We start from the raw sequence: 210,929 nt of genomic DNA on the forward strand, positions 1-210,929 counted from the left end.
TGTGAGCATCACAAGAAAGAAGTAGATATAGGATGAAACCAGAATTGAAAAACCCCTTTCATCAAGCAGTAGGTTTCTCGTTGAGCTTTCACAGACGTTTGCATTTCAGAGCCCAATGCAAAGATGAATTTGACTAAAAGTCAGAGTCCATGGAAGTAACAGCATGATTTTGATTAATTTAAAGAATATACAGTGGAACCTGTAATGTCGAAGCCAGTCGGTTCCACGACAATGATTAAATGGAAATATGCAGTTTTCAAACTGCTAGCAATATTTGAATACAGCTGAATTTCAGTCGATTTTATCAATTAATTGTATTTCATTTGTCATGGTAATTTTAAATTTAAAAAGGGAAAAAAAATAGGGGATTTAATTGTTCAAAACACGTCCCCGCTGATGTGCACTCTTGATATTAACAACATGGCTGCTTACAGAGTGGCGCTAGTTTACAAATGCGGAGTCAGTGTTGCCAAATTAGTGGCTTTGTCATCATATTCAGCAACTTCTCCGACTCCAATGCTGACCAAAAAGAACATAAAGGCTCGTCTTACTTTTGCAAAACAAAACAAACAAAAAGAAACATCTGAATGATTCCCAAGACTTTTGGGAGAATCTTATCTGGACTGACAAGATAAAAGTTGAGCTTTTTGGAAGGTGTGCGTCTTGTTACATCTGGCGTAAATGTAGCACAGCATTTCAGAAAAAGAACATCTTGGCAACAGTCAACCATAGTGATGGTAGTGTGATGATCTTGGGCTGCCTTGTTCCTTCAGGACCTGGACAACTTGCCGTGATTGATGAATTCTGCTCTTTAACAGAAAATCCTGAATTTTCAGCCATCAGTTTGTGACCTCAAACTGAAGTGCACTTGGGTTCTGCAGCAGGATAACAATCCAAAACACACCAGCAAGTCAACTTCTGAATGACTTAAAAAAAGAAGAAGAAGAAGAAAAAAAAAGGTTTTGGAGTGGCCTCGTCAAAGTCCAGACTTGAATCCGATTAAAATGACCTTCAAAAGGCCGGTCATGCTCGAAAACCCTCAATTTTTGCAGAATTTTTTTTCTGCAAGTGTGGGCCCAAAAAAATCTCCACAGAGATGTGAAAGACTCATTGCCAGTTATAGAAAACTTGATTTCAGTTGTTGCTGCTGAGGATAGCCCAACCAGTTATTAGGTTTAGGGGGGCCATTACTTTTTCACACAGAGCTAGGTAAGTTTGAAATTTTTCTTTCTTTAATATATGAAATCACCATTTAAAACAGCAGTTTAAGTTCACTTGGGTTATATTTGTCTGATATCTAAATTTGTTTGATGATCTTAAACATTAAAGTGGGGAAACTATGCAAAAATATAAGACTTTGAGAAGGGGGCCAATACTTTTTCACGGCACTGTATTTAAGGAAAAAAAGCAGAGGGCAACAGTGTGAAAAGTGTGGGTGTTGAAAAAAATGAGGGAGTTGCGAGACCCACATCCACCATGGGTCCGACGCCCCTGACAACTACTCCAAATACTCGTACTAATAATAATAAATTGGTTTCATAAATAGCTTTTCTAGATATGGAAAGACACAGAATCTATTTACAACTAAAATAGTAACAAAATTTCTCTTCATAACGCCCTAGGGAATTAAGATAAGTTTCAGAAATGGTTCCCTCCACTTTCTGCTCCACGTCAAGGTCCAATTTGTGAACATATCACATGATCCTCAAGAAACTGCTTTGAAAATTGTCAACTTAGACACAGGAAAAAAAAAGCAATTTGTAGGCTTTTTTTTCTGTGTGGGATTCGGCTACTGCTCAGTGCAGGGGATGGATCTATTCTAGTGGGAAACAGGGCTGTGGGCCACCCAAAAATCCCCCAAAATCCCCAAAAATCCCAATTAAAATATTTGCCCTATAACCTTTAACAGACAGCTGTGATGTAAGAGTTCTTCAAAACAACTATCATATACAAACAATATACAGTATAATTTATTGATGGATTCGTTTTAGCACTTAATAAATTAAAGTTGAAGAAAATCAAATTTGGCCCATGCATTCTTTTATTCTTTTATTTTTTTTATTATTATTTTGTGTGTGTGTGTGTATGCAGCCCTCAGAGGAAAAAAAAGTTTGGACACCCCTGATTAAAGTGTGCAGCCTTATTTCATGTTGTAAATGAGATGCCTGTGCAGTATTTAAGGTGGATCGTACGTTACGTGGCGACAATGTTCTGGTATACTCTGACATGATACCTCCACAACGTTGTATGCTTCAGTTCAGTCAGCCGTGCTGCTTGGTGTTTGTCTGCATTTCTCCATTTTATAATTTTTTAACTGTACTTTCACAATAAAGACCGCCGTCTTATTGACGTCTGTGCCATCTGCTGTTGAGTAAATAAACACCACTATTTCCACCACCACTACTATTTGCGGAAATATGTTCTACGTGTGTTTCCCCTATACTTTTTGCTGTCATTTTAATGCCAATCCGTGTGTTTGGTCTGTGCAGCATTCACGCTTGAGACCAAGTGAAGCAAGGTGCAACAGAGCAGACAGAGACCACCAGTTAAAACGGTCTCACATACCAGGGTTTAGATAACCGTGTTCACACCTAAAACCAAAAACACTTTCACAGCTATGGCACCAGAGTTCGTTTTAACCAAACCCAATGTGGCAAGTGTAAACACAGCCTAGGAGTGAATCAATGGCCTTACATTTTGGCCATTTTGATATTGCAGTTTACTGTAATGAAGCACTCTCATCATTAAGTAAAATAATAATGAGGGGCTCTTGTTGTGTTTGCAGGGAAAGATGTACATTCTGGTGATGGTTGATCCTGATGCTCCAAGTCTCTCTAATCCGACATCCGCTTACTGGAGGCACTGGCTCGTCACCAATGTGCAGGTATTGCTCACTTTTAACTAGAGTTGTCCCAATCCGATTACTATAATGATGATAATTTTCAGCTGATCGGTATTAGGTGAAAAATATCGGATTGTTTCATTTTCTTTATTTTTAAAGGTCATAAAGCGACAAAATAATGTTGAGGTACAAAGATATTGCCAAATAGAACAGCCATAGCTTGTTACAAAATGTTAAGTTCCTGGTTGGTGCAGTAGTCTGAAAAAGCTGAAAAATGCTTGCCGTTTATTCAAGCTGCACCTTCTTCAGAAAACATGAAAATTCATTTCGGACACCTACTGATCAATATATTTTGGCATTAAAAGTCTGAAAAATATGACTTATATTATTTATGATATTTATTTACTTAGAAACAATGAAGACCTTTTGATCGATAACGACTGCCAGTAATTAAAATTGTTGCTGCTAAACTCACTAATACAATGTCCTGTGTCACAACTTGGTTGCAGGAGTGCTGTCTACAGCTAAACGTTTCTAAAACTGTAGGCATGTATTTCACTAAAACAAATAGAGTATCACCTGACCCCGACATACTTGTTAATGGAGAAAAAATGCAAATTGTCAGCCAATACAAATATCTTGGGTTAATAATAGATTCACAGCTTTCCTTTAAAGCCCATATTGACAAATTGTGTAAAAATATCAAATTAAACCTCGCAAATTTTCGTGCAATTCGGAATGAAATGTCAACTGAAGCTGCAAAAATTTACCTGCATTCGATGATTCTTAGTCACTTTAACTATTGCATAACCAGTTGGTCCCAGGCTGGTCAGAATGCAAAAAAACCATTGGAAGTTTTGTACAAACAAGTAATTAAAGTGATGGATAAAAAACCAAGGCACTATCATCACTGTGCAATTTAAAAAAAATACAGTCTTTTAAACTGGGACAGTCCTCACATATTTGCAGATTTAAATTTGATTTATAAAGTACTGCATGATTTGGCCCCAGCTCCTCTGGCTGAGTTCATCAGCCAAAGAAACAGCTCTGAGCGTGTCACTCGAGGCTCTGTCAGAGGTGACTGTCTCATTCCTCTGCGCAGGAGCACTTTCAGTAAGTCAACCTGGTCAGTGAGGAGCGCTGGTGAGTGGAACTCAGTACCTGAGGAGGTTAAACTGCTTACAACATACAAGGCCTTCACAAAAAAACTAAAAATGTGGCTAGTTAACACCTATAGCTGCCAACACTAAAAGACAAGTATGTTATGTTGTCTTTTTGTTATGATCAAAAAAATTATGGTTTTATTCTCTCTTAATAGTATAGTTTGATTATGTATCCTGTATTATATTGTCTTGTAGATGTATTTTACTGCTTTTTTACATCATGGCCAGGGGACTACAGATGAAAACTAGCCTTCTGGCTAATTCTGGCTTTTTTAACCATGTGTACTTCATGTGTTTTAAGAAATTGCATTGTCCCCTTTCAAAAATAAACTGATAAACAAAATACTCGAATAAGTAGAATTGAATAGATTTTTCAGAAGGAAATTCAGTGGGCCATGGCTGTACCCTTATTAATCAAATTATATGAAAATGACTCAGATACTCAAAAGCAAGTGATTCAGGCTTGGACTCGGGTGCAAAAAAATTATGATCGAGACATTCCTACTTTTAACCTCATGTGTTTATATCACATACGTGCTGGGGCCGTAAATTATGAATGGTCTTGAGGCCCAACTTGGTGAAAAGGGGATGCGAGGTTGAAAATGTAGATTTTTGGTATTGCATATCTGTCGCAATAAACGCCTGTGACAAAAGTGTGGGAGTAAGTCTTTCTAAATGGCTGTGAAGTTTGCAAGGGCCTGTCAGCAGCAATTTCCCTCTGCTACACACAGCCTGAGACGTGTCAATGCAGGCGTGTGAGACTGCGATTGAGGAAAGCAGAATGTGAGGCGCACACTCGTTCTCCCATAGAGCTCATCCGCTACCTCAACTCCCCCCCTCTAGTGGAGACATCTTGGCACAGTGTCCTCCCTTCATCTGTTCCCCCAGGCAGAGCTGCTCCCCCGATGATCCACACGTCTCCATATTTTACACCCCCAAAATGGGCACCGCTCCGATCCCCCTTTTCCTCTTCCTATTTCGCTCCTTTTTATACATTCGTTTTTGTGTCTTCAAATTCCAAATGCATGTTGAGTTGCTGATTGCCTCAAATATTTGTAGACTTTTTTTTGTTTGTTTTTGTTTTAATCCCAGGAGAAACGGGAGATCAACTCCATAGATTAAGACTAGTGGTCTGAAAAGCAGACGCACAAAGACGCTTCTGCTGCTCCCAATTCGCTTCAGACGCCGTCGCGCTACGCTAAATATATGCATCATTGATTCAACGATCCAAATGTAATGCATCTGGAATATGTATTTGTTTTGATTCAGCTTCAATAGTGTGCTTATATGATTTACAGAGCCACGCTTGTGCTTTATTTTAAATCTCTGAATAGTAACCTTGGCTCATTTATGAAAAAATATGTCTTCTAAAAGGAAAATAAGCATCACCTTCACTATTAGCTTAACCATCTGCAACTAAACTAAGTGCCCAGAGAGACTAGCATAGTGCAGTCTTTCTAGCAATTCACTTCCATGTCACTTGTGTGGGTGTTGACCTGTGCTGCCCATGAGGGGCTTGGGCAGTTTGACGGCATGCTTTTCTCATTGTGACCGCTGTTTGGTCAGGAGGGTTAATGAGCCTTTTGAGTGATGCCAACCCATAGTGGGAGGTGTTTAATTGACCAGTGTGACTCTGTGACATCACACAACCTCAACTTTGTCCCCCCCTCCCAAAGTGTGCACTGGATTTCATTTCATGTCACACTGACAGATCTCTTAAATCAGGCGAAGACCGACATACAGTATTATGTCAAGATTATGTAGTATGACAATGAATGCACTGTAATCGGTTAAAATATAGCTTTTTAAAAAAGAAATATACATATATCTGCCCAACCCCCCTTAACTTTGCAGTTAGCTTTTTTTTCCTAATCTAAATATAAAATTAAACTTTGGACAGTTTCTGTCGCTCGTCCACTGATAGGAGCTGCTTCTGCCACACTCCTTTGTTACCTATAGTCTCTCTTCATTTATGAATGCAAAGTCATGTTGGCTTGCAGTAGTTTGTAGATGCTACTATAATTAATCAGTATTCTTTATCCATACCTTTAGTTATGAAGGGTAAAGATTTTCTTGATTCAGTCTGGTATGAATTGAGATCAGGCTGGACTAAACAACAGGTCTCATTAGAGGCAAAGGTTGCAGAACAAGGACACTGGGTTTACCTGTGTCTTACTTACTGCTCACCTTGAGTTCAGCTGCAGTACAGTTAAAAGCTGTCTTTTCACTTATTAGAGAATGTTGAGTATTTCTTTGCCGGGTGCCAGAATTGAAAAACCCCTTTCATCAAGCAGTAAGTTTCTCGTTGAGCTTTCACAGACGTTTGCATTTCAGAGCCCAATGCAAAGATGAATTTGACTAAAAGTCAGAGTCCATGGAAGTAACAGCATGATTAATTCTCCGATTAATTTAAAGAATATACAGTGGAACCTATAATTTCGAAGCCAGTCTGTTCCACGACAATGATTAAATGGAAATATGCAGTTTTCAAACTGCTAGCAATATTTGAATACAGCTGAATTTCAGTCGATTTTATCAATTAATTGTATTTCATTTGTCATGGTAATTTTTAATTTAAAAAGGGAAAAGAAATAGGGGATTTCATTGTTCAAAACACGTCCCCACTGATGTGCACTCCTGATATTAACAACATGGCTCCTTACAGAGTGGCGCTAGTTTACAAATGCGGAGTCAGTGTTGCCAAATTAGTGGCATTGTCATCATATTCAGCAACTTCTCCGACTCCACGAGTGACTAATTTTCAACAAACACACAACATGAGCGAGATAATTTTTAAGCTTTGTTTTATATGATGAGAAAGGAGCCAAGGTGGAAGGCAATTACAGAGTTAATCGCGCTGCACATTGCAAAAGACACGCTGCCCATTGAAAACAGTAATTTATCAACGGTTGATAAGTTTTGACCTGAGGTATGAGTTTCCAAACCACAAACATTTTGGACACGTCAATTTTGAGAACCACTCATAAGTTTGGCCTGTATGAGCTTATTGGGGGATATTTTAAACTGAAATTTGTCAGCCAATCGGAGAAGAGCTTCCGAGGAGCAGTTGAAACGAAAGGATCAAGGAGAAATGTTGAGAAATAATGATTTTATACTGTTCTACACTAATTTGGTGTTTTTGGAATCACATTTTCTATAGTTGATATCCCACAAAAACATTTTGTCCCCAAAAAGGCATTTTTTTTTCTTACACAAACATTTGATTTTTCCGGAACCCATCATCTGATTTTTCTAAATTCTTGGTGTGTTGTACTCAGGTTGAAGTGGCCATTCCAACCGGACTTTAGCATTTTAGACTGTCATTTTTGGAAAATCTTGTCATGTTGCTACTCTTATTTCTGTGGAAGTTGGTGCAATTGCTTGGAAAAAACCTGATGGAAAGAAACTGCTTCAAATCTTGCTTAGTATCATGAGAAATAAAGCAAATCACACAAAGACTTGTTTTTAACAATGTAATTGTCGTTTTCTTTTTCTATCAGCAAAGGTGGAAAGATCGAAAACTATTTTTTTCCAAATCTAGGGAAAAAAAATCCCAGTCCTGAAATCCATCCGGGCGGCACGACTGGTTAGCACATCCGCCTCACAGTTCTGAGGACCCGGGTTAAAATCCGGCCTCCCCTGTGTGGAGTTTGCATGTTCTCCCCGGCTTGCGTGGGTTTTCTCCGGGTACTCCGGTTTCTTCCCACATCCCAAAAACATGCATGGTAGGTTGATTGAGACTCTAAATTATGAATGTCAGTGTGACTGGTTGTAGGTTTATATGTGCCCTGCGATTGGCTGGCAACCCGGAGAAAACCAACCCAGCCATGGGGAGAACATGCAAACTCCATGCAGGCCAGGCCAGAGTTGAACCCAGGTCCTTAAAAGTGTGAGGCGGACGTGCTAACCAGTCGATCACCGTGCCGCCCTGTGAAGAAGTATTTTATTTTAAAACCATATCGCTCAGCCGCAACTGTAAGTACGAACATTCGTACAAGTGTAAAAATCTGTGGACAACTATAGATACCAAAATGTAGACCAAATTAAACACTTTCATATATCTTTAGAGCTGTTAAGATTAAGATCATAAGCAATTTTCAGTTTTTAGTGTAGACAGCGCAGTGCTCTCACTTTCTAACATTCTTAATGGCCAGTCAAGTGTATAGTATAACTTACAAACAATTAAAAAATAGGATAAAAAGTGGCTGGATTCAGGAGTCTTACTGCTTGCTTCTCCTAACTTTAGTATAGTATACTTCATGCTTAACACCCCTTGTTAAGGCTGTGCTTTTCTTTGTAATAAGCCTTGCAAAATAGCCAAAGTAAAAGCAAAACACATAGACAGTTAAATGTTGATGCTCGCTGAACTTAACTTTGTGAGGTGTGGAGATGTCTCAAGTGATATGCCGACATGTCATGTTTTGTGCGATTTAAGAGGTGTATTTTTGGAAATCTTTCATCCGCCAACCTTTAACCTTATACTGTAAATTTCACTATATCTGCTTGCAGAGTTTGTATATGACTTTCAATACACACATAGACACACCGTGCCACTGAAATGGCTTGGTCACACTTTCTCACTGACTAGGATAAGTGAGTCTAAACCTTTGAGTGTATACTAAGTAAAATGCCATTTGGAATGGGGGATACACAGTTTTACATCAATTTACGGTCAATTACCAAAATAAGCATCAGCATATTGTCTTGGTCTCTTAAGTCAAAATCCAGATTGTGAGCCTCTCCCTCCTATTGCTGGCCTCCCAGACTCTAAATCAATGCAGATGTTCCAGCATGTCTCACAGCGATAATTACTCTAACAAGTAAATCATTAGTTTTAGAATAGATGTAGCTTATGCGCACAACACTAGCTGTTACTTGTTCTTGTTAAAAAAAACTCATGATCATTTCAGTGGCTTGTGAGTCAAAACTGATGCAACATGAACTGTGGTTCACTTAATGCTCTTTCATGCTCTAAGGTGTTCATTATCGCTGTCAAATCCTCTTTAAGAAGGATGTAGAGCCTGAGGTTTTCATGGATTTGAAGTTAACATTACGATAATTACTAGATTTATGTGGGCTTTTTTTTCCCATGTTAATTTTTTTAGGATAAAATAATTCCTTGAAAAATCATTAGTGCGTCCACACACACACACACACACACACACACACACATTTAAATTTACTTCTATGAGGCTGTAACACTTTCTCTTTCTGGCTAATTGAAGACAGTTGGACAGTTTTAAGCCGAAGCATGCTGTGCTCATTAATATGGTGCATGAGGGATATGCATGCTTTAACATGCAGCTCTCTTGTATCGGCTCCCGAGGGAGCGACAGAGCCTGTGTTCTGTTGCTGGTCAGGCAAACAGTGAAGTATTGTGATTGTCTCAGACCAGCTGGCTTGGTGTTTGTGAATTCTGAGGCCTGCGGAGATCATCTGCTCCACACCTCTAGATGTCCTTAAAATGCAAACTATTAGGCGTGTAACTTATTAATGCTATTTTATTCACTGTTTTGCAATGTGAACCAAAACCAAATAGATTTAACTGCTTGTACAACTTGTACCCTGGAACCTCTTAAATTTAATTCAATCCATTCAGTGATGCTGGATGATTTCCAAGTTGTTCTAATTTCTAAACCATTTTTTCCATATTTCATAATGCAAAAATAATTTATTAAGTGTCGTCATCATGAAAACTGTACAGGCAATTTTAACATTCATGTACTACAAGTATAAAGACAAGTTATCCACTGTGCAGTGTTACTTAGACTTAATTACAAGTGACCTAGCTTACCAGTATTTTGGGATACGAATTGTCGCTTGGCTAATTTATTCATTCATTCATTCATTTATTTATTTTTGTCTTGAGTTGTGAGGGCTAGATGGTGGCAGTGAACTGTACAACCAGTAGCAGTTTGGCAAATACTAGGGCTGCTCACAAATCGGTGGTGAGTCCAATTGTCATTCGAGTCTGCCGCAAAAAAACCAAACAAAAAAACGAATGCCGAATCGGAAATTTCAGATCTGAATCACAACGAATCAAAGAATAACATACTATTTTACTCTGACAAGAGCTGGAACTGTTGCCATGCCGCATATACTTAAAAAAAAATGAAAATGATTTCACGATATTTAGTCTTTGCTTATGGCCGACGCCATTTTGATTAACTGTGCGTTGTTTCTGCACGTGCGCATTTGGCCTTGGTGGCCACAATGGGGACAGTGGTGAAGTCTACAGCCTTCCACCGAGTCTATGATCTCTGTGGAATTAGGCGTCTGATAGTTAAGCCCAAGCGCCTACCAAAGCCGGAAACGAGCCATTGCAGGAGGGGGACGCAGCAAAATAAATGGGATAAAGTTGATCCAACACATCATGGCAGACGATAGCGAGCCAGCAGTAATCGTCATAGTGTATATATATATATATATATATATATATATATATATATCCATCCATCCATTTTCTGAGCCGCTTCTCCTCACTAGGGTTGCGGGCGTGCTGGAGCCTATCCCAGCTGTCACCGGGCAGCAGGCGGGGTACACCCTGAACTGGTTGCCAGCCAATTGCAGGGAACATAGGAACAAACAACCATTCGCACTCACAGTCATGCCTACGGGCAATTTAGAGTCTCCAATTCATGCATGTTTTTGGGATGTGGGAGGAAACCGGAGTGCCCGGAGAAAACCCACGCAGGCACGGGGAGAACATGCAAACTCCACACAGGCGGGCCGGGGATTGAACCCGGGTCCTCAGAACTGTGAGGCTGACGCTCTAACCAGTCGGCCACCGTGCCGCCTATATATATATATATATATATATACTAGACTATAATAATAATATAATAATACGATAATACACACACACACACACGAGAGCTTTGCATATTTTTTTCCTCAATAAATAACATAATTTAAAAGCTGCATTAAATTTTTACTATGGTTATGTTTGTCTGGTATTTACATCCATTTGATGAACTAACACCCCCAAAAAATAAGAATTTGAGAAGGGGGCAAATACTGTTTTACAGCACAGTATTTATTATCCCCTGTGAAAAATGACTAATATTATTCCAGCATGGCGGCCGACTGGTTAGAGCGTCAGCCTCACAGTTCTGAGGACCTGGGTTCAATCCCTGGCCCCACCTGTGTGGAGTTTGCATGTTCTCCCCGTGCCTGCGTGGGTTTTCTCTGGGCACTCTGGTTTTCTCCCACATCCGAAAAAACATGCATTAATTGAAGACTCTAAATTGCCCGTAGGTATGACTGTGAGTGCGAATGGTTTGTTTGTATGTGCTCTGCGATTGGCTGGCAACCAGTTCGGGGTGTACCCTGCCTCCTGCCCGATGATAGCTGGGTTAGGCTCCAGCACGCCCGCGACCCTAGTGAGGAGGTGCGGCTCAGAAAATGGATGGATGGATGGATTATTCCAGCACACCAGATTTATTATGAATGTTTATGAGGTGCAAACTGTTTCTATTAAATTAAGTTATTACTGTATGTTTTAATGAAGTACAATATTGTAGAGTGCTGTATTTATTATTTAAAAAAAAAAAAAAAACACATTACCAAAAAAAATTTGTGTTTTTTTGGGCGCTGAAACTGACTATTGGCAGAGATCATTTTACACACTATGTGGGTCCCAGGACGCACATGTCAGGAAACACTGAGTCCTAGCCCTGGAACAATGAGTCCCTGCAATTTATCATCATGGAGTTACAGATACAGTAATCCTCTGCTATATGATGCGTAAAAATTGTACTTAGACAAGTATTTGACACATAGGTATAGAGTCATAAACCCACTAAAGCGATCCAAAAATTTCTTAAAGCCTGCCAAATTTTAATGAATACAAATAATAATAAGAATAATAATGTACCGGTACTCTAAATTATACTTTGGCTGTAGCTTATGCCAAATCAACTAAATAAGCGATTTTTCACTTTTTGTACAAAATGAGACCTCACGGTCCACGATTAGGTTGAAAAATCTATTTTTAAATACAAGGATATTTTTATTTGGGAGGGGGAGGCAAGAATTTCGTTTACTTGTTGTTAGGTTTTTTTATATTTGAGATTTTTGCATGTTGTGCTTTGAAAGAGATGCAAACAGTATTTCTGACTGTTAAATGTATTTACAAGAAAATTAATCAGAATCATCTTTATTTGACAAGTATGTCCAAAAAAAAACACACAAGGAATTTGTCTCCGGTAGTTGAAGCTGCTCTAGTAGGACAACAGACAGTCAATTGACAGAACACTTTTGAGACATAAAGACATTGAGAAAAACAGTCACTGAGCAATAAAGGGTTGCTAGTTATCTGGTAATGCCGGTACAATTTATTTATTTTTTTCACAATTGTGCAAAAAGATGTCCTCTACCACTTAGAGCCATTTGAATGACTAATCTCGCTATGACCATTGTGCAAAGGGCGCCGAGACTTCAAGGAGTGTATGCAGTTTAAAGTGACTAGTAGCGCGATAATTTGGGACAATGTTGATTGTGCAAATGTTGCAGATACTCCTCAGTCAGTGTGCAAATGGGGCAGATGCTACTCTGGCATGAGTGGCCAGTATTGGTCAACAACAGATATGCAAATAGTTCAGCGTGGCGAGACTACTACAGTGAGTGCACGAGTAATATATAATTGGCCTGACAGAAATGTGACAAAAAATTCAGACAAAAGAAATTGGCAGCATGTTGCAATGGAATTGTAAGTTAGCTGTTTAAGGAGTTGATTGCAAGAGGGAAGAAGCTGTTGGAATGTCTGCTAGTTCTAGTTTGCATTGATCGGTAGGTTTCTACCTGAGGGAAGGAGTCGGAAGAGCCGGTGACCGGGAGATGTTGGGAACAACCAAAGTAATCCATATATACAAAGAAAATAGAACAAATAAGATCAGAAATTATGTGTAATAATGTGAAATGACACAGGGAAAAAGTATTGAACACGCCAGATGGTATTTATTTAATACTTTGTACAAAAGTCTTTCTTTGCAATGATAGGTTAAAGCCGCCTCCTGTATGGATAAACTAGTCATATCCATTGCTCTGGTGTGATTTTGGCCCATTCAATCTTGAAGGTTCCATGGGTTACTTTTATGGACCTTGAGTTTCAGTTCTTTCCATAGATTTTCGTTTGGATTCAAGTCAGGTGATTGGCTGGGCCATTTTAACAGCTTTGCAACCAATTGAGAGTTTCCTTGACAGTATGTTTTGGATCAGTATTCTGCTGAAATGTCCACCCTCGTTTAATTTTCATCAACCTAGTAGATTGCAGCAGATTTTTGTCAAGAATGTCTTGGTAGATTTGGCCATTCATCCTTCCTTCAATAATGTGAAGTTTACCAGTAACATTTTCTGAAAAGCAGCCCCACACCATCATGGTCCCACCTCCGAACTTTACTGTTGGTATGGTGTTTTTAGGGTGATGAGCAGTGCCATTTCTCCTCCAAACATGGTGTGTTTTGTGGCATCCAAAAAGTTACATTTTGCTCTCATCAGACCGGACGGACTATATTCTTCCAATATTTAACTGGCTTGTCCAAATGTTGTTCAGCAAAACTATTGATAGATTTTAGGTATTGGCTTGGCTTTCCATGCCTTTTTGCACCTCCCTTTCTTCATGTGTTCAATACTTTTTCCCTGTGTCATTTCACATTATTACACACAACTTAATTTCTGAGCTTATTTGTTCTACTTTCTTTGTATGTATGGATGACTTGGGTTGTTCCCAACATCTAGTGAAAATTTCTTGTCAATAGCACCTTTGGAAATATATTTAGTGAGAAAAATGGTGACTTAGAAATACTTATTTCAGCCACTGTATATTTGATGTCTCAATTCACAATCATCTTTCCTCATTGAAATGAATAAGAATACCATTAATCCATTCGAGATCCCGACGCCCCCCCCCCCCAAAATTGGAATGTTTCAATGTGAAAAATTATCTGTTTGTTTGCTGGCAGCACTGTGAACTAGGAGTTAACACATCTGCTTCACAATTGAGAGGTCCTCGGTTTTGATTCTCGGCTCAGGACCTCTGTGGAGTTAGCATGTTCTCCACGTGCTTTCTCCAGTTACTCCAGCTTCCATCCACATTCCAAAGTTATCCATCGGTGTGAATGTGAGTGTGAATCCTTGTTAGTCTGTATGTGCCCTGCGATTGCTCACTTTGTCAGCTGGGATAGGCGCCAACTCACCCGTAACCCTTATAAGGATAACCGCTATAGAAAATGGATGGATGGATGTTTGTTTGTTTGCAAAAAGAAATGGCTAAAATTAAAACAAAGGGTTACCATTCTCTGCACTTGGCTGGCGACAACTTCAGGGTGTACCCTGCCTCTCGCCCAAAGATAGCTGGGATAGGTGTGTACTGAGGATAAGAAGTTTGGAAAATGGATGGATGGATGGTTACCATTCTTCACAAAGAAAACTAAGCAGTGACGCTTCTCTCAGTTTCAATCTTCTTTTGTGGACACATGAAACACAAAGTGTGAGATGTTTCAATTGTTAATCTATTGTTCTACAATAGTTTTTATTTTATACTGAGTTACAAATGAACATAAATAACGGCATTGTTCTTTACCTTGTAATTATTCCTGAGTTTATTTGTGACAGACAGCAGTCCCCATATGGTAGCCAAAAGCAACTTCCTGATGGCCATGGAAACCATTGTGAGAACAAAGAGCCATTGGTATTATTCATAATTAAACTCTTATTGTGTATTCTGCTGGATATTTCCATTTTTCATTGCCGTCCCCGCCTCCCCTCTCGCTACTTTGCACCTGGCGCTGGGAACATCTGTGGCGTCAGAGTGGTGCCTGGCTGTGCAGATTGGTGCAGGTAGCTAAGCACATTGTAGCCCGGCTAATGATGAGAGTGTCTGCCCTCTCTCTGCGAGCAGACGCAAGCTGCCGCTTCATGCTACTCGTACGCCCAGGGAAACAGATTTCCAAACATATGCAGTGTGTTTTTAATCCAGTTGAGCACTTCATTTCCCAGCAAACAAATAACCTTACGGGACATTCATATATTATGACAAGAGGGTGGGCGCAAAGGAATTGAACAGTTTTCTTTTTTTAATGTTTTTTTTTTGTCCTCCAAAGTTGCCAAACATGCTGTTTGCGTGTGTGTGCTTCCATAAACTTTGTAACACAGCAGTGCAACCTACATAGCAGGAGCAACTTCAATCTAAGCTTCACTTGTTGTCACACTTTTGTTTTAAGGTGCATATGCTTTATGTTGTATTGTAGTCACGTGTGTTTTAAATAACATTAAAAAAATACAGATATAAGGTCTGCACACCTCTGTTGTTGTTGTACTCTTAAAAAAAATGAGACCAAGATAAATCATTTTAAAAAAAATTCATCCTATAACCTGTACAACTCAATTGAAAAAAATGAAATCTTTTTGAGAGGCTTAATATAAATAGACAAGAGATTGTGGTTTCACATCCTCTTATAACTTGGGAAGTAACTGTCTTCAGAATTCAAACTCCTGTCAATGGGAGTCAGCACACAAATACCACCATTACAAGTTCCTCTGATTAACCCAAAATAAAATTCAGATGTTCTCGTAGTCTTTTTTCTGACATTGACAATGTAGCTAATTTACATATGTGTTGGAAATTCCTCTTTTTTAGAATTAAGGAGGCAATCTTGTCTTTATGATTTATTTAAATACAAATAACTATTTACATGATAGAAACAAAAAGAGACAGAGGGAGAAAGCAGAGAGAAAGCAGAGAGAGGGGGAGATGGCCGGCTGTCCTGATGCTTCTTGCAATCCCCCAAACTGTCTCTCTCTCTGAAGCTGAAACTCGAAAAGCCAGATTATAAGGAAGGTCCTTCAGTCAGATTCAGTCAATTTCCTTAATCAGGACATTCCCACCAGCTACCCAGCCAGCTGTCGTAGCCCACATGGATAAGACAAACAATGGCTTGCTGCTTTCAGAGAAGTTACACCTGAGTTATGGAAAAATAAAAGAATGTTATTAAGGAAATGCATTAAACCTTATAAATGTTAACATAAGTAATTTTGCCAACTCACATTGCACAGCTGTGAGGTAAAGTGGGTCCTGTTACGTCCAAAATGGGCGGTTCCCTTACTATTAATGTCTTATTGTTCACTCAGACTAGTCCTGATGCCAGTACCGGATCGAAGTATTTTTAGGTTGAAAATAGCATGGTGCCAGTTTTTCTTTAGTACAGGTACTACAAAAAAAAAAAAAAAAAAAAAATATGCGACAGCGCTCATATGGTGTCTGAAAGGCCAGTACACAAAGAGCCAATGACTTCCTGTCTCCCAACAAGTTAAAAAATGCCTTTAAGTGTGGCGTGAGGGACGAGGGTTCTGTGTGTGCATGTGACTGTGTGAGAGCCGGAACTGCCGACTCGCTCCTGCCTACTGCAGACACGTTAGCATGGGTTAGCATTAGCCACTGGGACGTAACCTCAGAGTCCGCAGTTCACGAGGCTCTGTGAGCTCCATTTCGTGTTCCATGGTGGTCATTACACGCAAAAAAGCAAAACACATTGATGGAGTTATTTGCTGAAGTCTCATGTGACATGATGGTCCCCCCCACACAAACATTTTGGTCAGTTTCCAAAGCGTATGACCTCTGGGACGTTCAAATGTAAAGGTTCCAATGCCCCTCCCCTGAGAAATATTAACAACAATAATCCTTAACATGGAAGCCCAGCTGGAGATGCTTAACATCTGTTCATCACGCTCATCCTATTGTCAGCTGCAGCCAAAATAAATCTCAGAGGTGCTTCAACAGTTCATTATTCTCTCACTCAGCCCTCCATTGCCTGATGAGGACAGCTGAACTGCATGTGGAGGTGGGGCATTCTTCTATTACCAGTGTAAAAATAACAATAAATCACCACTTAACTGAAATATTGAAATGTTAATTCTGCTAGAATAGAAAATGCATCCTTCTCTAACCTTAAATACGTTTCCTTACAGATTAGATAAGACATTTTACACTAACCAGATCTTTTGCGTTGTATGCATAATGGGGTAGATTGTCTTACAACAGGAATTAAAATTACATATTCTCTGCCCCACCTAGAACTTGTTGCGGCCCCTTTTCAACACACACCAAGCGCCTCTTACACTTGCGGCTTAATAGCAAACACTTTCCTCTCCAGTGTGGGCTGACGCTCTCACTGGTCTGTGCCACCGAAAAGGAGAATTACATAAGAATCCTCCGCTCAATTGTTGGCGCCATCCTCTGTGCGCACACACAGGCAGGCATGTGCACGCACACACAAATACCATAGCTGATGAAGCCTCTTGCTATCTCTATAACTTCGCTGTTTGAGTTGCTCTTTTTAAATTATTGAGGAGGTTTCTCTATATGAAAGGTGAGCACTTTTCTGTCAAAAGCAAATACTCTGTGTAGTTTTGTATATTATTCATGATTTAAAAAATGCAATTGAGATATAAACAATTTTTGACATACACTGACCAGCCACAACATTATGCACAATATAATGTCTGAGATCTAATACAAGAGCTGTATCAAATACAAGGTGTGTCTGTAAAGTTCCAGGACTGGTGTCACAAAAGATATATAGTAATCCCTTCTTTATTGTGTATAATAAGACAGTTTCACCACACTTTCTTGGGCTACATGGTGGCTTATTTAACAGTCTTAATCAATGAACAAACCACAAAATAGTTTGAGTGTGACTGCTTAATAAGGCACCACAGGGTCAAATAAAGTATGGTTATATCCTGGCATGTTTTTATTTTGAAGGCCTGAGCTTTGACAGGATGCTACGCTGATGTTGCCACAACTTGTCCGAGTGTTGTGGAGCAGACAGGGAGACTTATTGCTTTGAGTTGTTAAATATTTGAATTGTGGAATACACCTTGCCTTCTGTTGAACCCTTTTTGCACAATATGACAGGAAGTTCCAAGTGCCATTTTATAAAGAAGGTTATAAGTACGATAGAATTCAAGACCTCACCTCAGAAAATGTCGGCCCTTTCGCCCATCCTCACTGCAGATGCCATTAAGTCTTCATTAAAAGTAAAAGTAATATTAAATGTTAGATGGTGTAGATAAAGCGCAGATAGTAGAATGTAGATAAGTGCAGTCTATTTACCATTTAATTAGTCCCTTATTTATTTCACACTATTTTGGATGTAAAGATATGTTTAAAATGTATTTTTTGTGAATATTTTTGGGTGTCTGGAAAAAAAAATTTCCTATGGGAAACGTTGCTTTGGATTTTGTACGTACAATTCGGTTTTTGTCAGACTTTCTGGAACAGATTAATCACAAAAACTGAGGTTCCAATGTACTTGTTTTCCCCTTCAAAGTAATCAGTAAGTAAGTAAGTAACGTTCTCTCCAACCCTCCTCTCCCACCCCTTCATGCACTCCTGGAAAAATTCTTCCGAGATCCTCCACAGCTTCATCTTCACGGCCACTTTGATGTAGTTGCTCCAGCACGCCGATACTCTTCTCGGCCAGGAACTGCCGAATGCTCACGGCATTATGGGCAGGCGCATTGTCGCGCTGGTTGATCGTCTAGCCCACATCGAAAGCGAAAGTTAGGGTTTGAAATATATCTGTTGTTACGTCAGTCCTGGAATTTTTCTGACAACTGGTGCTCTGCCTTTACAACTATAATAAAGATCTGTTTTGACTGACAATCTCAGAGATATTCATTTAACAACACGTTTATTATTGTGTTTGCGTAGAACTGTACTTCATCATACTGAGAGCTGTTCCTAATATGTTTGACTCTCATGCAACCAGCTGAAACAACCAGAATATTACACACAGCTCCCAATAATAATACACACATTCTGAAATTGTGGCTGGTATTTGTCTAAGGAAGGACTATTGTGTGTCAATGTGTTGCTACCTAAAATGTCTATGCTTACCATCTTGGTTATATCCATTTAACTCCAAGAAAGCAAGGACAACCTTGAAAGCCCTCTTGGAACGCTTCTGTCACACTAGATATACTGTATATATTTTTAGAGAGTGAGAAAGGGAGAGAGGAAAGAGCAGATTGGACCTGCTCCATGCAAATGCAGTTAAATGCCGGTCGTTCGGCACACATAAAGATACGTCTCTTAATATGAGCCCCCTTTCTTTACACCCACGACCATTGTGCATCAAATCCTGTTTTTTTTTTCCTGAAAAGATTTCCAGTCGCAGCAGCCACAGACAATGTTCCCCCTCACAAGCTGTTGTCTTTGTCGTTCGTAGCCCAACCCCCCCACCCCACCAAACTCCCCACCCCACCCACCCTCCTCGAGTCAAAAGCACTATCTCTGGCACTGGGCCCCAAATAAGATTTGGTGATTTAAGGTGGGGTACATGTTTGTCAGTCTCTGCTTATCTTTTCCCTTGTAACCCGTCACTTTTTTATTTGATTGACATGGATGGAGGGGGGGAAAAAAGCATGCATGGGGGGGGGGCGTATACAAGCACAAATGTCTGAATTAGTGGGGGGTCGCCGAGGCCGTGGCTTCCACTTAGTGGTGTCTCTCAGAGTACGGTGAAGGGGAGTGAGGCATGCTGATAAAAACAACTCACTAATAATTATGCTCTCCTAAAATAGCCCTTATTTAAGTATATAGCATGCTTGCCAGTTAATAATTGTACACAAAAAACAAAGACTTGACAAAGGACTTCCCACAGCCAATGTATTTTTTTGTATTTTGGCATTATAATTAACTATGACAGCTATGAATGCAAAAGTTGGCAGATATTATAGCGGCCTGTCTAACTCCCAACTCGTATTTCAAAAGTCATCTTTGACAGCATATGTATGTATAACAACAAATATAATACAGTAAAGTCAATTAGAAAGAATTAGGGATGGGAATGAATAAAAAATTTTGCCATTCTGATTCCATTATCGATACTGCTTATCGATTTGATTCCTCATTGATTGTCTTGTCGATTTTCATTGGTGAAGGAATGAAGTAATACAAGTGATAGATATTGATGTCATTATTATATGATATGATGATACTAATGTTTCTGCATAGTGCTGTGCAATATCGACAAAATTCTGTATCCCGATAATACAGTATTTATCCTGATATAGTGTTTTTCCTTAAAATTACATGTAATGAATCGCAGTTTTCTCTGACATTTTGACCATTTATTGTTAAACACATTTTATATATGAAAACAACTAAATGCGTTAAAAAAAATAAAACACAACCAGTGGAAAAAGACCATTCAAATATGGCACAAAGCAGGGTTCTAAATATAAATGTTTTAAGGGTCCAGTGCAGGAAAATGTCTTATATTGTATAATAATGTATAGAATGCAGTCAAATAAGACAATTACAAAATATACAATTCTATAGGATTAATGATGAATTGGAAGTACTCCAAATTTCTATTATTTGAACGGTATGAGGTAGTTCCAGATTCTTCTCGTTTTTTCTTTCCTAATGGGAAAAAGGAAACATCTATTTGACATAGGTGTTTATTCGACTTCTGAATGGCACACCCAGTGACTCAATGGGGTAGGGTGTCTAGTGACAGCCACTATTTGAGGAAATATGTATATACAGATTTTTTTTTCATGATTATAAATGGTTCTCTACTACAGTCTTATCAGTCTGATTTTAATGTACAATTCATTGTGACTACTTTTGTGATAAATATAATACCATCTATTCATTGATGGAAACTGCTTGTGGTTTAATGTTGGGGATTATACAGTTCTGCAGTACATGTACAGTATATATGAATAATTAGTGTACGGTTGCCGTTTTATTTGTGTGTGGATTTGCTCAATTTATTGAGATGCTGTTGGACTAACAACCATGCATCTTCTAAGACCTCTGATCTATGCTATTGACCATTATCATCGCCAAGAGGTTTGTTGCAATGTGGTATTTTTATGCTACACTTGCTAGAAGAAACCTGTTTACATTCCAGGGTGATGTATAGTTCACTTAGCTCAGTGGCACAGTCGTATTCCGACGCACTGTATAGATTTCTTTCAGCTGACAAAATTAAAAAGACAGCACTGTGTGCGTGTGTGGTGTGCCTTCCAGCATCGTGATTTGCCTGCGAGTTCACGATATGGGTTGAGAGGGGAGTTCCTTTGGGGGGGGGGGGGATTAAATAGCTCTCTCTTTCTCTTCCTTCCCTCCTCCCATGCCCTCCTCCATAGTTATAGTACACAAACAGCTTGCAGGTCTGTACAGCATTCTCACTACATGTTTTCCATAGTGCTGCTCACAGGTAACAATAAGCCAAGGCCAAAGGTTAAGAGGGATTGCAGAGCTTCTCTGCCAAACATTATGCACACAGGCCAGGCAGGCAGAGCAGCACCCATAGTATACCTGAGAGAAGGAGAGGGCAGGTTGGGTTGGAAAAAATGGCTATCAAACAGAATTGGGTCAAGACTGGTATGCAAGTTTAGGACAGTCTTCCATTTTTGCACTTTCTATAACACTATTGCAGCAAGACCTCTTGACAGAACTGGTACTCGACACAATACAAGTAGGTTCCGTTGTAACAACAACATCACCTGAAATGCATTTTTCTTCCGTTGAAGCTGTTTAAAGTGACTTGTGCAAGCAACAAATACACATTTTGAACTATCATACAATTGTAAAGGTAGCCAGTGTAAAATAAAATGGGAATAAACTAAGAATACAGTGGTGTCTTGAGATATGAGTGACTCGACTTGCGAGTGTTTTGAAATACGTGCCATAGTTTGGGCACTGAATTTTTTTGTTTTGACTTGCGAGCAAAAATTTGAGATCTGAGCTCTGTAAGGGGACAGTGAACTCAGCGTCAGCTTACCTCACAATAAGCAGTGGTTTGGCATTTTGAAAATTTGATGAACAAATCTTCAAAATAGACGCTTCAAGCTATTGAATGACACTCCCAGTTAAAGTTTACTGTCAAACTAAACATAAAACAAATTACACGTGACAAAAAACGAAACCACATTACTTAACTCAGCTAGTTTGATGCAACACATAATGGGGAATGTCATAGACAGGCGAATGAAAAATCACATTGTCTGATTTTTAAAGAGTTTATTTGTAAATTATGGTGGAAAATAAGTATTTGATCAATCACAAAAGTTCATCTCAATACTTTGCTATATACCCTTTGTTGGCAATGGCAGTTTTTTACGTTTTCTGTAAGTCTTCACAAGGTTTTCACACACTGTTGCTGGTATTTGGCCCCTTTCCTCCATGCAGATCTCCTCTAGACCAGTGATGTTTTGGGGCTATCGTTGGGCAACACAGACTTTCAACTCTCTCCAAAGATTTTCTATGGGGTTGAGATCTGGAGACTGGCTAGGCCACTCCAGGACCTTGAAATGCTTCTTACAAAGCCACTCCTTCGTTGCCCAAGTGGTGTGTTTGGGATCATTGTCATGCTGAAAGACCCAGCCACGTTTCATCTTCAATGCCCTTGCTGATGGAAGGAGGTTTTCACTCAAAATCTTTCTTTCCTTTACACGGATCAGTTGTCCCTTTGCAGAATAACAGCCCCAAAGCATGTTTCCACGCCCATGCTTCACAGTAGGTATGGTGTTCTTTGGATGCAACTCAGCATTTTTTCTCCTCCAAACACAACAAGTTGAGCTTTTACCAAAAAGTTCTTTTTTGGTTTCATCTAACCATATGACATTCCCCCAATCCTCTTCTGGATCATCCAAATGTTCTCTAGCAAACTTCAGACGGCCCTGGCCATGTACTGGCTTAAGCAGGGGTACAAATCTGACTCTGCAGGATTTGAGTCCCTGGCGGCGTAGTGTGTTACTGATGGTAGCCTTTGTTACTTTGGTCTGCAGGTCATTCACTAGATTCCCCCGTGTGGTTCTGGGATTTTTGATCATCGTTCTTTTTATCATTTTGACCCCACGGGATGAGCTCTTGCATGGAATCCCAGATCGAGGCAGATTATCACTGGTCTTGTATGTCTTCCATTTTCTAATAATTGCTCCCACAGTTGATTTCTTCACACCAAGCTGCTTACCTATTGCAGATTCAGTCTTCCCAGCCTGGTGCAGGTCTACAATTTTGTTTCTGGTGTCCTTTGACAGCTCTTTGGTCTTGGCCATAGTGGGGATTTGGAGTGTGACTGTTTGAGGTTGTGGAGAGGTGTCTTTTATACTGATAACAAGTTCAAACAGGTGCCATTAATACAGGTAATGAGTGGAGGACAGAGGAGCCGCTTTAAGAAGAAGTTACAGGTCTGTGAGAGCCAGAAATCTTGCTTGTTTGTAGGAGACCAAATACTTATTTTCCACCATAATCTGCTAATAAATTATTTAAAAAACAGACAATGTGATTTTCTGGATTTTTTTTCTCTCATTTTGTCGCTCATAGGTGAGGGATACCTATGATAAAAATTAAAGGCCTCTCTCATCTTTTTAAGTGGGAGAACTTGCACAATTGGTGGCTGACTACATACTTTTTTGCCCCACTGTAAATTTTTATCCCCTGCAAACAACTAATATTAGTACAGATTACTGAGTCAGTTACAGTAGCTGAGTGAAAGTCTTCTTTGTTTGTCTGCATTACTGTATTATACTTCTCGGTGGCCAAGTCGCACACCTCAGGAGGAGCCACAATTAATTGTTTAATTCTTTACATTCTATTTAATTATTTGTTTTATATAAAGTGCGATATTTATAGTGTAGAGTGCTGTTTCCCTTTTTTGGGGGGGGAAAACACAAAACATTTTTTATTTTTGGGGGCAGGCTGGAACAGATTAAAGGCATTTCAACGGGGAACGATGATTGGAGAAGATTTGATAATTTTAAGTGATGCGCGTGGTCACGGAACAAATTAAACTTCTTTCTCAAAGCACCACTGTACTCACCCTTTGAACAAAATCCATTTTCTACAGTGCTTGTCCTAATTAGGATCGCGGGTGACCGAAGCCCTGCTGACTTTGGGCAAAAGGTGGGAGTTACTCCTTGGAATGGTTGCCAGTCAATTGTAGCAATTTCTAAAACTGTAGCAGTGTATTTAACCAAGCATTAATAGAGGATGTATTAAGCTATGTCTATCAACATTTGTGTGCCTACAGTATAGTGTCTAATTCACTGCTGTTTCTTTGGCCTTTCAAAAGTTGAACTTGTAATTCCATTAAATTCATAGAGAAAGTTTGCCTTTGTTATAGTACATTCTGCCTCTGTCAGGTTCTTTGAATGTGAAGATTAGCTATATATTAATTCATACTTGTTCCTGTGCCCACCACCTCTCTACTGGTCTCATGTACCTTTTCCAGCTAATCTCATTTAGGTTCGCAAGAACACTTTCAAAGTATTCCTCGCCTAACTATTAAAAGAATGTGTATATACAGTTGCTTAAACTAATACCACACAAACAATTGTGCGTTCATGTTTATATTAGACAAGCCCTGTAAACATTCACAGTGCAGAGTAGAAAACCTATGTGAACCCTAAGGCTAATGACTTTTTCAAGAGCTAATCAAAGTCAGGAGTCAGCCAACCTAAAGTTAAAGTGTTCGTTAAAACTGCCCTGCCCTTATTTTTTTTGGGGGGGGGGGGGGGGGAATGATACAATTTTGCTGTTCTCAAGAAGCATTGTCCGATGTGTACCATCTCGAGCTCTCAGAAGACCTACAATTAAGAATTCTTTACTTGCAACCAGTTCAGGGTGTATCCCGCCTCTCGCCCAAAGTCCGGTGGGATAGGCTCCAGCACCCCTGCGACCCTAGTGAGGATAAGCGGTAGGGAAAATGAATGGATGGAACTTACTGTATTAAGCTGGATGTGGTTACAAAAGTATCTCTCAAAGCTTTGAAGTTCATCAGTCCACAGTAAGACAGCTTGTCTCTAAATGGAGGAAGTTCAGCACTGTAGCTCCTCTCACTAGGAGGGGCCATCCTGTAAAGATCCCTGCAAAAGTACAATTCACCACAGCGAGTGTCGGCTAAAGACTTACAGAAATCTCTGGCACATGCTAACATTTCTGTTGACAAATATATATGTAAAAAAATTAGATGTCACTGGAAGACACAACAGAGGAAGCCACTGCTGTCCAAAGAAAACATTGCTACAGGTTGGAAGTTTGCAAAAGAGTGCCTGTTCCAATGTTAGTGGCAAACTACTGTGTGGACAGATGAAACCAAAGTTGAATTGTTTGGAAGGTGACACAACACTATGTTTTGCAAAAACAAAAAAAAGGCACACCACAATAAAAACTTCATTCCAACTGTGAAGTATGGTGGAGGGGGAATCATAGTTTGGGACTGCATTTCTACATTAGGGCCTGGACAGATTGCTCTGGTCTTGCAGGAAAATTTAAGATCATCTGTCTGCCAGTTGAAGCTCAACAGAGGATGAGTGATGCAACGGGACAACGTCTCAAAGGACATAAGTAAATCAACAACTGATTGGAAACAGAAGAAAATACACCTTGTCCTTGACCTCAACCCGATTGAGATGCTGTGGCATGGCCTCAACAGATCGGTTGACACCAGACTTCCCAAGAATATTGCTGAACTGAACCAGTTTTGTAAAGATAAATGGTACAAAATTCCTTCTATCCTGCAGGTCTGATCTGCAACTTCAGGAAATGTTTGGTTGAGGTTATTGCTGCCAAAAGAGGCTCAACCACCATTTATACCACAATTATTTTCCACCCTGCACTCTGTGATGTGTTCAGTAAAAACAAGGAAACAATTGTTTGTCTGGTATTAGTTTAAGGAAACTTAAAATAAAGTACAGTTTTTAAAGTTCCATCATTCCGAAAGATGGATGAAAAAATTAGTATTTCAATTAGGTTACTGTACATTTTGCAATATATGTTCCCCCAACTAGGAATAAATAATGAAGACGCATTTTGGCCTGAAATGGCCATGCAAACAATTATGTACTTAGTTTCTTCCAGCAAATGCATTCCACGTGATTGTTTTTGCCTCACAGCAAAGCACCCGAAAAGACTAAAACCTTTCATTTCAGAAAAGGCCGCTATTGGTCACCGTCAATAAAAGCATAAAAGCATTTATTTCCCACGTTTGTCAAATTAACAGCATACTCCATCTCCCATAGGACTTGCAAGGTTCATTAACCTTTCTGTGAAGTGGGACATGTTTCCTGCAGTTACCATAACCTCTGTCTCACTCCTGCCTCAATTATAATACAAGAATTAAGCATGCAGCCATTCAAAACAGTAATGCTGCCTCTTAAATCCCTTTGTGCCGGCTCTCGCTTGTTAATGACTAAAGACACTGAATGAACTGTGCTGATCAACAGTGGAGAGAAGCAAATGAAATGGCTGCTCTTAACTGGAGGGACTAACTGACTTTACTCTGAATGCTCTAGCCACATAATGCCTGCATGTTTAAAAAATGACTGTTGATGAAATACTAAAAACATTGCGGAAACACCATTTAGATTCATAAAATACATAAAGGGCTGCATTACAATGGCCGTGGATGTCTAGAATAATGGAAGAATAATATTTGTAAAATAATTTATTTCAAGTGAAACTGGAGTCTCCTGGAAGCCGTCCCCTTATCGTGGTGGAGGGGTTTGTGTGTCCCAATGATCCTAGGAGCTAAGTTGTCTGGGGCGTCACACCCCTGGTAGGGTCACCCATGGCAAACAGGTCCTAGGTGAGGGACCAGACAAAGCACGGCAAAAAGACTCCTATGATGAAAAATATTAATGGATTGAGGTTTCCCTTGCCCGGACGCAGGTCACCCGGGGCCCCCCTCTGGAGCCAGGCCTGGAGGTGGGGCTGGAAGGAGCTCGGTGGCCGGGCCTGCACCCATGGGGCGCGGCCGGGCACAGCCCGTAAGGGTAACGTGGGTCCCCCTTCCCATGGGCTCACTACCTGTGGGAGGGGCCATAGGGGTCGGGTGCAGTGTGAGCTGGGCGATGGCCGAAGGCAGGTACCTTGGCGATCCGAACCCCGGCTACAGAAGCTGGCTCTAGGGACGTGGAATGTCACCTCTCTGGCAGGTAAGGAGCCCAAGCTGGTGTGTGAGGTCGAGAGGTTCCGACTAGATATAGTCTGGCTCGCCTCCACACACGGCTTGGGTTCTGGTACCAGTCCTCTTGAGAGGGGTTGGACTCTCTTCCACTCTGGAGTTGCACACGGTGAGAGGCGCCGAGCAGGTGTGGGTATACTTATTGCCGCCCACGGCTCGGCGCCTGTACGTTGGGGTTCACCCCGGTGGACGAGAGGGTAGCCTCCGCCTTCGGGTGCGGGGACGGGTTCTGACTGTTGTTTGTGCCTATGCACCAAACCGAACCCGAGCGGCGTTCTGCTATTGGACTTCTGTGCTCATCTTGGATTGTCCATAACAAACACCATGTTCAAGCATAAGGGTGTCCACATGTGCACTTGGCACCAGGACACGCTCGGTCGCAGTTCGTTGATCGACTTTGTGCTCGTGTCATCGGACTTGCGGCCGCATGTCTTGAACACTCGGGTGAAGAGAGGGGCGGAGCTGTCAACTCACCACCTGGAGTTGGCTCCGATGGTGGGGGAAGATGCCGCTCTGACGTGGCAGGCCCAAAAGTATTGTGAGGGTCTGCTGGGAACGTTTCAACTCCCACCTCCGACAGAACTTTGCTCATGTTCTGGGGTGCTGGAGAGGAGGGTCCGTCGGGAAGTCGAATCTCAGATCCAGGAGGAGCAGTGTGTTTTCGTCCTAGCCGTGGAACAGTGGACCAGCTCTTTACCCTCAGCAGGGTATATAAATAGGGTATATAAATAAAGGTTTGATTGATGTATTTATTGATGTGATTAATTGATTAAAATGCTCAACCCACTATATATCCAACCTGAGGACATTTCATCGAAGTTTAATTACCAACCTAAGTGTTACAGTTGGTTTAAATGTGAGTCGTTGGGTCATTCCGTGGGGTGCAGGAATGACCAATTGACCAACGCTTAATCCAATTGTTACATTAGTGTTTTTTGTATGTAATTTGCTGTACATATTTTACACTACTGTATTGTCACATGTATAACATTAGTCAATGAATAAGAGGCAGTTTATCATTCGAAAGAGTTGTCTTGAACTACGTTGTATATTATTCAGTACACTATGGTTTTAATAACAAACAAACAAATCATTTTGAGAAAAAAGAAAAAAAAAAAAAGCGGGTTACCTGTACCGTCCCACCCCTAGTCTCCACATAATGCAAGGTCATTTTTAATCCTGCACGGGCAACATGCGGTAAGACCCCACACTTTAATTTCATGAATGCATCTAATAGATGATTTGCGTGCATCAGTAGTTACTTCTGTTTTTGTTAGCAACAAGAGCTCAAATGGGCCATAGAAGATACTGTCCCCAGATAATCTAAGATCATCTTTAGTATTACGCTGGGAACTGGGAATTTTAGATTAGAACATGCGGTAACACACACACAGACACACTTTAATTTGATTAAGTCATCTGAGCGACACTTTGCATGCATTGCTAGGTGTTTACTGTTTTGGTTAGCAACAAAGTTCAAATGGGTTGAGCATTTTCCTATTTTCTGAGCAATAGAGTCTATCTATGATCTGAGGTAATTACAGTCAACCCCCTTTTTTTCCTGGAGGAAAGACAAAGGCTTCTATTTGTTGAGAGGGGTTTGTTCAAATAAAACATCATATTGGAGTCGAAGCCACTATTTGAGGAAATATGTTTGTCTATAAAACTCTGAAGGCTAAGAATTTAAAAATGTTCACCAAATTAAATGAACTGTATGTAGATATTTTTGGGGGGTTTATAAATTTAAGAGTGAATATTTATAATAAAATAGACCGTGCAGCATGTCTACCGATTGTCTATCTGAAGTAGGTGTTTGACTTCTCAGGTCCTAATTTGTCACACAATTTCCGACTAAATGACTGAGTTAACAGTGAGCCCTTTGGAGGACTCAATAGCTCATTTTAATGAATCTTTGCAAGCAACAAATGAAATCCATAAAACGTCAAAATCTCTGCATCTTGGCCCACCACCCATCCAAAGTCATAAGAATATACTGACCTTGAACAAACATGAGCGGTCAATTACACGCCTGTTGATCACTTTTAATTTCTTAATAATTACATTATCATCATCCTCCTCCGCCTTCTCTGACTTCGTTTTGTCCTCTTCCTCCTCCCACGTACCTTAGCCCACAAGCTTACTATAGTCATTTAATTTGTGTCACCATTCACACATACACATTAAACTTTAAATATCTATAACATTTATAGGATGAATTTTCACTTCCACCAGTCTACACAAGCATTAATTAAAATGCACCGCATACTCATTTGTCAGTACGCCATTGACAAAGGACAGTTTTCACTTAAAAACATTTGGGCCTTTTGTTGTTATTTCAAAGGTGAGACTAAAAATGCAAGTAGTTGAAAACGGGTCTCAAAGTGGAAGTTTTAAACAATATAAAGGACAATGAACCCCTCACAGGGGACATGTTCCAGACCCACCATTATATAACCATTCATCCATCCACCTTTCATTAAAAAATATATATATATTTATACAGTTTTACCCACCACAAACGCTTAACACACAAACTTCTTAAAATACTTTTGGAAGTATTACTTATCACCTGTTCAATCGCTTGCTGGCAAGAAATGGGACACTATCACACATCACTTTGAGGAAACGAAAACACTTGCTCACATAGTTGTCCAAATAAGAGGCGAAGCATGCTTGCTTCAAGCTATTTGTCACTCCCACTTGACGTTTACTGGTAAACTGACACATAAAACAAGACACATAAACACATAAAACAAGACACATAAGACAACAAAACATTGTTTATTTAAACTCCAAAATAGTCAACCAAACCATACAACAATAGTCTGCTAGCTTAATGTTAGCATATAATGGGGCCATAGAAGGGCTAACGGAAGTTAGCTTCAATGTTACGGTAGTTAGAAACCTTCAAACAACTCCAGTAGAAACACATGCAAACATAGTATATAACATTACTCACAGGCATATATTCTCTCTTCTCTGTGAGTATGACTATTATGCCTGGATTAGACTACAAGACAAATTTGGTCCTTCCCGATTGCACTATTTCAGACTACTGCCATTAAATCTTGCCGTATCTTGGTCAAAAAAGGGGCAACACTATACGACATGTATTCCGATAGCGCCGCATCCTGTCTTTTACGATCACGGGGCTTTATCTTGTCAAATCAAACACTGTCGGAGAGGCGGAAGCAGAAAACCTGTCACCGGGCAATGCGACCGGATACACTCGTTACCATGACGACGGCAACAACAATGTGTATTTTGTCGGGTGAAAAAAAGAACAAAATGAGGAAAAAAGTGGTCGTCATCACCGGTGCCTGGTAGAGGATGTTCATTCAAGGATTGCTTGAGGTATGTTCATGTACTTTTAATACGATATGGCTCGCAAGCAGGCAGCAAAACGTTATTTAGCCTAGCAAGCTAGTGCTACCACTAACGGGTGTACATAAACAAGCCGGCGTTGTGTCGAATCATGCTCTAAAGCTTCGTTAAACATTGATTTGTGCGTGTGAGTAAATGTTAACAACGGCGTGGAAGTATGTTGACAACGGCAAGCACGGGAAGTGATGCACTGGTCACAATAGGCAATCCCATTGGTCGACATCGAGGTGTGCTGTCGGACAGTTGCGGGTAATATGCCACACTATATGGAAGATATCCAAAAAATCAAACATGCTAGACTTTTCTTTTCGGCGTCGTAGAGCTATCGTAGGGCCAAATCGTTGGTCGTGGATTATGTCACACTACAAGAAATATTTTGGTGTCATGAGCCACTGTAACAGCAGGCTCTTGGCTGTTGACCGCTGGCGAGTGGTGACCAGCCCGCAGCTGAATGATACATCGCTTGTTATCAGTCCAGTTTTTTTTTTTTTTTTAATATATATCGAACCAATCGGTGTGGTGTCATTTTTTTTCCTCTACCGGGCCAATAATTATTGGTGCAATAATTATCATGCATCCCGACTGATAACATTTCTCCAGCCAAGTGTACATTTTCTACTCATATAACTCAACTTCTCAACCCAACTCAAAATACACCTTTGTGTTTTGAGCATTTAGTGCACATTTGCGTGGCACTCATTTCTGATCAGGGATCGTTTTGATAAATGAACAGAATAAACAAGAAAAATGATTTCACTTGCGGTTGTTGTCTAAATGTACACTCAGTCTTGTTAAATGGTATCACTTTTACCCATTGACCAGAAAAGCCTCATCATGCTGTTATTGCTGGTAGTCGTAGGCCGGTACAGGCTAGGATTTTTCCAGTGCCACCCCCATCAGTGGGAAGGCCTAGGGTGGGGTTGGTTTGGGGGTTGCATGTCAGTGTCTTGTTTACACGTTGGCCTGATGGAGCTTTGGGTGGGCCGTGTGGGCAGCTTTGTTCAGGCTCCAGGATTCCCTTCAAATGAGTCATCCTGGCCCCCTCAACTCCAAGCCACCGTTACCTTGGGAACTCAAGCTCGGGCTTCCCTCAGCAGTGCTAAAATAGAGCCTCATCAGCATCCATACTCTCATTAGCATTTATGTTGGATGAGATTGGTTTTATCAGCGTACACTCATTTTTGGCCTAACAGGGCAGCACAGGCCAATCTGCTCTCTGAGGATTAGATGACCAGACCAGCACGGCCATTTTTCAAGGCACATTTGTAATGTATGCAAATGAGACAGAATAGATGAGCGTGATAATGGGTTTGGGTGGCTAGTTTCTTAAACCAGTGATTTGAGTAATAATAGGCTTCGCTGCTAATGAGCTCGAGCCAAAGACTATATAGACCGGGGTACATCACAGTGTGTCAGGTGAGGCTGGTGAAGGCTGGAGTTCACTTAATAACTGGACTGTTTATGTTTCCAAGTCAGTTCATTACCAACGCCAAATGAGTTTCTTCACTAAAGCCATTAGTCCAATTGGCAATTGTTAAATGGGTTAATTTGTTGATGCAATGATGCAGATCCGGAATGACTCACCCACTGGTTTCCACCCTTGACTGAGGCCAATTCACCCTGCTTAGCTGATCACCATTAGGCTGCTACTCTACCACATGAAAGGCAATTAGGTGCTTTTTCTAAAACTCACCAGAAATTGTGACAGCCAAGCTACAGGGGGATTTTTACAGGAGTCCAACATTTGATAGTCCTTATTCTAAAATCACCAGGTTTTCACATTTACGGGTAATAAGAGTCTTACTAAAAATGTACTTGAGGGAACTGAAAATGTTTGTCTTTAACTGGTATAGATGTTTATATTGATCAACTGAAATCCAATAGTTCTCTGCCACCAATGTATGCAGTTACGGGGGGAAAAATCTGTTCAGTTTAATGCCTGGTAACAAGTTATATTACCTGAAGAATACAATGACCATGCCAAAAAGGTAGCTGATTCCATAATACTTAATGTCCTATTTGACATGCTTAAGCTTAATTGTATTTCCAGTGATTGTTTTTTATCCCTCCCCAAAAAACATGTAAAATTGCTAGATATCAGCTCTTAAATTAAACTCTTGTGAGCTTTTTTTGTTGTCATCATTATATTTATCCAAATAAATGTAGTACCTTTAGTTGTACCAGGCATTAAAACTGAAAAAGAAACTGAACTGTCGTCTATCCCCCCCATGACTATACAGCAAGTATGTTTTTCAATTGCTGTTAAATAAAGAGCCAATTGAAACCGTTTATCAGACAGGATTTGCCAGATTGATGACACAGTCAGCTTGTTCAAAAGTTCAGAAAGTATACTCAGAAATAAACATTTTAAAAATTAATTGAAAGAACAGTAGTTTTTTTATTCTTCTGGAAGCCAGCACAAATCATATGAGACAACACGTGTTTTTGATACTGTGTCTTTTATAAAAAGCGTGAACGTTAAGCGGCACTTACAAATGAAACCAAAAATAATCACTGAACTTCAAGACATGAACACGCAGGATAAGCAAACTGGGAGCCCAGTACGGTAGAGCTACATGACTTACAGCCTAACAAAGAGCAAATGAATGTTCGCTCCGGATAGCGTGGATTTTCGGGCGACAATAGCGAACATTTAGCGACGTTTTGGATGTAAAGAAATGTCACAATGGTCACCTGAGTCAAAATACACTAAAACAGCTGGGGAATTCATTTGAAAATGGCTGTTCGGGCTGTTTGGTCCCTGTACGACCGGAGTCAGAGTTTGGTCCGCATATCCGGCAGTAAGTCGGACTCGTTCCCAACTTTTATGGACAGAATTTCTAGGCGCAGCCGAGGCGTAGAGGGGGTCCGGTTTGGTGGCCTCAGTATTGCATCTCTGCTTTTTGCAGATGATGTGGTTCTGTTGGCTTCATCAAGCCGTGACCTCCAACTCTCATTGGAGCAGTTCGCAGCCGAGTGTGAAGCGGCTGGGATGAGAATCAGCACCTCCAAATCTGAGACCATGGTCCTCAGTCGGGAAAGGGTGGCATGCCATCTCCAGGTCGGGGATGAGATCCTGCCCCAAGTGGAGGAATTCAAGTATCTTGGGGTCTTGTTCACGAGTGAGGGAAGAATGGAACGGGAGATCGACAGGCGGATCGGTGCAGCGTCTGCAGTGATGCGGACTTCGTATCGGTCCGTTGTGGTAAAGAAAGAGCTAAGCCGAAAGGCGAAGCTCTCAATTTACCGGTCGATTTTCGTTCCTACCCTCACCTATGGTCATGAGCTGTGGGTCGTGACCGAAAGAACAAGATCCCGGATACAAGCGGCCGAAATGAGTTTCCTCCGCAGGGTGTCCGGGCTCTCCCTTAGAGATAGGGTGAGAAGCTCGGTCATCCGGGAGGATCTCAGAGTAGAGCCGCTACTCCTCCGCATTGAGAGGAGCCAGATGAGGTGGCTGGGGCATCTGATTCGGATGCCTCCCGGACGCCTCCCTGGTGAGGTGTTCCGGGCATGTCCCACCGGGAGGAGACCCCGGGGACGACCCAGGACGCGCTGGAGAGACTACATCCTTCGGCTGGCCTGGGAACGCCTCGGGATCCCCCTGGAAGAGCTGGATGAAGTGGCTGGGGAGAGGGTAGTCTGGGCGTCCCTGCTGAAGCTACTGCCCCCGCGACCCGACCCGGATAAGCGGTAGAGAATGGATGGATGGATGGATGGTAGTAAATGAGTGAAGTAATTAACAGCATGTAATATTTAGGAATTTTGATCAGAATAGATGGTCATGCATCATCTTGAGTCAAAATGACATTTACAGATGTATATACTCTCCTGCTAAAAAGGCAAATATTGGATGAAATGGTTTTGGCAATTACCTTTTGATTGATGGAGACAGAAAAGTGGAGAGGGGTTAACTAGATTCTATTTTTTTAAGGATGTCATAATAGGTAGAGGCTCCATCTTTACAACTATTCCAACTATATTTTTATGATATTGTGCCAAGTCACAACAGCAGTTCATTTTCCCATGTACGCTCATTATACAGTATATTTAGTCCTGCCACCCACGGACAAAGACTTGCGACACTGATAAACAAATCTTTGTTTGGTTAAGGTAACTGTAGGGATTTTATTGTTAAATTAGCGTAAAACCGATCCTGTGTCGGCCAGAATAATACTTACATCACATGCGATGCTCCACATTCAACACAGTCAAGTGGCAGATTTTCAGTCTAGAGTCCAACCTGAAATGTTCTGTATTCAGTTTTAACAGAAGTTTATGCGCAACAAGACTTTCACTATAGCAACTTGGTGCAAAGTGTATGTAAACGGTGAGTTTTCTTGTCAGTTTGAATTCACAATCAGCCTGCAAATGAATGAGCACTGAGGCGAAGACGAAGGAGGTACAGTCACAAGCACTTGGCTTCAGCGGAATTGGCGGGGTTGGCGGGAGGCGGGCTACAAGTCCAGCCTCAGAAATAGAGCTGTGAACACCATCTGTCATGCTCTCTCTCCCCGTCTGTTAGCCTGACTGCAAGCGAAAGAAAGAACGATGCGCTCTGAGCGGTGCATTAGACGGACGTGGGTGCTGATTATCGTAGGTGTGGGCTTGCGGGGTGTGCATGGGAGGGGGAGGCAAGTTGTGGATGCACGACGAGGTGCATGAGTAACTCATGCTGACAAAGGGAAGTACTCACCCACACGAGAAGAAGAAGGGTTGTTGGGCAAGCGGGTATTCCTGGTGAAACCGCACCCCTGCACCCACCCACCACCTTCCCATGTACAACTCCTGTCTATTAACTCCTGCTCCAGGAGTCCTGGGGGAAGTTATGTTGATACTTTACTCAAACCGTTGCTCATCTGCCCTGAGATTAGTTATCACACATGTATTATTACAGTATATAGTAGAATTTATAGACGTCCAAGATGGAAAAGAACATTTATGGAGGATTTTTCAGAACTCCTGTCAGTTATTTGTACTGACTACAACTATTTCGTCATAACGGGAGTCTTTAACAATCATGTTGACAATAACATGGGGAAAAAAATCTAAAGAACTATCTGGTATATAGACACATTTGACCTCTCTCAACATATTAAGAGTCCAATCCACACTTAAGGACACATCTTAGACCCGGTCATCTCTAAGGATGTTCAAATTCTATCAATTAACATTAAGGATATGGCTATTTCTGACCATTTTTGTGTGTTTTTTGAATTACAGATTCTTCCAACAGTTCAGACAACCTCTTTGTCTTAAGAAAAGGTACATAAATGAGACTACGTCACTAAGTTTATGGAGACCACAGCTGTGCCACAAACTGAATGCTGAGACAGTTGATGAACTTTTGGATAATTTCACCTGGAAAATCTCCAATGTCATGAATGCTGTTGCTCCTATTAAAACTAAGACAATCTTGAGGCGACCTAGAACACTGTGGAGGAGCACAATGATTGTAAAGACCTCGAAATCAAAGTGTAGGAAAGCAGAACGTAAGTGGAGAAAAACTAAACTCCAAATTGACTATGACCACGACAGACAGTCTTTTTTTATTTGAACCAAGAGTTAGTCAGGGTTAGACAGCAAGACTTTTCTGAAATCATCAGTAAGAACTTCAACTCACTCTGTATGCTGTGGTTGACAAGCTCACAACCCCCTACTTTTCTTTCATGCGTTTTAGAGCATTTCCACTTTTAAATGATATTTCTTGCACTGTGCGCTGTTTTAATTGTACTTTTATTTTTTCTCGTTTTAAATGTTTGAGCTTTTATTCATGTAAAGCACATTGAGTTACCTTGTGTATGAAATGCGCTACATAAATAAATATGCTTTGCTTATCTTATGTATTATATCAAAACATTTGACGTGTTCTGCCTTGAGCTGCTGTTTGCACCTTTTAGTCCCACCGGAATGTAATAAAAATGAACATCCTCCAATTTAAGACAATGTGGGGCATTGTTAGTGAATATATGCATATTTGTTAGGAGCAAGTCATGATGATGATTCATGAAGAATACTTCATTTCAGGAGCTTTCAAACAATATGACTTTAGATCTACCCACACTTTTTCATACTTGAATTATTATTATTATTATTTTTGTAGATAATGCGTGAGATTGAGTGAAGTCTAAATTCTGAGTTTCCTCCATGCATAAGCTTTGCTGGCCTTCACTTGTATGTTTGTGGCTCTTGCTGCCTTCACTTTTGTTTTGTTAAATCATTTAAAAAAATAATAATACTACATTGGCTTGATCCGGCCACTGACTTGACTATTGAAGAATGTCTTTGCCTTCAAAAGGTTTCATCTCCACAGAGGAAACTCAGAATGTGGTAATGACATCCATAAGCTTCAGCCACTCCATGGATGCAAAGGATTTTCATTCAAGCATTAAAAATGTTTACTTTTACAATTATGTAGGACTGCAACTAACACATCTTTTATTGATTAATCTGTCGATTATTTATTTCAATTAATCAGATTTTTTTATATATATATATATAAACTTAAAAATTTCCATCCCTGTATTTAAAAACAGTATATTATTTCAATTTGACAGGGCAGAAAATGCACAATTTGATTAAGATTGTCACTGGTTTGGTCTGTAGAATGTCAAAAATGTTGATCATTTTTACCCAAAATAAAAGATGTGTGCAAATGTCTTATTTTGATGAAACACAAAGATAATAGTCTGCTTTCATGGAAGATCACAGAATCTATTTACTGTGGAGAGACTCAAATTCCAAGGATTTGGACAATTTTGATGTTAAACAAAGTCTCTAAATAATTGATTATTAGATATTCCTAAATGGTAAATACCATGTTTTGGTGAAACTTCTTGAATTAAAGATGAAAGTCTACACTTCAATCAAATGGATTATCTCAAATCCACTGTTGTGGTGTATGAAGACAAAATCGTAAAATGGCTATCATTAAGCTCCCTTGCCTTTGAAAATTGCATCAGAATGTACCTGATTCTGAGTTTCAATCTTCAGCTTCAGAAGTGAAATGCTTATGTATTTTTTAATAGGTTATCATTCACTTTAATGGTTCTATGTCCTGTATTTGTCAGTTTCTACCTCCTACACACGCTTTGACTCAAGTATTCCCCGATGAAAAGATGCAAGGCAGCGTCACATTGTGTTTTTCTTATTTTAAACCAATGTATATCGTTTTCTGAAGCCATGAATCATGTTGAGGTGTTTGTTTAGACTACACAAAAACTACTTAAATTATTTCCATAAAGGTGCAGATTCTGTCTTGGAGAAATTGGAAGTGGTGCTGCGTACCCAGGTAAAATATCACATTTTAAAACACACGTAATATACTACAATTTGCAACACTGGCAAGAGCTTTGTTTCATTGCCTAGGGAGTAGTGTTCCTTCATATGAAAATAAATTGAGAAACTCTAATTTACCATATGATGGAGATCAGTGATACTCAAAAGTGTAGTACTAGTGATGAGCGGGTTTCCTCTAGTGGTCCGCGAAGAATCACTGAATTAAATGTTAAAATTATGCATAATGTACGGAAGTGTATTGCTGCCACACCATTAAAAAAAACTAAAAAAGGTTCAGTAGTTATAACGTGAGTAGTTTCACGTTATAATGTGATCTCACGGAGGACTCGTCAACTCTTGTTGCGACCCTGTGGTCACTCACATCCTTCTAATGTGGAGTTAGGGACAAATACGGGCACAGAGGGGGGCTCTATCGTATCTATAGTTACTGTTAAATATATTGTAGAAGTTATCATTTATTTGCTTAGCTTGCATTAGTATTATGGACGATTTTGAGAAAGGGAAATGTCTCTCCTTCAAGAAGATGACTCAGCAGGAATCATCAAAGAGAAGGACGTGGCCGGGACGTGGCAGGTGTTGGTCCCATGTTTTCACCTTGAAACCCTACCCTTAGTGTGTTGTGTCTTGTAGCTTAGTACGTTATGTCTTGTAAACCTCCCTATTTCAAATAAATACAGGAGCGACGGGAGAGATTGTTTAGAGCGTGTTGAGAGGCTGTAAACTGAACAATCTCCCATACGCCCTCCTCATGAGAAATAAAAACCAGCGTCTTCATTCCTTTTGTGCATTTTTATTGGTGTTGGGTGAGATAAATCCAACATTAAATAATGCTAGTAACTTTGATATATAAGACACAAAAAATACCTTTGGCCTGAAATGCAAGAAATTCCAAATGCCAACTGCCAAATGCAGTAGTCAAATTTATTACATTTTTAACATGTTAACTTTTTACAATATAACGTGAAACTTATCACGTTATAACGTAAAATTTATCAAACATGAAACTTATCACGTTATAACATGAAACTGATCATGTAATGTGAAACTTAGCACGTTATTATGTGATACTGAACCTTTTTTTATTTTTTCTGGTATGCCAGCAATATGCTTCCATAATAATGCAACAGCGGCTTAACCTTTTTTTAAATGCAGTACAGTGCATTTGTTACATACGGTTCCGTTGTATTTAACTTTTAAGTATAATACAGTTGCATTTCATCTTTTGGAACTGTTTGTTTTTTAAACATGCATTTAGGCACAGTTTTTATTTAAATACTTACATCCACACCTATGGAGAATTTACAGTGTTCAATTAAGCTACCTTGCATGTTTTTGGAATGTGGAAGCCGTGTACCGGGAGAAAATCCACGCAAACGCGGGGAGAGTATGTAAACACCACACAGGAGGGCTTGAGTCATGATTAAAACCCGGGACCTCTCCACTGTGAGCACATGAATATATCAGCACTAAATTGACCAACAAAATGAAAGGTGGTGCCACTAGGTGACTAATTATACTTTGACAATGACTGATAGCGCCACTTACCTCAACACACATGGCCAATAGAGCAGACGGAGCATCTGTAAAGCTCAACTTTACTGTGGACTTAAGAGAAGTGACAGGCGAAGGGAAATGATAAAACCACAGAATGCCCCACCTCCACAATAAATCCCTTTCCATCATTAGACAGCGTTTGTATATGTAAATACTCTCTATATCATGATGAGTTTTTGACTTTTTAAATTCTGCTTTTTTCCTAAGTAGATAACATACACACATCACACAGGCAATCGTCTATTACAACCAGAACCTTTTTTTCTTTTTAATGTCAAATAATTCAAAATCAGAAGCAGACTCAGAATCATCTTTATTTGCCAAGTATGTCCAAAAAACACACAAGGAATTTGTCTCCGGTAGTTGGAGCCGCTCTAGTACGACAACAGACAGTCAATTGACAGAGAACACTTTTGAGACATAGAGACATTGACAAAAAACAGTCACTGAGCAATAAAGGCTTGTTAGTTATCTGGTAATACCGGTAAATTTATTTATTTATTTTATTTTTTTAACAATTTTGCAAAAAGATGCAGAGTCCTCTAGAACTTAGAGCAGTTCGAATGACTAATATTGCAGTAGTCCGGTGCAATGACCATTGTGCAAAGGGCTTCGAGGAGTGTATGCGGTTTAAAGTGACGAGTAGTGCGATAATCTGGGACAATGTTAATTGTGCAAATGTTGCAGATACTCCTCAATCAGTGTGCAAATGGGGCAGATGCTACTCTGGCATGAGTGGCCAGTATTGGTCAACAACAGATATGCAAATAGTGCAGCGTGGCGAGACTACTACAGTGAGTGCACGAGTAGTATATAATTGGCCCCACAGAAATGTGACAACAAACTCAAGTCAAAAAATTGCCAGCATGTTGTAATCGAATTGTAGGTTAGGTGTTTAAGAAGTTGATTGCCAGAGGGAAGAAGCTTTTGGAATGTCTGCTAGTTCTAGTTTGCATTGATCGGTAGCGCCTAGCTGAGGGAAGGAGCCGGTGACCGGGATGTGGAGGGTCCGAGAGGATTTTGCACGCTCTTGTCTTAGTTCTGGCAGCGTGCAAGTCCTCAAGGGTGGGTAGGGGGGTACCGAGAATCCAATTCAGGAAGGGGCTTTCAATCAGTGAGCAGTCAGAACTTTTTTTGTGTGTGATCTGCATCCAGCCCCCACAGCAGGGTCCCGTGAGGTGTCCCACCCACCATGTGAGAATGTCCTGTAGATGAGTGTGATCATCACTCCCTGGTAAGCGTCAGTGATCTGTCATGGCCGTCCTAAGCATGATACACCCCTCAAGTACCACTATATTGCATCGGTCTGCCATTGTTTTAACAGGTATATAAGACTAGAATTATCATGGCACAACGAGAGCGCGATTAAGACACGAGAAAAGCTGCACACCCAAATGTTGACCACCTGTTGCCGTGGCAACGGGCTTGCATCCTACAGGCATCAGGACTCTCGCTAGTTCTAAATAAAGCTTTTTGTTCTCGCTGATCACTGGATGAAATGATGAAAATTCTCCCCGCAGAAAAATTCTCCGGTATTACCAGATAACTAGCAAGCCTTTATTGCTCAGAACTCTTCAGAAATGCACTGGTAGTAGCGGTGTGTAAACAATGGCAGTGTGCACTTGCTATTTAGCACGTAACCTCCCAAACAGCAGAAAAGGATTATCGACACAATAAATACGCCACATCATACAATAATTATTTTTTCTAAAAGCCCTCACTTGAGTAATCCTTAGTAAATCTTCTCCAATGTGCTATAATGTACAAAAAACAGGACAAATCCAACATTATTTATGTAATTCATGAATACATAATACTGGCTGAAGAGATGCATATTATCTTTGCAATAGTGTCATTTTTGAAAGCCATTTTTAATAGTAAAACGCCTGTCATTCCAATTTTCTCCATTGGCATGTTATAAGAAATGTAGTGTTCTATCCTATGACTTTTGATTTAGTTCCTTTTATTATCAAAGGTTTCGATTTTATAGGTGTACATGACTTAGTTGACAAAGGGGGAATAGGGCAGCACTTGAAAAAATATCTACTAGTATAAGAAAAACAGTTGTAATCTTATGAAAATAGTCTGTATATTGTTTGTGGAAATTTAAGATGGGTAAGCCCCGCCTCTTGTCGTAAGTCGACTGGGATAGGCTCCAACTCAACTCCAACCTTAATGAGGGCAAGTGCTATAGAAAAAGGTTTAAAAATTCTTAGACACATCTTGCATCCAAACTGAGCAATCGGGGGAGAAGAGCCTTGGTGAGAGACATAAAGAAGAACCCAAAGATCACTGTAGCTGAGGTCCAGAGATGCAGTCGGAAGATGAGAGAAAGTTCTCGAAAGTCAACAATCACTGCAGCCCTCCACCAGTCAGGGCTTTATGGCAGAGTGGCCCAACGGAAGCCTCTACTCAGTGGAAGACACATGAAAGGCCCGCATGGTGTTTGCTCAAAAAACACCTGAAGGACTGCAAGATGGTGAGAAATAAGATTTTCTGGTCTGATGAGACCAAGATAGAAATTGTTGGCCTCAATTCTAAGTGGCATTTGTGGAGAAAACCAGGCCCTGCTCATCACCTGTCCAATACAATCCCAACAGTAAAGCTTGGTGGTGGCAGCATCATGCTGTGGGTGTGTTTTTCAGCTGCAGGGACAGGGACACTGGTTGCAATCGAAGAAAAGTTTAATGCGGCCAAGTACAGGGATATCCTGGACGAAAACCTTCTCCGGAGTGCTCAGGACCTCAGACTGGGCCGAAGGTTCACCTTCCAACAAGACAATGACCCTAAGCACACAGCTAAAATAATGAAGTAGTGGCTTCAGAACAACTCCGTGACTGTTCTTGAATGGCCCAGCCAGAGCCCTGACTTAAACCCAATTGAGCATCTCTGGAGAGACCTGAAAATGGCTGTCCACCAACGTTCACCACCCAACCTGACAGAACTGGAGAGGATCTGCAAGGAGGACTGGCAGAGGATCTCCAAATCCAAGTGTGAAAAACTTGTTGCATCATTCCCAAAAAGACTCATGGCTGTATTAGCTCAAAAGGGTGCTTCTACTAAATACTGAGCAAAGGGTCTGAATACTTATGGCTGTGTTTTCAGTTTTTCTTTTTAAGAAATCTGCAAAACTTTCAACAATTCATTTCTCTGTCAATATGGGGTGCTGTGTGTACATTGAGGGGAAAAAATGAACTTGAATGATTTTAGCAAATGGCTGCAATATAACAGAGTGGAAAAATGTAAGGGGGTCTGAATACTTTCCATACCCACTGTGTGTGTGTGTGTGTGTGTAAAATAGCTTTAGAATAGATTTTAAAGTTCTGCTACTGGTCTATAAATCACTAAATGGTTTAGGTCCTGAATACATGAAATAAATGCTAATGGAATATAAACCCAGCAGGGCTCTGAGATCTACAAACTCAGGTCAAATAGTGGAGCACAGACTCCAAGCAAATATGGTGAAGCAGCATTTGCCTATTATGCTGCTCAAAAATGGAATCTTGCCAAAAGAAGTGACGTCAGCTCCAGGTGTTACTGTTTTTAAGTCCAGGTTAAAAAAAAAAAAAAAAACTTTTTTTTCCCCCTCTTGCTTTTTAGAGCATTTCAACTTTTAAATTATCTTTCTTGCTATTTGTTTTAGATGTTTATTTTTCTTTTTTTTTTCTTTGTTTTTAAATGCTTGTAAAACACATAGTTACCTTGTGTATGAAAATGCACTATATAAATACATTTCCTTTCCTTTAGTAGCATAATTCTCCAAGTCATTGATGAACATTTTCAGAAAACAGAAAAAAACTAATTCCACAAATAAGAAGTCTACTTGTAGTTGCCTCGATTCAACCTTTGCAGATTATTGCGACACGGATGACTGAGTTTTTAGCAAGCACATTAGTATTTTTTTATTAATATCGCGACAGTAGGTTAAGAATGACTTGGACATTTATGCTACTTATTACAATATGAATTACTATCCAATAGGTAATTGAATATTGAATTAACATAAGTGGGTAATGATGCAGCATACTTATCGTGTCTGTTTTTTTTTACATTTACAAAATGACTTCAAAGTGCTGATATTGGTTGTAATCTAATCATTATTTTTTTGAAACGTATACTAAAGGATAATTTGATGATTGTCTACACCTCAGGTTTCAAACTAAAGGGCCAATCCGTGGCCCACGTAAACATGCCACAATTTTCCTTCCATTCAAACTGAAGTAGTCATCATAAAAATGATAATAACCTAATGTGTGGGCAATTGTGTAATATGACTGGGTGATTTTTAGGGTTCCCACACGAAACACTTTAGGTGGGGGACAAGAAGTGTAACTGCTTTGAACCCTAGCCACATGCCACTGTGGCACTTGTCTGCATCCTTCATATCCTAAAAAGAAGACAAACTGTTGATGTTGCACTTTCCTAAAATGAAAAGATTCAGGCTGTTGATATTTCATTTTAAATGTCATTAAATCTGTCCCTTTGTATACAGAATAAACAAGCCTTTTGTTTTGCTTTTCTCTTACTGTACCGAATGTGAACCAAAGGTACATCGCTCCACAACCAATTCTTGGGATACCGTTACACCCATGGCAATTGTAAATGAATGTGGTTTTACTATTAGAACCGGCCCCCTGAGGGCAACCAAACTACCATGTTGCTTGTGATTTGACACCCCTGCCATTGCCCATTGCAGTTACGCAGGCAACAAACCAACCCTTTATTCTTTCCCTCACTTGCATCCATCCATTTTCTACGATGCGCATTTGGATCATGGCTGAGCCCGAGCCTATTCCAGCTGGTTATGTGCAAGAGGCAGCCAATTGCAGAGAACGTAATATCACGAGTTTATTCTTGTAGTGTTACTTTTTTTTTTTTCTAACAAAAAAACAAAAACAAAACAAAAAACACAACAACAACAAAAGAATAAAAAAAACATGACTTTTGGTGTGTATTTTTTAATACTCCTGTTGTCATTTGAGTCTTGAGCTGAAAAGGTTTGGGAACCCCATTCTCTGACCTTAAAACGCACTTTGGTTTTCCTGCGTGCCCTTTGTGGCCTTTCACTGCGTTGCATCACAGTACCTTAGTCACCCTGCGGGGGGAGCCTGCGTGTGCAGAAACAGGCGACACGGGCAGGTGCTGCTGAGACGAGATACTCCGTGCTGCTGACGGGGACTTCCATGTTTACTTCAAGTGGTTTTCGGGCCATTTCACAGACAACATGTTTAGTCCTTTTCCTCCCACTCGAGGATGCGAGCGTCTCGTAGCGAGCAGCCAAGTATATTAAATAAACGTTCCTGTGAGCAATTTGCATGGCGTACAGCATCTGTGCGCTGGCCCGGGATGAGGGAGTTGAACTTGACTTGTGCATAATGATTTTGCAGCTGCACATGACATCTGATGTAGATTCAACCTGCTGTTCCAAACACATTTATTTTCCCTTAAATTAATTCATTAGGTTCGGGGATTAATTTACACTATATGCAGCAATGTGCAAATGTCTTGGGTACCCATTTGATTTGTTTTAGCAATGCCATAATGACCATTACAGTGGATATGAAAAGTCTTCACACCCTTTTGCAAAAGCCAGGTTTTTGTGATATTAAAAAAAGGATGACAAGAAAAATAATTTCAAGACTTTGTCCACCATCAATGTGACCTAAAACCGGTACAACTCAATTGTTCTTTTTATTTTATTGTATTTTTTAAATTAGCTTTATGACAGGAGAAATAAAAATGCCGTACATACCTATTCAATTTATGGTCAAAAGGTTCATCGGACTATAACTGAATCTTCCAAACACACATTGGGGAAATGTGTTATTGTCAGATAAAACCAAGGTTGAAGATTTTAACCATAATTCCAAAAAGTATTTTTGGTGCAAACACATAACTGCTTATCATCAAAAGAATGCTGTAACTACAGTGATGTGTGGTGGTGTTAGCATTATTCTTTGGAGCTGTATTTCTTTAGTTGGAAATGGGGTCTTTAGCCAAGATGGAGGGAATTATGGACAATTCAAAATAGCAGTCAGTGTTAGTACAAAACCTTCCGGCTTCTCCTGGAAACCAAAATTAATATCAGGAAAAGCCTCCTTGAAAGGCTGAACTTTATTTAAGGTTAATGAAAGGCTTTTTAAATGGTGGCAGGTGTATGCTGACTCCCATTTAACACAAGTTTGAAAGTGATTGGTTAATTCTGAACAGGCACATTCTAGTCTAGGGTCTGTACAATTGCTTATTTTTACTTCCCCACCCGAAAAGATTAACTCATTCACTGCCAGCTTTCCCAATTAAAATGGATGTTTGACTTCTGAACCCGTCAATGGCAGTGATAAAACAAAATAATAATAATCTATTGAGTTGTACAAGTTACAGGTCACATTAATGTTGGAAAAGGTTTCCAAATGATTAATCATGATTTAATTTTTTTTTTAATACTTTGTAACCACTGTATAAGTAGAAGGCCACTAAGTAGAGCACAGACCTATTATTACAAGTCAAAGCAATTCATAGAGATTTATATTTGGTTTTGTTTGTCCATTTGTTTGTTAGTTGGCATGCTACATGCTGCTTAATGGTGGTGCCAGGAGGTGCCAATAGGGTATATGCACTATGAACGTCCGCATCAGGCAAAACAGGTCGAAGCACTTCCTTCCAGCACAGGTAAATGGTGGAACCCTATAGCAAGTGACCAGGACAAAGCACCCGTAGGAACTTTGAATGTCGTCATTGTCAAGATGTCTCCACAGAGCCACCAAAGATGACAATATCCAATGTTTAGGCTTTGTGTTTATGTATATTATATCTGTAAAAATAAAGGATATACATATATTTAACTTTTGTACAAAGACACCAGCCATAAAGAAAACAAAACTGTAGCAAGATGGACTTCAAACTATTATGTCATCAACCTGTAGTTATGCTCATGTGTGGCATACACAGGAAGTCTGCTAACATGTTTTCTGGGTTTGGTCACGTGATGTTTTGCACGTAGAGGTTTTGATTGTAAGAGTTGGACACTTCCATTGGTACCATGTTGACTCACGCCTAAAAGAAAACTAATGCACCCTTATCCAGAACACCAAAATGCATTGGAATATAATTGGTTGTTGAAATGTTGTTTGTTCCTTCATGAATCATTCCTATACCAAGTTTTCTGGACATGTTTGGTTTTGTATTGATTTGTGTAAACCTGCTGTCTCCTATTAGTTAAAGATTTACAAGTCATATCAATGTTTGTGAAAAAGGGCCATTATAAAAACTAAGATAAAACTTTTACAAATGATTGTCATTCCTATTTCTTCATGATGTTCTTGGCCTTCTTTTTTTCAGCTGTCATAATGTGAATGATTGTTTTTGTAATTGCCCTAGATATGTCATACGCATTGTGTTATAAGTGTGCGGGTCTGTTATATAAATTAGTTATATAAAAGTAGTTTTTCACTTCAGTTGTTACTGATACAAATTTCACCAATGCGTTTTTCAATTGCAAATACTTGACAGCAGCAGCACTGCTTATTTGTTTTCTGTTTGTCTTTTCTCCATAATATTCTAACAACAATTTGTTTGATTTAAAAGGGAAGTACGCTGAGGAATGGAGAGTTACAGGGGATGACCATCACTGGTAAGTCTTTTTTGTAATTAAAACACATAAGTGATTAAGTAGACAGTGGAGCCTCCAAAGTTCAACCAAAGTGTTCTGTGAAAATATATATTTAAAAAAGATACCAGCAATGGCAAAAAAGGAAACAATAGAACAGAAAATGTAACTTACTGTGACATAGAGAATGTTCTTTGCTAGGCTACTCAGTACAATATGAGCAATGCAATTAAATGCATTTCAATTGCATACACAAATTAATTTTATATCTAATGTAACTAGCATGTAGTTGAACGTGCACTGGCTAATTGCAAGGAAATAGACCGGTAAGCTTGTCAACAAGTTTTGTTGTCATGTCTTCAAATGGTGAATAGTTTTACTTTATTTTAGTCATTTTATCCAGTGACATTTCACAATGTTAAAATATGACTTGCCCATTAAGGTTTTATGATGGTGACCATTACAGTGTGGAGTATGTGGGGGGGAATCTTTTGGAAATAGAACACCTTGAAGTTGGATTGTGTCAGTTCCATTCTACTGTTGCTTATCCCAGAGAATTGTTTCTTTAAACTGATCACTCATCAAAGATGTCTTGACCCAAAGCAGTAGGGAGCATTCCAGTGCCATATTTAAATGGAAAACAATTAAGAACAAAACATATATATATTCATTGTCTAGATTTGCAGTCATGCAGTTTGAGCTTATACTTGCATCATTGCTGTAATCACATTTAGCACTGTGTGTGACTGCATTCATCAGCCTTCGCCACGCTAATGCCTTTGTTTTTGTTTTCTCCCCCCATTGCAGACTATCGTCCTCCAACTCCACCACAGGCCTCTGGTCTCCACCGCTACCAGTTCCTGTTGTATGAGCAGCCATCCGACATGGAGGTGCCGCTCGCCCAGTAGGAGTCGTCAGCACGAGGTAATGACTCAGAGTTCACCACCCCGCTGACCCCTGAAGCCTCATCTATCATACGAGGGCTAATCAACGCAACTGCCAACACTTTGTTGTTGAATCAGCAATAAAGGCAACCACAGAAAGCTTGAAACATAACATTAGTTTTTTTTGTACTGTTATACTGGAAAAGATAGTCGTTGTCTTTATGCGCCACTGTGGGAGGTATTTGTACTTGTCGAAAAAAGGTGCTGTTGATTCACTCTCTTTTTGCTGACTAACCACCTAGGTTACTTGTTACATACCATTTAATGTTCCATTAACATTTCTGTAATATTTTACGTCATCTATATATAAATATACAATGAAATGCCCCAAGAGTGGTACAATATGAAGGTCAAATGAAATTTTCAAGGAAAACTTCATGACGTCAGAAAAACTCATGAAGCCTCAGCTCATTCTGAATGATAAACTCCATAAGTGTGTTTTCATTTTAATTTTTCTTTCGGAAGAGTGCAATTTTGTGAGAATGTGGCATATTAGCCTATTCCTCTGCGCTTTATTTACCATACAGAAAACCATACAGTTAGTAAATATTCAGCAGCGGCACGCTACGTATTCGATTTGATTACAGTATATGTACAACAGCTACATAATACATCATGATCATAAACGTCATCAGCTACATGTACTACTTTCTTTTGTGGCACTCTTTCACATCGAGAAGTTGATGTACAAGGCTTTTATTCTTCGCTAAAATTCCTCTGATGGCCGCTGCATGATTTGCATCTCAGCCATGGTGCAAACAGTATCGAATGATTAAATCCATCTTTCTGAAAATATGCCAGCACCTTACGTTGTTTAATTATTCCGTTAAATTTTTATTCCATGATTGCAATAGTAATCGGAGTACCATGTTTTGACTAGTGCTGGCACATACAATGTATTCTTGCTTTAGAATTTTGGGGGTTTAGTTCCCGTTTAATTTGAATTACACCATTTAAGACTACAGCACTACCAATGAATACCACTAGGTGAAAGTATCACTTAGCAACCACTTTCTTGTTCGTGTTTGTCAGATGTCTTAAAAGGGTGAGTAGTTTTACTTTATTTTGGTTTCTTAAAATATTGCTGAACTTCTCTTTAGACTTGTTACTTGAATTATAGCCTGTTCATTTTTTTATGAGCCTGGAACAAATTAATTCAGTAGATGATTTCCTATGAAGAAAAAATAGTTTTGAACTTACTTGGAAGTCAATGATGAGCATCATTTTGTGTGTGTGTGTGTGTTTCAAAAGTTCCCCTTGTTTGTTTGAGAGTGAGCTGTTATTTAATTAATTTTGTTGAGGTTCTTGTACTTTTTGGACCCCTAAAGGCTCCCGAAAAGAAGGGTATGTGCAGCGGGATGAGAACAACCCTCCGAGGAGGCGTGTCTGGCTGTCTGTTCTGGTCGGGTTCCGGCCGATGATTTGAAGTGCAATCGAGGGCGGTTTGAGTCATCAATGAGTGCAGCTGCCACTCTCTGCTGTTTTGGAGCTTTGACACCTACGTCACTAATCAATGCAGGCACCCTGTTTGATGTGATGGATTTGAAGTTGCTTGCACAAAAGCTTGAAATGGATTGTTCAAGTATTCATAATGTCAAATGTGGTTAAACTAGAGAAATCTTAGCATGAATAATAGCCTGCTATTTAGAATATTTTATGACTTTTGTGCAAACAGAATCCATTTTCTGCCATCAGTTCCCTCCCTTACAATAATGAAGCTACTGGACCCACCCATATCTACTCCTCTGGATTGCTTTAATTCACTTGAATTACTTCCGCTCTTCAGCAAACTCTCCTTGCTGTTAAAAACAAATCTAATTAAAATAATTTCACTCATGCATAATGAAACATTTTATTTGGTGGGTCAGTTCTTGAAGGGATAATTGTCCTAGTATTGTTTCTTTCAAATGATTTTTTAAGGACAAAAGTCTCGTCATCGTTTTTTATCCAACATGCAATGATATAACCTGTCAAACGTTAAATTTAACACGTCACCATTTTTCTCATTAAATATATTTCCAAAGGTGCTATTGACATGAAATGTTCACCAGATGTGGGAACAACCCAAGTAATCCATACATAAGATCCGAAATTAAGTTGTGGGTAATAATGTGAAATGACACAGGGAAAAAGTATTGAACACATGCAGAAAGGGAGGTGCAAAAAGGCATGGAAAGCCAAGACAACACCTAAAATCTATCAAGCCAGCCCCTTGTCAGTGCAAATGACTGTCAGCTAGTTCAGTTCCTAATTGATGGCTTACAAAAAGTCTCATTGCCGTGGTGTGAGTCTAGACACATTTCATGATGGGTAAGAGCAAAGAGGTGTCTCAAGATCATTGCAAAGTAATTGTGTCAAAACATAACGATGGGATTGGTTACAGGTGCATATCTAAGCTTCTGAATGTTCCAGTGAGCACGGTTGGGGCCATAATACGTAAGCGGAAAACCAATCATACCACCATAAATTTGCCTCGATCAGGTGCGCCTTACAAGATTTCCGACAGAGGACTGCAAAGAATAATCAGAAGAGTTGTCCAAGAGCCAAGGAACACTTGTGGAGAGCTTCAAAAAGACCTGGAATTAGCAGGTACTGTTGTCACAAGGAAAACAATGAGTAATGCACTCCGTCGCCATGGCCTGTATGCACGCTCATTACGCAAGACACCATTGCTGGGGGGGGGGGGGGAAAGCATGTCAAAGCTCGTTTAAAGTTCGATGAACATTTGGAAAAGCCAGTTAAATACTGGGAGAACATAGTGTGGTCTGATGAGAGCAAAATTGAACTTTTTGGATGCCGTAATGCACACTAAATGGCACCCTTAAAAAAACACCATACCAGCAATGAAGTTCAGAGGTGGGAACATGATGGTGTGGGGCTGCTGCTCAGCAAATGCTAATGGTCAACTTCATATTATTGAATGGGCAAATGTGCCAAGACGTTCTTGACAAAAATCTGCTGAACCTTCAAGATTTGAAGACTGCTTGTGTGGAGGAATGGGACAAAATCACGCCAGAGCAACGCATGCAACTTTCTCCACACAGGAGGCGTCTTGAAGCTGTCATTGCAAACAAAGGCGTTTGTACAAAATATTAAATAAATACCAGTTGGCGTGTTCAATACTTTTTTCCCCTGTGTCCTATTATTATTACACATACAGTGTAACTTAATTTCTGAGTTTATTTGTTCTCCTTTTTTTGCATGTATGGATTACTTGGGTTGTTCCCAAAATTTAATGTCAATAGCACCTTTGGAAATATATCCATCCATCCATTTTCTGAGCCGCTTCTCCTCACTAGGGTCGTGGGCATGCTGGAGCCTATCCCAGCTATCATCGGGCAGGAGGCGGGGTACACCCTGAACTGGTTGCCAGCCAATCGCAGGGCACATACAAACAAACAACCATTCGCACTCACATTCACACCTATGGGCAATTTAGAGTCTCCAATGCATGCATGTTTTTGGGATGTGGGAGGAAACCGGAGTGCCCGGAGAAAACCCACGCAGGCACGGGGAGAACATGCAAACTCCACACAGGCGGGGCCGGGGATTGAACCCCGCACCTCAGAACTGTGAGGCTGACGCTCTAACCAGTCGGCCATCGTGCCGCCTCCTTTGGAAATATATTTAGTGAAAAATATGGTGACAGTGTTAAATACTTATTTCAGCCGTTGTAGTTAGAAGAAGCGGCATGGTGACCGACTGGTTAGCACATCTGCCTCACAGTTCTGAGGACCGGGGTTCAAATCCGGCCTCGCCTGCGTGGAGTTTGCATGTTCTCTCTGTGCCTCTGTGGGTTTTCTCCAGGTACTCCGGTTTCCTCCCACATCCCCAAAACATGCGTGGTTGGTTAATTGAAGACTCGAAATTGCCCATAGGTGTGAGCGTGAATGGTTGTTTTTCTATATGTGCCCTGCGATTGGCTGGCGACCAGTTCAGGGTGTACCCCTCCTCTGACCCAGAATCAGGTGGGATAGGCTCCAGCACGCCCGCGACCCTAGTGAGGACAAGCGGTACGGAAAATGGATGGAAGGATTTCAATGGAGGATGCCATGGACTTTGGGTAAAGAGGTGGGGTACAACCTGGACTGGTCGCCAGCCAATTGCAGGGCACATTTCAAATAACGATTCAAACTCAAATTTACACCAATGGATAATTTAGTCTTCAATTAGCTTAACGTGCATATTTTTGGAATGTGGGAGGAAGCCAGAGTACCTACAGAAAATTGCACTCTACCCTCAGAATTGTGAGACAGACGTGCTAACCACACCCCGCTGTCCAATTGTTATGTTATAGTTTTTTTTTTGGGCATATTTAATGATAAAGTATTGAGAAGAATGATGCTGCCTGAAGGAATTGTGCCATAGCGTGGAGGATGTAGCTCAACTTTTTATGTTCTTATTTACACTGAAAACTATTTCAGACTTAATAGTCAACAAAGTAGTGCATGCTATTTTGCATCAACTGCTTCAAGATGCAATTAATCCAAAATCAGTTCTGGAGTTCTAGTCCTACAGCAGCGACGTATCCTGACTTTTTACATAAATCAGACCACGCCATAGACTAACCTACGCTAACGCAGTAGTAAATTCATTAATACGGTAAATATTTGTATTATTTATAGGCCATAAATCTAAAACGATTAAATGAAAAGAAGTATGGCATTAACTGACTTAACTATTGTTGTACTGCCGCTGTTTATAAACTTCAAAACATGTCAGTATCATCAGAAACCGAGGACCACTTTAGTCAATAGATTATTATGGCCGTCCTTAGTTGTCTATGGCCATGCATTTGTAGTTAAAGGATTTTTGTTTAGCTTCAGTGATGCACCTGCTACAATTGGACTGGCCTCCACTTGGCTTTGACGAGGTTATCCCCGCAGACACACACGAGCGGAGGGAATCCCATGTCTCCCCACCTCCTCCGTTAAGTATGTTCACTTATTAGTGTCTGTCCTCCCTCCCATGTGCTGTGACACGGAGAGCATTTGTCAGGCCCGTGACATTAATTGATGTGATTTACAATGGGAGAGCATTTAGTCGTGGGTGGGAGACTCCTAATGATCATTTTCCACTTCCAGCAGCGCAGTCATTGACTCAATTTGATTGCGAATTTGTTGTTCCTTTTTCTTTTCATCTGGGGCCGCGTCTTTAGCAATACAGGGGGGGCGCCGCCGCCGCGTGAGGAATGGTGGGAGTCTGCGCTGTCTCCTGCGTTCAAGTTATGAATGTGGGTCAGTGACCTGACGGAGACAGTTGGCTTGCAAGGAACTGTAATGGGAGGCAGGATGCGCTCTTGGCTGTGGGCACCAGCAAGACATCATAGGGAATCCCCCGTGCCAGGGTGGGGGACGGCCATTGGGCACTCGTGATGCTTGTTAGCCACTTGGCAAGCACTCAATATGTCGTGCCACCGAGTTTGTGAAGGGATGTAATGCCAGGAGGGGCTGCTGAGGGGGCCTTCTCGTGTTTTAGGGGCCCGGCATCAGCATCACTGGCCAATAGTGAAGGTTGAAAACGACAATCATCCCAGTTCCTTGATAACAAAGTATGAACCTGATGATCACACGGGGTGAATGAGTAGATCACAGTGCTGTTGCTGCATGGTGTTGCTCATCTTGCCTTCTCAAGCCCACACTGCCAGCTCAGCACACTCCACAGTAATTGAAGCCATTTGCAATGTTGCAGTGTGGTAATGGGCAGATCCATGTCTACCACCCACCCACAGCCTCTACCATTAATCAGAGCGCTGTGCAGTCACACAGCTAGGATTTTGGCTTCTACAGCAGCCGGGAGGCGACGCTCTTAAAGAACACTTTGACATTTTGGCTTCTTCCATATATATTTTTGTCAGGTAGACGTTTTACTCATTCATCGTCCCTGCATAATAGTCACCACTCAAATCTATCAATTTAATTAATTAAATTTAACTAAACTAAAACAAAACAAAAAAACAGTTTAAAATAGAATCTCATTGATCAACTATGGGGAAAATGAACAATCCATTATTTGTTTATGATAATTTTTAAAGAGATGGGAGGATCTCTCTCTCCGAATGTTCTGAACTCCTGTTTTAATGGCAATGGCGTACTGAGAAAAATAATGATGCCATAACTGACATCATGTTGATCTTGTTTTTAGAGAGCATACGAGTTGAGGATGAACAGTGCCTCTTCTATAGACATTTAAGTAGTGCACTTATTTTGCCGTAACTTAAGACTCGATTCATCAACAATCAGTTTTGCACGATCAATTCATTATTTTGTCCATCTCCATTTAGAAAACTGGCAACTACAGTAAACCCAATTTCTTTGTGCATTACAATTAGTTGGGAAATGGAAGAAATCATTTCAGGAGACTATTTTTTTAAGATAATTTCTTAATAAGTGAAGTGACAGAATAATAATTGAATGATTCAGTCCTGAAAACAAACATTCATAGTTAAAGCCCCAGTTGCTTCCCTTTACTTGTGGTTTGACAGATGACATCTGACTCTGCTCCGGTGATTTCTTCTCTGCCCTTTGTGTGATTTGCATTTGGTGGCCAAATTTAGTGTAACAAATCTTGCTTTGAGCACTCTCACTGGAGACTTCTTTAGCTACACTTGCACAATTTCAGATTTCTTATAAAAACTTAAGTTTTCATTGACATTTTTTGAGAGGTACAGTATTAATTAACAAATATGTGACATGAACTGTATTGCATCATACTGAGAGCTTTTCAGTGTTCTCCTGATCAGGAACTATAGCTAAATAAGTTAACAAAAATACCTGAATACCACCCATCCATTCTAAACACCGCGCTTATCCTGTTCAGGGTCAAGGAGGCTTACCCAGCTAACTTTGGGCGAAAGGCGGACTCCACTATGAACTGGTAGCCAGTCAGTCGTAGGGCACATGTAGACACGGACAACCATTTGCACTCACATTTACACTGTTACTGAGTGGGAACTGAACCGACACTGCCTGCACCAAAGTCAGGCGAATGTACCACTACCCCATCAGTGACAACTGAATACCATATTTCCCCAAATAGCGGTCATCCATAATAAATGCGTCCTTTCAGAAACATTTATTTTATTAACTGTTATTATCTCAGCATTGATACTATTGTTCACACAGTGACCTTAAAAAGTTGACTGCCGGACCCCATCTGAACTCTTTCACTACCCCAAACAGCAGGACCTACTGAGGCATATAAACAATCTCAGTTCCTGTAGTATTAAAGATTGTGTTATGTGGTTGTGGTGTCTTTATTGCAATTAACATTACAGTCATCTGTAATGTGAGGGGCTCCACAATGTTGTGCACATCCGTGTTCCAGGAAGCTAGATGACTTATTTTCTTCGCCCAGTCTCGCCTATTTTAAATTCCAGTTTCACTCGACTTATATAGTTACTATTATAACCATCCATCCATTCATTTCCTGTACCGCTTATCCTCACTAGGGTCGCGGGCATGCTGGAGCCTATCCCAGCTATCTTTGGGCAAGAGGCGGGGTATACCCTGAACTGGTTGCTAGCCAATCGCAGGGCACATAGAAACAAACAACCATTTGCACTCATATTCACAGCTACGGGCAATTTAGAGTCTTCAATTAACCTACCATGCATGACCAAGCACCTTTTTTTATTGTTGAAAGCAATGGTGCAGATCTACAGTATATAAAATTGTTTATTATTCTAAAAATACAAATACACGAAATTGTGTTTACATAGCATTTCTCAGAGGGAGTGCTTGACATGGTTAAACTACAGAATCACAACCATCATATAGTTATACAAGAAAAGTCTTGAATAATAAAGATCTCCCCATACCCCACAGCCCCACACCTCCCAACCAACCCCCCAATAGACATCCCGGCCCCTATAGGGGAACTGGAAAGGTGTATCTCTGCTCCAGTGAAGATTATTTGGGGGCCACTATAGGGTGCTAAATGGGGACACCACCCATGTTCTGCCATTTCCCAGGGGTCACCCACACCATAGTCAGACAGAGAAGCGTGATGAAGACAAAGGCGGAAGCAGGAAGACGCTAACATCACCTTCATGTCCTGCACTATCTGTCCTTTCCATGAGTGACTAGATGGGAGCGGTGGAAACATGTTCCCTGCACTCCAAATACATGGCGGCCTATTTTAAGGTCACTTGTACCAGCAAGTGTGATAGCATGAGATACTGAGAGTTGGGATGGATAGGCAAGCTTTAGGCACGATGATACATTTCTGTCATTCTAGAGCGATCTTCACCGTGACACCCTGCAAGAGAGCACAGTCAAGTCAGTGTTTATGCATGTCAATAGAGTCAAATCTACCACTTGACTCATGAACTATATCCTGACAGACTGTGGAGTATGCTTGCTGATATTGTCTTCAGAGGGTGAGGGACCTTGTACCACACATGCAGGGGGATTTAGGCATCTGCGGGGGTGGTGCATTATCTCCCACGGACGCACGCGTTTAGAGGCCGTGCCCCTTCTTTCAGGGAGGTCACTGGACTCCATTGCCCTTACATGACGATCAGAGCCCTTTCTGTCAGCTCATCTTATTTACGCAGACTGACAGAGCAGTCATTTTTATCCCTTCTTATCCAGCTGAGCTCACAACCTGTATTAATGGATTTGTAATTTGCCGACATGATCGCGGTTCAAGTAGAGAGGGGTATAATAATATATTGATCATAATAGAGACACTAGAGATTTCTGCTTGACAGCGACTTTATGCAAAATTTTGCTACATCCACACTATTTAACGCCGCACTTAATTTTTTTGCTCAATATGACACTGGAATGGTGGAGAAGGTCAGAACATTAAGACACAAGCCCTTTTTACACTGAATGTAAAAGCAGTCATTTTTGTACCTTTTTCTGTCTGCCGCTGTTCTGTATAAACGACACCAACACGGAATTGGGAAACAAAGTCAACCTGGCATTTTGCGTCTACAGCTCCTTTATAAAGTCTGCAACCTGTGTGTAAGAGGATTCTGCAATGTCAGGAGAGGGGTGCGTAGTTAAATACTGGACACTCACTTCTACTGCCCTTATGTGTTGAAAGCAATTGTGGCTGTTGGACAAGTATTTTATTCAGTATACATGTACATACGCTGATGTCGACCACATCAAGCATCTCATCTTTTTGCAGGATGCTGTGTTTCTGTGCGAGAGTGCACACAGTTGGCTAAATTGGAGCTCTATTATTTTACTGGTCTCTTATGTCGACATTTGCACGATCTCATTGTGAGAGGCTACAGATAGACCCTAAAGTCAATCAAGGAAATGTAGTCGAATTCCCATTCCCAACTTCAAACATTCAACAACACACCAAGGATAACAAATAGCATCCGAATACAGCTGATGATGATTTTCTATATGGAGGATAATAGATACTTAAAAATCACAGCTATGAGTAGGACATGCCTCAAATATGTATGGATGGGTGAGTTTGAATCTTTCCCAGATGTTCTTTGTGATGCCGCCGGATGTGAACCGTGTCTCCTTGATGGTGAAAACAGCCGCAAATGGCGGAGGCAACAAAGACTTTGTCCACAGTAACGTTTGTATCCAAGGCAAAGTCCGACTGAACTGTGAAACTATTCTCTCTACAGATTTGGACCACTTCAATCGTTGGCTCACTTTGTATAAGATTCTTTTCCAATGCTGTCCAGCTGTTTTTTTAATTATTCCAAATGGAACTAATGGAATGTCAGCGATTTCCTGGATTGGGTCAGGACTTTTTTCTTATGTACAGCAGAACATTTGAAGATGCACTCATATATTGTAGGTATTAAATTCTCTCTAATGTGTTGTATGTATTTGTAGGATTGGCTGCCATGGAATGGCAACTGTGAATGTCTTTTTTTGTTTTAAGCAAAAAGGAAGCTGCTGGGAAATTTAGGTTGTCCAAAATCTTAAACCATGATATTGTCATACCAGCCGGATGGCCGTCTGGTGTTTGTTTAAAAGGAGAGGGGGGGGTGGGGGGAGAAAGTGCAGGCGATTGAATCATATAATCTTGCCAACGCGTCCTTGCGTTCCCACCTCCATCATTACAGCAACATGTTTTATTTTCAGCAGTGCTGTTCTCTGTGACTCACAGCTCACTTAGGCCTTGGATGCCTTAAACATAGATGGAGCGCTCATGACAAATACAACAGAGATTGCATTCAAATTGTACTGAGTGTATGTAGTACTGTACAATGGTACCTTTATGTTCAACCACAATCCATTCTTAAGTGTCATACAAATATAAGCAAATGTTAAAAATGTTTATATTAAAAACACTCTTTAAACATTTTCTTAATTTAAGTGAAGAAAGAGGTGGGTATGCATCTAATTTTTAACATTAACTGTCAGGTAAGTATAAAATGAAATCAAACCCTACTATAATGTAAACTATAGCATACACACATATAACATGCTAACCTTTTGATCACAATTGGCAAGAGTATGGCTGCTAGTTAGCACCTAGTGTGAGAAGTTCTTTTCTCTTTTGTTGAATTTTTTGAATATGTTCAAGACAGAATTTTAAAAACGCTACTGTAGTAGTCCAGATCGTCACCCAGTGCTCCTTGTCAAACATCACAAACGGGACTGAAAGCTACAGCATCACAGAGGAGCAGAACCAAAGTCCTTTGTTCACAAAAAGTTGGTCAATACCACCAGCGGTATGGTGGACACAAACTGTAAGTAGAAACCTACAGTACTGTGAAAAAGTACTTGCCCCCTTCTCAAATTATTTTGTTGTTGTTGTTTTTTGCTTGCAGTTTCCCCACTTTGTTTGAGATCATCAAACAAATGTAAATATCAGACAAAGATCACAGAATTGCATGTAAAATGCAATTTTTAAATGGTATATTTATTTATTAAGGGGGGGGGGGAACTATTCAAAGCTACCTGGCCTTGTGTGAAAAAGTAATTCCCCCTTGTTAAATTATGAATTTACTGTGGCTAATCCATTTTTTGGGGGAAAATCTACAGTTGTTCATTTGCACTGACCACACCCAAGCCTCCAGAACTGTTAAAGCAAGAAATCACATAAATAGAACCTGTCTGACAAAATGAAGTCGGCTAAAATATGTCAAAAAGATGTAAAAAAGAAAATAATAATAATAATAAATAAATATAAAAATCCAAAGAAATTCAAGAACAAATGAGAAATAAAGTAACTGACATCTACTGTAGCAGTCTGGAAAGGTTTACAAAGCCATTTCTAAAGCTTTAGGACTCCAGCAAGACACGGTGAGAGTCATTATTCACCAATAGAGAAAACATGGAACATTGGAACTGGTGACCCTTCGCAGGAGAGGCCCAGCCTACAAAAAAGAAACCAAGAGCACAGCGACAATTCATCCAGGAGGTCACAAAGGAACCCAGGACAACATCTAAAGGACTGCAGGCCTACCTTGCCTCAGTTAAGGTCAGTTCATGACACAACAATAAGGAAGAGACTGGGCAAAAATGGCATCCATAGCAGAGTTCCAAGGTGAAAACCTCTGCGGACCAAAAATAACAAAGGCTTCCCAAGACTTTTGGGAGAATGTTCTATGGACTGCCAAGACGAAAGTTGAACTTTTTGGAAGGTGTATGTCTCGTTACATCTGGTGTAAATGTAACACAGCATTTCAGAAAAAAAGAACATCATGCCAACAGGCAAAAATGCTGGTGGTAGTGTGATGGTCTGGGGCTGCTTTGTCTATTCAGGACCTGGACAACTGTGATTGATGGAACCATGAATTCTCCTCTTTACCAGAAAATCCCAAAGTTCTGCCATCAGTTGGTGACCTCAAGCTGAAGCGCACTTGGATTGGATGGGCGGCTATGGATCAGTAGGCAGAGCAGGTCGTCCAGTGACCGAAGGGGAACTGGTTCGAATCCCGTCTACAACTGTCTGCATGTCGAAGTTTCCTTGGGAAAGACACTGAAGCCTAATTTGCTCCCAGTGGGCCTTGCATGGCAGCAGTTGCCCATTGGTGTGTGAATGTGAGGCTTGAATTAAAATAATTCTGCAAGGTTATAGAAAACACTTGATTTCAGTTATTGCTGCTGAGTTATTCGCTTAACCAGTTATTCGCTTTAGCGGGCAATTACTTTTTCACCCTAGGCCAGGTAGCTTTTAATATTTTTTTCCCCCCTTAATAAACAAAATCACCATTGAAGTTGTGTTTTATGTTTATATGGGTTATTTTGGTCTGATATTTCCATTTGTTTGGTGATCTCAAAGATCAAAGTGGGAAAACTACACAAAAAACTACGAATTTGAGAAGGGGGCACATACTTTTTCACGGAACTGTATGATAGCACTAAACATCACTTAGTCAAAGCAATACTTCTGCTCAGTCACTTAAACACACTATAATGCTGGACAAAATTACTCTGACACCACGGGAGACTTTATTGCTTGCGTCTGCTTCTACTTCACGCTTACTTCCTGTGGACATTCTTCTTTTCTTCCCACATTTTGCTTGTATTCATTCAGAAAAAGTGTAACCATGGAGAAATGTCAATGCTTTTTTGGTTCTGTGTCTGTCTGTCAGGTCAATGGAATCTGGTGGCCTTCATCTAAAGGTTTCATCTTGGAGAGCCTGTGGCCGCAGTGCAGTTTCTCACACAAAACTACAAAGACTGAAGAAGCCCTCTGAGGTGTCGTGAGCCTGCATGGTGATTGCACAACCGACAGAGTTAATTCAGACAGAGTTTGAATTTATTGCAATTTTATGATATCTTTTAAGCTTAAAAAAGCAGATCTACTCTCGTTTTCTTTATCATTGCATTAGGCAAAGTTTCCTCTTTGTGTTTCCCCTCTTGCTGGGTTTTGATCATCACATGATCCTGTTCTGTGAGATTTGGGGGATAGATTTCTGGGGATTTCTTATTAGTTTCCGAATACTGTCGGCAAGAAAGGGAAAAGGGCCTCTGATATCACAACCCGGTGTGGAAAGAGTTGCTTCTAAATCAAGGGCGGAAACACGTCAGGGCCAAAAAAAGGAAGTAGGTGGTGAAACTGAGACCGCAGCACAACCGGATGCTGCAGTGGAACTAAAAGTGACAGGATGGCAAAGTGGGGAGGGGCTTCGTGGACTATTTTATTTTGGCAAAGGGGACTTACCATTTACCATATTTTTTCATTTACATATTTCCTCTGACCACGTTCTATTGGAAAGATTAGAGCAACTTTCAGTGTAACCTTGAATGGTTTTACTGTAAAGTAAAAGCTCCTCTATCTAAATGTGTCCTTGACTTTGACACGATGAACCCATTTTGAACTTTAGAGAGTTGCATAAGAAACCCACCTGGCAGGTTAACTTTTCAACCCTTCCACTTGCAGATACTCTTACGACTCCACGCTTCTTTGTAGAGGGCGGGTCTGTGTAACCCCCCCCCCCCCCAAGGAGGAGTATTGGTTTCTAACTAGCACCTCTCCTCTGGGATGGGCTTGTATCAATACCCCAAATGTCTGGATTTCCATCAAGGACTTTGATGTTGTGATGATCAATCTTTAGTTGGTCCTTTGATTGACCCTAGTTGGGTGTCTCTTCAGTGGTCCAGGCAGGAGTAGGTAATGTTCCTTTGGTGGATAAGCCAGCCTTGGTAAACCCCTGTGTGCCCTCCCTATGAACCCTCAGAGATCATTGATCAATGTGTACCGCATCCGCTTTGTTTGCTTCCTGGACTTAGCAGTCGAAGCGCTGCAAACAAAACAACAACTGATTAGTATCCATCACATGGAACATCCCTCTCCACCTTGATTTTACCGATCAAACAGTTTCACAATTGGCAAGTTGGCTATAATTCCACACTCATTGTGTAACATGCCAAGTGGCAGAGAATTATCCCCCGGGCCCCTCAAAAAAACACCTACTTGGAATGCATCAGCAATCTAGTGCATTGCCAAGATTGTGACTTTAAAAATAAAAACGCCGCTTTGCTTCCATTCATATCGTGACGTGATGCTGCCGAAAACAACTGGATTTGTCACTCGGCTTCCTCAAATGTGTTTTATTTTTACTCCAAATGTCAGGAGTGATGACAGACTGACAGCTGTCATTCGACAACACATACAACCCTTGAGAATATAGCAAATGTATTTAATATCTTTGTAATGTATTCAAACTTACATTAATTAAAAGCAATCTGTTTAATCAATTCCATTGCCTAACCGGGACAAAAGTGATCTAATATGCGCAATGACTTTTCTTTCTCATTGTTGAAGAAGAGTGAGAGGGTTGATTCCACTGGAGAATTGGAGACAAATGTGACATAAACACACTTTATTTTGATGCCATGTCTCACTGAGCATTGACCTGTATTGAGTGTACTGTGGGATTTCAATGCTGTCTTCGATGTAAATTCACTCACACATCCAACCCTTGTTTGCTTTCATCAACATAAAACACTGAATAATGCAATGCAGGCTTTGACTTGTTCTCTTAAGGTGTCTCCTCTGGCTGCGTTTGTGACAAGGTCTCACCTCTTATTGCATGAAATGGAATATAAAATACAGTGGAACCTCGATAAAACGGACTCCAATATAACGGATATCGGATAAAACGGACCATCGCGACTGAACGTGTCCAAAAATAATTTCCATTTGTCACTTAAACTGCCGTTGACAAAGTATTAATTCCAGAATTGGCTGCTGTTGTTCACTGGCGCTGTGGCGCAATACAACCAATTCCATAAGACGTGCCCCCCGTGCCTACGTGGTGGCCATGTTGAATGTGGCGTATTGATGTGGCAGCCATGTCATGACGGTTATATCTTTTGTCTATTGTACATAGAGCACCGGAAAAGAGAGAGCAGCATGGCGGCAGTTTTAACTCCGAGAAATACAAAACACAGAGTCTGGAACACGCTATTTTTGGTACGGTAAAAAATTTTTGTCAAGTAGTTCGCCTTTGACAACAGATGTTGGAACTAGGAAGCACACTAATTCCTCACGGCTCATGCAAGTGACTCGCCTACGATGAGTACTCAATGTCAACAAAGTCACAATGACCAAGCACACCAAGTTTGGATAAAATGTAAAAAAAATGTCAAGCTTGTTTTATATTTACAATAACTTTGTACTGTACTGGGCGTTTTAGGCCACGAAAAAAACTACAAAATACTGTACAGTAATATGGGTGCATATGGCCTCAAAAAAAAGTGCTTCAATGTAACAGACAATCGGCTATATCGGACGACCCCCCCGCCCCTATTAGTCCATTCTATCGAGGTTCCACTGTACAACCAATTGTTTTGTTAAATAGAAATAGTTAATAAAAAACACATTTTGATTACCATTATGTCCTCAAAGAGTGACTCCATGCCCCAATTAGTTGCCTGGTGTGACATCAACAGAAAAATAAACACCTGCCTCAAACTAGATAGAATTCCCCATCAGAGGAAAAAAATGGTTGGAACTATAATTATCTGAAATCATATACGCTATTGTTCATATATGGACACTAAAGAGTTAACTTTTGAACTCTGTTCCTCACCAAAATAGCAGCACCTACCAAGGCACGTAAACTGTTATCTCAGCTGAATTAAGAGTGGAGCCTTACGGCATTCCCTGTGCAGTACTGAACAAGAGTCTGGAAAGGGTCTGGTCTTACTTGATGTGATGACTATTAGCGTTCAAGTAGACAAGTGGTCGTTCCAAGATGTTGTGTAAGTGTATTCATTAGTTCTGCCTAGTCTACTTCTGTTCTTGACATTTCTCCACAATAACCTTTTTATTAGGTTTTAAATTACACATTCACTTGACATGAATTCCAAAAATGACTGTATAAAGGGTCACTGATGGTATAGTGGTCAATTCAACTGACTTAAATTCCCACTCAATGACGGGTGTGAATGTGAGTTTGAATGGTTGTCTGTCTCTACATGTGCCATGTGATTGACTGGTGACCAGTCTTGAGTGTAGACTGCCTTTTGCCCGAAGTCAGCTAGAGTGAGCTCCAACTCCCCCGCAACCCTTAACAGGATAAGTGACCTTTCTAATAGACACTGCCCCTCCGTCTGCAGTTGAATAAATAAAGACTAAAGAATGTGGAAATACATTATTTGTCAAATTATGTGTAAATCCGACATTGACAAAATTGTTGTTTTAACCATGGACAGGGTTGACAATGTCGTTTTTAATCTTTTGAAGAAGAAAATATTCTTTTCTGGGTTGAAAAGCCACTAAAGGCTCCTTTTTATTTGAATGATGGTTCAAAGGTAAAAATGATAACGTAACATCATTGAGCTTCCACTAGCAGCGACGAACCGTTTTATTCTTCCTTTTGAGGCTTGGAAGAAAAAAAAAGTGATTTGACTACTCTATATAGCCCTGGGTTTTCCATGAGCGACTGACTGCTTCCATGGAAGCCCCATGTGCAAATGAGCCGTTTATGCTGTTGTCAAACACGGCAGAGGACCCACGTCCCATGTGACACTGTGCTGGAAATAGGCTTACGACAGGTACAGATCAGGTGTACCGCCTGAGCCGGCCAACTTTCCAAAACGAAGGATCACTCGGACCCCAAGTCTCCTGACGGAAGATGATATGGGCCGCACTCGATGTTAATCATGAACAGAGGGTTTCCTCAAATAGTGGTCCCTACTATAAGTGACATCCACTTGAACAAACAAACGCCTCTCCCTAAATAGATGCCTCCTCTCAGGGGGGGAAAGGGTAGCAACTCCAATTGCCGCAAATCGTAGATGCTGAGCACGTTTGAACTCTGCTGCTAACCAACACAGCAGCACCTACCAGGGCCTGTAAACAGACCCTCAGATTGATGGATATTGTAAATCGGTTTCCCACACACTGTTAAAGATGACCTTATGTCATATGGAGAAGGCATAATGAGCATTTCAGTAGACTGGCAGGTGGTCACTCCACAATGTTGTGTGTCCATGCTTGTTCCGGGGAGCAACACACCTTATGAGTTCTGCCCAATTTGCCTTGTTTTTCCATTATATAATTTTTTGTTATATTCCAGTTTAACTGGACATATACAGTATACAATATAGTTTAATATTATTCTGTACAAATAAAGGCCTCTCAATCCTCCTCTCCACTATATGAACAAATCTGGGATGTATTCTACATTTACTATCAGGTACATATTTATGAGTATGAATGGTTATGATTTTGTGACAGTAAAGATTGGTAGAAACTGAATTGCAGAATCACCATTTATTTTGCTGATTCAAGTGGCCAGCCTGGGACGGGGCAGATGCTGTGTAACTGGTAATCACCACATATGCGCAAACACACACACACGCTGCACTGCCTTAGTTTGTGAAAGCCCCCAAAACACAGAGCATGATTCAGACCAACCTACACACTCTCATTACACACTCGTGCTTCATTGAGAAGCTATTATTAATTTCTTGGGTCAGAATATTCACATTTCTTTGGCATTCCTGTTGATGTTATGTTTTATCTATATTTTTGTTTGCAAAACTTTTCATCTCAAGACTTAAAATATATAATGGACAGTATTGTCATGAGGTTGACACATACTGTTTATACACTATATATAGTATGAGGGAAAGAGAAGTGATATTTTTAACTTGTTGTGTTTCCCACAACTTTGCTTGTCAAAATCGGCGCCGTGACGTTTTGTCTACTCTACAGTCATCTTGTCTGCGGCTTTAGATCACTTTTCCACTATTACGACTTCACCCGGAACTTGTCCTTATTGGGCCGAGAGCGGCAGGGAGGGGGCGTGACCGGACGGCTCCTTATTTGGTGTTTCCACGTTGTGGCGGTCACGTGGGCCAGCCAAAACCCGGCAGCCAGAGTAGCGCGCCTTGCTGCAATTTTGACAAACTGATGTGCGTCAGCCTGCGCTGTCCATGCACGTTGGCTGCTTATTGTGTGCGATACGCTCCACTTGCATACCTACAAGTGTAAAAGAAGTCCAGTCAGTGGAGGAACAAGACATCCATGTGACTTAATTTTAAAATTATACTGATTATAATCCCTCAAGTGGGAATTTAACGTGGCATATATATGGGGATTTAGTGACATTGAAGAATGTGAAACAGGGAGCTTTAACAATGCTGTCAGAATCAGAGAAGCAAGATATTCCCTATGCATGGCCTTGTTTAATAAGTTAATAAAAGGAAGAAAAGGGATCGGTGTGAAGAGAACTTTTATTGTGACACGTTGTTATATATAGCTGACAGTAAAAATTCATTTTTACTTTTGTACTTAGAATTATATTTCAGTAGTAGGAGTACATGCTGCTGCTTTTCATGCAGACGACAGTTTTGATTCCTGGTGGCCCAATACCGAGCCACTAACTGTCACAAAACTGGATTAAAATAAAAAAAATGTAAATGGGTGTGTTGAGTCAGGAAGGGCATTCTCCGTAAAACTGCCAAACCTATATTTTATTCTTTTTACTTAAGTACAAGAGTTGAATAAGTATACCTTGCTCCCAGTCTTTATTTATTTATTTTATTTTTTAGAAATACTGAAGTGCAGTGTGTGAGTACGTTTGCCACCTCTGACCCTGGACTGGTCACCAGCCAATTGCAGGGCACATGTATGGACCCCGGAGACCCCCCCCCCCCCCCAAAAAAACAAAAAAATGCAGCACGTGGAGAAGTCCACGCAGGATTCTAACCCTCGACCACAGAACTATGATGCGTATGTGCTAACCACTGGGTCACCGTGCCACCCACCCCCGTTATCTCCAGGAGCCACTTTCTTCTTCCACTTGTATTTTCCACGGGGCAGGCTGACGCGGGGGAGCCTGGCTCGGAGCTCTCTGTCCTTATATGGGCATCTACGTCACGCCAAGGTTCCAGCCCACTATTAATGCCGCCACACTGAAGTCCCCGAGCCAGCTCCAATAGAGCGAGTACACAGACAGCCATCACTCGTTTTTTTGTTTGTTTTTGTTGGTTTTTTTTTTTCTTTTTTTCCTCGCACAGTCCACATTGGAACCACAAGCAGCCCACAAAAAGCATCCACGCCGCTCCCGAGTCACAACAAAATAGTCGCGGGGAGACACGGAAGCGCTGACGACTCGAGAAGGAGATCAACTTTAAAAACACATAACAACCACTTCGGACCGCACCGGGAGCCGCTGCCGCTGCTGGACTCCGACTCCTCGCACCTGATTCCCGAAGGGGGATACAGCTCCGCGCACGTCGGCCCCCCTCTCACCCATGCCGGAGTGACTCGCAGTGCTATGACCGGGAAAGTGGCGGACAAGCTCCCTCTTACCATGAGCAGTCTAATCAACAGCATCCCCGACAGCCTGTACCCAGAAGAGGACGTCCCCACGTCGATGAACATTTTCACCAGCACGGAATCTATTAACCACTACTCGCAGATGAACACGGGTAAGAACAAGTGCTTCTTCTTCTTCTTCTTCTTCTTCTTTTAAAACTGTATTTATTCGTTTATTTCAACGAGGGAAAGGAAGTGAGCGAGAAGTTGTGGAAGAGCACCTGTTAGCGCGCCGCTCGAGGCGCACATTCCGCCGCTCGGTGCGCTCTCTCTGCGGCTCAAGTGGCTCACCGGCCCCCGGCAACAACACACGCGCACACGTGGAAATACACTTCTAATACCGATCTTAAATCTATATGATATATTTACATTAGGATTTACTAAATAACTGTAATTTAGGTACAAATCGTGAAAAACAAACCTCAATCTTTAATTTCCAGATTGCTTTGATTATGATTTCTTCAATTTGACAAGAGAAAATGTCCATTTGACCCATACCGCTGATTCATAACAAGTGACTGAAAATGGACTCTTTCAAATGGCTATTAAATAAGTATTCACCCGCAATTTAAAATACGGCTCTTATTTGCATTCTTGATCAAGCTCAAGCGCTAATATTTGAGTTGCTCTTTCCTCGTTGTAAGAAAGCTCGACAAGACCGCACGCAGGCCCCCGCGAAACCTGCTTTTGTGCTCCAAAACTGCGAGGCCCCGTTTCCACGTTCATCCAGATTATGTGGTGTGTATATTTGCTATTAATTCCATCGTCGCGGTTGTGCGCACTTTGGCAGGAAATCAATCAGCAACAATCGTGCGCAGCTTCATCTACGCGCTGCACATTCAATGCGAGATTTTAATATTTACTCCCACCTTTAATTGTGCTCATAAAAACATTTTAAAAATACACACACACACAGTGTTTCACCTATATAAAAGAAATGAAACCTTAAAAATATCTCTTACACGAATACCCTGTGTGCAATTCATGTTAAATTAAAAGGTGACAGCAACTTTTTTATTTTGTCCTAATAAAATGTATGAAGAGACAATTACAAAAAGATGAAAATGATAAAACAGTTTATCGACAGCAGGTGTGTTCTCTCAATTCCCCATGATAAATTATTTTTGCAAATGTAGGATAATGCACTGTATGAGCCATATTTCTGTTTAAAAAAAAATCTCAAGCGAACTGAGGCATCAGCGTAAAATGCAGCATTTAAAATGACAAATGTATCATTGCTACTACTTGCCAGGTATTTAAAAATATACAGGCATGTTTTCCCTTTAGCCAAATACCGGTAATTATAGAGCGACATTTAAATGTATTTATATTTATGTATGCCCTATATGCATTTTTTCTGTGTGAAACGAACATATCTCATATCTTCTGATTGAGTCTCCATGGCATGATTGGCATCTTTGGCGTATCCAGGGTGTCTGATTAATCACAATTCATGTTCAATACTTGTAACGCTCGTTAATGTAGAGAGTCCCCCACACCTCGTCCATGATGTACAGATGTGTGTAGAATGAGAGAGCGTGCATGGTGCGTGAGGTGTCCTCCCCCTGTAAAGAAGTCAGATGATGTTGCCATTGAGTTTGGCTGTCCTCCTGAGGGACACAATGGCTGGATCAAAAGGGGTGTTTAGGTTGTGATTTATGAGGGCTTGTGGGATCGCAGAGGGACAGTCACTGTTTTAGATGCACAACTCACTCATTTGACTTTATTGCTCGGGCGACGCTGACTTTTCTTTATAAAACTTTAAGACTTTTTTGCTTCAGGACAGGACAAACCTATAGGACTATCACTTTGACTTGTACAAAAACCTTTAAAAGTTTGATATGTGTTACTTTTTACAGAGTGGACTTAGTAATGCTTGAGAAACCCATGTGGATGACTTCTTCCTTTGTTTTTGTTCTAACCTAGAAAATATCATGGATATAGGCATGGGAAGCGAGAAAGCCGGTGCGGAGATTCAGTACGGGTCCAGCTTCCAGTCCAACCGGAGCGGGCAGACGGTCACCTATCTGGGCAAATTTGCTTTCGACACGCCGCCTTCGGGTGGCATCGGTGGCTCAGGCTGGTGTTCCGACAACAACATCATCAGCCTCGTCAGCGCGGGGATCCTCGGCGTCTCTCCGTCGCCCGGCACGGTAAGCACCCAGACGCCGTCCTCGGCGGCCAGCATGGGAGGACAGAACTCCGACATGGAGCAGGTTTACGGCCCGCCGCTGCCCGCCTACTCCACCTGCGGTGACCTATACCAGGACCAGGTGTCCTTCCACCACAGTCCTGCTACCAGCACGGCTCTGGCTTACCCCGCCAATGACTACCACTCCACATCCAAAGCCTCCATGGATGGCAGCCTTTTTTCCATGATCCCCGACTACAACCTCTTCCATCACCAGGGGGAAGTTAGTGTGATGGAGCACAAGCCCTTTCAGACTATGGACCCCATCCGGGTCAACCCTCCACCCATCACTCCCCTGGAAACGATCCGAGCGTTCAAAGACAAGCAGCAGATGCACCCGGGTTTCATCGGTGGGCAGCAGCACGGTGCCCCTCACCACCCTCCTCCACAGACTCTTACGCTCAAACCCATCCGACCGCGGAAGTATCCCAACCGCCCCAGCAAAACGCCTGTCCACGAACGTCCGCACGCCTGTCCGGCGGAGAACTGCGACCGCCGCTTCTCCCGCTCAGACGAGCTAACGCGGCACCTGCGCATTCACACGGGCCACAAGCCCTTCCAGTGCCGGATATGCATGCGCTCCTTCAGCCGCAGCGACCACCTGACCACGCACATCCGCACGCACACCGGCGAAAAGCCCTTCTCTTGCGAGTTCTGCGGGCGCAAGTTCGCCAGGAGCGACGAGCGAAAGAGACATGCTAAGGTTCACCTGAAACAGAAGGACAAGAAACCGTCCGACAAAGGCAACGGAGTGCTCGGCAGCCACAGTTCTCCACCGAGCTCGTGCGGGGGGCCCACCATGGGGCCCTCGTGACCATCACTACCTGCACTCGAACTGGAGTCTGCCCTTTACACAGACTCAGTACAATGGGGCCACATCCATTATTAGAAAAGCAAAAGGTGATTCTTCCTCTTGTTCCCATCCTCTCCTCGTGCCGGCTTTTTCGAGATGGATGCCGTTGGTTGAAGTAAGAGGGGAGAGGCTGCAGTGCCAACGGAAGAGAATCTTAGTACATTCCGTCCCACCGTGCATCTACGCTGGCTTTGCTCTGGTTCCACTTTTGTACATTTCTTAACTGAGAGCAAACCAGACTCTATCACAACTATTGAAATAGACAAAGTAAATAATAAGAGAGGAGCAAATTGAAAGGGTGAGTTGTCTGGGATGTATGCATTCATTTTATTAGGCTGTTGAAAAGTGCAATTGGTTGTGTTTGTGTACTGTCATGGACACCGTATTAGTGGCACTTGTCTTTTTTGTTATGGTGTGGTGTTTTTTTTTTCTATTTCAATGTTGTTTTCTCCTATGAATGTGCCAAATGTATCGTGGTAACTCAGCAAACCTTGTTCTTATTATTGTGCCTGATAATTGCCAAACATAACACGAGTGAGATCTGCTTCTATGCAGGGTTCAAAGAAAGACCAGACTCCAAACATATTTCCCATTCTAGTTTGACTAAATCTAAATACTGAATGTTCATGGATTGTTCTGTTACATGGCTGCATGCCAATACACTATTCCTGTAGCTCCAGATTTTGCAAATTTAAAAAGAAATTCTGAAACACATCGTGTATCATTTGGATACATACTTTTCATTGGACAAAATGTTTTCTCCAAGGTGGATTTATGTCAAACTCTCACCAATACTGTCTATTCCTAGTTTCTCCAATTACATGACAGCAAACCATTCATTAAATTATGTGTTGTAATGGAGAGACGACTACAAATATGTTGCAAACTAGGTTGCAATTTGTCCTTGTACTTCCAGGTAGTATCTGCATACACTCTCAAATTTGCTGGCTGGAGAATCCAAAAGATGGGCAGCTAACATGATTAAAATAACATTCAATATCCAAATCATTTTTAGACATAAAGACTGAGCTGACAACAAAGGTGTTTCTTGTTTTTGTGCCATATTCAAATTTGTATGCAAGTTGCTACACTATGTTATGCGCTCAAATGCACCATAAGTGGTTATATTTGTACATATATGTGCATGCCACGATGCACAATATGTAAATACAAAAATATCTGCATTAATTAAAGGAGAACCTTTGTACTGAATGCTTGTGGAGGATATGCTTTACAATAATAAACGAAAAAGTTTGGAGCATTAAAACCCCACCAAATAAGATTTCATTTTAGCAATTGCACCATCCCTGAAGTGGTTAACTTTTCTTCCACTTTGCCGAGGCTAAATGACTGCACAGTCGCTTCAACTGTTGCATAAAGCCAATGTTTTTCTCAAGTGGTTTTATGTTGACCATTGTACTGAAAGGAGGTAAAAACACACATCTGTCTTCTTAAAGATCTGTTTTAACCACAAAACAATCACATTTGGAACAAATTGCCTTACATCACTTTTCAAAAGCTGACCCTTTTCTTGAGGGCTTATGTTGCTAAATAACATACTCAGAAATGAAAAGTAAAGACTGGAATCCAACTTAAGTTATCAAAAGTCATGAGATGTCAACTAATCTTCCACACAACTGATCTGAGGTTATTTCATTACTCTTAATGTGTATTTTGGGACTAATAACCATTTTCATGTGGCAAGAGTGTTTCTCATTTGATTTTATTAGAATCCTTACTTTGAGAACTTTATTAATATAATGATCTATCTTACCAAGAACCATCAAGTTTGGCAAGCAGATTTTTTTATTTTTTTTTTCCAGGAATTGGTTGTGCTTGTTAATTGAATGCGTCTTCTATTCGAGTGAGACTTTTCTACATATTGTTATCAAGTATGGCGGGTGGATATAGACGCCGGGATGCAAAGTGAATTGTGGACAAGTGCAAAGCCTGAAAGGAGTGTTCTCACAGAGAACATGTTGTAGTATAAGCGTCACTCTCTGCTGGAACAACCAGTTTTCACTGCTGAGCTTCCTGGCGAGTGTCCACTGACTTTCCAATTATTTTGGCCTCACAGGGTTCCTTTCTAAACTCATCTACATGGATAAATGAGCAGGCACCCAGAGAATTGAACAGAAACTATACATAAAATGAAAGAAACAGCTCATTTAAAAACTTTTTTTTTTTTAACAAACCACATCAGATTGTTGGTGAGATTTTCTTGAAGAAATGTCATGTAGCAGCTATTCCCATGCAGTAAGCACAAAGCAATATAGTCTATGATGTGATTAGATAGAAAAACTATTTATGTTAAATGTAATATTGATGTTTCAAGCATTAGCCAGTAATTATAAAGCAGGGGTGGGGAACATGTTTGTTTTTTCAATTGCATTGCCTGGTCAAAATGTGCTCACAGGCTATGGGTTCTCCACCCCTGTTATAGATTTTTGAATATATTTGACCAAAAAAAAAAAAAGCTATTCTTGAATTGACACTTGCTTAGTGAGAATGGATGTTTAATTATATAGTGACTGTGGCCTCCTCGTCGTTGCATTGTGTTGAGGAATGCAGCACTTTTTTTTTTTTTTTTTCCATGACTAAATGAAGCCATGTAATTACAACCTCACATATTCAATGTCATTGGTCACATCCTCTTGACTGTGTGTATTTGTCATTTCTGGGTTTTTTTGTGTGTTTTTTTTGTTGTTGTAATGAACAGATGGATTCAGGCTCTCCTCATTCCCACCCCCTCACTCTACAGTTTGGTGGTAGCAGGAAAATAATCCTCCTGGGTGAATCCTATAGATTTTTTGTTGTTGACAGTATTTTAAACAGTCCCATCTCCGAGAACAATATCATTTATATTTTTACAAAACCGGAGGGTGGAATATGCCTCATCTTCCTTCTCGGCTACACTTTGGACGCGATCCAACATCAGCAGCCATGTTGGTGCCAAACTGGGTTGCAGGGTTGGCTGATCAAAAACAATATGCGATGAAAACTCCAAATCAAAAAATAAATAAATAAATAAATGTGACCTCAGTCTGCTTGAGAGTGGAAGGCAGCCGTATGCTAATGTTTATGTTTTAATTGTCCAACTGGGCTTGTGTGTAGATAGTTAAGGCTACTCACGGGGTGGCTTCAGGGATCTTGTGGCTATCTAGGGCAGTGTTTCTCAAAGTCTGATAACCCCCCCCCCCCAAAAAAAAAACCAAGTTATCTGTGAGTAATGTTGGTGTTTATTATTATTATTTTTTTAGCACTTATCAATTTCCAAGCTGCACAACCTTTGAAGTTCAGACAGTCCACTGGATACTGTTGGAGTGGTTACCATTGGTTTTGGAAGAGTAGGTGGTAAGCAGTGCTTTTCCTGGGGGAGAGAAAAGTTTGAGAAACACTGATCTAGGGCAACACTACAGTGTTTTCACACGTGCACTGTTTTTCCGTTGTGTTGTTTCCTTTTCATGGCAGTATATCCTCATGTTTGCATGTGCACGGAAATGTTCCCAAGCGCTGCCTGCCCGATGCTGTGGGCGGTGTTCATTTCTTTATTATGCATGAAAATACAACGGGTGGGAATAATGGGATACGAACCATTCCAATGAACAATTTGAGACGCACACTGGGATAACTGTTCCGTTAGTTTTTTATTTTAGTTTAGTTTTTAGAGAAAAACAAGAGGTCTTGTTTGAATTGTTGTGGATGTCTTTGGACTATTTTCATGTTTCTATTACCTTACAATAAGGTCCTTTTATGACAAGCTGAATATTGAAATTAATTTTACTCTATCCTTGTTTACTTGTCATGCAAATGTTTTGTCATTTCTATGTAAGTACTTGAATAAAGAAAGATACTGCATACTGAACATTTGGTCCACTACACACCCCATTCATCAATTTTCTGTCCCGCATATCCACAAAAGCTGTGCGGGTAAACTATTAGGCCTATCTGTGTCGCAAACGTTCGAGGACAGGAGTCACAAAAGATATATTTTCCCTTGAACGTAACCCTCCTGGACTGTAACACACTTTCCTAGTCTTCTCTACCACGTGTTCATGCACTACTGGACGGATCATTCCGGGATCCTCCGCAGCTCCGTCATCACAGACATCTTGATGTCGGACACGTCTTCAAAACGGGTCGCCTTCATGAGCCGCTTGAGCTTGGGAAAAAGGGATGGGGGGGGGGAATCACAGCGGGTCAGGTGAGTTGGAAGGTTGCTCGAGCATGGCAATGTTCTTCTCGGCCAGGAACTGTCAGATGCTCAGGGCATTGTGAGCAGGTGTGTCGTCATGGTGTACCCACGAGTTGTCCTGCCCAAACTTTCTCCTCTTCTGAATGAAGCAGACGCCACAGGATCTAGGTAGACATGCTGGGTGATCGTCTGGCCCACAATGAAGGCAAAAACCTATAGTTTGGGTTTAAAATATAACATTTGTGACTCTGATCCTGGAGCTCTTCTGACACACATCGGAGACAAACAACCATTTGCATTTGTTTTCAAAACCATAAAAAAAACTACTCGCCTCGTGCTGATAATTAAAGGTTATTTATTCGGGTGACGTTTGTGTCGCGGTGCTTCCTTCGGAGGAAACCCAAGCGGGTGATCCTCCAACTTCCTTTTCGTTGCCCCGTCGTTTGCGCGAAAGGGATGCGTACCAGGAAAGAAAACAGTAACTCAATGAAACTGGATTAAAAGTTCACGCAAACATGAGCTGGTAAGCACGAACGATTCAGATGTGTCCGGTTTAAGTTGATACAGCCTGAGACGATACATTGAGCTAAGCCTTGCTGGGTTTTGGCTATTTCCTGGTAGCTTCGAACAACTTCAGGCTAAGTTAACGCTAGCTTCTATGAAAGCCCAAAACACGTTTTTAATATTCTTTTTGACTTCTGAGACATATTGTGCTAGTAGCTGTTGTGTGGATAGTGTTAGCTAAAGCAGTGTAGGTCCCGTGGAACATTTGTTAGTTTGGAAACAAGTTCTTGTCAAGGGTGCTATGCTAACTCGGCTTTGCTAGGAAGGTTGATATAAGCCATTTCCACGTATAAATTTATATGTATGTATATATATATATATATATATATATGTGTGTGTGTGTATATATATATACCCTTCAAGTTTATGTTTTCCCTATGTGTTTGCTATTCTTCTAACCTAAATAACATAGTTTGACTGAACAAACAAGTTAAGTGAGAGAGCAGCAGCTCTTTTTAAAGGGCTCTGGTCGTCTGTTTACATTAGGACGACTGTTGCTAGCTCAGGTTAGCACGCTCGCCGCAGAAACATTTGCGCCTATTCCAATAACAGTCGTATTTATGTCAATTTAATATTCGTCTCATTCGTATAAATACAGCCGACCTAGAGTTGTGGGACGTTACTGACTAAATACGTTAAAAGTGAGGTTATTCAAGTTGGGGTTAGGTTTGATCGGAAGTAGATGCAGTGGTGTCCGGTACAAAGTAAAAGGGTTACCCTAAAATAGCAAGGGGTGATTGACTAGACGAATACACTCACAAGACACAATATTAGTTACGGCAAAAAAAGATCCACGCCCTCCGTTGCGGTTCAGGTGACTGGTGGATCGTCTATGACAGGAGACCGAGACAAAGCTACTGCAGAAATTCATCTTTTGTTTTACACAAGATGTCTTCAAGAGCTACCAAAGATTTACCATATCCAATGTTTAGGCTTTGTACGTATTTACATATATCATATCATTAATGTGTACATAAATTATATCCTGTGGATGTATTGAAATTTTGTCCCAAAAAACGATCCATAAAGAAAACTAAATTTTAGCAAGTTTGGGTTCTCAAACAATGACGTCATCAGCTCGTAGTTATGCTAGTTATCGCAGAATACACAGGAAGTCCGCTAACCTGTTTTTCTGGGTTTAGTCATGTGACGGTCTGGGTTCACATAAAGTGGAAAACAATGAATATTAAGTTAAAAATCCTGTAAAGTACATTTTGAGATTTGAAACCTTCAAACGCAAAAGCAGGAATTTCCATGTTTTATTGAAAAAGTGTTTCAAAGAGGCCTTTGATGCATTATATCACAAAACCAGACAAGTCCAAAATTTTCTCTTAACTATAAATTTACCTGTACATTGAAACGGTAAGTATTGTGCTTTACGGATAAAAAATTATAACAGATGAGTGTGCTAGAACAAGCTCTTGAACTTAACCTTAACTATAATTAACCCTAACCCTTCAAAGGGAGAGACAGTTCACATTTTGCAGAGTCAGTTATCTCCTTTGTAGCTGCTATCCTCAAGACCCACTTGATGGCGACCAACATTGGCAGAGGTTTCCATGTAGAATCTGCGGACCTGATCACTAACACCAAATTCATCGATGAGTTTCATGACATTAACAACGTGGGAACATTTCACAAAAATGATAATCTGACAAAATGTATTATTTATTGAATATTTATACCGTATATATATGTATATCAGTGATTCCCGGGTGAAATGGTTGTCACGTCTCCCAGACATGGTGAGAGCGCAAGCAATATTTTTGTTTCTCCGTGTCCCAGAGTCGCTGCGACTGATCAGCGTTGGCAACGTCTCCCCCAGTGAGATAGGCCCTTAAGATAGCCACTGCTATAGGTAACAGTGTAGGTTTTAGTGGGCACACACAGCACCATTGCAAAGTGAATTACAAAACCATCACGTGTAACTATCCATGGCCGGGAGGCATGTGTCTTCACAAAACGCAGTCAATTTTGTGGGCTGTTTCACGTTCTCTTATTATTAATGTTGATGTTCTTTTGGCCCCCTCCTTGAGCCGTCACCTTATCGTGGCGGAGGGGTTTGTGTGTCCCAATGATCCTTGGAGCTAAGTTGTCTGGGGCTTTATGCCCCTGGCAGGGTCACCCATGGGAAACAGGTCCTAGTTGAGGGACCAGACAAAGCACGGCTCAAAGACCCCTTATAATGACGACAAAAAATGGACTCCCTTGCCTGGACGCGGGTCACCGGGGCCCCGCTCTGGAGCCAGGCCTGGAGGTGGGGCTGGAAGGCGAGCGCCTGGTGGCCGGGCCTGTACCGATGGGGCCCGGCCGGGCACAGCCCGAAAGGGTAACGTGGGTCCCCCTTCCCATGGGGTCACCACCTGTGGGAGGGGCCATAGGGGTCGGGTGCACTGCGAGCTGGGCGGTGGCCGAAGGCGGGGACCTTGGCGATCCGATCCCCGACTACAGAAGCTGGCTCTAGGGACGTGGAATGTCATGTCTCTGGCAGGGAAGGAGCCCGAGCTGGTGTGTGAGGTTGAGAAGTTCAGACTAGATATAGTCGGACTTGCCTCCACGCACAGCTTGGGCTCTGGTACCAGTCCTCTCGAGAGGGTTTGGAATCTCTTCCACTCTCGAGTTGCCCACGGTGAGAGGCGCCGAGCAAGTGTGGGTATACTTATTGCTCCCCGGCTCGGCGCCTGTACATTGGGGTTGTACCATCAACACTGTGTATAGTGGAGGTGGGGCGCTGCTGACCTCGACTCGGGACGTTGTGAGCCGGTGGGGAGAACACTTCGAAGACCTCCTCATTTCCACCGACACGCCTTCCCATGAGGGAGCAGAGTCTGGGTTCTCTGAGGCGGGCTCTCCTGTCTCTGGGGTTGAGGTCACCGAGGTGGTTAAAAGGCTCCTCGGTGGCAAGGCCCCAGGGGTGGAGGAGATTCGCACAGAGTTCCTCAAGGCTCTGGATTTTGTAGGGCTGTCCTGGTTAACACGCCTCTGCAACATCGTGTGGACATCAGGGACAGTGCCTCTGGATTGGCAGACTGGGGCGGTGGTCCCCCTTTTTAAGAAGGAAGACCGGAGGGTGTGTTTCAACTACAGGGTGGTCACACTCCTCAGCCTCCCTGGTAAGGTCTATTCAGGGGTGCTGGAGAGGAGGATCCGTCGGGAAGTCGAATCTCAGATTCAGGAGGAGCAGTGTGGTTTTCGTCCTGGCCGTGGAACAGTGGACCAGCTCTACACCCTTGGCAGGGTCCTCGAGGGTGCATGGGAGTTCGCCCAACCAGTCTACATGTGTTTTGTGGACTTGGAGAAGGCGTTCGACCGTGTCCCTCGGGGGGTCCTGTGGGGGGTGCTTCAGGAGTATGGGGTACCGATCCCCCTGATACGGGCTGTTCGGTCCCTGTACGACCGGAGTCAGAGTTTGGTCCGCATATCCGGCAGTAAGTCGGACTCGTTTCCGGTGAGGGTTGGATTCCGCCAAGGCTGCCCTTTGTCACCGATTCTGCTCGGTCATCCGGCAGGATCTCAGAGTAGAACCGCTGCTCCTCCACAACGAGAGGAGCCAGATGAGGTGGCTGGGGCATCTGATTCGGATGCCTCCCGGACGCCTCCCTGGTGAGGTGTTCCGGGCACGTCCCATCGGGAGGAGACCCCGGGGACGACCCAGGACACGCTGGAGAGACTACGTCCTTCGGCTGGCCTGGGAACCCCTCGGGATACCCAGGGAAGAGCTGGATGAAGTGGCTGGGGAGAGGGAAGTCTGGGCGTCCCTGCTAAAGCTACTGCCCCCGCGACCCGACCTCGGATAAGCGGTAGAAAATCGATGGATGGATGGATGTTCTTTTGGCATTGTCACATTTGACCCATTTGCCATCACTGGGGCTCCTCTGTGGCAGCTGAAGTCTCTCTGTATCTGATTAAGTGATGTAAGATATGCGAAGTACTTGCATGAATTCTAGTAATAATGTAAATGAATAATAAGTTATAGGATTTCAGGATTTTGGAAGGTAGAGGTTCCACTGTAGTCAATTATCTCTTACTATGCTAAACTTGTGAAGAATCATGACGCCAACAAATGTATGTGAAATTCATATACGCCGAGGAAAATGTAATGGCCTCAATGTTATTACATTTTATGTAGTTTAATAAAATTAGGCTAAAAAAAATCCAAATGTGGGCATATGTTAATTAGCATAGATTTGATCCAAGCAAAGTTGATCACTATTCATGAAGACATCTTATGGATACAATGGGAGCAACGTTATACCCTTTACATCCTTGTATTTCTGCACACATTCACTTTTCTCACACTTGGCACATTGTTGGTGTAAAACGGAAGAACGACAGCTATCGAGCAATCAAGTGACATGGCGTCATTCGGTTCAGTCGGCGTCAATGGCTGGCAAGCAACGCTTGAGCCAGCACGCACGGCCAAACACAAGGTCAAGAGTGGGGTGCAGCGGCCGTGAAAAGAGGTCTTTATGGACTCTGCTGAGGGCAGCATTCCAGCGCAGTCCGCACACTTGCTCCTATGACGTGACAGCTTTGACTTTGGGGTCACCAGTGGAACAATTCCGCTTCCCAACATCTTCAACCGGCACTCTGTGCTCGTTGCAAGAGGCGAGGTCGCCATTGGCCCTTCCAGCCCGTGTATAATCCACCAGAAGACTGTTATGTCTTTGTCTATGCCTATGTGCTTTTGGATGGTGGTGACGTGGTGCACTTTGAACACATTGACAGCACAGTTAAAGGACCAAACCAGTTCCAAAGTTCTCATGATGCTGTGATCACATCAACAATACTGGAACCTTTTACACTGCCTGTAAGATCTAGTATTTTCCCCATCTTATTTTGAACAACCAACACAGAGTGGAGGGACAAAGCTGGTAATTTTACACCTTCAAAGGCACTGTCAGAGCCGTAACAGAAGCAGGACTCCGATGGAGTGTATGGCTGGGTTTGCAGTGCAGGTCTAAGTCAAGTCAAGTTTATTTATACAGCCCTTAATCACAAGCGTCTCAAAGGACTTTACAAACCAAAAATTCACAAAGATTGACAATATTCCCTGGTCTAAAACCCCATTTGGGCAAGGAAAACCTGAGTAAACCTATTTGGGGTGGGTGGGGAGGAAGAAACCTTGAGCAGAGATCACAGATGGAGGGATCCACCTTCAGGGATGACGAGGCTGCGATGGATGCAGAGTGGACAATATTAATCACATGATATGATGCAATACAATGTTGGATTTAGCAGCATGTTTGATGAGATGAAGCGCCGTAGGTGTTCCTCCTCAGGACCTGTCCTGGTTGGTGGATGCAAAATACTCTAAAGCAACAGCTTTAGTTCGCTCATCGCCATCTTGCTACCTCTCCGCGCAGGTGAGGGAGGGAGAGAAGGGAAGCGGCTGTGAAACAGTTCAAAATCCAGATGTCAGAGGGTGAGAGAGGGCGAGAGACTAGTTGCATACTAGGTATGGTTTAACCAAATGTGAGCGTATAGAAATGAGTCTTAAATTGAGGTTTTAACATTTTACCCTGCAATTTGCTGGTAACCAGTCCAGGGTGTACCCAACCTAATGAGAGAGAGAGAGAGTTAGAGAGAGAGAGAGAGCGGCGGGACCATGTGAGGCCGTCTCATTGTTAATGAATGACAGGCTATTATCAACGGCATCGTTGCGTACATGCACACCGCATATTCCACCACATGTACGCCGTTGTGTCTGGCCAGTGGCCACCACTTACCTATACTGACGCTGGCCCACTATGTATTCATATTAAATGACAAGTGTGAGCCGTCAACTCATCTGGACTACTGGTGAGCAAGCTGGTTAGCCCGCCACCTACCTCGTAAAGTCCAGTAAGCCGGTAAACTACTCCCGCCGTAAGTCACCTACAGCTGCCTGAAGTCCAGACCTGTCTCCCATTAAATATGTGTGGTGCATTATGAAGCGTAAAATACGACAACGGAGACCCCGGACTGTTGAACAGTTGAAGCTGTACATCAATTAAGAATGGGAAAGAATTCCACCTCCAAAGTTTCAACAATTAGTGTCCTCAGTTCCCAAACGTTTATTGAATGTTGTTAAAAGAAAAGGTGATGTAACACAGTGGTAAACATGACCCGGTCCCAGCTTTTTTGGAACGTGTTGCAGCCATAAAATTCAAAGTTAATGATTATTTGCAAAAAAAAAAACAATCAAGTTTATCAGTTGGAACATTAAATATCTTTGTAGTGTATTCAATTAAATATAGGTTGAACATCATTTGCAAATTATTGTATTCTGTTTTTATTTGTTTAACACAACGTCCCAACTTCATTGGAATTGGGGTTGTATGCCTAAACCCTGTTTATAGCATAGATTTATGGTATGAAGATACTGTATGTGCATAGTTAAAAAGCCCAACTCCTTTAAAGTCCAAGACAGGATGCTGTGGTGATGTAATGAGAAACTGCGACCAGGACCACCTGACTGGATAAACGGGCACGTATTCGGGTTAGCCTCAAGACGACAGCCAAAGCTAACGCTGCTAGCCACATACCGCAGCTTGTACTTTGCAGCCTGTAGAATGTTAATCTGCCCTCCCTGAGTGTGCTTTAAGATGTTTATTGACACCCCCCCCCCCCCCCCCCCCCCCGTTGGAGTTTATTGTAAAATATGCACACAATGAAAATGATTACCCTCATTTTATATTTAAATAAAAGACAGATTAATGCTAACAGTCAATGAACAATCCTATTCACGGGCTAGCTAGTATTAGCTTTTGGACACAGGGATTTACCTTCAAATAATAACTATTCACACACAAACCCAATGGTAGAATATTCAGACAGGTAGTATAACAATAATCACAGGTATGTATTCTTCCTAATCTGTGAAAAAAACAATGTATTTGCATTGTATCATGTCTTTCTTCTTCTACTTTTTTTTTTTTTTTTTTTTTTTTAAAGCTTCCAGAAAACGAGTAGCTCCTTGCATGCATCACAACACACTGCCCCTAAGAGGCCAAGGCGCATACAGCAGGAACAGCTGATGCAGTCATTGACTGTATAAAAAGGCACACTACTTTTCCTGACTTTGATATGAAATCAGACTGAATTTATCCTGGTCAAATAGGATTGCCAAAATTATTTCTATTTAGTAAATGCCGGAATAATGAAAGGATTGTAATAGACAATACAGTCATGGCTAAAAGCATTGGCAAGTTTTTAGCCATGAATGTATTTATTTTTCTTTTTTTCCCCTTTTTTTCTCAATTTCTATTATTTTAATATATTATGATTTTTCTTGTTACTAATTTATTGTTGTTCTTTTAAGTTATATTTAAAGTTGAGTTTTGGTAGTTGAATAAATACCAATTTTTGAAATAAATGAATAATAGTGTATATTAATCATGATTTCCGTATTATATCATGACTATACGGGGCCAGTACATGATCTTGGCTTGTCGGGCCACCACTCAAAAAGGCTTAATGTTGGACCCTGTAGGTGGTGGTAATATTGTTTTTAAATTTTATTTTATTTTAATAATTTTTTTGTATGTGTGTGATTTTGAACATCAATTCTGAAAGGAGCAACAACAGTCTCATTGTCTCAACATCAGTTCCATTAACAGTGTTAAACTAGTTAACGTGAGACAAACTACAACTTAAAAACTCCCCATTGTGATAGGCACCACTACCTAAATGAAAATAAACGCAATTGTGCTAATTGACATCAACATAATAGACTCATTAACGTAATAACTGTTACCGTAATGTTGATAGAATAAATACCTGAGTGGACATGTTCCTTGTTGACTCGCCTTATGGGAAGCTGCTATTCTGTGGCAAAAACAACAACAATCATTTAGCAGTCATTCGGCACATTGTTGCTTTTAATTGTCTTGTTGGCTTGTGTGTGTGTGTGTCTTTTTTTTTTTTTTGGGGGGGGATTGAAATGTCATCATGTGGAGATCTACCTCACACGTGATGATTTCGCATTCCTTCCTGGTTGCACAACACCGCCCTCCATCACACCCTCTCTTTTCCATCTCATTAGACTACACACCTTTCTTTTGACGCAGCTGCTACCTCACCCTGCCTGTCAGACACAACTGTCCATCATATAGCTTAGATTTCAGCCTATTAGCGCCGTGTCAATGACAACTCGGCAGCTAGCGCTTTGGTAAGGCACTGTTGCCTTCAGAAAGCACTCAGATGCTATGGAGATACTTATTAAAGCTCTGGCTCAGGTTTTGAAATGGGGATAAAAGAGTGTGTTTTAACTAAGGACGGGTGTTCTTTTGCCAAAACTCATGTGGGGCTCTGAAATATATATATATATATATATTTCCCCCCCAACAGTGTAGAAAAGTTTCAGTTAACATATTATTTACTCAACTGCACAGAATGACAGGCATTTATTAAGGCATAAGGCATTAATTAGTTTCCCAACCTTTATTGAGTCAAGGCACATATTTCACATTAGAAAAATGTCATTGCACACTACCAAAAGGAAATGTCACAAAAAATATATATGCTAGTGTATACTGTAATAGTAGTGCTCTCATCTCAATTTATTCCTAAATTTAGTTGCACAGTGTGAAATCTTGGCCTGTTCAGTTTAACACAAAGCATATATTTGCAGGAATTGAAGAAAAACATACAACAGCAGCTCTGCCATCTTTTGGAAGCGCATTTAATTGTGCTGCCTGTCACTATTCGTCACTGGCATCAATTGCTGAACAAATTGACATTATTTGCAAATACAGTAATTTTTGGACCAATGAAGTGAAATTGCATAATGTGGTTGGGAAACACTGACTTTGAGGAAGGCCTTTATTCTATAAATTTTCCCCCACAAATAATCATCCGACTGTACGTACACCCAGCAGGCTTGCACAGCCTTTCTTATATGGCCGAATTTTTGCAATAAACTCACAAATATAGAGCTGCTCTGTGCCAGATTATACAGTAGCTTTGTAGCTAATGTCCATCTGCAGTCCCAGTGCCAGGTAAGAAATTAAGAGTAGAAAAGAGGATAGAAAATGTAAATTAAAAGAAATTAGGAGCAGCAAAACATATACACATTACACACATAAATAACATTGTGCAAGAGGCAGCAGTGAAGTTATTACAGCGACCTTGCCGACTTTTTTTTTTTCGGTATTAATTTAAAATGCAACATTAAATTCAACTCCACAACCGGTGATTAATTGGGGCATTGTGTCTCTGTTTGAAGAATGATTTCTGGAAAATATGTGCAACTACTTTCAATCCCTAGTTCTATGTAGATTGTGTTTAGTGATTTAGCCCTGATTTGACAATCATGCTCCTGTGTGCATGTACAATTTTCAGCAAAGGTCATGTTGTAAAGTCCTGCTGTAGTCATCTGAGAGAGAGAGAGAGCCAGGTACAGGTTTAGTAAATTTAACGTGCTGTATGTGGTTGGGTGAAAGGAATTGGGAATTAACAGCTTCAGATTGTTCTTGTCAGGGGTCTTAATTCCCATTCACCCCGTAGACTTGGACTCACCACCAGTTAGTCACCCATCGTGCACCTGATGACAGACTGACATTGTTTGTCATTTCAGGATTCCCTTCAAGATTGGGCAGCCAAAGAAGCAGATTATCTCCAAAACTGTAAGTCACCAGACGAACTGCACCTGGCCTCAGTGTGTATGATATACAATGTGGTCAGTTATCTAAATAATAACCCTCAGTGTTCCACTTTGTACATGGTGATAGATCTGAGCAGTATAAGGGTGTAGAGGTGGTTACCTTGAAGTGACCATGAGTAGGTGTTCCACCTACCCAACCACTTCCCCTGTAATGGAACTCTGGTCCATGAAGTCACTGGCTGCTTCCTGTTACTTCCAGGGCAACATCAGGAAGAGGCTTTGTGGATGCCTTTCTTTCAACTACCTCCCTCATTGTTTGAGCGGCCATGTTTACATGCATGGGCTCAAAGTGACCACAGGTTCGGAAGCCACGCTGCCTCCTCAACCTGCCCAACATATTTTGTTTAGAAGCATGGTCGCACAAACTCTATCATCCTTCATCATAATAACAACTTGATTTACTAAATAAATTACTCTTTAAATCCAATGACGGGTCTACTGTGCCCAAAGAACATTGGAATAAAGTGATCAAACACAAGCCTTGTCACAACCGACAAAACAGCGGTTGTTTGCAAGCATGTAATAATGTCAAATTGGTCCAAACATCCGTCCTCAGATTATGTGTACAATGGAAATTCAGACGTCAAATGAATTTCCTGGCTTTAATTTTATCTCCCTTGTGAGGTTACAAATGATTAAATTCTTACTGTGTGCTCAGACCTTGTGATTAGCCATCTGCTGTGATCATATTTAAATGATATTATATTATATTTATTTCCAGGTTGAAAGAGACTTTGAAAGAGAATATGACAAGCTCCAAAAGTAAGTCACCATTTTAAATTAAGGTTAATTTCTTTGTTCTTTCAGTTTAAATGACTGTACTTATTGCACTGTAATTCCTCCAAAGTGGACTTGTTGAAATCAAAACTGAATGCTTCAGGTTTTTCAGCATTAAAACCCAAATTGTGAGAGTACGGGTAGTTTAGTTTTATTTTCATTAGTTTTTCATTAGTCTGTTTCGGGAAACAAACAAACAAACAAAAACAATGTGAACTATGGACCAGTCTGAAATTTGAAAAAGTTAACCTACCTGAAGAAATATAACAGGATATCCACAGATCTTTAAAAGACATCAGACCCCAGATTTTACAAAACAAATGACTTATTATTATTCTTAAAACTTGTCACATAACCCTTAAATCTGCCTTTCAGAGGTCTTGAAAATGCCATGGACACAATGTTGCCATATCTTTCGGGGAAATCTTTGTACAGTACTACAAATTTGAACTTAACATTTTGTGTTTTCGTATAAATGAGATGTCCATGACCTGAAACCTCAACAAACATTGATTTGTGCATTGCAGCAATGTAAAAATAGTTTATCAAAAACAGCATGTCAAATGGTTGTGATTTAACATTGAGGCCATATTGCCCAATCATATTGGTGAATAAAAGGTCTGATATTTCAAGTTGTAGATGGATATCACAGTCTTCAATTTGGCTTCCTTACTCTGTAGGTTTCCACTATAAAAAGAAAAAAAAACTGAAGTAATTATTCAATTTGGAGGCAAACACTAATAAAGTTGCATTGACGGGATACTCCAGAATAACTGAGAGCTCCTTGGAACCAGAAAACTCCCCATGGGTCCAGTGGAATCAATGGAAAAGTAGTAGGAGGACCCTTCATCTGTAAGGTGTGGCGGCAATAGACCTTACACGTGAGTCAGAGGAGCAGGCATGTACTGGCATTTTGGTGCTCCACCCTCAAGATTCTTATCAGTGCATAAAGGCACATCTCTGACATAGAAAGCGGTGATTCCTGTTTAGTATATGGGTAATTAAATGATATTTTGTCCCCATCACCTATTCTTTGGTAATATAATTTTTATAGTTAAAGTCCCCATGAAGTAACAATGTCATAAATTTGACACACTCCAGAGAAGAGTTTAACAAGTTAACAAGGCTGCCAAAAATGAATGAATAAAAAAAAATGGTCAAGTACTACATACGAAATCAGACTTAAAGGTTGAATTCCTAAGAAAACGGGTAAATGATTGCTCTTCTTGCATGCAAGGGACAAAATGATATGACCAGTCAGCAGAGGTCTGGACAAAATGTTACAAGACTTGCAAGTCGACTTGGACAACAATGACTCGTGACTTCACTCGGACTCGAGCCCATTAACTAGAAAAAACTTTTACCAAAGTATTGAGAAACAAACACTCAGCAGCTCTCTCACAATAGCTCAACATGCCAATATTTATTTTATTCCAGGAGTTTCAGAATGATGTAGCCATTAAGTTGATGTTCTCAACATATATCATTTAGGTGGAAGTACTCCACCATTCTAAATCTTAATTAGAACTTATTTCTTTTAACAGTTAACGCTCTGTTGGGCATGTTCAATCAGAGGAATTGACCAGGAGGTCACTCTTTCAGATACTACCTGAAGTAATGGTTTTATTTTTAAAAAACAAAAAAACAAAAAACAGTGCAACATAAATCAACAATGAATGTGACGGTTACATAAGGTACACATTCCAGGAAGTACTGCTAACATAGAAACGACGACAACGTAAAAATATGGATGTTAATTATTGCACACACAAAAAAAAAAATCCACACTGGATTGTGGGAATCGCGTGGCTTGACATCACGTATGATTGTTTTTGTTAGCATTAGCAGCTAGCTTTGTGAGCAATCACCCAAATGGTTAGACGGCGGGCTGGCAGAGACTGTCTGGGGAGTAGTGTTCTCAAGAATGAGTCTTGTATTTATTTTTTGAATTTAGTCTATTTACAAATCAGCACACAGGGAGCATCTATTCGGCACGAAGCTACACTCTTCTTCGTGTCATTTTCTTCCGCCTCTTTTTGACGTAATATTTTTATGTAGTGCCCCTAGTGTTCTGACTGAGATACCACAGTTGGATAAAATGGTGCCTTTATAACAAGATGACAAACTTGTGTTCCTCTTTTTTTTAAATTAATGCCTTATATATTTGATACTCACAAGAAATGGCAAGTTTAAACTGAAATATATATATTTGTTTTATTTATTTTTATTTGTTTGAAATTGCCTCACTAGAATTTTTTTTGTAGACAAGAAAATGCACTTTCCTGCTATATACACAATGTGAATTTAAGAAAAATGCTGTTCATTATCTAAAAGAGGAACCCAATTGGTCGTTCATAATTAAGTGAAATGTCGAACTTTTTCTCGTGTATTCACAATTGCTCTTTAACTAAACTAAAATAAATTTCATCCGATTACTTGATTATTCCATAGAATTGTCTGTAGGATACTTGATTACTAATTGCAGCACTACTTGAAGTACATTTTCATTTGGGACAGGTCTGTTTAATGTAAATTCAGAAATAAAGTGGGGAAAAAGTAGCATACGATTTTCATAGAATAACTGAAAGTGTACTATTGTTCGGTTTTGAAGGGGCAAAACTAAGCGTCCCCCCCATCCACCCTCCCTCCCTTGACGATCGGCTTTGAAGTTGCAAAAGCTTTTATCAGCTCCCTAGTTTTCTTATAAAGGTTCAATGCATTTGTTTATCAAATTTGTTTTGAAAAATGAATAAAGATTTTTAAATATATTAAATATATAAATATGTATATTACAAATATAAGTATATATGAATTAAATATATACATATTATATATATATATATATATATAATATATATTCAAATATATTATTACTTTGTTGTTAAAATGACTCGAAACTCAAGTGTAGGTCTTGTGACTTGACTCGGACTTGCTTGTCTCAATGTCTCCACTCGGGACTTGAGTCTTACTTGTGACTTGCAAAGCAATGACTTGGTTCCACCTCTGCCAGTCAGTGTCATCTGAAGTGATGGTGGAGCTGTACGTGTGGTTTAGATGTGCCGAAAGCTCATAAAGGGGCTCCTCAATTATTAGGGAGTAACACTCCTACCATGGCAACGTAACTAGATTGTTGGGCTGGGCGAGTTATCAATTTAATCCATAAATAGATTTTGGGTCACTTTAGTGGGTTCTGTAGCCTGCTTTACACTAACAGCATGGCGGCGAACAGAGAGGAGCTAGTTTACATAAATGGCAGCGTTTTGACAGCCATTTGGAATTGGTTCAGGTTTGCAGCATCAGACAATGAGCAACAAAACAGTCCGCTACAAAGAATTTTTAAAGACTGTTGAAACCAAAGCAGAAAGAGACAGACTACAGTACAGTACAATTATTTCACATTGTTTTACGCGTAACAATGACTGAGTTGATGTTTCTGCGGAAAAGCAGTTATTTATCCAAACATTGGTCTACTTCAATGGTGGTAGCAACTGTTGTAATAAACTGCATAAAATTTGTACTATAGCTATATTTCAAATGTGTTACACACTCCACCCCTTTTCAAGCCCCTTTTTACCTGAATACTTCCAGTGCTGTGACTTCACAAATTAAGCATACCAAAGTTCACAAAAAATTACAGAAACATGAAATAATTATAATAATAATAATAACTTCATGCCAAGTGCCCAATTTCAATTTAATGCGTTAGATTTTTTGGGGAGGGGACTGTCTTTTTTTCCTGATTTCAAGTGACCCCGGGCATTTGCAACATGGAAGTATAGATTAATACATATATAAGAAAAATATTCAACGTGAAATAATGTTTAGTTGATTCAGACCTACTCTTCTCCATCAATGATTTAAATGAGGGTAATCGCCACATTACCCCACTGGTCGCTGTCAGGGGTTATTTTTGTTTATTTAGTGGTGGATACACCACTAATGTAGCATTTAAAGGTCTGCTTTCACTTTAGTTTAGAATCACAACAAGTGTTTTTTAATATTTATTTGTAATGTTTATGCAGATGTGGGTGTGTATACAGTACGTCACCAATTCTCTATGACCTCAAGCATGCATTGGGAAGGTATATACAGTCTGCATTTATGCCGTACTCGCATCGGCACACATCCGATACAGATCAGATTTTTATCCACATTTGGAAGAGGCATAATTCGGAGGATCTCCGATTTTTTTCTATTTACGTTGCTATGATGCAGGAAAATTGTGCCACTTGATAACAAAAAAATCGTAATTGTGTCTTTTGATCCTTGCGGTGTAAATCCAGTATAAGAGGAACGCCTCATCAGTCATGAGTTTGTCTTTCTCCTGTCGGTTGACCCTGCTTTTATTATAGAAAACACATGATGCAGTGTTTTTCTGAAACAGGCTTTACACAATCAGGATTTTTGGGACCGGTCACCGATCTGATCACAAGATGGACCAATGTGTCTATTTAAGTGACTTGTTCATTTACTGTATATACTTGTTTACTGTATCCTGAGTATCTTCAAAATTATTCTCTAGTCAGGTCATGTATTCTAATCAGTCAGGTTCAACCAACATTACAACATGACAGAAATAATGGGTGCTAACTTACTGTAATTAAATTACATAATTGTAATTAAATTACTTCACACACCGAAACTTTACAGCATAATTTGACAGAATGCCAGAATTACATACAACCGTTAATGCTAGCACTAGCTTGCTAGGCTACATAACGTTTTGTTGCCTGCTTGCGAGCCATATCGTATTAAAAGTACGTGAACATACCTCAAGCAATCCTTGAATGAAAGTCCTCTCCCGAGCACCGGTGACCACCATTACACGTTTTTCCCCTTACCCCATCTACTTTGCGCGATCCCGTGTTGTCGTCGTCGCCATGGTAACTAGTGTATCTGGTCGCGTTTGAGTTGACAAGATAAAGCTCAGTGATCGTAAAAGATGGGGTGCGGTGTTATTGGAATGCAAGATTTTATTACAGTAGTCTGACATTGCAATCGTGAAAGACCAAATTTGTCTTGTAGTCTGATGCAGGCATTACGTGTTGTCTGTCTCAAGCGTGTTGTCTGTCCCACACCGCCGACATGTTTTTTTTTTTTTTTTTTTAAATAACTCGTATTGGCGGTAAGATATTTACAGTACTACGTCAACAGACACGTGATAAAGCAAAGCAAAGCAAATTTCTTTATATAGCGCGTTTCATACATAAGGTAACTCAATGTGGATTACATGATTAAAAGCATTTAAAAACAAACGGAAAAAACATCTTATAAACATTTAAAACAAAGAGGGAAAAAAATGAGTACAATTACAACAGCGTACAGTGCAAGAAATATCATTTAAAAGTGGAAATGCTCTAAAAAGCATCAGAAAAAAGAGGAGTTTTTAACCTGGGCTTAAAAACATTCACACTTGGGGCTGACGTCACTTCTGTTGGCAACTTATTCCATTTGTGTGCAGCATAATAGCTAAATGGTGCTTCACCATATTTGCTTTGGACTCTGTGCTCCACTATTTGAGCTGAGTCTGTCCATCTCAGAGCTCTTCTGGGTTTATATCCCATTAGCATTTCTTTCATGTATTCAGGACCTAAACCATCCACCCATTTTCCGTACCGCTTCTCCTCACTAGGGTCATGGGCTTGCTGGAGCCTATCCCAGCTATCTTTGGGCGAGAGGCAGGGTACACCCTGAACTGGTCACCAGCCAACCGCAGGGCACATATAAACAAACAACCATTTGCACTCACATTCACACCTACGGGCAATTTAGAGTCTTCAATCAACCTACCACGCATGTTTTTGGTATGTGGGAGGAAACCGGAATACCCTGAGAAAACCGTTTGGTGATTAAAGACCAGTAGCAGAGCTTTTAAAATTGATTCTAAAGCTGACTGGGTGCCAGTGTAAAGACTTTAGAATTGGAGTAATATGCTCTGATGTCTTTGTTCTGGTCAGAACCTGAGCTGCAGCATTCTGAATGAGCTGCAGCTGTTTAATGCTCTTTTGGGGGAGTCCAGTCAGAAGACCATTACAACAGTCAAGTCTACTTCAGATTAAAGCATGGATGCGCCTCTCCTGGTCTGCTTGGCACATGCAAGCCTTCACTCTGGATAAGGCTAAAAATAAACTAGCTTTTGGATTCAAATATACTGTACACGATAGCGACACAGAGTAAATGTCTGTTGTGGAGCCGATCAGATCAGCAAATAATGACATTAAAGCCGATAGCTGATCAGCATAATATGCTAATTATCAGCCGATACCGATCAAGCCAATCAGATTGGTGTAAAGTGTAGTCTGAAACATGCTATATACTGTCATTGGAGATTGATTTACTGGCTCATTCAATATGTTATCATAAAACCATTGTGCCACAATATTTCATTCTATTTGGCCATTATGTGGTTTAAGAGAGACTTATTATTTCTAATTTGCCACACACAGGGATTGTGTGGACTTTTTTTGTTTTTCAAAATATGATTTTTACTGGAGGTTTTCTGCTTGGTGGAGCTGACATTGGGGCAGTGGGTCAAGGAGCAGCAGCTGTTCCATGAGGCCAACCTATTAGCACCTTTTGGAAAGTGCTTCAAGCCTCACCTGACTCTCCTCACCTGCACTCACTTGCTCTCTGTCAGTGCTGAGAGCCGCAAATCTGCAACAACACAGCCTGAGAGGGACTGTCAAGTAGGAGTGACTATGCCAAACATGAATTCATCAAGTGTGCCAAGTATTGTTGTTTGTTTACACAGTGACATGCTTCCATGCATCACGATGAGGAGGTCGATATCCAAAGTTGATCTCTTCAAATGTTTTTAAGAATGCTAGGTGCACTCCAGTTGCATGTTTTTAATTTTATTTCTTAATTCCTACGTTCATAACAATAAGGGGTAATGTGGTGTGTCCAATCCTAACAGCACACACAGGAAGCAGCTCTGCAATTGCCAGATACTGATTAAATCCTGCCAAAAGTATTGCTAATAATGTTGGCTGTAGCGTTTTAATAATAATAACACATTTGTGACTATGAGAAAATGAAGCTTGTGATTGCTTCAGAGGACATCTGATGCAGCCCGTGAGACCCACTTGCATCTACTCGGTGAGAGTGATATAAGAAGTTACTGTGGAGATTGTTCTGACAGAGCTGTGCTGTGAACAATAAGGCGCCGCGTTGCATCATTTGCCGCGCATGACATTTTTGGAACAAACCCCCATCTGGTCGCTGGCGATTCTCTGTGAAATCTTTGAAAACGTCAAGACGCTCAAAAGCGTGTTATGATGGGTATTAATTAATGAATCCTTACTACCCCTTAGTCCACATGTGTCATAGCAATGGCCTGTGGGACAGATCTTGCCCACGCTGTCAAAAAGTCTGCTGCTTGATGAGGTTATTAATAATTATTATTGTTACATGTGCTTCACAATGTGTTACACTGTAATTGTAGAAAAAAATGTGCAAACCTCTAAATAAATAAATAAATAAAACTAAGACTTAAAGGACATTTTAAAAAGCATTTATTAAATGCACAAACACTGTTTTAGATAACAGTCAAGTGTAAAAACAAGTTGAGTGCTGTTAATATTAATGGAAACAATCCCTGTTTTTAAAAAAAAATCTTTCTTTTTCTTTTTACACATTTTAGGCATTTTTTTGTCATTAAATATCATTCAAGTGTCAAAAGTAGTTTACCACTTAAGACCCCAAACTCACTGACGGAGACGTCGCAGAGACTGATAAATTGCGGCGACTCCAGCACCCGGGAGAGCAAACTATTGCTTGCACCAGGAAGATGTCTGGGAAATGCCTCCAGACAAGGTGTCAACCATTTCATCCGGAAGTTGCTGATATAGGCTTATGCAAAGTGAATATATTCTTTAGATATCCATCCATCCATCCATCCATTTTTCTGAACTGCTTATCATCACTAGAGTCGCAGGCGTGCTTGAGCCTATCCCAGCTGACTCTGGTCGAGAGGCGTGTTACAGCCTGAACTGGTCGCCAGCCAATCGCAGGGCACATATAAACAAACAACCATTCGCACTCAGTTTCATACCTCTGGACAATTTAGAGTTTTCAATTAACCTACCACGCATGTTTTTGGAATGTGGGAGGAAACCAGTGTATCCGGAGAAAGCCCACGGAGGCACGGGTAGAACATGCAAACTCCACTCAGGCGAAGCCGGATTTGAACCCAGGTCCTCAGATCTATGAGGCAGACGTGCTAACCAGTCGTCCACCGTGCCGCTTCTGTAAATATGTAACGTGTATTACGTGTGTTTGTGTGTGTGTGTGTTTTTAAGTACTGCGATGACTTGGTTTGGCTAGATGGCGGTTAGCATGGTGGGAGTCAGCTGCCATACCGGTTACCAAAGAATCCCACATTTCTGATTTGACAATTTTTTTGTATAAATCTGTTACTGAAGCGTACTGAACTTAAATGTAACATTGGAAATGGACATACAGTATGTACTGAATGTCACAAGCATTTTCTAAGCGTTAAAGTTTACCTTTATAGAAGTGTTTAGAACAAACACGGATTTATGGACTGGGTAGAGTGAAGACAGTTCAGCTGATTTGTGAAAGCCACAATATTCTCCTTTTCCTTGACAACTCTCTTCAGTGTTCTCACCCCGATTCAAAGTTGATGTCGGTAAACAGTAAAATGAGACTTTCCCACCTGAATTGTTGCAGGCAAACACTGCATAGTAATTCAAAATATTTTGACATTGGCTATCATATGTATATATTCAAACACTCAAAAAGCAACCGGAATAGAACAATGCATCACACTCCAACATGGTGGTCGCGGGCATGTCCAGAGGTGTGTGATGTCATGGGAAAACTATCCATAGCTGCTGCCCAGTCATCAATTTGTGGCTAGCGCCAGTGGGTATGTTAGATCGTAGCTGAACTGAGCTTTAATGAGGCTTGTTAAGATCTTGCGATACAGCAAACTTCATAGTCTGTCCCCTCACTTGCACTCAGTTTCTACTGGTTTAGATATAACATAGCCACTCCCACAACACTGCAATTGCACTGCGAGTTTCACTACCCTTGGCATCTTCTGTTTTTGTCCAATCCCTGTGCTGTCCTTTGCTATGCTATTGTATAAGATCTAATCCCTCACACACAGGGTGTAGCACTACTCCTCAGTAATAAACCCTACACCAATAATAATGTTTTTTTTTCTTTCTCATACAGCTAGTGATCTGGCTTCTTTCCCCCCCTCTGTCTTCTCTTTTGTCTCTGTCTCTCCTCTATCAAACCTTGTTCTGTCAGTGTGCAATTTTCAATAAATAGCCATTATAATTAGGGTTGGGGATCGAGAATCGAGAACCAATTGGAACCGGGACTAACATTCCAGTTCTCCCGGAATCGTTCAAATGAAAAAAAAATTCGGTTCCCAGTTTTGATGCCTACAGTCTGCCAACCCCGAAAAAGAAAGTGGCGAAAACCAACAAAGAAGCGGCGACAATCAACGAAGAAGAACACGCACGGAGACGTGCTTGTGCCCAACGGCAGCAGCAAACAAAAGTGTGTCTTAACTATGTTAAAATAAATGACCAGTCATCTCAGGGCAACACTTGGATTAAGATTATATTGTGCAAAGAAGGCTTTCACAATGTGTAGAGGTCTGACGCGCTCGCTCCCGCTCTGAGCCTCTGCCTACACTGGGCAGAACTTCATTCAAGTCAAATTGGTTGAGTGAAACGATAAAAACACGTTAATGCCAAAATTGAGACACCTATCAAGTTGAATGGTAGGTTGCACCGTTGGACTGATGGTTTTTAGCATTTATTTTAGTCTTCAAACCAATGTAAGAGCTGATGCCAGACACAAAAATAAAATATAAATCACTTTACCATACTGCAAAGAAAGTAGAAACAGTCGCATTACAATCTTAACATTGAGCTAAAACTTCAACAAAGGTCAAACTAGCAACTTTACATCACAATGAATTGGGACAAAATTCACAAAAACGTCTCACAGTATCACAAACACTAACTTTGTGTCTCATCAGCGGGTAGGTAAAGGAATCAACGTTTTACAAAGCATTTGGTTCCATTCATTACTCTTCTTCTTGCATCTTGTTTTACTTTCCTTTTTAGCCGTGTCGTGTGAAGGCATTTTTCCTGCCAGAATTGGATTAAAAGAAATACAGATCCTTCATTCTGCATGTCCAATAAGATGAAAAGGACAGGATTTGGAAAAAAAAAAAAATACAAATCTTGTGAGACTTGTTGATGTCTCTCGCATGAACACACCTGATCACAGTTGGACGTTGGCCTTAACATTTCTGAATTGTTCTACTATTTTGAGGACATTTTCAATCCATCCAAAAATTCAAGAGTGACTAAGTGAAATGAGTACAAATGTAGACCTTCTCTGGCCCACTAATGTTTTTTTTAATTATTTCAACCCACTCAAAAATGAACAACCGCAACCAAACAAATTCATTGTTTTATTGACAATAATATGGAGCTGTGTGGGTAACTCATTATGTAACTGAATCAATTGTAGGTGCATGATTCTAAAGTATCACAGCGCTTATTAGGCTGCAAAACGTCAAGTACATTTCTGCCCTTGATGTACAATTCACGTTGTAGAATATTCTTCTTTTTTTTTTTTCCTTTTTGGATCCAATCCCTGTTCCTCTTACAGAGTACCATCACTTTTTATTTGTGTTGCTTGCGTGCATGCATTACTACTGCCTCATGTCCTTGTCCAACTTCTGTTGCGCCTCCACAACTTTCCATGGAATATTCTCACTCAAATGCTAAATCCTGTAAAGCAAAGCTGGAAATGAAACCTCATTTCCTTGTTCATCAAACCAGGAGGAACGACGTGACAGTGGTCTCAGGGGAGATTGTAAACCCCTCGTTTGCCTCAATTGATATAATGAATGTTGTGCGTTTTCAGCCTCCTTAGTCTTTTAATTGCCATTTTTAACACCCAACAATGGATTATGTATAGTGGAATGATTGAAGACATTAATGCTTTCGGAGCAAATATAGTTGATGTTAACAAGAACGCTTACCTATTTTGTTAATTATCTAAAAGATGCTATAATAACTTTATATGCGGAGTCAATGAAATGTGTAATTTCCTCTTGAAGCACACTTTTCTTTGTCCAACTTTGAGACTCTTCATTTATATTGTTTATTATAAAACAGTTGAACTGTCATACTTTTGCTGTTTTTATAGCACTATTTCCGGTTCTTTTGTCTCTCTTAAAGCCATTGACCCATATTTGCTTCTTATATCTCCACATCAGATTGTTGCTGATAATCACTCTTCCTCTTGTTGCACAGGCTGGAGGATCAGACAAAAAAGCTTCACAAAGACATGAAGAAGAGCACGGAGGCTGATTTAGGTTTGTTCTGCCACCATCTTACTGCTTTTGTATGCCATCGATCGCTACTTGTTCGCACACTTGATGTTGATTGGCAAGTTTTTCAAGGCTGCAAAGGTATTTGTCTTGTCTGGGTTCGTTCGCCCATGTGCCAGATCTTGGAACCACTCAACACATGAGATGAAAGAATGTAGAGCGCCACCTTTTTTTTTTTTCCCCAGGTGGTTATAATATGTGTGTGCATGTGTGTTTTTACATGTACTCTTAAATGTCTATTGCTTTGTTTTGCCTTCAGATCTTCTGTTTTGGATGTCAGTCGTTAACATAGTTAGCCACAAGAAGGTTTTAGGATTGTTATTGTTTGTTTCATTCATTTGTGTGAGAGAGGGAAAGGTAAAGTGACTTAGATTAGAAAACCATTTATTGGTTAACTACTAATTCAAATAAGTAATCATCCCAGTTTCAGTGTGCCCTCATAACCCACATTTTTGTCTGCGCCATTTGAGACGACATCACAATAGTATCCAGCAGCGTGTTACTTGTCAGCTGGTGAGAAAAGCACAAACAGCACACAGAGGTAATTAATTGGTCGAAATGGGCCTCAGGAGAGGAGTGTGAAAACAGACCAGTGACTCGTCCACATTTCGATAAAGGCCGTTTTCACCGTGCCCCCTCCATTCAGCTCACTTCTCCCTGGAACACAGCTCATTAATTTTGACACTGAAGCCATAATGTGCCATGTATGCTCTATGTATAAACAAAGTGCACTTTAACAGTAATTGGTGCCATCATTGCCTCGATCCCAAGTGCCTTGGTGAATATTCAACGCAATGGTTGAACCCTACAACCGCCTCAGATTTGTATAATAGAGGCAACAGTGTGCCATGATTTAAGATTACTTTAGTGTTTTATATTAAGCTCATTTATGTTGTACACATGACTATTATCCACAAGCTGTTCAAATCATTTGATCAATGGGTGGGTAAAATTGTCTGAATTTGTTTAAGAATCCAGGCATCCATTTTCTAAGAATATAATATTTGACTCTTAGATATGAACTGTAATTCCTTTTATATTTATAAATGTATTTCCTTGAAATAAATGTTTGTTTTTGTTGACACTGTCAGGGAAGAATTATCATTATTTTAGTGTGTAGTGGTTTTGAACTACATAATGTAAGTCGCACTTTATTGATTTTAGTCATAAATGAAATTTATTTTAGTTCTGTAGTCATATTTTTATTTATTACTTAATAATATACTTTTAGTATAATACAATCCATTTCTACACCACTAACTACTGCTGAATATTAAATAAATTACCGGTAGTAGCTGCCAGTGTCAGTCAAAATTGACAATTACCAATTTCAAAGAAGGAGTTTTGATATCTAATTTACCCAGCTTTGTAGCCATTGAGTGTACAGAAGAACCTCGCATATCTGTTGTTCGGCTTTCATGAATTCACCTATTTGCTGATTTTTTTGGGGGGCGAAATTAGCCTCTGTTATTTGCGGGGGGTGGGGGGGAATGCCCATTTGCAATTATCTGTAACTTGGCAAAAAAAAGTCTGAACATTACTTTTAATTTTTGTGGCAAAATACTGTCTACAGTATGAGTGATATTTATTGTGTTATAACGTTGTTTAAATGAGAAAACAAACAAGTACTGTCAGCTGTAAACGCGCCCAAAAAAACTACAGTAGTTGTCCGCTCAACCAGACTCGCGGTAGAAACCTAAATGTTGTTTTGTATGTTGGAGGACGTTCCACCCAGACACACGCTCACTTTCTCCGCTCCCAGCCACTGTCTTGCTCATCCAATCCGATTTTCAGCATTAGTGGATAGATAAGATGGCGATGCCCATGTAAGCTGTGGATCTAGCAGTTTCGGGTCAGTAAACACTGAAGACTAACTACTGTCTGTCCAGTGGCCTCCGAAGAGCAGACTTTTCCACCAATACAGGAGCATCGGTGCCATTAATGTTAATCCTGTACTTTGCTGTGCAGGCAGAGGTTATTAAAGTGTTTTGGGATCATAGTTTGTTGTATATTTATGGTAAACTATTAATATTGGAAATTCTAATGAGTTTTAGAGGAGCCTCAATTGTCAAAATTCGCCATTCAGGGTCAGGGTCAACTTATCAAATATTTGATGATATCCTTCGTTTATTTGTATGTTTTCCTCAGCCATGTCGAAGGCAGCAGTGAAGATCTCGGCAGACCTTCTGAGTAACCCGCTATGTGAGCAGGACCAGGCATTCCTAGAGTCCATGACAGCCTTGGACACAGCCATGAAGACGATGGACTCCTTCAGCCAGGAGAAGGTCAGAATCACATTCTGTCATGTTGTCTGTAGTATTCTTGACTTTTGGTATTTGATTGGCAATCATTACACACCTACACGTTGGTGAAGTTGATGGGGTTTTGTCAATATTTCTTCTCGTCCCGTCAACTCCATACTCTCCATATGTATTTTCCATTTGCTGCCTTTTTTTAATGTTATATTTTTAAAGCATCTCTGGAATCATCCCCTGTAAACCCAATCTGCAGTTTGTCAGATCTGACTCACTGCTCTGTAACACAATTTATGCAATAGAGGCATTTGCTTAAACACAACTTCTGAAGCACGTGAAGTTGTATTAAATTGAAGTTCGACATTTTGATACCAACAGTTCACGCAGTCAGTCTTTTCTGTTGTCTGTCTTTTAGTCTTACCGCTCCATTGGTGATGTAAGCTTAAAAAAAAAAAAAAAAAAAAAACAAAAAAAAAACTTCTGCATTGCCAATTAAATGACATGTCCATTTTGGATAAAGCACAAGTTATAGAGGATTTCATTTTTTTCCTAATTTTATTGGATTTGGTTAATTAGTGTTGTTTGCATTCAAGTATTTTTTCAGTATTTCAGATTTGTGAAAACATTTTTTTAATTTTATTATGTATATTTTTTCAATCAATTTATTTCAAATTTTAAATATTTTTTATGGTTTAGATTTTTGTTCATTTCTTTTATTTCAATTTAGCATATTTTTAGTGTAGTTCATAATTTTGTAATTTTCTTCTGTTTATCCCAACAAACAGCAAAACCATCTGGCCCAAGTCTTCCAAAAATAGTTATATTCATCGGTTAAACTGCTGCTGTATAACTGTCACCTCAAAATGGCAGCTGTGGTTTGTAAAGGGGTTCTACAGGTATCGAGAGGAATGTCTAAATGTTTTATATCTGACCATTAAATTGAAAACTCTTGCGACTGTTTGCTTTCTCTCTTAGAATATTTGGAACCAAGGTTCACAAACATGTCAGTGTTTCTTCTGTCTCCTCTCGTCTTATGGTGGGAAACTTACGGTTAAGTTTCAACTAAAAGTGCACTTTGCAATCTGAGTTGTTGTTTCCAGTCGTGCTATAACAGACCCAACAATAGAAACAATCTGTAGTTAGAAAAGTTGTGCAATCTGTAAGGAAGTAGCTGATAATAAAGGTCATTTCAGCTCACTTTATTCCTAGATTAACCAGCTAGCATACTATCTTTTCACAACAATTTCTTCCTTCTAAGAGTGTTCATGAGCTTTTGAAGTAGAATCATGGGCACAGGTACCTGTGGTCTCAAACGTAGTAACACAACGTATGCATCTTCAAGGCACAACTGCGCTATGAAAGATTGACTTGAAAAGCAAAAACATGCCCGCAGATTCACACCAGCCTTGTTTTTTTCTGGGAGTTTAGCAACGTTGCCATGCTCATGTGTTGCATTTTGCTTTTGTTGTAGTCCAATGACCTTTTCCATGTCACTCTTGTTCTAAGTTAGCCGATATTGTGTTTCTAAATGGCGTGAAACAATGTCTTCTTGACCTTTTTTCTTTTTCTTTCTGTGGAATCACATGATTCAAATACATGACAACTCAAACTTGATCAAGGAGGCAAAAACTACTTGCATGGTCATCTAATGAGATTTCTTTGGAAGCACTGATAAAGAGAGAACTACCACTGCCAACTACCACAAGACTGGAGTAGAATCATATCAATTGCACCTTATGACCAGTGACCGACCGACCTACCTACCTACCTACCGACCTACCTACCTACCTACCTACCTATCTATCTATCTATCTATCTAGCTATCTATCTAGCTATCTATCTAGCTATCTATCTATCTATCTATCTATCTATCTATCTATCTAGCTATCTATCTAGCTATCTATCTATCTATCTATCTATCTATCTATCTAGCTATCTATCTCATTTGTCTTTAAAGAAGTGTAGTGAGAGGTATGCTTGTTTATATTTAGGTGGCTATTTTACATGTCAAGTCTGCTCGAAGTTGCTCATTTAATGTGGCTTCAACTACACATATTTAAGTTATTTTTTCATGTTGATGACATCATTCTGTAACTTGTGTGGCGTACATTACTAAGTAATGGGTACGGTTAAGCTAATGCTTTTTTTGCACTGTGGATAAGTGATATTCCTGCCACTTGACAGCTGCTGAAAGTAACTAAAAAGTAACTTTTTTTCTAACTTAGTTACATTTGAAATCAAGTAATCAGTAAAGTAACAAAGTTACTTTTTCATGGTAACTCTGGCAGCACTACTCATGACTCCTTATAAATTCACACCTTTTTATGCACAAAATTGAACACCTGTACACTGGGTTCAACTGTCATCCACAAGCTCTTTCTTTTTTCTCAACACTTAATAATACAACAGAACTCCGGTTTTCGTAGTTAAGCATTCTAAAAAGTCTGACAGAGCCAGAACTGTACGAAACGTCAAGGAATATTTCCCTTTGGAAAAACGTATATTCAATTATTGCATTCCTAACACTCAAAAATATGAACAAAAATATGTTTTGTAGAGAATAATGTATCTATTTTACCTTTATTGAAGACTTTTGTTGGTATATAAAAGACAGTGAGGAAGGGAGAAGGAGGAGGAGCAGTTATTGTTTGGAAGGGAAGTCCACCATTTTCATACTTAAATTTTTTCTTGAATTCCGTTGTGTTTCTCACCTTTATCAATGAGCCGTCACTTGGATCTTCCCTTGGCCCCAACATGGCTTATTCAGCAGTCACACTCAAACAAGCACAGAAAATTCTGAAAGTGCTTCAGATGAACATGTAGGGTGAGGCTCACTCAATGAGAAAATAAAGTTGTTTGAGCGGCTGAGTCACACGGTTTTGATATGAAAACTGAGCAGATGTTCGAAAATCGGGACAAAATTCCGACAGGCAATTCAAGCAAAAACAGAATAATACTAAAACTAGGGCATGCAAAAACCGAGATTCCACTGTACTCAAAACAATAGATGAATATGTTATATTAAAGGAGACATTATTAGCTAATTGTTTGAAAAAAAAAAAAAAGAATAATAATTTATTTCAGGAATACAGTGGACCCCCGCATATTCGGCGTTAAGCATGAACCTATCCCCTGTTATTCGTAGAAACTCGCGCCTCTTCACGTTTTTTCTTTTTTTTTACCCAGTCCCTCACTTGTTCACTTTTTTTGGGGGGGACTTCTAAATTTTTTGTGGCAGTTATAAGGTAGCGTAAATTATTCGTGGTCAGCGTCGGTCCCTATCCACAATAAGCCAATTTTTAGGTGCTGGCCCTGTCTCGTTTAAAGTAAGCCCGCTGCCCCATATACTGCTGGCCCATTGGCTTGTTCGGATTTCATTACCATGGCGACGGAGGGTGGAGCCTGAGCTTTGCGACTAAAGACACTTGGAGGGAGGGCTGCCTCTCTTCGTCAGCTACCCTATTTTAGATAGGCTCATCATCATAAACCCAACTGGAATGCACTAAGCACATGCTGTATGTTACATGACTTGGTGTGGCTACAGTTCAGTCCAGTAACATTTTTTCTTTCACTCCCTCCATTTTCTCAATCTCTTCAATAAAGTTGTCTTATTATCTCCATAGAAGCACTGTTCATGTGTCAGTGAGCACAATGTGCAACTTTTCTTTAGATGGAAAATGTTTTTGATGTTAAACAGAGTGCAGTGATGTGTTGGATCATGATTCAGCCAGACGCTGATGCCAGTACAGTACCACCCTGGTGATGGACAACCTTTGAGTACAAGAGGAATTGACAGCTCATCACACCTGATATTCCCCCCACTTTCCCTGTCTTGCGAAATAAACTTCCTAACCTTCATTCTGTGTCGACTTTTTGTAAAGTGGCTAAACATGACCTCAAGGCAAGAAAGAAATTACGAGCACTTCTCAGTCAGTCTGCTGTGCGGAATCACCTCAGGTTTGCTAGGTGTTTCACACTTGCGTGCCGTGCCTGCATGTTTCCAGCAGACTGTTGATTCTGACGGCACCCACAGCGAAACCCTGGCGCTCCTGCGAAAACAGACACAAAAGCAGCCACCCTTGGCTCCACTGTGCATTGAGACGAGATGTTGTGCCGCGGGGCCCGCGAGTGAGAGAGCATCCAGCACATGAAACGTGGAGCGATAATGAAGGCAGCAGTGGCCCAGGTCTGTGTGTTTATTTCTGGGGCTGAGGAGGGCGCGCAGCCCCGCCGGCGCACTGCTGCCGAAGCTGTGCCCCAGTGTAGATGGCGGCAGTGCGGTAGAGGATGCTCCGTTTGGAGGGATATTGATTTCCTCTGCGATCTCCGTGTATTTTTGGGAGGCCTGTGTGTCGGGATGGCCTCTGCCCTGTGACTCACAGATGGAGACTGCTGCTTGAGCGCCGGCCTCGGGCTCTGCGGGTCCTCCGAGGAATAGCTCTGCCCCTCCTCTCTGTGGGAAGGGGCAGAGGGTAGAGGGCACCGGCATGCGTAAGCAAATCTGCCGCTGCTCTTCTTCTCCCTCCTCGCCGCATGCTCTCACCTTTTAGAAGGAGCAACGCCGGGAAGGAGGGGAGGGAGGTTTGTTGGTGTGAATATGTAAAACAAAAGACCATGTGAATTCCCATACACTTGTTTGTTTTTGCTTTCCGTTTTTTTCCCCTCCAACCACAATCAAGCAGTTTGCACTTGGAAATGTGCCTCAGCATCACGGTGCCTTCTCATCTCGGTCAGGGCATTTTCACATTGCACAGCTGCGACCTCGCTTCCATTTGTTAGATTGCCTTATCAGCTGTCCTTCTTCCAATAGCGGACAAATGTATGGTAGCTCTTCATCTTCATCATCTTCATCATTGCATGCAGCTGTGGCCTCACATGTCCATGTTTTAATTCTCCTTCTGTCTTCTACACGTTTACCCTTCTTGAGCCGCTCTGCCATGTTTGGAGCCGTAGCTCTAACCGTCATTGTCAGTCTCAAATAATCAATAATCTTCAAATAAACTTCATGAATGTTTTGCCAACTTACTGTGCTGAGGCTGGAGGCCTTGAAATTAGATGTTCGCTTACCTCCGTTTAACACACACACACACCACCCTCCGCCCTCCTTTCCTCCCGCCTGTTAATTCTAGTTACCTGGAGGAAAATATACTGGGAAAAAAAATTATAAACTGTTATTGTTTAAAATGTTTGTTTGTAAAGAACTTTCATCTTGTATGGCAGCCCACCTTCCACAGGATTTGAAATCAGTGGGGCTTTGCTTTCATGTCCGTCCCCTGACAGTTGCATCCTTTTGTATATCAAGCTCCGATGAATATTCAGGGGTTTCACCTCGGGGTTTGCGTGCAATAAAATCATCACCAAAGTTATCTTTGGGGGGGGTTCCCTTCTCCTCACTCTCCCACACACACATTTCCTCCCTTTTCCTGAGTGCTCTGTTTGAAATGTGTATTGTCATTTGTGCAGTGACATTGCTGCTAATGAGTGAGAAATGTAGCTGGGATTTAGTTTGACTGTAACTCAATTTGACAGTTTGTAATTTCACCACCTTTTGATGCCGACGTGTTTTCTTCTTTATTTACATTGTAGGTCAACCAGATTCAGAAGACTGTTATCGACCCTCTGAAAAAGTAAGTCTTTATTTTGTATTTATTTTTTATTTTTTTTGCGGGGGGGTTAAGTTTGGCTTTAGAGGAATTAGACCCTTATTGTTTTGTATGTTGCCCCTTGTCTATTGAATGATAACTACTCCGCTCAGCATGGCAGTACTCGCTATTGACACGTTTCCATTGGCAAACCCATGTTCCATAAGGTACTTCTATTTCTAATAGGGGTGCACTGATACCACTTTTTTCACTTTACACTTTTACTGCCATTGACGGCTATAGAAGTCCATCCATCCATCCATTTTCTGAGCCGCTTCTCCTCACTAGGGTCGCGGGCGTGCTGGAGCCTATCCCAGCTATCATTGGGCAGGAGGCGGGTACACCTTGAACTGGTTGCCAGCCAATCGCAGGGCACATACAAACAAACAACAATTTGCACTCACATTCACACCTACTGGCAATTTAGAGTTGTCAATTAACATGCATGTTTTTAGGATGTGGGAGGAAACCGGAGTGCCCGGAGAAAACCCACGCAGGCACGGGGAGAACATGCAAACTCCACACAGGCGAGGCCGGGGATTGAATCCCGGTCCTCAGAACTGTGAGGCAGACGCTCTAACCAGTCGTCCACCGTGCCGCGGCTATAGAAGTCAACTATCCATTTTAGCTGGGAGGGCTGGCAGTGGATGAGTTTTAAATGTAGCTTGGTAACACGACGTATTTCAGTTATGCGATGTCTGAACAATTGAGAGTTCTATGTAAGCAAATGAATACATACAGTAAATAAGAGACAAAGAACAACGTACGGATACCATGTTACCTGTGCATGTGAGGGGAAAAAATAAGACTGGCTCTTGAATTTGAACTTGAATATTACAAGTTGTAAAATTAAACTGGCAGGTCAACCGGAGTGATCACTTCAGTGAGGAGTGAGGTGGCGACGGCCTGCCACCGCAACTCTCGTGCTGCCGGCCGAGAGCCTTCATCATCCATATTTGAATCCAAAAGCTAGTTTATTTTTAAACTTGTCGGATGTGTTTTGACGTGCTACTGTAAATATCTGACAGCCAATAAAGTTATTTTAAAAAACAAAACGTCGGCAGTGTGGGACAGACAACACGGCTGAGACAGACAACATGTAATGCCTGGATCAGACTACAAGAAAAAATTGGTCTTTCACGATTGCAGACTACTGCAATAAATTGTTGTTTTCGATGCCACCACATCCCGTCTTTTACGATCACAGGGCTTTACCTTGTCAACTCAAACGCAAGCGGATACACTTGTTACCATGGCGACGACATCGCGATACGTTTATTATAAGAACAAAATGGGGGAAAAACGTGGTGGTGGTCACCAGTGCTCGGGAGATTACGTTCATTTAAGGATTGCTTGAGGTATGTTCACGTACTTTTAATACAATACGGCACGCAAGCAGGCAACAAAACGTTTTGTAGCCTACCAAGCTAGTGCTAGCACTAACGGTTGGTTGTACGTAAACATGCCAGCATTATGCCGAATCATGCTCTAAGGTTTCGGTGTGTGTGGAGTAATTTAATTACAATAAAGTAATTCAATTACAGTAAGTTAGCACCCATTATTTCTGTCATGTTGTAATGTTGGTTTGACCTGACATGACCTGACTAGATCAGTGATTTCCAACCTTTATGAAGCGAAGGCACATATTTTACAATTGGAAAATCTCACGGCACACCAACAAACAACAAAATGTCACAAAAAGTAGTAAACAGTAAAGTAATAAACAGTAATTACTGTATGTACTTCCTGCCATCTAATAGAAGAGCATTTATTTGTACGGTCTGTTACTATGCCTTACTGGCAAAAATAGAGGACCAAAGATACATTATTTCTTATAAATTAATAATTTTTTGAGCAGTTAAGTAAAATTTGATAATTTCCCACAGCACCCCTGAAGATCGCTCATGCCACACTAATGTGCCACGGCACACTGGTTGGGAATATCTGGACTAGAGAATACTTTTGAAGATAATCAGTATACAGTGCAGAAGTATATACAGTAAAGGAACAAGTAATTTAAATAAACATATTGCTTCATCTTGTGATCGGATGGGTGATTGGTTATCATTTTTTTAAACTCGGTGATCGGCCCCAAAAATCCTGATCATGTAAAGCCTAGTAATACTGTATAATGACGCTCTTGCCAGTAGGAGTTGCACTGCTGTCAGCAGAGTATAGAGATGAAGATAAAACTTTTCATCACCAAGATGTGATTATGAAAGCGGTGAAATTGTAAACTAAATTAAATGTTGATTAATGTTCTTATTAATTGCAGTAAAAGTGTTGATGATTCACTTATTTAATAATCCTCAAGGAGGCTCTTAAGGACTTTATGTATCTTAGGAATAAAGAGAATTTTCTCAAATTCAAACTTCTTAGTTAAAGATAGGAATATTCAAAGTCTTTGGTGGTAAATATTGGTAGGCTTAAACCTGCCAACTATTGTGAGAAACTTGTGGAAGGATATCCAAAACGTTTGAACCAAGTCATACAGTTCCAAGGCAATAGTACAAAATACTAATGAATTGTACTGTGGGGCAGAAAAGTATTTAGTCAGCCACCAATTGTGCAAGTTCTCCCACTTAAAACGATGAGAGAGGCCTGTACTTTTCATCATAGGTATACGTCACCTATGAGAAACAACATGGGGAAAGACAATCCAGACAATCACATTGTCTGTTTTTTTTAAAGAATATATTAGCAAATTATGATGGAAAATAAGTATTTGGTCACCTACAAACAAGCAAATCTTCTGGCTCTCACAGACCTGTAACTTCTTCTTTAAGAGGCTCCTCTGTCCTCCACTCGTTACCTGTATTAATGGCACCTGTTTGAACTCGTTATCAGTATAAAAGACACCTGTCCACAACCTCAAACATTCATATTCCAAACTCCACTATGGCCAAGACCAAAGAGCTGTCAAAGGACACCAGAAACAAAATTGTAGACCTGCACCAGGCGGGGAAGAATGAATCTGCAATAGGTAAGCAGCTTGGTGTGAAGAAATCAACTGTGGGAGCACTTATTAGAAAATGAAAGACATAAGACCATAATCTCCCTCGATCTGGGGCTCCACGCAAGGTCTCACCCCGTGGGGTCAAAATGATCACAAGAACGGTGAGCAAAAATCCCAGAACCACCCAGGGGGACCTAGTGAATGACCTGCAGAAACCTGAGACCAAAGTAACAAAGGCTACCATCAGTAACACTAAGCTGCCAGGGACTCAAATTCTGCAGTGCCAGACGTGTCCCCTTGCTTAAACCCGTACATGTCCAGGCCCGTCTGAAGTTTGCTAGAGAGCATTTAGATGATCCAGAAGAGGACTGGGAGAATCTCATATGGTCAGATGAAACAAAAATTTTACTTTTTGGTAAAAACTCAAGTTGTCGTGTTTGGAGGAGAAAGAATGCTGAGTTGCATCCAAAGAACACCATACCTACTCTGAAGCATGGGGGTGGAAACATCATGCTTTGGGGCTGATTTTCTGCAAAGGGACCAGGACAACTGATCCGTGTCAAGTAAAGAATGTATCGTGAGATTTTGAGTGAAAACCTCCTTCCATCAGCAAGGGCATTGAAGATGAAACGTGGCTGGGTCTTTCAGCATGACAATGATCCCAAACACACCACTTGGGCAACGAAGGAGTGGCTTCGTAAGAAGCATTTCAAGGTCCTAGAGTGGCCTAGCCAGTCTCCAGATCTCAACCCCACAGAAAATCTTGAGAGGGAGTTGAAAGTTTGTGTCGGCCAGTGACAGCCCCAAAACATCACTGCTCTAAAGGAGATCTGCATGGAGGAATGGGCCAAAATACCAGCAACAGTGTGGGAAAACCTTGTGAAGACTTGCAGAAAACGTTTGACCTCTGTCATTGCCAACAAAGGGTATATAACGAAGTATTGAGATGAACTTTTGTTATTGACCAAATACTTAAACTTCCACCCTAATTTGCTCATAAATTCTTGTAAAAAATAAGACGTTGATTTTCTGGATTTTTTAAATTTTTATTTTATTAATTAACCCCCCCCACCCCCGCCCCCCTCATTTTGTCTCTCATAGGTGAGGTATACCAAGGATGAAAATTACAGGCCTCATCTTTTTAAGTCGAGTCATTGGTTCGTTGTCACATTTGAGGATAAAATAGACACACAAACGAAGGTTAGCTTACTCTGTTTGCGCCTTCGCTCTAGATACTGCCGTATTATACTCCACTGTCTCCACTTTGTTGCAGTCGTCCGACTTCTTACTGCACTCAGTCTCCCCTCAAATCAAATGGATCCTTGCCAAGAAATAAATGCGGGAGACCCTGTTTCTCTCTTGCTGTTTGTTTGCATGTCTCATTGTGACTGATGCGTTCACAGTTTCCCTGGCAGCAAAGCAGATACACAACAAAACCCTTCTATGTTTTAGTATCTTAATAAGTACTTTCCAATGTGATAAGTGTAGTCAAGGACCGGAAAACCTGCAGTGGGCTATTGTAAAAGAGAACAAGGGTCGGAGCAACTGTTGTCGATGTGTGTCTGGAACACAGTTTATACGGGTCTTATTCCTAATAGTCGCCCCCATCTGAGCAGGCAGCGAGCGCTATTCCATTCCTTAAGCTGTTTTCTTTTTTTCATGAACACACACGCACACACACACGCACAGGCATGCAAAGCAGAGGTACTTAAGGGAGTGGTTGGATGCTCCCACTCATCTTCCGGAGGGCTTGTTAAGGTTTTGCTTCCTCCCGTGACTCCTCCCAGGACTTTAAGCGTATGCTGCTGAAGAGACCCCCCCCCCGCCGCCGACACACACACACACAGCAGCAGTTGATGGAATTGAAACATTCACCAGCGCATTAAAAAATAAACCAAACAAAGTGCACAGATTCCTTTGAAGACACATGGGTCAGCGTTAGTCCTTTCTTTTCTCCTTTGCTCCGGTGGAAGAGAAATGACAGGATGGAATGGTTCTAATTTCCTCTTCCTGGTGGGCGGCAGGCGGACGTGTGGGCCGGCTCAGAATATGGCAAAGGGCCCAGCTTCCTGGTCCCAGAGCAGCGAATCGGTTGAGAAAAGAGAAGTGACACATGACGGTGCGCGCTCTCAAGCATACTTAAGCATCCAAAGCTGTGAAATTTGCAATTTACACGATCGCAGGTCGAAACTTTTAATGTCCTCTCTTCATTAATTAACATATTTTGAATACAGTGCTAGTTATTAGTTTATCCAACTGTCCATCGTGCCTAAAAGCTAATATATTTTTTAAGCTTCCATTAGGATTCCATTAGTCCCCTCACTAATGAATATTTCCCCATTGTTTACTTTGCATCTAAATACTATTAGTGATTTTGTGTTTGTGAGAAAAGTTAATATTAATGGAAAGACTTCAACAATATACGTGTGTGTGTGAGAGATTAGTCGTGTGCTACCTTCTTTATAATGTGTGTTACCTTTTATAATGTTAGTACTTATACTTAAAAATGTGCTGGAAACACACATACACTCGCTTCTGTGGTCTCAGCCTCTGTCTTTTCTATCTTGTCGCCCAGATGTGCACTTAATCCACTCAGCAGGGTCCCTGAATGACATCACGGTGTTTATGTGAGGGGAGGGGGTGGGAGTGCGTGGGCATGGAGGCATTTGGTTTATCTGGGCCTCCTAACCTTACCCTTTGTACACTTTGTGGTAAGTCAAGTCTGTTTGGAGATTTGTGCCTCTGCTTGGGCTGGGACTGCCCCTGGTTTAGGCCTAAAACCAATTGGACTTGTGTGCCTTTATTATGTCGTTAAGACAGTTTTTATGGATTTCCAGAACTTGGTTTCTGGTAATCCACTACCATAGAGCCTTTTAAGGTCAGACACAATTCGATATCCTGATTTGAAAGTTTTAAGTGACAAAGTGTAAAGAGAAGTTAACTGCTGTGTTAAACGAAAATAAAGCTACTCATGGTTTGATGACATGACTGAGACATAGCATTTAAGAAGGTGCATTTGGAGGCTTGCTGAAAGCGACCCAACGATGTCATCAATCTTTGGCCAACGTTCTCATCACAGTTAGTAACGATCTTAACTGTTATTCAAGTGTTGAAAGGTGACTGCTGAACAGTAATTTAATGAATCTGTGAAATGTTTATTAATTTTGATGACATAATGTGAGTCTGACTTTGCGTTGTCTTTGACTCTATAGTCAAACTGTACTGGGCTGCCAGGCTGCACCACTTTCGTTACTACGCTACTGCTACCTCACAGAAAGTTCCATTTTGGTTTCTGTGGTCATCATAAGCCTTTTTTTTCTTCCCCCCTCACTGCTCGCTCTATGTGGTGGTATCACATTAAAAAAAAATTTGTTGCGTCCTGCATTGTAGTTATGGTATCACTCAGAGGGAATAATGACTGTAAAAAATTATATAATTGTATTATCACCTCATCATATGTTTACTTAATTGTTCCTGCTTTGATTATTGTAAGTGAACTCCTTCATATTCACAATTTGGCTGTTGTGAATTCACCTATTTGCAAAATGTTTTGGGGGGGCAGGGCAACCTCTCCCCCATTATTCTCACAAAAACTCTATACTCTCATTTTCCCCCCAAAATTTAAAAGAATGTTCATGGCAAAATAATGACTACAGTATGTTTGTAATCATTTGAAATGTTATCAGCCTCTTCCCAAGTGTTTTGGGATCACAGTTGGTGGACTATTCATGGTTTAAACTGTTAATATAGGCAGTTATAATCACTTTTGGGGGAGCAAAAATTATTCACAGATTTTAGCTACTCGCGGTCTGGTTTGGTCCCAATCTGCCGCTAATAACTATCAACTGTATATATATATATATATATATATTGATAACAAATTTAAGTTGGGGGGGTGGGGGGGTTCTAATATTGAAAGTTTACAGATTTTCTGCCAAAATGAAAAGAACAAATCCATTTAACTAAAAACGTAGACACACCTTATGGATCTGGCCCCCATGTCTAGCGTTGGACACCTGTGCTTTAGATGCTCACTGAGCTGAAGTCTCACACATGATGACTAGTCAACAGCAGAGTTTTTGTTTAAAATTTAGAGGCGTTTTTTAAAGTTTGTTTCCAAATGGCCATTTAAATGTTGAGGTTGCTCTGCAACAGTGTTTATGGACCTAAGGGTGTTTGCTTGTGCTTTCTTTCCAAAGTAGCAGCATGTGTGAGTTTTGATCAACAAAGCATAAGGCAAGTTGCAGCAGATCAAACTCCCACTCACGTTCGTCACACAAACACACACGCGCACGCACACACATACACACACACACACACACATGCTCAGGAGGCCAACTGCTCCTAAAGCAGGTGGAAGCCGCTTTGCATGCACAACAGTATATTTAACTAAACTTCCCCCTCTCTAACCCTCTTCACTTTGGACGTTCGCGAATAAACAATTCCTCCTTCCGTCCTTCTTGTGGTTTGGTGTGTATTTTTTGCACTTGTGAGTTATGTGATGGCGCTGGCGAGGAGGGACAGCCAGCTTCCTAGACCGAGGGTGTTTAGACCAGACTTTGGCTTGGCTCGCTGGTCCGACTGCCCCGTTTGTGGACTGGCAGTGCTTCATAAACACACGTTCTCAGCCAGATGCTATTTTCATCCTGTCTGTTCACCACACCCTGACCTGTCACATGGACAGCGGTGTGTGCGCTCCTGGCCCCCGAGCCAACCACATATTGAGGACCCAGCCTGCTGACAGGTGGTTGATCACCCATTCACTTGAAGTATTGCTGGTCCTCCACACGTTCAAGACTAAGGCCATCCAAACTATGGCCCAGGGGTCATTTGTGGCGCATTGTCAATTTTTTATTTTTTGCCACCTGTGACATACTGTATACACTCATATCATCTTTCGTATGCCATCAAGGTAAAAGTGATGTTTACTGTTCAGTTATCCATGTTAAAGTATACTTATTCTCTATAAAATGTAAAACTCTTTGAAATGGATAAATGACGAAAAATGAGGTTCCACTGTAAATTGGCTTTGGATAGTGATTTTCTAGATATGCAAAGACACCAAGAAGACACCAGCTAAAATAGTGCAGGATTAAAATAGTGCAGCTAAAATAGTGCAGGATTTCTCTTGACAATACCGGTGAATAAAAATAATTCAGTTAGAGAAGCAAAAAGGGTTTCTCAAGGTCTGATTTGTCAACATATCACATTACTGATCCTTAGGTAACTGCTTTAAAAATTGGCCGCTTGGTACAGATCACTCCTGCTTTGGTTCTGAATGCAGAAATCTGCTCAGTGCATGGGCGGATCTATTCTAGTAGGTTTTGAGGCAGCGAGCCACCCCAAAATCCTGAAAAATCTTCAATATTTGCCTTATAAACTTTAACAGATAGCTGTGTGATGTAGCAGGTTTTTTATTAATTAATATATCAACAATATATAATTGCTTAGCATATCTTTACCTACACTGATGGATCGCTTTTAGCGTGTTTAATACATTTAGGGTGAAGAATGTCAAAGTGGCCCTTGCATCATTAACTTTTACAATATGTGGCCTTTGGAGGAAAACGGTTGGACACCCCCGTTCTACCCAGCTGAGTCACACAAAGAGCCCTGAATGTAGCAGTGAGACATCAGCATCCAAGGGAGAGAGCACTTGAAACTCTTTTTACATGCTGATGAATGAACACGAACAACAGGCAGCATGGTGTGTCATGCCAAAATTGCCCTTTGCTGAAAGGTGAATTGCGCACGTGAGAATACGCTGAGCCTTAGCGTGGTTTGAGATCCGTTTGCCTTGCTGTGTCATAAATCACCCATTGTAGGAGAGCCGTCATGCCTGGAGGGCAGTTACATAATCCCCTGGTGCTGCAAGCATCTGCACACTGGAGCAGAGATAGTAGACTTGAGGATCAACATCCACCCCTGCCATGAACTGGGTCACAGTGGTTGTTTATAAATAGTGTCGGAGCGTGGGCCGCAGGGCTGGGCCGGGCCGAACTCCGTGATGTCACTCCAAAGGCCACTCCCTGCTCCACTTCCTGTCGGAAACAATCCTCGCTTGTCTGAAACCGAGAGCCGGCACACGTCACTTTTTACTGGCCTTCTCGTAAGATGCGTAAGGGTGATAGCCTTGCAATTTCGCAATCGCAGGTTCATAGTGGTTCCCCGCATCAGGGTTAAGGGTTGGCTCACAGAGAGGAAACGTCAATTAGGAAGCCCACACGTTGACCGGCTAATAGCACCACTGGCAGCATATTATGATCTCTTGTAGCAGAGTGAGAGCTCTCCTGCTAAAATACTTTAAATGAGTCATTCAAAAAAATAAATACAAAAAAAACAAAAAAAAACGTTTTGCTCAGTGATTCACCGATTGTAGACACCTCTTTGAATCATTTTTGTGGCTTTTTTTTTTTTGTCACTGATTCCTTTGCTGCATTTCCTGTCCCACACTAATATCTTTGTTTTGATGTATTTTGTCATATGATTTAAAAATATATGTATTATTATTATTATTATTTGGGCAGCACGGTGGACGACTCGTTAGAGCGTCTGCCTCACAGTTCAATGTGAATGCGAATGGTTGTTTGTATGTATGTGCCCTGCAATTGGCTGGCAACCACTTCAGGGTGTACCCCGCCTCCTGCCCGATGATAGCTGGGATAGGCTCCAGCACACCCGCGACCCTAGGGGTTAGAAGGGGCTCAGAAAATGGATGGATGGATGGATGGATTATTATTTATTACTATAAATATTGTAATAAATAATGATAATACATATTTTTTTAATCATATGACAAAATACATCAAAACAAAACAAATATATTAGTGTATATTTATTACTATAAATATTGTAATGCAGCCCTATTGGGGCACAAGCCAGTGCAAACTCTAGGCCGGTCCCAAGCACGGGTAAAATTCAGATGGTTGCGTCAGAAAGGGCATCCGGCTTAAAACTTTGCCAAACAAATATGAGGGTCCATCCAAAGAATTCCATACCGGATCGGTCGTGGCCCGGGTTAACAACGTCCGAAAGAAATTCAGCTACTGTGGGTCGAAGTCGAAGAAGAAGAAGTGGAAAGCGGGTTCTTCGGCAGAAAGAGAAGAGGAAAGCACAGAGCCTAGAACTGAATGTGGGGACTTTGAATGTTGGGACTATGACAGGAAAATCTTGGGAGTTGGTTGACATGATGATTAGGACAAAGGTTGATATATTGTGTGTCCAGGATACCAGGTGGGAAGGCAGTAAGGCTAGAAGTTTAGGGGCAGGGTTTAAATTATTTTACCATGGTGTAGATGGGAAGAGAAATGGAGTCGGGGTTATTTTAAAACAAGAGTTGGCTAAGAATGTCTTGGAGGTGAAAAGAGTATCAGATTGAGTGATGAGGCTGAAACTTGAAATTGAGGGTGTTATGTATAATGTGATTAGCGGCTATGTCCCACAGGTAGGATGTGACCTAGAGGTGAAAGAGAAATTCTGGAAGGAGCTAGACAAAGTAGTTCTGAGCATCCCAGACAGAGAGAGAGTCGTGATCGGTGCAGATTGTAATGGACATGTTGGTGAAGGAAATAGGGGTGATGAAGAAGTGTTGGGTAAGTACGGCATCCAGGAAAGGAACCTGGAGGGACAGATGGTGGTAGACTTTGCAAAAAGGATGGAAATGGCTGAAGTAAACACTTTTTTCCAGAAGAGGCAGGAACATTGGGTGACCTAAAAGAGCGGAGGTAGAAGCACGCAGGTGGATTACATCTTGTGCAGACGATGTAATCTGAAGGTTACTGACTGTAAGGTAGTGGTAGGGGAGAGTGTGGCTAGACAGCATAGGATGGTGGTGTGTAAGATGACTCTGGTGGTGGGGAGGAAGATTAGGAAGACAAAGGCAGAGCAGAGAACCATGTGGCGGAAGCTGAGACAGGACGAGTGTTGTGCGGCTTTTCGGGAAGAGGTGAGGCAGGCTCTCGGTGGACAGGAGGAGCTTCCAGAAGACTGGACCACTACAGCCAAGGTGTTTAGAGAGACAGGCAGGAAAGTACTTGGTGTATCTTCTGGCAGGAAAGGTGAAAAGGAGACTTGGTGGTGGAACCTCACAGTACAAGAAATCATACAAGGAAAAAGGTTAGCTATGAATAAGTGGGACATTGAGAGGACCGAGGAGAGACAAAAGGAATACATAGAGATGCGACATAGGGCAAAGGTAGAGGTGGCAAAGGCCAAAAGAGGCATATAATGACATGTATGCCAGGTTGGACACTAAAGAAGGAGAAAAAGATCTATGCAGGTTGGCCAGACAGAGGGATAGAGATGGATCCTTCCCATGGGTGATTAGGGTTAGGGTGATTAAGGATAGAGATGGAAATATGTTAACTGGTGCCAGTAGTGTGCTAGATAGATGGAAAGAATACTTTGAGGAGTTTATGAATGAGGAAAATGAGAGAGAAGGGAGAGTAGAAGAGGCAAGTGTGGTGGACCAGGAAGTGGCAATGATTAGTAAGGGGGAAGTTAGAAAGGCATTAAAGAGGATGAAAAATGGAAAGGCAGTTTGTCCTGATGAGATTACTGTGGAGGTATGGAAGCATCTAGGAGAGGTGGCTGTGGAGTTTTTGACCAGCTTGTTCAATAGAATTCTAGCGTGTGAGAAGATACCTGAGGAATGGAGGAAAAGTGCGCTGGTGCCCATTTTTAAGAACAAGGGTGCTGTGCAGAGCTGTGGGAACTATCGAGGAATAAAGTTGATGAGCCACACAATGGGAAATATCTGTTGTTGACCAATACTGGCCATTCATGCCAGAGTAGCATCTGCTCTATTTGCACACTGACTGAGGATGTTGATGGAAAAGTGCAAAGAAGGTCAGACGGGAGCTACATTGTGTCTTTGCAAATCTAGAGAAAGCCTATGACAGAGTACCCAGAGGAACTGTGGTACTGCATGTGGAAGTCTGAAGTGCCAGAGAAGTATGTTAGAATAATACAGGACATGTACGAGGGCTGCAGAACAGAGGTAAGGTGTGCTGTAGGCGTGACAGACGAATTTAAGGTGGAGGTGGGACTGCATCAGGGATCAGCCCTAAGCCCCTTCCTCTTTGCAGTGGTGATGGATAGGCTGACAGATGAGGTTAGACTGGAATCTCCGTGGACCATGATGTTTGCAGATGACATTGTGATCTGCAGTGAAAGCAGGGAGCAGGTGGAGGAACGGTTAGAACGATGGAGGCATGCACTGGAAAGCAGAGGGATGAAGATTAGCCATAGTAAAACAGAATATATGTGCATGAATGAGAGGGGTGGTGGGGGAAGAGTGAGGCTGCATGGAGAAGAGATAGCAAGGGTGGAGTACTTTAAATACTCGGGGTCAACCGTCCAGAGCAATGGTGAGTGTGGTCAGGAAGTGAAGAAACGGGTCCAAGCTGGTTGGAACGGGTGGAGGAAGGTGTCAGGTGTGTTATGTGACAGAAGAATCTCTGTTAGGATGAAGGGCGAAGTTTATAAAACAGTGGTGAGGCCAGCCATGATGTACGGATGTACGGAGACAGTGGCACTGAAGAGACAACAGGAAGCAGAGCTGGAGGTGGCGGAAATGAAGATGTTGAGGTTCGCTCTCGGAGCGACCAGGTTGGATAAAATTAGAAATGAGCTCATCAGGGGGACAGCCAAGGTTCGATGTTTTGGAGACAAAGTTAGAGAGAGCAGACTTGGATGGTTTGGACACGTCCAGAGGAGAAATAGTGAGTATATTGGTAGAAGGATGATGAGGATGGAGCTGCCAGGCAAGAGAGCTAGAGGAAGACCAAAGACAAGGTTGATGGATGTCGTGAGGGAAGACATGATGGCACTTGGTGTTCTAGAGGAGGATGCAGGAGATAGGCTCTCATGGAAAAAAGGATGACGCGCTGTAGCGACCCCTAACGGGACAAGCCGAAAGGAAAAGAAGATTACTTTAAATATTGTATTTTGGGTCTTTTATTGTTATTATATATATTATTATTATTATGGTGTTGTGGTTCAATCACCTGACTTCTGCATACAGCATGGGTTCAGCTTCCACTCAGTAGTCTGTTCCCTGGCACCCTGGACGGGATAAGATATGCAGAGAATGGATGGTTCGATGGAATATTATATTTCAATATGTATTCATTTTGAATATTTAATGTGCAATATTTTTTTATATTATTGAGCAATATTATATTAATAATAACATCACGTGATTACATATATACAGTGAACTCCTACATATTTGCAGATCAGCATTCACTTGTTCACAGAATTTTTCTTTTGGAACCTATCCCCCGTTATTCATAGAAACCCCCACTTATTCGTGGAGTTTTTTTTCCCAGATACCCCGCTTATACACAACATTTTAACCCAATTCCCTGCTTTTTCGCGATTTTTCACTAAACATTTTTTTTTCATGCCACTTAAAACGAGCGTTAATTATTCACGGATTTTCGCTCTTTGTGGTCAGCCTGGTCACTATCCTGTGTGTGTGTCTGTAATCGTTTTAATCAATTATTGTTTTTTTGGGGGGGGAACATCGATTATTTTTCAAAAACATCAAAAAGATTGATTTGTTTTTTTCATTATAATTTTTTTCCCCCCCTCCATAGCAGCCTCTTGCCATTTTCAGGGGCAAAGTTAAATTTTTCTTGGAAGCAGCACCTTTTATTGATGTTATGTTCAATGAAAATTTTATTGATAGATATTAATCCCAAAGGGATTAGATTTATTAATTTATTGATGTTAAACTGTCAAACATATAAAATGTTTTATCAAAATGTATTAAGGGTTATGTTTAAAGGGCCAAAGTCTTGAAAAAAAATATTTTCATTTGCTTTTTCTTTTCATTGAGTGGAAAAAGTCCCGTGCTGAAGCGCCCAACTCTGTTGCTAAGTTACAGATGAGTGTTCTCCTATTTTTAGTGCACAAGACTAAGATACACGTCGTAAGAATATACTTTCATTAGAAAGTATGATAATTGTCTCAAAATGAAGAGTGTCATGCCTTTTTGAACTACAATAATGAGATAATACTAATGCAGAGCTGTCCTCCGGGGTTTGAGGCGTACCTCGACAAGGAATGTTATTTATTCATAATGACTTTTATTAACATTGAATGCAATATGAAATGCTTGTCTGCAAATTTAATGATGCAATAATAATTTTTGTGATTTGCTGCAAGTCTACCTCTCGTCATTGTCTTGTGCTGATGTTCTCCCAGGTACAGCGGCGTCTTCCCCAGCCTCAACATGGCCGTGAAACGCCGCGAGCAGACCCTGCAGGACTACAAGCGCTTGCAGTCCAAAGTGGAGAAGTATGAGGAGAAAGAGAAAACCGGGCCCGTAATGGTGAAGCTGCACCAGGTACGGTGAGATAGCGGTCCGCTCGATGGCACCCCCTGCCTGCAGTGGAGCAGAATTCAGCTGCTCTTTCGCGATGCGCGTGTCAAGTGGCGAAAAGACACAAACGCTGACTGGATATGAACAAAAATAGTCGAGCACATGCACGTACAGTACATGTGCGCTCCTTCACCCACGCGAGCTAGCGGGCTCTCAAGTTTTCAAAAAGCCATTGCTGCACATCTACAGGCACGTAATTGAGAATTGGAGACACACACACACACATGCGTGTGTACACGCGCAAGGCCATTACCGAAGCACACACATTCACAGATAGCGTTGCCGAAGCCATTGCCGCTAACACATCCTCACATGGAGATCCACCCACACACATTGAGAAAAGCACCGTCAGGGGAACAAAGACATGAAGAGGCCCCTGCACGCCTGCCCTTTCAATCCCCAGAGACTTTAAGAAATGATCCGAACAAAAACACACAATGTATGCCATTTCATTTTCAAATCAACTCGTTGAGGTGAAGAAACCATACCATCATAACGCAGTGCAAAGAAACCAACAATATGCTCCATTTGAAATATAAAGTCTCTCTCCCCTTAATAACAAGTCTCACCCTCTCGCATATTCATCGTGCATTGGGTGCCTACAGTAGACTGACTCCCCACTAATACATTCACACACACAGATCTGTGGTGCTGGAGTCCACTCACAGCCAAGTCTGCCCACATTACCCACTCCTCCTCACTGTGCTCGTGATTGCAGCCTTTTTTGCAGCTCTTCTCCGTGGGAATTAGGCAAATATCTTCCTCGACAAAAAAAGCGGACACCAGTGACGCCTCGCGTGTGGTGACTTTGGTGAAAATGAACTATATTTTCCATAACGTCACCTTCCAGTATCAACTGTTAATGTCACATTTTGGGGGGGTTTCGCATTAGCAATACAAAAAACTTGGTAATGTGGTTTATTTAATAAACACACACCACAAACTACTTTTATTGTATAACATAAATACAGTGGTGCCTTGATTTACTGTTAAATTCATTCCATGATCACGCTCGTAATGCAAAATAATTGTTTCTCAAATCATTGAATGAAAAAAAACAGACATTTTTGTAATGTTTTTAAAAAACACTACAGTAATACACCTTATAAAAGCATACAGTAATGGCATAATTCAATAGAATGTAAAGAAATAAACCGTTGTGAATCATGATTTCATGCATTACTTTAAGGGGCTTGTATGTCTTGTGTGCATGCATTATCAATCAGGGGTTAGTATAATATATGCAAAGACTACGCTTAGATTTGATGATGAAACACAGACGAAGGCCGTTGCAACTTAACTGCAATATAGTAATATTAGTCATTTGAGCATTGTTGTGTGTTCTGTCTGTGTTGCTACCGTTTGTGTAAGTAAGTACTAGAAGTACTGCTACATCGATGCTAGTTACGTTGGCCTCCCTATGGTGTTTCCCATTGTGTGTTAGCATTAAGCTATCAGATTTTGTAACGTAACGTCATGTGGTTTCATTGAATACATGATGTGTAATTCTTTATATTTTTTTTAGTTTGACAGTAAAATACAGCAAACAGCTTGAAGCCCTATTTTTTTAAAATCATTCACCATTTGCCAAACTGCTGCTTGTAGATAGGTTTGCCGACACCTTCTAGCACTTAAACATATAAACCAAGAATCAGCCGAGCGAAGGCTCGTATCTTGAAAAACTTGGGTCTTGTCACTCCATAAGTCAAGGTACGACTGTATATCTTTTTACAGCATCGCTATATATTTTACAGGAACATCGTTTAGGCCAAACTTATACATACTAAGCCACATCTTGTTAAAACCTTTTGTTTTTCTAAATGATTCCCAACCAGGGTGCCGCGGCACACAAGTGTGCTGTGAACGATCATCAGGGGTGCAGGAAATTATTCAATTACACTTAATTAAATACTAATTAAAAATATATCTTTGAAATGAAATGCTCTCCCATTAGATGGCAGAATGTATCGTAAACCTGTGTATCCACCTGTTGCCCTTCATACAACACAATGAGTTATGGTTTCCTGCGAATATATCAGCTCTGTGTTCAATTCAACAACGGCGGCCGCATGTTGTACTGTGAATGACATCATCTTCCGCCTCCTCTCACCCCGCAGGCCAGAGAGGAGCTGCGACCAGTCAGGGAAGACTTTGAGGCCAAGAACAAGCAGCTGCTGGACGAGATGCCCAAGTTCTACCACAGCCGCATCGACTACTTCCAGCCCAGCTTCGAGGCTCTCATTCGGGCGCAGGTTAGTTACTCTACCGTGTCGTCACGCCCTCTGACCAGCGGTTAAGTAAGTGAGCGTGTAAGCCTGGTGGCGCGTCTCCCTCGTAATGCGATTAACCCCCCAGTGGCGGCCCACGCTGCGCCGTTCGACTCGGCTAGGCCTCATCTGTCTGGCTCCGGCGCGGCCCCAATCCTGAGGCTTCTCTTTAGGCAGCTGGGCCCCACAGCACCCCCCACTCCGGAGCCACCCTGGCCGTGTCATTTCCACCGTGGCACGCTCCTGATTAGCAAATGAGATTATCTCAAGTCTGCGCTTTGAACTTTCAGGACAAGGACAATCGAATCTTTCAATTAGCTCAATCCCCAAAAAAGGTCGGAAACGAAAGGGTGGAAGACGTGCGTCGGACGACTGACGCGGTCCCTCTGGAGGAAATGTAATTGACCATTCGAGTCCCACGAATGAGCAGTTACACATACACAGGCAGGCGCACGTGGGTGGCCGCTAGACCTCCCTCGGTTTCATCCTCCACTCCCTTCTCCTACACCGCACTGCACACTGCTGCTCCCAGCAGCCGCAGCGCACGCACAAAGGCGTCCTTTGTTCGCGGCCGTCCGCTTCGCTGCCACGAGTCCCGTCCGGCGACGCTTTTCGAGACGTGCGGTCCGACCCGTCCACCTGTGCGCATGCGGCTCCATTGACACGTTTTGGCTTTCTCCTGCCGCATGTGTGTTCATTTAAAAACAATAAAGAAGATGATTCTTTGTCCTTTTCACTCGCGATTCTCTTTTTTTCCTGAAACGTGGAGTATGAGCACATGCTGGGAAATTACGGTATTGCTCTACAATGTGAGGCCCGGTTAAATTTGTTGTTTTAACAACACTACCATGACCATGTTTCACTATTTCTCACTCTCTTTCTTTAGAATGGAATTGATCCCATAGGTTAAACTGGCAAGTATTTAATTCCTGATACTTGCAATAAATAATAGTGGCATTCTGTTCTGCAGTATTTGGTACTCTATTGTATAGTCTGATTTCTTTTTGGACAGTGAGGAAAAAAAAGTGTATCTGCTTTTTATATAGTGTATGTAAACTTCTGGTTTCAACTGTATCTGATGTCAAGTGGAAAAGCACGCACAGTTGCGGCACTATACCGCCTTCTCTGGGTTCTGTGTAAAAGACCAAAGGTGGCTCAATGGCAGATCTTCTGTTACAGGCAAATTGAAAAATAATCCTAACCTTTTAGAGATTATCTGGCCGTACCACCCCAAATACAAGTTTTTGTCATCGTTTTCAGCAGTAGTCACTCACGTTCTGCCCAGTGGTGGTTCTGGCGGGGGGGAGTGCCCCCTTAACACTTTGACGCTTTGAACCCCCGGTGCCCCCCCCCCCCCTTGTGTGCACTGGCGGCAATTGCCGAAGGGCGTTGTCAGATGGATTTAGTGTTCAAATGTTCCACCCATATTGTTTTGGGACTGGTCTTGTTCGGCAAAATGCTACGTTATTAATCCTCTTCTCCTCTCGACGATGATAGTCCTAGGGGAGCGCTAACTATGCAAATCCATGGCCCTATCCAATCCGCTCCCACAGTCAAATTAGTCTAGAAGCGCCACTGGCTCGGCCACTCGGAAGTACTATTGGTTACAAACTTTACGAAAAAGTCTATAGGACAAGCAATAGCATCAGCGTACTGTATAAACAAATATTATGGTGCATGTAGGGTTTCAAGGGGGTTGGATTTCCCAGTACTTCTCCTTCAGTTTCCTCTTGTGTTGCTCTTGTAGTGTGCTTAAATTCTATTAATCATCAAAGCCGCTCTCGAGGGAGCTCACCTCACTCATGAACACCCGGCAAAGAAGCCGCAGGTGGGAGTATCAGGAAGGCTTTGGGCGATCGCTCAACCACCTAAGCCGTGTTCCGATCGGGAAGAGAAAAAAGCCCGGGTCACTTGTCACTTGGAGTCATTCTACTTCGCTGTGCTGCGTCGTCTAATCGCTTCTCATTAGCGAGGTGTGAGGTCATCCGAGCCAAGTTGGATGGAGGCCCTTGTTTTTATGTGGAAATTCACATATGAAGAGCTACTTGACTCTATTTTCCCCCCTCTTTCCACATTAGACCGATTTGAAATCTTTCCAACTTCAAAATCTTCAACTCACTTAAGACATCTTGGGGAGCTTGGGAAAATCCAAATTCCCAAAATTTTCCCAGTGAAATTCTCACCTTTTCACAATAATATTCCCTAATTAAAGGTCTATACATACCTCCTCCTTCTTCCTAATTTCTTGATCGTTTCAAACCTTTCCAATTTCAAAACGTTCCTTTGGGTCATCTTGGGAACTATTTCCATTCACCAAATGTTCCCAGTAAAATTCTCTTAAGATATTTTTACATACATTATATATCTCCTCCTTCCACATTTCTTGACTGATTCAAACCATTCAAATTTCAGCTCTTTCAGAACATCTTGGGAACTATTTTCCACATTCCAAGATTTCCCACATTTCCCAAATTCCACCATTTCACAATCCCCAAATTTAAAATTGCTTTCATATTGACCTCCTCTTTCCACATTTATCACCACATTCCAACATTTACAAGTTCACAATGTTCAGCTCTTTCAGGACCTTTTGGGAACTAATCCCATTCCCCAAATTTTCACCGTGAAAATTTTCAAATTAAGAGATTTTTAATTTACCTACTTCCACATTTCTCGCCCGAGTCAACCCATTCCAAGTCGCACTTTGTCCACTTGTACTTCAATTAATTCCACATCATTTCAGTTCAGCCTCAGCTTTTCAGCATTCTCACACATTTTCTACAGAAATGGCATTCCCTAGTTTAGTGGTTCTCAAACATAAAGTACCACCCAAAAAAAAACCTTACACAAGTACCACCGTTATGACCAACTTTAAAATACAGTAGCGTAGTAGGCCTAAGTATACATCAAAAACAAGAGAGGTTTTATTCCTAAAATTGTATTGACATTAACATTGTATTGTAAGCCACTGTAACATGATGCACAGTTTTAACATGTATAGGAAAAAAATACTTAAATGGTTCAAAATAAAATCTATTGCACATAAATGTTAAATAAAAATGTACCTAAATATATATATATATATATTTTAAAACAAACAATTTTATAAAGATTAAATGTATTAAAGTTAAATACAACTGAACTTAGACAGTGATCCTTTCCTTCTTGGCAGGTGGTGTATTTCACAGAAATGTACAAGGTCTTCAGCGAACTGACGGATCAGATCGACCAGGCGGGCCTGACTGACGAGCAGAGGCAGCGGGAGAACGAGGCCAAGCTCAACGAGCTGCGCGCCCTCTCCATCGTGGCCGACGACTGAGATGTTGGATGCCGTCTGTTTCGAACACACCTGTAACGTACCGCTGTGGCTTTAACTCGAGTCCTTTACACTACTTGTTTTGTCGGATGACACATTAACAAAGCCATCAGCCAAGACCAGCATACACTTCTTCCGCTTTCAAATAGTGGCCGTCCTTCTAATAGATGCCGTGCTCAAATTAGTCACCAGGTGCATCATTCTGTAAACCCCTTCCTCAAGTCTTCAACTCCCTTTTTCCCAACAGAAAAAAAAGGAGGGAGTGTCATTCGAGACAATGGCTGGTTATCCCGTTGAACTCTGTTGCTAACCTAAACAGCAGCACCTAATGAGAGTCATTCAGATAAATATGTGTTTGTAGTAAGTAGGGGTGGAAAAATTATTGGCAAATATTCCGGAATTTTGTAGTAAAATTTCATGAGAAATTAGGCTGGGGAATTTTACAAAAGGTTTCATATTCAAGCATAAATATAAAGATTTTGTTTTGACATACGTGCAAAGCGATACCATTAAGTGTTTGTTTCAACAGATGTATTTGGAAATTGAATTTGATCAAGTTCGAAATATTTTATTGAATGGTCAATTCTTTCATTTAAGAGCAAAAGCAAATATTACTCATCCTGAAAATCTGTCGTTATGATGCTAAAACATATTTTCCCCAGCGATATTTATATTTCGTATGAAGAGCCAACCATCAATTTTGTTAATTCCAGGTATATAACAGTCTTACAACTTCCTGTTAATTTCCATGGAAATTTTCCAACTTTGAAAATTCCACAAATTTTGGAACCTTATTAGTAAGTATAATGACCTCGGTTCATCGTCGTCATCGTGTGCCCATTTGAACTCTGCTTTAGGTGCTGCTGTTTTGGTTAGCAACAGTGTAAATAAACAGCCTTTGAGATAAATACACGCTTGTATATTAAGTATAATTAGTCCAATTCATAGATGCTATTGTTCTCACACAGACTGTGGTGTGCCCATTTACACTCTCTTGCTACCCAAAACAGCAGCACCCCACCATACGTTCGTATGTTATCGTGAACATTAAGCATTCCGGTGATCGTTTCACAATGTTTTGTTCTGCTGCGTTTCCTGCCTTTCTCCATAATTAGGCGTTTTACTTTGTTTTAAACTCCAGTTCACTTGACGTCAGTTGTAATATAGTGGTAATTTGGTTGAATGTTTTTCCCAAAAATGTGTTTTTACTTGAAGAGTATCTGTAGTATGGCACTATTTGATGTTAGTTTTTGTCAAGGTAAGCAGACACAATCACTCTTCTGTAGATGCTTCAATCTTTTAGCTTTTTTTTCCTGTAAACATCTGACATGTTTTTAATCGGGTTTTTGGTTCCCCACACACGTTGACGTTATCTTTGATGAGGAATGAGGACATAAGGAAGTCTGGTGCTTAGCCTCACTGCAAAAATCAAGCCTCGTGCTCCCTCTAGTGGGAAGAAAAGACTTGTTTCAAAAGCGTCCAAACTGTCTGCCATTATGGCAAGACGTAAAAGGTCACAGATGCACACTGGGTGCTCCTACTTTGTTCTTTACAGCGTCATATAATTGCCTTGTTTTTGACTTAATGTATTGTAGCTTTTACCTTAAGATAAATATTGATTAAGGAAGGTCCCATTGTAGCTAATGAAGTTTTGTTGTTGTTGTTGTTTCCTTATTTTTAAGGAGTATTAGGGACACACTGAAAAGAAAAAAATACTAAGAATAAGAAATCAGAATTACAAGGGAAGACGGGAAATGTATATAGTCGAAATATTACACATTATACAACTTTATTCTCCTGACTTGTATTTTTTTTAACTTTATTCTTTTAATGCAATTTTTTGCACTGTATTCTTGGAATGTTACTTTTTCTTTTGTAAAATTGACTTCATGTAACAAGGACTTTTTACTCATAACTTTCATTCTCCTACCCCAACTGGTAATTTTACCACTTCATTGTAACTTTTTCGTTGTAAAATTACAATTCTCGTAATTTTGCAGCTTTTCCCCTAAACCGACTGTTCTCTTAAATTAGGACATTTTCCCTGACTATTTAGTTTGATCAACATAACTGAAAAAAAATAATTATTTTTTAACCATAATCTTACAGATGAAATGTAATTTTTTTTTTTAGACAACTTTATTCGAGTAACATAACCATTTCTTTCTTGTAATAGGACTTGTTCTCGTATTTTTGCTTTTTGTATTCAGTGTGACCGTAATACTCCTTTTAAACAATATAGTTAATTTATTTTTTACACCAGTAAGTACCGGTACTTTTCACAGAAGGTTTTATTCCAGTTTGTAAACATAATTTTGGTGACAATGTTTAGCTGTTTTAGCGTACAATCAGAAAATAAATGATCTATGAGAACTGACTTTGCTCTCTTAAATGACTGGTTCTGGTTGTCTTTTTACTAAGTTACCACTTCATGAGTGTCCTTTCAAAAGTGGAACTAAAACAGGTAAGAAATAATTATTTATTTTCTGTTTAGTGAACTACACAATTCAGTAGTGCCCACTCTGAAGCAAAGCCATATTTACAAGACATCGCTGCCGAGTCATTCCAACGGATCACATTAGGTTTATAAAACCAAATAGGGGGAAATGAAGGACAAAAGAGGGAAGACATGTTACAAGTGAGGCTAAAAAACATACACATTTTCAAGTAATGCAACGTGTCGCTAAAAGTTAAGAAACAAATATTTGTTCCACTCTAAGTAAAACAATGCTTTTGGTCCCATTAGATCACAAAGTACATGTTAAGAGTGAATATGTGTAAGAGATTTGTGTAAATTAGTGAAGTAAAACACGTATGTTTAGGCACTTGGTAGATGTTTCCAATGTGTCGTCGAAGCTTTTGCAGGTGCTGCCGTTTGATTTTTTTTTCCTCACAAGGCTGTCTTGCCGTACATGCTGGCTATCTGCTCCTGGAACAGTCTGCGGATGTCGGCACGTCGACTCTTCAGCGTGGGCGTGAGAAGGCCGTTGGCCACGCTGAACGTTTCCGGGTGCAAGTGGAGGTCTCTCACCTGGAAAGCGACGTAAGGTAAAGTCAGTACACTGTTACCTTGACTAACGAGTGACCTTGTGCGTTATTTGAGATACAAGCCGTTGCCCTGCCGATTGTTTTTTTGTCTTACTTGTGAGCAATGATTCTAATTAAACGCTAGATGGCAGCGGTGAACTTGACAACAAGCAGCAGTTTGGCAGATAGTGAACAATTCTTCAAAAAACAGACTAAGTGAGATTTTTGTTTTTGTTTTGTTTATTGCCACTCCCAGTTTACTATCTAAATAAACGTAAAACAAAGCGGTCTAAAACATTCATCTTGTCTTCTTTTTTCAATGTATATATTTTTTCTTTTGTTCAGGCAAACAATTTTCTGACGAAGGCTGGACCGACAGCCGAAACTGTCAGCAAGTTCAGAGATTTCCTCTTAACCGGAACACAAACGGTGGGGCAACACCTGGAGATATTGTGTGATATTTCAGTTTTTTGTTTTTGATAAATTTTCAACAATTCAGTTTTTTCTATGTGTACATTAATGAGAGGGAAAAGATAACTTAAATGATTTTAGCAAATGGCTGCAATATAACAAAGACTGAAAAATTTAAGGGAGTCTGAATACTTTCCGTACCCACTGTATGTGTGTAGTGGCACACACCAGAAACACTATGTCCATTGAATTAAAGCATTAAAGAAAGAGCTGAAATTGTTAAATTGTTAAGATTCTTTTTTAGTATATGTTTTTATACAGTATCATTTTGTAGAGTGCTGTTCATCTTTTTAAAAAACATTTAAAAAATTGTTTAGTAAGCTGGAACATTTCAATGGGGAAAGATGATTTGAGTGTTTTGAGTTATGAGCGTGGTCAAGGATCAATTTAATCTCGTAGGTCAAGTTACCACTTTATCCGCCATCACGTATCAAACCAGCTGATTGGTTCCTCACTTGTTCAAAGGATTTGAGCCCTGCCTCTTTTCCAACCACTCTCATGTCCTCCAACACTGCCTTCTTTACGTCCTGTTGGAAGGATGGTCATTGATTATTTTTAATTTTTTTTTTTTGGGGGGGGGGGGGGGGGGGCGTACAGGAATTGTGTAACTTACAGGAATTTCACACAGTTCTTCATACGAGTCCACAAATCCTCGCTCCTTAGCCCAGACCACGAAAACCTCAGGGTCAGGGACGACTATGCCTACCAGGTAAGACTAACCACAGGGAAGCATAATGAACAATCATTAGATAACTTTTTTTTTTTTTTTTTTTTTTTAAATCAAAGATTAACAACAAAATTGATTTGACGGCATTAGTAATTTTTATCTCGTTTCTAAGACCCCCATGGATACCTTTGTGAAATTTGTGGAGGGCACAATTAAGTTCCCCGATCAGATGCGCAGCATACCTGTAAACTATCCCCATGCACAAAGACCTGGAGCACAGGTGTGCAGCGCGTGTACACGTTTTCTATCTTCTCTGGAGCGATGTACTCTCCCTGCGACAGCTTGAAGATGTGCTTCTTCCTGTCAATGATGCGCAGCGTCCCGTTCTGATGGTGGGAAAAACAACCGATAAGTGTTTATTAATAGAAATGATAGACCAAAGCTCCAGAAAGAAGAAACAGAGCTGAGGTTTGGAATCTTCCGATTCGTGTCCGTGGCAAGCAGAACAAGGTAGATTTCTTTGTGTTTATAGTCATGTAGTTATATTTGTGTCTATACTGTACCATAGCCCACTTAAAGACTTACTGGAAGCCACTGGCCCACGTCTCCACTATGCAGCCAGCCGTTACTGTCCAAAGTTTCCGCCGTCCTTTCGGGGTCCTTCAAGTAGCCTCGGAACACGCTGGGACCACAGATACAGATCTGACAATTAGAAAAGCAGAAGAATCCTTAGGGAGAATCGGCAAGCAGCAGCGCCATCATATGGAGTGGATAGAAATAGTCTACACACCCCTGTTCAAATACCAGGTTTTTGTGACATAAAATAAATTGCACCAAGACAAATATTTTTCTCAACCTTTTCCACTGTTATTGTGAGCAAGTAGAAAATAAACTGAGATAATGTGGTTGCCTAAGTGTGCACACCTTCTTATACGTGGGGATGTAGCAGAATTAACCAATCACATTCAAACTCATGCTAAATGGGAGTCAGCACACAACTGCCACCATCTTCATCTTAAGTGCTTCTGATTAACCCTAAATAAAGTTCACATATTCTAGTAGGCTTTTCCTGACAGCCTCAAGGTTTTGTGCTAACACTGACTGCTATTTGGAAGTGTTTGTAATTCCCTCTACCTTGTCTAAGGCCCCAGACACCAAAGCAGGATGCTGCCACCACCATGTTCCACCGTAGGTACAGTGTTCTACTGGTGATGAGCAGTGTTGTGCTTGCACTTTGCACAAAACATACCTTTTGGAATTAGGGCCAGAAAAGTTCATCTTTGGTTTACTCGGACCATAGCACATTTTCCCAAATGCGTTTGGGAGATTTCAAATGTTTTTTTTTTTTTATTTTTTCCCCCAAAATGTAGCCAGGTTTGGATATTTTTCTTTAGATTTTTTTCTTTTTCTGAGAAAGATAAGTCTTGCCACCCTTCCCCATGGCCCAGACATATGTAAGTAGATGGGAGATTGTTGTCACATGTACGAAATAGCCAGTACTTGCCAGAAATTCCTGCAGCTCCTTCAATGTTGCCTCCCCCCAACACACTACCCCCCAGTTGTGTTGTACAGGTTATAGGTCACATTAATGATGGTAAAAGTTCTATCATGATTTATCTTGGGCTAATTTTTTTCCACAAAATATTGGCATTTGAACAGGGGTGTGCAGACTTCATATCCACTGTATCAAGTTATCATCTCACCTCTCCCTCTCCATTCTTTGCATAGTAATTCATGTCAGGGATGTCCACCAGCTTGACTGTAGCCCCGGGCAAAGGAGCGCCAACATGTCCTGTCAAACACACACTAAATGAGTCACCAAGAAAGGAAACTCTTTATGCAATTCTAAAAACAAACAAGGAGGCGTTATGTTGTGATAGGACCCCTACATGTAAAATATGACTAATCTTATAACATATGGACTTCATACTCATAGTATGGCTGTAGTCTCGTAATTTTACAACTTTAATCAACATTTTTTTAGGACTTTTGTTGTAAAATTATAATTCCACAATTTCAATAATTTAACTCAGACAACACATCAATTTGCATAATGGCAGGATTATACTACCGGTAATACACTAATTTCTCGTCCAAAGGCAGCTGCCTTGTGTATTAAAAGTCAAATTTCGAGTCAAGTTAAGTTTATTTGTACAGCCCTTAATCACAAGAGACAAAGATGGGCGACGTTTCCTGATCTAAATGGTGGGAATGATTGACATTGACAGAATCTCTCTTCGCCTTCTCCCCAGCCTAACCTGCGGTCCAGTCTCCTGGCATGGAGAAGGTGCATCCCGCTGTGCACTCTGTCTGGCCGTAGCCTTCGAAGATGAGACATCCCAGCGTGGCTCTGAGGAAGGAGAGCACCGTGGGGCAGATGGGCGCCGATGCGGTCAAGGCGAAACGCAGGTTTCCTCCGAAGTTGGCCTGGAGCACAGGCAAGCCATGTTTTTTTTTTTTTTTTTTACACCAACAATAACCAGAGCAAAATCCCACTTCAACAGCAAGCTAGACCATATTTTTTCCATCGACCTCCGGCGAGCCAAAATGTTCGGTTGCCAGCGTGCGCGTGTCTCCAATACACTCCCACAGGCGCAATATGCTGCGCTTGCATTTGGCATCGCTTGCTGGAAGAGCTCAGCTTCTCCTACTAACTTCTCATACAACATGGTGGACTCACTGCAAGCTGCTTCATGCTCTCTTTGGACACATTGGTCAGGAAAATGTCTGCTTAATAACTGAATAAATAAACCATTGTTTGCTTTCTTTCTGAACATATTCATGCTAATGAGTTTTTTTGTGCTGAAATGACAGTTAGCTCCAAGAGGTTATCTTAGCATACACTTCTACTTTCTATTGTTTTGTTACTGTCGCATTCTTAAAAGATGCAAAAATGTGAGCGAGCATTGTAAGGATAGTTTAACAAAACCAAGTTAGCAGCTCTGTAATCTTTGTGGTTAGCCTTTTCGCATGCTAACCAGTTAGCTTCAAACTCGGCTTCTCGAAAGATTTACCTAGACAAAAAAGCTTTCATACAGTAGTCATGTAAAAAACATCCACTGGTTAAATAAGTGTGGGGTTTTTTTTTTGGGGGGGGGGGGGGGGGGGGGGGAATATACAATATCCATCCATCCATTTCAACACCGCTTATCCTGGTTAGGGTCGCAGGACGCTGGAGCCTATCCCAGCTGACTTCGGGCGAAAGGCGGACTACACTCTGAACTGGTCGCCAGTCAGTCGCAGGGCACATATAGACACGGACAACCATTCGCACTCACATTCACACCGTCACTGAGTGGGAACTGAACCCACGCTGCCCGCACCAAAGTCAGGCGAGTGTACCACTACACCATCAGTGACTCAATATATACAATATCAATGATTTCTTTATTTTGGGGGGGAGCACACTGCAAAGAACAAATATAACACAAGAATAAATCTGCAATTCTAATATTTCTGATTACAAAAAAATATACAACTTTATTGGTGTAACAATAGTTTTCTAATAATTATAATTAAAAAAATATTTTCCCCAATACACCTTCGTGTTTGTGAAGATTTTTACACCAGTGATTCAAAACTTGATTTGTTAGCCTTCTAGTATTCTCTAATTTGGATGAAAAATAGCTGTGCTAGATCTACTATATATACAGTATGGTACAGTACAGGTGGGCCAGAGCACAGATTCTATCCCAGAACCACAGAAGTGTGAGGCAGACGTGGCAACGACTAGATAACTGTGCTGCCACTGGTGGCAAAACAATGTAATAAAATCTGCTTTCATTGGTCATTTCGAGCCGTTGTTACATGGAGGTGGATGGATAACTCATAATTCATTGAAGACTTAGAATTGTCTATAGGTGTGAATGTGAAAGTTGTCTTTTATGTGCCCTGCGAATGGCTTGCTACCAGTCCAGTGTGAACACCACCTCTTGCCCAAGTCAGCTGGGATAGTCTCCAGCTCACCCGCAAGCCTAATCAGAACAAGCCCTACAGAAAATGAATGGATGGAAAATCGATCTTGCACAAATCTTATCGCAATCAGTCCTTGATCCACTTCTCTAATCAGGAAGAAGACTGCAAAAAGGAATTGGATACACTGACCTGAATCCTGTTGAAGACCAGTTTGTCCCAAAGACTGTTGTTGCGTACGACGCCGCTGCTGAGCTCGGCCTGCTTCCTCTTCACGGCGTAGTGAAGCAAAGCTCTCCTCAGCGGAGACGTCACCGAGCCCAGGATCTGAAGAGGAAGCGGAAGTGGGCATTTAAAAAAACAACAAGGGTCGGACGCGAACTCTGAAGCAAGCAGACCTTGTCGTAAATGCGGTTCAGGACACGGGGCACGACGGGGAAGAAGGTGGGCTTGAGAGTTTTGATGTCATCCATCAGGAGGGAAATATCTCCTTGGTAGAAGCCCACTCGAGCTCCGTGGCAGAACATGGACACCTGACACGGGAATAGCCTTCATTTAGAGGTCGCAGCAGCCAAAGAAAAATAAAGAAAATGTGCCATAGTAGTCAGTCAGGATGGAAATTTGACGACTATTTTAATTACTGGATGAATTATTTTAATGGAATGGGAATGTTCTGAACTCTTCTTTCAATGGATAGAATAATATCTTCAGAATGTTCTGAACACCTGTTCCATGCCAGTGTCGTATTGACCTGAATAATGCTGCCGGAGGAGATTTGTCATAGTGTGGATGGATGTACAGTGCAGTATATTATGGGCTGTCACAGACAGAATAATTCAGAATTACCTTTCACACGCACAACTGAAGTGCTCTCGTGCACACTACTGAAACACTCATACGTACTACTGAAACGCTCTCACATTCAATCCTAACACTCCCTCATACACACTACTGAAAAGCTCATATACTACTGAAGTACTCTCATGCATACTACTAAAACACTGACGCGTACTACAGAAAAGCTCTCACACTACTGGAGTTTTTTCGCTCAAACTCACGACTGAAATGCTGTCACACACACTACTGAATTTTTCTGCTCATATAAACACACACGCTCACACACACTACTAAAACGCTCTCACACACTACTGAAATTATTTTCACTCATACAGTACTGTAATGCTCATGCTCAGTAATGAATTGTTTTTGCTCGCATGCATACTGAAACACTCACATACACTACAGAAACACTCACACACACACACTACTGAAATGCTCTCATACACACTACTGGAACACTGTCTGATTTTTTTCCCCACATGCACAACTGTAATGCTCTAACACACACACACACTGTAATGCTCTTAGCCACACAACTGAAATTCTTTTCATTCACATATTGTACACAAACACAACTGAAACGCTCTCACACTCTACTGAAACACTCGCATACCCACCAGAGCAATGCTCTCACACTAACCATTGAAGTGAACTGAAACAGATTTTTTTGCTCATATACACTACTGAAACACTGTCATACACACTACTGAAACATTTTCACACACACACTACTGATTTTCTTTTTCACTCAGACACACAACTGAAACCCTCTAACACACTACTTCTGAAAAGCTCTCATACACTCATTTATGTCGCCGACGGCCCCTCATAGCATGCATAGCTCAACGTCCCATCTTGCTGTTCTTTCTTTAAACAGCAAATTAGTTGAGAATGAATGAATCAACAGCACTTTTGCTGCTCAGTCAATTGCTTGGAGACACACTTGATTAATAGTCGAATTATCAATTATTAGGCCTGAGAGGAGCCCACCTGAATCATCCTCTCAAACATGTGTGCCAACGGCAGGTAGGAGATGGAAACGTCTTCTTGTCGGATGACAAAGGAACCCTGGCAGAGGGAAAATAATGACAGAAATGTTTCAGTCTTCCCAGGAGACATGAAGCCACAGAGGCAATCAAACATCTTGTATGCAGACTGTCTATAAAGAGGCAATTAGTTTAAGCAGCTCACAGCCACAGGGCCAATCAAACACTCAGTTAATCATACCATTACACACAGCAGGGAGGAAATAAAGGGGGGGGGGGGGGGAACAGACACAAAGCAGACACGAAATGATGCTGCGGGAGGAGGCAGGATGGCAGACAGACCTCCAGGATCTTAATGACAGAGGAAGTGTTTGAGGCGATGTTGCCGTGGGTGATCATGGCTCCCTTAGGCTTGCCTGCACATCAACAAACAAAAACATTAGTGGCGCGTCCCATGTGCTTTGGGATCTTTAGAGCGTGGGTTGTAAAAGACGCCAACCGTGGGCAAAGCTGCCGTGATTTGAGCAGAGGATAAAAAGGCGGTACCTGTGGTTCCACTGGTGAAGCAAACCACGGCCAGATCTTGAGGCTGGGGGGGCTAAAGCACACAGAAATAAAATAATATCAATACAGACCACCTACACTAACTTCTGAAGCATTAAAGGGTGATTTACACTGCTGGTATTAATGTCCTTTTCTGATTTAGTGCCTGTATCTATAGTAGGACCTCTAAGACCTCAAACACAACCCATTCTCACACACTGGTCAACTTCTCATTTGTTCTGATTTTGAAAAATAATTCACATAGTAAATAATTATAACAGTAGATTTATGGAGTTACCGTAATTTCTCATGTATAATGCACATTTCTTTCCCCCAAAAAATGTCAAAACTCAATAGTGCGCATTATACATAGGTATAGGGGGAAAATTGGGGGAAAAAAACGTTTTATAAATGTATGCTGCCATCAAGAGGTTATGAAAAAAACTGTACACGTTCATTCCAATATGCCACCGTCACTTAGGTTATGAGAAAGGTGTACACTTTCATTCTAATATGCCACCGCCACCTAGAGGTTATCAAAAAGGTGGAGCCTACACTTTCATTCCAATATGACAGGAGTACATATCACTGCATATACAGTAGGTACGGAAAGTAGTGGCTGTGTGATATTTCAGTTTTTCTTTTTTTAATAAATTGGCAAAAATTTCAACAATTCCATTTTTTTTCTGTCAATATGGGGTGCTGTGTGTACATTAATGCCGTTGTAAACCGAGGGCCCCCAGTACATAATTGATTCTCCATTTTAATGATATTCATCTTACATTGACACATTCAATCCAAACTGTCCATTTATACTAGTCAGCCTGGCAGATGTCTGATTTTGGTCCACATACAGTACTGTATGTACAGTATATGTATAGATGTATCAAGGCCTGATTCATCTCTGAAGAACTTTTTTTTTACTGCCACCATGCATATCTTAACATGGGACAAAAGAAAAAGGATTTATGTTATTTATGTAGTGAAAATCCAGTCTTAGAGTGAGTATTAACAATTGTAAACTCACCACAGGATCTTTGAGGTTCTGCCTTCCCAGATCCTACAATTTAGACAAGGAGGATGAGCATACATATGATGAATAAAAAAATAAAAAAATAAAAAAAACTGAGTGTACACGGTCTGCTCACCATTAAATTAATCAATTTGAGAACCTCCACCTGGCATCCCCTCGCCCTCTCCATGAAGGCCTCGCTGAAGTCGTCGAAGAGAACCAGACAGCAGAGTTTTGGAGTGATGCCCTTCTCCTTGTTCTCCAAAAGGGAGGAAGCCTTCTCCTCACGGTCGCACACCACCAAGGAGATCTCCGCTAAGGTCCACCACCACACAAGTACAACTATGAGTTCTTTATACCTACAGTATCGTTTACAAATGTATTTATATCATTATGATCTTATGTGTTTATTTCTAGATGCTGGACATCTCACCCAGGTGGAGAATATGGACCATGGCCTCCAGCCCCAGTGTCTCATACAGAGGAACCAGGGCCATGGAGTAAGTGTAGCAGGCCAGCTCTGTAATGATCCACTGACACCAACAGAGGGAGACAAAGCAGCATTTTTACACTCACATCAACTCCCTTGCTCAGTCAGTAAGATAACGCTTTGAATGTTCAGGAAAATGTCAGCCAATGCAACCAAACACACGCGGGGAACTTATAATTATGTCTTCGGCACTAATCTCACTGTTGAAAGAGAGCAAATAATAATTTTGCCCTATTTAGTCTGTAAAAACGGTCTTGCCTGTCAAGTATAATAGAAATGATGATTATAGCAGATGTGAGATTAATAGCTGTCTAATGACACACAGTGGCTGCCTGCACAGATGTTTATTAGTCTACAATGATTTTGGTGTGACCACATGACATCAGATTACATCAGGCTCGATTCTCTTTGTAATTATTCCTAAATAACTTCCAGAAAAGCATGACCCTTATAAACAATAACCAGGATGCATACATACTGTACCTCTGGTCTGTTCTGTGCAAATATACCAACAAATTGTTGTGGGTTGGGCTTGCAGCCTTTTGCCAGCAGACCAGAACCTAGCGCCTGTGCTTGTTCGGCCACCTGAAGAGTCCAAAGACAAATGGTTGTTGACAAACAGGTTGTACACAACAAAAACAATGTGAGGTTCAAAATACAAACAACTGTATCATACCTTAGTGTAGGATATCCACTGGTAGGGTTGGCCTGGCTTCCTGAAACCAAGACATGGTGCATTACCTAAAAAGTAACACACAAGTCTAGTTACTGTTATTGGTTATTTCAGTCAGTTACCAAAGATATATTTTCGGAATAACTTTTCATTCTTCAATTGTTTTCATTTGAGCATTAGGCTATCCATTTTCTAGAGCAATTGCTCTCATTAAGGTCTGGTGAGGCAAGTTTTGGAACGGCCTACCCATAATTGATGAGGGTATAGGTCATATTTTTACATCGTATGTTATTTTAAAAGAGATTTGCATCATTTTAACAGGTGTGTGTTCACCGTCCACCTCTACTGTATGTCAACAATTGCAATAGAGTAGTTCTTGATTTAGGGGCCTGCCATTGCTGAGATAATACTGATAAGACAGTTGAGCACCCCAGCCCTGTCCCAAACAATCCCATTGGTTCCTATGTTTTTTTTCTCTTTAGTTTTACATTTAAGAGGCTCTAAAGGGACAGATTGATGGCTGTTTGGTGATTTCATAATCAATATATCAGCCCTAATATAATTTTCAGTCCTTCCCAAAGTCACAATGTCCTTCACTCCAGTTTACCATGATGACCTAATCCCAATTGATTTAATTCAGCAAACAAAAGCAAATATGGTTGCTGATGGGGAGTCATCTGTAGGATGTTACTGCAGGCTTAAATAGAGAAGGGCAGATTGGTTATTGATTCATTGTGTCTTGAAGAAATGGAGACAGAATGGAGTGCAGTACTTGGCTGCAACTTGTACAGAGTGCAGATGATTCAGTCTAAACTAGTTTGCTGTCTGAGGAAGCCATGAAGTGAGGTCCAGGAAGTTGAGCCACAAGCCCATTTTTTGACATTAGGTGTGAAGTATTGTAAAGTGATGACTTAATTCTAATGTTCAACGTCCCACCTGCAATCCTCAGGCCTCGCCGGAACATGTCGTAAGCCGTTCTGGTGTCGTCATGGTAGAACTCCAGCGGCGAGTCATCTTGAAGAAGAGCAGATCGCCTGCAGCTGGGGTCCCCCTACAGCAACACGCGACGACAGTAAGATACAACACCAACATTGTGCAAAGGTACGTACGTGGCCACAAACGCACATCGACAGCTACAGACTGGGCCTGAAGGTCACATGGAGGACGCATGGGGCGTGGACGGGTCACCAGCCAGTATGCGGTGACGGAGGCAATGGCTCCTAAACCCAGCAGGGACAACGAGGACAGCGAGAAGGACGAAGGTAGGGACGACAGCAGACTCCAGGAGTCCTCTGATTCGTAAACTTTGAGTCCTGCGTGGGATCGAAGTGATTGTAACCACTCCTGGAAATGCATAGCTGAATGACAGAGAGAAAAAGACATTTTGTTCACCAATATAATACTTGACTTCTAAACCTAAAGCCTGTTGTTTTGTCTGCCCACCATGTATTAATTGCGCCATATTTTTAAACACTTGAAATCTATAGCTGCCTAGATGGGATGCCACATTTGGCCATTAAAGCAACAATAAGCTAAACGCTTATTTGCTCCAGGCCTCTTCCTACAGTTGTAGTCTCTATTACATTATTATTGAGATACAAGTGACCCAACTTAAAAGTACCAGCTGTCGTTTGGCCGATTTTTTGCTTTGACTCGGAAGCAAAAATATGACATACAAGCGCTGTATGGTGGAAGTGAACTCAACTCACTTCACAACAAACAGCAGTTTGGCAGATAGTGAACAATTGTGGGGGGAAGCTTCAGGCTGTTTATTGCCACTCCCAACTGAAGTTAACTGTCAAACTTAAGATAAAACAAATAGAATTACACTTTCTGTATTAAAATAACCGCATAGCTTTTTGTTAAATTCTGCTATCTTAAACCTAACACATAATAGGAAACGCCATAGATGGGCTAACAAAGAGCATCAGTGTTATAACCCTTTAAGTAACGAATATTTCAACAAGAACAAACGGTGGAGTAACACATGTAGACAGATAATATAACGATGCTCACAAGTATATATTCTTTATCCACTGTGAAGAACACCTAAGATTACTGCATCTGACTGAGGAGCTGAGACTGTCTACGTATGTCTGTATGATATATAGCAGGTGTCCAAGGTGTGTACACCAGGAGCAGCACAATGTCTATAGATTTGAAGCAAAAAAAAAGTGACAAAACTTTCATTTCTTTACAGTCTATTAATTATGTCATTACTGTATGTTTTTATAAAGTACAATAGTAAAGCATCCTATATGTCTCACTAAAAACAGATTACAAACATTTTTGTCATTTTTTTTAGGGGGAGGCTGCAATGTATTAATGGAATTTTTATTCATTTCAATGGGGGAACGATGATTTGAGACACGAGCCTGGTCAGGACGTATTAGACCCATATCTCCAGGCACCGCTGTATCATAAACTACATGTGCCTTAATTAGCAGGAATAGAAATAAACATATTCAGAAGATAGTGCTGAAAATAAATAAATAAACAAATGGCTGGAACATTGTTATTTTCCCCATGAGAATTTGAGGAATTTTGTAACCATTCAAAGATATACACCTTTGCTATTTTTTAAAATTTGATAAGAAATTGTTGGAATTTACACTAACTGTATTGTATAAAAACATAATGAAGATACTGCTGTGGCAATTTATGCTGCAAGATATTTACTATGAACCACTTAGTAATACAGTCCCTACATTTTCCAATATTACAGCAAAAAAAATTCCCTTCGAACAATTTTTCCTAAAATATTTTCAAGTCAAGGCTTGCTTGATAAAGGACTCATATGTCACAGCTTTTACAATTATTGAATCCCAAATGTTCTTAAATAAATAGAAATGTTTATATTATTAAATCAAAGTAATTGTTCCTGCATTTCAGCGTTGACTCCTGACATGATCCTACAGAGCCAGGAGGGGGAATAAACATGTTCCATAAAACTGCCTGCAGTCTCTCTGAGGAACTGGGTAAAAAGAGCCAGTCATGCTGGGCAAGCACACACACGCACACTTACACACACACTTACACACGCACACAAAAACACACACACACACACAAACACACACTTGGCATTGCACTGTGAGTAAGAGAATCTGGAGTAACACCAGGAGTTAATAATGAAATAGTTGCCCCCAAACCCCCACCTCCCCGTAGCCATGTTGTGGCACTTTTCTATCCAACATGAGGGGAGCGTCACCCTGCGTACACTTGTGAACATTTGGTGGCAAGATAGGTTGAGTGGGAGGACCGGGTGGCGACCCCTCCCCCACGGCCAACCCCGTTTCCTCCATGTCACTTTATATTGCTCATATCCCGACTGAATGAAAGAGGAGGGCAACACGTTTTCATTGAGACTATTCATTCACTCCAACAAGCTCATCGTCGTGACAACAATATGCTCTCCCGCCACCTCAGGTATTTTTCCTAATAAATGAACACACTCAAACAGCCCTTTCAGCAACCTTTCACCCGCTTTCTTTCTCTTTTACCCAGTGGGAGAGGGGAAGCTTACAACTACTTCCATCTATTGGCAAAGTGGTGCCCACACTCATCTTGGCTGGATTCACAGTCAACCATAGCCAGCCATTTACATGCCGGTCACCAATTTACACTTCTGTGTGTATTACAGGCTAGCTGGATGTTTAACTCATTTACCATATTTTCGCAACCATAAGGGGCACCGTATTAAAAGGCGCAGTCTCGGTTACGGGGTCTATTTCTGTATTTAACACATACATAAGGCGCACCGTATTATTGGGCGCAGGCATGGTAAAACATACGCTGGCTTAAAACATACCCTGGCATGCATGCTAGCGTATGTTTTTAAAAAGGCAGCGGCAGCAAAACTGAGTTTGGTTGTACTTTATTGAAGTATTTAACAATGTAAACAGTGAGTTCGGTTGTACTTTATTGAAGTAGTTAACAATGTATTCACATTATTTTATGATCAATCCTCATCCACAAATCCATCAAAGTCCTCTTCTTCTGTATCCAAAATGAACAGCTGGGCAAGTTCTCCATCAAACATGCAGGGTTCCCTCTCGTCATTGTCGGAGTCAGCCTCGTTGCCGGGGGGCTGTTCAGCAATGATGCTGGCGTTTTCCTGCTTCCTCCACTTGCGAACCATGGATTCGTTGATCTTGAATTCTTTCGCGGCTGTTCGATTCCCATGTTCCTTCGCATAACTGATAGCTTGCAGTTTAAACTGTGCTTCGTAAGCGTGTCTCTTCGTAGGTGCCATTTTTGGGGGTCTTAGCCAAACCGATGTTGTTTTGAACAATGTATATTGTATAGCACATACCGGCGCTATATACCTACTGGGGGCGTGCCTTTAGCGTCCTCTTTCACGCGCACCCTACCCCCTTTAACGTCCGCATGCGGTCCTCAGTTACGTCCACCTTTCCTCTATATAAGCAGCGTGTCGGCAGGAAATGCTCCCAGTCAGTCAAGCGGAGCGCTCATCAAAGTCGCACAACAACATTTACGGATTTTGGAACTCGGTGCATACATAAGGTGTGCCGCATAAGGCGCCCCGTCCATTTTGGAGAAAATTTAAGCCTTTTAAGTGAGCCTTATGGTTGTGAAAATACGGTACTCACTGCCAGCCGTTTTCAAAGATTCCATATTTCCGGCCGTTTTACAGCATTTTTACTGATCTCTCGAGACCCACGGAATATTGTGTTCTATCACAATATAAGACCCGACCGTGCCAAAACGAGAGGAGAGGCAGTTTCTGTCCAAAAACCGGAGAAAACAAGCTTTTTGTGAAAAGAAAGATGTCAAGTACAGCAGTCGCTTTGACGCTTTAGTGACACCTCGAGCAATAAAACAATAAAAACAAGACTGAGAAAGTGTTTCCTCCCACATTCCAAAAACATGCTGGTACGCTGATTGAAGACTCTAAATTGCCCGTAGATGTGAAGGTGAGTGCGAATGGTTGTTTATTTATTTGTACCCTGCGATTGGCTGGCGACCACTTCAGGATGTACGCCGCCTCTCGCCCGAAGACAGCTGGGATAGGCTCCAGCACGCCCGCGACTCTAGTGAGGATAAGTGGTGCAGAAAATGGATGGGTGGATGGATAATATTATTTTTACAGATATACAACTAAGAAATGCGCTGCAAGCAGCGCTGACTCGCCGCATGGCTCGTGGAACATTACTGACTTTTTTACATGACGTTCGCCATTCACACTATGAACTGCGTTATCATTTTCTGTAATTCCAGTGCACATTCGCGACACATTCTCTATTTATCCCAGACAGATATACATTTATACTGTATACTGTAAAGACTCTATTCGAGTGTAAGGTGCCTCAAACTGTCTTGTCTTCCAACCTGTTGACATTTCTGTCCCTCATAATCGACGTGACATTATGAGGTGAGATTCACCACCTAAACTTTAACTTCTACTCAAAAGCTGTGCTGATATCAAACTCAAAGCGATGTAATGCCGCCACCTACAGGAATGTGTTAATTATCACAGTGGTTTACAAACCTTAATTTCACAGACAAGTTGGGGCCAGACCCTCTTCCACACCTACGTGTTGAAAAACATACTTGACGAACATACTGGATATGTCACTGGCATTAAACGGTTGGATTCGCTTGACAAATATAAACCTCCATGGCAGCAAAGATACAAATATCTTAGTCTCTCAGTCAAGATGTGTCACTTCACCAATTACTACTTTCCTACTAACCAGGGATTTGGCAGGATCTTGTGGCATCTCAGAGCATCACAGAAAGAGCACAAAAAAACACGCCGAGAGCCACGAATTGGTGGGTTGTTGTTTTTTTTGCAGCTAGCTGAGAAAAGGTTTCATAGAAAACTTGGGAATGGGTGAATTCATGAATCGCAAACGGTGATTAGGCGGGTGTTCACTCATTGTATATGAAATAAATATGAAACATCACCTGGTGAAAGAAAGAAATGCCACCTGACACCAGTATCATCAGTTAAAGTGAAATTTGGTGGACGTTTAGCATTACAGGATACATGGGAAAAGTCTTAAAAAACCCATGCCTGAAAACGAACAGCAAGTCAGCCAAGTAACTTTGAAGCACCCATTTTGGGCGAATATTTGTACACTCAAACAGCCCTTTCAGCAACCTTTCACCCACTTTCTTTCTCTTTTACGCAGTGGGAGAGGGGAAGCTTTACAACTACTTCCCTCTATGGGCAAAGTCGTGCCCACACTCATCTTGGCTGGATTCACAGTCAACCATAGCCAGCCATTTACATGCCGGTCACCAATTTACACTTTGGCACACGTAAGGCACGCCGCATTATAAGAGGCCCTGTCCATTTTGGAGAAAATTTCAGACTTTTAAGTGAGCCTTATGGTCGTGAAAATATGGTACTCACTGCCAGGTGAATTTCACAGACAAGTTGGGGCCAGACCCTCTTCCACACCTACCTGTTGAAAAACATACTTGACGAACAAACTGTATATGTCAGTGGCAGTAAACGGTTGGATTCACTTGATGAATATAAACCTCCACAGCAGCGAACATACAAATACCTTAGTCTCTCAGTCAAGATGTGTCACTTCAACTTACTTCCATGACACCAATTACTACTTTCCTACTAACCAGGGCTTTGGCAGCATCTTGTGGCTGAGAATAAGGTTTCACAGAAAACTTGGGAATGGGTGAATTCATGAATTGCAAACGGTGATTAGGCGGGGGTTCACTCATTGTATATGAAATAAATATGAAACATCACCTGGTGAAAGAAATAAATGCCACCTGACACCAGTATCATCAGTTAAAGTGAAATTTGGTGGACATTTAGCATGACAGGATACATGGGATAAGTCTTAAAAAACCCATGCCTGAAAACGAACAGCAAGTCAGCCAAGTAACTTTGAGGTGGCCATTTTGGGCAAATATTTGGAGCAGCAATTCAACCAGCCTCACTGAGCACACAAACACTGTACAGTAATGTGATTTATTGTGGCATTTTAAGACATTTGAACAGATGATTTAAGAATCAAGTGCCATTTCTAACAATAATTAATTTTAGAAAACCTGTGGACACCTTGTATTAGTGTGAAACAAAATATGAAAATGACAGTGCAGTGTGAAGACAACTTCCTGAAGCATCCACTCCCCCATCCCCCATGTCTCACCACTTCTCCCCCACTCTCTTCTCGCTCCCATTCATAAAGACTATTGTCAAGACCTAGACAGGCACCATTGTCTCACAGCTTTGACTCCCTCGAAAACATGAGACAAAAGACATGTGGAAAAATATACTGTAGTGAAGCAAAGACTTCACCAACAACACAGCTTCACAGCCTATTGGGATCATTTCTTATAGAACTGGAATTTATGTATTAAACAAAACAATCTTCTGTATGATAAGAATGTGGCTTTACAGCATGAAGTTTTACATTTAAAGGCATCTGCATCACAGCTGATGAGATCCAATACAAGCGTTGTCAACAATTCTGCCTTCACTACTACTACTACTAATAATAATAATAATAATTGTAAAAAAATGCTCTGTTTTGGATGACGCTGTTTATATTAGATATTAATGTAATATGTACATTATTGTTCACTGTTCACTGTTACATCAGACGGTCGTAAAGTTTGGAATTCAACCAACATTATTCGGAAAGAAGTTGTCCCAAAACTTAGCATGTTGTCAGCATATTGTGTAAATCGAGATTTGCATTTGGGTCAGTTTGCTTGATCAACGGTGGGGAAAATTAACAAACCGTTCATCATTTAGTTGTTAATTTTGTTAGTTGTTAATAAAGTTGTTTTTAATAATATTACTTTCAATGGGATGGGAGAAGCTATTTTCTGAATGTTCTGAACTCCAGTTTCCACAAGTGTTGCAATGAGCACAGGCGGAAAACTCGAGTGAATCAACAGCGCTGCTTGCACTTTAGTGAAGGAGAAGTAGCGCACTCCGTTTTGCCCCGAGTGCTTCAAGACACAATTACCGTATTTTCACGACCATAAGGCGCACTTAAAAGTCTTAAATTTTCTCCAAAATGGACGGGGCGCCTTATGTGGCGCACCTTATGTGTGCACCGAGTTCCAAAATCTGTAAATGTTGTTGTGTGACTTTGATGAGCGCTCCGCTTGACTGACTGGGAGCATTTCCTGCCGACAGGCTGCTTATATAGAGGAAAGGCGGACGCGACTGAGGGCAGCATGCGGACGTTAAAGGGGGAAGGGTGCGCGTGAAGGAGGACGCTAAAGGCACACCCCCAGTAGGTATATAGTCTGTGCATTGTTCAAAACAACATCGGTTTGGCTAAGGACGCCCGAAAATGGCACCTACAAAGAGACACCCTCACGAAGCACAGTTTAAACTGCAAGCTATCAGTTACGCGGAGGAACATGGGAATCGAGAAGCCGCGAGAGAATTCAAGATCAACGAATCCATGGTTCGCAAGTGGAGGAAGCAGGAAAACGAGCTGCGCCAAGTCAAGAAGACAAAGCTGAGTTTCCGCGGAAACAAGGCGAGGTGGCCCGAGTTGGAAGACCAACTCGAGCAATGGATTGATGAGCAAAGAACAGCCGGGAGAAGCGTCTCTACAGTCACCATTCGACTGAGTGCAATAACTCGAAGCTTGTCATCATTCCGGGAGGCTTGACGAACCGCCGGACATCCGTGTAAACAGGGCGTTCAAAGTGAAGAGAGCGGCGTGGGAGCCATGGATGACAGATGGCGAACACAGCTTTACTAAGACTAGGAGGCAGCGCCGGGCGAGTTACGCCACAATTTGTGAATGGTTTGTGGATGCTTGGGCTAACGTGTCTGCTTGCACTGTTGTTCGAGCTTTCGTAAAAGCCAGCATCATTTCTGAGGAGCCGCACGGCAACGAGACTGACTCCGACAATGATGAGAGGGAACCAATACTTTTTAAGGGAACCAAAGCAGGCGGCACAATGGACGACTGGTTAGCACGTCTGCATCACAGTCCTGAGGAACGGGGTTCAAATCCCGGCCCCGCCTGTGTGGAGTTTCCATGTTCTCCCCGTGCCTATGTGTGTTTTACTACATACTCCGGTTTCCTCCCACATCCCCAAAAACATGCATGGTCTCTTGATTGAGGACTCTAAATTGCCCTTAGGTGTGAATTTGTGCGCGAATGGTTGTTTGTTTATATGAGCCCTGTGATTGGCTGGCGACCAGTTCAGGGTGTACCCCGCCTTTCACCCGAAGATAGCTGGGATAGGCTCCAGCACGTCCGCGACCCTTGTGAGGATAAAGCAGTACAGAAAATGGATGGATGGATGGAACCAAAGCAATATGACCTAACTTCTCCTGTGCTCGTATCCTTATAAAACCTACAATAATACAGCATGTATTATTATTATTTTTTTTATTGTATAGCCTACAATAATGGTTAATGCTGCAGATGCACAAATAAATTTATATGAAAATGTTTACTATGAAGTGAGTATAGTGTTAGTAACTTGGTTTCCATTAACTTTGGAACGATAATTGGTTAATCGATGGTTATCAAATACAAACTGATTTTGCAATACATTTTAATGGAAAATCAAATTTCATCCGATTATTCAAGATCAAGATTCTTTATTGTCATTCTATAAATCATGATACAATGAAATTCAGGTTAACTCAAGAATCGGACTTCAATGAAATAAGTATAGAAGACAATAAGTAATAAGTACTACAACTCACATTCTGCACACTGCCTTTATACCACACTCCAACGTACGTACCAACGTAAACAATGCAGTTAAAGGATAAAAGTCTATTTCTCATAAACGAGAATAAAATGCAGCTTAGTAGTACAAATAAAAATAACAATAATTAATTTGGGGATGGCGGGGGGCTGATTATTTGATGCAATAATCGATAGGATAATCAATTGTGAAAAAGATTCGAAAGTGAATAAATCAAGAGATAATAAATGTCAGCCTGACGTGAATACTAAAGTGCATAGTACCCGACTGACAATGAGCGTATTCCCAGGGAATTCCTCCCCCTGACCCAGAAAACTACAGGGGGCGACACCGGGAGGGGGAGGGGGGCTTTTTAATGGGCAAGAGTGGCAGCAACCAAAGGATCAGCCAAAGGAATGAACTCTGTGTTACGTGCACCCACAGCAGTGCGCAGTGTGGCCGAGGGGATTTGAGGTAGCGGGTTACAGGGGACATGAGAGGCTGGCTGGGCAGCGGGGGAACGGAGAAAACAAGAGAAAGAATGGAGAGCTCTGTGTTTTCTAACTGTGAATCCCAAATGAAGCATAAAAAAAAACAGACACACTTGGTCAAGTTGGTCTTCATGAGAGGGGATGGACATGTCGGCTGGTGAAGCAGAAAGAATCCAGCATGGAGGGAAGATGCGCCACTGATTGGCAGCAGCCATTTTTACCTGCTGATGTCATCCCAGTTCAGGAACTAGCGATGTTTGTTAAAGGTGACTCGCTAATAGATTCTTGGAACGCCGGCGGACCGGCGTTGGCTCCGTCCAATACTTCACAGCTTTGCTCCATGTGCAGCTTTGCTCCTTAACTGTTTATTGTGTTCGCTAACATGTGAGCTAATGTGCTAGCTCGCGAGCTAATAAGCTAGCAAGCTAAACAGTCGTTTAAAACGACAGCACTTCGCTCCGAGTTGCTGTGTGTGTTCAGTACAGTGTTTAAATGAGTAAAGCAGTGCGTGATCTGTGGCGGGATACTGAATATTTACTTACACTGTAAGGCCATAGGGCTATGCTAACTCCTCCATAGCCTCACCAGCAGTCAGGATGACTTTAACAGCGCACAGTTTTCTTTGCAAATGTTAAACAAAAATGAATAAATCCTTCAGTGAATATATGATCAAAACAGTCACAACCATTCTCTTTGATTCACTTTTAAACTGGCCGCTTTTAGGAAGCTAACATGTACATCCAGTGGCCTGTGTCATTTGCCTGTTGGCCAAGAAAAAAAACTATCCCTGCGTTCCTTTGTGGTCCATTGTGACCATTTATCCCACTTGTTGCGCTGCTAAACTCCTGAAAAGGTTGCTCGGCGCACTTGTTTGAAAGTGGCGAGGGCTCAAATCAACAATCAGCCTTTCTCTCCCCGCATTAAAAATTTAATCCTGTAAAATAATACCAATTTTTAATAAATGTACCTATAATATATTTATTTTCTGAAACTGTACCGGATTACAGTTGCATTTTTTATTTTATTTTTTTGTATCCTGAATACGTAACACCAGTACATGTATTCCATTACTCCCCAAGCCTTGGGATTCATTCCTCTATTTTTGAGAAGTTGATTGTAGTCATGGGTGAAGTCACAGAAGGATAAATCATGGCTGATGAATTAAATGTGAAGAGAAATTCATAGATCCTAGGACACAGCCCTGAGGGACACCAGAATTTATGAATCATCAAAGTTCTGGGAACACATTAGCTAAATGCGCCCAAGTTTTGAGGGTAAGATGAAAGAGGAGATATTTTTCAAAAGTCATATCGCGGTCTTTGTTGACTGAATGGAAATAAATATATTTCCCAGTATTTTCTAGTTAAAAAGTAGTGATGCACCAAATGTTCAACTACCGAAAATGTTCAGCTGAAAAAGGCAGAAAAGTGCATTTTCAGTTTACAGCTAAAAAACTTTTGTTGCCAAAACGAGACGGCCGAAACTGGATGTTGATGAGCAAAAACTATTAAGTAAAGTAAGTAAACTGTGAGGACGCATTCCTTATAAAGACAGCCCACCTGAGAGGTTTGTGCCAAAAAGGAAATGCAGAAAGTCAGGCAGCGCATGCACAAAGATTGGAAGAGAACAAAAAGTCAGGGAGCACACCCGCGCAGAGATTGGAACATAAGCCAAAAGTCAGGGAGCGCACCCGCGAATATCATCAGCGCAAGCAAAAAATATTTTCATTGCAAGTAATAATTTATTTTTATTTTTATTTTTTCATTTTTTTGTTTGCTTAAGTTAGATTATATCTCTCAATGTCTTATTTTTTGCTTGCAATTCGAGAAGTTTTGTTTGTGATTTAACAAGTTTTGTGTGATTATTTTTGTCACAAATCTGATTCCCTACAGCAGATAACACAAAAAAAGATACATATCTCAAAATACCTTTTCCTTAATAAATATATGCGACGCGGTCTATAGACTTTGATAGATTGCATTTGTCCATATTTTGATAGACAATACGAATAGCCAGTAATAATGCGAGTTGCTCCGCACTCCTGTGGCGTCAATAGAACCGTGTCAAGTTAAGTTGACCCACACAACACATTAGCAGCGAGACACAAAAGGCACTAATGTTTGTGGCCAACTGTTGCAGCTTTTCTTTCCTCCATAAGCATAACCCTTACACAGCTTTCCAGTAGACCCGAATTCAGTATTGCAAAACTAACTTATACAGATATAAACAATATTGTCCCGTAAATAATGTTCTTGTAAAAACTTGATATGCTGCTCAGCCCAGCTACCTGCACCACCTGTTTGACTATTTGGGGGGATGCATTTATCCCAACGACTAACCGAAGAATCTGGGATGTCTCCGTAAGCTAAAATAACAGTAATAATAGTTAAATGGGACAATTTGCCATAGTAAACCACTTCAGTTCACTTGTATACCTTTTATTGTACAGTAAATCCCCAATATTACTAATAATGAAAAAACATATGTTTTAATTGTCTATATTAATAGTTTAAAATATAAATATAACACTAATTATAATCCCACAACACTTAACCATCTTTAAAAACTCATTTTGCAACAAATATACACATGCTGTGAAGACTCTCTGTAACTTCCGCTAACAACCCAGACTAATTTAGCTGCTTACCAACATTCAAAGATTTTAGTCTCCCAGTCAAAATGTATCACTTCAACATACTTGACACCAATTACTACATTCCTATTAGCCAGGGCTTTGTACAAGAGCTGTATAAAAATAAATTAAAATGCCTGTTTTTGATCAACGCCTTCAGAGAAGTATTAATTTAACAAACAATCATTTGCCACTCTGCGGTAACCCAAAAAAATAGACACAACTCTCAGTGGTCTTCACACACACACAAAAGAAGAACTAACACAATGTTACATTTATACCTTTCTGGCTGTGTCAATCAAAATGGCAGAATATTTGTAATGGATGGCTCGTGCAGGTGTACCTAATGAAGTGACCGGTGGTAGTTCGTGACGAAAAGTTGAATGGTCGGATGGTGAGTGCACGAAAAGCAAAGTGGTCGGGAAAAAAAAAAGTTTAAAACAATAGGAAAGTTTGTTCATCTTGTAACGTCAAAGCCTCAGCAGGCGACAACGGGCACAAAGCCCATACTTTACCGCACATTAGTGAGAAAATGAAGTCTTATTAGGTCAACAAGACAATAAAAACGGACACAGAACAAAAGTAAATCACCTGTTAGTCCCGAGCTCCACGCTTGATGGCTTTGCGCTCCAAAACTATTTTCCGTCCATCTGCTCCCAAAGTTGGCGCTAATCATCAACTGTTTCCTGTGACAATTTTCAAAACAAAAGCTCAATGAACTCTCTTTCAGAGTTTCAAATAAGATCATTCATGTTCTTTCTTTCTTTCTTTTTGCAAACGTTTCTATCAATAATTGAAATGTGACAGACAACGTGATTATCATGGCACAATAATATTCATTTGATAAAGTCTTTCAATTTTTATGTAATATTGAGCCACTACATCAGATCATTACGCTTCATTTTGCTCATATACAGTACCGTTCTGGATAATTAAGACCACTGCAATGGTCAACAAATCTTTTAGGATGTGAAGAAACTAAAGTGTTTATTGTGCCATTTTCTGTAAACGTCAGTATTAGTAGTTCTCAAACTTTTAACAGCAAGTACCACCTAGGAAAAAAACCGTGGCTCTCCAAGTACCACCATCATGACCAAAGTGTTCATCAAAAACAAGCTCAAGGTTATTTCTAAAAAGTATATTTAATATTATTGTAAACCACTGGAACTCTATGCACAGTTTGAACATTAGCACTCTGCTTACATACAGGGAAATTTTTAAAATCTATATTCTTAAATGATTCAGTTAAAATGTATTGCACATAAAAATTAAATAGCAATTGAAACTTAATAAATGTTTAAAGTCAACCAGCTCTTTGAGATTAAATGCAAATCTATTGAACGTAAAAGTTAAATACAACTGAATGTAGCACAACACACATGAATCACTGGCATTGATGATTGTGAAAATAGCACAGCAAACAGTAATTGGCTCATTATTTTTGCTCAATTGTTTAATCTTTCAGCATTCTCAAAAAATAACTAAATAAATAAATAAAATGAAATAAAAATCCAGAGCTGTATGTGTTAACAACAGAGTAGCTATACATTTCACATAATCGTGTTTTGAGCAACAAATTTATAAAATTACCACCTTTCAAAAACAATAAATTGTGGCTTCTCCCCTTCAATTACATAATTTGATCTTGAAATACGCATTTTTTAAATCCCACCTATCCCAAAATATCTGTTACCTAGAAGATTAACTATAATTCTTATTTTACTATTGCACCCTGGTTTCTTCCATTGACTTTTATCATTGTTATATCTTGAAATCCACATTAAAAGACTTCCTGTACTTGCCTTCTTCCATTTTAGCTTCACTGCAAGATTTTTTTTTTCCCCCCAACCCTGACGTCACTGCATAGTTTGCGGCTGGAAACTCTTCTGAATAAGAATGCAGACTGTGAGATAAAGCTGTTTATTGCATCCAACAGTCGTAACATTACTGATGCACAAATGTAAATGCATTATTATTATTTTTTATTTACCAAAAAAACAAACTAAATAAATAAATAGAACGTAAGTGCTCGTTTGAGACAAGCATGTGTTCTTTATCAAACAATTTCTGCTGATAATAAAAAATATAGTGTGTTTTTACTGGTAGTGAGTGAATTGTTCTTGACAGTTAAACCAAAAAATAGACTTCATCCATCAGAAGTCCTCCCATGTTGTGCCAAGCTCGGCTGCATCTACACTATAGTGAGCACATGTGCCACTGCTGTTCCAAATGTGTTTAACCTTGAAAACAAAGCAACACAGAAATAAATTAGGACAAATGATTTCTAAATTTAGGAACAAAAGATAACTGAATGCTTACCTTGGGGCTGAGTGGTGGATTTAACGTTCCTCTACTTAGTCCATCCCAGTTGAATCCTTCAAACCATCTAATGAGAGACAAGACACAGCAGTTTTTGTTTGTTTGTTTGTTTTTTATTCAACTGCAGCTAATACCAGGCATCCTTTAATTGTAAGCAATTCACGAGGCAAGTAATTTATCCATCCATCCGTCCATTTTCTGAGCCGCTTCTCCTCACTAGGGTCGCGGGCGTGCTGGAGCCTATCCCAGCTGTCATCGGGCAGGAGGCGGGGTACACCCTGAACTGGTTGCCAGCCAATCGCAGGGCACATACAAACAAACAACCATTCGCACTCACAGTCATGCCTACGGGCAATTTAGAGTCTCCAATTAATGCATGTTTTTGGGATGTGGGAGGAAACCGGAGTGCCCGGAGAAAACCCACGCAGGCACGGGGAGAACATGCAAACTCCACACAGGCGGGGCCAGGGATTGAACCCGGGTCCTCAGAACTGTGAGGCTGACGCTCTAACCAGTCGTCCACCGTGCCGCGCAAGTAATTTATATATTTATAAATAAATATATAAATATATATATAAATAAAAGATAATAATAATAAAACATTTCTGGATTATATTTGAGCTATGGCAACTCGGATTAGATAGATAGATAGATAGATAGATAGATAGATAGATAGATTGATTGATTTGTGGCCACCTGTTCTTTTTACTACTACTATTTGGGGAGCGCCCACAATGCAACTGGACTCTTCTTATGTATTGAAGGCGTTTCACATTTAATCCAAAAGGCTTCTATTTATGTCTCTAGTGTGTGTGTCACCTGGGGTGGTCACAATATGGTGAACAGTTCTTCAAAAAAGAAGCCAAGCTGTTTATCGCCACTCCCAGGTGATGTTTATTGTCAAACTAAAACATAAAACAGAGAATTACGTTTTGCATTGAAAACAGCCATATAACTATATATATATATATAAAACTAACATATAACGTAACTTGCGTTATACGAAAGTCCATTAGCTTAATGCTAACACACATTGCAGAAAGCCATAGATGTGCTAACGAAACTAGCATATGTTGCTGTGTTATAAGCCTATAAGCAATGAATATTTGGAATTGAATGTCAAATTCTGATGACTGAACGGTTTGTATGCAGTACGGCCGTTCACCAGCCATGCCAGGGTACCAGCCTTGGCAACAACAAACCACCCACCATCCCAGGGGGCACCCAACAGAGACAAATATGGAGACTCAACACAAAAATTTTTTAGAAGCAACTCCTGTTGCAGCATTTCAACATTTGCGGATCGCCATGACCTGGATGACTTAGAATCTACACATACATATTTGTGGTTAGGCATTTATTTCTTCAAGTGCACCTGGCAACTAATTGAGGCTCGGCATTTGTTCGAGAGGAGGCGGCTGTTTGACAGTGTACAATATTTGCATGTAGTTCCCTCAACACATTCACCTACTGTAAATACTATATATATGTACATTTTTGCATATTTCTTAATATCTTACCTATATAAACAGTATTGGGCACAACACTAGACCCTGTTTTTAATTCTCTGATGTCAAACACAGACATTAAACTGTCCATTGGTACTTTAATTGAACTGAATCTTTAATCATCTTAAATAAATGTCATATTTTGAGTCTCAGGCTCCCATAGAGCAATATAACCTGCAGTCTTACTTGTGCTTCTGAATGTCCTTGGCCCCATTTCTTCGACTGCCTAGCCTCTCCGAGGGATTGTGCCTTGGCAACGGAGCAGAGAGAGGACATCAAATTGAGGACACCATCGTGATTGTGTCAGTCAAGACGTGGCGCTGCATCTTTGGCGCGCTTGGATTCAACACCTGCACAGCTTCTTTATGAGACTGGAGGCACTCTTGCTGATTGCTTTGGGGAAGTCGATGTTATCAATGCCACGAACGGTGTCGCCAAGAACACTCATTGGGTCAACGCCGCTGAACGGAAGCCTGGAGACACAAGCGATCTGTCAGTGGTACAGTTCTACATCCAGAGTGGACCAAACCTGAAGTTTCACAAATCAGAATTTGACCATTATTTTGGGTCATCGCTGGTTGCGACTTGTCTTTCGGGTTCATTCCAGAACGGGAGGACATGTTCTGCCCCCCTCCGTGAAATTTCAAATAATTCATGCACAAAATACAGAAACATGCACTTGTGTCGGTCCGCTTTATGTTGAACGTCACGTGATCAAACCCGGAAAACGGGATAGCTGACTTCCTGTGCATGCTATGCTCACAAGCAGGACTACAGTTTGATTACATGATTGTTTGAAGCTGAATTTGTGTTAAAAATGTGTTAACTTGATTTTTTTTGGTATGATTTTGTTCCTGTTTTCCTTGTAATTGTTGAAACATTTTGTTTTATGCATATCACAGACACAGACATATACAGTACAGTATTTTAAATAGGAGTAATTATAAAGTTGAAGTTGTGTCTCAACATACATGCAACTCTGTTGCTAAAACGTTTTTAGCCATATAGAGGAAGACAAACATTTTTTTTTTTAAATAGTTGCATCAAGCTAACTGCTCTAGCCATGGGTAGACCCAAGGTAAGTCTTCTCTTCTAGTTTTCACTTTTAAAAAAATATTATTATTTTTAGTCATAATGCAGTGTGTCACTCAAAACACCTGTTACTGAAAATGTGACAAAAATCTATAAAATAAATGGTCCATTTTTCAAAACTACTGTATTGGTGCCTAAATTGTCTTCTAATCCTGGAATGACCCACATACGAATTTGGGTTAGGTCACCGCCTGAACAATGGAAATGCAAACTGAATATTTCCTATACAGTTAATAAAGGTGACAGTGGGTGACAGTCTGACCCTAGAACTGCCTATTTCTATTGCCATTGTTTCCAATGGTAAACATTTTTTTCAAAACTTAACATAAAAGGGAAGTCGAGCCGCTTTGTGGAATAGAAAGCGTTTTGTTCCACTGTGTTTCAACAATGTGAGATGGAACAAAGAGCAAAACTCACCCACCAGTCAGGAGCTCAAACACAAAAACACCCAAAGACCAGAAGTCTGCAGCTACACTGTGGCCTTTGTTGAAAATGACTTCAGGGGCCATGTAGCCTGGAGTGCCACAGAAGGTGTATGTCTTCTTACCCATTTCAATCTTCTTTAAACACCTCGAGCCGACCTGTGATTGACAAACAAGGACAGTCACATCGGGGAGAATGCAAATCTACTACAGGGGGTCCTCAGGTTACGGTGGTACCGAGGTACGATGTTTCAAGGTAACAAATGATGTGCAATGAACTAGTTTACGCAACCCTGTAAGAATACAGTGTGTTGTCATGGAACACGAAGGCACGCTTCGTTACCGCCGCCCTTACTGTTTTTTGTTTGATTGTTTTTATATTCATGGGTTAGAAGAGTTTTTCATACAAATATGTACTGTAATTATGACTTTACAGTAAGTAGTTACGGAGCTCCACTGCAAATATTCAAACAAATGCAAGTAATTGATGCCAAATGTTTATAATTGCCTGTATTAATAGTTTAAATGTACCACAATCGACTGTATGATACCAAAACAGTTTTATATAATTTGGAACTCATCTTACATTACCTTTATGAATAAATGGCTTAAAAATGGTTTGACACATGCACATGCAGTGAAGACTCTCCCCAACATGCAAAGCTTGTCTTTGGCAGATGTATCGCTTCAACAGATTTCCTTGAGACCAATTCTGAAACAGACAGAGCTTTGATGATGTCTTGTGGCATCTTAGAGCATTATAGAAAGCGCACCAAAAAACATGATTAGGTGGGTTTTTCTTTTTTGTTTGTTTTTTTTTGCAAATAACAGAGGACAGGCACAATTCGCTAAATAGTGAAGTACAAATAGGTGGGGGATTACTACCGCGTCAGCGGAAGTGAGTGATAGACTACGGTGTGTACCAATTTAGGTTATAAATTCGGGTTACGTTGCCACAATAGGAATGGAACTCCATCAAAAACTGATGTCCCCCCCGTACATATACTGTATAAGTCAAGTGTGAAATGATTTTTTTTTTTTCATCCTTTTACCAGTTTGGCATATCCTCGCTCATCTAGAACAACATTTTCAGGCTTGATGTCTCTATAGACGACATTTCGAGCATGAAGAAAGGTCAACGCCTGCGTCACGCAAGCCGTGTAGAATTTGGTGCTGCTCTCATCCAGACAGCCTCTGTGGAGTACAATCACACTTAGGCGCTTTCATTCTTTAGTTTGAAGGGCTTACCTTCAGTACAAAAGTATGTACTTTTCTTTGAGCAAGCCGTAAAGATCGCCATGGAGACAAGCCTCTGTCAGCATATAGATGCACTTAGCATCTCGAAAGGCTTTGTGCAATCTGGGATTAACGAGAGAAAAATATTTTTAGGATTGGTGCTTTTATACACTCTCCAACTCCAGGCATTTGTACATCCAACACAACGCATATCAACTTCTATTCTAAAGCGGACATTCATACAAAGCTAATCACATACCATACAGCAATTATAAATCAGACGATGGATAAATATGAATGTGATCACATCCTGACATGCTGTCTGTTACCCCCCCCAATATAATGCAGTCATCTAATATTTTTTTGGATGAATATCGTGATTGGCACTACTTGAAATAAAATGCATGTTACTTGTTGGTTTCTGAAATAAAACTTTTATTTTCAGCGAGTTATACATAGGGGTTGTTTGGTTATGAAGGGTTAGAAAATGTCGTGATAGGCAGGCTGCTAGTAGGCGTGCCACCATTTTTGTCAAAATTGCACTTGTCTGCTTTTACATTTGAACTCCGCGATTAATCCCTCTTACACAACTCAGTTTTACTATTTTTAGAAATGTTAGACATGCACCGTCTTGTCAATACAAACACGGAGTGTAATCAAAACAATCCTGAGTAGATAGCATCTAAAATGCGAACACCTGACTATGAATGGACATGCGGAATCCATTAGGATGTTTCGTTCTCTCAGAACATGCTCTCGCAGGCCGTTGTGGATAATCGCCTTCTTATCGAAGACCCTCATGGCGAAAAGACCCTGGGCGTTGCTCTTGAGTTGCACCTGGAAGAGGCACGTATCCATGGATTACATTGCACCAACACAGAATGTGCAGGAGGCATCGAGCCAGAACCTCACCAGGTCTGTATGACCAAACTGCCCTTCTCCTAGACTGCTGATTATCTGGAAATCACTTAAGGTGGAAGATAAGAGGGAGGCAGCATCCTTGACTTCTGACCTGCTCACAAGGGAAACAAATTGAGCTGCAGCTTTCACGGCTCCAAAAGTTAAAAATGTTGTGTTACAATTAGTGACTTTATTCCCCCATTTAGCGACCCCTCGAGCGACTATTTTTCAAAAAACTGATAAGCAACAAATCTAGTGACTTTTTGTGGTGTTATTGGAGACTTCAGGAGATGTTCACCTCACTCCATCCAGACTGCAAAGAAATTGTGCTTGCGCGATGCCATCACTTTCTATTTCAGCCATATTAATAATTGTCCCACCCTGCGTTTGACTAGCTCGCAATCCCGAGTGTAGCCCGCCTCGTGCCAAAAACTGGGATAGGCTCCATCTCACCCACAACCCTAATAAGGACAAGAGGCGTAGAAAATGGAGAATTGTGACATCACATTTCGGCAAAATGTATACTATTTGGAGTTGCACTAAAATTCTGGTGTAATAAATGTCATAAAACACAAGCTACCAGGGTCCCTCAGTTGACCTCTTTTCAACCACCCTCAAAAGATGAAATGATTATTGTGGCTTTTGCTGCACTTATTCTGAAAGAACAACAGTGGTAAGACATGGAGAAGAATATCTACCAGACGTTGCCGTGAAGGAAGTGGACTCACATTGTACTCCGGTGGTGCTCGAGTACTTTTGTCCAGTGTTAGACAGTGTTTCGGTGTCTTGTCTGAGATTATCACCATTAGTCATGTGGATGGATGATTGAGTATAAGTGTTGCTTCTTACAAGTTTTATTCGGGTAGGCGTCTACTTCCTGGTTTACTCCCATTCTGTTGATACGACATTTGAGTCCATCTGTTAGTGCTGTTTGATCAGAAGGAGCACTGAGTGAAGATTCTAGACTGCTACGTTAGCCGTAGTTGACTGCGGATTGGCGAGATTAAAAAAGGCTTAGTGCTGCAGTGCATGTTATGTTATTACATATCACATCAGTGGTTGAGTTCATTTTATAATTCTTAATATAAAAAAATCAACTTGCCTGGTAAGTACATTTGTCATTAATGCAGTGTTTTATTGTTTTTAACAGATTCCTCCGGACTGGTTAGGGTCTGCTTGTCCTTGTATGACAATTCATAATTTTAAATGCTTAAACCATTTCATGTCCAGTTAATAAAGGTTTATGACGGTGAAGGTTTGGACTCTGAAACAAATGATAACAAATTTTCCTTACTCCTCTTTGCATCCAGTGTTTTGAAGCACCTCTTTACTGCTGTCAAATACCATCCCTCCAATTATATCCCTGAACGTCCTGGAAAATAAATAAAAAGATATCATTGAAACTCCGAACTGTATCCATCTCTGGGAAACGTGTCTTACTCTCTGTCAATGAGCAGACACGTCACATCAGTAGCTGCAATCACATTCACAGCGCGCACGTCCTCTCTGAATAAGGAGAGAGAGAGATTTGATTCAAATAAATCCTACGAAAGGCACGTGATAACAATTGAATCCGTCTTACCCCCACAAAGCTTTTTCTCCAAACCAATGCCTCTCCGAAAGCTTGGAGAGGACTTGCTCTTCATCTCCCAGCTTCTTTTCTGTGACTTTCACCTGCCCAATCAAAATAGTCACAAGAAAAAGAAAAAAGCAATGAAGAAAGGTGACAAAGTCAATTGCAGCCACTCCAGAGACATTTCTAAAGCTGTGCTGACATTTTTCCCTCATTGCGGCCAACTTTACCTGGCCTTTGTTAACGATATAAAAGGTGTCCCCTGAGGCGCCTTGTCGAATGATGTCGTCGCCTTGAGTGTAGCGAGCCTGTGGAGAGACAGAAAGACGGGAAAAACAATCAAATTGAGCATAAAAGGTCAGGGACAAGCAGCAGCTACCAAAGTGAAATAAAAGAATGGGGAAAACAAATAAATTTGCGAGGTGGTTGTGTGCGATGTTCATGCTTCGTATATGTACCTCCTCCATAAGATCACACATCTTCATGATGGCGTTCTTTGGCAAGGACAGCAGAGAGGGAACGCTGCAGACACAAATTCACTTAGACAACATAGACAGCAAAAGGGAAACAACACATCCGTCACTGCGCAGTCGTCCCACTTATCCAGTTCAGCATTTTTGAAAAAGCTGGAGTTTATCCCAGCTAGCTAAAATTGAAAGATCAGGTAAATCCCAGACTGACTGCCTCCCATTCTGCTTTTAGTGGTTGTGGGAACTACAGGGAAATGTTTGCTTTTTGTGCTCAAGGGCAATATTAGATTTTATAAAAGGATGGACAGGTCAGGTGATTGGTTCGTAGATGAGGTAAAAAAAAAAAAAAAAAGATAATAATGTGGATGTAAAATATATAAAAATACTGGGAAGGTAAGAAATGGTAATTGAGGAAGTTGGCTTATCTGGTATCTACTTGTTTACAGCAGTCGGTTGTACTTTACTGTGAACCAAGCGAGCAATAGCATTAACCGCAACACTCAATCACTCGTATCGCTCTCTCTCACACACACGCACACTCTTTAAAAAATATAAGGTGTTGGTATCTACCAGGGGAATGGACACCATGATGCAATCAGAAAATATCTAAATGGCAAGACCTTCGCATTTAACAAACGTCAGAGGTGGCAAAAGTACTCACACTCTGTACGGATACTTGTGTAAAAGTAAGACTAGTAAAAGTAAAAGTACTGATGCAACCCATCCATCCATCCATTTTCCATACTGCTTATCCTCACTAGGCTCGCGGGCGTGCTGGAGCCTATCCCAGGTGACTCTGGGCGAAAGGCGGGTCGCCAGCCAATCGCATGGCACATATAAACAAACAACCACTCGCACTCACATTCATACCTACGGACAATTTAGAGTCTTCAATTAACCTACCATGGATGTTTATGGAATGTGGGAGGAAACCGGAATATCCAGAGAAAGCCCACGCAGGCGTGGGGAGAACATGCAAAGTCCACACAAGCGAGGCTGGATTTGAACCCGGGTCCCCAGAACTGTGAGGCAGATGTGCTAACCAGTCTCTCACCGTGTCACCTGATGCAACCTTATAAGTAAAAATAAAAAAAGTACCCTACAGACTTTGCAAGGTTAACATAGCCCCTAATTGTGACACAACTGATCTGGGATATTATTTTTTATTGTTATTTTTTTTTAAAAAGGGATGAAAGTGTCATCTTTTGTAGACATTTACCTGCTCAGGAGCTCCGATGTGCGCGCGAGCCTGTCACGGCCACTCTGCATGAGCACAGTCTGGTAACTCTTGCGCTCGAGAACCCACAGCTTGCTGTCCGACTGCGCTGCGGAGCAAAAGGGAGGGCGACGACAAAGAGGACACATGAGTCGAGTTCCATCACAGGGATTTGTATGAAGGGCCTCAAAAAACTTGTACACTTATTATTCATAAGTGGACATTATTAATAGAGAAGTACCTCTACCATATATCTCATTTCCTTAACTATAATTAAAGTTTCTTTGTAATGAAACTGACTTTGAATTAATAATGATATTCAGATTGGTTCATTGACGGCGGCTGTGAGCGGGGACAGCAGATCTCTGCTGTTTGAACTGTCTAATCACGTCCACCATTTGATAGACAGCGGTGGCTGATTGCTTAACCTGCACAATTACATACAGAATTATTAAGAAAGCTGCGCAGGATAGTTGAATTTCCTGGAAGATGGAAGCCTGACAGCTGATGACGCCGCCTCCCCTTCTGCTCTTCACAGACTCTGGGAAGTACAAGTACGTACAGTAGATGTGCGCTCAACTCGCTTGATATGCACAAGCTCTTTAAAGGGGACATATTGGACAGCTGACATTTTAATGGCTTGTGTACAAATCATCTGGCTGGAGTGCCTGCCCACGCCTCAAGAATGAAATTTAACAACCAAGTTATTTGCTTATTTCTGAGGCCCCCAAACCGAGTTTCTTTATCCATCCCAAAGAGGCAAAACCACCTTCAAGTGACTGTAGGACTATACATTATCATGTCAAAGCCAGAAGGTAAGGAGAGCTGCATTCAATTTTGTTGAATGAACGTTGTTAGGAGGGGAGGGTATTTGGATATTTGTCTTTTGCATGCGCCACATACGCGGATCGTCACACTAAGTAACAAGTGAAATTCGGCGGAGTGGGGAGGAAGTGTTGCCCCCGTGAGGGAAAATGCAAGCGGTGCCATCTTTATAATGCAACAGCGGGGCTAATTTCTATGATAACCACACCAATACAAAGTTTCTCCACCCATGACATGAGCAAAGTTCCAGTTCCAGATTCAGATCCAGATCCAGATCCAGATTCCCTGCTACACCCCTGCTATCATATTGCTGGCATTTTTCTTCCACACTCTGGCCATGCACTTACAATTAGACCACACTTTAGTCACAAGGCTCAGGCTCTGCCTCCAGTAGCCATGGTAACAAAAGCAGCTAAACAACCTAATTTTAGCGAGACAGACCTTGGGTGTGTAAAGTATACAATAACTCTCGATCCTTGGGGTTTAAATTATTAATGATAATAATCATTAATTTAAAAAACGCATACTGTCTTTTTGAATATGCTGTATGTCGTCTTGTAGTTCAGGAGCAGGAATTTAAATGTGAAAAATGTACTGGATCCCATGCAGTGACGATAGAAAGGGAGAAACAAAAAAGGGAGAATCTTTTTATCGAGTTTAGTGCGCACTCGAGCAGCAGCATTCGGAAGAAGCCAGGGAGTCTTTAGAATTTCGTTGCGGACGCCAGACAATAGAGAGTGTTAATGTCATGTATTATTGTGGTTGCAACGTGCAGTTCTTTGTGTTGAAACTTCTTTTCAAAACAGATTTGCAAGGTCACGTAAACAATATAAACTCTTGATGTGGATAAATGATCATAAACTCAGATGATTCTGGTCACAATATTAGGTACAATCACAAGTTCATGACTACACCACTCAACACAACTGCAAGCTACAACCACAGTAATCAACATCTACTTAAATTAATACCGACAGTGTAAATCTGAACTTTAACTCAACATTTAAAGGCTGAATGTTTCATGAAGCTCTTGTATCGGACCTCATTTTGATTGGATTGTACTGCTATGCTAATGTGATCTTCCCGAAGGTGACATCTTATTCCATCTGTCAAGACCGCAGACGGCAAAAAAAATAATTTTGTTACTGATAAAAGGCAAAGCTATTAGAGAATGACAAAGGACATTCATGCTTTGTTGTCATAGCGGCTGGTTGCAAGATAAAGAGGCCAAACAAAGTTATTTTTCAATTTCAGATGATGCTCAGCCTATTTACTTGTTTAAGCAAGTCACATGCGCACAGAATAGCAGAGATTTCCAGCAAGACACTTGCCATGACACCACATCATTAACCAAAACAAAAATCCTGTAATGACTGCAAAATTTAATAGCCACCTTAAAGGTTTTCGTATTTTCACTGACTGTGCCATTGCAGGGAACAGATGGACTGTTTTAAATTCCACACATACAATATGTGGGGAAACCATTCAGCAGACGTGGTGTTGTCTGTGACCTCTAGCCACAATAACCCAGCTTGTGATAATCCCTTTTCCCATAAATAAATCACATCCATACCAAACACAAAGCACTGGAATGCAACAAGGTCTTCAGCTTTTGACTTAGTTATATCAGCATGAATAAAAATAAAAAAATTAAAAAAACAAGACGCACATACTGCACATGTTGTTACCTGTGACGGAGTACATTTGTGTGCAGTTGTAGAGCAACGCCAGCTCTCCGAACACTTCCCCTGCTTCGATTGTGAGCAATTTCTGTCCATCTTTCGTCACGTCCAGCCTCCCCTCTGTGATGGAAACACACTCGGTAAAGACGGCGATCACTGGCAGTGTTTATTAATTTAAAACAAAAGAAGTGATCTCTGCTTTTAGTTCTAGTCAGCTCTCGAGCAGCCGAATTGGCTTTAGACACAGCAACCAAACAAAAGAGAGGTATTCCCACCCATTTTCTAGCCAATCCCAGCTTACTTTGGGCGAGAGGTGGGGTACACCCTGGACTGGTCGCCAGTCAGTTGCAGAGTACACATAGACAAATTTAAATCCACGGTGGCATGGTGGACGACTGGTTAGCACATCTGCCCAGGTCCCCAGTCCCCTGTGTGGAGTTTGCATGTTCTCCCCGTGCCTGTGTGGGTTTTCTCCGGGTACTCCGGTTTCCTGCCACATGCCAAACACATGAGATTGGCTGGCGACCAGTCCAGGGTGTAGGCCGCCTCTCGCCCAGAGAGCTTGGATAAACTCCAGCACACCCGCAACCCTAGTGAGGATAAGCGGTACGGAAAATGGATGGCTGGATGGATTTAAATCCAGAACCTCTCGACTGTGAGGCAGACGTGCTAACCACTATTCCGACGTGCTGCCTAGAGAACTAATTTGTTAATTCAACAAGAATTTTATGACTTGGGTTATAGCTTTTGTAGCAATGCACTGCATCAAAATGTAAAAAAAATTAAAAGACCCACAGTTATCTCTGTGCAATGAGCATGATGAGAGCAATAAAGGTAACAGCAGCAACATCCTAAATAAGGACTCCTTAGCATGCCGGCCGCTATGGTTACTCATCATTTCCACACTCAAGCACCTAGCAGAACCTACTACGTGATTAACTTTGCCGCGCGATGAGCATGATTTACCCTGTACAACATAAGCCTGCGAGCCGCTGGTCCCCTCCTGAATCACACAGCAGCTGTGATGGATGGCCGTGAGATGCATGCAGGTCGTGACGGCTCTTGTTTCATCTTCATCGAGGTTCCTTAAGAAGTTGCTCTTCAAAAAAGCGGCCTGAATCAACTTCTGACATCTGCATGTACAGAGGGAGGATGTTCAGGGTTATTCCTGCATAATCGTGCAGATGATCATAGGAAGAAGGGGTGCAATTGGAGTCCATCTCACACTCAAGGTACAATATTCTCAAAGTGTGGTGCGTGTATCACGAGTACGGTTCAGTTTTATTTAACTTTTAAATACAATGCAGTTGCTTTTAATCTTTTGGAACTGCATTTTCTTAATTGCGAGACATCGTGCGAGACGTGAGACGTTGACATATCTTGTGAGACTTCAGATCAGTCAGCATTTAAATTAATGTTGAGCAAAAAAATTGCTTCTTTGGCTTTTCTGAGTCTGGTTAGAAATGCCACCACAGAAAGGATATCATTGATGGCAAAGGGTCAAATTAATGATAATAACCATAAAACTGGAAAAGCAACTACGCAGAAAATGTACTGTCCTGGCTGCTGAATACAACATGGTTGAGTCAAAAACACAATGTTAACGTGAAGCAACTCACCTCCCAAGCACCACCTGTAAATTCGCCCTATAAAATGGCCAAGAAAAATAAGGGCAATTCATCATTTTTACATTTTACAGCTAACAGCAGTGAACATCTTTTGACACTTCCTAGACCATAAAGATACAGGTATGTTTCCAAGCCACCCTGAAGACAAGGCATTGCACCTCTGGATGGTTTTCTGAAAACTACATATTGCTGAAGAAAACATTGTGTGCACTTACTCCTGGTTTTTGTCACAAAAGGTGGCAAGATTCGTCGAATCTAGAGTGAAGGACTCAGAAATGAGTGTCCTTCTATTTACGATTTGCAGGTGGTCATCACTTCGAGGCAAGCAGGCTGCAAAGACACAGACGCACACACACACACACAAAAAAATCATACTGAGTGACTCAAACGAGGCAAATATCATCTAAATCAGAACATCGTGTACCAACCGGCGCTGGCTACAGAGGGTCCCGGCAGGACCACGGGGGCTCTATAGCGATCCAGCTCTTCCTGAAGTCTCCGAATGAGTTCGTCCTTGGTATCGAGTTCCAGCTCCAGCTCATCTATTAGGGTGTCCCTCTGACGGAGCTCTTCAATCTTTAGCTGCAAGGCGAACTGAAGGTCTCGAAGCGTGCCCATGACCTACTTTTAATGTGCAGCCACACGTCAAGTGTAAGTGTTGCAGCAGCCACAAGTTGCAGCTATCTCGTTGATTTTGAGTAAATTCAATGTCACTCAAAGGAAGCCATTTTCCACCTTAATTGAAGGCGTTATTTAGGAAAGAAGTTAAAGAAAATGTCTTGCAAGGCTTGAAAAAATACTGGAAAGATCCTGATAGATAGATAGATAGATAGATAGATAGATAGATAGATAGATAGATAGATAGATAGATAGATAGATAGATAGATAGATAGATAGATAGATAGACAGACAGACAGATAGATAGATAGATAGATAGATAGATAGATAGATAGATAGATAGATAGATAGATAGATAGATAGATAGATAGATAGATAGATAGATAGATAGATAGATAGATAGACAGATAGATAGATAGATAGATAGATAGATAGATAGATAGATAGATAGATAGATAGATAGATAGATAGATAGATAGATAGATAGATAGATAGATAGATAGATAGATAGAACAGCACTTACCCAGTGCAGACGGTCCATTCGACAGGTGCACGCGGACGTCCTCTGCAAGTGAAGAGAAGGATGTTCCCTCTCCTTTCGAGTTTGGAGTGGGGGGCTGCGGATTGGGAGAGTGAGGGGCTGCATTGAGACGGCAGCAGCCGGTCACGTGACCAAAGAGCCAGTCCGGGAGGATGAGATGAGATGAGATGAGACCGGGTCAGATGGGATTTTGGGGATAGATTGGAGGGTTTCGGGAGAGGGGTGCATTACTCATTTGATGGCACGAGAAAAATGTCTAAAGCGCTTTTGTTTGCAGTGTTTTATTATTATGGGGCTGAGTTGTACATTTATTTCTGACTCTAAATTAGGAATGGGCTTGGCAGCCTTATTTTTAACTACTCTGAGGAGAGTACTGCTCCAAATGTAATTGCAGTAAAGCTTTCTATTGTATTCAATTCCATTCTGGTAATTTATCTTCATTTAGGCAAAAGGTTAATGTTCATAATCCATCAATCCATTTTCTACAGTGCTAGTCCTCATTAGGTCACGTGTGAGCAGGAGCCTATGCGAGCTGACTTTGGGCGAGAGGGAGAATACACCTATGACTGGTCGCCAGCCAATCGCAGGGCAAATACAAAGAAACGACCATTCACACTCACATTTACACCTATGGACAGTTTAGAGTCTTCAAGGTTGCTAACCTAGAAATCCACACAGGAAGGCTAGAGCCAATATTTGAATCCTGAACCTCAGACCACTGATGCAAATGTGCTTGCCGCTAGTTTACTGTGCTGCCTCAATGGTCACAATGATTCACCCCCAAAAAAATATTGTTACTGTATTATTACAAATAATTGCTAATAGCTTAACAATGACTATTATTTACTTTCCCCAGAAAGTACATGAATGGAAAGAATAAACCCATTCAAGCAATCCCTAGATACCATGCAAATATTTCCCTTAATTCTGCATGGCAGCAGAACAGCGACCAATCAATCCATCCATTTTCTACACTGCTTCTCCTCACTAGGGTCGCTGGGATGCTGGAACCTAGCGGGGATGCTGGAACCTAGCGGTACACCGTGAACTGGTCGCCAGCCAATCACAGGGCACATGAGACAAACAACCATTCACACTCCCATTCACACCTATGGAAAATTTAGAGTCTTCAATTAACCTACCGTATGCATGATTTTGGAATGTGGGAGGAAACCGGAGTACCCAGAGAAAACCCACACAGGTATGAGGAGAACATGCAAACTCCACACAGTAAGGCCGGATTTGAACCCGGGACCTCAGAACTGTGAGGCGGATGTGCTAACCAGTCTTGGTGCTATCAATCAATCAAATTTTATTCATTTAGGTTCAGAAAAGGGATGAATGGATGGACGGACAGCACTTTGCAAGCATAAAAAAAATGCAACCCAAATTGTTTGTTCTAAAAAAAAAAAAAAAAAAAAAAAAACTTCATTCATCCCAGAGAGACAGATTTATAGGAATTGTCACAAACATATCAGAGCTTTTAATCAGAATCAGAATCATCTATACTGGCCAAGTATGTTAAAACACAAAGAATTTGTCTCTAGTAGTTGGAGCCACTCTAGTACGATAAGAAACTGTGACAAACTGTACATTTAGGACATAAAAACACAAATTATATTTTTTTGTGGGGGGGGGGGGGGGTGTCAAAGCTAAGATATGGAGTAAAGAGTAATTGGTTTTGTATGTTTGTATGTCGACCCCCCCAAGCACAGCTTGTGGACTGCCAGTAGTGTCGGGGCTCCAGGAACCCCAGTTTCAGAACCACTGACTTGGATCAGTGATTCCTAACCAATGGGCAGTGACACGTGAACTATTGTTTCGAATAGGCAGCAGACGTAACACAGCCCGGTCAGGCGGGGGCGCTCAAAGTCAGCAGCACAGCATGGGCTGCTAACGAAGAAGCCCGGTCTTCCTTAGCTAAACTAGCGGAGAGGTTTTGTCGCCTAATCTCCAAAGAAGTCGTCGTTTATTTGTTCGTAGTTCAATCCAAAATGATTCTTACTGTGAAGCCTTTGCAGGGAAAAGAATGCAGCGTCCACGTAAGTGAAGGATATGTTACTGCTGACTGCGGCTCATACGTCCGACCCTTGTAGCCACCTAGCTGCTAACCACTTGGAAAGATCCTTGTCACATGTTGAGTCACTTTTTGAAAATGTGAAGGAGAATTAGATAAGTGGAAATTGTGTGTGTGTGTGTGTTTTTTTTCTTATTTACTCTCTTTGTAGCGCCAGTAAAGCGACTGTGACTCAGTGGCGAGTCTTACATGTGCAGACAGTCGTGGGTTGCTAGCAACAGCCGGACAAAGAGGCAGGCTAACGTTACTGCCAAATCATCTGCTTAGGTCATTGTACAGTTATTTGGTCGTTTTGTGTATGTGTATTGACTGGTTAACGGGTTGTATGTGTGTATAGAAAAGTTGGTATACGACGTCAAATTAGTAAAATAGTAACTAGTTTTATCTATTCTCGCTCGTATTTGTGCTTCCTCGATTCTTCTCTTTGTAATGTTTTACATAAACGGTGTCTCCTGTGTCATTCCATAGTATTTAATCTGGTATTAATAGCACAACTGCTGGATTAAGCTTGTGCTGTTGTGTAAACGTCTGAGACAGGTGAAAGTAACGTTTTCGAGGTATGGTTTGGAGATGGTATCAATGACCAGGAGACAGACCTGGACGTGGCAGAGTTGAAGATGCTGAGATTCTTTTTGGGGGTGACAAGGATGGACAGGATCAAGAATTAGCTCATGAGAGGGATAAAGCTAGAGATCCCATGTACAGAGGAGGGACTGGATAAATCGGTAGAAGAATGCTGGAAATGGAGCCGCCGAAGAGAAACACCAAATGGGAGATGTACGGACGAGGTGAGGGAAGACTTGCAGATAGCTCCAGTTAGAGCTGAACATGCAGACGACAGGGAGAGATGGAAGAGGATTAGTTGCGGTATCAATGCCTAAATAGGGTCAAGTCGAAAGGCATTAAAGAATATAGCTTTCAGAGGTGGCAAAAGTACTCTCTCTCTACTTAGGGTAGAAGTACAGACGTGTTAAAAAAAACACTGGTTAAAGTATAAGTACGAATTCAACCCGTTTACTCAAGTCTAAGTAAAGCAGAGAATCTGTTTTCAATTTTAAAGTAAAAAGTTGTCAGAAAAATACACACTTATCTACAGCTATCTGAAAACTGCTTAAATATACTAATGAAGCATTTGTACAACGTGCACCATTGCTTAAATGGTGCTCAGCTTGCATTAGTTTGACCATTTTGTGCGTAATCTTCCAGGTGACTGAAGATGAAAAGGTTTCCACAGTGAAAGAGCTCGTGTCGGAACGTCTCAACATCCCAGCCAATCAGCAGCGGTTGCTTTATAAAGGCAAAGCGCTCGCAGGTACCTTTTTGTTAATCTTCATGCCTGCTCCTTTAACTCAGGTTCCTCTCGATTGTAGATAGATGCAGTGGATGTAAAAAGTTTACACGCCTCTATTCAAATGCCATTTTTTTGTGATGTAAAGAAATGAGACCAACAAAAATCTCAACCTTTTTTTTTTTTTAGTTTTGAAAAGAAAAAAAACAATTTTGAAATTTCTCAAACACGTGGGGAAAAAAATGTTCATTTAAACCAATGTTGAAGTTTTTTTAGGGTATGTTTGGCGCGAATACAACACCACTCCTCACCAAAACAATGCCATACATACAGTGAAGCATGGTGGTGGCAGTGTTATGCTATTGGGCTGTTTTTTTTCTGCTGGAACTGGGGAATTAGTCAAGGTGGGGGGGATTTGTGAACAGTTCGAAATACCAGCCAGTTTTAGCACAAAATTTTCAGGATTCTAAAAAAAAGTTAAAAAAAAAAAAAAAAGTCAGGAAAATCTTGCTACAACACAAAACTTTATTTGGTGTTAAACAGAGGGACTTTAAATGCTGGTGGTTGTGCGCTAACCCCCCATTTAATGAGTTTGACTGTGATTGGTTAATTCTGAACACAGCCACATCTATGGACAAAACTTTATCTGATACAGATAATTCTTTTATCCCATTAATTATGTATATCGTGAAATTGTATTTTCCCTTAAAAATTACATGAAATAATGGCAAATGTCTGTGATCTTTTCTCTGTCAATTTTAAAATACATAGTTTGTATCGACCACAATATAATAGAAAAAAAGATTAATAAAAATAAACTAAAACACAAATATCCAGTGGCCAAATAAATACCATTGAAAATATCTGGTAGTATAAATACTTTTCAACGAGGGTTGAACATTAGGGGCACCATGCAAAAGGAGTACATAGATAAGAGATGAGGAAGAATATAATTGTGTGGTGGATACTGTTTACAAGTCGATAGATGGCTCTGATGAGATCTAAATGTTGGCTCTGTGTGTAAGGGTATGTTCACATTGCAGGTCAATTCATCAAAATTGGGCATCATGAGCTGCAGTCTGAACGGTAGCCTAAGTGTTGAAATGATTTATCGTGATCTTTTTTGTATCTCAAAAACCTGGCCTTTAAAAAGGGATGTGTAGACATTTTGTATCTACTATAGAAGTATAGCTACTTTGTTCATCCACAAGAGAAATTTGTTGTGTGTGATCGTGACCATTACTTGTCCCTTTAGATGAACACCGACTAAGTGACTACTCCATTGGGCCAGAAGCTAAATTAAATCTGGTCATCCGTCCAGTGGGAGAAAGGACCGGAGCTTCAGCGGTGGCCACCAGCAGCGGTAACGGCAGCACCACACAAGGGGGAGTGTGGCAGGCTGTGTCCATTATCCTCGCAAAACACTTCAGTCCTGCAGATGCTGCAAAAGTCCACGAACAGCTGATTAAGGTACGTATTTGGCTTATAATGTTGGAATTCAAGAGCAATTAAATTTGCTTGCTGCTAACCTGTTTAGGTGCCTTAGATGGCAACATGTTGTTTTGAAATGAAGGTACACAGAACATTGTTAAATTTCGGATGTTCCATTGTTTGAAAGACTGAGCAGCAATTAATATTGGGGAATAGGAAGAAAATGTCCTGCTGCTACTACAAGTGAAAAACGCAGATACCACTTGTAAATAATGCTCGCAATACAAATAAAAAGTTTGACCAAGCAATGGCCTGTATCTCAAAAAGTCGTAAGTTGGGACTCTCGTAAATTGGGTCCTAAAAAATTCGACCTCACTAGGGTCATGGGCTTGCTGGAGCCTATCCCAGCTATCTTCGGGCCAGAGGTGGGGTACACCCTGAACTGGTCGCAGGCCAATCGCAGGGGACATATAAACAAACAACCATTCGCACTCACATTCACACCTACGGGCAATTTAGAGTCTTCAATTAACCTACCACGCATGTTTTTGGGATGTGGGAGGAAACCGGAGTACCCGGCCGGGGAAAACCCACGCAGGCACGGGGGAGAACATGCAAACTCCACACAGGCGAGGCTGGGATTTGAAATATATATACACACACACTAAGAATGTGTTGTTCCATGTTTTGTCATCTATGATTACACTGCTTTAACTGATAGTTTTAGGTTTTTGTTGTATCGTTTCAGTATTCTTATTGAGGTACTTTATGCAGGTATAGTATCAAAGTCAGAATATTGATATCGTGACAACATTACTCATAAGTCAGGGTACCAATGTAAAGCAATTAAAAGTCTTAACAAAAAGCAGTTTTCCCCTTTTAATAGTCATTTGATCATACCGATATTTTAACCAACTGTACTTCAGCAGGCTGACTGTACAGTAAGACTTTTTAAATTTCTATTTCCTTTTGAAGGATTATGAACGTTCACTACGACAACTCAGCCTGGACGACATCGAGCGCTTGGCCGGCAGACTGCTTCACCCGGAGGTGGACAGCATGGACACATCGTCGTACATGGACTGATGGCCGGCCCTGCCCGAAGCTGCGTCCTGCGAATGCTCGGACGTACTTAAAATGTGATGCGGAGAGCGCTGTGTGTGCCTAGTCAGCGAGTGAGCATGGATAGCTAGTTATCTCTGTGGCAAAGCACCGACTTATCCGCAGAAAGTTGGTCAGTGTCATTAACGCTGGAGTAATGTCATGAGACCTAGTCACACAATATTTGAATACAATGGAATCATTCATGCTGTGGGTCTCATGTTTTACAGCTCCCAGGGACCATAACTTGTCTTTAAGGATATTTATTTGTAATGTTTGGGTGATGTGTGTTGTTAAGAGACAAGGCAGTACATTTTCTCTTTGTTGATAACTAATGCTCATTGTATGAATTGTAAATATTCTGTTTATATTCAGATATTAAAAGTGAGACAACTTATTTCTGTGTCCTCTTGTTTGCAAAGCTGATACACATGCAGAGATTGATCAAAAATGCAAGTTAAGAGGCGGGGCTTTTTAGGCTTGACAACCAATCAGCTGCCACCTGCGCTTGTATTTCATATTTAAGAACCAATCGGATTGACAGAGAGCACCGCGGGACCCACCCTTAAGTGGTCAAATGAGTTATAGCTTTGCTGCTGCCGGTTTTGGATGACGCTTTGGGACCTAACACGAATACACTGACTCTCTGTGTGTTTTTCTACGAAGTATGACGGATAAACACGTTGAATGAGAAGGGATATTGACGTCGTACGCCGGTATGTGAGAGACTAGCTCGTTTTGTTACCGCGGCTAACCGCATTGCTAGCGCTACATTTCACTTCCTGACTTCAGCCGTAGCAAGCTATCATTGGGAGAGATCGTCGGCCTTTTCCGGATATCATTTATCCACTACCTGCGATGACATATTGACGTTGGGTTAGTGTCAGTATTAGTGGAAAATATGAACGTGTCGCGATATTATACGTCCGTGCTTTCGGTCAGACTGTGGCCAGGGCACCTCATCAGCACCTCTCATCAGCACCACTTGTACTTGTAAAAGTGCCATGAAAGGCTTCCCTTCACTTCTTCTGCACCGTGATTGAACATGCTCACTCATGTGCGTTTTTCTTGCTTTCTGACTTCAGCTTGCCTTCCAACCAAGTGAATCCGGTCTAGTGGAAGCAGGATGGAGACTCTGATTCCCACCGTCAACCGTCTGCAGGAGGTTTTCCTCACAGTGGGCGCAGAGATCATTCATCTGCCTCAGATCGTCGTGGTCGGATCTCAGGTGAGATGCTTCACTATTCATGTATACTGACTGGCCACAACATTAGCTCTTTCTGCACAGGCTTGCTAATGGGTGGAATGTTTCTGGTAGATTTCCATTGGAAGTTGAGATGGGCAATTTAGGAAAAACTCTCCATGGGAATGAACTGGGGATTGACTGTAATTGAATGGAAAGGCATCATAATCAAACATAAATTTGAACTTTGTCCGAAGAAGACATCCGTTCAAAATAGATAGGTCTCCTTGACACAGCATTACAGTACCCTAATTGGTGTATCTCTGTGTAGTCTCACCGTAATTGCTCTAGTTTTTTTTTCACTCCACTTAAGTGGCATATCTGTAGCTGGCTTGTAAGTTTAATTTGGCTCAGAACACAGAAAAAAATTGACCAGGCGACAACTCATAGCGTGGCATGGTGGAAGACTGGTTAGAGCGTCTGCCTCACAGTTCTGAGGACCGGGGTTCAATCCCCGGCCCCGCCTGTGCGGAGTTTGCATGTTCTCCCCGTGCCTGCGTGGGTTTTCTCCGGGCACTCCGGTTTCCTCCCACATCCCAAAAACATGCATTAATTGGAGACTCTAAATTGCCCGTAGGCATGACTGTGAGTGCGAATGGTTGTTTGTTTCTATGTGCCCTGCGATTGGCTGGCAACCAGTTCAGGGTGTACCCCGCCTCCTGCCCAATGATAGCTGGGATAGGCTCCAGCGCTCCCACGACCCTTGTGAGGATAAGCAGCTCAGATAATGGATGGATGGATGTGTGAAGTCTGGTAATCCAAATTAGGAATCTTTGGCCTTTGCACAGGTCAGAAGTTCAGAACTCTATAGTATACTAAGTTAACAATATGAAAGCTGAATTTTTCATCCAGCTCTTGCCCGGTGTCATACAAATACTACAACTGGGAAATAATGACTCAGTGGGTGGTGCTGGGGCAAGTGTCACTGTGGTATGTTGACTTGTGTCCTAACAGAGCAGCGGGAAGAGCTCGGTGTTGGAGAGCCTTGTCGGACGTGATTTTCTGCCCCGAGGCTCGGGGATCGTCACCAGACGACCGCTGGTGTTGCAGCTTGTCAATGTTGCACCTCTGGAGGAGCGGCTGAAGACTGAAAATGGTCTGGTATAATAATCATAAAGTAGATTAAAAGCATGTTTAGAATCACTTGACAAGTGTTTAGTCAATTCAATTCATGATGCTCACCCGTTTGTTTTTTTTCTGCTCCTTGGAGTAGTTTTTATTCTTTTCACATCATAGTTGCTCAGTGTTTGGTACTTCTTTTGATCCCCTTATCTTTCTATACTAACACACTGTCTGTTTCCCCCCCCCCCTTTTTTTCCTGTAATACTTTCCAGGAAATGGGGTAAAACAAACTGCACAAAACAGCTACCCAGGTCTCTGCAAATTCCTCTATGAATGTATTCTTCCTCATTTCTGTCTCTTTTCAGCATTTGCTACAACAGTACATTGTACAGATGCATCTCAGTAAATTAGAATATCATGGAAAAATGTTTTTTCAGTAGCTCAATTCAAACAGTGAAATTCATATTCTATAGGGTCACTACACTGAGTAAAATGTTATTTTGGATTTTTCAATTTTATTTTGATGATTATAACGACAACTCCAAATTCACCATCTCAATAAATTTGAAAACAGGTTTTGCATAAGGAACAATTATTTTTTACTGTTGAAGAAATGTTCTTTTTTTTGTTTTTTTAAGAATCTGTAGTATAAGTTCACTTTTGAATTGAACCACTGACATAAATTAGGATTTCTACAATATCGTAATTTATTGAGATACACTTATACAATAGGTAGGTACTCCTGTACAATCCATGAAGATTAGATACAAGAAATGTATTAAAACTAAAATGCATATTTACAAAGATAAAGGTCTATTTTGACTGTGCTTTGAAATTAAAGTATAAAGGAGAAACATATGTGCCCTGTGATTGGCTGGCGACCAGTTCAGTGTGTACACCGGGTGCCTCTCGCCCAAAGTCAGCTGGGATAGGTGCCCGCACACCCGCGACCCTAGTGAGGATAAGCGGTTCGGAAAAATGGATGGATCGATGATCACTTCTCTGAGATCTAGTCAGCACTGGAGCAACAACCTTCTGCACACACTGGAAAATCTGTAGCGACGAGAGAGTAATCTAGTCTTCACAATAATGTCGTCATATTCATCCATTCATTCATCTTCCATACCGCTTGTCGCAGACGTGCTGGCAGTTATCACAACTGATTCTGGGAAAGAGGTGGGGTACACCCTGAACTGGTTGCCAGCCACTCGCAGGGCACATATAAACAAACAACCATTAGCAGTCACATTCACACCTTAGAGTTTACAGTTAACCTACCATACACGTTTTTGGGATGTGGGGTGAAACCGGTGTACCCAGAGAAAACTCACGCAGGACGGGGAGAACATGCAAACCCCACACAGGCGAGGCCGCATTTGAACCCGGGTCCTCAGAACTGTGAGGCAGATATGCTAACTATTTGTCCACCGTGCCGCCTGTCATATTATTGTCATAATATTGTGACCCTAGTACTGCACTGTTGTTCTAAAAGTGTAACTGCAAACTACAACCACAATAATAAACATTACTAAATGAATACCTCTATGTGAAGACATAATATTTATAGAGCTTTTGTATCGGATCTCATTAGATTGTGCAGGCGTAGCTAATGTTGCAGCCAGTGGATGCGGATGTTTTTCTTCTTGACTCAAAATGACTAAATTATATTTATTTGATTAGGTATCAAAGCTGAAGAATGGGGGACTCTCTTGCACTGCAAGAATCAGGTACACTGACCATAAATTGACATGCCAGCTGCTGTTCTCTGTTTCAGCTTTGAGCTCTTCCTCATTAGATATTTTGTTAAAAGGTTTTCACAGATTTTGGAGAAATTCGGCGGGAAATCGAGGCAGAGACTGAACGTTCTTCAGGCAACAACAAGGTGAGGAAGCGCTCGCTGTTTATTCAGTTTTACATGATAATACAGGAAGTCCTCGAGTTACGACGCACTCGACCTACGACGTTTCGACTTTACGACGCCCGTGCCTCGTCCGCCATTTTGTCCCAGTATCATAGTGTTTCTGCTTAGCTAGTGCATAGTGCTTGTCTGTGTTTGTGCGCCGGGAGTATCTTTGCCTTTTTTCACACTCTCAGCAGTAATGGTACGTACAGCATCTTATTTTTTTATTTCAATGTATTTTAGTTTCTTTATACAAAAGCCTTCCCTGCTACGGTCACCTGACCGTGGTCGGGAGACGCAGGGGTTAACTCCCTTCTCTCGTTGCACAGCTGAGCTGGGTGGCGGCGGCAATAAAGGCACGAAGCACCGATTTGCTGCTTTCATGGCTTTATTAGCTCCTCTGCACATTCAACGTCAATGGGTCCTCCGCTAATCGCTACTCTTCCCCGGTCGCCGTCACTACACTTGCCACTGTACACACTCGCACTGGCGCGCACTCCTTCGCAGTCCCGTCTCACTCACACGACGCATACGCCACACACACTGAGCTTGCTCTCATAATCACGTGGGACAATACCCGTAACAAGTATTTCGCCGTAAATTTCGACTTCAACGGTGAAATCCGACTTAGGCGGAAAATCGTGTTACGTCGCCAGCGTAGGGACGGAACTCGTTCGTAAATCGAGGACTTCCTGTACTGTAATAACTTCTCAGATTTTTTTATATCCAGTTTTTTAGTACTTTGGCTCCGTTTTATATCCCAGCTAACATACTATACATATGGTTGGCTATTTCTGGTACATCTAGAGTAAACAGAGCAGGTCTTGGGAGTGTGTTTTTCTGCATAAAACAACCATTTTTTTAAAGCTATTAAAGGTCCTCTATTTTCTCAGACCAACCTTTTCTAGTATGTGGAATGTAATATTGTCTCGATGGTGCCTCAGTAAACATGTGAAATATGAAATAAAAGCGTCCACGCATTCCTGAGTTCCAGACCTTTTTCTGCCCAGAGGCCTGAAATCAGGTCCTTCGAATTTGTAGAGCTTATCTATGTCACTAGCGAAGATCTCCGCCTTCACTTTCCGGCCGAGCCAGCACTGTAATCATAACAAACAGGTGTGCTCTCACGAGTGGGTCTTCTACATGGAGGCAACTAATGAGAGGAAAGGGGGCATTGTTAGCCAAATATGGACAAGGCGCATGCAAAACTGGGTCAAACAGAAGTGGCTGTCAGAGGGGCCTTTTTTTTTTTTTACACTAGTATGACAAAACCAATGTGTTTTTTTTTTTTAAATGAAATTGGCACTTTTATAACAAGTCCATATTAATGAGTCACTTTATGGAGGTCTTAATAGCCAAAATATGGGACCTTTAATGTCTTTGATTGTAGCCATTTACTCACTGATTTATTTGTGCTGTTGTGTCTATATTAATTTCATATAGCTTTATTGTTACGTATTTATTTCCATCTTCACCAGGGAATTACTCCCGAGCCCATACATTTGAAGATTTTCTCGCCTAAAGTCCTCAATCTGACCCTTGTTGATTTACCTGGCATCACAAAGGTAAAGTCATGTGTTCATGGTCATACATAAAAGTCCTTAATCAGCCGTACTTGATTAACACGGGCTGCTCACTGTGGCCGCAGGTCCCTGTTGGGGATCAGCCCGAGGACATCGAATCTCAAGTGCAGGAGATGATCTTGTCCTTTATCTCCAATCCCAACTCCCTCATCCTCTCTGTGTCAGCCGCCAACTCCGACTTGGCCACCTCGGATGCTCTGAAATTGGCTCGCGAGGTAGATCCAGATGGTGAGACATTTGAAACACGGCGACATCTTTCACTCACATGTCTCTCGTCTACATTGGCTATTGTGTTACATACTGTGCTGAAAATAGACACACTGATCTTGTCATCTTTTTATTAGCACAATTGTTTCTGCTGTGGTGCTATAGCAGACGTAGTCTGATGGATTTATCCACAGAAATGCCAGTGTTTTTCACCAAACAATTCTCATTCAGAGGTAAAAAAAAATCTCCTTAAAAGTAGCTGTAATGGACATGCCAAAATAGCAGGTTGCACTGTGCAAGGCAATTTCCACAAATTAGAAACTTGAAAAAAGTCATTTCCAGAAAAGGCACAATACCAACATTTGCCACAAGGTGAAAACTGTGATCACATACAGTGTGTGTGGAGTGACTGTGGTGGTAATGAAAAATAAAGTTAACCGGTTGAGTTTCAAAAGTTTTTCCAATTTCAAAGCAATTTTCCCATAGGAAGTAATTTGAAGAGAATTAATTAGTTCCAGCTCCAATTGTCACCATCTTAAAACATGTATTTGTATCGGCAATGTTTTAAGTCACACTGGAGGTCCTGACATCAGTTTCCCAACCTTTACATATTGTAATAATAATGTAATGTACATATTGTACATTATCTGTTGTAATCAAATAATTATCGGACCAGTAAAGGGAAGGATTATTTCTACATTGTGTTTTTGTGTCCATCAGGTCGACGGACACTGCTGGTGGTCAGCAAACTGGATTTGATGGACGCGGGGACAGATGCTCTGGAGGTCCTTCTCGGTCGAGTCATTCCAGTCAGGCTCGGTATCATCGGGGTGGTTAACAGGTTCGCAGTAATGATGAACCTTATACACCTCAATTTCCTGATGATTGAACATTAATTCATTGTTTGACTCTCCTAGGAGCCAGCATGACATCAACACTCAGAAGAGCCTGGGGGACTGCATGAAGGACGAGCAGGCCTTCTTGCAGCGCCACTACCCATCGCTGGCCTCCCGTGCCGGCTCACGCTACCTGGCCAAAACGCTCAGCAGGCTGCTCATGCACCACATCCGCGACTGCCTGCCAGACCTAAAGACCCGCGTGACTGTGCTCAGCGCCCAGTACCAGTCGCGCCTCAATAGTTACGGCCAGCCGGTGGAGGACCACAGCGCCACCCTGCTGCAGATTGTCACCAAATTTGCGAGCGATTACTGCAACACCATCGAGGGAACGGCGCGCTACATTCAAACCTCGGAGCTGTGAGTGTGATGACAGTCACTGGTATGATGGTGTGAGAGCTGTTAATCAGCTCATCTGTCAGCAAAGCCACTGCAAGGCAATCAATGTAAACAGCGCTGGTAGTCCAGTGGTACACGCTGCCTTTCATACTGACTGTGTGTCTTCGATTCCTGGTCAGTGCTGTAATACTCAACCATTGGCAGTCCCAAGCCTGGCTTAAAAATACATTTGAAAAAAATAAAAGGTGGTTGGGCACCCGGTGTAAAAACTGTGCCAAACAAATCACTTAAGTCACTCACTGTGACGACCCCTGACTGGACAAACCGAAATTCACAAAGACAGCTTGGTGACCAAGTAATGAGCTTTTGCGATACAGTTTCAGTCTGGATGTTAAACACTGATCTGACCTGCCTTTCCACCATAGGGTGTGTTGGTGGCTTGGTGATAACTCGTACTGCATAGTAGGGTTGGGCGATATGGCCTTAAAAAAAATCCCCGATCTTTTCCCATCGCCCGCACCCCCTTTTGATGTCCCACTTGAACTGATTTCTCCTTCTTTAATAAAAGGACAAAGCAAATGACAATGACATTATTAAAAACTTGGAGAACACGGCGCTTCAAACAGAACCCTTAATACATTTTAATTTAAAAAAATTAAATGTTCGACTATTGAAGATCAATAAATTTAGAAAAATATCGGCATAAAATATAAAAGTCATACTGGAGGTCCTGGAAAAATATTGGGATTAATATGTAACAACAAAATGGCCACCATTGTGGCTGTGTAAGTCTTGAATTGCTTTTTTCAGTATCTGTCAATCAGTCAGAGAACTGCTCTAGCAACTGTGCAATAAATTAACAAAATACATGTGGAAGTGTGCTGACATTGTTTGTCCCATAAAGGTATTAAATCAAGTAATAGGTACTTGTACCAATATCAGAATCAGAATCATCTTTATTTGCCAAGTATGTCCAAAACACACAAAGAATTTGTCTCCGGTAGTTGGAGCCGCTCTAGTACAACAGACAGTCAATTTACAGAACACTTTGGAGACATAAAGACATTGACAAAAAACAACAACAAACAACAATTGTGCAAAAAGATGCAGAGTCCTCTAGCACTTAGAGCAGTTCGAATGGCTAATATCGCAATAGTCCGGTGCAATGACCATTGTGCAAAGGGCACTGAGACTTCAAGGAGTGTATGCGGTTTAAAGTGACGAGTAGTGCGATAATCTGGGACAAGGGTTGTGCAAATGTTACAGATACTCCTCAATCAGTGTGCAAATGGAGCAGATGCTACTCTGGCATGAGTGGCCACTATATGCAAATAGTGCAGCACGGCGAGACACTACAGTGAGTGCACGAGTAATACATAATTGGCCCCACAGAAATGTGACAACGAACTCAAGTCAAAAAATTGCCAGCTTGTTGTAATGGAATTATAAGTTGGCTGTTTAAGAAGTTGATTGCAAGAGGGAAGAAGCTGTTGGAATGTCTACTAGTTCTAGTTTGCATTGATCGGTAGCGCCTACCTGAGGGAAGGAGCTGGAAGAGCTGGTGACCGGGGTGGGGAGGGTCCGACGCCCTTGTCTTAGTTCTGGCAGCGTGCAAGTCCTCAAGGGTGGGTAGGGGGGTACCGACAATCCTTTCAGCAGTTTTGATTGTCCGTTGCAGTCGGAGTTTGTCCTTTTTTTTATGTCAAAGCTAGTAGCATTTCGCATGTTAGACATAATGTGTACATTTCCTTGCCTTGTTCTTACAGTCATGTACAGTTGCACACTCGAAATTATTCAACTCCCTAGTAAATTACATGTACTTGCAAAAGGTACAAACTTTCAATACATGGCCACTTTCTTGTAATATTAGGTTAATTGTAAAATACTTTTAAGTTTGTAACCTTGGCAAATATCATTTTCAATGTTGGCTAAATAATTTGGAGTGTAAACAACCCTACATTAAAAAAGCCGATACATAAATGTCATATGAGCTAACCAAGACGTGAGAGTGCCAGCACAGAGCAGTTATTTTCGTCCCCTTTGATAATGGTTATACAAAAAGCAGCCGTTGGAAATGGCGCTTTTGTGTTGTAAAACACCCCTGATAAGCAGCATTGGTGTATCACAGCTGAATTTATCTCCCTTGCAGATGTGGTGGCGCTCGCATCTGTTACATCTTCCACGAAACCTTTGGCCGCACGCTGCAGTCCATCGACCCTCTCGGAGGGCTGACGGAGCTCGATATCCTCACTGCCATCCGAAATGCTACCGTACGTTCCCTCTAACTTCTGTACTGTGTTAACAGTAATGGGGAGTTGGTAATCTATGTGTGTTTGTGCTCCAGGGTCCACGTCCTGCACTTTTTGTCCCAGAGGTGTCATTCGAGTTGCTGGTGAAGCGTCAAATCAAGCGTCTGGAGGAGCCCAGTCTGCGATGTGTGGAGCTGGTCCACGAAGAGCTACAAAGGATCATCCAGCACTGCTCGTCCTTTAGCACGCAGGTAATTCAAGAATGTTTTCACACTGGCGCCGTTTGGTTGATCGTAAGGCGTTTGGGTGTGCTTGGATGGTTTACAATGTGTGCAAAACCAAATCTTTGACATGTTCGTTTCTGATGTTTGCCAGGAGCTTCTAAGATTCCCCAAACTTCATGATTCCATTGTGGAAGTCGTGACTGGATTACTGCGGAAGCGCTTGCCAATTGCCAATGAAATGGTAACCCTCTTTTTATTTTTTCATGAAAAATAAGTCCTAGTGTCTTCACTTCCCATTTTACTATTTTTTTCAGGTGCATAATTTAGTAGCAATAGAGCTTGCCTACATCAACACGAAGCATCCGGACTTCACGGATGCGGCGCAGGTCTCTGCATCCGTCAACAGTCAGCAGGTAGTTAATTGTATCATCTAATTTTTGCGAGAGCGTTCCGCCTGACTTCCTGTGGCCATCAGGCAGAGGCCCTTGATGGAACCAAGCGCTGGAAGAATGAGAAGGCCGCAGAGGAGAAAACCCCACCTTCAGGCTTTGGCAGCCCCAGCAAAGGCCAGCCCATTAACCTTCTTGACACAGTGAGTGATGGTGAATATTTCACATAGCAGTCACCCAACACCTCCTTTGAGGGAGTGGATGTATGCTTCCCTCATTTTATCTACCCTTCAAGGTCATGGATGGTGACAGTAATGCCTGACTGTAAAACAACTATATGTAGTGTTATGATAAGACGACTCCAGCCTATTGATTCTTGTTGGGAAGTATGATTATGCCAACCTATACATCTATACAGTATTGCAATATTCACAACAATTGTTGTTTTCAAATCAAAATTAAACCTTTTCTGTTTACTTCCTGTGTGGATTCTGAGTGCAGCCCCTCAGGCTGCAAACTCATTGGTCCTGTATTAATGATACCCTCTGCTGGTTGTGAACAACTAGTGCAGTATGCCTCCTTTGTCTCCTGAGTGGTTAGTGTGTTTGCCTCACAGTTCTGGGGTTCTTGGTGTGAATCTTGGTTGTGTGGAGTATGCATGTTCTCCCTGTGCCAGCCAAGGTTTTCTCCGGGTACATTCGCCTTCTCCCTCATGCAAAAACATGCATCTTAGTTTTATTTATTCTTTATCTCGGTGTGAATGTAAGTGTGAATGGTTCTTTGTATCTATTATAGGCAGTCAGAGCTGAAATTCAAACCATCTTTATATTAAATGTTTTTTTTTTCTTTACTGACTGTGTCGTAGAAATAAATGATTCGACCTCAATCCCCACACTTTTGCAGTTCACTATTTGCAAATTCACCTATTTGTTCTTTATTTTGGGACCAAATTGTCCATTATTCACCCAAAAACTCACCTATTGACATTTTTTGTGCTCTTTCTTTCTGAAAAGGCCGTTTTGTGATGAAGATGACGCCAAAGTCCTGTCTAAATAAGAGCCGGCCGGATGTGGCCCCCTGGCTTCGAGTTTGACATGCCTGCTATTTGGTTTTATTAAATCCACGTGATACTATTTTCAGTGGAGAGGTGTTGCTTTAAGATGAAAATTGCGATCATCCAGTGATTTTGAGTACAGAACTACGACAGCTGCCACTGAGCTAACTAAGCTAGCTAGCCTTAAACAACAAACAAATGCGGCGTGTACTCGAGCCATCTCATTTTCCGGGTCACACTAAGAGCAAGCACATCGTCAGAGTTACTGCAAACACAATCACAGAAAACAAGAATAGTATTAGTGAATCATGTCCATATAGTTTTCCTTTGCGTCCGAATCCTATAAGCGTTTGATTGTCGACGCCAAAAACACTTTTTGCAGTCAGTTTTGCGCTGTAATAATCATGAAGAACAAAGAACATTTTCATCTATGTCAAAACTTCGAATAAACACTAAGGTAACGTAGATAATGTTATTGAAAACTCATCCCATGAGAATCTTAAAAGTATTCCTGTAGACGTCATTGCCTCCGATCAAATAAGAGGCCCTTCAGCGTTCTTTTCGTCATTGTCGTTCGCCAGTCACTTTCACTTTTTGCGGTCAGATTTGTGCTGACACAAGCTCCAGTTCTTCGGCAATGCGCCTTCATTCAGCCGACAACAAACAGACCTTCCAAATTTAGCATTATTTATTATTTATTTAGCACAGTTAGTAGTACTTAAAATGCACAAGCGGATGCATCAGTAGTCATGTGGCTCCTTTGAAACTGGTACCAGATTGGCTGACTGTCGTATCCTCACACCCCCAACACTGAGTACTGTTGAGTTCATACAAATAAGAAGACGCTGTTCATGGAATTACGTGCACATGTTTGACTGATGCTGTTGTGTGTGCCAATGTCATACTGACCTCAAATTGATCCCACGGGTCATACAAAATTGCTGCGGGGACCGGGAGCTTGACATGTCTGGGGTAAAGGATATTGTCATGTGGGCTCAGGAACACTTCAGAAAACCGTCGTCAGCGAACATAGTTTATTGCTGCATCTATCAATGCAAGTTAAAACTCTACCATGCAAAGTGAAAGCCATATATCATATATATATCAAAAACCAGACTCATACATTTTCAGTAGATCATTGATAATTGTTACATGTGCGGTAGCAACGCTTTCCTCACTTTCAGCAGCTCCTCCATAATTTTGCGCCTTAGAAATGATTTTTATGCTCTTGGTTGGTGTAATAGGCTTTATCGACTCCTTCTGGTTTAGTATAGGACATATTGTCGAAGTACTACGCTCGTACTGCTTCGCCAAGTTGACTACAAACACACCTCGCTCATGATTTAAAGTTTTAATTCAATGGACATCATCCGATACACAGTTTCTTGGGAACCATGGTTAGACATTTTTTGCGGGTCAAAATACCGGCTAAAAGGATGAAAAGTGTGAGCACAACAGAAACAGAAAACACAACAGTTACCTGTACTTTCACAACTGATGGTGGCCAGATGTTGTGAAGGCCACTGCAGCTATCTAGTTGCAGAGTGGCTTAAGCTGACTCGAGTCTAATTTGCTCGCAACTCAAAGCAAAAAATCGACCAAGCAATGGCTTGTGTCACGCAAGTCAAGGTACCGCTGTATTTATTTGACTTCCTCTTCCAGGCAGTGCCCGTGTCCCGCAAGCTGAGTTCGAAGGAGCAGAGGGACTGTGAGGTCATCCAGCGCTTAATCAAGTCTTACTTCCTCATCGTCCGCAAGACCATCCAGGACAGGTCAGACCATCCGTGCAGCGTTTGGCTTCACCGGCTTGTGTTGCGGATTGTCTTAACTTTTAGTTCATCTGTGTGTGCGCAGCGTGCCCAAGACTGTCATGCACTTCCTGGTGAACTTTGTCAAAGAGCATCTGCAGAGCGAGCTGGTGGGTCAGCTGTATAAGCAGACGCTACTCCAGGACCTGCTCATTGAGTCTCAGGACACGGCACAGCAGAGGACGGAGGTCGCTCAAATGCTGCAGGTAAATCCAGCAGACTTGTTTTGTTTTGTTTTGCATTTTTTCGCTGAAAGGAATTTATTTAACTCTATTTGATCTTTCTCCCAGGCACTCAAAAAAGCCAATAACATCATCTCTGAGATCAGAGAGACACACCTGTGGTAGCTAAAGGACACCCACACTCCTCACTTTCGAGACAACAGCATTAATGATGTACAGTGACTATAAGTCTACACACCCCTGTCTACACACCCCAATAAAAAAAAGACCAAGATCAATCATTTCAGAACATTTTCCGCCATTAATGTGACCTAGAACCTTAACAACATAATTGAAAAGAAAATGAAATCCTTTCAAGAGAAGAAGCATAAATAAACAACTGAGATAATGTGGTTGCACAAGTGTGCACACCCTCTTATTTCAGGGGATGTGGGTGTGTTCAGAATGAACCAATCACATGCAAACTCATGTTAAATGGGAGTCAGCACACATCTGCCATCATTTAAAGGGCCTCTGATTAACCCCAAATAAAATTCAGCTGCTCTAGTAGACTTTGCGGCATGGTGAATGACTGCTTAGCACATCTGCCTCACACTTGTGAGGACCCGGGTTCAAATCCGGCCTCGCCTGTGTGGTGTTTGCATGTTCTCCCCGTGCCTGTGTGGGCTGTCGGGATGCAGTGTCACGTGAATTTGTCATTCAAGCTGGAATTTTCCAACTCACGCGAATCGGCGAAAAAGTGAATTTTCGTGTGTTCGCCCCACTTGCATCGCCTGGCTTGAATTCGCACCATTTGCACATTTACATTGACTTCGGGGTAGCACGGTGGATGACTGTTTAGCACTTCTGCCTCACAGTTCAACTCCGGCCTCCTGCGTGGGTTTTCTTTGGGTACTCTGGTTTCCTCCCACATCCCAAAAACATGCATGGTGGGTCAATTGGAGACTCTAAATTGTCCGTAAGTGTGAATGTGAGTGTGAATGGTTGTTTGTCTATATGTGCCCTGCGATTGGCTGACAACCAGTTCAGGGTGTACCCCGCCTCTCGCCCACAGTTAGCGGGGATAGGCTCCAGCACACCCACGACCTTAGTGAGGATAAGCTGTGTCGAAAATGGATGGATCGTAGACTTTCTAGGTCATAGGGATGGTACAAAACGTTTTGAAATGATTTCTCATGGTCCTATTGCTTTATATCACAAAAGCTTGGAATTTGATTAGGGGTTCTGTAGACGTGCGTGTGTGCGTGCGAGCGAGAGAGTGAGTGATTTCTCCTGGACCAATGAACATTTAGCACATTTTCATCCACTGTTGCCCTGAAGCAGAAACACCAGAGCTTCCTCACTCAGACCTGAAGCGTTACACCACTTCACTGTCAAAGTGAACAAACTCCCTTTGTGTCATTTTGTCATGCAACGTTTGTGTGTGCGGTTCTGTGTCATACGTGTACATTATAAGTGTAATATTTAAGTTGTGTACGTCCAAAAATATCCAACAAACCGGGTATCCTGTGGGACCGTTTAACAGGTACTGAATCTGCGATTGCAGCTTGCACTCTCAACTACTCAAAAACTGCTCGTTCCCAACTTGCCCACCACAAGTCGACAAGAACTTGAGACAGGGAGACAAGATTTGGAACCATATCCAATCCAAAATGTTTGAGATAGTATTGGCAGATCAGTAGGCTTGTGTTCCTTGTCTGAGCTCAAATAGGTATCAGAACCAAAATGCTCGCGGTAGCTGAGGATGAAACTAAGATTAATAGGTCGCTTCCTTGTCAGAGCTCTAATGGGTGCAATTTTCACAATGTCAGGGCAAGAATCCAATTGATTCTGAGCGATATTCAATCCTGTTTGAGGTAGCTTCGGAGGGGCATACTCCTTGTTAGGGCTCTCGTATGTTATTTTCAATCTATCCTCAAAATGTTATGTTCAGGGAAACAACCCTATTGATTTTGTACAACATCTGTTTTATTACTTGCTGAATTTTCCTTTCCTCAACAGTAAAAGGAGCAATTTTTAAGCTTTCAGGGGTTATTGATCTATGTAAGGGCAGAACCCTGGGGAATTTGTTCAAGATACGAACAAAAAAGCTTGAGGTCGCTTAAATTGAAGGTGAGATTAGTAAGTATGTGATAGAACATCAAGCTTGTTGTGGTGATTATTATTTATTATTATTATTATTATAATATGCCAGAGCAAGAATGCTACTGATTTTGTACGATGTCCAGTCTGAGAGGCACAAGGCAGCTGATGTATAAAGCTAATCGGAGGAGGAACACGTTCCTTGTCACAATTCTAGTAGATGCAATTTTCTTCAAGTCTTCAAACTTTCATGGCTTATTCTTCATTGTCTGCGCAAGAACCCTGTTGATTTTGGTACGCTGTTACACCCGAGATGCGCGAGGGTCATCGAGCATGTCTAGCACTAACCTCGCTGGGAGCATGCAGCGTTTCCTCCAATGTCGAAATTATGAGGCCGATATTATTTCACTGTTCAATAATTGAGTGGCACTCAAGTGATTCTTATAGACTATTAGTTTAATTGTGCATCATCCTTAAAGGAAATCACACAACTTTGTACTCAGAGGGAAGAGAGGCTCATCAGGGATTACAACTGAGGAGTCAAACCGCTCTCCTCAGAAATACCCAGCATGCAATATTTTTCCAACATACGCCTGTGTCCCTATAAGAACTAGTGAAACAGAAAATGTTACCAGCCACGTTTCCTTGACTACTGTATGTAAATGTTGCTTGATTTGTCAACCAAAACTGTTGTTAAAAGATAATTCTTCCCCCAAAGGCTATTGCTCATATCTACAGGATTATTGTGTATTTCTTTTCATCGCTAACACTGCAAAGTGGTATTAGGGCTGCACTGACTATAAAATAAAAATCCAATCATGCGGAAAAACTCATGAATGTTACAAGACTAAGTGGTAATGTTACAATAAAAATAGAAAATAAAAGATGTTATACTCTGGCAAAACAGTTAATGTGCAAAATAGTAGATGGGAGAGAAAAAAAAGTGTTAAAAATAACAAGGAAAAGGGTTATAATGTCAAAAAATAAAAACATTGCGAGGAAAAATATGATGTTCAAAAAATAAAAACATACTCGTAAATGTCAATGTTAAAAGAATAAAGATTTAATGAGGAAAAAGTCATACGGTTAGAAGGATAGACATAATTACAAGAAAAAGTAAAATGTTAAAAGAATAAGGACATGATAGTAAAAGGAAAAAAGAATAGTATAATAGACATACTATGAGAATCACGATGTAGCATGACAATCAGAATCAGAATCATCTTTATTTGCCAAGTATGTCCAAAAAACACACAAGGAATTTGTCTCCGGTAGTTGGAGCCGCTCTAGTACGACAACAGACAGTCAATTGACAGAGAACACTTTTGAGACATAGAGACATTGACAAAAAAAAAAACAGTCACTGAGCAGTAAAGGGTTGCTAGTTATCTGGTAATGTCGGTACAAATTATTTTTTATTTTGTTACAATTGTGCAAAAGATGCAGAGTCCTCTAGCACTTAGAGCAGTTCGAATGACTAATATAGAAATAGTCCGGTGCAATGACCATTGTGCAAAGGGCGCCGAGACTTCAAGGAGTGTATGCGGTTTAAAGTGACGAGTAGGGCGATAATCTGGGACAATGTTGATTGTGATGTTGCAGATACTCCTCAATCAGTGTGCAAATGGAGCAGATGCTACTCTGGCATGAGCAGATGCTACTCTGGCATGATTGGCCAGTATTGGTCAACAACAGATATGCAAATAGTGCAGCGTGGCGAGACAACTACAGTGAGTGCACGAGTAATATATAATTGGCCCCACAGAAATGTGACAATGAACTCAAGTCAAAAAATTGCCAGCATGTTTTAATGGAATTGTAGGTTAGGTGTTTAAGAAGTTTATTGTAAGAGGGACGAAGCTGTTGGAATGTCTGCTAGTTCTAGTTTGCATTGATCGGTCGTGCCTGCCTGAGGGGAGGAGCTGGAAGAGCTGATGACCGGGATGCGGAGGGTCCGAGAGGATTTTGCACGCTCTTGTCTTAGTTCTGGCAGCGTGCAAGTCCTCAAGGGTGGGTAGGGGTGTACCGACAATCCTTTCAGCAGTTTTGATTGTCCGTTGCAGTCGGAGTTTGTCCTTTTTTGTAGCAGCACCAAACCAGACTGCGATGGAAGAACACAGGACTGATTCGATGACCGCTGGGTCGAACTGTGGCATATGAAAAGAAAGTTGTTATAAGAATAACATTTTCATGTAAAATGTTAAAACGTTTAAAGAAAAGAGAAAAAAGATTATCAAAAGCAAAAAGTCGGGATCGGAGAAGTCATATTACAAGAATAAAGTCATATTACAAAAAACATCTATTATACGATGTTTAAAATGCTGTTTTTCACTTGTAATAATAAGACCATTGTTTCAAAAATCAAAGGTTTTTCTTTGAATTTACAACATATTTCTTGTAGGTTACTAGTCTGATTCCTTTATCCCCATAATTTTTAAAATTGTGGTTTATTACTGTATTCTTCATAAAATGACAAGAGTTCCTCCTAATATTTCCACATTATCCTCATAAAATCGTGAGTGTTTCTCTGGGTTTATTTTTGTCATAAAATGTTTTTATTGGGGTCTGCCCCTTTGATTTCTGAAATTTGCGGTTTTCCTCATAATATTGTATTACGACTTTATGGGATGGTGAGGTTTCTCCTCATGAAATTATGACTTCATCCTAGTAATTTCTGTGACTTTGTCCTTTGAGCAGTTTTCCTTTCCACTGTGGCCCTAATACATCATTGCACATCATTCAAAAATAGACCTTTTTAATTATTTAGGAAGAAATACCCTAGCGGGACCATCAATTAGCATCCTCTTTCAAATCAGGGACATTGTGAATGAGCTGTGTATGTTTTGCATGCGTTGAGGATGCCAATGTGGAGTAAGTGTGTATTTTGTATTATTTAAGTGTAAATTATTCACAACGCGTAGACTGCCTCTGAGTTCCTGGCTGCCAATATTTGTGATAAATGTTTTACTCTTGGAGGCCATTAAACTTCAATGAAGGACAATGTACAGAGTGGAGCCTTTATTGATGACACACATACACACCCCTACTTGCATTTAAATCAGTGATTTTCAAAGTACAGTTCAATTGTATTTAACGTTCAAGTTCAGTAAATTTGCAATTAATATTTAATAACTGTTTGGTTTTAAACATTTGTTTAGGTAATTTTTTTCACTTTGTACAATACATATTCATTGAATCATTATTTAAGTATAATTTTGAATTTTCCTGTTTTTCCGTTGAGTGTTAATGTTCGAGCTATGCATAATACAGTAGCTTACAAAAATATTAAGTAAACTTTTTCGGAATAAAACCTCCGTCTCGTTTTTGATGAACACTACGCTACTGTAATGTTGGTCATGAATAGAGATATGTATTTTTTTTAGGTGGTACTTGATGTAAAAGGTTTGAGAACCACTGCTCTGAAAGGTAAACATGGCATATATGAACAGTAGTCAGTTGTAGTGCATTATCTACTGCATCAATTAGGACACGTAGCCTGAGGAAAATCGCTTCATCATATTCAGAAATGGTTATCATAAATGGTTGGCTTTTTTGTTTTTTGGTTAAAATCCAGTACAGTTTATTTGTTAAGTACGGTTCAGTTGTATTTAACTTTTAAGTTAAATGCATTTGCTTTCAGTATATGCTTTAAGAATTATTACCAATTGATGTCAAGGTGCTCTGCAGGAGTGAAGGTGGAGGAGTGAGCTGATGGATAGTTTGCTTGTGTGGAGTCATTAATGTTGGATGAGAGGTGCTGCAGGGAAAAAAGGTACACGCACACACACAGCACCCACCGTGAAATGAACCTCTAGCTAATAAACTCTTATTTCACATGATTAGGCCAAATTGCTTGCACTTCGTCTCTCATTGTAGCCAATCATTCTGATCACCCTGTTATAGCATGCCCCCATCAGCCGTGACCGGATTGTACCAACCCAGCCAGGATACAGTGTGGATGGGGGTTCCTCTGCATCATCCCCACAAAACAAAAACAAAAAACTCTTCGCATTGTATAATCAGGTGAAACGGTGTGAAACCACATGAAGCTTGTTTTTTGTTTTTCATCCCCATCAAACTCCTTCTATGCTCTCTGCTTTTGCAGCATGTGCACGAACGCTTTTGGTACGCTCCTCGCCTCCCTTCCACTCAGAACAAAGCCATGGGAGAGGGAGAGGGAGAGGGAGAAAGAGAGCGCGGAGGGAAGAAATGTCTCACTGACTGTCGTCTGGACGACCAGCGGCGAAGAGAGCAGTGAGAGACGGGAGTGCAAAAAGCAAAACAAAAGAAAAACAGATGATTTTTATTGGTTGAATTTTAATGTGCGCTTATGAGAATAAGCGTCACCTTTTAGGAACAGCAGGAAGGGATGATACTGCAAGGCGCACCTTGCAAGTAGACCACAGAAGGCCTGAGTGGACCCCCACCTGAGACCCTCCTCTCACCAGCCTCAGGTAAGTGCTGCATGACTAACACTGTACAGTACTAAGTGCTTTTTGCGTCAGGGACATAGTGGCTTGACATTAGGAGATTTCATACTTGCTCCCTCGAAACAAAGCTTGTTATATGAGAATGAGTTACCCTGAGTTGATGTCGGCACAACACTGAAATGCAGAGGAGTACAAATGGGTGTAAGTTAAGGGAGCTAAAGGTCATGAGCGTTGTCGAAGGCTCTCGGCGTGACCTCGCACTTTATTCTTAATATTGCCTATGGGCCACATACTGCCCGTTCCGTTCTTTAATTCGCCCTGTAATATTTGTTGAATTAATGTAGCTGTTTTTTCGTCTTCAAATATGTTAGTTAAAATGTATTGATTCATTTTTTTTTATGCACAGTGGCGCCTTGACTTAAGAGTGTAATTCTTTCCTTGAAGATCAATACTTATACCTTAAATCAGGGGTGTCAAACTCATTTTTGTCATGGGCCACATTGTAGTTACGGTTTCCCTCAAAGGGCCGTAATGACTGTGAAACCATAAAAAAAATCTTTAATCACCTGATCATTTTTTTTTGGGCGTGTCCTGTTCGGCTGTAACAGCCTAACAGCCGAATCACCACCTCATATTATTACACCCGAAATGTGTAAACTAATTTTGGAATCAGAAATCAAGGGTAATGGGTTTGTCAACTATTGTTCATATTTGGTAACACAAAAATACTTGCAATATCTCAATGTTATTTACAAAATATGATAATTTGAAATCTTTCTTACAGATTTTAACAAGAATCATGGAAGTTGACACATGATTTGCCTTCGCGGGCCACATAAAATCTTGTGGCGGGCCGGATCTGGCCCCCGAGCCTTGAGTTTGACACCTGTGCCTTAAATCATCTCTCTATTTATATGAAATGCCATTAATCCGTTCCAGCCTCATTGAAAACTACATTTTTCGTAATGTGCTGTTAATAAGAAAATTATAAGGACTAGCACTTTAAAAAAAATGGATGGATATACGTACAGTGCTGTCTATATAATATTTACATTTGTATTTCTGATTTTAATTTTTTTTTAGAATTTTTGTCAATGTTAATTCTATGTATAGTTGTTCATACATGCGAATCAGTCGCCTTTCGACGTAATTTGCTGTTTTGATCTCAAAATAGGCCATTTACGTAAATCGTATAGAGCCGATGAGTTTTTCCTGGTGGGGTGGGGGGGTCACCGTCAGTGATGTCATAGGCTGTTTTGTACTCCTTGAACACTGGCAGCTAGATCCATTCCACACAATCACCATCAACACACAGATGTAATTGTGAATATTACTCCGCGGCGGACTAATATGCAGCCTCAGGTTCCGCCTGTGCCCTCAAAGTTACAGGAGTTGACAAGACCAGAAAAAAACTTTCGCCGCTTCTGCTGTTAATAAGTCACTGTACTTTTACTCCGTTACAATGATCTAAATGCCTCTCGCTACTTTTCTTTATCAATGATTGCTTCTTTATCACCAAACATCCAATTCCATTGCAACATGCTGCCAATTTTTTTTGTCTTGAGTTTGTTGTCACATTTCTGTCGGGCCAATTATATATTACTCATGCACTCACTGTAGTAGTCTCGCCACGCTGCACTATTTGCATATCTGTTGTTGACCAATGCTGGCCACTCATGCCAGAGTAGCATCTGCACCACTTGCACACCGACTGAGGAGTATCTGCAACATTTGCACAATCAACATTGTACCGGATTATCGCACTACTCACTAGTCTCGGCGCCCTTTGCACAATGGTCATTGCACCGGACTAGTGCTATATTAGTCATTCAAACTGCTGTAAGTGCAAGAGGACTCTGCATGTTTTTGCACAATTGTAAAAAAAAAAAAAATAATAATAATAATAATTAAATAACATTTTGTACCGGCATTACCAGATATCTAGCAACCCTTTATTGGTCAGTGACTGTTTTTCTCAATGTCTATATGTCTCAAAAGTTTTCTCTGTCAATTGACTGTCTGTTGTCGTACTAGAGCTGCTCCAACTATCCATCCATCCATCCATCCATCCATCTATCCATTTTCTGAGCCGCTTCTCCTCACTAGGGTCGCGGGCACGCTGGAGCCTATCCCAGCTATCTTCGGGCAGGAGGCGGGGTACACCCTGAACTGGTTGCCAGCCAATCGCCGGCTCCAACTACCGGAAACAAATTCCTTGTGTGTTTTTGGACATACTTGGAAAATAAAGATGATTCTGATTATTTCATGCGCGAGACTATGAGTTCCGCATCGGGCGGTGTTTGTGTCATCCAATTTAAGCGCTCATGACGTTTAAGTCTAGTTCACCAATCAAACGACACAAGAGTCACATGTCTTCCCGGACATAGGTATTTACACTAGATAAGCTTGCCCCGCTGATCGTCGTGCGTATGTGGCGGCCATGTTGGGAAGGCCGTCGTTACTATGAAGGCAACGGCGCCCTACTCTTGTTTACATTTCGACGAACAAAAACAACAGCTTTCATGTATTGTAGTATTTGTCTGACACTGTCTGCCCAAACGTGGATATTTCAGCTCACTTATAACTTGAGAAAACACCGTGCAGTAAATTGCAGATGTTTTTTTTGTAGTTTTGACTGTGCATACATACACACACACACAGCAACATCAGAATTTGTACATTCACATTTTATTTTGTATTATTATTTTTTTTATTATTATTGATGTTCATGCTGTTGTAAAAAAATATATATATATATAATAAGTTACTCACTATTTACTAAGTACTTTAGTAATAATTTCACTGCATACTTTTTACTCTTACTCAAGTAATTTTTGGGAGAAAACACACAGGAAAGGCCGGATTTGAGCTCTGGTCCTCAGAACTGAGACAGATGTGCTAATCATTCGTCCACCGCGCCACAACTACCATATCTTCATGTGGTATTTTATACTACAATAATAATAATTACGATGATAATAATAATAATAATAGCCTCCATACATAAGTTTTCTTCCACTTATCCAAAGTCAGGTTGCGGTGGCAGCAGCCTAAGCAGCAGCCACTTTGTCCAGCTCTTCCAGGAGGATCCCGAAGTGTTCCTCCTCTAAGTCCACAAACCACATGTAGACTGGTTGGGCAAACTCCTGTGTACCCTCCAGAATCCTGCCAAGAGCGTCGAGCTTGTCCACTGTTCCACAGCCAGGACGAAAACCACACTGCTCCTCCTGAATCTGGTATTAAACTTCCCGATGGATCTTCCTCTCCAGCACAACTAGACTTTACCAGGGAGACTGAAAAGTGTAAACCCCCTGTAGTTGGAACACGCCGTCCGATCCTCTTTCTTGGAAAGGGGACCGCCGCCTCAGTCTGCTAATCCAGAGGCAATCTCCCCAATGACCACGCAATGTTGCATAAGTCTGTCAACCAGGACAGCCCTACAACACCCAGAGCCTTTAGGAACTCTGGGCGGATCTCATCCACCCCAGGAGACCTGCCACCGAGGAGCTTTTTAACCATCTTGGTGATTTCAACCCCAGAGATAGGAGAACCTGCCTCAGAGTCCTCAGACTCTGCTTTCTCATCGGAAGGTGTGTCGGTGGATTTGAGGAAGTCTTTGACATATTTTGCCCACCGACTCACGACATCCCGAGTCAACGTCAGCAAGTCTCATCTTTCTCATGAGTAAAAATGTGCTCATGCCCAGCTACCTAATATAATGTGCATTGAAGACATGAGTACTTGCATAAACAGAGGCATCAGAGCACAAATGAGTTTTTCCATCCTAACCTGCACAGCTTGTAAATGAACTTTGTGTTGCTAATGTGTGCTGAAAAAATTGAAGTGTTGAACAGTGATGGCAGCCACTTAAACGTGCACTTAGCTTTACAGATCTCCTCGCCCCCTGCCTCTGTATTGTCAGCCGTTTTAGAGCATTTTGACTGATCTGTCAAGACCAAGAGAATTTTGTGTTCTGTGACAATATTAGCAGTGAACTGACCAAAAGAGAGTCATCTCTCTTCTTTAACCAGAAAAAAAAACTTTCTATCTCATTACGTTCCTTAGTGATCAGCAATAGAACGTGATTGGTTTCACCAAAACACCGTTTTCTGGACAAAAAGCGGAGAAAACAATGCTTTTGTGCGTGTGTGAAAAGAATCATGCCAAGCAGAGAAGTGATTTTGAATTTTTTTTCTATCCCTCATAATATGACAAGCTGAGATTCCCTGTCTAAACCTTATCTTCAACTCAAAAGCTGTGTTGTCTCAAATCCAAATCGTTGTAATGCCACCATCTACAGGGATCTGTTCGTTAATTTTACAGACAAGCTCGGCAAGAGCCTCTTCTATGCCTACCGTTTGAAAAACGTGCTGGATGACTTTGTCGGTGGCAGTAAAGAGCTGGATTCCAGTTGACAGCAATGAATGAAGTAATGAACGTTTTATGATTGGGAACAAAAGGGAATGTGTTGGTTTCCACCGTCCAGAACAATTGGAGGGTGCCTAAATTTTTCTTTCAATAGGATGAGCAGAGAACAGATAAAATGTGTGCTTGCTGGTCTTGTTGCTACTTAGAATCCAAAACTGGCTTGTGTTTAAATGAGGCAACAGTCTATTAGTCATAAGTAGAGGAGAAAAAAAAAACTCTTTCCACCCCCTGCACATCTCCCTGTAACATTCCACTCGCTTATGTCAATAAAGAGCCTAGCGAGATGATTGAATTTTCCAGCGTGATGCTCAAACTCTCCCTGCAGGTAATAATGTTTTGTACAAACCGTCAGAGAGGCGGAGAATTAATTCACGCTGCGTGTTCCGCATGCTAAAGAAGAACTCTGCAGAACATGATGAAACAGAACACGGTGGTCTTGCACTACAGTGGACCCCTGCTACTCGTAGGGGATAGGGACCAGGCCAGACCGTGAATAGTGAAAATTCACAGATAATTAACGCGTATTATAATTGCATTTATTATTATTTGGTTTTTACCCCAAAAAACTCAAGAAAAAAACAAAAAACAAACACTTTTTAAAAACAAATAGTGGAAAAAAGGTGGGAAAAAAAATCTGCAAATACGTGAATCCACAGGTGCCCGACTGAGAGTATGCGGGGGTGCACTGCCCTCAAAAAATGTAAGGATATTGGGCTTTCTGTGAAATTTCAGGATGAACCTGAAAGGCACTTTAGGTCAAATGAAGTTCACCTGTAAAGGTTATAGTGCCTTTGGGGCTCATCCTGAAATCTCAACCGAAAGCTGAATATCCCTGACTGTTTGTTTGCAAGTGCATGTTGTTTTCTTACCGAAGTTTCTTTGTCCCTGCCAGACGGCAAGGATGGACGTGGAGGATGAGCCGTTGTTGTTCCACACATGCTCGGAAGAGAGTGACGAAGAGCAGGAAGAGGAAGTGGAGGTGGCAGGGGTTAGAGGATTTAGGGACGGGGTGATGTGCGGGCCATGGAGGGTTGTGGCCTGGGTCTACACACGCCCCTGGGCCAGCTGGGTGGTCCTAGGGGGCTTTTTCCTCCTGCCTTGCGCCTTGTTTGCCTTTATGCTCCTCTACTGCCCACCTCTGGACATCGACCTCTCCTACAGTGCCTTCGAGGTTCACAGTCACTTCTCCGCCGAGCGTTTTGATGCCCTCGCCATAGCGGTGAAGACCCACCTCGGCTCCTGGGACAGATGGAGAAGAGACTCTGATAGTGGCGAGGCCCTGCGGGAACTACTGATGGAGAAGCTGGTCGCCAACAAGACACGCAACAACGGCTCCAGGACAGCGCCAGGCTTAAACTCAACATCCAGAGGAGATCAAGGGTCATCCTTCCGGAGACGTCGCTTGGCTCCAGACTACTACCTCCAGAGTCAGGCCCTGTGGAGGATCGAACTGGTCTTTGTCGCTCAAGGAGACGGCGACCGCAACATCTTCACCCCCGAGCGCCTGCGCACTATCCACGACGTGGAGCGTCTCCTCATGAAGCACCCGCACTTCCATCAGTTCTGCTGGAAGCCCATGGAGGTGCTGAGGGACCTCCCTCTGGGGCCGTCATACTGCTCCCCGCCCAGCTCGCTCCTGTCGTACCTCTACCCCAGCGAGCGAGGAGGGAAGATCTACTATGACGGCATGGGTCCAGATCTGGCTGACATACAAGGTGAGCACACAGTAGGAAGAGATACCACCACATGACGCCCCTTTTTCCACTCTACAAAAGACTAAAATAAACACCTACGGTAACATAATCCACGGTCTCCATGTCGCTGCTGAGGTCTGCTTTCTTGTGGCCATTAATTTCCTGTTGGGTTAAATTTGTCTCCTTACAGAAAGCTATATGCTGAGAAGTAAATACAGGAGACCCTCATTCTCCTCCGTTGTTGTTTGTGAGCTTGTCTTTTTTGACAACTGATGTAGGGCTGAACATAACTGGAATCATTCAATTACAAAACAAAAGCCTAATAAAAATATCTGCCTGGAATGTTTTGCAGGGATAATTTGTGACTACTGTAGTCACACTCACCACTCCGTTTAGAAAATAAGATGGCAAGGCAGGAGGAAAGAATCCATGAGAGACAGAGAATTTCCAAAGTTTGGGATCATTTCACACTTTAAAAAGGAGATAAAGTGCAATGTGTGTACTGCAAAGCAGAACTGGCTTACACAACAGCATGTCTACCACAAGGTAACAAAAACATCTAACACTAATATAATAGAATCTTAATCGATGCTATTATCACTTCTAAAAATATTCGATACGTGCAGCCCGAGTTTCCATCATACTTTCAATGAGTCTTGGTTTTTGTAGTTCCCTGCGGCACTATTTGAAGTGGAAAGCCTACTGCCCCAACCCAAAGCGAGTACTGCAGAGTCTATCTTACTTTTCTCCACAGGTTCGTTGAGTCTGGCCATCACACACCCTCAGTTCTACTGGTACGTGGATGAGAGCCTCTCCCCCGAGCAGCTCTCCTCCTCCCTCCTGCGAAGCGAAATCCATTTTGGCGCCCCTCTCCCGTCCTACTTCTCCGTGCAGGACCGAGCCGACGAGCAGAGAAGCCACTTCAAGAACTTTGTGGTTCAGTATGCAGAAATCCTGGCCAAGCAGTCCACCAGGTCAGGAGAAGTCTTGTCTTTGGGATAGTAGTTGCACAAGTAGTCCTTCCTCTCACGCTTGTCTTGTTGGTGTCAGCCAGGTGAAGGTTCTCTACGGGGGAACGGAGCTGTTTGACCATGAAGTGAGACACACCTTCAGGAATGACATGATGCTGGCAGTCATCAGCGGAATCTGCATTACTTTGCTGGTCTACGTCCTGACCTCCTTCTCTGGTATCATTCATAGTCACGGTGATATAGCAAACAGTTTGTGGTAGGGCTGGGCAATTAATTGATTTTACCCATAAATTCGAGTTTATTTGTTTGAATTTTTTATTTTTATTTTATTCTTTAAGGAGCTTCCATAGTTCAAAGTGTGTACGCCTCTGATGTACACTGCTTCCACTAAAGACAGAGCTGCGAAAAAAGAGGAGCTAGTTTACAAACGCACAGTCAGCGATTTGGTGGCTATATTTAGCGCATTTTCCGACCCCTCTAGCGACTATTTAAAAAAAAAAAAAAAAGAAAAACCGACAAGTGAGTTCAATTCCCGCTAAGAAACAGACAAGAGGAGCGGAATCATTTTCTTATACAGTGTCTGTCTGCCAAAAAAAGGAGCCCAATGGAAGGCAATCACAGAGTTGAGTCAAGCTGAATGTTTCCAATAATTCCATTCAGAGTATATGTTGCAAAAGCAGTGATTAATCCTCATATTTTAAACTTTTGACCCAAGGCATGTGCTTCCAAGCTGCAAATATTTACCGTGATTACCTTTCCTCACCTGTACAACGCTAAATGAGCAAAGAGCCTGAGACAGCTGGAGGGGAATTAGTGTTTCAGTTTGAAATCAGACATATGGACCAGCCAAGCCATGTAGTGTGATGGCTCACTTTATTAAAGTAAAGAAACAAATATTTATTTCCTTGATTTCTGTGGAAGTTGATGCTGGGGGAAAAAAAGCGCTTTAAACTTTGTTTGGTATCAAGAGAAATTAGGCAAATTCTACAAGGAGAAACAACATAAACAGGGTCTGACATTAAGCCTTTTCTGTGGGGCCACCATGAGCCAATTTGTGCAGTCCCTGTCAGAACGTATCCATCCTTCCATTTTCTGAGCATTTTCTATCCCAGCTGTCATCGGGCAGGAGGCGGGGCACACCCTGAACTGGTTGCCAGCCAATCACCGTGCCGCCCTGGCCCCGTATATTAATAATAAAAAAGGAAAAGTAATGAAATTATAAATTGGTTTTTCGCATAGATTTAGCCTGGATAATTTTACTTGGAGTGGGTTGCTGCAGTAGCCTTGACAGTAAAATCCATTTGCATGATATATCTAGGGGTGTATCCTTATTCTGGCTAATGATCAAGGATTTTTAACCTCACATGCACAGTGTGGTAAAATGGCTTGATCGATTTAAGTGGTTAAAACTCAAAATATTTGAGGTAAAAAGGAAGAATGTGTTGATATCAGTGTATTTGTTAATGTAATTTGTACTGGCCTGGTAGGGGTAAAAAAGAACAATGTAAAATTGTGGAACATGGAAATGTATTTAGGTTTACTTATGGTTTGACAGAAGGTATTTTTTTTTCCAAGAGTAAGCAATTATTTTCACATTATCTGTAAAGAAACAAATATTTACCATGCATTATTTCTGTAAATCTTTCTGTGAATTTTTTTTGGTATCAGGAGAAATAAAGCAGATTCCTGAATGGAATTTAAAAAAAACCAAAACAAAAACAATGTCATTAGGTATTTTTGTACGCAAAGGAGAAAAATCTATTGGAATCTGAAATGTAACTTTTGTGAGTAAGAAAAAAAACAACAAAGGTCATATTCCCTAGCTCTAGTACACATGATTGTATCTATAGCATGGTGTGTGATTGTTTGTTGCTCTCTCTTCTCCGTAGCATTTCTGACATTCTTCGGGCTGGCCAGCATTGGGCTGAGTTGCCTGATGGCTCTTTTCTTGTACCACGTCGTGTTCGGCGTGAGGTACCTCGGCATTCTCAACGGAGTGGCGGCCTTCGTCATTATCGGAATCGGTACGTGAAACAAACGCAATGCAGGACTCGCTGGGGAAAATGATAGCCTATAATTTTCTTTGCTTCTTCGCTCAGGGGTGGATGATGTGTTTGTGTTCATCAGCACCTTCAGACAGGCGACCCATCTTCGTCAACCGCAGCAGCGTATGGTCTACACTGTCAAGACAGCCGGCCGAGCCACTTTCCTCACCTCCTTCACCACGGCGGCCGCCTACGCTGCCAACGCCTTCTCCAAGGTAATCATAGCAGACTCATTCGATTCTGTCTGTTCCGTGCATGACTAGAAAGTGCGTCGCTCAGCAGTCATTTCCGTAAAGTGAACATTTCAAGCTTCTTTACACAGATCCCAGCTGTGCACGATTTCGGCCTATTCATGGCCCTCATTGTCAGCTGCTGCTGGGTTTGGGTTTGCGTGCTGATGCCGGCCGCCTTGTGTATCTGGACGCGGCGTGTGGAGCCTCATGAACCCGCTGCGTTTCACTGGTGAGACAGTTGTTATTGTGCAAAAACATAACAGCAAAATGTTTTTCATGTGTCACGTGTCCACTCAGAGGCGTACAAGGAGACCTGAGTCTAATTATTCATCTATTTCTTTTCTTTTCTTTTCTCTAAATGTGTTTATAGTTTTCACGAAGAAGGACATAGTTATTATTGTTAATATAACTCCTAATAGTATGACTTCGATATACATGTTAAATTTGTTACGTGTCTATGCTCATTTTTTTAACGTATTCTTTATAAGAAAAATAGCACTCTACAGTATCGTACTAGAATGTAAAGACTTCAACAGTTTGTGCATCATGATAATTCAATGGGCATTGTGCTGCTTTTTCGCGTGTGCATGTCTTGGCCACCAGGGGACAGTATAAACATCGTTGGATGACACGCAGATTTGATGATGAAATATAGAAGACCGTTGCAACTGAATCACAATAATATTAGTCATTTTTTGCAGAGGATAAAGAATATACTGTTTGTCTTGAAGTGTTGTGTCTGCATGTGTTGCTACTGCTTGTGCTCCAGTAAGTCATTTAAGTGTTTATAATTACCACAACATCGATGCTAGTTTCCTTAGCCTGTCTATATTGTTTTGCATTGCGTGTTAGCATTAAGCTAGTGGACTTTCATAAGACAAAGTTCATGCGGTTTGGTTAAATACACAACACATTATTCTTGTTGTTTTACGTGTAGTTTTAAAGTAAACTTAAACTGGGAGTGGGAATAAACAGCTTAAAGCAAGCTCTTGGCCTCTTTTTTGGAAGACATGTTTACTATCTATCAAACTGCTGCTATTGTGTAATTCGCTACCGCCAGCTAACGCTAGTAACTCAATTTATTTGCTCACAAGTCGCAACGCAAGACAAAAAAATCGGCCAAGTGACGGCTCGTATCTTGAAACACTTGTAAATTGGGTCACTCTTAAATCGAGGTACCGCTTCACTATTATTGTGATAATACAGTTAATTATTAATATATCATTAGTTTGCAGCGTTATTTTTTTCCAATGTGTGCAAGTCAATTATCCGCCTTCTCTCCATCATCTATGTTGCTTACTATACAAATGATATACAAATTTTTCATATAAATTCACGTGTGCTCGTTTATTTGTCTGTATCACTGTAATCTTTAGAAACAAGAAAAAAAAGAATTGTGCTTATGCCTGCTGCGCAACAGCCAGCCGGAGATCTAATGCCCTCAGCTGTCTCTCTCCCTAAACCGCCTCTTCCCTCACAAGCTGCAAGTCGTTTCGGGGCCTATCATCAAGCCACGGCCCTCTGTCGGATGAAGATGACGACGTGGCCCTGCTTTCAGTGGAGATGGAGCAAGGTGAGATTGTTATCTGGAATGAGGCTTGTAAAGGCGCATGCGTCCGCAATTCCCTTAGTTTTATCTGTCTCGAGCCAGACCCCCTCGAGGCGGACGGGGACGCGGGCATTCTGTCCCTGTCATTTGAGACACCGTTGAACCCTGCGGGGCACCAGCACCAAGGCGTGGTCAGCGCAAAGCTTCAGTGGGCTCTCAAGCATTTAGTGGTCCAACCAGCTGTGGACAGGAGGAAAACTATTCTAGGTAAGGCAATCACAGCACATTTATCCGTACATTGCAAAAGCGGTGATTTAGCCATATGTTGGTAACCTTTGACCTGAGTTATGTGAAGTCTTTTTTTTTTATTTTATTTTTTTTGTAGCTCACTTTTGATTAGATTTTGTAAAACTAATGTAAAACGTTGCATATTCAGCATGTAGCAACAATTACAATCTTTCATTTCAAAGTTAACAAACCAATAAAATCAGGAAATGATGAAATGATCCAAAAAAATACAACAACATACGCATCATTACAAACAAATGCACGTACACTAAAATTTGCACATACATATTCTGATTCATGTTCACTGCCTTCTCTCTCTTAAACTATGTATTTGAAAGTAAAATCTGGTCTAGCGGTGTTAACCCAATTTCCCAACAACACAACTTTTTTCATTCTCTGATTGACATATGGTATATTACATTCTTCATTTTGTAAAAAGTATTTTTTTTTCAAGTTCTTAATAAATGTCCAGGTGGGGTTAATGAAGCGCAATAGACCCTTAGAACTTGAATGCTATTGTAATCGAGCATCTTGTAATCCGACGTAAAAATTTAAGTCAAACAAAAGTCCAGAACCAGAAATAAATGGGCTGGAAAGTGAAAACAAATCAGCTTTGTGGTAGTTAACCTGAGAGGACCACAAAGATAGGTTGCCTACCAATTTTCTATTGATATGTGTAATATTGGTTATCATGTCTGCCTCGCAGGTCTGAGGTTCAGGGTTTGAACTTCCTGTGTGAGGTTTTTCCTCCCACATTCCAAAATCATGCATGGTAATTTCACTAAACGCACACTAAATTGCCCAAAGTTGTGAATGTGAGTGCGAATATTTTTTTTTCTATATGTGCCCTGATATATGTATCAATGTAGAAAAATGAAAAATGATGGTGCTTTTCGTATAGACTTGCAGACTGAGTAGGAGTTGTCATCAGCTCAAATCTATTGTTCACTGTGACTGTCACCCCAGGTGTCTTCCTCGTGGTTTTGCTCGCATCTGCCGGTTGTTGCTGTCTACTGAGGCCAGCCTCCCACGCCCCCTTACTGTTCCGCCAGGACACAAACCTCCAGACTCTTCTGGCTCTCAGGAGCAACCTCAGCGGTCAAGGGATCTCCTGCCCCATGTGCTCAGGTGAGGCCGGGCCGCATCAGGTGACATCAACATGGAACGGCCAATCCTGAAAGTTCTTTGTAAAATAAATAAATGTAAAAAAAATAAATAAAAAGCATTACGTGTCCTCCAGGTGTGTTCATGGAGAAGCCGCACTCTTTGTACAGTCACACCCCCTCATTGACATTCAGGATGTCTGCACATCAGCAAACCCGCAGCACAGCAGCAACTTCTGCTGCACCTCTAAACACAGCAGCACAAAACTCAAGCATCAACCAAACGGGTAACTGGACGTACCAAGCTATCGATAAAATCAAGCAATATGTGCTGATGCATCACTGCACTCATTTTATTTTTGTAGGCTTTTTGCTCACAGTGTTTATATCAAAGTTGGTGCTTAGAAGCTCGACCCGCGTTTACCGCTTCTCCCTGAACGCCAGTACTCCTTCCCCGTGGACGCTGTGCAGCACGGAGCATGAGCAAGTGTCCTCGTTTCAAGTAAGTAAAATTCAGGCTTTTTTTTTTTTTTTTTTTTAAAGAATACAGTGGACCCCTGCTATTTGAAGGGTAGAGGGACCAGGCTGATTATTTATATAATATAAATCCCCCAAAACTTTGACAAAGCTGGGGTGTAATAAGTGTTTTTGGCATTGGTTCCCTCCAAAAAAGAAAAACAAATTGAAGTCCCACAGCTCTGCACAGCTGCTCTCCGTGTTTGTGTCTTTTAATGCAAAATGTCTGACTATTAATTGTACATGGACAGGCCTTTATTCATCCGTGGCACAACTACACGAGAAGAATGACTGTGTGCGTTTCCCACGACTACTACCCGTACCCCAGCTGGATGATCACATCTGGATCGTGCGACCGTCGCCACAGCTGGTTGCCTGAGTTTTCCTTTTATGTGGCGGCATCAGCCCAACAGCACAGCAGGTGAACACACAGAACGGTTCACAAAAGCATGCCCGCCAAAGTACAGCTCAGTTGTATTTCCCTAATTAGTACAATACATTTGAATGTAATCTTTAAGAACAGTTTGTTTTTCAAACTTTTAAACTCAGGAAGCTGCACTTTGCCCAGCACAAACTGAGGCCACATCCCACTCGAGTGTGTGTGAGCCCGCCTGGCTGCGGCATCAGCAGCATGCCTGACGGACCCGCACGGGGAACCTTTTACACTCCTCTTCCCAGAGGTCAGTTAGAGTGGGGCACCATTGGCACGCAGTGAGGCGTTCCTGTGATAATTTCTTCTCTGCTTTCGTTCAAGATTCCACCTCTGATGGCCCAATGAAAGCGTCCATGATGTTTGGATTCAACCCGTGCGCGGGTGGCGCCTGCGGCCGGCCGGCCGTGCGCCCTCTGGTCGATACGGGTGCAATGGTCTTTGTTGTCTTTGGCATCTTGGGAGTTAATCGGACGGAGCGCAGAGACAATCACGTTATCGGAGACATTGTGAGGCTCCTGCATGCGTCCTTTATCACATATTTAATAACTGAATTCTCTGAGGCTTGTCTTTATTTCTCCCAACAGGGTAGTGTCATATTGGATCCAGACTTTGACATTTTCAAGGAAATGGGACATCTTTGCAAGATTTGCAAAGCTGTCAGTGCGAATAAACAACTCGTGAAGCCCGGAGGAGCGCAGTGCCTGCCTTCAGGTAACGTCCGACCACACATTGCTTGCGTGATTAGTTGAAAAACATTGACGGAGAATCGACCGTGTCCTTAGGGGCATTAGATTATCTTTGAGTGTACTTTAAAGCGATGACACGACATCTTCTTTTTTTTTTTCTTTTCTTTTCAGTGATGTGTACTCCTACATAACGTACATAAATATGTATACATACTAGGCATACACTCACATATACATCTTGTGCATTCATACACACACAAAAACACACCCCACTTAAAACAATATGACAAAACCCCTTAAATTGGATTACAAATGCGCATTGTTGTTTGTCTGGTCCTTTTTATTGCGCAGGCGTTGTAATAATAAGGCAAGCAAAAAAACCTAAGAAAGAGTCAAAACATCCTTCATGCGTGTTGTTGTGTTTTTGTTTAATAAGGTAATAAGCTGTCCTCCGTTCTGCCTCTGCTGCATCCGGAATGTCACGGTCTCCCGGAGCCCAACCTGCTCCCGGGCCAGCTCTCCCACGGAGCGGCGGGAACGCGTGCGGGGAAGGTCCGATGGCTCTCTATGGCCTTTGAGTCTGTGAGTCTCCTCCACGCCTCGCCACGTTTGGAGCTTGGCAATCGGCGTTCATTCCCGTGTCCTCTGGTTCCAGACCACGTACAAGGGAAAATCCTCCTTCCGGACGTACTCCGACTTCCTCCGGTGGGAGACGTTCATCCAGGAGCAACTCTCCGCTCTCCCGCGCTCGTCGGCCTTAAGACGAGGCTTCCAGACCTGCGAGCACTGGAAGCAGATCTTCATGGAGATCATAGGTGTGTGTGTGTGTGTGTGTGTGTGTGTTTAAGTGTATCTGTGTGTGGGTGTGGCTATAGGTGTGTTTGTTAGTAGTTGTTTCTGTTTAGGGAGGCGTGTGTGTCGATGTTGTGTGCATATTTGTGTGTAGGTAGGTGTGTTTGTAGCTAGATAGTTTGGTGTGTGTGTGTAGAGTGCGTGCGTGTTTGCGTGAGGCGAGGCAACTTAATCCGTGCACTGTAGGAGTGGAGAGCGCCCTCTGGAGTCTGCTGCTGTCCCTGGCGATCTGCGCGGCGGCCGTCTCTATTTTTACCGCTCATATTTTTCTACTGCTTCCCGTGCTCCTCACCATCCTCGGTACAGTAACTAACCTTTTCGAGAGATGAAAGATCCTCAGGCCTGTTTATCAGAAATGAATGGTGCCAATGTGGTCTTTTATCAGGAGTGATCTGTGCGGTGGGGGCGCTCATGTACTGGTTGGGCTGGGAGCTCGGAGCGGTGGAGGCCATTTCTCTGTCCATCCTGGTGGGATCTTCAGTGGATTACTGTCTGCACCTGGTGGAAGGATACGTGCTGGCCGGGGCCACGGCGCGCTCTACTGCACAACTCTGCTCCGTAAGCTTGCCTCATTCATTTCGCTTTCTTTATGCTTGTGCCTACACTACCTCCCATTTCATTCATCAGACCCATCTACTTATCATCCAGCCATCGGTCTCGTTTTCCAAATTACCTACAGTACATACAATACCACCACTGTTTCCTACATACCGTGCCAACCTATCAAGTTACCATCCACCCATCTTTATTATTTACTCGTGCTAGGAAAGAATGAGTCGCCCATTCAGATCACTCACGATTTTGCTTGGGGAAAGAAAAAAAAAAAAAACGAATCCCGAATCAGAATTTTCACGTTTGAATTAAAAAGATTCAAAGTACGTATAGTATTTTATTAAGCTCTTATGAGCTTCTTTTGGCCATCATCATGTTTGTCAAAACAAATGGACCTTTTGTTGTACCAGGCATTACAAATGAATGAGAAACTGAAGAAACAAGGGTGGTCTAGTCATTTTTTCCATGACGGTACCTACGTATCTATCGATCATTCCTCCACCCATTTTACGGTTTACCAACACACTTATATTGCTTTCGTCCACCACCTATCTTTCCTATTTACCTTCATACTTGTCTAGCTGCCATCCATCTGTGGCTCCATCCATCTTTTTTTTGTACGACTGAGTCCTCATCCATCCGCCTGTTTTCCTGTGTTCCTACCTACTTACCTAGTTAGAGGCAGCTACACAGGTTTACACATGACTTTACTGTAATGAGTACTGGTGGAGCACTGCCTCACTTTCTTCTAATGTAATAATTAGCGGTGCGACAATTACTCGATTTAATTATTGCTAATTTATCGATAATTTATCGATGAGCAAATTAATCAATTTTTTTGCTAATCGATGAATCGTTTAGAGACCTTGTTTAACTGAAAATTGTCCCAACCCTCCGAATTTCAGCCTCTCACTCAGATTTCTGTTAAGCCTCCATGAAAGGAGACCGATTACCTTTGTGCTGAATCTAAACAAGACCTTTGCAAACGTCGAAAACAAAGATCAATATTTTGGCCTGTTTTATCACATGGTACTGTACAGACCAAACCAGCAACTGAATCTCAATCAATTTATGTTTGTGCATTTTGTTTTTCTGTCAATTTGAAATAGATGTAAATATTTTTTTAAACCAATTCATCAATTGTTTAAAAAAAAATGAACAGATTCATCGATTATTAAAATAATCTTTAGTTGCAGCCCTAGAAATACTCACTGAGGTTCTCAGACATGGGATAGTAATTCCTGAAAGGTAGTAAAAGGTACAATGTCTTGTAGCGAGCTCTCTGTTTGTGCTGTGGTCTACGTGCCTTTGAAGGCGCGTGTTAGATGTCGTATGGAACCAAGCCCAAAACAAGAGGAACACCATGTGGCCTTCATTTTGCGTTTTGTTGGCAGGAGGCTGCGGCCGCGAGTCAGACGCGCAGCGTGGAGGCGGTCGACCATGTGGGCGTTGCCATAGTGTCCAGCGCCGTTACCACGGTGATCTCCACGGTCCCCCTTTTCTTCTGCGTCATCGTGCCTTTCGCCAAGTTCGGCCAGATCGTGGCCATTAACACCACCGTCTCCATTTTGTTCACCCTGACCGTGACCGTGGCCATGTTGGCCAGCGCGGCGCCCGCCGACTTCGAACGGACCCCCGGCGGCGCGCTGAAGGCCACCGCGGCCGTGCTTACGCTGGCGGCTGCGGGGGGAGCCGTTTGGTGGGCGGGAGGCCGCGCGGGGTTGTCGGCGGCCTGGCTCTCCGTCGGCGCGTAGTCGGGATGATGATGTAGAGCAATTATTCTCAAAGTGAGAAGAATTGCTGCCTCAGTGCAGTTCAGTTATTTGTAACTTTTTTGTACAATAAATTTCCAGTTGATTTAAAAAAAAAAAATAATAATAATTTCATTTACGTACAATTTTTAACTTATGGGTCATACATTTTAAATAAATCAATGAAACTGCTTACTGTTCCAGTGGCTTACAATAATGTTAAATATACCTTTTAGGAATAAAAACCTCTGCCTTGTTTTTTGATGACCACATATACCCATTACACTACTATATTGTATGATGCTAGTATTGGGAGGGCTAAAAATGTTTGGGGTGTAAACTCTTTGAAAACCACTGTTATAAAGGACGAACACTGTAGTTTGGTCTCACAGTGAGTGTTAAAGATGTCATTTTCAAGTACAGGTGCAAAAAAACTAAACACAAACATCTCATTTGTGGCACAACACGTGTTTGTTTGTTTTTAATTAAAGCTGCTGATAAAACAAAACAAAAAAATACGTTCTATTTTGGCTGTGTGAGTTGGACACGATTTAAGGTTGGCATGGCAACAACAGATTATTTTGTCATTAGCTGTTATTTCAACAAAACATTACTTATTTGAATTACTCAGTCTGCTTTTTAAAAGTATTTATTTATTTATTTAATTGGACCAGTAACAACACTGCAGGCCATTGCAACATACATTCAATGTAATTTCATTGAAATTTGAATTAAAATTGATTTCATTAGAACATTACCACTGAAGCTCATTGCACCATACATTTAATCTAATTTAAATGCCTGCCTAATGCCTAATTAATTTGATCTGATTGAATTTAAATGGGAGCACGCACTGCTGCAGCTTTTTGCACCATTCATTTAATTTTTAACTTTATTCTAATTTGAACAGGCGAATACACCACTGCAGCTCAATTGCACCGTACATCAAATCATATTAAATATATTTAATTTAATTTCACCGGGAGCACACCACAGCAATTAATTGCTCCATTCATTAAATTAAATGTATTTAATTTAAACTGGAGCATACAATTCCAATTTATTGCATCATACATTAAAATATATTTTTTATTTAAATTAATTGGAAAGGCAGCATGCCACTTCAGCGTATTGCACCATACATTAAGTTCAATTTGATTGAATTTCATTCAATTTAATTGAAATAGTAGCATATCAGAGGAGCTCATTGCATCCATAAATTATTAAATTACCACCGAGAACATTACATAACTTTGAATTTTGTTTCAAATGTTAGTCAAAAACTCAGCAGGGTATTATTCCCCCCCCCCCCCCTTCCCTTTTCTGTTTATCAAAGTTTTCAACTGTATTTCTGACTTGTAAGTCTTTTGGAAAAAAAATTCTGTAAACTCATTGTTAGTTGGCCTCTGTGAGCTTTCTTGAGATGTACAAGTCATGATTTGCTATCATCTTTCTATAGTTCATGTGACTTTTCTAGCTATACATGTGGTAATGATGTCCTTTTGGTGACTGGATTAAATACATAAAAAAAAAGAAATCATGAGTTCTTGGGTGCAAATGTGTGATCTAAATGTTTTAGTATGCTCCTCTCACATGTTTTCAGTTTGCACACACACGGGAGAGTTGCGTGTGCCCTTTCCTGACCCTTCTTTTCTCACTTATTTCATTCACTCGGCTCTCTTTCAGCAACACCTTGAATGCGAGGCGCACTCCAGGTGACATATGAGGGGTAGAGGAGCACGTGCACAAACGCCTCGGGTCATTTTCTTGTTCAAAAGGTTTATTTTTGTTGCTGTTGCGTAACAAAGCAGAGTGCAGGGACTGGATGTCCTCTGCTGTTATGGTCACATCATCACTTGAGCCAGCACAAGTGGGACTTGTCGTTTATTATTCAAGTGGCTCAGATCGTACATGAAATTGTAATGTACTGTCGCCAAGAGCGTTTTCAGGCAAGAGCAAATAGTCTCTGGACATTTCATTAGGTAAGTACAAAAGTTTGATTTCTTGCTTGATTGACTGTGAAACACAATATTAGCTTTTTTTTTTTTTTTTTTTTTAAATGTTCTACACCACAGCACACCACAGTTACAACCACAGCAATGGACATTGTTAAATTAATAGCTCTGGTAGCCGTAAACAAAATTCAGTATTTCTATCGATAGCAACCGTATTTATTGGGTCATGTCTGGGTTTGCTGGTGTTCCTAATGAACATGAATGGGCATGGAGTTTGCGTCAGAAATCAATGCGCTACTAATTCTGTTCTTGGGGGAGTGTGCAATTTTCCAAAAAGTCACTTTTTGTCATTTTTGTTACAACTGTAATCTGTAAAACTAAATTTAAAAAAAGAGCCCTCTCTAACCCAGTTTTGTACCTCTTGATTTTTATACCACCGTGCTCAATGAA

At 41.2% G+C, this 210,929-nt stretch overlaps 7 protein-coding genes and 1 long non-coding RNA gene across 19 annotated transcripts; 5 read left to right on the top strand and 3 right to left on the bottom strand.

The window, feature by feature from the left end:
• The first annotated feature begins 66,543 nt into the window (after nucleotides 1–66,543).
• egr3 (early growth response 3) lies at nucleotides 66,544–73,904 on the top strand. The gene is made up of 2 exons (XM_061767338.1): nucleotides 66,544–67,108; nucleotides 68,922–73,904. The coding sequence occupies exons 1-2, from the start codon at nucleotides 66,955–66,957 to the stop codon at nucleotides 69,998–70,000; spliced, it is 1,233 nt and encodes a 410-aa protein (XP_061623322.1). The 5' UTR covers nucleotides 66,544–66,954; the 3' UTR covers nucleotides 70,001–73,904.
• A 699-nt stretch (nucleotides 73,905–74,603) lies between these two features.
• Nucleotides 74,604–126,812, top strand: bin3 (bridging integrator 3). The gene is made up of 9 exons (XM_061767339.1): nucleotides 74,604–74,757; nucleotides 84,358–84,406; nucleotides 85,166–85,206; nucleotides 96,534–96,595; nucleotides 98,759–98,895; nucleotides 104,452–104,492; nucleotides 118,675–118,816; nucleotides 120,970–121,104; nucleotides 124,292–126,812. Exons 1-9 carry the CDS (start codon nucleotides 74,750–74,752, stop codon nucleotides 124,436–124,438), a joined length of 762 nt encoding a protein of 253 aa, XP_061623323.1. The 5' UTR covers nucleotides 74,604–74,749; the 3' UTR covers nucleotides 124,439–126,812.
• LOC133475866 (uncharacterized) lies at nucleotides 79,965–82,669 on the bottom strand. Its single transcript, XR_009787954.1, has 3 exons — nucleotides 82,560–82,669; nucleotides 80,320–80,358; nucleotides 79,965–80,190 (listed from the first exon to the last, which is right to left on the bottom strand). It is a non-coding gene; the product is annotated as an uncharacterized LOC133475866 (long non-coding RNA).
• An 88-nt stretch (nucleotides 126,813–126,900) lies between the features above and the next one.
• acsl2 (acyl-CoA synthetase long chain family member 2) lies at nucleotides 126,901–150,552 on the bottom strand. 3 transcript variants are annotated; one of them, XM_061767330.1, is made up of 20 exons: nucleotides 150,440–150,551; nucleotides 138,182–138,414; nucleotides 137,993–138,107; nucleotides 137,060–137,124; nucleotides 136,867–136,968; nucleotides 136,327–136,426; nucleotides 136,030–136,208; nucleotides 135,909–135,941; nucleotides 134,885–134,936; nucleotides 134,681–134,754; nucleotides 134,343–134,420; nucleotides 132,911–133,045; nucleotides 132,705–132,839; nucleotides 130,859–131,027; nucleotides 130,304–130,392; nucleotides 129,186–129,302; nucleotides 128,843–128,986; nucleotides 128,547–128,648; nucleotides 128,389–128,460; nucleotides 126,901–127,466 (listed from the first exon to the last, which is right to left on the bottom strand). In XM_061767330.1, the coding sequence occupies exons 1-20, from the start codon at nucleotides 150,522–150,524 to the stop codon at nucleotides 127,326–127,328; spliced, it is 2,220 nt and encodes a 739-aa protein (XP_061623314.1). In that variant the 5' UTR covers nucleotides 150,525–150,551; the 3' UTR covers nucleotides 126,901–127,325. The 3 variants fall into 3 exon arrangements, with proteins under 3 accessions (XP_061623314.1, XP_061623316.1, XP_061623315.1); XM_061767331.1 differs by having other exon boundaries at nucleotides 127,327–127,466; nucleotides 128,343–128,460; nucleotides 150,440–150,552; XM_061767332.1 differs by lacking the exons at nucleotides 128,389–128,460; nucleotides 128,547–128,648 and having other exon boundaries at nucleotides 150,440–150,552.
• Nucleotides 150,553–151,752: 1,200 nt separating this feature from the next.
• On the bottom strand, nucleotides 151,753–166,261 carry prkg1l (protein kinase cGMP-dependent 1, like). Of its 6 annotated transcripts, XM_061767334.1 has the most exons (21): nucleotides 165,861–166,041; nucleotides 165,148–165,343; nucleotides 164,935–165,049; nucleotides 164,711–164,737; nucleotides 164,058–164,224; nucleotides 163,098–163,211; nucleotides 160,588–160,693; nucleotides 159,357–159,420; nucleotides 159,129–159,206; nucleotides 158,908–158,999; nucleotides 158,766–158,831; nucleotides 158,620–158,697; nucleotides 157,338–157,437; nucleotides 157,123–157,262; nucleotides 156,459–156,548; nucleotides 156,242–156,383; nucleotides 155,185–155,348; nucleotides 154,026–154,148; nucleotides 153,862–153,924; nucleotides 152,168–152,234; nucleotides 151,753–152,088 (listed from the first exon to the last, which is right to left on the bottom strand). In XM_061767334.1, exons 2-21 carry the CDS (start codon nucleotides 165,335–165,337, stop codon nucleotides 152,002–152,004), a joined length of 2,073 nt encoding a protein of 690 aa, XP_061623318.1. In that variant the 5' UTR covers nucleotides 165,338–165,343; nucleotides 165,861–166,041; the 3' UTR covers nucleotides 151,753–152,001. The 6 variants fall into 6 exon arrangements, 4 of the variants coding, with proteins under 4 accessions (XP_061623318.1, XP_061623317.1, XP_061623319.1 ...); XM_061767333.1 differs by having other exon boundaries at nucleotides 165,148–166,041; XM_061767335.1 differs by lacking the exon at nucleotides 164,711–164,737 and having other exon boundaries at nucleotides 165,148–166,039.
• Nucleotides 166,262–167,726: 1,465 nt separating this feature from the next.
• ubl4a (ubiquitin like 4A) lies at nucleotides 167,727–172,172 on the top strand. 2 transcript variants are annotated; one of them, XM_061767345.1, is made up of 4 exons: nucleotides 167,727–167,920; nucleotides 169,162–169,267; nucleotides 170,499–170,713; nucleotides 171,650–172,172. In XM_061767345.1, exons 1-4 carry the CDS (start codon nucleotides 167,873–167,875, stop codon nucleotides 171,758–171,760), a joined length of 480 nt encoding a protein of 159 aa, XP_061623329.1. In that variant the 5' UTR covers nucleotides 167,727–167,872; the 3' UTR covers nucleotides 171,761–172,172. The 2 variants fall into 2 exon arrangements, with proteins under 2 accessions (XP_061623329.1, XP_061623328.1); XM_061767344.1 differs by lacking the exon at nucleotides 167,727–167,920 and adding an exon at nucleotides 167,959–168,743.
• A 134-nt stretch (nucleotides 172,173–172,306) lies between these two features.
• si:dkey-32e23.4 (dynamin-1-like protein) lies at nucleotides 172,307–191,015 on the top strand. Of its 4 annotated transcripts, XR_009787701.1 has the most exons (19): nucleotides 172,307–172,491; nucleotides 172,861–173,003; nucleotides 173,973–174,114; nucleotides 174,353–174,391; nucleotides 175,761–175,807; nucleotides 175,891–175,962; nucleotides 177,459–177,545; nucleotides 177,629–177,791; nucleotides 178,491–178,611; nucleotides 178,688–179,026; nucleotides 181,155–181,275; nucleotides 181,350–181,505; nucleotides 181,630–181,719; nucleotides 181,793–181,891; nucleotides 181,954–182,070; nucleotides 184,584–184,693; nucleotides 184,776–184,935; nucleotides 190,681–190,765; nucleotides 190,897–191,015. XR_009787701.1 is itself a non-coding variant. In XM_061767343.1 (18 exons), the coding sequence occupies exons 2-18, from the start codon at nucleotides 172,902–172,904 to the stop codon at nucleotides 190,684–190,686; spliced, it is 1,971 nt and encodes a 656-aa protein (XP_061623327.1). In that variant the 5' UTR covers nucleotides 172,307–172,491; nucleotides 172,861–172,901; the 3' UTR covers nucleotides 190,687–190,788. The 4 variants fall into 4 exon arrangements, 3 of the variants coding, with proteins under 3 accessions (XP_061623327.1, XP_061623325.1, XP_061623326.1); XM_061767343.1 differs by lacking the exon at nucleotides 190,897–191,015 and having other exon boundaries at nucleotides 190,681–190,788; XM_061767341.1 differs by lacking the exons at nucleotides 190,681–190,765; nucleotides 190,897–191,015 and adding an exon at nucleotides 185,020–189,994.
• A 165-nt stretch (nucleotides 191,016–191,180) lies between these two features.
• Nucleotides 191,181–210,050, top strand: disp3 (dispatched RND transporter family member 3). The gene is made up of 21 exons (XM_061767340.1): nucleotides 191,181–191,447; nucleotides 196,744–197,566; nucleotides 198,300–198,519; nucleotides 198,596–198,732; nucleotides 200,406–200,540; nucleotides 200,616–200,776; nucleotides 200,884–201,023; nucleotides 202,276–202,367; nucleotides 202,446–202,610; nucleotides 203,598–203,759; nucleotides 203,872–204,021; nucleotides 204,100–204,236; nucleotides 204,502–204,671; nucleotides 204,800–204,930; nucleotides 205,005–205,189; nucleotides 205,268–205,394; nucleotides 205,806–205,951; nucleotides 206,025–206,184; nucleotides 206,408–206,521; nucleotides 206,607–206,779; nucleotides 208,168–210,050. The coding sequence occupies exons 2-21, from the start codon at nucleotides 196,753–196,755 to the stop codon at nucleotides 208,525–208,527; spliced, it is 3,879 nt and encodes a 1,292-aa protein (XP_061623324.1). The 5' UTR covers nucleotides 191,181–191,447; nucleotides 196,744–196,752; the 3' UTR covers nucleotides 208,528–210,050.
• The last annotated feature ends 879 nt before the right edge of the window (nucleotides 210,051–210,929 follow it).

Source organism: Phyllopteryx taeniolatus, chromosome 3, assembly GCF_024500385.1.
Source record: "Phyllopteryx taeniolatus isolate TA_2022b chromosome 3, UOR_Ptae_1.2, whole genome shotgun sequence".
NCBI classification, from domain to species: domain Eukaryota; kingdom Metazoa; phylum Chordata; class Actinopteri; order Syngnathiformes; family Syngnathidae; genus Phyllopteryx; species Phyllopteryx taeniolatus.

Bases quoted from the DNA above. Each gene is read 5' to 3' on its own strand.
- egr3 (XM_061767338.1), top strand. From the start codon at position 66,955: ATGACCGGGAAAGTGGCGGACAAGCTCCCTCTTACCATGAGCAGTCTA. The intron at 67,109-68,921 runs GTAAGAACAAGT...GTTCTAACCTAG, and splicing joins CTACTCGCAGATGAACACGG to AAAATATCATGGATATAGGC.
- si:dkey-32e23.4 (XM_061767341.1), top strand. From the start codon at position 172,902: ATGGAGACTCTGATTCCCACCGTCAACCGTCTGCAGGAGGTTTTCCTC. The intron at 173,004-173,972 runs GTGAGATGCTTC...GTGTCCTAACAG, and splicing joins TCGTCGTGGTCGGATCTCAG to AGCAGCGGGAAGAGCTCGGT. The intron at 181,892-181,953 runs GTAGTTAATTGT...TGTGGCCATCAG, and splicing joins CATCCGTCAACAGTCAGCAG to GCAGAGGCCCTTGATGGAAC.
- acsl2 (XM_061767330.1), bottom strand. From the start codon at position 150,524: ATGATTAGCGCCAACTTTGGGAGCAGATGGACGGAAAATAGTTTTGGA. The intron at 136,427-136,866 runs GTACAGTATGTA...TGTTGGTGTCAG, and splicing joins TTGCACAGAACAGACCAGAG to TGGATCATTACAGAGCTGGC. The intron at 134,937-135,908 runs GTGAGTTTACAA...TGTGTGCTTTAG, and splicing joins AGAACCTCAAAGATCCTGTG to CCCCCCCAGCCTCAAGATCT.
- prkg1l (XM_061767334.1), bottom strand. From the start codon at position 165,337: ATGGGCACGCTTCGAGACCTTCAGTTCGCCTTGCAGCTAAAGATTGAA. The intron at 165,050-165,147 runs GTTGGTACACGA...GTGTCTTTGCAG, and splicing joins ACCCTCTGTAGCCAGCGCCG to CCTGCTTGCCTCGAAGTGAT. The intron at 157,263-157,337 runs GTGAGGTTCTGG...TGCCTCTTCCAG, and splicing joins AGTTTGGTCATACAGACCTG to GTGCAACTCAAGAGCAACGC.
- disp3 (XM_061767340.1), top strand. From the start codon at position 196,753: ATGGACGTGGAGGATGAGCCGTTGTTGTTCCACACATGCTCGGAAGAG. The intron at 197,567-198,299 runs GTGAGCACACAG...TTTTCTCCACAG, and splicing joins AGATCTGGCTGACATACAAG to GTTCGTTGAGTCTGGCCATC. The intron at 206,522-206,606 runs GTACAGTAACTA...GTCTTTTATCAG, and splicing joins CGTGCTCCTCACCATCCTCG to GAGTGATCTGTGCGGTGGGG.
- ubl4a (XM_061767344.1), top strand. From the start codon at position 168,627: ATGAGAGGGATAAAGCTAGAGATCCCATGTACAGAGGAGGGACTGGAT. The intron at 168,744-169,161 runs GTGAGGGAAGAC...GTAATCTTCCAG, and splicing joins ATGGGAGATGTACGGACGAG to GTGACTGAAGATGAAAAGGT. The intron at 170,714-171,649 runs GTACGTATTTGG...TTCCTTTTGAAG, and splicing joins TCCACGAACAGCTGATTAAG to GATTATGAACGTTCACTACG.
- bin3 (XM_061767339.1), top strand. The intron at 96,596-98,758 runs GTTTGTTCTGCC...TGTTTTCCTCAG, and splicing joins GAGCACGGAGGCTGATTTAG to CCATGTCGAAGGCAGCAGTG. The intron at 121,105-124,291 runs GTTAGTTACTCT...CCTTCTTGGCAG, and splicing joins AGGCTCTCATTCGGGCGCAG to GTGGTGTATTTCACAGAAAT.